At 42.6% G+C, this 288,358-nt stretch overlaps 4 protein-coding genes, 1 long non-coding RNA gene, 1 other non-coding gene and 1 pseudogene across 12 annotated transcripts in view; 4 read left to right on the forward strand and 3 right to left on the reverse strand.

Annotated features, from left to right (window-relative positions):
• Positions 1–7,547, forward strand: part of NANP (N-acetylneuraminic acid phosphatase) — a 20,055-nt gene extending 12,508 nt beyond the window's left edge. The window contains exon 2 of the mRNA XM_078444315.1: positions 1,061–7,547. Coding sequence (XP_078300441.1) covers positions 1,061–1,717 — 657 coding nt within the window. The 3' untranslated portion in view covers positions 1,718–7,547. The remainder of the gene's footprint in view (positions 1–1,060) is intronic.
• Positions 7,548–16,984: 9,437 nt separating this feature from the next.
• Positions 16,985–17,091, forward strand: LOC132672959 (U6 spliceosomal RNA). The gene has a single exon (XR_009607805.1). It is a non-coding gene; the product is annotated as a U6 spliceosomal RNA (small nuclear RNA).
• A 29,352-nt stretch (positions 17,092–46,443) lies between these two features.
• NINL (ninein like) lies at positions 46,444–221,873 on the forward strand. 3 transcript variants are annotated; one of them, XM_060610471.3, is made up of 26 exons: positions 46,444–46,636; positions 95,868–95,996; positions 123,738–123,931; positions 132,252–132,348; positions 136,240–136,418; positions 138,883–138,949; positions 140,899–141,089; positions 141,787–141,939; positions 144,323–144,493; positions 148,749–148,885; positions 150,312–150,452; positions 155,715–155,889; positions 156,960–157,070; positions 157,669–157,749; positions 166,255–166,405; positions 169,158–169,267; positions 170,242–170,570; positions 170,865–170,903; positions 172,396–173,562; positions 181,159–181,263; positions 182,381–182,450; positions 208,720–208,878; positions 210,113–210,226; positions 214,665–214,874; positions 216,975–217,088; positions 220,888–221,873. In XM_060610471.3, exons 1-26 carry the CDS (start codon positions 46,444–46,446, stop codon positions 221,077–221,079), a joined length of 4,779 nt encoding a protein of 1,592 aa, XP_060466454.3. In that variant the 3' UTR covers positions 221,080–221,873. The 3 variants fall into 3 exon arrangements, with proteins under 3 accessions (XP_060466454.3, XP_060466455.3, XP_060466456.3); XM_060610472.3 differs by having other exon boundaries at positions 166,255–166,384; XM_060610473.3 differs by lacking the exon at positions 170,865–170,903 and having other exon boundaries at positions 166,255–166,384.
• Positions 47,040–61,016, reverse strand: LOC132674654 (small ribosomal subunit protein uS7m pseudogene; annotated as a pseudogene).
• Positions 127,118–136,300, reverse strand: LOC132663984 (uncharacterized). Its single transcript, XR_009603363.3, has 4 exons — positions 136,222–136,300; positions 135,568–135,605; positions 134,942–135,089; positions 127,118–127,566 (listed from the first exon to the last, which is right to left on the reverse strand). It is a non-coding gene; the product is annotated as an uncharacterized LOC132663984 (long non-coding RNA).
• An 18,896-nt stretch (positions 221,874–240,769) lies between the features above and the next one.
• On the reverse strand, positions 240,770–269,390 carry GINS1 (GINS complex subunit 1). Of its 4 annotated transcripts, none has more exons than XR_009603428.3 (8): positions 269,067–269,390; positions 259,163–259,227; positions 254,836–254,934; positions 254,216–254,306; positions 250,807–250,923; positions 244,543–244,617; positions 243,056–243,361; positions 240,770–241,339 (listed from the first exon to the last, which is right to left on the reverse strand). XR_009603428.3 is itself a non-coding variant. In XM_060610549.3 (7 exons), the coding sequence occupies exons 1-7, from the start codon at positions 263,573–263,575 to the stop codon at positions 241,271–241,273; spliced, it is 591 nt and encodes a 196-aa protein (XP_060466532.2). In that variant the 5' UTR covers positions 263,576–263,671; the 3' UTR covers positions 240,770–241,270. The 4 variants fall into 4 exon arrangements, 2 of the variants coding, with proteins under 2 accessions (XP_060466532.2, XP_060466536.2); XR_009603413.3 differs by lacking the exon at positions 269,067–269,390 and adding an exon at positions 263,501–263,673; XM_060610549.3 differs by lacking the exons at positions 243,056–243,361; positions 269,067–269,390 and adding an exon at positions 263,501–263,671.
• Positions 269,391–269,517: 127 nt separating this feature from the next.
• Positions 269,518–288,358, forward strand: part of ABHD12 (abhydrolase domain containing 12, lysophospholipase) — an 84,952-nt gene continuing 66,111 nt past the window's right edge. The window contains exon 1 of one of the 2 annotated variants that reach the window (XM_060610529.3): positions 269,518–269,890. In XM_060610529.3, coding sequence (XP_060466512.1) covers positions 269,700–269,890 — 191 coding nt within the window. In that variant the 5' untranslated portion in view covers positions 269,518–269,699. Of the gene's footprint in view, positions 269,891–269,998; positions 270,759–288,358 lie in introns of those variants that run through there. The other variant, XM_060610535.2, reaches the window with a different exon arrangement.

Below are 288,358 nucleotides of genomic sequence, written 5' to 3' on the forward strand. Positions count from 1 at the left end.
CAATAACCCTGTGGAATGACTTGCTTCTTGAATTTTATTTCCATTGTTATTTACAAGACTGTCATGGCACTCAAGCCAGCATTTATGGTGGTTACATACCTGCTTATTTTCCCCACCAGATCATGTCATAAGGACAACAGATCCAGTCTCTACTGCCTAATACAATAGTGTAAAGGCAAGCATGTGTGCTTTGGAAGTAGGCAAGTGTGGATTTAAATCCCAACTTGGGCAAGTTACTTAACAGTTCTGAACTTCCATTTCTTCATTTCAAAAACGCTTGCAGAGTTGTGGAAAAGGTTAGAAATAATGTATGTGAGCATTGGGTCTTAGTAAATGTTAGAAGACAGGCCAAATAGAAAAGAATCTAATGCAATAAAAGCTAAGATAAAAAGATGTGGAACATGAGAGAGAGCATGTAATTCTAATGGGGGATTCAGAACCAGTGTAACAGAGTGTGACTCAGAACTTGTTGAAGATTTTTATCTGGAGAACTAGGTTTGGACAAAGCACTGGGTCATTAAATGGCTGAAATCACAGAACATGCTTGATTACATTAGAATTGAATATATGTTTCTAAAAGAACAGAATTAGGTTCCATTTTATATGGTGGTCACTTTAGGCCTTCACAACATAAAATGGACATAGATAAGAAAAGGTTGGATGAACCAGCATTATTTTTGGAAGAGTCTAAATAATGGTTTTGAGGAATTTAAAATGTTTTTACTGAATATAAATATAAGTTTTCTTTCTATTTCTTCATAACCAGAATAAAAGATGGTGGACTGCCAAATGAAGGGTTGTTATGAGCTATCTATGAAGACACTTAGAATAGAAATTGGTTAAATATATGAATGAGTTCTGTAGAGAGAGGTTGGGAGATCTTCACTCTGGTATTCTCTATATTTTTATATTCCCACTACAAATGGTGTGCTAATAGAGCTGCCTTAAGGCAGACATATGGAGTTAGAATCTCTGCTCTGAGATTATAGGAGTGTGGCTCCTCAGGGCATGCCTATTAAAGACCTGAAGTGTGTTAATAGACTTATTTTCTTTTATTTAGGTGATAAAGCTCTTACAATCAAAATACCATTACAAAGAAGAGGCTAAAACCATCTGTGACAAAGTGCAAGTTAAACTCAGCAAGGAATGTTTTCATCCTTCCAGTACTTGCATTAATGATCTCAGGACTTTACATTGGGAAGAAGCAATCCAGGAAACAAAGGGTGGTGCAGCCAATAGGATATTGGCTGAAGAATGTTATTTCCTGTGGAAATCTACACGTTTACAGCATATGATACTAGCAGAAGATGTCAAAGCCATGCTCACTGAACTTCGAAAGGAGGTCCGCCTACTTTTACTAACAAATGGAGACTGCCAGACCCAAAGGGAGAAGATCGAGGCTTGTGCCTGCCAGTCCTATTTTGATGCTATCGTTGTAGGTGGAGAGCAGAAAGAAGAGAAACCATCACCTTCCATATTTTATTACTGCTGTAGTCTCCTTGGAGTACAGCCTGGGGACTGTGTGATTGTTGGTGACACACTAGAAACTGATATACAAGGAGGTCTTAATGCAGGGCTAAAAGCAACAGTCTGGATAAATAAAAATGGAATAATGCCACTGAAGTCATCCCCCATGCCACATTATATAATTTCTTCCGTGCTAGAGTTACCTGCTGTCTTACAAAGTATAGACTGTACAGTCAATATGTCAGCTTAAAGCACATAAAAGGACATGATTATGTATTTTAGGGTAAAATTACAGGTTTTGAACTAAGAAAAGTTAAGGCATTCCATATATTATGACCCAGTTCTAAGAATAATTTTACTTATGATTCAGTGACCAGCCAACCATTGACTGGTATTTATATCTGGAAATCCAGAGTACATTAATTAATACAAGTTATTTTTAGTAGGATAATCCAGAAAACTTGAGGAAATATATTATTTGTTAAATCTGTAACTTGAGGTTTTTAAAGAATTATTTTATTAATCTTTTAATATCTTGGATCCATGAAGATACCAGGCAAGATAGCTTATACTGGATTCACAAATACAAGTTTTATGTTCTGTCTTAAAAATAGATATATTTTAGGGGCGCCTGGATGGCTCAGTCGGTTAAGTGTCTGATTTCGGCCCAGGTCATGATCTCATGGTTTGTGGGTTCAAGCCCCACGTCAGGTTATTAGCTGACAGCTCAGAGCCTGGAGCCTGCTTCAGATTCTGTCTCCCTCTCTCTCTGCCCCTCCCCGACTTGTGTTCTGTCTCTCTCTCAAAAATAAACATTAATTAAAAATAAAAATTTTTTAAAAAGATATATTTTAAAAATAGATATTCCAGAAAAGATATATTAGAGATTTATTAGAATAATCAGATCTGGTTAATAGTAAATAGTACTAAGTCACATGCCAACTAAGGTATTCCGTAGTGAAATTACTTTGCATATTTTTTTTAAACATATGCCATATTTTTGCCTACTTTGAATTACATACATTCTTTTATGAATCTAATTTTTCTGCATGACCTTTTTCTGGGGGTGGGGGGGGTACAATTTTCCTATGGTGTATACACAATGGATTCCTCCAGTAAAAAAGCTGTTAAAATCAGCATGTGGTGCTCCTTCTCTGACATTTTCACATCTTTGCAGAGTGTACTTATAGGTTCTTATTGTCTTTACCTCTTACAGAAGTATTTTTACAATCTTTTCCCAGGTAAACAGTGGGTTAAGGGGACTAGGCTGTCTTGCTGAGGATAAGTACAAACCACAGGGTACCAAGTCATTTTCCTTCTGTGGATACTTCAGAGGGGGATTGCCTTGGTGCAGCCTAACCACACAGCTCTCCCATGAATTCTTTACTGGCCTGAACAGTTTCACCCATATGATAAAATCTAAGAGAAAATTATGTTTTGCTATAAGATATTTCCAAGGTGTCATTTTAATATAACTTAAGGGGCCTCTGGGTGTTAACCATCTGCCTTAAGTCTCCAGTTTTTCAAATTCTAGGAAATATATCCTTGTTTCACAATTTTTATATCGAATTCATTGTTCACTTTGGGCTTATTAATTAAGGATTAAGGCATCTTGCAACTAGAAAACTTTTTCTAGGCCATTAAGCTAGACTGTCTCATGACTTCAGTCAAACTTGGAGTAAAATGGTTAATTAAGGAAAAAAGAATGACTTAGGTTGGTTTTTCGTAGGTTTTTGTTTTAACCTTTATATAAGAAGCTACTAACGTAAAATATTAGACTTTTAGGATATGTATAACTATACATACAACTATAGTTATACATATAACTATACATACAACTATAGTTATACATATCCTCATTTAAATATCCTGTGATTATGATACTTAGACTCTAGCTTATGCCTATCTGTAACTATTTCTTTAGCCAATCATTTTCTGTCTACTGCCAAGAACAGGATTCTCTGCCATTGTGCAAATGTCCTGTTGTGTTTACTTCTCACTCTTAATTTTTAAAACTGTGATTGTGCCCTTGACTATCCCATGGTGTTGTTGCTATGAAGCTGAACAATAGTGAACAGGGTATGTTTGTGTATAGTTCCATGTGACCTTGATTATATTTTAGTTATTTAAAAAATATTAAATTGGAAGATCTTGACAAAAATAACTATATGCATGATTTCTCTAATAGATTGATGTGTGATGCCGAGGGTTTGTCCTTTTAGCTATCCCACAGGATGGATGTAGGCAGTGTCACATTCATTATGCTAACTGGAGAAGATTCATTGCTTCTAGATTATAGTGACAGAACTCAGCAAGATAGTTTCTAGGATGTCAAGTGAGCAGTTCTTCAGCAAAAGTTATGGAGGAGAGGGGGAATTAAAAGATTATTTCCTTGTCCTCCCTGTGATTTCTGTACAGTGCACTAATGCAGTATTGCATTCCATTTGCACCCTTCCTTAGGGAAAGACCTGGTCGTTTTCTGCCTTCTGAATGGAATATTACAAAAGATATTAAGGAATCTTGGAGTAGACCTGTGATTTTATTAACAATGTTTCTATTTTAGAATAATGTTCCTCTTGATTAAAAAAAATAATGTAACAGGGGCACCTGGGTGGCTTAGTCAGTTAAGTGACTTCGTCTCAGGTCATGATCTTGTGGTCCCTAAGCTTAAGCCCTGCATTGGGCTGTGTGCTGACAGCTAGGAGCCTGGAGCCCACTTCAGGTTGTGTCTCCCTCCCCCTCTGCCCCTTCCCCACTCGCGCTCTCTCTTTCTCTCTCAAAAGTAAATAAAAATTTTTTTAAAAATCCCTTATTTAAAAAAATGGTGTAACAATAATGTCCTGTCATCTTTTTTTTTTTCAGTTTCTTCAAAGTGGTATGTTCTACAAAGCCCTAAATTCTCAATTGTCTAGAGTCTCTCCCAAGCACTAAATTATATAGGAAGGCCAAGAGTAGACACAAATGGACACTGCACCTGGATACTAACAGAAAGATGGATGTTTTCTGATTCCATATACACATCTAACCCACTGGTGCACAAACATTTTAGATCTGGTAGGAGCCAAGACCCAGTGGCTGCTCAGTAAGTATTGTAGGAAAGGATTTTTATAGTTACAGAGACATTTGGTTTAGCACTTTCAAACTTCTTTGTAGCCTACAAAAGAAACGGTTTCCATCACCGTCCATTAAGTACATTTATAGTGAACTTATTAATATATATTAAATAGTTTTATATACTTAAAACTGAGGTAAGTTTTATTAAACTACATGCTACTATACATGGTCAGTTTTTTTCACTCCATCACTCCATCTCTTTAACTTAGGGAATATATTCATATTTGAACAATTACTATTTGGGATACACAAGTCAAAAGAATAAAACAGTGAATGGCAAAGTCTCCTTTCTTTCCCAGAGGCTCACCACTCCTATAGGCCACTGTTGTAAGCGACTTCCTGTGTATCTGCATGAGTGGGGGATGGGCAGAGAGAGGGAGGGAGAATCCCAAGCAGGCTCTGTACTGCCAGTGTGGAGCCTAACATAGGGGCTCCATCCCACAAACCACCATGAGATCATGACCTGAGCTGAAATCAAGAGTCGGATACTTAACCAACTGAGCCACCCAGGAGTCCCTAGAATTCCTTTCAGTTAAGCAAGATTTTTATTTCTGCTTTTCAGTTTTAGAAAAAAATGCTCTTGCTAAGATATTAATTGAAAAAGAGAGTCCTAAAGCTTCTGTTTACATCATTTGTGTTAGGAACATACACTTTTCCTGGTCTCTGGCATCCACTATCATTCTTGTTAAAATCATCAATAAAAGTGATGGTTCCATTGACTTTCACTGTGCCTTCATTCACTTTGAGGGGAAGGTCAGCACAGCTATGGAGCAAGCCCTTGCCCCTGCTCCACTCTGACTAATTTCCCTCCACTGCATATTGCCATCCTTGTGATTCCCTTTGTCTCTTATGTTGGATTTCCTGGTTTTGTCTTGTGTGTTCCCATGTTTAATTTGTGTGACAGGTAAAATGCTTAAGATTGTAAGTATCTGAAAATGCCTTTATTATCTTCTATTATTGATAAGTTTAATAGCATGCAGTTGGATATCATTTTCATCCAGAATTTCAAAGGCATTGCTCTACTATGGCTGCTAGAAGACATATTTATGTGACCAGTTTTCTTTTCTCTTGAAGCTCTTAGAACTGTTGTTTTCCCCCAGTGATCTGTGATGATATATCTTGGTGATGGTCTGTTTTCACCCTATGTGCTCAGCACTCTGAACTCTTCTGATCAAAATCTTAATGTTCTTCAGTCCTGGAGAACTAATGTAATTACTTCATTGAATGTTGCTTCTCCACTGTTTTCTTGCTTTCTTTTTCTGGAACTCTTACTGTTCAGATGATGGATTTCCTCTACTGACCTGCTGTGTTTAATCTTTTCTCCTATTTTTCCATCTGTAATTTTGTTCCACTTTTGGGGAGGTTTCTTCAACTTTATCTTCCAGTCCTATTGATTTTTTTCCCCTGTCACCATATTTTTTAATTTCCAAGAGCTTTGCTTTGTTTTCTAGATGTTTCTTTTTAATAACTGTTTTTGTTTTGAGCGGAGTATTATCTCTCAGAAAATTGTTAAGTCTTTGAAGAATCCATAGAATCCACTGTTTCTTCCAAGTTGCTCTAATCTGTTTCTTTGGATCTATTTGTCACATTAAAGCCTTTCCTTATATTCCTGGAAGTCCTGGGTATTCATGAATAAGAGAGAAGGGATGCTCAGAGCCTGGAGTCTGCTTTGCTTTGCGTCTCCTCCTCCCTCTGCCCCTCCCCTGCTTGTGCTCTGTCTCTCAAAAATAAACATTAAAAGAAATTATCCTACTCCTAGAAATAGGGCTAAAACTTAGCCAGAATAAAACCATACTTTTTATTAAAATTTTTTAACGTTTATTTATTTTGAGAGAGAGAGAGAGAGAGTGTGTGTGTGTGTGTGTGTGTGTGTGTGTGTTTGAGTGAGAGTAGGGGAGGGTCAGAGAGAGAGAGACAGAATCTGAAGCAGGCTCCAGGCTCTTAGCTGTCAGCCCAGAGCCAGATGCAGGGGCTCCAACTCCCAGACCATAAGATCATGACCTGAGCTGAAGTTGGACGCTTAATTGACTGAGCCACCCAGGTGCCCCCAGAATAAAACCATGTTTTTAATTAGTCTTCAAATATATTACATATGTGACAATATAGTTATTCCCACTGGATTTCTTGGAAGATTTTTTTTTTCTGGATTGTCAGTCTGATCTTTTATGGATAAGATGATAAAATGGTTTAAAGAAATTATGTTCATGATTTTACTGAAATGGGAACGAAGAGTGACTGCTTACTAGGTACAGAGTCTCCTTTTGGAATGACAAAAGTAATTCTGGAACTAGATAGTGATGGTTTGATTGTGAATGTACTAAATACCCCCAAATTGTACAATGATAAGTGATCTAAAAGTTACATTTTATTATGGTTTATTGGTGTATATCACCTATATTCCACTTGCTGAGTTCCTAATAATGAGAAACATATGTTTAATCTTTTCACATATCTCCAAAGCTTGAAATCTGTGTTGAAGATTTAATAAGTAACAGTAAGATACACTGAAAACTACACATACAGTCCTTCACTGAGTGTCCGCTGATAAATGGGACTGTTCTCCCCTGAAAACAGCTGTTACATTTAACTCCTTGGAATGAGCAAATTTTGTGGGAATTTGGTGGGTTGAGCCCTCTCTTAAAGAACAGTAAACAACATGGAGGCAATGTAAGCACAATGGGTGCACCCCACACTGAGGCTGGCGAGATGACTTATTCAAGGCCCTGCCACGTGAAAGCCTAGCCACACTCAGTCCCACTCTTTCTAGGGCTGCCAAATCTAATGCTTGCCCCCACATACTAACTAATGGCCCCCAGTAAAGTGCAGGACATTGTGGCAGGTTAAAGACAATGCAAGGATGACATTTGGAATACCAACAGATATAAAAACTAAGAAACTTAATAGGAGACACACGTGTAACCAGTGCCAGCAATGACATTGAGATGTAATAAAAAATTTTTCTGTCACCTATTGTTCCTTTATTTTTTTTTTAATTTTTTTTTAACATTTATTTATTTTTGAGACAGAGAGAGACAGAGCATGAACGGGGGAGGGTCAGAGAGAGGGAGACACAGAATCTGAAACAGGCTCCAGGCTCTGAGCTGTCAGCACAGAGCCCGACGCGGGGCTTGAACTCACGGAGTGCGAGATCATGACCTGAGCCGAAGTCGGCCGCTTAACCGACTGAGCCACCCAGGCGCCCCTATTGTTCCTTTAATATTGACATGTGGGGGAAGCTCTCTCGCTGCCAGTGGATGAAGAGTAGATGAAAACTCCAAGCTTTTTCTGTTTATTCCTTGGAAATTGTCCTATGATCACTTTAAGTCACAAATACAATCTGGATTCAGATGTGCACAGGGTCCAGCCCCATAGGATAGTACACACTTCAACTTTTGTTCAAGTGCAGGACTGCCCAGCCTGCCTCTTCCCCTCCCACGAGGCCTGGGCTTGCTTACTGGAGCCTCCCTATGGTTTTCTTCTCCACTCATCTCCTCATGAGCAGGGGTGAGGTGTGGGAGGGTGGACAGGGAGGTTCTCACTTGGCCAGAGCCTGCTGCTGTCCTCTAATTTGGCTCCACAACCTGCAGGGCCAACAGGCTTTCACACCTGACTACCTTGCAGGAACTATGGGGCTTTTCAGAGCCCCTGCTAGACTTCTGCATCTGCTGCTTCTGGGCCCCTTCTCCAGTAGGCTGCCCCTCTGGCCTTGCTTCTCTGACAGACCTCTCCACCATTGACTGTCACCAGTGACATCCCCTTCCTCTCACAGGCAGTACTCCTGGGAAGGGCTCTAAATGGTTCCAGGTCAGTCTCCCTCCTGTGTCCTTGCCCCACCATCAGTGAGAAGCAGATTACACCCGCAGTCCACTGTCCCTGGCTCCCCTGCCACAGCCCCTTCAACTTGAATGCTTTCTTCAGGAAATGTGTGTCACCCTCTCTGAGTTTTACCACTGCATCTCACTCTCTAGGTTTGAGGTTAAGGGGTAGTTCCTCTAGCTCTCTGCAAGGGGATGAGACTCAAGCTGCAGAATCTCTGTCCACAGAAACTCCATAAATTCCCTTCCACCTCCAGTTCCACTGTCTCTACTCTTATATCTGAGAAATGGGTGGGGAGGCTCAAAAGTCAGGAAACAAGTGCCGGACTAACTGCCTTGAACACTCGACCCTGGTGCCTCTTACTAAGTTTGGTATCTGATGTCTTCTGCTTAGCTCACAGCTTCAGTTTTGACATCCTGGTACATAAGGAGTATGGTACAAAATTGATGAACACTTCCTAGAAGAATGTCAGATAAGAGAGCTACAGTGCAGTGGCCATGAATTTTAAGCTGTGTATTGAAGGAAATAAAATATCTGATCTGGGTAAAGAAGGGAGAGAACATTTGCAGAGAGAGAATTCAGTTTAATAGAAATTTATGGGACCCCTACTTAGTGCCAGGCAGTGAGGTTTCAGCAATCAGGAGGAGTTCACAGTCTGCAAAAAAAGGAAAGTGGTTAGCTTGGCTAGAGAAAGGAATCTGAGTAGGGATGGTGAGAAATGAAATTTGGATGGGTAGGATGGGCAGTCAAAAGCAGGCTGTGAATATGGAGAAAATTGTCAACAAAATGGTAGAAAAGAAGGTGGTGAGGCTTATGCATATGTGTTTGTGGATTTGTGTGCACGTGTGTAATGGAGTGGGTAAGTACGTGTGGATATGGAGGGTGTAGATAATGGAGTGAAAGTATATGTGTATGAGTGCATATAGAGGTGTGTATGTGTGAAGAAGGTTGTGTATGTATAGTGTATGTGTGCATATCTGTAGAAGGTGTGTGTGTGTGTGTGTGTGTGTGTGTGTATAGCATAGTGAGTTTTCTGTGTGGTGGGGAGCAATGTACAGTGTTGTGTGGTGAGTGTACATGGTTTTGTGTTTGGAAGTGTGTGTGCATGTGTGTAGGTTGTGCGCATATGTATATGCAGGTGGTGAGATGTGTGTGTGTGTGTGTGTGTGTAGGGAGTTTGTATGTATGTAGTGGGATTATATGTAAGTAGTGAGAGTTTGTGTAGGGGTGTGTATGTGTGAGTACTATGTGTGCTGGGTACTGTGGTATATATATGTGAAGTTGTATGTAATGAGGTGCTCATTAGTGTGTGTGTGTGTGTGTGAGAGAGAGAGAGAGAGAGAGAGAGAGAGAGAGAGAGATTGATGGGTGTTTGTGAGTAGTGAGGTAAATAGTGGAAGGTATTTCATGTAATTATGTATGAGTTGTTGGGTATGAGTGTAGTGGGGTCATGTGTGTAAGGAGTTGGGATTGCATATATAGGTGTGAGTAGTGAGTATTCATGTGCTTAATAGGGTGTCTGTAGTGGGATTATTGTGGAGTGTGTAGGTGGTATAGCATATGCCTATTGGGGTGTGAATGTGTGCATAGTGTGTGTGTGTGTGTGTGTGTGTGTGTGTGTGTGTGAGTGGTTGGGTGACATTATGTGCAGTGCTATTGCATTAATAGGGTACTTGTGTGTAATAGTGGCCAAATAGAACAATGTGAAAAACAGACCACTTTACTGGGGTTAAAACATGCCTGAGTGAGAGAAAGACAAAGAGAGGGACAAAGGCTGGGAATCTCATTCAAGATATGGACAAATTGTTTCTCTGCCACTCCTTTCCTCCAAACCACTAAAGCTCCTTCTTAGAGGAGCTCCTGTCCTTGACCTCTTCTCTGACTCCTCTGGCTGGTCAGTTGACAGCCACAAGTGAGTCTAGCTGTGCAGGCTGGATTTGTTGCACAATTTGGGACTCAGAGGCTCTAACTTGGGATTTCCATCTGGAATGCCCATGGGGGCCAGACCCACCTGAGGATGAGCCAAGGGGGCCAGTGCCACAGCATGGAAGTGATGTGGATCATAGCAAACTGAGGAGAGGTGACCCATAAGAAAACTCCTGTCATGAAGCCAAGCAAAACAGGTCTGAGTCAAAACCACGGGGCTCCTGTGCTGTGAACTCAGCACATTCCACTCACTTCTGTTGAGTGAACTTCTAAAAGGGTGAATGAGATAAAGCCATAGAGAAACAGAAAGTGAGTCTGTGGAGAGGGAGAAAAAGAGAAGGAAGTGGGTACATAAGGGGAAGGACAGTGAGGGGCCTGCAGGTGAGGAGTGTTGTGGACTAAATTGTATCCCACCCCCCAAATTCATATGTTGATGCCTTAATCCCTAATATAACTGCATTTGAAGATAGTGTCTTTGAGTAACTAAGGTTAAATGAGGTTGAAAGTGTGGGGCCCTAATCCAGTAGGTATGGTGTCCTTACAAGAAGAAGAAGAGACATGAGGGATGCGCACATAGAGGGAAGGCCATGTGAGGACACAGGGAGAAAACTGCAGTCAGCAATCCAAGGAAAAGTTTCCCTCAGGGGAAACCAAACCTGCCAAACCTTGTTTGGACCTCCAGCTCCAGAACTGTGAGACAATAAATTTCTGTTACCGGAGCCACCCAGTCTGTGGTGTTGTGTTATGGCAGCCTGAGAAAACTAATACAAGAGAAAATAGCTGTGATGCCTTTGCAAGACTTGGTTCTATTTTATCATTTAGCCAACAAATATTTGGGCAGTATACATACATACATACACACACACACACACACACACACAAAGACCACATGTTAACTATTGTGTGTGTGTGTGTGGTGGGGTGCCCTTGGCAGGAGTCTACAGCAGGGAAATAAAGGGGCCCAGCCCTGATGTCATGGAGCTCACAGGCTCAAAAGACATGTGATACCTCATGGAACTTCTCACTATATACACTCTGCTATTAAAGCCCCTATAGATGAATAGTATTGCAGGCTCCCAGTGATTCCTGCACCAAACAATAGCCCAAAGGCCCTGGACTGCTTTTGGATCTTCTGTACAGTGGACCCTTGGGCTTGGTTGTTTACATCATTGGGATACAAATAAATCCTCATCAGGAGCCAGAACCAACCCTGGATTCTGGGCCCACCAAGAGCCTTGACTTCAGGCAATCACACGTGTTCTTAAAAGACAATTTTACTCCAAATCAGGAAATTCCAGGATCAAAACAAAAACAAACAAACGGGTGCCTGGGTGGCTCAGTCGGTTAAGCATCCGACTTTGGCTCAGGTCATGATCTCATGGTTTGTGAGCTCCAGCCCCACGTTGGGCTCTGTGCTGACAGCTCAGAGCCTGGAGCTTGCTTTGGATTCTGTGTCTCCCTCTCTTTCTGCCCCTCCACTGCTCATTCTCTCTCTCTCTCTCTCTCTCTCTCTCTCTCTCTAAAACAAATAAATATTTAAAAAATTAAAAAAGCAAACAAACAAAAATCCCATATAAGATTATTTTGTTTTCCTCATTTCTCAGTTACCTCTTCTACTCTTCTTTATAAATTAAAGTCGTTTGTTGAAAGAACAGAATTCAACTGAGTAAATTTTAAAGATCTTACTGCATTTATTGGGTGATTCATGAATTTGGCAGCATCCAACCTAGCAGAGAGAAGGGAGTTTCACAGAGCTGTATAAGGTGAGAGATTTTTACAGATTTTTACAAAGAAGTTATACTAGGCATTTGTTGGTTGGTTAAGGCAGGATTATTTTCCTTATTTGGAGCAAAGGGACATCTTAGAGTCAAGTCAGGTAACTTATGCTGAGCAGACAAGCAGTGACTGGCTGATCTAAGCTTTCCTTTTCTGGGAGAGCCCAGCATAGAAATTTAGTGAAGTTTTGATTTGCTGACATGAGGTTTACCGTGAGTCGCTCCACCTTGAGTCTAATCTGGTTACTTTAACAATAATCCCCTTTTCATCAGACCCGAAGCTTACTGAGAGGTGTGATCAAATGTTAAGGTTAAAAGGGGAGTGTTCAGATGAGCTAGGAGTAAGGCAACCCTAAGTGCCTCCTCTCCCAAACAGCTAAATATCAAATCATTCTGAACACCCAAGAAATCGACTGGAAGTCTTAGAGAACAAAGCTGCCATCTATAAACAGAAAAAATGACCTGTGGAAGCTTCCCTTAACAAGCAGACCAAAACACATCTAGAATCTGCCTTCCTTTATTATTTTTTTTAAGTTAAAAATTTTTAATGTTTATTTTTGAGAAAGAGAGACACAGAGACCGAGCAGAAGGGCAGAGAGAGAGGGAGACAAAATCTGAAGCAGGCTCCAGGCTTTGAGCTGTCTGCACAGAGCCTGACATGGGGCTTGAACTCAGAAACTGTGAGATTATGACCTGAATCAAAGTTGGATGCATAACCGACTGAGCCACCCAGGCGCCCCAATTTTTTTTAATTTTTTAATTTTTTAAATTTTAATTTTTTTTTTATTTTTCCCCCTTCCAAAATGACAAGACAGAGGAATTCACCCCAAAAGAAACAACAGGAAGAAATGACAGCTAGGAATTTAATCAATACAGATAAAAGTAAGATGTCTGAATTAGAATTTAAAATAACAATTATGAAGAGTCTACCAGGGTTTGAAAAAAGCATAGAACACACTAGAGAATCACTTGTTATAGAGATAAAAGAGCTAAAATCTATTCAGGCTGAACTAAAAATGCTGGAACTGAGGTGTAAATCTGAATGGAGTCCACAACAGCAAGGATGGGCCAAGCAGAGGAACAGATCAAAGAAACTAAGAGGTGGTTCTTTGAAAGAATTAATAAAAATGATAACCCCTAGCCAGACTTATCAAAAAGAAAAGAGAAAGAACCCAAATAAATAAAATCACAAATGAAATGGGATCACAACCAACATCTCAGAATCCCAGACCAACATCTCAGAAATACAAACTATTATAAGAGAATATTATGAAAAATTATATGCAAACAAACTGGGCAATATGGAAGAAATGGACAAATTCCTAGAAACATGCAAACTACCAAAACTGAAACAGGAAGAAATAGAAAATTTGAACAGACCCATAACCAGCAAAGATTTTGAAACAGTCATCAAAAATCTCCCAACAAACTACAGTCCTGGGCCAGATGGCTTTCCAGGAGAATTCTATCAGACATTTAAAAAAGAGTTAATATCTATTCTTCTCAAACTGTTTCAAAAAATAGGAATGGAAGGAAAACTTCCAAATTCATTCTGCAAGGCTAGTATTACCTTGATTCCAAAATCAGACAAATAGCCCACTAAAAAGGAGAATTGCAGGTCAATATCCCTGATGAACATGGATACAAAATTCTCAACAAGATACTAGCAAATCAAATTCAACAGTACATTAAAAGAATTACTACGATCAAGTGGGATTTATTCCTGGGCTGTGGGGTTCGTTCAATATTCACAAACCAATCAACATGAAACACCACATTAATAAAAGCAAGGATAAGAACCAGGTGATCCTCTCAACAGACCCGGAAAAAGCATTTGACAAAATACAGCATTCATACTTGATAACAACCCTCAACAAAGTAGGGATTGATGGAACATACCTTAACATCATAAAGGCCATATATAAAAGACCCACAGCTAATATCATCCTCAATAGGGAAAAACTAAGAGCCTTTCCCCCATGGTCAGGAACAAGATAAGAATGTCCACTCTCACCATTTTAATTTGTTTTTGTCATTTTGCTATGATGTATTTTAAAATTTATGCTGCCTAGGATTCACAAATTTCTTTTTATAAAGACTTTTTTTCTTAAGTAATCTCTATACCCAATGTGGGGCTCTAACTCACAACCCAGATGTCAAGAGTTACATGTTCCTCTGACTGAACCACCCAGGATTCACTAATTACTTGAGTCTGTGGGCTAACGTACCATTAGTTCTGGAAATTTCTCAGTCATTATTTCTTCAATTTTGTCTCTGCCCCATTGTCTCCTTCCTGCTCTCAAATTAAATTTGTTAGAACTTCTCACTCTAGTCATAATGTCACTTAATCTGTGACTTTCTAATTTCTACATTCTGCATTCTGTGCAATTTTTACTTACCTATCTTCCTGCTTACTAATCTCTTCTTCAGTTCAGTCTAATCTTCTTTTAAGCATGTCCATTCATATCTTAATTTCAGTCACTATATCTTTAAGCTCTAGGATTTCAAGTGTTCTTTTCTAATTTGCTATGTTAATTTTATCACTTTTTCTGAATCTTACAAACTTAGCTTCTATATTTTTTATTATAATTAGGGTAGTTTTAAAGTCTGTCTAATAATTCTAATATTATGTATTTGGGGTTCTGTTTCTGTTTTCTTTTATTTCTGCAGGTCCTGGCTCATAGTATCTTGTTTCTTTGTGTGTCTGATTATATTTGACTCTGTAGACACTGCACGTGAAAAATTACTCGAGGCATTATTTTTTGATGCATAGAATAACTAAATCTTCCTCTGGAGAAAATTTTCTATTTGCTTCCACCACTGGTTGTCTGTGAGCAATACCAATCTGAGATTATCTTAGCCTACATTCAAGATTTAAAATTCTTTGAGCTACAGGCAGTTGCACTAAAAGCTACTCCGAGAAAATGAAATACTTCCATTCCATTCTTCAGTTCAAAATATTTGGGTTCAAATGACTTAGAAACAAAAGATGTGCCTAGACTTCTTTTCACTGAATAATATATCTTGGATTATTACATATGAGTATGCACAAATATATTAAAATACAAATATAAATATCATTCTACTATAGAAAAGCCTTCTCCATTCTTTGCTAAACCCGAATGTACCACATTTGCTTTACCAATTTCCTATTGATGAACATAGGTTATTTCTTTTTTTTCTTTTTTTATGTTTATTTATGTATTTGTTTGAGAGAGAGACAGAGCACACGTCGGGGAGGGACAGAGAGAGAGGGAGACACAGAATCTGAAGCAGGCTCCAGGCTCTGAGCTGTCAGCACAGAGCCTGACACGAGGCTTGAACTCACAAACTGTAAGATCACTACCTGAGCCGAGGTCAGACAGCTTAACCAACTGAGCCACCCAGGCGCCCCCCTTTTTTTGATTTAATTACAAATTAGTTAACATATGGTGTAATAATGATTTCAGGAATAGAAGTTAGTGATTCATCACTTACATATAACAGCCAGTGCTCATCCCAACAAGTGTCCGTGATGCCCATTGCCCATTTAGCCCATCCCCAACCCAAACCCCACCAACACCCCTCAGTTTGTTCTCTATATTTAAGAATCTCTTCTGGTTTGTCTCCCTCTCTGTCTTTATCTTATTTTTCCTTCCCATCCCCTATGTTCATCTGTTTTGTTTCTTAAATTCCACATATAAGTGAAATCATATGTATGGTATTTGTCTTTCTCTGACTGACATATTTCTCATGGCATAATACACTCTAGTTATGGCAAATGGCGAGATTTCATTCTTTTTGATTGCTGAGTTACATTCCATTGTATATGTAAAACACATCTTCTTTATCCATTCATCAGTTTAGGCTCTTTCCATCCTTTGGCTATTGTTGATAGTGTTGCTATAAACACTGGGGTGCATGTGCCCCTTTGAATCAGCACTCCTATATCCTTTGAATAAGCTCCTAGTAGTTCAATTTCTAGGTCACAGGATAGTTCTACTTTTAATTTTTTGAGGAACCCCCATACTGTTTTCCAGAGTGGCTGTACCAGTTTGCATCCCACCAGCAGTGCAAAAGTGTCCACCTTTCTCCACATCCTTCCCAACATCTGTTGCTTCCTGAGTTGTTCATTTTAGCCATTGTGTCAAGTGTGAGGTGGTATTTCATTGTGGGTTTTATTTGTATTTCCCTGATGATGAGTGATGTTGAGCCTCTTTTCATGTGTCTGCTAACCATCTGGATGTTTTCTTTGGAAAAGTGTCTATTCATGTCTTTTGCCCATTTCTTCACTGGATTATTTGTTCTTGGGTGTTGAGTTTGGTGAATTCTTTATAGATTTTGAATACTAATTCTTTTTTTTAAATGTTTATTTATTTTGGAGAGAGAGACAGAGACAGAGGGTGGGGGGGTGGCAGAGAGAGAGGGAGACACAGAATCCAACGCAGGCCTCAGGCTCTGAGCTGTCAGCACAGAGCCCAATGCAGGGCTCGAACTCATGAACTGTGAGATCTTGATCTGAGCTGAAGTTGGATGCTTAGCCAATTGAGCTACCCAGGCGCCCCTTGAATATTAACTCTTTATCCAAGCTGATTGTTTCCCTCGCTGTGCAGAAGTTTTTATCTTGATGAGATGCCAATAGTTCATTTTTGCTTTTATTTCCCTTGCCTCTGGAGACATGTCTAGTAGAGTAAGAAGCTGCTGCAGCCAAGGTCAAAGAGGTTGTTGCCCGTTTTCTTCTCTAGGATTTTGATGGTTTCCTGTCTTATGTTTAGGTCTTTCATCCATTTTGAGTTTATTTTTGTGCCTGGTGTAAGAAACTAGTCTAAGTCCATTCTTCAACAGGTCAGTAGAAAAACAAATTCTAATTTTGCACAAGTGTACTTTTGATATTAAAACCCATTCTTGTGCTCGCTTCGGCAACACATATACTAAAATTGGAACGATACAGAGAAGATTAGCATGGCCCCTGCGCAAGGATGACACGCAAATTCGTGAAGCGTTCCATATTAAAAAAAAAAAAAACAAAACAAAACAAACAAACAAACAAAAAAAAAACATTCTTTAAGAACTTGAATAAATGTATTCCGATCTTAGCCAGTTTGACCACACATAAAATGCTTTCCCTATGGCTCATTTTCCAGAAACCATCTATAGCTTTTTAAAAATATATATCCAGGGGTGCCTGGGTGGCTCAGTCGGTTAAGCGTCCGACTTCAGCTCGGATCATGATCTCGTGGTCCATGAGTTCGAGCCCCGCGTCGGGCTCTGTGCTGACAGCTCAAATCCTGGAAACTGTTTCAGATTCTGTGTCTCCCTCTCTCTGACCCTCCCCTATTTGTGCTCTGTCTCCCCCTGTCTCAAAAATAAATAAACGTTAAAAAAAATTGTTTTTAATAAATAAATATATATATATATATATATATATATATATATATATATATATATATACATTTAGGCTTTTTCCTATATTTTCCTCTTCCTTATTGTGAAACAACCATTTTACTTGAAGACAAAAAACACATTTTCCATACTTCTTACATTTTATTTTATTTTATTATTTTATTTTTCTCATACTTTTTAAAAAAAGTAATCTGTGCCCAACATGGGGCTCAAAATCACAACCCCAGGATCATAAATCACAAGCTCAGTATCAGTGGACTGAGCCCCACTGGGTCTCTGTGTATTTCTTCTCATCCAAAAATGCATTTTACTCTTCTTAACTACTTTTCATACATCTTTGTTTCTTTTACCACTAATTAATTTTAAGTAGTTTTAATTACATGTATTGGTTAGAATTTGTAATACTTAGAATCGAATCCTCAATTTCTAGTGAAAACTAAGACATAAGCAATTGTGAGCTGTTACACTAGCATTCTGTGGATTGACAAGTATATGAATACATTTTCTGATTTCTAGAAGTACATTCTCTACAGTGCATTTTTCAATGTGGCATATAAAATATTTACTAATATACCCAAATATCTTCAGTTCCTCTATAATGAGAAACCCAAAGTAGATAATGTTCAGTAACTAATGTTGCAATATTTTATCTTATTTGGAAATGATCTGGATATTCAATGAATATCTATCATTTAACTTAGCTTAGTATAACTTTAAGGTTTTAAGTTACCAAAAAGAATTGGAAACAAGTTTTAAGTAGATATAGCATTAAGTATAATTATTATTGAAGAGTTTATAAACTTTTATCTTATTTACATCTGTGTAATTTACTTGTTCTTAATAATTATGTTTACATTAGTCATTAAAATATCATTGAGACTTTAAACTGCCAACCATCACATTAAGCTATCTTACTTGCTGACAAATTCTGTAAGAGATAACATGAGCTTATATGACTTTTAGTAAATTTAGCTAGAATAAAAGTTTATAACTGTAAAGATATGCCTGTTTTAATTAAACTATTGAACTTAAATGAGCTGTTATTTAGCTAAGATTATCATAGATGACATGAATTTGAAAAACATTAGTTTCCACATTTCTGAAAGTACACTTGATTTGTATAAATGCTTATTTTTTTCTTTTTTTAATTGAAGTATAGTTGATGAACAATGTTACTTTAATTTCTGATGTATAACACAACGATCAACAAATCTGTATGTTATGCTGTGCTCACCACAAATGTAGCTACCATCCATCACCATACAATGCTATTACAATACCGTTGACTATATTTTCTTTTTTTTTTTAATTTTTTTAATGTTTATTTATTTTTGAGTGACAAAGACTGCAAGCAGGGAAGGGGCAGAGAGAGAAGGAGACACAGAATCTGAAGCAGGCTCCAGGCTCTGAGCTGTCAGCACAGAGCCCCACATGGGGCTCGAACTCATGAACCGTGAGATCATGATCTGAAACAAAGTCGGACGCTTAACCCACTGAGCCACCCAGGCTTCCCACCATTGACTATATTTTCTATGTTTTATCTTTAATTCCCATACAGATTCTTGATTTTTGTTAGGCCAATTAAATAGAGTTCTTTACAAATTAATTTTGGCAATTCCATCTGGAGGTAAAAAAATATCACACATCTGTAATATACATAGATATACATGAACATATAGCTAGATACAAATAAAGATCTTATAGCTTTTATTTTATTTTTTTTAATGTTTATTTATTTTTTGAGAGAGAGAGAGCACAAGTGGAGGAGGGACACAGAGAGAGGGAGACACAGAATCTGAAGCAAGCTCCAGGCTCTGAGCTGTCAGCACAGAGCCTGATGCAGGACTCCACTCACAGACTGCAAGATCCTGACCTGAACCAAAGTCTGATGCTTAACCAACTGAGACACCCAGGCACCCCAATATAGCTTTTATGTTAAAATTTTAGTCATGAGACAGGTTCTGTTAGAGCAGGCAGTTTGTTGGGTTCTAACGGGATGCCTGGAGGTTAGCAATGAGGAAGTCATAGCCAGCTATGGGGAAGGTAGGAGGCCTTTCCTGGCAGAAACCATGAAGCCATAAAGAAGCCAGGTCAAACCAGACAGGCCCAAGATGGCAGGTGCCATGACAGGAAACCCCTGATCTAATTGGGAGGAAAAAGTGGGAAACCATGTTTCCTGCCCCAAGTAATGAATATTCCACCCCCTAATTAAAGACTGTCAGTAAAAGAATCCCAACCCCCAAAGCGTGTAGGTCTCTGTCTTGAGCTTGCTTGCTCTATCCTGAGAGTGTATCTTTCACTTTAACACAGCTACCCTCTTGTGTGACTCATCCACTGTATTGCACGTAAGTCCTTGAATTCTTTCTCAAGACAAGACCAAGAACCTTTGATGACTCCTCTTTCTCAAGACAAGACCAAGAACCTTTAATGACCCCTCTTGGTTTGGCCACATTGAGGCCCCAGGGCCCAGGATCTCCCTGGTTCACCCAGCAAGGGTTCAATAATGCAAAACTGACTAGTTTATAAAAAACAGTTGAACCCAAATTGTGTTTCTGGCAGATGGAATAAGTTGTTTACTTGCTTAGATGGCTTAAGCCTTTCACTAATATTTGTAGAGAAGACTTTTAAGATTTTTCATAGGCTTAGTTTCCAAATAACTTTGTTTTGTCCTTCTGATTAGAATTACCTCCTTCAAGTTTGCATTTGAAAGATATAGGCCCTGGTTCCTGGGGAAGACCAGGAATATTTATATATCATAGGCACAGAGAAAGAATGTAAATTTCTCTAAGAAGGACCTTTGTTCCCAAAGTCCAGATCTTTTACAGTATCTACGTGCCTTCTGAGATGAATAGGGGAGGTTTTAGCATTGATAAATAGGACAAGTAAGCTTTGAGTTGCTTGTAGAGCTGCATTTTTGTTTTTGTAAAGATTCAATTGTTAAGACAAGGATAGTTGTTTTTAAATTGTTTTCATAAATTAAGTTGTTTTTAAGCCTGAATGATATCAAGAGACTGACACACCCATCCAACCACATTATCTTCAATCTGCTTCTTTATACCAAGGAGAATATTTTCAGCTAAGTTGGAAATCAAAAGATTCCTACATTTTAGACTTATAGTTTTGGTCTTTGGAACATTTTAGCAAATTCTTCCACAATGGCTTCAGAATGCTTTTCTTTCCCTCTGTTTCATAGTTTCATTTTAGTTTAAAGGAGAGGGCTTTAAAAAAAAATGGTCCTTACGGACTCTGAATGTCAGCTCTAATTTGGCCAACTTCTGACTATAGACCTTCTTAAAAAAATTCTTTCAAATGCATTTTCAGGCTGTATTCAGATAGGACAAAGAGTAAATATACCTGGCAGTATTGAACTCTCCCACCACCTGTTGGTTTTTTTGTTTGTTTGTTTGTTTGTTTGTTTTTTACTTCTTTTAAACCAAAGGTATACCTATCAAGTGACTCAACACAAACCAGTAAGTCTTTTATGACTTACCCTTGGATGCAACAAACATCACCAAAGAGGGTGCAAAAGGTGCAAAAGCCTTCCCAAGATCCAGAACCACTCCCAAAGATAACCAAGAGAAAAATTTAGACAATTGCCCTGAGAGCTGGCAAAAGTGCATTGGACCTAGCCAGAGAGTACAACCCACAGTTTTGTCTGGCCATATTCTTGGGGTCCCTAAACTGATGGCTGAATTGCCTACACATGAAAAACTGACAATCTGCCTTCCCCAGGAAGGCAAGAAAGCCAAGCCAAGTTCTCAGAACACAAAATGAGACAAATAAAAAAGCAATAGCTGTATCTGGGAGAGAGAGGATCAATAAACAATATGTACCCCAAAACCAGATTCACAAGTGTCTGAATTTTAAAACGAAGGGGATGTGAAATTTTACCTTCTTCTCTTGACCCTGCACTACAGACAGAAATCTAGGAGAGCTGATTCTGGTAAGAATTCTTTTTTGTTTTTAATGTTTATTTATTTCGAGGGAAGGGGAGGGGCAGAGAAAGAATGCTAAGCAGGCTCTGAGCTATCAGACAGTGGTGAGAAGCCAGTTTTTAGAGCAGAGTGAGAGAGTTTGGAGATATGTGGAATTCTCCCTTTTTTGGTAATCTTAGGAACTATGCCTTGTTATAATTGGTCGGTTTGAGCCTGTGGTTATTTCGAGGTGGGTCACTTAATGAGCCTGTTTACTTCAGCTCAGTGGTCTCTGTGGGCCCTTTTACCTTTCTCAGGTTTCCATTGCTCAAGTCTGTTGCCTAAAAACAGTTTATACTACCTTAGGTGCACACAAACAAAACTAGCAGGTCCCATAGTGGAACTATAAACTGAAGGAACAACACCCAATAAATCAGGACTGTGAACTAATAATGGACTATGGTCTACAGGCTTTAGTGGAACCATCTGCTAGCTCAGGCTGATCTGTTAAACCCTGGACTAGAAAAGTCAATTAGGTCAGAAACTCAAACATAAGAAGAAGTCAGAGCTCAGATATGAGAGGAACTTACCATGTCTTTTGGAAACATTGAGAAAGACAGAGAACTCAAAGGGTTCAATGGCACCAACACCTGTGTTTCTCATTGTTCCCAAAGCCATCAATAGCCTCCTTTGGTTCTCATTCTGATTGCCAAAACTGCTAAAGAAGAAAATTCAATTGAGTAAATTTTAAAGATTGGCTTTGTTCAGTGATACATGAGTCAGGTAGCTTCCAATCTAGCAGATAGAGAAGAGCTTTGAAGAGCTGCACAAAGTGAAAGACTCTTTAATAAATGTTTATTTATTTTGAGAGAGAGAAAACCCACATACTCCTTCAAGTGAGGGAGGGGCAGAGAGAGAGGGAGAGAGAATCCTAGGTAGGCTCTGTGCTGTTAGCACAGAGCCCAACACAGGGCTCAATCCCACAAACCATGAGATCATGACCTGTGCCAAAAATCAAGAGTTGGATACTTAACTGACTGAGCCACCAGGAACCCCAGAAGTGAAAGATTTTTATAGACCAAAGTAAGCAGGAACAAGGAAGTTATAAGGCACTTGTTTGTTGGTTAAAATAGGGTTACTTTCCTCATATGGGGCAAAGGAATTCTTGGAGCTCAGTCAGGTAATTTGTGCTGAACAGGCAAACATCGACTGGTTGACATGGCTGTCCTTTTCTGGGACAGCTGAGCGTAGAAACTCAGTTAAGTTTTGGTTTGCTAATGTGGGAGTTAGCATGGGCAACACCATCTTGGGCCTAGTTTACCTTCAAATTGGAGTAATTTGTAAAACTAATTTCCTTCTGTCAATAGTATTTTGATTCAAGATGATAAGGGTGATCTATACTTTGACTTACTGTTTTTTTTTTTTTTTTCAACTTTTTTTTTTTTTTTAATTTATTTTTGGGACAGAGAGAGACAGAGCATGAACGGGGGAGGGGCAGAGAGAGAGGGAGACACAGAATCGGAAACAGGCTCCAGGCTCCGAGCCATCAGCCCAGAGCCTGACGCGGGGCTCGAACTCACGGACCGCGAGATCGTGACCTGGCTGAAGTCGGACGCTTAACCGACTGCGCCACCCAGGCGTTGACTTACTGTTTTTAAAAGATAAACTGAGGCATATTTAAAAGTTTGAGAGTTCATTTGAGCAAAAATTGGTTCAGATTGGACAGTACCAAACTGAAAGTGTTTAGGAGCTAAGGGAAGGACTTTTATTAAGAATATTTGAGGGGCGCCTGGGTGGCTCAGTCGGTTAAGTGGCCGACTTCAGCTCGGGTCATGATCTCGCACTCTGTGAGTTCGAACCCCGCATCGGGCTCTGTGCTGACAGCTCAGAGCCTGGAGCCTGTTTCAATTCTGTGTCTCCCTCTCTCTGACCCTCCCCCATTCATGCTCTGTCTCTCTCTGTGTCAAAAATAAATAAACGTTAAAAAAAATTAAAAAAAAAAAAAAGAATATTTGAAAGCAAAGCAAAGAAATAATTTGATTGGCTATAGCTTAGGTAGTTGCCTTATCTGGGAAAATCTAGTTGGTTTTTTCGTGATTGGTTGTGTAGCAGAATCCCGCACAGAGTCATGACACTGAGGCTTTTCTTTCCAGGAAGGAACTTTATTCCTGCTGGCACCGCTCAGTTGGGTTTGTACCCAAAGACTGAGCACCAAATGTCACATGGCATAATTTTTTAAAAATACATTTTCTATTTCTTTGTCTCCCATATATGGTAACACACATAAACATGCAGTCTGATTAAGTAGTCTCAGTTTACAAGGTCATGAGGGATGTCATCACATAGGCATATAGCCAGGTTACCTTGAAGTTTTCTCTCCCTTTTTTTCTCTCTCCTTAGGGAGGGGATGATGCCACTCTCCCCACTTTGATGCTCGGACCCCTCTATTTTGGGTCAAAGAACATCATCTTGGTTTAGAGGTTTATATTTTTATGACATCATTACATGAGTGACTGTCTTTCTCTCAACCATACCCTCAATGAGACTGGAGATAGACCTTATAATCAAGGGAGATAAGCAGGGTAAGATCAAGCACCCTCCCAAAATTAGGAGGATAATTCCCATGAGGTATTTGAATCCCTCAAGAGTTGAAAACCAACCTCCAAATAACTGCCCAGGGTTCCAACCTTTCCAGGTCTGGACTGGGACATGAGCAACCTTTCTCATTTGATCTGTGATTTCCTCTATGATTTTTCCCTCATCATCTATCTGTAGGCAGCTGTTGCTCAGGTGTTTTCCATAAACACCTCCCTCAGAAGCAAGCATGTAATCTAAGATCAAGCAATTTTGATAGATGGCATTGTGCATTTTGGTTTGCTGCTTAGCTAGTAAGTTAAGAGCTCTGGCAGTTTCATTGGTTATAATTTCTACAACTGCTTGCAGTCTAATTATGCAATTTAGCATGTAAATGGGAGTGCAGTAGCCCCAGTACCCAACCTCTGCCCAGGTGGCAGGGCCATAATATTGGATTATACACTTGGGAGGCCATTTATTATCTTTTTAATTGCCAATTTCTAAGGCACTTTGCTTCCTTTGAGTCTCCCTGTCCCCATACACTTGGACTCTCAAATATTTCCCTCTGGCAAGTGGGAGCAGGAAGAAAGATGGATGAATAGTTTCCAGCACATATGACCCTGACCAGACTGAAAGGAGTACTATACAGGCTGTCCTTCCACATATCTAGTACAGTCCACCTGGGCCCTGCCATTTGATGGCTGCGTTGACATTGTCTCAGGGCTGGCAGAGATGAGACAAGTTAGACAAGGGGTGGGGCTCTGGCTCAAGGTTGTCTGGGGTCCCCCACCATTGGGTTTTTTGGGCAGATGGGTTATAAAATCTTTGGCTTAGCCATGTTAAGTTTTTAACAGAGATGACAATGAAGTTTTTCCCCACTAGGCAAGACAGTTTTTTCCAATAATTGAGATTTTGAGAAGCCAAACCCTGATAGTAGGACTGGGGTATTTTGTTCTACTATAAGGTTTGTGGGGATCTAATTTTTTTAGTCTCTTGTGGCCATTTTCCCCCCATGTTGGTACCAACGAGGTATCCTATCCACACAAGGAAGGTGAGTGTTAACAGAAACCTCTCACGTTTCCAGCTGGCCAGGGTGGCCTCGGCCAATCCTATGGCAAAGAGTAGAGCAAGAATCATAATAATAGTGAGAAACAAGGTGTGACAGTGCATCACAGTAAGGAAACATATAGAAAATAAGGACAGTCTTTTGTTTCATCAGACTGTTGATACCTCAAGCTTTTGCTGTGTGTAGATTAGTCAACTTCTGGAGTGACTAAAGCAGGGCTGCAGTCTCCTGGAGCCTCTGGAGTTGCAGATTGCTTCTTCCATACAGTCAGCTTGCACAGCATTAGTGGATCAGGAATGCACTCCCAGTTTCAAGATGTAGGCTTCACTCTGATTCCAGGGACCCACTTTAGCTACCTTTACTAAGGTACCTTTACTAAGGGTGGGCAAAATGACAGTGAATGGGCCCCTCCAGAGGGGCTTTAGGGGTTAGACATTTCACTCCTTTATCCATATTTCATCTCCTGGTTTAAAGGGGTGAGTGTCTGTGGTCAGATTCACAGGTAATCATTCCTTGACCCAGTGGTGTAAGGTGGTTAGGGTAAAGCCAAGGGCCCCATCTGTTGTCTTAGGGTTAGACTGATTATCTCATTTAGATCCCCTCCTTATGCCCTTGATAATGGGGGGAGGGTACCCATAAAGGATTTTATAAAGGGAGAACCCCATCTGCTTCTTTTAAACTCCCATTTGCAGCTGCAGTCTGTTTCCCTGAAGGTCCCTTATCTCCCCCTGCCTAATGTTAAACTTTTTCCTATTTATTTCTCTCCTGGAATAGGACCTATAACTGCTGTTAGGAAACAGAGACAATGACAGTTCTGGCTTCTTCAAGCTGATAAGGGATGGTATAGGGGTATAGTGGTTAGAGTCTACCCAAGGGTTGGTAGAGTGGCCTACAGTATGGTTTTACAGGAAGGCTGGCAGGCATGAGGTGGCATAAAATTTAGCAGACACAAAGAGAAAAACACAAAGTAAAGATTATACTAACGAACAAGATGGCATCTTAAGATAATGTCTACAGTTTCCAAACCTGTCAAATAATCTAAGAGAGACCTTGACTTTGTAAACAATATATGTCAGGGAATCTCTCATAACCCAGGTGATATAGAAGCAGGAGCAGTAAGTAATCAATGGTGGCTCTATTTCCAAGAGTTTGGCCCTAACTTAATTAAAAAAAAATTTTTTTAAGCATCTAATGCTTGTGAGGTGTTATTTAGAGTTTTGCTGAGTATAAGCAGACAGTCTGCTTTATTTTGAGGTGTAAAACTTTTTCAAGAGCTAGGAGTTCCATTAGAGAAAGAGGCAAGGCAATCATTTACCATTATTAATTTGTAAATGTTCAGATAAGCCAAACCTGGGTATTATTTTTATGAGCAGAATTTTTATTATTTTTTGTGCCTTTTCTGTCTTGTAGGGGAAGGCCTTTACCCAATTAGTAAAAGTATTAACCCATACCAACAGATGTTGGAATTTTTTTTTGATCTTCGCATGAGTGAAACGTAATTGTTAATCTTTCCTGGATAGTCTCCAGTTCCTTGATTGTCGGAGAGCAAGTTTCTGATTGAAAGGATTGTTTCTAAGACATACTTCACAGGCTGATACTACATGCAGAACTGTCCTTGACAATTTTTTTTTTCCAGTAAACATCCTTTGGGCTATTTGATAAATTTTGTCCCTCCCTAAATGAAAGGCCTGATGTTGTGTTTTAATGATCTTTTAGCTCCGTGGGTTTGGTAATAGTAATTGCCCTGCTCTGTTTGTAACCATTTCAAGGTCTGGAGACCATGTTTAGGAGTCAGACCCCACTTTATTTTGGGGGGGAGGGAGAGTAGGTGGGATTGAGTCTCCTTTAATAATTGATACACTAGCAATCTAGTTTCCTGAACCCTGGTATCTATAGTCTACAATATCCAGTAATTTTCAAAAACTCACATAATTTATCTGTCCTGGAGTTAGTAGCACCGTAGTCTCTAATTTACTTATAATGTCCCTTTCTAGCTAGGGAGTAAGGCTCTCTGGCATTATCCAGAAAGGATGAGAAAAAATTAGGTTTTCCCATATACATCCCAGGGGCTGAGAGAAAAATTTAGTTAGAAGTTTTCTGGAGATCCCTCTAATCGTCATGCTGCATTTGGATAGTTGGCCTGGAGGGGAAAGGAGGACGAAAAGATAGCTCTGGTGTTAAGAAGGATATCAACCAGTTTTCCTTCTATATTTAGAGTTACTTGAGGCTCTGGGTTTCTGACAGACAGTTGGTTTAGGGGAGCTACCATGAAGAGCCCCAGGTGCCGGTTAGTCCCTTCCAGGGACATTGGTTATTTGAGTCCTCACAGATATAGGTCCCCGAAGGCATTCAGATCTCCAGTGATTGTCTCCACACAAGGGGCATGCCTTATGGGGTTTTAATTTTGGATGTCCCCTCTGAGGACATTCTCATTTTCATGCTCTTGAACGGCCATATAAATGGGACTTGGTGCCAGGACCTCGGGAAGTCCGATCTGACATAGTATGTAAGACCACAACTAAGGTATCAGATTTTTTTATTTTAAAGCCTCCTTTTCTGTTTTGTGTGTTTTTTTTCTTTCTTCTCTTGATCTTGTTTGTAATATGCCCAATTGGCAGCTCATAAGAGCTCCTCCAGGGTCCCTTCAAGGTCAACAGCCAATTTTTGCATTTTCTTTGAATATCTAGGGCTGATTGAGTGACAAATTTGTCCTTTGAAATCATCTCAGCCTTAGGAGTTTCAGGGGGGTTAGCCATATATTTAATAAGAGCTTCCCTCAACCTCTCCAGGAAGGCCACTTGGTTCCCATTTTGTGTTTGTAAAATGGTGGCTAATTTAGCATAATTTAAGGGCTAAATCTTAGATTTCCTTAATTTTTTAAAACATCTGTCTCATTAAGAGTCTGATTTAACAAAAGCATTGTGTCTTTCCAGGTCAACTCAAAAACATACGTAATATTCTGAAAAGCCTTTACATACTTATCCGATCAGAAAATTTACCTATATTTTAACCCTTTTATCTGTCTTAATCCTTGTAATGTAAAGGGTTTTTTTCTGGAATTCTAGCTTCTTGTAAGGGAAACATGTCCCTTACATTACAGGGAGGGCCTGGATAAGGTGGGTAGCAGGGAGCAAAATTGTAATTTTTTGTATGTATAGATTGAGGACCCTAGGAGGAGGAGGTTGAAGTGGAAGATTTCCCTTCCTCCTTCTCTAGGTCTGTTTTGGATACAAGGGCCCTTAATTGTTTCCCTTACTGATTGCTGGACTTTAGAAAGGGTTGTCATTAAATTAGGATCTACTTTACATTGCTTACATATATCTTGATTTTTTTTAAGGCCCAAAAACAATGAACATAGGGAAATTCTCCCCATTTCCCTTCACATTTGCAAAACAAGTCCAATTGTAGGATAGTATTGTCATTGATATTTCCCTCTGGAGGCCAGATTCTCTCCTCTAATTTGTATTGGGGCCAAGCCTTTGGGCAAAAGAAAATGAATCATAATGTATTCCAATGGAGTAATGGCCTTGGTTGGGAAATTTCCCATCTATAGGAAAAAGGAAGAAAGTTGTCCCTTATCTCAATTTCCTATAGCTTTCTAGGAGAAACCTCATCTCCTGGCTCTGAGTTTTGGCTGGCTATGCGACTGGCAGCCAAAAGCCCTGAGGCGCTGGGAGTAGTCATTTTTACCCAGGCTTGACCCTACCTGAGAGAGCTGACCAGGTCTTTTGCTGTGTGTATGTGTGTGTGTGTGTGTGTGTGTGTGTGTGTGTGTGTGTGTGTTTTGTTGTTGTTGTTGTTGTTATTGTTGTTGTTGCTGTTGTTTGCCCCTCTATTTCCCACCTGTAGGACCTTGGGGATATGAACTGTGACCAAGCGGGACTTTCCTGGATGTCATAAGATGTAGTAATTTTATTTTGGTCCAACAGTAACTTACATATTGATCATTGGTCATTGAGGGAGGGGGTTAAAGGGCCAAAGTCACGGTCTATTCCTCTGCCTTTTTCAACAATGCCTACATAATTATGTTTTAGCCATGTGGATATCCATTTTTGGCATACAATGGGTTAAATGTGGTAAAATGGCTCCCATGTATCTTAGTAAAAGCTCTTCATATATCATCCATCCCTCATATGGCACAGGCATCCATTCCTCTGCTAAACAAAAACAACACAAATGTGGAGGATTTGGAGGCCAGCACCAAGGGTATTGCCATCATTTCCCCAGCCTTTGGATCAAAGGAGGAATTTTGATCTTAACCCTGTATAGTTTTTTATTTATTTTTTTAAATATTTATTTATTTTTGAGAGACAGAGTGAGATAGAGCACAAGCGGGGGAGGGGAGAGAGAGGAGACACAGAATCTGAAGCAGGCTCCAGGCTCCGAACAAGTGTACAGCACAGAGCCTGACATGGGGCTCAAACCCACGAACCGTGAGATCATGACCTGAGTCAAAGTTGGTCACTTAACCGACTGAGCCACCCAGGTGCCCCTTAACCCTGTGTACTTTTAAAATCCATTTATTCTAACCTTAGTCTGTCCTGACCACACATAAAAATTTTTTAAAGATTTTCCTTCATGAATCTTCTACAGCTTTTCTTTGCATTTAGATTTTGTCCCAAGCCATTTCTCTCCAAATAACCAGTCTCAGGTCATTTAGGACGAAATTACTTTCTTTTACCTTCAACAAAAATATATTTCCATTTCTTATATCTTTCTTTCATATCTCCTACTTCTCTACCTACAGAGTTGCTTTTCTTTTATCAGTTTTAACTATATTTTGCAGAATTTTAACTCTTAGAAACCTTAGTCTCCAGTGAAAACTAAGTAGTAACTTTTAGGGTCAGGCGTAAGGCAGGGTAAAGATAGGAGCCAGAGGCTAAAAAATTTTAGCAGCCAAAGGCTTTACTTGGGAACTAAGGTCTTGGGTGAGGTTCTGTGACTCAGGGAGAGAGAGAGAGGAGTCAGGGAAGTCGCACCAGGTGTGGTGGGGTGGGGTTTTTAAGCTGCAGCAGTTCCGGGTTTAGGTCCAGGTGGGCTTTTTTCGCATCAGGTCGTGATGTCGTTCGGTGATTGGTTGACCTTCAATTCGTTCTGGCACGCTACTAGGGGCTTTTCATTGGGTTGCGCTGGCAAGATGGCCGTCCCCTCTACTGTGGTTCCAAGGACATCCTAACAGTAACCAATTGTGAACTCTATTACATCAGAAAAATTTTTTTTGAGATGGCAAACTTATGAATCCATTAAGCACAAAGCATGTTTTTCAACAGTTCCAAATATCCTTAGTTTTTTGCAACAAGTCAGAAGCACAAATCTGAAAGGGCGGGCCTACGCAGGCCGACTCCATCTTGTTCTGTGTCCTTCACCTTGACCATACCTCCTCCCTTTGAGTAACCCCCCCCCTCACCTGCCTAACAGTACTCGGACCCTTTCCCAGCCAATCGGCTGAGGCCATAGCCATTACCTCACCAACTACCCCTAGGCCCCAATAAAACCTTTGTCCTTTTGAAACTCGCTCTCTCTCCCCAGTATCTTACCACTGTGTTGGTGCAGGTAGGGGATTGAGCTCGAGCTAGCTTGAATAAAGGCTCTTTTGCTTTTGCATTGGACTTGGCTCCCTGGTGGTCTTTGGGGATCACGAATTCTGGGCATAACATTTGGGGGCTTGTCCGGGATCCCCAAGACCCCCGAGGGACCCCCGACCCGGAGAGTCTGACTGGCCATGGTTAGTGTCTGTCTGTTTGGTCTGTCTTTTCTGTGTGAGCTCATTTCTGGAATTCTGGTAGTGCCCGACGCGGTCTAAGTGGATGCACTGGAGGACCACGGGCAGGGAGTTTTGGAAGACGTTCCGATTCTCCCTTCTGGAGGGACGTGGAATCCCCTCAAAGGTCTGAGACGAGGCGGGTCGCTCCTGCTGGTCGGCGTGAGGCCGTCGTCTTTGGAGGGACGTGGAATCCCCTCAAAGGTCTAAGCTAGCTTTCAGTTTTGCTTCCATGGAGTTGGAAGACTTTCTAGGGGCCCTCTGTTTGTCTGTTTTTGTGTTTCTCTGTTTTGTTCTGTGGACTTACTGGACCGACGTTATGGGACAGACTCAGACTACTCCTCTAAGTATTATGATTGATCACTTTAAGGATGTGAGGGGAAGAGCTAACAACCTCAGTGTGGAAGTCCGAAAGGGTCGGTGGCAGTTTTTTTGTTCTAGCGAGTGGCCAACTTTCAATGTCGGATGGCCACCAGAGGGGACCTTCGACCTCCCTACCATCCACTGAGTCAGGAGTATCATCTCTCGGCCTAAGACGGGCCATCTTGATCAGCTCCCTTACATTATCACTTGGCAGAACCTTGTAGAAGACCCACCCTCTTGGCTTAAGCCCTTCCTAGCCCCGCTCTCTCTGGAGCCAAAACCCATTCTTGCTTTGTAGGGGACAAAGAAGAAGAAAAGTCTTACCCAGCCTTCAGCACCCCTCTACCCTGTCCTACAGGGGGGTACTGAAGAATTAATTTTTCCTCCCCCATATAACCCCTCTAGGATGCTGGAAGAACACCATCCTCCCCCTCCGGGGGAGGCAGACGCTGTTCCGAGAGCGGGAGGCGGAAACGCTCCAGTGGGAAGCCCGCCCTTTACCAGACAAAGGGCTCAGAGGAAGCAATCCGCCTCCGCCGCCGACTCCACTATTCTGCCCCTGTGAGCCACCGGACCCCCAGATGCAGAGGGGAATCAGCCCCATCACTATTGGCCTTTCGTCACTAGTGACCTCTACAATTGGAAAGCTCAGAATCCTAAGTTTTCCGAGAAACCGGCAGGGCTTATTGATTTATTAGACTCTGTTTTTTTTACCCATCAGCCCACGTGGGACGATTGCCAGCAGCTTTTGCAGGTCCTGTTCATGACTGAAGAAAGAGAAAGAATCCTCAATGGGGCCCGAAAACTAGTTCCGGGCGCAGACGGGAATCCCACCACCAACCAGGCTCAGATAGATGCCTCCTTCCCCTTAACTCGGCCCCAGTGGGATTTCAACATGGCAGAAGGTAAGGAGAGGCTCCAGGTCTACCGCCAGACTCTAATGGGGGGGGTCTCCAAATGGCTGCTAGAAAGCCAACCAATTTGGCCAAGGTAGGAAATGTACAACAGGGAAAAGATGAATCTCCAGCTGCCTTTTTAGAACAGATCATGGAGGCATTCCGTACCTATACCCCCATGGATCCAGAGGCTCCGGAAAGCAAGGCAGCTGTTATCATGGCCTTTGTAAACCAATCGGCCATAGACATTAGGAGAAAATTACAGAAAATAGATAGACTAGGAGAAAAAAGTCTGAAGGACTTACTGGTGGTAGCTGAAAAGGTATATAATAACTGGGAGCCTCCTGAGGACAAGCAGGCTCGCGCCATGGTGGCTGCCAGCAGTAAGCAGACTCGAGACCTGGCCAGAATACTACTAGCTACCACTGCTGACTTCCCCGAGGAACGAGACCGTCGTCTCCAGCAGCTGGCAGACGACGCAAGAAAAGGTAAAAGAACCACCAAGGGGGGGAAGCAGAGGCTGCAGAAGGATCAGTGCCCATACTCCAAGGAGATAGGGTATTGGGCCCGAGATTGTCCAAAAAGGGCCGGCGGGAAGGGAAGCAAGACTGATCGAGTAAAAGTCCTAGAGCTAGATGAACTAAGTGATTAGGGGAGTCGGGGTTCGGACCCTCTCCCCAAACCCAGGGTAACTCTTAAAGTGGAGGGGACCCCTGTGGACTTCCTTGTCGACACCGGAGCACAACATTCAGTCCTCCACACCCCAGAAGGAAAACTAGCCAGCAAGAAGTCCTGGGTACAAGGGGCAACTGGTATGAACCAGTATTCATGGACTACCCGAAGCACGGTAGATTTGGGAACAGGCCGGGTATCCCACTCCTTTATGGTAATACCAGAATGCCCCTACCCGCTGTTAGGACGGGACTTACTGACAAAGATTGGAGCTCAGATAACTTTCAGACAAGGGGGGCCTCAGGTCACCGATGGCAAGGGCCACCCCATCCAGGTCCTGACCACGAAACTGGAGGATGAATACCTCCTCCACCAGGAGGCGCTCCCAAGAGAGAATAATATAGACAGATGACTACAAGAATTCCCCTCGGTTTGGGCAGAGATGGGGGGGATGGGACTAGCCGCTCACAGGACCCCAGTCCTGGTAGAGCTCAAGCCAGGAGAGAGTCCGGTAAGGATCAAACAATATCCCGTGTCTCAGGAGGCCCGGAAGGGGATCCAGCCACACATCCGGAGACTACGAAGCCTAGGGGTACTAGTTCCTTGCCAGCCTGCCTGGAACACCCCCCTACTGCCGGTCAAAAAACCTCACACAAATGACTACCGACCGGTACAAGACCTCCGGGAAGTAAATAAGAGGGTCGCGGACATACACCCAACTGTTCCCAACCCATATACTCTCTTGAGATCCTTGGCGCCCTCCAGGGTCTGGTATACTGTACTAGATTTAAAGGATGCCTTCTTCAGTCTGCCGCTGGCACCCCAGAGCCAACCCTTGTTCGCCTTCGAGTGGCATGATCCAGAGGAGGGCTACAGTGGGCAACTCACCTGGACACGGCTACCTCAGGGATTCAAAAATTCACCCACCATCTTCGACAAGGCACTACACGAGGACCTGGGTGAGTACAGAAGGGAGCACCCTGGCCTCACCCTTCTACAGTACGTAGATGACATCCTGATTGCTGCCGACATGGCCAAAGACTGTGAGCGAGGGACCCAGGACCTGCTGGCTACCCTGGGGGCCTTAGGGTACCGGGCATCCGCGAAGAAGGCTCAGATATGCAGGGAGAGGGTAAGTTACCTGGGATATATCCTGGAGGGCGGACAGCAGCGGTTATCAGATGCCAGAAAAGAAACTGTCCTAAAGATCCCTACTCCCACCTCCCGAATAGAAGTGAGGGAATTCCTAGGATCAGCCAGCTACTGCTGTCTCTGGGTTCCAGGTTTTGCTGAGATCACCAGGCCCCTATATGAAGCTACCAAAGAGGGGAAAACATTTAAATGGGCTGAAAAAGAAGAAACTGCCTTTAATCAGTTAAAAAAGGCCCTCCTAAGTGCCCCAGCCCTGGGACTACCAGACATTACGAAGCCCTTCCACCTCTTTGTAGACGAACATAAGGGAATAACAAAAGGGGTTCTAACTCAAGCCTTAGGCCCCTGGAACTGCCCAGTGGCTTACCTGTCTAAGAAACTAGACCCAGTGGCTGCTGGCTGGCCACCATGCCTAAGAATTATTGCGGCGACAGCACTCCTAGTTAAGGATGCAGACAAACTGACCCTAGGACAGGAGATCTGGATCACGACCCCACATGCCATTGAAGGGGTCCTGAAACAGCCTCCTGATAGATGGATGAGCAACACGTATGACTCATTACCAGAGCCTCCTACTCAACCCTCCATGAGTGCGGTTCCACCCCAGTGCAGCCCTCAATCCTGCAACCCTGCTGCCCGACCCTGACCTAGGTGCTCCAGTACATGACTGTGCGGGAATCCTGGAACAAGTACATGGATTCCGGACGGACCTGACCGACCGGCCCCTCCCTGATGCCGAGGCTACTTGGTTCACACATGGCAGCAGCTTTGTGTGAGACGGACACAGGTATGCGGGTGCAGCGGTGGTCACCGAAACGGACACCGTATGGGTGGAGGCTCTACCCTCCGGAACGTCAGCCCAGCGAGCAGAGCTCATAGCCCTCACCAAGGCGCTGATGCTGGGAGCTGGAAAACGGCTTAACATCTACACAGATAGCTGTTATGCATTTGCCACAGCTCATATTCATGGGGCAATTTATCAGGAGAAGGGGTTACTGACGGCAGAAGGACGGACTATGAAAAATAAGCCGGAGATACTTAACCTGCTTACGGCCTTATGGCTTCCTGCCAAGCTAGCCATTATCCACTGCCAAGGGCACCAAAAAGCTGATAACCCAGTAGCTAGAGGTAATCGAAAGGCTGACCAGGCAGCCAAGGCAGTAGCCCTTACTCCAGTCTCCACCATGACCATACAACTACCGGACCCGGGAGACCCAGTTTTACCAGACCAGCCCAAATACTCCCAGGAGGAGTTACAGCGGATCAAGAAACTCCCCATGGCCCAGGAGATAAAGGGATGGTGGTATACACCTAAAAAGGAGCTCGTGCTGCCAGACCAGCTCGGAGTCTCAATATTAGAGCACATGCATTGGTCTACTCACATGGGGGCCCGAAAATTAAAAGACTTAATCCGACATGCCGGAATCAAGATTCACCAACAGGACACCAAAATAGAGCAAGTTGTATCTGCCTGCAAGACCTGCCAACTCACCAATGCGAGGGCCACATCAAATAAAAAAGGAACCAGGCTCAGACACCAGACCGGGAGCCCAATGGGAAGTCGACTTCACTGAAGTCAAACCAGGAAAGTATGGTTATAAATATCTTTTAGTATTTACAGACACCTTCTCTGGCTGGGTGGAGGCATACCCAACCAAGCATGAAACAGCTCAGACGGTGGCTAAGAAGCTACTAGAAGACATCTTACCCAGGTATGGTTTTCCTGCCATGGTAGGATCAGACAATGGACCAGCTTTTATCTCGCAGGTAACACAGGCAGTAGCCAAGGCGGTGGGGGCAAACTGGAAATTACATTGTGCTTATAGGCCCCAGAGCTCAGGACAGGTAGAAAGAATGAATAGAACCCTAAAAAAGACCCTTACCAAATTAACCATGGAGACTGGCGGGGACTGGGTGACTCTCCTACCATACGCCCTTTACCGGGTTAGAAACACTCCTTACACTCTGGGTTTTACTCCCTACGAGATCATGTTTGGCAGGCCACCCCCTGTTATTCCCAGCCTTCGAGCTGAACTTATTGCTGAGTTTAAAGATCAAGAACTTTTTCTTTCCTTGACAGGGCTCCAGAGGGTGCACGAGGACATTCGGCCGCACCTCCATGCCATCTACGAGGCTGGCCTGATCCCGACACCTCATCAGTACAGGCCGGGAGACTGGGTCTACGTCAAGAGGCACCACCGAGAGACTCTCGAGCCGCACTGGAAGGGACCCTACATCGTGGTGTTGACAACCCCCACCTCTCTCAAGGTAGACGGCATTGCGACCTGGGTCCCTCACACCCACGTTCGGCCAGCGGACCCCTCCTCGATCTGGAAGGACTTCGTCATGCGATGGGCCATCAGTCGGGACCAACACAACCCGCTCAAGCTCAAGCTACAGTGCATTCGACCCACCTAATATTGGTAACTCTGTTAATTCTGCTTGTCATTGCTCATGCTGCCGGGAGTCCCCACGCCCCCCAAAACATCACCTGGCAGATCATAGACACTAGCTCAGGGACAATACTTAATCAGACCTCCCAGAGCCACCCCAGGGACACTTGCTTCCCAGAACTTTGCGTAAACCTCCAAACTCTGTTCCCCTTGTCACCATAAATGCAGCCGGTCCCATGATTGGGTCCCTAAGCTACATGACAAGGGGGGAATGAAAGGGCGGGCCTACGCAGGCCGACTCCATCTTGTTCTGTGTCCTTCATCTTGACCACACCTCCTCCCTTTGAGTAACCCCCCCCTCACCTGCCTAACAGGACTCGGACCCTTCCCCAGCCAATCGGCTGAGGCCATAGTCATTACCTCACCAACTGCCCCTAGGCCCCAATAAAACCTTTGTCCTTTTGAAACTCGCTCTCCCTCCCCGGTGTCTCACCGCTGCGTCGTCGGTGCAGGTAGGGGATTGAGCTCGAGCTAGCTTGAATAAAGGCTCTTTTGCTTTTGCATCGGACTCGGCTCCCTGGTGGCCTTTGGGGATCATGAATTCTGGGCATAACAAAATCTACATCTAGTAATTAGTGCTTTAGCCTCTTGTTAGATATCCAATGAATTCAATCTCAATTTATCATGCAAGCAAAACTTTAATGTTTTAGGTTACCAAAGACTTTGAAAGCTATCTTAACAATTACCCATGAAAACTTTGAGACAGACAAAATTAACCATCACTTTAATTTCATCCTTTTGTTAACATTAGAACAGAGATAACATGAGCTTATTTGACCTTCAGCAAATCTAGGTAGAATAAAAGTTTGTTTTTGTTTTTGTTTTTTTAATGTTGATAAACGTCTTATCTCAAACCAACAAACTTAAATTAGCTTAAACACTGAATATGTTTTACTTGGGTCCACTAAGACAATTTGTTCCTCATGGTTAATTTTACCTGGAATGTTAGGGGAAAATCTGAAATGGTTTCTTCTTCCTCTAAATCTAGGGTGGGAGGAGGAGCTGATGGTGCCTGATGCATTATGCAGGCTGCACCCCAGGTGGTGCAGAAAAAGAGGGGGAGAGGGAAGGCAGAAAAGGAGAGGTGCCAACAGAAGACAGAGAAAGAGAATTCCAAGTTTGAAATCTTGTCAGCTCAGACAGAGGAGCAGACTCCAGGTTTTTGTTTTGTTTTGTTTTCCACTAGTGGAATTAGGCAGTCCATGTCAGTCTGGAGAAAACAGGGAAATTTCCCTGAAACAAAGGAGTTTCAGCAGCTGCTTGGAAATATTCCTTAAAGTCCCTGTTCTCAGGTAGAATAACCAGAGACAGTTGGCACTAATTATCATAGCCATTGACCCAGGGAATTAAGGAGAGACAACACAGTCACATGGTGACTCCAACCTGCCACCCAGCACCCAGCACCCAATGCCTTAGAGTTGCAGCTTCATTCCTCGTCCCTTGTGGAATTACTAGTGCAGTTCTGGGAGGTGATTAGGCTCCCCTTCTGCCTCTTGGGGGCAGGTCTGCCAAAATGAATCCAGCTTCTTACCAGTCTGACGGGTGCTCCCTGAGCTGGTTCCTGGGCCTCACGGTTCCGTTGGCACCCAGGGGGTCCTTGCCCTGGCAGGCCGGGAGGGCTAGTCTCCTGTGGATTAAGTGGTCTGCTGGAGCCAGGCAAGGCTGCCTCTCCTGGCACCCCAAGGTTTACATCCCTGGTGGCAAAGGAGGTGGAAACGCACCATCTCTGAATCCCAGAGGAAAGCTTTCAAGTAATGTAGCAGGATTCTCACACAGAGAGTTGTGACACCAAGGCTTTTCTTTCAGAAGCAACTTTATTCCTAGTTGCACTGCTCAGCTGGGTTTGTACCCAAAGACTGAGCACCCAAATGTCACATGACATAGTTTTTTAAATATATTTTTCTATTTCTTTGTCTCCCATATATGGTAACACACATAAACATGCAGTCTGATTAAGTAGTCTCAGTTTACAAGGTCATGAGGGATGTTGTCACATAGGCACATAGCCAGGGAGAGAGTTTTCTCTCCCTTTTTTTTTTTTCCTCTCTCCTTAGGGAAGGTACCCTACCATAGTTGTCCTTACATTTTGGTTTCTTAAACTTGAGGCATTTATAGGCTTAGGTTTTGGATTGTTCATGTAGACTGTTAGGGCATGAGAAACACTTCAATCTAATGGCCTCCTGGTTTAATTAATTTAACACTATAAAAACCCTCATTTGACTTCTCTTAGCTAGCTGAATTTAATGACACCTAATATTTTTACCAAAACCAGACTGCCCTCAAAAAGAAAATAGACACTATTATAATGGCTAAAATAAAATTAACAGCACCAACTGTTGACAGGGATGCAGAGGAACAGAAACATATTTATTGCTGGTGGGGAATGAAAAATGGAATAGCCATTTTAGAAAGTAGTTTGGCAACACTGTATACAGTTAAACAGAGACTTATCATACAACCCAGCAACCCCACTCATAGTTATCTATCAAAGTAAATAGAAAACTTATGCTCAAATAACAACAACAAATTTGTATGGAAATGTTTATAGTGGCTCTATCCATAATCACCAAAAACTGGAAGTAACCAAGGTGTCCTTTAACAGGTAAATGGATAAAGAAACTGTGGAAAATTCATTCAATGGAATACTATTTAACAATTAAAAGGAATGAGCTACTGATATCTGCAACAACATGGATGATGAATCTTAGACTCATTTTGCAGAAGCCAACCCCAAAGCTTACATGTTATATGATTTCATTCATATGATATTTTGGTAAAAGAAAAACTGTAGGGATAGAAAACAGATCAATAGTTGCCAAAGATTGGGGAAGAGGGGAGCAGTCAACTGCCAAGAGGCCACATGGAGGAACTTTTAGGGTGATGTAACTGTTATGTATGGTACTGGAGTGGTAGATGTATAAGATACATTTGTTAATTTTGTAAAGCATGAGTTTTACTGTATGCAAATTAAAAAATAATCAACTAGCGGAGTGCCTGAGCAGGTGGCTCAGTTTGTTAAGTGTTCTACTCTTGATTTTGGCTCAGCTCATGATCTCATGATTTGTGAGTTTGAGCCCCACATCAGGCTCCCTGCTGATGATGCAGAGCCTGCTTGGGATTCTCTCCTTCTCCCTCTCTCTCCACCCCTCCTGTGCACTCTCTCTTTCTCTCAAAATTAATAGAATATAAACTTAAAAAAGAGAAATTAACTAGGATGTGGAGGAACCAACATGAAAAGCAGACTGTAACAGATGAATCTAACTGTATTGCAAATGTGTGATATAACCTCACTGAAGGGGATAAGGAAAAAAAAAAGATGGCCCAAGTAACTTTGAAAACTAGTATTTTGACTGGAAACTGTAAGTCCAAAGAACTGTACGTAAACACCATATTCTATCTTGTAAATTGTTTCTCACAAGTGTATGGGTTAATAATTCTGAAAGTAATTTACATCTATAATAGAGGTGACCAAATAAGTAAATAAGTAGTAGATAATAGGAGCCATATTTCTTACCATCAAAGAAAGAAGTTACAAAGAAGCAGGGTAAAATGCTAGTATGAAGCTTGTGGTGTTGGATTTAAGCTGGAGACATCAGTACAGACTCATGATCAATTTAATATGTAGACAGAGATAGATATATAGATGATAGATGATATATATAGAGAGATTTTGTAATTATGTGTTTATACATGGGTCAGTATATTTATATACATTTCCTAAAGCTATGCTATGGGTGCCAAGAAGCAGTGACATCCCCAGTAGCAACAAGCACACTTTCATCCAGATCTTGGTTTCTAAATACCATTCTCTAGTGAAACGACCCAGGGCTCCTTGGAAACATGACTGATACTAGGGCTGAGGCAGAGAAAGTATTAGCTGAGCCTGGAACATCTAAGGCATGTGAAAGAGACACAGAAGCCAATCTGAAAGAGCTCCAATGGCCAAAGCTGGGAAAATTTGAACAACAAAATAAATAAGCACCACTAGATTATAACTGAGAGTATAAAATAAATATACATGAGTCCACACTGATATAAATAAATGAATGAATAAAGAAATAACACATGTAGATCCTCCCCTCTCTAGGAGGTAGAACTTAATCCTCTCCTTCGTAAGTGTAGACCAAATTTAGTAACTTTCTTCCAAAGATCAGAGTATGGAAAGAGAAAATTTTAACTTTGGAGAGATCTGGCAGACACCATCTGAACCAAATAATCAAGATTAACATCACCAATAATGTTCAGGGAATGTCAGGTATCCCTTGATATGATCTAAGAGAAGTGCATTTCACCTCTGTGTATTTTTTTCCAAGACCAATAACACCAGTCAAAATCATTAGAAAACATCAAGCTGAGGGACATTCTATGAAATATCTGATCAGTGCTCCTCACAACTGTCAGGGTCATGAAAAACAGGGAAAGTCTGAGAAACTGTCACAGACTGGAAGAGACTGAGGAGACCTGATGACTAAATGCCATTTGAGATTCTGATTGGGATCTTGGAAGAGAAAAAGGACAACAGTGGAAATACTCCTGAAGTCCAAGTGAAGTGTGGAATTTAGCTAACAGTAGTGTCAGCAGCTAATCACCTGATTCCAATCTTTGAACCATGGTTGTGTGAGATCTTAACATTAAGGGAAATGGGTGAGAGGTATACGGGAAATCTGTATTATCTTTGCAACTATCCTATAAATTTAAAATTATCCTCAAATAATAAATTCTTATTAAAAGAAGAAAAGTAGAATTTACTGAAAGGGTCAGATATATTCAGAATGAGTTAAACTGGGCGTATGTGGATTGTCAACAGTTATCAAAGGGTAATGAAGCAACAACATCCACAAGTGAAAGTATTTTCTAAATGTACTGAGGTCAGCACTTAGCCATGACTCCCAGGGAATGTTCTAAGAACCTGAAAGTGGCAAAATTTTCCATTAAGGATAAAAGTACATTATAAAATAAAGTTCTCTGTTAAATCATGTGATTGCTATTGTTGTCATTGTTAATTGAAATAACCATGTAAAATGAATGTAAACTAACAACACCATAAAACAAATGCAGTATTCTGTGGCCATCTGTCAAAGCCCAGCCATCTGAGGGTGTGCTGACATTTCTCAACTCCCTATACCACACTAGAGTTCACAGATGACAATCTCATGATAGGCTATTTAAGAAAAATTAGGATGTCTATATCACAGACAAAAACTATGCATTTCCACTCCACATTAATTGAAACAATCATCAGAAACATAAAATCGACACTAGAATTCAATAAAATAATGAACCCTTACATTTACCAGGCTTTCTACAACATCCCTTCCCATCCCATCTCTCTGTTATGGGGGATATAAATGCATAAAAATCATGTCTGATTGTGGGAGCTTTCAATCTAGTTAGGACTCAAACAAGAAGGACCTACCAGAGGAACTTCAGATTGTGACACTTCAGACTTAAAGAACAGATCAGGACATGAGAATGAATGGCACAAAACAGAATAGGACTGTTTACTCAATGGGTGGGATAGACAGTGGGCACTGTGGGGGTCTTCTCAGAAGTGGCCAGTTTTGAGCACAACCTTGATGAATAGATAGACTTGAGTAGATAGAAAGGAGGGGAGGTATGTCAAAAACATAAAGGCAAGAGTGCAAAGAGCACTCTTAAGAGGCAGCTCATACATGGCTTTGTTGGAGCCAGGGGTTCATGGGGCAAGTGATAGGAGAAGTTGGAAAGGTGAACTAGGATGTCAGTGAAGGATTTTGGATGTGGGTCAGTGAATCTGGGTTCCACCACCTAGTGAAGATGGAATCATCAAAGGCCTTGAGGAAAGGAATACATGTTAAAGCAGGTTTGGGGAAAGATTAAGGTCATTCTATCATAACATAGAAGAGACATGAAAAGAGAAAAATTTGGAAGGCAGGGGCTGTAGGTTTCACATGATAAGACACATGTTATGAGTAGTCTTCGGAACTCTGGAGCCATGGATTTTCTCTCTCATGTCTCAAGGTGGTCACATTGGTCCCCCTGTGTCTTGAATCAGTAATGTTTCTTCTTTCTCTTGCATCCTTAGTCTCTCAAGATGTCAAGCATGCTCTGGAGACAAAGTGACTAGACATGATGAGAGATTATAGGATAAGACAAACTATGCAATAGGATTTTTCCAGCTTCAGTTACTGACCTATTGCTGTTTGTTTTTCTTTTAAACACAGACTATGGACAAGATGATATGCTTCTAAATGAGAGTACTGGAAGTTACCTCTGAGCCCCATCTCTGGTTAATTTTACACAATACTCAGTTTATAAGACAATTTCAATTGTTTCCTTAGTAAGTCATGGTGAGGAGAAAGCACTTAATGTCTCACTGAGGTATTGGCAACAATGCAATTTCACCTTCCACTTAAGCAAGATACTTTGGAGAGACTTCTGGTTTTCATTTCTCTTTGCCTCTAACTCCAAGTAGTTTGTAACTTCTTCTTATATTCCAGCCATATCTGCTCCTTTAGCCACTTTCCCAGCTAAAATATCAGGTCACTTCCTGCCTGTTTTTTCTAGCTGAGTTTAGAGCCGTCATCGTGAACCCACCATTTTCTGCTCTATCTTTGTTACTTGTCTTATCTGACCCCAGTCACCCAACCCTGGGTTGGGTCCTCCCATTTTTCTCTCACTTAATAGATCTTCTGATGTGTGTAGACTATTTCTTATGCTTAGAAAGTGGGTGGTGACGGTTACCACATTTAGAGAAGAAGACTCAGCACTACAGGTGGTTGGAGCTGTGCAGTTGGTCCAGGACAGTAGACAAAAGAAGGAGAGGGGCATGCTTAACAGCCTTCTTTAAACAATCTAAGGAAAATAATTTTAATGGCTGTGAGGCTTAAAATAGGATACCTGAATATTTTTATACAATTGTGGTGAAGATTGCTAGTTGACCCCAGTTATTCACTTTTTTTCTCCTTAGGGTTAAAGAATATTTACCTGGGCACATGGTCACTCTGATTAAAGATAATTATCTTCCCAGCAGGCTCCCCTGGGAACTTAGTATCATAAACTGGAATCTGTCAGGACCTTGGCTATGTATCCTGTAGCTAGAACACTTCTGCATGGTATGGCCTGCCACTGTGCCCTCTGCTGGCTGAGGAGGGTCCCCAGCACATCAGAAGGCCTCCAGCCTCACTCAGAGCAGGTCTGGAAAACCTCATAATCCAGAGCACGGCATGAGCTCCACTCACCAGTCTCCTCTGGTTGCCTTTCACTCTGTGTGGAGTTTGCCACTTGCAGGCAGTTGTAATTTTCACTCATCCTTGGTGCCCCCCTCCTTTTCCTACCTTGTTCCCCTAGAGCCTCACTTTTATCCTGCCTCTTCCCCATCAGTCATGTTGCCCCAGGTCCTCACATTCTTTAAAGTGAAGTCCCTACAAAACACAGGTGTAGACCTTCCTCATGCTAGATCACAGTGCAGCTCATTTAATCATTTTGATATATTGTTGTGCTGGTAAGACTTCCCCTTCTGCATCAGGGGTGAAGGATGGAGTTGAGGTGTGGAGAAGCATCATTAACAAAGGTCAAAGAGGGAGACAGTCCAGGTCCAGCATAGCCCACTCTATCCTTTAGCCAGCACAAACAACGTTTGCTGGATTCTAGGCATGGGGGTGAGGTAAAGAAAAAAGATAATCCTTGCTCACAGGAGATAAAAAATTAGCAGAAGAGAACATCAGTAGAGATTATCAAAGTAAAGAGTGATACAAGATTGGATAGAAGTGAATATGAGTGTCCTAGGATGACAGAGGAAAGGAAGCAAACACATGGTCGGAGGAGTTTCTGTGTTGAGAGCTGAAGCTGACTGACAGGTAACCAGGGGGTTTGCAAAGCTTTGGAAAAAAGACAGCCTGTGGTCTGTTTCATTTTCAGAGAACTAGGTGGCCCTGCTGACCTGAAGACTAGATGAGAATGGACTAGGGGTGGGGGCAGGGGGCTGGAAAAGTGGCAGGGCTAGGTCTAGAAGGAAGGATCTGTTAAATAATTTCAGCAGAAGACCTGGAAGGGCTTTAGGCAGAAAAGGGACAACACAGGCATACGTTTTGCAAAGCACATCTGGCTGCTGTACAGAGTTGACAAGTACAAAATGCAGACAGTGGTCTTTAGGGCTTTAGCAATCCTCAGGAGGCATCTGGAGGGCCTGACCCAAGGAGAAGGTGTGGCTGGGATTTGACTGTGTGTGTGTGTATATGTGTGTGTGTGTGTGTGTGTGTGAGAGAGAGAGAGAGAGAGAGAGAGAGAGAGAGAGAGAGAGAGGAGATACACAGAAATCTATAGGACTTGCAACTGAGACAATGTGAGGAGATGGAAGGGCTGTGACCTTCACCAACATGGGGAATCCACAAGAAGAAACATATCACAGGAGAAAAATAAATATTTCAGTTTGAGACTTGTTGACTGGTTGGATTTGAACTGCTTGTGGGATATGGAAGTGTAATATCCAGTTGGTAGTTTGATGTTTGGGGTTTTAAGAGAGAAAGAGAGTGAGGACCAGAGTGAGAGCAGGGTAGAAATACTAAGGACTACTATTCAATCATACTTAAGAGAGGACAGGGGGAAGCACCCAGAAACTAGGCAAAGAGAGCAGGGAGCCAAGTCTAGGACCTTACGAATGAAAATATTTAGGGATGAGGAAAGGAAGACCACAAGGGAGCATTGGGAAGGAATAGAGAAGCCAATGGACAAGTAGGATGGCTGTGTCAGGGGCCCAGAAGGCAGCTGGCTCGTGCCCTGAAGCCACAAAGATAAGAAATGAAGACGATCCTGTTGATGTGATGACTGGAAGGATAGTTGGGACATTGAGAGCACTGCAGGGAGGAGGGAGAAGGGGGATGCAGCCCCAGGTCTTAGCTCAGCAGCACCTGCTGGTCAGAGCATGTGCAAGTTCTGGGATCAGATTTTGGGACCTGGAAGCTATATGGATCCCAGCATGCTATTTAACCACTTAAGCTTTATTTCCCCTACTCTGTAAAATGACAATGTTTTAACTGTGTCCTGGGATCATTGTGAGAATTAAAATGAGGTTGTGCATAGAAAGAACCCAGCATAAAATGAGTAACTGTCGTTGCATAGGCCAAAGTCTTGGAGTCACCCTTTCTCTCTCACAACCCACCTCCAATCTGTAGGCACTTTCTGTCTGCTGGACCACCCCAAATACCACGTATTCTGTATCTGACCACTCCTCATCCCCTCCACCCTGGTCCAAGCCACCCTCAACTCTCAGCCTAATTACTGCCATCACTTCTTAACGGTCTCCTTACTTCAACCTTTGCTCTCACCCCTGCCCTTGCTCTAACCCAGTGACCAGAGTGATTTTAAGTCAGACCACAAGTTCCCTCTACTAAACAGTCTCAGAGTAGGAGCAAAGTCCTTACAAGGGGCAGCAAGGCCCTATACCTCTCACCTATCTCTCACTTCTTTCTTGCCTCACACACCACACTCCTCCCATACCACTCTTCCCAGCCACAAAGAAACTCACCCTGTAGACTCATCCTCTAGACTCAAGGCCTGGCCAGCTGTTCCCTGGGACTGCTGCCTGTTTCCCTCACTCCTTTCTGGCCTTCACTTAAAATGTCACTGTCTCTCTGACCTTCCCTGGCCAACTTCCTGCACTCCTTAGATCATCTCTTGTATATTTCAGTTAAGCTTTTAAGTTGTATTCTGGCATGTAAACTCCATGAGGGGCAGGGACTTTTTTTTCCCAATTCTCCCCACATGGTTACTGCTCCATGGGACTACGCCTGGCACTACTAGTACATGCTCAAGAAAGATTTCACTTGATATATGATGGAAAGACAGGAACCATTAGTTTTATGTCTTACAGTTTCCTCAACTACGAATTTGGAGTATTAACTACTACCTGGCCTGCCTCCTCGGGTTGTTCCCAGAAGAGGATGCTGGAGCAAGGACTTCGAACAGCCAAACCCCACAGCAAACACTTCGCTGAAGGTGAGCTGCGCCTGGAGGCGGTGGAGGAACCCCCACTCGCCGCACCCAAACCCGCCCACCCGCTTCGCCCCGCCCCGACGCCCGCACGCCCCGCCCATTCGGCCCCCACCCAGCCCCCGCCCGCTCCGCCTGCTCGGATGGGGCCCGCCGCGCCCGGCGCTAGGAGGCCTAGGGGGCGGTGCCTAGAGGCTGCGGGAACACGGCGTCGGGGCCTCCAGACACAAAGAGCTGCTGGCAGGACGCAGGGTGCATGCAGTGCGCGCGCCAGCGCCCTTGGCCCGCTCCACTGTGTCCCAAGCGCGGGGGAGACCAGAGGCACCCACTGCCCAGGTGAGCTTGGCTGGGGCGGGGCTGTGGGGCCCGCGCCTCCGCCGCTCGTGCGGCCCGCCCGGCTGCGAGCACCCTGGTTGGGGCCGCGGAGAGAAGCCAGCGTCTCGCGGGCTGCGCCCCAGGCAACGGGCTTGTGGGAACTAGCGGGGCCGGGGCCCTGCGACTCTGAGCGGGGCGAGGTCGTAGGGAGAACCCTACGGTACCCCTCCGCCCTCGCCTCAGCGCCCAGAACCGGCTCCTTCGCGGGGTCCGGGTCCTCCCTTCCCCTCTGGGTAAGGGGCCCCAGGTTGGGTAAGTCTGACATGCTAGCCTCCTTTTTCCGTCACTTTGGAGGGCTGGTGCAGGGGTCACTTTAAAAGAACGTATCCGCGGGAATCCCGCTGTTCCGCCAAACCTTTGAAAACTAGGTTCTACAGTCGTTTCCGTTCCTGCAGTTTGCGTGGTCCTCGGAACGAGTTTTGCAGCTATTTGGCCCCTCGGCTGAAGTGGACGCTAACCTTCTGGTGAGCAGCCCGGCATCGGGGAGAGGGCAGTGGCCCTCACTGATGATGCCGAGGTTAAACGGTGTAGCGAAAGCCGCGGCCGCAACTGCGGCGCTGACTTTTCCTTCCCCGACGCGCAGCTGCCGGGTGCCCTGGCCCCTGGAACGCCCACAGCGCCGCCGTGTCCCTCAGCCTCTCCCATCACCTGCAGAGCTCGAGGCCTGGTTCCTCTGAGCAGGCCACGTTCTCCACAGAACGATCTCCTGTAGATAAGATTGCATCCTTCTATATAGGAAGTTTTTAGGGTGTACCTTTCTTTTGTTGTATCGCGAGTTTGCGCTTGGGAAAACGGTTTGAAACACGCCATTGTCAGGGACTATAAAGTCTGTTGGAAATTTTATGTGTCCTACCAATTGTTTGGCAGGATCGTCCTTTTCCTCCCATTGGTGGGCTCAGTCACAAATCTCAGTAGGAGTCTGTCCAATCTCTTCTGGTGTTTCACACTCATAAATCATGCCCTGGAGACTTAGGCCAAGCCGTCCTACAGTGGGGGGTGGGAATGGGGTCCAAAGAAAGAACTGTGGAGCTGGAGGGCTTGGAGAGGGTCAAGTGTTGCTCAAGGTTTCACCGCCAGCACTGTCAATAGGTGGGAGGAATTATGGGTGACCATGAGTTTTTCTTAAAGGCCTTTACCACGTTTTCCACATTGGACTTCGAAATACTTTTCAAAGCAGAAAATTAAAAAAAAAAAGTTAAGTTAAAATTTGTTAAATAAGACGCTAAGCAGCCCCACAGTTTTATGAACTGTGTGCAAGAGTATGTATCCTAAAAGAAAAATGCTAAGGCAAAGAAGCAGTGTATCACTGTGCTTGCTGTGCCTTTTGTTTGGCTTACATACATATCATCTGTTGGTGGTTTAAACTGTTACAGATTGAACTAGCCTGTACTGGCAAATAGAAGTGGGTCTTCTGTGCTTACATATGTGTGTGTGTGTGTGTGTGTGTGTATCTATCTATATATATATAGATATATATATTTGTAATTCAGATTCAATAAAAAATAGAGGATAATCATTTTTGCAGAATGAGAAAATAACAAGCCTTCTCCGAAGAACCTGAACTTCATGTAACATTTAACACCATCATATTAGAAAAAGAACATATCACAAAGGAAAAGTTAGGGTTTCAACATTTTTTAAGTTGTGGACTTCATATAATCTTTGCTGGAAAACCGTTTTTCTTTAAGTCCTATTTATCTCTTTACATTGTGATTTGCAGGGCTGCTCAGAGGTGACTTAACTGACACAGTCATTTGCCAACAGTATGTTGAAATCCCTTAGTGTTAGTGTGTCTTTTGTTCTGCTCCTTAGTCCTTATGAACATTTGGTGGTGAAAAAGAGTAATAGTAGAGTTGCAAAATTCTAACTAAATATTCAAAGTATTCAGAGTATTCACCCTTTTATGGTGAGTGACTTTAAGTGCTGGTTGTGGAGGGTCATTTTGTGTGTGGGGGTGGAAGATGGAACATGTGGCATTTGAGATTTGGGCATGTGAGAGGAGAGATCCCTCTAACCATATTCTTTCTACCTTGGACACTTACCTTTGGATTTTACTATGAACAGGTCGCTGCTAGGTATCTCTCTCCCTCCCTGGCTCAAGAAAGGTCTATAATAAGGAGGCAAAAACAGTTTCCTGGCCTCACATTTTGAACTAGAAGTTTCAGAGGGGTAGTCAGGGGGAATTGTGTGGCTCCTGACTAGAAGGGGAACAGTGCCCTCTGACTTAGAAGGGCAACACTAAGGCCACATCCACTTTGCTCTTGATTCCATGGTCATTCTGTAACAGGTTGAGTGGCAGTGGCTGTGGCTGTAACTGAACTTTAGATTTGGGCTTAGCTCAGTCCTTGGCTTCAAGTACAAATTAAGAATTCAGGCTCAAGGCCAGATATTTGGTTAATCACAAGCAGGAGGCCAAAACTTTGGGTCAGACTCTACCTGGAGCTATTCGGAGGGCAGCAGTAGCAGAAGGCTTTCCATTCCCCATCCTTGGGTTAACCTTGAGCCTCCTGGTGAGACTTCTCCACTGAAGGATTCTAAATGTTGTATTTTGTTTGTTTTTGTGAACCCAGGAGTCTTTTGGGTGGCGTTTTGTGTTTTTAACATCTTGATGAAAGTTAGAGCATGCACCTGCTTCTGCCTAGTTGTACTCATCTGTTTCTCTGAACACTGGGTTCTCTGAACCCTCTTTAACCCTTCCTTAAACTTTAAGAGATAATGGCTTCTTGTTTCTCAAAGACGGGTACATAGTCTCCCTTGAGTTGGAATCTTTGGTTTCTCAAATAAACATCCTCCAGGTAATTCTAATACACTCAAGTTTGAGAGGCACTGGTATATACCAGCTTTTGTGCATTGACTTGCTTTGTATTTCATGAGAGGAAAGTAGCAGAACCTTTTATGATGTGACAGCGGCTCTTATAACCCAGTTATCTTATTTAGGGATCTTCTTTGTTTAATAAGTTAATATTTTGATATTGGAACTTCTCAAAGTGGTTGTTTATTGTTATTGTTAAAGATCTGAAGGAAAATCTCTCTTGATAATGTCTAGTTTTTTCACTGAAGTGAAAACTTTTACATTTGTGGATGCGTATCAATTGAGATGTTTTTAGGTACCAGTGATGGAAAACCCAACTCATGTGGATGGAACTGGAGGGTATTATGCTAAGTGAAATAAGTCAGTCAGAAAAAGATATCATGTTTTCACTCATATGTGGAATTTGAGAAACTTAACAGAAGACCATAGGGGAAGGGAAGGAAAAATAAGTTACAGAGAGGGAGGCAAATCATAAGAGACCCTTAAATACAGAGAACAAACCAAGGGTTGATCGGAGGGTAGGGGAGGATGAGCACTGGGTGTTGTAAGTGATGAATCATGGGAATCTACTCCCAAAGCCAAGATTACACTGTATACCCTGTATGTTAGCTAACTTGACAATAAATTAGTTAAAAAAAAAAAAAAAAAAAAAAAAAAAAGAAAGAAAGAAAAAGAAAAGAAAACCCAACTCAGTCTTGGCTTAAACAAGTAGGGAAGTCCTGGAAGGAAAGTATAGGACTTCAGGATGAGTTGTTCCAGTAGCTGAATCAGCAACTGGGGGCCTAGGTTGCTCCTCTTTCACACATGTTGGTGGTGGCTGTTTTACATCTGAAGGAAGAGGGAGGTTGGTTTCTGTGTCTCTTCAAGAATAAGGAGTAACACATTCAGTAGCCTTCTGGACCATGGAACCAGTCATCAGCTGTAAGGGGGCTCACCTTGGTCTGTGACAGGCCTCATACTTCCCTGTTGCTACTCCAAGGAGGCAGGGTGCATGGGAGCTGTGGGAGGGCATTCTGTGGGTACCTAATCACTGGAGAGCTAGTGTAACTCACTGCACAGGTAGAGTATGTCCTCTGGGCCCTCTGCATGGCTTGTGCATTGGTCATGCTGATGTCAGAAATGGATCGCTGGTCTCTTGGTGATTTGATTTTAAATTGAGCTCTTATTGTGTGCCAGGCTCTGTTGTCTGCTTTTGGTAAATTCTTCCGTGTAGTGCTCACAGCAGTCTGCTGAGCTGGGACATGCTCTTGTCCCCATCTAGAAGACAGAGGCTTGCTACCTGCTATGTTCAGAATCACATGGCATTGAAGGGTGCACAGGGATCTAGACAGGTTCTCTGCAGATTCCATGCCTTCTAGCCTGTGAGATTTCCACCATATGTCACTGCCTAAGCAGCGAGATCATTCTGTACATGAAAAAGAAAGTCAGGAGTTTTCAGTGCTGATAAAAAACTGACTTCCACAGTCTGTCTAGATATGTGAGGTGAGGGGGAGGTAAGGGAATTAGCAAGTCAAATTCCATTTGTAAGCAAGAGTTGTGCTTTGCATTGGTGGGCACCATGTGTGTGCATGCTCATGGAAATAAATTTAAAAAGATGAGTCTGATGTTAGGATTGGGAGTGTAGCCACCGTGTGGTCCTGCCAGGGCAACTTCCTAGGAGTGCCGTTCACACCAGGGGCCTGTGGAGTCTCCTTCAGGGTCACAGATGGCATAAAGCCATAAACACAAGAACCAACATGAAGTAATATAATGAAGCATTCACTGATTTAGAGTTTAATTTAAGGGCACAGGAATTTTGTAAATAGTTATACATTACTTAAAAATCAAAAGGGTAGTCTGCTCTGTTAGACTTTAACAACAGGTTGCCACAGCCCAGGGAGAGCTCAAGGTATCCAGAATGTATTTACCTGCCCTGGCTATACACAGGTGGCCTGAGGAGGGAGGGGTTAGGACTGCCAGTGCATGTGGACTCCAGGCTTCTGGCTGTGTTCATGAACATGGACAAAAGTGGGCAAGAGTAGGCAGCACCACCAGGTCCTCGGCTGGGGAGAAACTACAGAACAGAAGAGCCTCCTCCTGACATAGTCAGGGTATGCATGTCCCCATGTGGATGGGGAATAAAACTGAGAGCTCATTGTCCCCGTGATAACAGGGAGGGTAGTACCTTCTGCCTGAAGGAAGCTGATTCCTAAGGGCCAGCTGCAGCTCAGCCAGTTAGCTCCTTGGGTTCAGGTGACTGCTTTTGTGGTCAGACTTTAGTGCGGTCACCACTCCCCAAGGACCTAAACGAAGGGAAGTAATGGTGAGTTTGCCTCTTGACTTGGCTAGAAACATAGATGCCCAATTTCTAAACTCCACGATCTACATTAGTGGCCTGCTCATAAGAACCGAAGTGCCAGTAGCACTTCTCAGAAAACTGCTTCAAACAGGATGTTTGCAGGGGTCCTTCCTAATTCAAATTTAGCCAGTCCTGCTTTGTAGCAAAAGTGTGGCTTTAAAATTAAGCAGTTCTTGGGGCGCCTGGGTGGCCCAGTTGGTTAAGCGGCCGACTTCGGCTCAGGTCACAATCTCACAGTCCGTGAGTTTGAGACCCGCGTCGGGCTCTGTGCTGACAGCTAGGAGCCTGGAGCCTGTTTCAGATTCTGTGTCTCCCTCTCTCTGACCCTCCCCCGTTCATGCTCTGTCTCTCTCTCTGTCTCAAAAATAAATAAACATTAAAAAAAAAAATTAAAAAAAATAAATAAATTAAGCAGTTCTTGACACATTTTAAATTATTTTTGAATTTTTATTATTTCAACTTGTACACATAAAGACTTTGATGTAGATTTTATTAAAATTCTCATAATTCAAATTCTTTTTTTTTTTAATGTTTATTTATTTATTTTGGGAGAGAGGGAGAGCGAGAGCATGCACATGACCTCAGGAACCCTGAGATCATGACCTGAGCCGAAATCAAGAGTTGGATACTCAACCAACTGAGCCACCCAGGCGCCGCATTATGAATCAACTTCTTATAAAAGGTAGCTGGCCTGCTTTGGATGCTGTCCTAGCTAAGTGATGAAAATTAAAGATAACCTGTAAAGAGACAGTGTGTGCCTCCTGATGAGAGGTACTGAGAAGGATGCTACCTCGCCCACCTCACCCTGGGGGTATTCCCGCCATAACCTGAGTCTCTGTGTGGAGACATCAGACAAACTCCATTTGTGTGATGTTCTACAGAGTAAATAACTGACTTCTATAGTCTTTAGTTATTTTAAGGTAAAAAAAAAACATAAAGACTGAGGAACCATACTAGTTGAAAGAGGACTAAAAGGACCTGACACCTGTGTACACTACTTGATTGGAGTCAGGAAGTGGGCAGGAGAGCTGTAAAGGACATTATTGGGACAATAGACAAAATTTAAATGTTAGTGATGTGATACGTTTCCTGAATTTGATCATTGTACTTATCACTATGTCCTTCAGTTTAGTAAGTGCAGTATGAAATAATCTGAGGAAGGAGAGACAGAGTTGGAGAGAGCAAATGATACAGTGGGTGTGATAAATGGGGCAAAGTGAAAACAGTTTATCGGTGAAGCTCCAGGCATAAAGGGTATTTGGGAATTGTATGTACTGTTCTTGTTATTTTTCTATAAAGTTGATATTATATCAGAATAGAAAGGTACAAAAACAGATGTCTACCCTGTATATACTGCAATCTAAATACCTCACTTTAATTTTTCATGTTACAATGTCTCTGAATTTGGGATGCCTTTTGAAGTCAACACTGTCTTAGCATTGTGTCAGATTGGATAGCAGTTTTTCTTTTTTAGTCATTGGTCTTAGAATCAGTGGCATCTTGGATTTGATGAACTGTGGTATTTTCTCTGGCTTTATTGTCTGAAGAGGTGGGAAAAAGAAGACAGTCCTTCTAGTGGTTTCGTGTGACAGCTTTCCATTCCCTCATGCTTCACACTAGGCCAGACATCCAGGTGCCTTTGCTCATTTCCCCTCCACGCCTCATTGATATTTCAAACTCAACACATTCCAGGCTGAATGTCTGTCTTCACCTCTACCACTTTAAACTGCTCTTCCTTTGTTTCCTGTTTCAGGGAGCAGAAACATAATTTTGAGACAGTGATGGCCCTGGAATGACCCCGTGGGAAGAGCATAGGGAACTGTTCCCTTTGCATGAGTGAGATAGGTTGATGTGAGGCCCTTACCTAGTCTTACCTCAGGATGGATACTAGTTTTAGTGCTGCCCATTTCTTGAAGTGTCTTTGGGCTCCAAATGTCTGTGCCTTATTTTCCCCATTTTTTTTTTTTTTAAGTGAGAATGGCTTTCCCAAGTCTGCTAAGATAATAGACAAGGCAACTTAAAGTACCATAAAACTCCAAAATTCTGTGACTTAAAATGAGAGAGCTTTTTTTTTTTTTTTTTCCACGTTTTTTTATTTATTTTTGGGACAGAGAGAGACAGAGCATGAACGGGGGAGGGGCAGAGAGAGAGGGAGACACAGAATCAGAAACAGGCTCCAGGCTCCGAGCCATCAGCCCAGAGCCTGACGTGGGGCTCGAACTCACAGACCGCGAGATCGTGACCTGGCTGAAGTCGGACGCTTAACCGACTGCGCCACCCAGGCGCCCCAAAATGAGAGAGCTTTTTGATAAGACTTTTATACTAGAATCATTCAAATAGCTGATTCCTGTTAAGCAGATGACCCTGAGCTCATGTGTCAGTGAAGGCCAGGCTTGTGGCTGGGCTCCTGCTTCTTGACTCCTAGCACTTGCTCCCGGATTTCTTTCCTGTTCTGGGTCCAGTTCTGGGGGGAGACAGGGTGGGATTGATTTTTACACTTGGTGCTCACAGAGACCACCAGGCACAGGCACGTTTCATAGAACTTGTAGTGGCCTGGTGCTCCCAAGCTCCTCTCTGCACTGGGGCCACTGGTCCCTGCAGTGTTGGAAACCTCCGTGTCAGTACATCAAGTTTCATTAGCTCTTGAGCCCCATGTGTGTCAGACTTGGAAATGGTTCCATCCCAAGGCTGGCTGGTTGCATCAGCCCAGGATTATAACATTTTATTTTAGTTTATTTTGTTTGGCATGAACTTCAAGCAACTGGAATAGCAAAATAACGGTGATTTCTCCATGACCTGGTTTCTTGGACTGCTGTGTTTCATCTTCATTAAAGATGAGTTTCTTAGCAATTCTGAATCTGCTTTTATGGTCACTGAGTTCTTGATATTGACACTGACCTTCACAGCAGGCTGATTTCTTGGAAGTAGAAACCAAAAATATTCAATCCACTGTCAGATTCTGTGGACTTTTAAATATGTGTAAAGAACAGAGAGGATCAACATGTGCCTTTAGCTCTTAATTGCATGCTGGAATTTCAGATGTGAAAGTTAGGACAATAATGAGTTGGGGGACTGTTATGGTTTTCGAAATAAATGTTATCAGCTGTGTTATTTTATTCTCTTTTTTTTGTTTGTTTATTTTGAGAAAAAGCAAGAGAAATGCACATGCGTATTCATGGGAGGGATGGAGAGAGAAGAATCTTAAGCAGGCTCCACACTCATTGTGGAGCCTGACACTGGGCTCAATCTCACGAACCCTGAGATCATGACCTGAGCTGAAATCAAGAGTTGGATACTTAACCGACTGAGCCATTCAGGCACCCCTCTCTTATTTTCTATTTAGCCAACATGAAACAAAGGTTATACCCTGGTTCTGGTGAAGAGAAGGTGTCTCACTGTTTCATAGCAGATGAATAAAAATGAATTGGGACATGGAATGTTTGGTTGAAGTATTGCTTTGTAATTTGGGGGACTATTCAAGTTAATGTTCTTTCCTTGTAATTAGGTTTAGTAATATAAAATTTTTGTATAACATTAGGACTTTCTGGTTTGGTTTAGAGCTGGAGGAGACATTTCCCCAAATATTCTGGACATGGAAAAACTTTCTTTTAAATATTAAAATTATTTTGTGTGTTTGGATATTATTAATAGGCATGAGGCAAAATGTAAAGGTTGGTAGTTCTAACTGGTGTTAGACCTCAGTGTGTGTTCAGTTACCAGCTCTGTGACTTTGGACAAATTACTTCACCTCTCTGTGCCTAGATATCATCACCTTTAATATGGGGATGACAATGGTGCCTCCCTCCCAAGGCTAAAAATTCCCAGGTGCTTAGGAATGTGCCCATTATGTGGTGAACTCAAGAAATACTAGTTTTCTATTATCAAAAGATTATGTAGCAAAAGTGAGGACCCTACTGAGGGGTCAGAAGTAGAGACCTCTTTCCAATGGCTCTGTGCAAAGAGTAGACACCAGGACTTTCACACCTGGAAGTAGAGTGTTAGGAAAATCTCCTAGTGCCCTTTTTTATTTTTATTTTTTTCCCTCAACCTTTAAGGTCACTTGACCGAAATAAAAATAAATAGCAACAATTGTCTCAAAAAAAGAGACATCATAATGGCAAAATGTGCACACACTTCAAAAAATAATAAATTAGGTACTTAAAGGAAATGCATGCATTAACCAAGACCTTATTACTCTCCAGGTTCTGTATGCAGTGTATGTTTTGCGGAGTTGAAACATGAATGTGTGCTAGACTTCTGCTTTGTTCTGCTAATTTCAGCAATCCTCCCCACCCCACCCCCAACCCCCCATCACTGGTGTCTGCAATCTAACACATGCTTTTTTTTTTTCAATATATGAAATTTATTGTCAAATTGGTTTCCATACAACACCCAGTGCTCATCCCAAAAGGTGCCCTCCTCAATACCCATCACTCACCCTCCCCTCCCTCCCACCCCCCATCAACCCTCAGTTTGTTCTCAGTTTTTAAGAGTCTCTTATGCTTTGGCTCTCTCCCACTCTAACCTCCTTTTTTTTTTTTCCTTCCCCTCCCCCATGGGTTTCTGTTAAGTTTCTCAGGATCCACATAAGAGTAAAACCATATGGTATCTGTCTTTCTCTGTATGGCTTATTTCACTTAGCATCACACTCTCCAGTTCCATCCACGTTGCTACAAAGGGCCATATTTCATTCTTTCTCATTGCCACGTAGTACTCCATTGTGTATATAAACCACAATTTCTTTATCCATTCATCAGTTGATGGACATGTAGGCTCTTTCCATAATTTGGCTATTGTTGAGAGTGCTGCTATAAACATTGGGGTACAAGTGCCCCTATGCATCAGTACTCCTGTATCCCTTGGGTAAATTCCTAGCAGTGCTATTGCTGGGTCATAGGGTAGGTCTATTTTTAATTTTCTGAGGAACCTCCACACTGTTTTCCAGAGTGGCTTCACCAATTTGCATTCCCATCAAGAGTGCAAGAGGGTATCCGTTTCTCCACATCCTCTCCAGCATCTATAGTCTCCTGATTTGTTCATTTTGGCCACTCTGACTGGCGTGAGGTGATATCTGAGTGTGGTTTTGGTTTGTATTTCCCTGATGAGGAGTGACATTGAGCATCTTTTCATGTGCCTGTTGGCCATCCGGATGTCTTCTTTAGAGAAGTAACACATGCTTGATTGGGATGTCATCACTGCAATAATTTCAGGGTGTTTTTTAAATTTTATTTTTTATTGTTTAAAATTTACATCCAAATTAATTAGCATATAGTGCAACAATGATTTCAGGAGTAGATTCCTTAGTGCCCCTTACCCATTTAGCCCATCCCCCCTCCCACAACCCTTCCAGTAACCCTCAGTTTGTTCTCCATATTTATGAGTCTTTTGTTTTGTCCCCCTCCCTGTTTTTATATTGTTTTTGTTTCCTTTCCTTTATGTTCATCTGTTTTGTCTCTTAAAGCCCTCATATGAGTGAAGTCATATGATTTTTGTCTTTCTCTGACTAATTTCACTTAGCATAATACCCTCTAGTTCCATCCACATAGTTGCAAATGGCAAGATTTCATTCTTTTTGATTCCCAAGTAATACTCCATTGTATATATATACCACATCTGCTTTATCCATTCATCCATCGATGGACATTGGGCTCTTTCCATACTTGGGCTATTGTTGGTAGTACTGCTTCAGGATGTTTTTAATGGACAAGTGTTTGTGTGTTGATGGAGTTCCCAAGCTTGTCTGTTGATATATTCCATGGTGTGCTGAGGTGTTTCCCTTTTGTTAGGCTTTTGATTTTGTTCTGAGCATTTAGAGACTTATAAGTAGCATTCTATGAAGAATTTCAGTCTTCCTGTTTTCTTCTCTGTGCATATAAAATGTGTGCACCTCCCTTCATTCTCAAAACCGGCCAATGATTACCACTGTCTAGTCACATTGCTGGTTGGGATGAGTGTGCAATGGGATCTCTGAGCAGAACTTCCTTACTGGCTCCTCAGTGCAGGGAGAGCAGGGGAGAGGTGGTGCCAGAGAGTCAGGCCTTGACAGCAGTGTGCCAGACACATGGAATCCTGTCACGTGCCCCCTGGTGTGAAAAACTCTTAAATTGTTTTAATTTGGGTTTCTGTGCGTATTAAACGTTTGCTTATTTTTTTTAAATGAAAAGCAAGATTCTGCTCTTAGGTCATCAGCTTCCTTCCCTGGGTCTCTTGAGGACATTGTTCTTGCTGGAGTGAGAATGCTGAAGCAAGCAGCAGCATGTGCCTTCTGCTGACCTCCCAGTCTGTCCTTGCTAATAATGCATGAACATGGTGCTTTCACAGTAACATGCAAGTAACATCCGCTATCTCAGGTTCTCAGACATTTTAGAAAAAAAAAAAAGAGTGTTCATGTGAATTCTCTTCTGGAATTTCTAGCATTTGGTGGAGAATCAGATGCTCCACCTGGCTAACTGATAAAGCTCTGAGTGGTTCTGTGGCTAGTGATAACATTTCTCAAATGATAAAGGTGTGAGCTCACATTCCCGGATGTGAGTTGCCCAACAACATTCAGGAAACAGTCTGCTCGGCAAGCCTCCCTGCTTGCTCTAGTGCCAAGCACTCACCTTTTACTTCAAAGAGAAATCTAGGTTACTAGTCCTCGGTGCCTGTTTATCTCTCTTGAGATCTGTCTGCACCCACATCTCCCCTCTTCTTCTGGTGGCCTCCCAGGAGGAGGTGACTCACCTACCTCCATTTGGTGGAGGTGTAAGCTGCTGCTGTGGGATGGGAGGGAGATTCCAGCTTCTCACACCAGCATTCCACACTGTTGCTGCTCAGATGGGAGTGAGGTTGAGACCCTTTGAGAAGTGAATGACCCCAGGCCCTCAAAGGTAACCTGAAATTATTTTGTTCAATAAAACTAGGTATAAATGCCCTAGAATTTATAAGTCTGCAGCAGAATAAGTAACTGAAATTCAATACATGTTTTATTCTGTTTTTTCCATTCTAAGACAGCAGCCCAACCTTGGTGTTCCCTTGCCTTCAGAGAGGTTTCTGTTACAGGGCTAAAGGTGGAAGTTTCTGGAAAATGACCTCCCTCCCTTTTTAAAAAAAAATGCATATGCTAAAATTGACGCGTGTGTTTGTGTGTGTGTGTGTGTGTGTGTGTGTGTGTACAGTTCTGAGACTTTGAACACACATATAGATTTGTAATTGTAACAACAGTAAGAATACAGAATAGTTGCATTATCCAAAAAATACTCTTGCTGCCCAGTTGTAAGTCCTAACTCCTGCCTACCTGTTTGCTGACCTTGTAATTTTACCTTCTCCAGAATGTAATATCAATGGACTCTTCCTTCTCTCAGTATTTATCTGTGTTGTTGTTTGTATTAACAATTTCTTCCTTTTATTGATGAGTAGCATTCCAGGTGAGGATGGATGTCAATCCATTAAACAGTTGGAGGACATTAGGGTAGTTTCCAGTTTTTGACAGTTGTGAATGCAGCTGCTACAGGCATTTGTATACAGAATTGTGTGAATGTGTTTTCACTTTTCCTAGGGTAAATAATAGTGTGCGGGGTTGCTGAGTATTTGTTTAATTTGGAACTGCTTTTTTTCCAGAGTGATTTTGCCATTTTGCATTTCCAGCAGTACTGTATGAGAATTTAATTTGTTTTCCTTGCCAGTTCTTGGTATTGGAATTTCTTAAAAATTTTAATGTCAGCTATCCTAATAGACATGTAGTGGTATCTCATTACAGTTTTAATATTCATTTCCTTATTGGTGAATGATGGTGAACATCTTTTCATAAGCTTATTTCCATTTGTGTATTTTCTTTGGAAGTGTGGTCAGTTCTAGTGTTGTGCAAGGTTTTTTTTTTAAATTGGGTTTTATATTTTATTTTATTTTATTTTATTATTTTATTATTTATTTTTTATATTTCCAGTCAATTTTAGTAAATGGGGGTACTGCATCACATGCTATTATACCAGTCCAGGGTGAGAATTTTCTAATAAGCCTTTTCTAATAATAAAACTGCTTCCTTTGGTATCATCCTAAGTTGTACCCTGAATTGAGGGAAGGGAGGTTGGATGGGCCCTAGAGTTCCTGAGGGAAATCGAAATTGACATGTTCCCTTTTTGTAAGGAGATGGGACAGGAAGAGCAAGTTCTAGCTCCCAAAGAAAGGACTAACAGGCAATATAAATATGTTGTTTCATCCTTATGAGGACTGCCTGCCTTTAAAAAGGAACTACATTCTTAACCCACAACTGTTTTTCACCATGACAGTGGCTCCCATTATTTCTTGCAGCAGAGAGCTCTGGGCTCCTCCTAGAGCCTCCATCTTCCCTCTGTCACCAGTGGTAGTGAGCCAGGGCTCGGCTGGCCTCAGCCATCTTGTGCATGTCATGCTGCTTCTTTTTTTTTTTTTTTTTTTTTTTTTAATTTTTTTTTTTCAACTTTTTATTTATTTTTGGGACAGAGAGAGACATAGCATGAACGGGGGAGGGGCAGAGAGAGAGGGAGACACAGAATCGGAAACAGGCTCCAGGCTCCGAGCCATCAGCCCAGAGCCTGACGCGGGGCTCGAACTCACGGACCGCGAGATCGTGACCTGGCTGAAGTCGGACGCTTAACCGACTGCGCCACCCAGGCGCCCCGTCATGCTTCTTCTTGATCACAGGGTCCTGGTTGTGAAAAGCTTCCAGCAGCTCATGTGACAACTTCTCTGGCATCAGCATCTGCCAGTGCTGCTCCTCCCTGCACTCAGGAATCATCTACTTCGTGGCCAGGAAGCAACGACACCTGTCGGCTACTAGCAAAGGGACCTAGTAGAAATGGCCACCTCTGAGGATGGATACCAGCTCAATCACCAGCCAATCCAGGCTCAGTTTTTTCAGTGCTTGGTGGAAGATGGCATAAGGGTTATGTTTGATGGTTGCCGGTTCCTCTGCAGAAGCAGCATGGTACTTCTCAAACTGCTTCCTTTTCACAGTTTCCAGAGTGTGCATCATGAGGGGTCTGGCCAGTACTTCGTTTCCGCCTTTCATCATCATGTTGGTGAATTTACGGATCATTGGGTCTTCCTACACAGAGCTTGTTTTTGTTGCTGGGTCAGCTTTGATACATGTTGATCTGTGGATCCCTGTATTCAGGACCAGAGTGGCTTCACCTCACTTGGGTTAGCGCTGGAAGCCCCAGGATGCACTCCATATGTGCAACTCCAGGACCACCCTCACACAGACTTCACCTGGGGGGACAACCATCTTGGCTGGCCACAAGGGCCCCAAGAAGGCTGCCCTTGGCATGCGTTGGGAGACGGGGAAAAGGCTCCCCAGGACCCTAAATCTGCATGTCCCCCATTAATCTGGGTATTAAAAGTCTCTCATTCCAGAGTTGAAAGGGAAGAGTCAAAAGGAAACATTCGGTGTCTCATTATCCATTCCAGGGCTCTCAGCCACCATGCAGGCCTTGTCTCTAACTGTTCAGTTTTTAATAGCTCTTTATATATCATCTATGCAGACTTTTTGTGGGATATGTGGTTGGCAACGATTTCCTCACAGTTTGTGGCTTGTCTTTTCATTCTCTGTGCAGTGCCTTTGATACAGCAAAAAGTTTTAATTTTGTTGAAATCCAATTTATCGATGTATCTTGTATAGATTTTACTTTTAGTGTCTTATTTAAAAAGTCACCTCACTCCAGGCATAAAGATATCCTGCTGTGTTTTCTTCCAAAAGTGCTATCCTTTTACATTTTATGTTTAGAGTGGTGATAAATTTTGAGTTAAGTTTGGTACTAGGTATAAGGTTTATGCTGAGGTTTTTTTTTCCTCTTTGCATGTGGATGTTTGAGTGTTCCAGTACCATTTGTTGCAGAGACTATTCTTACTCTATTGAATTCTTTTGCAAGTTTGTCAAAGATCAAATGGCTGTATTTGTGAATCTGATAGTGGATTCTTTGGATTCTCTTCCACTGACGATATGTATTTGTTTATCCATTCACCAAACCACACTGCCTTGATATGAGAGCTTTAAACCAAGTCTTAGAAGTAGGTAATATGAATCCTCCAGCTTCATTCTTTTTTTGTTGAAATACTCTTGGGTATTCTAGTTCCTTTGCCTTTCTGTATGTGTTTTATTAAAAAAAATTTTTTTTAACGTTTATTCATTTTTGAGAGAAGAGAGTGACAGAGCACAAGCAGGGGTGGGGCATAGAGAGAGGGAGACAAGAATCCAAAGCAGGCTTCAGGCTCTGAGCTGTCAGCACAGAGCCCAATGCAGGGCTCGATCTCATGACCTGATTGAGATCATGACCTGAGCCGAAGTCAGATGCTTAACAGACTGAGCCACAAAGGTGCCCCTGCCTTTCTGTATGCATTTTAAAACTCACTTGTCTATATCAATTCTGCTGAGATTTCTGTTGGAATTAGGTTAAATCTGTGGCTCAGTTTGAGGAGAATTGACAATTATATTGAGTTTTCTAATTCATAAAAACAGTATGTGTCTCCATTTATTTAGATTTTCTTTGATTTCTTTCATTTACGTTTTGTAGTTTTCAGCATGCAAATCTGCAGATTTTGTTAGGATTATATTTAAGTAGCCACTTTTTTTGCAGAAAAATAAATAATATTGTTTTATAAATTTCAGTTTTAAGTCCACAGAAATATGATTGATTTTTTTATGTTGACCTTGTATTCTTTGATTTTGCCAAACTCATTTATAAGTTTGAGGAGGTTTTTTTTTTTTTTGTAATGTTTATTTATTTTGAGAGAGAGAGAGAGCAGAGGAGGGGCAGAGAGAGTGAGAGAGAGAAACCCAGGCAGGCTCTGCGCTGTGAAGCACACGGAGCCGAATGTGGGGCTTGAACTCACGAACTGTGAGAGCATGAAGTGAGCTGAAATCAAGAGTTGGACACTTAACTGACTGAGCTACCCAGATGCCCCTAGTTTGAGGAGATTTTTAACGTAGATGTCTTGGGATATTTTTTGCATAGACATGTCATCTGTGAATAGGACGTTTTATTTCTTCCTTTCCAGTCTGTGTGCCATTTGTTGCCTTTTTCTTCATTGCACTGACTAGGACTTCCAGTATGATGCTGAACAGATGGGATGAGACTGGACATCCTTGCTTTGTTCCCAGTCTTTCAGAGAAAACATTCAGTGTTGGCGCTATTAAGTACAATGTTGGCTGTAGGCTTGTAGATGCTCTTTATCAGCTTAAGGAAGTTCCCTTCTATTCAGTTTGCTGGGAGTTTTTATCAAGAATAGATGTTAAATTTTTTTTTTAATTTTTGGCATGAACTTTCTTTATTCAAGTATGATCAGTACACAGTGCTTTATTAATTTTAGGTGTACAATATAATTATTCAATAATTTTATACATTTCTCAGTGCTCATGAAGATAAGTGTACTGTTTTTTTGGTTGGTTTTGGTTTTTGGTTTTGTGGCTATTTATTTACTTATTTATTTATTAAGTTTAGTTATTTTTGAGAGAGAGAATCAGAGAGAAAGGGTGACAGAAGATCCAAAGCAGGCTCTGTGCTGACAGCAGAGAGCCTGATGCAGGGCTCGAACTTATGAACTATGAGATCATGACTTGAACCGAAGTTGGACGCTTAACCAACTGAGCCACCCAAGTGCCCAGTTTATTTTATTTTTTTTTAATTCCAGTGTTATTAACAGCGTTAATATACGGTGTTACATTAATTTCAGGGGTACAATATAGTGATTCGACAATTCTATACATTACTCAGTGCTCATCATCATAGGTGTATTCTTTTTTTTTTTTTTTTGAAGGGGCTTTTAAAGTTGTGAGTTTATTTTTTTTTTTTATTTTTTAATATATGAAATTTACTGTCAAATTGGTTTCCATACAACACCCAGTGCTCATCCCAAAAGGTGCCCTCCTCAATACCCATCACCCACCCTGCCCTCCCTCCCACCCTGCCCTCCCTCCCACCCCCCATCAACCCTCAGTTTGTTCTCAGTTTTTAACAGTCTCTAATGCTTTGGCTCTCTCCCACTCTAACCTCTTTTTTTTTTTTTTTTTTCCTTCCCCTCCCCCATGGGTTTCTGTTATGTTTCTCAGGATCCACATAAGAGTGAAACCATATGGTATCTGTCTTTCTCTGTATGGCTTATTTCACTTAGCATCACACTCTCCAGTTCCATCCGGACCTTATGACGATAAAAAGCTTCTGCACAGCAAAGGAAACAACCAACAAAACTAAAAGGCAACCAACGGAATGGGAAAAGATATTTGCAAATGACACATCGGACAAAGGGCTAGTATCCAAAATCTATAAAGAGCTCATCAAACTCCACACCCGAAAAACAAATAACCCAGTGAAGAAATGGGCAGAAAACATGAATAGACACTTCTCTAAAGAAGACATCCGGATGGCCAACAGGCACATGAAAAGATGTTCAACGTCGCTCCTTATCAGGGAAATACAAATCAAAACCACACTCAGATACCACCTCACGCCAGTCAGAGTGGCCAAAATGAAGAAATCAGGAGACTATAGATGCTGGAGAGGATGTGGAGAAACAGGAACCCTCTTGCACTGTTGGTGGGAATGCAAATTGGTGCAGCCGCTCTGGAAAGCAGTGTGGAGGTTCCTCAGAAAATTAAAAATAGACCTACCCTATGACCCAGCAATAGCACTGCTAGGAATTTATCCAAGGGATACAGGAGTACTGATGCATAGGGGCACCTGTACCCCAATGTTTATAGCGGCACTCTCAACAATAGCCAAATTATGGAAAGAGCCTAAATGTCCATCAACTGATGAATGGATAAAGAAATTGTGGTTTATATACACAATGGAATACTACGTGGCAATGAGAAAAAATGAAATATGGCCTTTTGTAGCAACATAGGTGTATTCTTAACCCCTTTCACCTATTTCACTTATGCCCCCACCTACTTCCCTGGGATGTTGAAGTTTTGACATGCTTTTTCTTCATCCATTGTTGTGATCTTGTAGTCTTTCTTCTCTAGTCTGTTGTTATGATCAATCATTGATTGATTTTTGAATGTTGAATCGGCCTTACATTGAATTGGCCTAAACCTACCTCATAGCGTATTATTCTTATATATTGTTATATTTGATTTGCTAATATTTTGTTGAGGAAGTTTGCATCTATATTCTTGAGGGATATTGATCTTAGTGTTTTTGTCTTATATTGTCACTGGCTGGTTTTGTTATTAGTGTAATGCTGGCCTCATAAATGAGTTGGGAAGGGTTGTCTCCTCTTTTATTTTCTGGATGGTACTGTGTAGAATTGGTGTTATTTCTAATTTAAAAAAAAATTTTAAAGTTTTTTTAACGTTTATTTATTATTGAGAGACAGAGAGAGACAAAGCATGAGTATGGGAGGGGCAGACAGAGGGGAAGGAACAGAATCTGAAGCAGCTGTCTGAGCTGTCAGCACAGAGCCTGACGCGGGGCTGGAACTCAACAAACCGCAATTATCATGACCTGAGCCCAAGTGGGATGCTTAACCAACTGACCCACCCAGGGTCCCCTCTAATTTAAATTTTTGATAGAATATGCTAGTAAAGCCATCTGGGGTGGCTGATTTGGTTTTTGGAAGTATTTATTTATTATTTTTAAGAAAGGCAGCCTGCCACATGCAGCTGAGGTCAGAGAGGTCTTTTCCTGCTTTCTCCTCTAGGGTTTTGATGGTTTCCTGTCTCACATTCAGGTCCTTTGTCCATTTTGAGTTTATTTTTGTGAATGGTGTAATAAAGTGGTCTAGTTTCAATCTTCTGCATGTTGCTGTCCAGTTCTCCCAGCACTATTTGTTAAAAAGACTGTCTTTTTTCCATTGGAAGTTCTTTCCTGCTTTGTCAAAGATTAGTTGGCCATACGTTTGTGGGTCTAGTTCTGGGGTTTCTATTCTATTCCATTGGTCTATATGTCTGTTTTTGTGCCAATACCATGCTGTCTTGATGATTACAGCTTTGTAGTAGAGACTAAAGTCTGGGATTGTGATGCCTCCTGCTTTGGTCTTCTTCTTCAAACTTACTTTGGCTATTCAAGGCCTTTTGTGGTTCCATATGAATTTTAGGATTGCTTGTTCTAGTTTCAAGAAGAATGCTGGTGCAATTTTGATTGGGATTGCATTGAATGTGTAGATAGCTTTGGGTAGTATTGACATTTTGACAATATTTATTCTTCCAATCCATGAGCACGGAATGTTTTTCCATTTCTTTATATCTTCTTCAATTTCCTTCATAAGCTTTCTATAGTTTTCAGCATACAGATCTTTTACATCTTTGGTTAGATTTATTCCTAGGTATTTTATGCTTCTTGGTGCAATTGTGAATGGGATCAGTTTCTTTATTAGTCTTTCTGTTGCTTCATTATTAGTGTATAAGAATGCAACTGATTTCTGTACATTGATTTTGTATCCTGCAACTTTGCTGAATTCATGTATCAGTTCTAGGAGACTTTTGGTGGAGTCTGTCGGATTTTCCACGTATAATATCATGTCATCTGCAAAAAGTGAAAGCTTGACTTCATCTTTGCCAATTTTGATGCCTTTGATTTCCTTTTGTTGTCTGATTGCTGATGCTAGAACTTCCAACACTGTGTTAAACAACAGCGGTGAGAGTGGACATCCCTGTCGTGTTCCTGATCTCAGGGAAAAAGCTCTCAGTTTTTCCCCATTGAGGATGATGTTAGCTGTGGGCTTTTCATAAGTGGCTTTATGATGTTCAAGTATGTTCCTTCTATCCCGACTTTCTCGAGGGTTTTTATTAAGAAAGGTTGCTGAATTTTGTCAAATGCCTTTTCTGCATCGATTGACAGGATCATATGGTTTTTATCTTTTCTTTTATTAATGTGATGTATCACGTTGATTGATTTGTGAATGTTGAACCAGCCCTGCATCCCAGGAATGAATCCCACTTGATCATGGTGAATAATTCTTTTTATATGCTGTTGAATTCGATTTGCTAGTATCTTATTGAGAATTTTTGCATCCATATTCATTAGGGATATTGGCCTGTAGTTCTCTTTTTTTACTGGGTCTCTGTCTAGTGTAGGAATCAAAGTAATACTGGCTTCATAGAATGAGTCTGGAAGTTTTCCTTCCCTTTCTATTTTTTGGAACAGGTTGAGAAGGATAGGTATTATCTCTGCTTTAAACGTCTGGTAGAACTCCCCTGGGAAGCCATCTGGTCCTGGACTCTTATTTTGGGAGATTTTTGATGACCGATTCAATTTCTTCGCTGGTTATGGGTCTGTTCAAGCTTTCTATTTCCTCCTGATTGCGTTTTGGAAGCGTGTGGGTGTTTAGGAATTTGTCCATTTCTTCCAGGTTGTCCAGTTTGTTGGCATATAATTTTTCATGGTATTCCCTGATAATTGCTTGTATCTCTGAGGGATTGGTTGTAATAATTCCATTTTCATTCACGATTTTATCTATTTGGGTCATCTCCCTTTTCTTTTTGAGAAGCCTGGCTAGAGGTTTCTCAATTCTGTTTATTTTTTCAAAAAACCAACTCTTGGGTTCGTTGATCTGCTCTACAGTTTTTTTAGATTCTATATTGTTTATTTCTGCTCTGATCTTTATTATTTCTCTTCTTCTGCTGGATTTAGGCTGTCTTTGCTGTTCTGCTTCTATTTCCTTTAGGTGTGCTGTTAGATTTTGTATTTGGGATTTTTCTTGTTTCTTGAGATAGGCTTGGATTGCAATGTATTTTCCTCTCAGGACTGCCTTCGCTGCGTCCCAAAGCATTTGGATTGTTGTATTTTCATTTTCGTTTGTTTCCATATATTTTAAAATTTCTTCTCTAATTGCCTGGTTGACCCATTCATTCTTTAGTAGGGTGTTCTTTAACCTCCATGCCCTTGGAGGTTTTCCAGACTTTTTCCTGTGGTTGATTTCAAGCTTCATAGCATTGTGGTCTGAAAGTATGCATGGTATGATTTCAATTCTTGTATACTCATGCAGGGCTGTTTTGTGACCCAGTATGTGATCTATCTTGGAGAATTTTCCATGTGCACTCGAGAACAAAGTATATTCTGTTGCTTTGGGATGCAGAGTTCTAAATATATCTGTCAAGTCCATCTGATCCAATGTATCATTCAGGGCCCTTGTTTCTTTATTGACCGTGTGTCTACATGATCTATCCATTTCTGTAAGTGGAGTGTTAAAGTCCCCTGCAGTTACCACATTCTTATCAATAAGGTTTCTTATGTTTGTGAGTAATTGTTTTATATATTTGGGGGCTCCCGTAAATGGCAGATAGACATAATTGTTAGCTCTTCCTGATGGATAGACCCTGTAATGATTATATAATGCCCTTCTTCATCTCTTGTTACAGGCTTTAATTGAAAGTCTAGTTTGTCTGATATAAGTATGGCTACTCCAGCTTTCTTTTGACTTCCAGTGGCATGATAAATAGTTCTCCATCCCCTCACTCTCAATCTGAAGGTGTCCTCTGGTCTAAAATGAGTCTCTTGTAGACAGCAAATATATGGGTCTTATTTTTTTAATCCATTCTGATACCCTATGTCTTTTGGTTGGCGCGTTTAGTCCATTTACATTCGGTGTTATTATAGAAAGGTATGGGTTTAGAGTCGTGATATCTGTAGGTTTCGTGCTTGTAGTGATGTCTCTGGTACTTTGTGATCCAACATCGCAGAGCCCCTCTTAGGATCTCTTGTAGGGCTGGCTTAGTGGTGATGAATTCCTTCAGTGTTTGTTTGGGAAGACCTTTATCTTTCCTTCTATTCTAAATGAGACTTGCTGGATAAAGGATTCTTGGCCGCATATTTTTCCTGTTCATCATATTGAAGATTTCCTGCCATTGCTTTCTGACCTGCCAAGTTTCAGTAGATAGGTCTGCTCCTACCCTTATGTCTACATATCTTGTCTGCTAAGGCCCGTTTATCCCTAGCTGCTTTCAGAATTCTCTGTTTTTCCTTGTATTTTGCCAGTTTCACTGTGATATGTCATGCAGAAGATCTATTCAAGTTACGTCTGAAGGGAGTTCTCTGTGCCTCTTGGATGTCAATGCCTGTTTTCTTCCCCAGATAGGGGAAGTTCTCAGGTATGATTTGTTCAAGTACACTTTCATCCCCTTTCTTTCTCTCTTCTTCTTCTGGAATTCCTATGACACAGATATTGTTCCATTTGATTGCATGACTTAGTTCTCTAATTCTCCCCTCATACTCCTGGATTTTTCTTATCTCTCTTTTTGTCAGCTTCCTTTTTTCCATAATTTTATCTTATAATACCTATTCTCCCCTCTGTCTCTTAAATCTGTGCTGTGGGCACCTCCATTTTATTTTGCACCTCATTTGTACCATTTTTTAATTAATCATAGCTATTTTTTAGTCCCTTGATCTCTGTAGCAATAGATTCTCTGCTGTCCTCTATGCCTTTTTCAAGCCCAGCAATAATTTTATCACTAGTATTCTATATTCTTTTTCAGTTATATTGCTTAAATCGGTTTTGATCAATTCATTAGCTGTCGCTACTTCCTGGAATTTCTTTTGAGGAGAATTCTTCTGTTTCATCATTTGACTAGTTTTCTGTCCCTTATGCATTTTAAAAGTTCGTTGTGTGCTCTGCACCTGCGAGCACTGCTGTATTAAAGGGAGGGGAGTCATACACTCTCCAGGGCCCGGCCCTTCAGGAGGTGTTTTTTTGGAGATTGTTACTTGTTCTCTGTTGTTGTGACTTTGCTTCTTTTATTACTTTACTCATAGTGATATTTTGGACCCTCCACCAGGTGTACTTTGATTTGTTCCTTGGAGTAGCCCTATAAAGGAAAACAAATAGACAACAGAAGACAAAAACATGCAAACACACAAATAACACAAACAAACAGATAAAGAAAAACAAAAAACAACAAAACCAGAAAAACACTGACTACAAGTAAAGAACAGGGTGTAGTTGGTGCTGATGGAAGAGCACATACAAAGAGATAAATGACAGGAGGAGGGGCGGGGGTGGGGAGGGGTGGGAAGAAAAATAACACTGACTAGGCACAGAGACTAAAAGTCTTAATCCAGAGAGAGAGAACAGAAAATAAAGAAGGAGGAGGAGAGAAAGAAACGATGATAACATTACCCAGAGAAACTATATGGCTTGATTACTGCAGAGAGAGAGAAAGGAATGTAAAGGAGGTGTAGACCATGTATCAAGAGAATGGATTAAATATGTCTGTTTAGACAAACCAGAACCAGAGTAATCAGCTTAGAGGAGGGAAGAGATGAGGAGAAACTGGTGGGGCGGTGGAGAATATATCTATATATAGAGAATTGACCTAGAGTTAATCCAGGCAATGCTGCAGCACTGGTCTGGAGCTGTCCTCAGGGTCTGTCCAGCTCCAGTAGATATGCAGTTACCCAGTGTGAAGGGGCATGGCTTGGTGTAGTCTGGACCCACCTCCACTATGGGCCCCGGGACTGATCCCTGAGGCCTGAAAAGGCAGGGATTTTAAAGACAAAAGGGAGTATTTGTGTACATTATTTACAAAGGATTATGACTGATATTCATGGAAAAAGTAATCTTGGTTGAACATGATATGTTGCTAAAGCAAAAGTCTGCTACCATAGCAATTTTCAGGTGTTCCTGGAAAGTCCTTGGAATATTTGCTTTTTGGCCCAGTTCAAAAGTTCATGGTTCCACTCTGAGGACTTGGATTTAAAAACCCTTTGATGTAAGTGACTCATTTTATTTCATCTTTCACAGGTTCAAATCTCATTCTTTTATTCTTGACTGAGCTGCTCAGAGGCTGCTCCACACATATCTGAATATTTGGGTAACACTTATTCAAAGAATTTGAGAGCTTTCATTCTCTGGTACATGCATTTTTAGGATTCCTTGCTCATTTTGCAGTTGCTGTGATTGCCCAAACTGCAGGCTGTCAAAACAGTTTTTTTCTAGGGAAGTTTTAGCTGCCACTCATGGTGAGTGGTGCTTCCCTCTGCCAAGAAGCTGTGCAAAGGGAAATGCACCCTGTGCCCATTGCTCCCTTCCAATTGCCTGCTCTTGGTTGCTCCCAAATGTCTTTCTTCCATAGTTGTTTTTGTACTTGTCCAGAGTTTATAACTGTTAGCTGGAGAAGGGTTGATATGGTAGGACCTTATTGGCCCCTACAGATTTAAATAAAATTGTGTCCTTCTCGGGTGTTGAATTTGGTAAGTTCTCTATAGATTTTGGATACGAACCCTTTATCCAATGTCATTTGCACATATCTTTTCCCATTCCCTTGATTGCCTTTTAGCTTTGTTGATTGTTTCCTTTGCAGTAGTGCAGTAACTTTTTATCTTGATGAGATCTTGAGTAGTTCATTTTTTGCTTTTATCTCCCTTGCCTTTGGAGACGTGTCAAGCAAGAAATTGCTGTGGCTGTGGTCAAAGTGGTTGTTGCCTGTTTTCTCCTGTATGGTTTTGATGGTTTCCTGTCTCACATTTAGGTCTTTCATTTATTTTGAGTTTAGTTTTGTGTATGGTGTAAGAAAGTGGTCCAGATTCATTCTTCTGCATGTTGCTGTCCAGTTCTTCCAGCTGGAGACTGTCTTTCTTCCATTGGATACTCTTTCCTGCTTTGTCAAAGATTAGTGGGCCATACGTTTGTACCAGACCCAGTTTTTATTCACCTCAACCCATGATCTTGACTTAGGATGTTATCAGAGTGTTGATGCCATAGGTATTTGCCAGAAACAAATGTAAATTCTTAGAAGAAAAAAAAAAACCTCTAGGGCTCATGTTTTTCAAATATATTGGCACACAATCAAAGTAGGCCCATAGGAACTATGATAATGTGCATGGAAAACATGGGTGACCAGTAGTGGGGGCAGAGCCTTTGGGACTCCTGATGCTTGAGCTAGTAGACACTGGGCTCAGACTCCTTGAACTTACTGTGCTAAAGGAAATTAAGGGCAAGATTGAGGGTTTCTACAGAAAATGGTAAACTTTCAAAAAGGGCATAGTACTTTGTCTCTCTCTCTCTCTCAAAAATAATGAACATATAAAAATAAAAATTAAAAAGGGGAGAGCTAGGAGAAGATGGCGGCATAGGAGGATGCTGGGTTCACCTCGTCCTGTTGATCACTTACATTCCTCCCACACCTGCCTAAATAACGCAGAAAACCTCCAGAAGACTAGCAGAACGGACTCTCCAGAGCCAAGCATAGACAAGAGGCCCACGGAAAAGGGTAGGAAGGGTGGAGAGGCGGTGCAAGCTACACGGACTGGCAGGAGGGAGGCAGGGCAGTGGAGGGGCAGCCCACCCAGCAAGGTGGAATCCTTGAGTCTGGCTTGCAAAAGCGGAGGAGCCAGACTGCATGAGTTCTGACAGCCAGCGGGACTTAACATCTGGAATGTTATAAGTCAACAGCTCTGCTCGAGAGTGGGAGGGCAAGAGGACACCGGGAGAGAGAGGTGTTGAACCCTGGAAGACAGAGCTCAGCTCGGTGCGGAGCAAAGGCACCGCCAGCGCCATCTCCCTATCCCATCCCCCAGCCGAAACCCCAAAGGGAACCAGTTCACCGAACCTGCTTGCACCGCACAAATACCCAATGCTGTGCTTCTGTGGATCCATCCCTCTACGGGTCAGCTGCCCTGCTGATGCTACAGGGCCCCTCCCACAGAGGACCACTGACTGCAAAGCGAACTGAGCCTGCCCTTCCGGCCCCTGTGCACCTTGCGGATCCACCCCAGCTAATATGCCAGATCCCATAGAGCAGTACCACAAGCATGGCAGTGTGCAAGTGGCCCAGACAGGGGCCACACCATGCCACAGTGAGTCCTGCCCCTGGAAGAGGGGAAGATAAGGTACACACCAGTCTGACTGTGGCCCCAGCAGTGGACTGGGGACGGACATCAGGTCTGACTGTGGCCCTGCCCACCAACACAAGTTACTCCAAACTGCACAGAAGTGCCCTGCAGTTTGGAGCCACTGTAGGGACTACCAAAATGACAAAACGGAAGAATTCTCCTCAAAAGAAACTCCAGGAAGTAGCGACAGCTAACGAATCGATCAAAAACGATTTAAGCAATGTAACGAAACAAAAATTTAGAATAATAGTTATAAAATTAATTGCTGGGCTTGAAAAAAAGTATAGAGGACAACAGGGAATCTATTGCTACAGAGATCAAGAGACTAAGAAATAGTCAGAGGAGCTAGAAAATGCTATAAATGAGGTGCAAAATAAAATGGAGGCAACCACAGCTTGGATTGAAGAGGCAGAGGAGAGAATAGGTGAATTAGAAGACAAAACTATGGAAAAAGAGGAAGCTGAGAAAAAGATGAAAAAATCCAGGACTATGAGGGGAAGATTAGAGAACTAAGTCATGCGATCAAATGCAACAATATCCATATAATGGGAATTCCAGAAGAGGAAGACTGAGAGAGAATGGGCTGAAGGTATAGTTGAACAAATCATAGCTGAGAACTTCCCTGAACTGGGGAGGAAAAAAGGCATTGAAATCCAAGAGGCACAGAGAACTCCCTTCAGACGTAACTTGAATCAATCTTCTGCAAGACATATCATAGTGAAACGGGCAAAATACAAGGATAAAGAGAAAATTCTGAAAGCAGCTAGGCATAAACATGCTCTAACATATAAAGGGAGACCCTTAAGACTAGTGATGGATCTATCTACTGAAACTTGGCAGGTCAGAAAGCAATGGTAGGAAATCTTCAATGTGATGAAGAGAAAAATATGCAGCTGAGAATCCTTTATCCAGCAAGTCTGTCATTCAGAATAGAAGGAGAGATAAAGGTCTTCCCAAACAAACAAACACTGAAGGAATTCATCACCACTAAGCCAGCCCTACAAGAGATCCTAAGGGGGAATCTGTGAGTGAAATGTTGCAAGGACCACAAAGTACCAGAGACATCACTACAAGCATGAAACCTACAGATATCACGACTCTAAACCCATATCTTTCAATAATAACACTGAATGTAAATGGACTAAATGCTCCAACCAAAAGACATAGGGTATCAGAATGGATAAAAAAACAAGACCCATCTATTTGCTGTCTACAAGAGACTCATTTTAGACCAGAGGACACCTTCAGATTGAAAGTGAGGGGAGGGAGAACTATCTATCATGCTACTGGAAGTCAAAAGAAAGCTGGAGTAGCCGTACTTATATCAGACAAACTAGACTTTCAATTAAAGGCTTTAACAAGAGATGAAGAAAGGCATTATATAATAATTTCAGGGTCTATCCATCAGGAAGAGCTAACAATTGTAAATGTCTATGCACCGAATTCAGGAGCACCCAAATATATAAAAATTAATCACAAACACAAGTAGTCTTATTGATTAGAATGTGGTAATTGCAGAGGATGTTAATACATCACTTACAACAATAGAAAGATCCTTTAGACAGAGAATCAGAAAAGAAACAATGGCCCTGAATGATACATTGGGCCACATGGACTTGACAGATATATTTAGAACTCTGCATCCCAAAGCAACAGAATATACTTTGTTCTCGAGTGCACATGGAACATTCTCCAAGATAGATCACTTACTGGGTCACAAAACAGCCCTGCATGAGTATACAAGAATTGAAATCATACCATGCATACTTTCAGACCACAATGCTATGAAGCTTGAAATCAACCACAGGAAAAAGTCTGGAAAACCTCCAAAAGCATGGAGGTTAAAGAACACCCTACTAAAGAATGAATGGGTCAACCAGGCAATTAGAGAAGAAATTTAAAAATATATGGAAACAAACGAAAATGAAAATACAACAATCCAAACGCTTTGGGACGCAGCGAAGGCAGTCCTGAGAGGAAAATACATTGCAATCCAGGCCTATCTCAAGAAACAAGAAAAATCCCAAATACAAAATCTAACAGCACACCTAAAGGAAATAGAAGCAGAACAGCAAAGACAGCCTAAATCCAGCAGAAGAAGAGAAATAATAAAGATCAGAGCAGAAATAAACAATATAGAATCTAAAAAAACTGTAGAGCAGATCAACGAACCCAAGAGTTGGTTTTTTGAAAAAATAAACAGAATTGAGAAACCTCTAGCCAGGCTTCTCAAAAAGAAAAGGGAGATGACCCAAATAGATAAAATCGTGAATGAAAATGGAATTATTACAACCAATCCCTCAGAGATACAAGCAATTATCAGGGAATACCATGAAAAATTATATGCCAACAAACTGGACAACCTGGAAGAAATGGACAAATTCCTAAACACCCACACGCTTCCAAAACGCAATCAGGAGGAAATAGAAAGCTTGAACAGACCCATAACCAGCGAAGAAATTGAATCGGTCATCAAAAATCTCCCAAAATAAGAGTCCCAGGGGACTTCCCAGGGGAGTTCTACCAGATGTTTAAAGCAGAGATAATACCTATCCTTCTCAAGCTGTTCCAAAAAATAGAAAGGGAAGGAAAACTTCCAGACTCATTCTATGAAGCCAGCATTACTTTGATTCCCAACCAGACAAAGGCCCAGCAAAAAAAAAGAGAACTACAGGCCAATGTCCCTGATGAATATGGATGCAAAAATTCTCAATAAGATACTAGCAAATCGAATTCAACAGCATGTAAAAAGAATTATTCACCATGATCAAGTGGGATTCATTCCCGGATGGCAGGGCTGGTTCAATATTCACAAATCAATCAATGTGATACATCACATTAATAAAAGAAAAGATATGATCCTTTCAATAGATGCAGAAAAAGCATTTGACAAAATACAACATCCTTTCTTAATAAAAACACTCAAGAAAGGCAGGATAGAAGGAACATACTTAAACATCATAAACCATTTGTGAAAAGCCCACAGCTAATGTCATCCTTAATGGGGAAAAACTGAGAGCTTTTTCCCCCTGAGATCAGGAATACGACAGGGATGTCCACACCACTGTTGTTTAACATAGTGTTGGAAGGCCTAGCATCAACAATCAGACAACAAAATGAAAGCAAAGCCATCAAAATTGGCAAAGAGGAAGTCAAACCTTCACGTTTTGCAGATGACATGATACTCTACATGGAAAACCCAACAGACTCGGCCAAAAGTCTGCTAGAACTGATACATGAATTCAGCAAAGTCGCAGGATACAAAATCAGTGTACAGAAATCAGTTGCATTTTTAAACACCAATAATGAAGCAACAGAAAGACAAATAAAGGAACTGATCCCATTCACAATTGCACCAATAAGCATAAAGTACCTGGGAATAAACCTAACCAAAGATGTAAAAGATCTGTATGATAGAAACTGTAGAAAGCTTATGAAGGAAATTGAAAAAGATACAAAGAAATGGAAAAACATTCCATGCTCATGGATTGGAAGAACAAATATTGTCAAAATGTCAATACTACCCAAAGCAAGCTCCACATTCAATGCAATCCCAATCAAACTTGCACCAGCATTCTTCTCAAAGCTAGAACAAGCAATCCTAAAATTTATATGGAACCACAAAAGACCCCTAATACCCAAAGTAATTTTGGAGAAGACCAAAGCGGGAGGCATCACAACCCTAGACTTTAGCCTCTACTCCAAAGCTGTAATCATCAAGACAGCATGGTATTGGCACAAAAACAGACACATAGACCAATGGAATAGAATACAGGCCCCAGAATTGGACCCACAGATATATGGCCAACTAATCTTTGACGAAGGAGGAAAGAATATTCAATGGAAAATAGACAGTCTCTTTAATGGTGCTGGTAGAACTGGACAGCGACATGCAGAAGGATGAAACTAAACCACTTTCCTACACCATTCACAAAAATAAACTCAAAACGGATAAAGGACCTGAATGTGAGACAGGAAACCATCAAACCCTAGAGGAGAATGCAGGAAAAAACCCCTCTGACCTCAGCTGCAGCAATTTCTTACTTGACACATCTCCAAAGGCAAGGGAATTAAAAGCAAAAATGAACTATTGGGACATCATGAAGATAAAAAGCTTCTGCACTGCAAAGGAAACAACCAACAAAACTAAAAGGCAACCAACGGAATGGGAAAAGATATTTGTAAATGACATATCGGACAAAGGGCTAGTATCCAAATCTATAAAGAGCTCACCAAACTCCACAATAATCCAGTGAAGAAATGGGCAGAAGACATGAATAGATGCTTCTCTAAAGAAGACATCCAGATGGCCAATAGGCACATAAAAAGATGCTCCACGTCACTCCTCATCAGGGAAATAGAAATCAAAATCATACTCAGATACCACCTCATGCCAGTTAGGGTGGCTAAAGTGAACAAATCAGGAGACTATAGATGCTGGTGAGGATGTACAGAAACGGGAACCCTTTTGCATTATTGGTGGGAATGCAAACTGGTGAAGCCGCTCTGGAAAACAGGGTGGAGGTTCCTCAAAAGATTAAAACTAGATCTACCCTATGACCTAGAAATAGCACTGCTAGGAATTTACCCTAGGGATACAGGAGTACTGATGCATAGGGGCACTTGTACCCCAATGTTTATAGCAGCACTTTCAACAATAGCCAAATTGTGGAAAGATCCTAAATGTCCATCAACTGATGAATGGATAAAGACATTGTGGTTTATATACACAATGGAGTACAACATGGCAATGAGAAAGAATGAAATCTGGCCTTTTGTAGCAACATGGATGGAACTGGAGAGTGTTATGGTAAGTGAAATAAGGCATACAGAGAAAGTCGGATACCATATGTTTTCACTCTTATGTGGATCCTGAGAAACTTAACAGAAGACCATAGGGGAGTGGAAGGGAAAAAAAAAGAAAGGTTAGAGATGGAGGGAGCCAAAACATAAGAGACTCTTGAAAACTGAGAACAAACTGAGGGTTGATGGGGGGTGGGAGGGAGCGGTTGATGTGTATTCAGGAGGTCATCTGTTGGGATAAGCACTGGGTGTTGTATGGAAACCAATTTGACAATAAATTACAGATTAAAAAATAAAAAGGGCCTCCAGGGTAGCTCAGTCAGTTAAGCATCTGACTTTGGCTCAGGTCATGATTTTGCAGTTCATGAGTTCAAGCCCTGAGTCAGGCTCTGTGCTGACAGCTCGGAGGGTGGAGTCTGCTTCAGAAAGCCTGTCTCCTTCTCTCTCTGCCCCTTCCCCAGTCTCTCTCTCTCTGTGTCTCCAAAATAAATGAACTTTAAAAACTTAAAAAACAAAAAAAAATAAAATATAAAAAAGTGCATAGTAACTTACGAACATATAGAAATTTAAAAATATAGTAACAGTAACTCAGTGGAGATAGCTGACAGTAGAATGGTTACAAATGAAGGAAATATTAGGTACTGGCAGAAAACTTCCAGAAAGAAGCATGGAGAGAAAAAATGAGGGAAAATTTGGAAAAGAGTAGAGTCTTAGAGGCATAGAGATGCCATGAGGAGACCTAAGAGTCCTGTAATTGGAGCCTTGGAAGGACATAAGAGACACTCGGGCAGGAGCAATAGTTGGAGTGACCTTGGCTGAGGATTTTCCAAAGTTATCAAAATACCCCAAGTTATGGATTTTTAGTAAGTCTTCTGAGGTTCAAAAAGATAATATACAACTTCATGGGCACCTAGGTGGCTCAGTCGTTTAAGGTTCTGACTCTTGGTTTTGGCTCAAATCATGATCTCACAGTTTGTGAGATTGAGCCTCGAGTGGGGCTCTGTACTGACAGTGCAGAGCCTGCTTGGGATTCTGTCCTTTTATCTCTCTGCCCCTCCCCTGCTCATTCTTGTGCACGTGCATGCATTCTCTCATAAATAAATATTTAAAAAATATACATCTTCAAATTTCATGTGGTTTCTTACCCACAGAGCACAATAGGGTTGCTTGAGTACTTAGCATTTTAAAGTTTAGCACTATTGTGACCTGAAACTTTAATACTGCATGCCATTGAGTCTACTTGTAAATGAGGAAGAACACCTCCTCCCCCCACATGCCACCTAGAGGGTTATGAGTATATCTTCATGCTCTCCCTCATGTGTGCCCCTCCCATGCTGCTGAAGAATTGACCTCATGTTTTGTAACTGCAAACCTTGAATTCAGGTGTACAAAGAATGTTATTTTTGTCTGTGATACACCATGGTATCTTTCATGAGCCCATATTCTGGTAGGTGGCAGAAATTTCATCTTAATCTGTTCAGAGGTCACCCTGTTGGGTCTTAACTTCCCAGAGGATTACATGTTACTGAGGCATGGGTGTATTCTGTCCACCCTGGCAACAGCCAGATGGTCATCTTTTGTTTCTCTTTTGGGGCTTTAATTCATGTGGGGTCCCTGGCACACAGCCCTCCTTCTTGAGCCCAGTACTCTCCTGAGCTCACCTCTCCTGCATGCTACCTGGACACAACTCACTGCTTGGACACACTTCTGATGGCTCCTACCCTTCCCTGAACTCTGTGTCAAAGAGTGAATTCTCACTCAGACCTCCCTGCAGATGGTCTTTCATGTTGCCCCACCCTATACCTGCTTCCAGGCTCCACCTTTACTGCTTAGGTTGGAGGTTTTACTCTTACATTATTTGTAGTTTTGGGTTGCTTTATGGGAGCTAGGTGTGAACTGCAAAACACCAGGGAAAATCTCTCTGTCTTGTTCCACTCTGTCCTTTCTTCCTTGAGGGAGTAAGTATAGAATATCGTCCTGCTCCCTGAGTGGTAGTGACATTGGTCATTCTTTCAGAGTCCCATACCTTTGCCTGTGTGTGATGTCACACTGTGGTCTTCTTTCCTTCTTCATTGTCTTTCCTGTGGGGAAAGACATAGATGAAGGATAATCTCTCCATACAGGCTCACATAACCAGGGGTACAATACTGTGTATTTTTCTTTAAAAGAATGAGATTTTTATCTGGACTTTTGCTTGTGACATAACCTAGCTGTATTTATTTTAGGCCAATTTGTACCTCGGTTGAACATCAGAGAAAAATATTTTTGCTATGGGAATGATGATTCTTTTCCTCAAAATTATCTTTAACAGTAAGGGAGATCAGAAAATGTCTTTCCAGAAACTGCCCACAAGCCATTGGTTAGGGCCACAGATGCTAGGAGAAGTTGGAATATCAACAGCTGTTTCTGTGTGCAGTTCTGTTTAAAATACCATTTCTCCAACCTTTACCTTAGATCACATGCTTCTTTTCCCAGAATGCTTCTGAGGCTGGTTAGGATTCTTGTATAAAACAAGGATGGGAGGTAACTTTTGGGCATAGTGCGGTAGTGGAAAGAGTGCAGGGTCTGGGATGGGAAGGCCCATGAGCAAGATCCCCCAGGCCCTTGTCCTCACCTGCAGACATGAGAGGATGAGTTGGCATGGGACTGCTATGAGGCTATGTAGGGAAAGTGGCTGGTTCAGGGTGGGCTCTCTTTAGAGGTTAAGTCACTCATTACTGTGTTCTTTTGTGTGAATAGTGTACCAGAATGGCATGGTGATAAGATGGGCCCTCCCCAAATCTGTCATCAAAGCTTTGAGAACAGACCTGATAACTCATCTGAACTCCTCTTCTGTGTCTCCTTTCTTTTCTTATAATCAGCTTCTTCCCTCTCTGGCTTCTCTCTCCTGGGCAGAGCCTGGAGTATGGATCTTTCCAGGGAGGCATCTTACCCATAATAAGAGCTGCCCAGCCTCCCTAGGGGTTTTTTCTAGACCTGGCTGAGTTTACTCCAATCTGAAGGCGTCTGCCAAACATAATGTCCTCATAGCTGCTCCATAATTCTCACAGAAGATGGTGGGAACAATATGTCTGTATTGTGCCAGTCTGGCTTGGAACAAAAGCCATGGAATCCACCTCAGTGTTTGATTGATAGGATAAAGGTACAGTTGGCTTGTTAGACCCAGAGGCTTATGTATCATATTTCTTTCAGTAGATTTTAAAAATTTATTTATTTACTTGAAAGAGAGAGAGGGGGCATGAGCAGTGGAGGGGCAGAGAGAGAGGGAGGGAGAGAGAGAATTCCAAGTAGGCTCTGCATTGTCAGTGCAGAGCCCAATGCAGGGGCCGACCCCACAAACCATAAGATCATGACCTGAGCCGAGAGCAAGAGTCAGGTGCTTAACTGACTAAGCCATGTAGGCACCTCTCAGTAGACTTTCTTTTTTAAGTTTATTTGTTTATTTTGAGAAAGAGAGCGTGAACGGGGGTGTGAGCACAGGGACATGAGTGTGGCAGGGCAGAAAGAGAGGAGAAAGAGAGTCCCAAGCAGGCTCTGTGCTGTCAACACAAGCCCAATGTGGGGCTCTGTCTCAAGACCCATGAGATCATAACCTGAGCTGAAATCAAAAATCGGTTGCTTAACCGACTGGGCCACCCAAGCGCCCCTCTTTCAGTAGATTTTTAACATGAGTAGAGGAAAGGAGAAAAGGCTTGAGGGAGATAGCTTCCTACATTTGCTTTTCTATACCTGTTAGGGACAGTTTCCTTTTTTCTTTAAGTAAATGTGATGTGAGCCAAAGGATTTGGAAGAGAGACAAGAATGCAGTTAGGTTTATATTGAATGTTTTTGTTTTGTTTTTTTTTTTTTTTATATTGAATGTTTTATATGTTCTTTTTCACTGTTCTGTAAGCTTCAATTCGTTTGTAACCCACTTTATTGCAATCTTTGGCTCTAAAAATTTTTCCTTTTTCAGAAGTATATTTGCATATGGTGAGTGTATCACAAGCTGAGGTATATAACCTTGTAAATATTATCTTTTGAGTTCTGAATTTGACCTAAATTTTGACTTTTCCTATGTAGATAAATTTAAAAATAGATCAGTGTGTTTGGAAAGAATGACACAAACTGAGTTGAATGGAAATGTCTATTGTGGAGCTCCAAAGAATTAGTGGGTTTTTCCCAATGACATTTAAGATGGGGCCTCTTTAGCCACCACACACTATCCTCCAGTACCTCTGGTTACATGATTAATTTGCTTCTAATGGTGCATGAGTTTCTGCCAATCTTTGTGTGGTTGTAAAAGAAAAATGTTTTCCCAGCAACAAGCAGGAGCGGGAGAGAGAAAGTGTGACTCTGCAGACATTGATTGAGAATCTAGTTAGAGACAGGCACAAGCTGACCAAGGCCAGAGATAGACAGACAGGCAGTGTCTGTGGCAAAGCCTGATTCTGGGTGTGGAAGATGTGTTCCTAGATGTCTGGTATCAACCATGGTCCCACAGACTTGGGGTGATCATCACCTCCAGTGGTGTTGCATCTAGAACCAGACTGCCTGGCATCCCAATGACCTCACTCTCTAGACTCTTCTGAAACTCAATGGTAAGTGGATCCCAGAAGGCATTGTGCTAATAAGCCTAAGAGAACCAGAATTTCAGAGCATGCAGGTGCCTTTGGCCATGAAGTTTGGCCTCCTTGTTTGGGATCTCAGAAAACCCAGGCCCAGAGACCTTAAGTACCTTGACTGAGGCCACACAGCTGCTTCATGACAAGACCTACCAGCCTGGCCATCCCAGAAGTTGTAGCAAAACTCCTGAGTCCAAGTCACTCTGGGCTGGCATGAATCTCAAGGCTGTCCCTGAGCATACCCTGCTTGTGGGGTGCACTATGGCCATGCAAGGTCAGGTGCCCTCTAGCTGGGTGGGATGTGATCCCAAGGGAGGACTGAGATGTTTGTCTGAAGAGAAGGAGGAAAGCTATATGGGCAACCGGCTCCCAGGTTGGGGCAGGCAGAGTCAGCCAGGAGCTAAGAAGAGAGGAAGTAGGAATGCTGTGGGAAAAGAGAAGGGTGTTTCTGCTTCAGGAGTGGATCCAGATGGAAATAGTGCCAGTGTACCCTTGAGAGTTGCTCCTGTCAGAGAGAGGAGCCCAGCAGGGGAGGCCAGGGGCAGGTGTACTTCCACCCTTAGGAGTCTTCTGAAATATAGAGGGACACTTATCAAAGAATCACTCACAGGTTTTTCCCCACCTCCCTCTCTCTATGGAGGTTGGCAGAAAGGAGAAAATTTGAGTCAAGATGGAATCCAAGACTGGTGAAAACGTTAAGTGAAAAGGCGCCTGGGTGGCTCAGTCGGCTAAGTGTCCAACTTTGGCTCAGGTCATGATCTCATGATTCGAGCCCACATCAGGCTTTATGCTGACAGCTTGGAGCCTGCTTTGGATTCTTTGTCTCCCTCTCTCTGCCCCTCACCTGCTTATACTCCATCTCTCTCTCTCTCTCTCTCTCTCTCTCTCTCTCTCTCTCTCTCTCAAATGAATAAACATTAAAAATAATTTTTAAAAAAAGGAGAGGCTGCGATCACATGGAAATATTGATGACTGTTTAAAGCACCCTCTTAAAACCTTACATCACTTTTCAGTTTAAGAATGTAAAAGGAGTTTGCATACATGTGTTCATGGATATTTACAAAACACAGGGTTTGGCAGCTGAACTGAAAGTGTACAAATGAACAAGATATGGTCATTGCTTTCCCTGAGAAGGGTACACAGACCAGGGAGAGAGATGCATAAACATGTAGTTTTCCATCACAGTGGTGTATGCAGTGCTATGGGATCACAGAACAAGGAGCAGATTTTTGCTCCAAGGGGTCAATGAGGACATCATGGGGAAGTAACACTGATTATTAGTGATGAGCATTATTTTCCTGTTTTGGGTACTTGTATCCATTTTATTTTATTTTGTTTTGTTTGTTTTTTCTTTTTGTTCTTCTCAAATTTTTATTCAAATTCTAGTTGTTAACATGCAGTACAATATTGGCTTCAGGAGTAGAATGTAGTGATTCATCACTTACATACAACACCCAAAGCTCATCACACAAGTACCATCCTTAAGTACCCATCACCCACCTAGCCTATCCCCCACCCACCTCCCTCCATCAACATTCAATTTGTTCTCTCTCTTTAAGACTCTTACGGTTTGTTTCCCTCTCTGTCTCTTTTCCCCTCTTCCCATATGTTCATCTGTTTTGTTTCTTAAATTCCATATATGAGTGAAATCATATGGTTTTTGTCTTTCTCTGACTTATTTCGCTTAGCATGATATACTCTAGCTCCATCCACATTGTTGCAAATGGCAAGATTTCATTCTTTAAAAAAAATTTTTTTTTGTAACGTTTATTTTTGAGAGAGAGAGAGAGAGAGCAGGGAAGGGGCAGAGAGAGACGGAGACACAGAATCTGAAGCAGCCTTCAGCCTCTGAGCTGTCAGCACAGAGCCTGATGTGGGGCTCAAACTCATGAGCTGTGAAATCATGACGTGACACTTAACTGACTGAGCCACCCAGGCACCCCAAGATTTCATTCTTTTTTTGATGGCTGAGTAATATTCCATTACACACACACACACACACACACACACACACACACACACACACCGTATCTTCTTTATGCATTCATTAGTCAGTGGACATTTGGTCTGTCTCCATAGTCTGGCTATTGTTGATAATGCTGCTATAAACATTAGGGTGACTATACCCCTTCAAATCTGTATTTTTGTATCCTTTGGGTGCATACCTTATAGTGTTATTGCTGGATCTTAGGGTAGTTCTATTTTTAGTTTCTTGAGGAACCTCCATACTGTTCTCCAGAGTGGCTGTACCAGTTTACATTCTCACCAATAGTGCAAGAGGGTTACCCTTTCTCCACATCTTCGCCAATACCTATTGTTTCTTGTGTTGTTCATTTTAGCCATTCTGACAGATGTGTGTTGCTATCTCCTCATGGTTTTGATATGCATTTCCCTGATGATGAGTGATGTTGAGCATCTTTTCATGTGTCTATTAGCCATCTGGACATCTTCTTTGGAAAAGTGTCTATTCATATCTTCTGCCCATTTCTTTAGGTTATTTGTTTTTTGGGTGTTGAGTTTGATAAGTTCTTTATAGATTTTGGATACCTTTTTCAGGTATGTCATTTGCAAATATCTTCTCCTATTCCCATGCCTTTGAGTTCTGTTGATGGTTTCCTTCACTGTGCAGAAGCTTTTTATCTTGATGAGATCTCAGTAGTTCATTTTTTCTTTTGTTTCCCTTGCCTCTGGCGACATGTCTCATAAGAAGTTGCTCTGTCCGAGGTCAAAGAGGTTGCTGCCTGTGTTCTTCTCTAAGACTTTGCTGGTTTCCTGTCTCACATCTAGGTCTTTCATCCATTTTGAGTTTATTTTTTGTGTCTGGTGTAAGAAAGTGGCCCAGGTTCATTCTTTTGCATGTTGCCATCCAGTTTCCCAACACCATTTGTTAAAGAGACTGTCTTTTTTCCATCAGATATTCTTTCCTGTTTTGCTGAAGATGAGTTGACCATATAGTTGTGGGTTCATTTCTGGCCTTTCTGTTTTGTTCCATTGATGTATGTCTGTTTTTGTGCCAGTACCATACTATCTTGATGACTACAGCTTTGTAATATAGCTTGAAATCTGGAATCTTGATGCTTCCAGTTTGTTTTTATTTTTCAGGATTGCTTTGGATATTCAGAGTCTTTTGTGGTTCCATACAAATTTTATGATTGTTTGTTCTTGCTCTGTGAAAAATGGTCTGTGAAAATTTTTGATAGAAATTGCATTAAATGTGTGGATTGCTTTGGGTAGTATAGACATTTTAAGGATGTTTATTACTTGTATTTAAAAAATTTTTTTAGGGAATTTTGGGAAGATGGCGGCATAGGAGGATGCTGGGCTCACCGCGTGTCCTGCTGATCACTTAGATTCCACCTACACCGGGGCGCCTGGGTGGCGCAGTCGGTTAAGCGTCCGACTTCAGCCAGGTCACGATCTCGCGGTCCGTGAGTTCGAGCCCCGCGTCAGGCTCTGGGCTGATGGCTCGGAGCCTGGAGCCTGTTTCCGATTCTGTGTCTCCCTCTCTCTCTGCCCCTCCCCCGTTCATGCTCTGTCTCTGTCCCATAAATAAATAAATAAATAAATAAATAAATAAATAAGTAAATAAGTAAATAAATAAATAAATAAATAAATAAAAGATTCCACCTACACCTGCCTAAATAACCCAGAAAACCGCCAGAGGATTAGCAGAACGTTGTCTCCGGAGCCAAGCGCAGACAAGAGGCCCACGGAAGAGAGTAGGAAGGGCTGTGAGGTGGTGTGCACTCCACGGACTGGTGGGAGGGACCCGGGGCGCAGGGGCGGCCCACTGGCCAAGCAGAGCCCCGAGTCTGGCTTGCAAAAGCGGAGGGGCCGGTTGGAGTGTGTTCCAACAGCAAGCGGGACTTAGCATCTGGGAGGTCATAAGTTAACAGCTCAGCTCGGAAAGCGGGAAGGCTGGAGGACAAAGGGAGGGAGAGTTGCTGAGCCCCGGGACGACAGAGCTCAGTTTGGCGGGGAACAAAGGCGCTCGCCAGCACCATCTCCCTTGCCCATCCCCCAGCCAAAATCCCAAAGGGAACCAGTTCCTGCCAGGGAACTTGCTTAACACCCAGCGCTGTGCTTCTGCGGAGCCACCCCTCTGGCAGCGGGTCTGACTCCCTCCCGCTGCCACAGGGCCCCTCCTGAAGTGGATCACCTAAGGAGAAGCGAGCTAAGCCTGCCCCTCCTGCCCCCGTGCACCTTGCCTACCCACCCCAGCTAATACGCCAGATCCCCAGCACCACAAGCCTGGCAGTGTGCAAGTAGCCCAGACGGGCCCAGCCACCCCACAGTGAATCCTGCCCCTAGGAGAGGGGAAGAGAAGGCACACACCAGTCTGACTGTGGCCCCAGCGGTGGGCTGGGGGCAGACATCAGGTCTGACTGTGGCCCCACCCACCAACTCCAGTTATACACCACAGCACAGGGGAAGTGCCCTGCAGGTCCACACCACTCCAGGGACTATCCAAAATGACCAAACGGAAGAATTCCCCTCAAAAGAATCTCCAGGAAATAACAACAGTTAATGAACTGATCAAAAAGGATTTAAATAATATAACAGAAAGTGAATTTAGAATAATAGTCATGAAATTAATCACTGGGCTTGAAAACAGTATAGAGGACAGCAGAGAATCTCTTGCTACAGAGATCAAGGGACTAAGGAACAGTCAGGAGGAGCTGAAAAACACTTTAAACGACATGCAAAATAAAATGGAAATGGCCACGGCTTGGATTGAAGAGGCAGAGGAGAGAATAGGTGAACTAGAAGATAAAATTATGGAAAAAGAGGAAGCTGAGAAAAAAAGAGATAAAAAAATCCAGGAGTATGAGGGGAAAATTAGAGAACTAAGTGATACACTAAAAAGAAATAATATATGCATAATTGGTATCCCAGAGGAGGAAGAGAGAGGGAAAGGTGCTGAAGGTGTACTTGAAAAAATAATAGCTGAGAACTTCCCTGAACTGGGGAAGGAAAAAGGCATTGAAATCCAAGAGGCACAGAGAACTCCCTTCAGACGTAACTTGAATCGATCTTCTGCATGACATATCATAGTGAAACTGGCAAAATACAAGGATAAGAGAAAATTCTGAAAGCAGCAAGGGATAAACATGCCCTAACATATAAAGGGAGACCTATAAGACTCGTGACTGATCTCTCTTTTGAAACTTGGCAGGCCAGAAAGGCATGGCAGGAGATCTTCAATGTGATGAACAGTAAAATATGCAGCCGAGAATCCTTTATCCAGCAAGTCTGTCATTTAGAATAGAAAGAGAGATAAAGGTCTTCCCAAATAAACAAAAACTGAAGGAATTTGTCACCACTAAACCAGCCCTACAAGAGATCCTAAGGGGGATCCTGTGAGACAAAGTACCAGAGACATGGTACTTTTATGCTACAAGCATAAAACATACAGACATCACAATGACTCTAAACCCATATCTTTCTATAATAACACTGAATGTAAATGACTAAATGCACCAACCCAAAGACATAGGGTATCAGAATGGATAAAAAAAAAAAGACCCATCTATTTGCTGTCTACAAGAGATTCATTTTAGACCTGAGGACACCTTTAGATTGAGAGTGAGGGGATGGAGAACTATTTATCATGCTACTGGAAGCCAAAAGAAAGCTGGAGTAGCCATACTTATATCAGACAAACTAGACTTTAAATTAAAGGCTGTAACAAGAGATGAAGAAGGGCATTATATAATAATTACAGGGTCTATCCATCAGGAAGAGCTAACAGTTATGTCTATGCGCCGAATACAGGAGCCCCCAAATATATAAAACAATTACTCATAAACATAAACAACCTTATTGATAAGAATGTGGTAATTGCAGGGGACTTTAACACTCCACTTACAGAAATGGATAGATCATCCAGACACACGGTCAATAAAGAAACAAGGGCCCTGAATGATACATTGGATCAGATGGACTTGACAGATATATTTAGAACTCTGCATCGCAAAGCAACAGAATATACTTTGTTCTCGAGTGCACATGGAACATTCTCCAAGATAGATCACATACTGGGTCACAAAACAGCCCTTCATAAGTTTACAAGAATTGAAATTATACCATGCATACTTTCAGACCACAATGCTATGAAGCTTGAAATCAACCACAGGAAAAGTCTGGAAAATCTCCAAAAGCATGGAGGTTAAAGAACACCCTACTAAAGAATGAATGGGTCAACCAGGCAATTAGAGAAGAAATTTAAAAATATATGGAAACAAACGAAAATGAAAATACAACAATCCAAACGCTCTGGGACGCAGCGAAGGCAGTCCTGAGAGGAAAATACATTGCAATCCAGGCCTGTCTCAAGAAACAAGAAAAATCCCAAATACAAAATCTAACAGCACACCTAAAGGAAATAGAAGCAGAACAGCAAAGGCAGTCTAAATCCAGCAGAAGAAGAGAAATAATAAAGATCAGAGCAGAAATAAACAATATAGAATCTAAAAAAACTGTAGAGCAGATCAACGAACCCAAGAGTTGGTTTTTTGAAAAAATAAACAGAATTGATAAACCTCTAGCCAGGCTTCTCAAAAAGAAAAGGGAGATGACCCAAATAGATAAAATCATGAATGAAAATGGAATGATTACAACCAATCCCTCAGAGATACAAACAATGATCAGGGAATACTATGAAAAATTATATGCCAACAAACTGGACAACCTGGAAGAAATGGACAAATTCCTAAACACCCACACTCTTCCAAAACTCAATCAGGAGGAAATAGAAAGCTTGAACAGACCCATAACCAGCGGAGAAATTGAATCGGTTATCAAAAATCTCCCAACAAATAAGAGTCCAGGACCAGATGGCTTCCCAGGGAAGTTCTACCAGACGTTTAAAGCAGAAATAATACCTGTCCTTCTCAAGCTATTCCAAAAAATAGAAAGGAAAGGAAAACTTCCAGACTCCTTCTATGAAGCCAGTATTACTTTGATTCCTAAACCAGACAGAGACCCAGTAAAAAAAGAGAACTACAGGCCAATATCCCTGATGAATATGGTTGCAAAAATTCTCAACAAGATACTAGCAAATCGAATTCAACAGCATATAAAAAGAATTATTCACCATGACCAAGTGGGATTCATTCCTGGGCTGCAGGGCTGGTTCAACATTCGCAAATCAATCAACGTGATACATCACATTAATAAAAGAAAAGATAAGAACCATATGATCCTGTCAATTGATGCAGAAAAGGCCTTTGACAAAATTCAGCACCTTTCTTAATAAAAACCTTGAGAAAGTCGGGATAGAAGGAACATACTTAAAGATCATAAAAGCCATTTATGAAAAGCCCACAGCTAACATCATCCTCAATGGGGAAAAACTGAGAACTTTTTCCCTGAGATCAGGAACACGACAGGGATGCCCACTCTCACCGCTGTTGTTTAACATAGTGTTAGAAGTTCTAGAATCAGCAATCAGACAACAAAAGGAAATCAAAGGCATCAAAATTGGCAAAATGAAGTCAAGCTTTCACTTTTTACAGATGACATGATACTATACATGGAAAATCCGATAGACTCCACCAAAAGTCTACTAGAACTGATACATGAATTCAGCAAAGTTGCAGGATACAAAATCAATGTACAGAAATCAGTTGCATTCTTATACACTAATAATGAAGCAACAGAAAGACAAATAAAGAAACTGATCCCATTCACAATTGCACCATGAAGCATAAAATACCTAGGAATAAATCTAACCAAAGATGTAAAAGATCTGTATGCTGAAAACTATAGAAAGCTTATGAAGGAAATTGAAGAAGATATAAAGAAATGGAAAAACATTCTGTGCTCATGGATTGGAAGAATAAATATTGTCAAAATGTCAATACTACCCAAAGCTATCTACACATTCAATGCAATCCCAATCAAAATTGTACCAGCATTCTTCTCGAAGCTAGAACAAGCAATCCTAAAATTCATATGGAACCACAAAAGTCCCCGAATAGCCAAAGTGATTTTGAAGAAGACCAAAGCAGGAGGCATCACAATCCCAGACTTCAGCCTCTACTCCAAAGCTGTAATCATCAAGACAGCATGGTATTGGCACAAAAACAGACACATAGACCAATGGAATAGAATAGAAACCCCAGAACTAGACCCACAAACGTATGGCCAACTCATCTTTGGCAAAGCAGGAAAGAACATCCAATGGAAAAAAGACAGTCTCTTTAGCAAATGGTGCTGGGAGAATTGGACAGCAACATGCAGAAGGTTGAAATTAGACCACTTTCTCACACCATTCACAAAAATAAACTCAAAATGGATAAAGGACCTGAATGTGAGACAGGAAACCATCAAAACCCTAGAGGAGAAAGCAGGAAAAGACCTCTCTGACCTCAGCCGTAGCAATCTCTTACTCGACACATCTCCAAAGGCAAGGGAATTAAAAGCAAAAATGAACTACTGGGACCTTATGAAGATAAAAAGCTTCTGCACAGCAAAGGAAACAACCAACAAAACTAAAAGGCAACCAACAGAATGGGGAAAGATATTTGCAAATGACATATCGGACAAAGGGCTAGTATCCAAAATCTATAGAGAGCTCACCAAACTCCACACCCGAAAAACAAATAACCCAGTGAAGAAATGGGCAGAAAACATGAGTAGACACTTCTCTAAGGAAGACATCCGGATGGCCAACAGGCACATGAAAAGATGCTCAATGTCGCTCCTTATCAGGGAAATACAAATCAAAACCACACTCAGATATCACCTCACGCCAGTCAGAGTGGCCAAAATGACCAAATCAGGAGACTATAGATGCTGGAGAGGATGTGGAGAAACGGATACCTTCTTGCACTGTTGGTGGGAATGCAAATTGGTGCAGCCACTCTGGAAAACAGTGTGGAGGTTCCTCAGAAAATTAGAAATAGACCTACCCTATGACCCAGCAATAGCACTGCTAGGAATTTACCCAAGGGATACAGGAGTACTGATGCATAGGGGCACTTGTACCCCAATGTTTATAGCAGCACTCTCAACAATAGCCAAATTGTGGAAAGAGCCTAAATGTCCATCAACTGATGAATGGATAAAGAAATTGTGGTTTATATACACAATGGAGTACTACATGGCAATGAGAAAGAACGAAATATGGCCCTTTGTAGCAACGTGGATGGAACTGGAGAGTGTGATGCTAAGTGAAATAAGCCTTAGAGAGAAAGACCGATACCATATGTTTTCACTCTTATGTGGATCCTGAGAAACTTAACAGAAACCCATGGGGGAGGGGAAGGAAAAAAAAAAAAGAGGTTAGAGTGGGAGAGAGCCAAAGCATAAGAAACTTTAAAAACTGAGAACAAACTGAGGGTTGATGGGGGGTGGGAGGGAGGGGAGGGTGGGTGATGGGTATTGAGGAGGGCACCTTTTGGGATGAGCACTGGGTGTTGTATGGAAACCAATTTGACAATAAATTTCATATATTGAAAAAAAATTTGTTTTAATGTTTCTTTATTTTTGAGGCAGAGAGAGAGAGAGAGACAGAGCTCAAGCAGGGAAGGGGCAGAGAGAGAGGGAGACACGGAATCAAAAGCAGGCTCCAGGCTCTGAGCTGTCAGCACAGAGCCCGATGCAGGGCTTGAACTCACAACAGTGAGATCATGACCTGAGCTGGTCAGAGGTTTAACCGACTGAGCCACCCAGGTGCCCCATAACTTGTATTCTTTTTAAAATAAGTTGTCATCCTTTGCCTGTTTTTAAAATGTAGTGGTTTGTAAACACTCTTTATAAAATAAGAATATTAGCATTTCCTTTCTGGTTCTGTATATTTTATGAGATATTTGCCTGTTATTTTAAATTTTCCACAGCTTTATTGTTAGAGAATTCCGTAAGGTTCACTCATTTAAAGTGTATTCTTTATGGGATTGCACAATTATTGTCATAATCAAATTTTAAAACATTTACATCACCCCAAAAATAAACCCTGTGTCTCTAACAGTAATTCCCCATTCTCCTCATACCCACTCCTTACGTCCTATAGGCCTAGACTAGTCTTCTTTCTTTCCCCATAGAATTACTTATTCTGGACATTTTATCTGAATGAATTATATAATCTGTGGTCTTTTGGATCTGGCTTTTTCACTTAGCATAATGATTTTGAGGTTCATTTTGTTGTAGCATGTATCAGGACTTCATTCTTTTTGACTGCTGATGAATTCTGCTGGTGGGTGTACTTTGTTTTGTTTATCATCCATCAGTTGATGATTCAACACTTGGGTTAGTTCCATCAGTTTGCTCTTAGGAATAATGCTGCTGTGAACATTCATGTGCAAGTTTTTGTCTAGATGTATGTTTTCATTTCTCTTGTGTATGTATCTAGGAGTAGAATTGCTGAGTCGTATAGTAACTCTATGTTTAACCTTCTGCAGGATTGCCAAATGATCTTCCAAAGTAGCTGCTCCATTTTAGATACCTCTTAGCAATGTATGAGGGATCCAATTTCTGCACATCCTCTCCAGTGCTTCTTTTCTGTCTTTGTGAGTGTAGGCATTCTGGTGGGTAGAAAGTGGTTATTATATCTCAGTGTCATTTTCATTTTCATTTCCATAATGACTAAAGATCTTGACTTGAGCATCTTTTCATGTGCTTTTTGTCCATTCATGTATCTTCTTTGATGAAATATATGTTAAATTTTATACTGATAAACTTCTGTCTGTAGAGGCTGGCCCAATTTATATTTCCATCAGCAAAGCCTAGAGTTCTATTTTCAACAGTGTGCCAATTCATATGTTGAAGCCCCACTGAACTAATGAAGTTAAAATAAGGTCATGTATTGGCCTCTAAGACAGTATGACTAGTGTCCTTACAAGAAAAGGAGTTAAGGACACAGACACACATAGAGGGAAGACCATATTAGAATACAGGGAGAAGAAGGCTATCTGCAAGTCCCAAAGAGAGAGTCCTTAGAAGGAACCAACCCTGCTGTTATCTTGAGCTTGGATGTGTAGCCTCCAGAACTGTGGGAAAATAAATTTCATTTATTTTTTATTTTTTTAAATGTTTTTTTGTTTTATTTGAGAGAGACAGAGACAGAGTGTGAGCTGGGGAAGGGCAGAGAGAGAGGGAGACACAGAATCCAAAGCAGGCTCCAGGCTCTGAGCTGTCAGCACAAAGCCCGACGCGGGGCTCGAACCCACAAACCATGAGATCATGACCTGAGCTGAAGTCGGCCGCTTAACTGACTGAGCAACCCAGGTGCCCCTAAATTTCATTTGTCTTAAGGCACTTAGTCTGTGGTAATATACAAAGTAATATACAATCTGATAAGTGAAAAGTCATGTCTCCTTGTCTCTTTTGGTAAATACTGTTAAGTATCTCCTAACTGTTTGTTGTATTTGTAAGTAATCTAGATCCTTTGCTAGGTTACTTAGGGTATAAATCTTGTTCATTATTGATTTTAGGAGCTCTTTATTTAGTAAATTAGCCCTTTTTTTTTAAGTTTATTTATTTTGAGAGACAGAGAGCCTGTGCGAGTGAGCAGGGGAAGGGCAGAGAGTGGGAGAGAATCCCAAGTAGGCCCCCAACTGTTAGTGTGGAGCCCAATTAGTGTGGAGCCCAATGCACTGAACCCCACCTAGGCTCCAAGAAAATTAGCCTTTTGTCTGTTATTTGCATTAAAATTGTTTGTTTGCCATTTATCTTCTGACTTTATTCTTTTTTATTTTAAATGTTTATTTATTTTGAGAGAGAGAACATATGCATGTGATCAGGGGGAGGGGTAGAGAGAGAGTGGAGAGAGAATCCCAAGCAGGCTGCACACAGAGCCCAACATGGAGCTGTATCTCATAACCGTGAGTTGTGAAATCAAGAGTTGCATGCTTAACCAACTGAGCTACCCAGGCGCTCCTCTTTTGACTCTTCATTCTTTGCCTCTTAGAAATTTTAACTTTCATGTAGTCAAACTTCCCACTCTTATAAGAATGATGCAGAATTTATATTTTATTCTAGTTCTTTTACAGGTTGAGTTTTTCTTGGTTTAAATTTCTGGTTCTTCTGGAATTTACTTTGCTAAAAAGAATGAGATAAGTATCCAAATTTATTTTCTTATATACAGCTAATCAGTTTTTTTGACAGCACTTTCTTGATAAATTGTTTTGTCCTTTGATATACAATATCACTTTTATCATATGCTAGATATGCTGTATATATTTTGAACTATTTTTTAGGCATTTTCTGTTCTATTTTTGTTCAGTGACTCTTTTTCTCTAGACTTTCACTAGTATTACCTTGTTTAAATTACTACAGCTTTATAACTGTTTTAATATTTCATAAGGCTAGTCCTCTCTTACTCTTCTTCCTTTTCAGAAATATCGTGGCTATTCTCGTATATATGAACCTCAGAATTAACTTGTTTATATCCCCAAAATACCCCCATTGGTATTTTTATTGGGTAAACATTAAATGTGTAGATGAAGGAGACTAGATACTAAATAGTCAGCCTCCTTATGCAATAACATGGTGTGCCTTTCCATTTGTTAACGTCTTTTGTCAGGAATTTACTGATGCAGGTTTTACAGATTTCTTTTTTTTTTTTTTTTTGAGGAAGATTATTATTTTTTTAAATATAATTTGTGTCAAGTTGGCTAAATACAGTGTGCTCTTGGTTTGGGGGATAGATTCCTGTGATTCATCGCTTACATATAACACTCAGTGCTCATCCAAACAAGTGCCCTCCTCAATGCCTACCACCCATTTCCCCACTCTCCACCTCCCTCCCCGCATCAACCCTCAGTTAGTTCTCTGTATTTAAGACTCTCTTATGGTTTGCCTTCCTCCCTCTCTGTTTGTAACTATTGAGGAAAATTATGTTTTAATGTAATAATGAAATAAAAGACAATTTTATTTTATGATAAAGAATATATAATTATACATCAGACAAAATGACATCATTCATAAAGTATCACAAATGTGAAAATTATTATAAAGATGAGGAAAACAGATTTCATCAAATTTCATTTTCTCCAAAGTAACATAGTTATTTGATGCAAAGTAGTACCTGGGTTCCTGTAAATGGCTTTTCTTTTCTTCTACTTATTCTCTTTATTTCATGTGTCTATTCTAAGCCCATAAACTTTAGGATCAGACTTTTGTTTCTTTTAATGTGTTATTTTTCTTGTTTTACCCATGATTATGTATATACTTAGGGGCTTACATTATTGGGAATAGTCTAAGGTAAATGAGTAATGAGGATAAACTTGATCTGCATTATCTGTCTTCTGAGAGCACTCAGGGGTTTCATCCTCAGCCCAGTGATGCCCTGCTTGTCACTCCTTCTAATGAGTGCTGAGGTGGGCATTCAGGTTCGTATATTTTTAATGGATCAGTTGGGACCCAGTTCTCCTTTATACTCTGACTAACGTATATCAACTCTGGATTTTTCTGATAATTGTTTCTCTCCAGGTCCAGATCTAATACATTTCTTTAGATTATTTTTGTGTATTTATTGTAACATAAATAGATTTTTTCTTCATTATATTAACTGATTATTATCTGACTATAGGAATAAAGGCTATTAACTTTTTTGTTATTAGTTTTATACCCAGGCAGATTAGTGAATAGCTTTCATTCTGATTATAAAGCATTTGCTAATAAATTTGAATCTTTAAAAAAAATGCTTGTGACAAATGTAGCAATGAGTGTTGGCCCTTGTCAGATTATGAAGACTACCAGAAATTTAAGAAGAAATCAGTGCTCTGCCAAGGCTGGGGTCACTGGGGAGCCTTTGTCCTCCATGTCATCTGCATTGTCCCTCCAATTCCTGAGGTAGACAATTGACATTTTGGTATGGTGGTATTATATGAAGTTCTTTCTATCACAGATAATGCGAAGGTGTGTGTGGTGCTAACAGATTGCCACCCCAGCCGGCTCCAGTGTAGGCCTCTGCAGAAGACACTGGCCCAGCAGTGTTACACTCACCCATTTCTGGAACTCAGTCCCATCATGGCAGGTATATGTAAAAGGCACACATTTCAAAAACAGGCTCCATGTGAAAGAAAAAGCCCCAAATACTTGTGAATACAATTTTGTCTTATTTTTGCAGATATCCATTACTGTTAGCAGTTTCTGCCTATCTGGTGGTTTTCCTGTGTAGATCTTCTTGGATTTCTTAAAATGATGATTCACCTGGATTAAGTCAAGCATCTTACCAGTTGACAAGTCAGGTTTTCTCTTGATTGGCTATATTTTCATGCCCAACCAGTCTCTCTCACCTGTAGCACAGACTGGATGTCTCTGGATGAGACCACAAGGTCCACATCTGTGTTATCCCAATCAGGTCCCCTGCCCCAACATGGCTAGATGCTCCCTCTGCTGGCAATGCCATCTGTGCCCCAGGCCCTTGTTAAGTCAAATTGCATTTCAGCACTCTCCTCATTTACATTTATTTCTGCCTTGGAATCTTGGCAGCAAAATCTTGCTACTAAAATACTGGTTTCAAGAGAGCAGCATCTAGAACCTGACATATAGAAGGAACTTAGGAAATGTTTGTTGCCTAAATCCTTCTTAATAAAATCTTTGACTTCATTCTCTTCCATACATAAAAGATGAAATTCATTCTTAAAAAACTATTAAATCTGTACAGTTCTGCTTGGGCTGCCATAACAAAGTACTACAGACTACAAACAAACAAGTTTATTTTCTCACTGTTTTGGAGACTGGAAGTCTGAGATCAAGGTGTCAGTAGGATTGGTTTCTAGTGAGACCTCTCCCCTTGGGATGCAGATAGCTTCCTTGTTGCCCTGTGCTCACATGGCTTGTCTTTGCATGCTTGTAGGGAGAGAGCAAGCTCTCTAGTGTCTCTTTTAAGGACATTAATCCTGTCAGATCAGTGCTTCACCCGTATGAGCCCATTTTACCTTAATTACTTTTTTAGAAGCCCCATCTCCAAATACGTCACACTGGTGGTTAAGGCTTTAATATATAAATTTGGGGGGGGGATACAAACATTCAATCCATAGTAATATCTTGGCCACTTTATGTTGTAAGTTTTGTTTTTGTTTTTTTAATAAAAATAGTCAAATTCACATTATGGTGATGGCTTAAGAAATTATCTGGAATCTCTGGGAAGTTCTAAAGTTGAGCTTGGAAGGTACTACTGTGGCCTGAATGTTTGTATCCTCCCCAAATTCATATGTTGAAATCCTAACTCCCACGTTTGATGGTATTAGGAAGTGGGGCCTTTGGGAGGTGCTTAGGTCATGAGGGTGGAGCCCATGAATGGAATTAGTGCCCATGTGAAAGAGGCCCCAGAGAGCTCCCATGTTCCTTCCACCATGTGAGGACACAGCAAGAAGGCGCCAGCCTATGAACAAGCAAGTGGGCCCTCACCAACACCTGACCCTGCTGGTACCTTGGTCTTGGACTTGCCACCCTGCAGGACTGTAAGTCAGAAGTTTTTTGTTGTTTATAAGCTACCTAGTCTGTGGTATTTTGATAGAACAGCCTGACTGGACTGATAGATGCGATCCCCAAATACACTGTTCCTCACGTGCAGGCTTCTTAATATCCCCAACTATTACAGTTTCCTGAAGAGCTTTTTGGAAGCTTAAGGACAAGCCCAGAGCATTCTGTTGAGTTTAGAGTATTTCCAATTCAGTCATTTTTATTCTTTTTATTTCTCCATGAAGATTGCTGCTAAAATATGGTTTGATTTGATTTAAAGTTTGTTCGTTTTTGAGTAATCTCTACACTCAAGGTGGGGACTCAAGGTGGGGCATGAACTCTACAACCCCAAGATCAGGAGTCACATGCTCTTCCAACTGGACCAGCTTCTGATTTGATTTTACATGATTTGTTAAATGTCTTTTATCCCACTTAATTGGATAGTGTCCTACTCTGTAGTGTTTTTAAGAAGCAAATTTAGGCTGAATTAGGTGTGAGTGTGTTTGTCCAGCATGAAGTTATTGGGGCTTACATGTCCTATTCTGAAGGTAAAACACTCTGGGGGATGTAAAGGACCCATAGCTGCTGGATGTATAATTTTAGAGATTGTCTTGGGGAAGGGGAGTAGAAGTGGCTTTGGGGAAAGTTTGTGGGTTTCTTTTGTTTTCCTAAATGCTTTCTGGGGCTTCTCATTTCTTATTTAGGCCATTTATTTTATTTACTCTTTTGGGGAGTGTGTTTCTTCAAGCCCTGTCACACCAAGAGGGAATTCACCACAAAGCAGGTACTTGCCATGCCAGGATTCAGACCAGCATTTAACATTTTCCTCTTAACTGAACTTGAAGTATAACATTACATAACAAAAGTGCACAGATAATAATGAATTGTCACAGAGTTAACATACATGTATAACCGCCATCCCAGTAAAAAGAATAGAATATCACTGACTACCTCCTTATATGTTGTCCTATTTATTTTTTCCTTTCTACTGTCCTCTATCTTAACTTTTAACACCACAGAGTAATTTTTCCTGCTTTTGAATTTAATGTAAATGGAATCATGCAATATGTCTGGCTTCTTTTCATTATGTTTGTGAGATTCACAAACAGGATGTTGTCATTGCCATGCAGTTCATTCTTTACCATTGTTTTATAGTTTTCCAGAATAGATCACAAAGTATTTATTTTTACCTTTGATAGATACTTTATAGTGCTTTTTTTCCTTTTTTTTCTATTTAAATTTTAGTTTACATACAGTGCAGTATTGGTTTCAGGAGTAGAATTCAGTGATCCATCACTTATACACAACACCCAGTGCTCATCATAAGTGTCCTCCTCATACCCATCACCCATCTAACCCATCTCCCACCCACCTCCCTCTGTCAACCCATAGTTTGTGCTCTACCAGTAAGAGTCTCTTGTAGTTTGTTTCCGTCTCTTCTCTTCCCCCCACCTTTCTATATGTTCATCTGTTTGTTTCTTAAATTCTACATATGGGTGGAATCATACGGTATTTGTCTTTCTCTGTTTGAGTTATTTCACTTAGCATAGTACATTCTAGCTCCATCCAAATCATTGCATATGGCAAGATTCCATTCTTTTTGATGGCTGAGTAATATTCCATCACACACACACACACACACACACACACACACACACACACACACACCACCATCATCATCATCATCACCATCACCATCATTATCATCATGTTTATCTATTCATTAGTTGATGGACATTTGGGCTCTCTCCATAGTCTGGCTATTGTTGATAAAGCTGCTATAAACATAGGCTATGTGGAGCCCTTCAAATCTGTATTTTTGTGTTCTTTGGGTAAATACTTAAAAGTGAAATTGCTGGATCATAGGGTAGTTCTATTTTTAGTTTCTTGAGGAACTTCCATACTGCTCTCCCGAGTGGCTGCCCCAGTTTGCATTCCCACCATTAGTGCAAGAAGCTTCCTCATTCTACTCATCCTCACCAACACCTGTTTTTTCTTGTGTTAATTTTAGCCATTTTGACAGGTGTGAGGTGCTATCTCCTGGTGGTTTTGATTTGTATTTTCCTGATAATGAGTGATGTTGAGCATCTTTTCATGTATCTGTTAGCCATCTGGATGTCTCCTTTGGAACGTGTCTATTCATATCTTCTGCCCATTTCTTAACTAGGTTATTTGTTTTTTGGGTGTTGAGTTTGATAAGTTCCTTATAGGTTTTGGATACTAACTCTTTATCCGATATGTCATTTGCAAATATCTTTCCCCATTCTGTCGGTTGCCTTTTAGGTTTGTTGATTGTTTCCTTCACTGTGCAGAAGCTTTTTATCTTGATGAGGTCCTAATAGTTCATGTTTGCCTCTAGAGACATGTCTAGGAAGAAGCTGCTATGGCCTAGGTCAAATAGGTTGTTGCCTGTGTTCTCCTCTAGGATTTTGATGGTTTACTATCTCATATTTAGGTCTTTCATCCATTTTGAATTTATTTTTATGTCCGGTAGAAGAAAATGGTCTAGTTTCATTCTTCTGCATGTTGCTGTCCAGTTTTCCCAACAGCATTCGTTCTGTTGGGAACAGTTTCTGTCCCAAGAGACTGTCTTTTTTCCATTGGATATTACTTCCTGCTTTGTTGAAGATGAGTTGATCATATAGTTGCAGGTTTGTTTCTGGGTTCTGTATCCTTTTCCACTGATCTGCATGTTTGTTTTTATGCCAGTACCATACTGTCTGGATGACTATAGCTTTGTAATATAGCTTGAAATCTGGAATTGTGATGCCTCCAGTTATATTTTTCTTTTTCAGAATTGCTTTGGCTATTCAGGGTCTTTTGTGGTTCCATACAAATTTTAGGATTGTTTTGTTCTAGCTCTGTGAAAAATGGTGGTGGTATTTTGATAGGGATTGCATTAAATGTGTAGATTGCTTTGGGTAGTGTAGACATTTTAACAGTGTTATTCCAATGCACAAGCATGAAATGCTTTTCCATTTCTTTGTATCCTCTTCAGTTTCTTTCATAAGTGTTCTGTAGTTTTCAGAGTATTGATCTTTTACTTCTTTAGTTAGGTTTATTCCTGGTATCTAATTGTTTTTGATGCATTTGCAAATGGGATTGATTCCTTGATTTCTTTTTCTGCTGCTTTGTTATTGGTGTGTAGAAATGCAACCAATTTCTATACATTGATTTTATCTCCTGTAACTTTGCTGAATTCATGTATTAATTCTAGCAATTTTTTGGTGGAGTTTTTCAGGTTTTCTACATGAAGTATCATGTCATCTGCAGATAGTGAAAGTTTGACTTCTTTCTTGCTGATTTGGATGGCTTTTATTTTCTTTCTTTTCTTTTCTTTTCTTTTTTTTTTTTTTTTTTTTTTTTTGTTGTTGTTGTTGTCTTATTGCTGAGACTAAGACTTCCAGTACTATGGTAAATAGTAATGGTGAGAGTGGACATCCTTGTCTTTTTCCTGACTGTAGGGGAAAGGCTCGCAGTTTTCTCCATTGAGGATGATATTAGCTGTGGGTCTTTCATATATGGCCTTTATAATGTTGCGGTATGTTCCATCTATCCCTACTTTGTTGAGGGTTTTTATCAAGAAAGGATGCTGTATTTTGTCAAATGCTTTTTCTGCAGGTATTTACAGGATCATATGATTCTTATCCTTTCCTTTATTAAATGTGGTGTATCACATTGATTGTTTTGCAAATATTGAACCAACCCTGCAGCCCAGGAATAAATCCCACTTGATCATGGGGAATAGGTGAATAATTCTTTTAATATACTTTTGAATTCAATTTGCTAGTATCTTGTTGAGAATTTTTATATCCACGTTCATCAGGGATATTGGCCTGTAATTCTTCTTTTTAGTGGGGTCTTTTTCTGGTTTTGGAATCAAGATAATTATGGTTTCATAGAATGAATTTGGAAAGTTTCCTTGTATTTCTATTTTTTTGAAATAATGTGAGAATAGGTATTAACTCCTTTTTTTTTTTTTTAAGTTTATCTATTTTGAGAGAAGAGAATGAGATAAAGGTGTTTCATGTATGAGCAGGGCAGGGGCAGAGAGAGAGGGAAAGAGAGAATCTCAAGCAGACTTCACTGTCAGTACAGAGCCTGACATGGGGCTCGATACCATGATCCATGAATTCATGACCTGAGCTGAAATCAAGAGTCGGACACTTAACCAATTGAGCCACCCAGGTGCACCTTCTTCTTCTTCTTTTTTTTTTTTTTCTTTGAGTTGATTTTATTTATTTATTTTGGGGGGGGCAGAGATAGAGGTAGAGAGAGAATCTCAAGCAGGCTCTGCTGTCAGTGCAGAGCACTTGGGCTTGAACTCACGAACTCTGAGATCATGGCCTGAGCGGAAATCAAGAGTCAGACACTTAACCAACTGAGCCACCCAGGCACCCCTGTTGGGAGATTTTTGATAACTGATTGAATTTCTTTGCTGGTGATGGGTCTGTTCAAATTTTTCTATTTCTCCCTGTTTCAGTTTTGGTAGTTTGTGAGTTTCTAATAATTTGTCCATTTTTTCCAGATTACTTAGTTTGTCGGCATGTAATTTTTCATAGTATTCTCATAATTGTTGTATTTCTTTAAAAAAATTTTGTTACGGTTTATTTATTTTTGAGACAGAAAGAGACAGAGCTTGAGTGGGGGAGGGGCAGAGAAAGAGAGGGAGACACAGAATCCAAAGCAGGCTCCAGGCTCTGAGCTGTTGGCACAGAGCCGAACGTGGGGCTTGAACCCACAAACCGCGAGATCATAACCTGAGCTGAAGTCGGCTGCTTAACCAATGAGCCACCCAGGCTCCCCTAATTGTTGTATTTCTGTAGTGTTCGTTGTGATCTCTCCTTTTTCATTCTTCATGTTATCTATTTGGGTCCTTTCTCTTTTCTTTTTGATCAGTCTGGCTAGGGGGTTATCAATTTCATTAATTCTTTTGAAGAACTAGCTCTTAGTTTTGTTGATCTATCCTACTGGGATTTTTTGTTTCTGTATCATTTATTTCTGCTCTAGTCTTCATTATTTCCCTTATCTTCTGGCTTTAGGCTTTATTTGTTCCTTTTCTAGCTCCTTTAGGTACAAGATTAGGTTGTTTATTTGAGACCTTTCTTGCCTCTTGAGGTAGGCCTGTATTGCAATATACTTCCATTTTAGGAATGCCTTTGCTGTATCCCAAAGGTTTCATTTGAACTGTCGTGTGTTCATTTTCATTTGCTTCCATGTACTTTTTTAATTTCATCTTTAATTTCCTTTTAGCCCATTCATTCTTTAGTAGGATGTTCTTTAAGGTCAATGTATTTGTGGTCTTTCCAAATTTTTTTTTTTGTGGTTAACTTCAAGTTTCATAGTGTTGTGATCTGAAAATATGCATGGTATGATCTCCACTTTTTTGTACTTGTTGAGGGCTGAAGTGTAACCCAGTTGATGAATATTTGGGTTGCTTCTAGTTTTTGGCTACTATGAATAATGCTGCCTAAGAAAGCATGTCATTTGGTGCATAAATCCATGCATTTCTGTTGAGTATATACCTAGGGAGTTAGATATTCATGTCATAGGATGTATGTATGTTTTTAGGTTTGGTAGGTAACACTGAACAGGTTTTTTAAAAATTTTGTGCCATATATACCCCCATTAACAAGAACGAAGCATTGCAGTTGCTCCATGTCATTACCAGCATGTGATGTGATCAGTCTTTTATATTTTAACCAGTGGTTGGTATGCTGATAAAGTTTTAACAACTGCCCCTCTCCTAGAAGTCCTAGGTGGTAGCACTTGCCAACTATTGTGGTGTAAATACTCCCACCAGAGCCGATTTTAAGCTACCAACATGATATCCTTGAGACAGAATCGGACAGAAGTGTGCATAATGAGCTTTCACCAGTTGGTATGAGCAGCGACAGCCACCTGATTATAGCCATTTGATGCCTTTTGACAGCCATCAAAGTCTAAGACAGGAGAGGATAGTGGGAAATAAAATGTTGGTCATTGAGCATATAGTTCAAAGTATCAGCAAGGATTTACAGTGAATATAGGATCTCAGTTGGAGGCCAAGACAGGGAAACTGCCACACATGCTTTGAATGGCAGGGAAGGTGGTGCCTTAGAAATAGGGCCCTTGTATGCTCCACCCATGCTCTTCAGCCTACTGGGAGGTTCCTCATCTGTAAAATGGGTTGATTGAGTTGTACTCTCTGGGACCTCCTTCTGACTCTGATATCCTGAACATTGTCCTCAGACTGAGGATCACAGGCAAAGTAAGAAAACAATTTTTCCAGGGAAAATTTGGATTGAATAACAAAGTTAGAGAAATCACTTGTGAAACATTCAGTAAGAGTCCATATGCAGGAAAAGATAGAGAATCTTTGTGCCAGACCTGCTCAAGGTTAAAAATTCAAGTTTATACTTACTGAGATAATGAGCTCTGTTACTCATCACCTTGGTTAAATAGCCATCTACAGTTTTAAAAAATGCAGCTTGAAGACAGGTCTGTTTATTTAAAAGTTCATTGTGTCAAGGAAGATTGGGCAAGGATGTTTAGACTGAATATAAATTCTTTTGGGGAGCGCTTGGGAATAAGAAATCTGTTTTAGCAAATGCCCTTCAACTGTGTTCACCTTGGTTCCTTTAGGAAGAAAAACTGTCACTGCTTATTTCATGCAAATGCTGTTTAATATTTGGGTAGAAGTAGAGAACTAAGTTTAGGAATTCTAGTATAAAAAGTAAAAACTCCAGCGTGTGTGATTCAGAACAGGGAAGCTTCTCCTAAGGACCATACACCTCAGCCAAAGACCTTGGCCTTGGTATTGAGGTGGTTCCTGAAGCTTCCAGATAAACCATGTTTCTACTAACTGAAATTGTTTATGCCAGGGCAGCCTTTCAGTAAAGTCAAATCATGCAACTTTTTAATCTCTGTATCTTGTTATTTCATTGGAATTAAATTCCTTGAAGAATAGTAGATACAGAGTGAAACTAATGAAAGATACAATCCTGTGCTTCATGATGTACAGTCTGAAAATAAATAGATTAGACTGTGGACCATTAGCCCTGTGTCCAAACTTCATGGTCTTATGTGGATGCTGGTGAGGCCAGAGTGCTGGTTTGCCAGGGCAACTTATTTATTTTTGAAGGAGAGAGAGACAGAGCATGAGCAGTGGAGGAGCAGAGAGGGAGACATAGAATTTGAAGCAGGCTCCAGGCTCTAAGCTGTCAGCACAGAGCCCGATGCGGGGCTCGAACTCACGAACTGTGAGATCATGACCTGAGCCGAAGTCAGATGCTTAACCGACTGAGCCACCCAGGTGTCTCTGCCAGGACAACTTAGCATCACTGTTTTCCTGTTCAAATTCTGTATGAGAAATCATGCTGGTCAGCAAACAGAGGTGAGAGTGTCTTGTGAGATAGATGAGTGTGGCTTTGTTCCCACTGCCAGACAGGGTTTCCTCTTACATCTTCCATGCCAGCCAGAGGTTGCTGCCTGGGGTACTCTTTTAAGAATCCTAAGGTCTGGTCTCAGCACAGAGCAGAGAGCATGCTTGCAGGTAGAGCAAGGGCACCACCATTCACACCCCTGCTCCAGGTGTCAGGATGGTGAGGGCATACTACCATTATGACACTGTGCTGTACTGATTGACTCTGGTTATATGTAAAGAATACTGCATTCACTTTTAAAGTGAATTTGAGTTAACTGATTTCTCTTCAATATAGAATTTCCAAAGTTGAAGCAGTCTTTGAGATCATCTGATTTTATGTCCTTATTTTACACCAGAGGAACTGAGGCCCAGACAGCTAGTAACAGTCAGGCTGAGGTGCTTGGCCCTTTTGACTAGACTATGCTGCTGCCTCAGACAGGGTGGTTGGTTTGTATTCTTAAATGAGGGCATGTGTATATTCCATCCATCACACCTGATTCCACACTTGAGAGCAGAGAACATTTCTTTTATATCTCTTTGTATTCCACTGGATTGTCTAGGATTTCCATAGAGTGGCTATTGAGTAATTGCTTATTCCTTCAAAAAGCTTTTTATCAACAAAACCTATAATATGATGCCATTCCCACCCCCCATCACATTGGAAAAAAAATTGATAACATGTTGTATTGCCTAGGGATGGAGGAACAGGCACTTTACTCATTACTCATAGGACTCATTACTCATTTACTCATTACTCATAGGACTAAGTTGGTGTCACTTCTGTGTATGTCAGTTTAGCAATCTGTCAGAATTAAACAAAGACATGTTCATGACCCAGAGGTTCCAGTTCTAGGAATTTTTTCTTCAGAGGTGGTTCACCGCAGCATTGTTTATAGTAGCAGAAGATCAGAAACAATGTAAGTGTCCATTGACAGGGGGCTGATCAAATGAATTATCACACAATTGTAAAATGGGGCAATAGGTGCCTCTGAGGAGGGAGTGACGTGGCAGAATTGTGGCTGAGCTAGGCTGAGATCTCACAGATGTGGCAGCAGAAGGGACTGATGTGGCTACAGCCTGAGAGCTGTAATAAAAGTACCACAGATGGGGTGACTTGAACAACAAACACATTTCTCACAGCTCTGGAGGCTGGGAAGTCCCAAGATCAGGGTGCTGGCAGATTCTGTGTCTGGGGATGGCCTGCTTTCTGATTTATAGATGGCTGCCTTGTTGCTGTGTCCTCACATGGTGGAAGGGGTGGGGGAGCTCTCTGGGGTCTCTTATATAAGGGCACTAGTCCCATTGATAAGGGGTCTAGCCTTATGACCTAATCACCTCCTAGAGGCCCCACCTCCTAATACCATTGCATTGGGGTTAGGATTTCAATATGACTTTTAGGAGGCCAAAAACATGCAGTCTGTAACATTTACCCATTCACCACTGAAGGGCATCTTGGTTGCTTCCAGGTACTATCAGTTATGAATAAAGTAGCTATAAACATCCGTATGAAAGTTTTTGTGTAGACATAAGTTTTCACCTCATTTGAGTAAATACTTGCTGGATCATTTTGTAAGAATATGTCAGTCAGTTAGTTTATTATTAAAGTATAGTTGACATACAATGTTAGTTTAGTCTCAGGTGTACAACAGTGATTCAGAAACAATTCAGTAGCAATTCAGTACATTACTCAGTGCTCACCATGATAAGTGTAATCACTGTCTGTCACCATACAATGTTATTACAGTACTAGTCATATTCCCTATGGTGTACTTTTTATCTCTGTGACTTACTTACATTATAACTGGAAGTTTGTATGTCTTAATCCACTTCAGCTATTTTGCTTATTCTTACCACTCCCCACCCCCCACCTTGCAACCATGTTTGTTCTTTGTATTAATGTCTGTTTTGGTTATTTGTTCATTTGTTTTTTAGATTCCATATGTAAATGAAATCATGTGGTATTTCTTTGTCTGACTTATTTTACTTAGCATGATGCCCTCTGGGTCTATCCATATTGTCAAAAGTGGCAAGATCTCATTCTTTTTTTTATGGCTGAGTAATAGTCCATTGTGTATATATACCACCCCTTTTTTATCCATTCATCTGTGGGTAGACACTTACAGAAGTAAGAGTATGTTTAGTTTTATAAGAAGTTACTAGGGGTGCCTGGGTATCTCATTCAATTAAGCATCTGACTCTTAATTTTGGTTCAGACATTGGACTCTGTGTTGACAGCACAGAGCCTGCTTGGGATTGTCTCTCTCTCCCTGCCCCTTACCTGTGCGTGTTCGTTCTCTCTCTCTCTCTCTCTCTCTCTCTCTCTCAAAAATAAATAAACATTAAAAAAATTTTTTTTAAGTTACCAAACTGTTTCCCAAAGTAATTGTACCATTTTTCATTCCCATGAGCAGTGATTGAGAGGTTTTGGGGGTTTTTTTCCTCCATATTTTGGCCAGCATTTGATTTTCTTAGTGTTCTGGGTTTGGACCATTCAAAAAGGTGTGTAATGGTGTGACTTGTTTTATTTGCAACTCCCTAGTTGCATATAATGTTGAGCATCTTTTCATATGCCTGTTTACCTTTTGTATATTCATTTTCTTATTTTTGAGTTTTAAGAGTTCTTTGTATATGTTGGATAACAAGGATATCAGACATGTCTTCAGCAAATGTTTTCTCCCAGTCTGTGGCTTGTTTTTCTTTCCTTTAATGGTGTCCTTCGTGGAGCAGAAGTTTTTTATTTTAGTAAAGTCCAACTGATCAGTTATTTCTTTCATAAATCATGCCTTTGGCATTATATATCCTTCATTTTTAAGGATGAGTTTACTGGATATAGAATTCTTGGGTGACATCCTTTTTGTCTCACTACTTCAAATATGTCACCTTCCTGCCTTTTGGTCCATGGTTCCTGAGGAGGAGTCAGCTTTTAATGTCATTGAGAATCCCTTGCTGCTTTCAGGATTTTTGCTTTCTGATCTCTCCATATCCTTACTAGTACTTATTATTACACATCTTGTTTGTTACAGTCAGCCTAGATACTCTAAGTGCTATTTCATTGTGGTATTGATATGCATTTCTCTGATGGCTAAAGAGGTAGAGCATCTTTGGTCATTTGTGTCTCCTTTGAAGAAATATCTATTCAGATCCTTTCCCCATTTTTTAATTGGGTTATTTGTGCTTTTATTATAGAGCTGCAAGAATTCTTTATATATTCTAAACCCAAGTCCCTTTTCAGATACAGAATCTGCAAATGTTTTCTGTCTCTTCATTTTATGATTATGTCATTTGCAGTACAACAAATTTTAATTTTGATGAAGTCCAGCTTATCTTTTTTATTTTCCTTTGATTACTTGTGCTTTTGGTGTTCTATCTAATCAAAGATACAACGTTGCCTAAATAAAGGTCATTTTACTTCTTTAGAAGATTTACTCCTATGTTTTCTCCTAAGCATTTTATAGTTTTAGCTCTTACATTTGGGTTTTTGATCCATTTAAGGTTAGTTTTTATATATGATGTGAGGTAGAGGTTCCACTTGATTCTTTTGCATGTGGCTATCCAGTTGTCTCAGTACCATATGATGAAAAGACTTGTTTTTCCCCACTGAATTGTTTTGGCTTCTTTGTTGAAATCAATTTACTGTACATGTGAGATTCTATTTCCAGACTCTGAATATTATTCTGTTGGTGTGCTTGTCTGTTTATATGCCAGAACCATACCATCTTGGCTACTGTACCTTTGTGATAAGCTTTCAAATTGGGAAGTGAGAGTCCTCCACGTTTTTCATTCTTTTCTAAGATTGTTTTGGCAATTCTGGGTCCCTTTTATTTCCATATAAATTTTTTAAGATCTGCTGGTCAATTTCTTTAAAGAAGCCAGCTGGAATTTTGGTAGGAGTTGCATTGAGTCTGTAGACCAGTTTAGGGGTATTGCCATATTAACAATATTAAGACATGGGATGTTGTGGGGCACCTGGGTGGCTCAGTCGGTTGAGCTTCCGACTTCAGCTCAGGTCATGATCTCACAATTAGTGATTCGAGCCCATGTCAGGCTCTGTGCTGACAGCTCAGAGCCTGGAGCCTGGTTCAGATTCTGTCTCTGTCTTTCTCTGTCCCTCCCCTGCTTGCGCTCTCTCTTTCTCTCTCTCTCTGTTTCTCTCTCTCTCCCTCCCTCCGTCCCTCTCTCAAAAATAAACATTAAAAAAAAAAAAAGTTAAAAAATGTTGTGTTAGTTTCCTAGGGCTGCTGTAACAAATGACCATGAACTGTACAACAGAAATTTATTCTCTTATACTTATGGAGCCCAGAAGTCCAAAAGGTGTTGACAGGGTCACTCTGCAGATTCCAGGGGAGAATTTGATCCTTCCCTGTTTTAGCTTCTGGTGGCTGTAGGCATTCCATGGCTTAAGACTGCATCACCCCAGTCTCTGCTTCTGTGGTCACATTGCCTCCTCTTCTCTTTCAAAACTCCTCTGCCTGTCTCTGAGGACACATGTGATTGCATTGGATTAACACAGAGTAAGCTCATTTTACGTGCATAGAACAATATGTGGATAACTTCATGTGTGTATATTGTTTAGATAGTTTATAATCACATGGGTAGACATATAAATTTGGGGTCTATAGCTGTAGTCTTGGCACAAATAAAAGTACTCATGGCTATAAAAATCTTTGGAACTGGGAAGATACTGCTCAAAGGGTACAAAGTTGTTATATAAGATGAGTAGGTCTGGAGACCAAATATATACCATGATGATTATAGTTGTAATAATACTGTTTTGAATAGTGGAAATTTGCTAAGAGAGTAGATTTTAGGGACTCACATCACACACACAAAAAATGGTAACTCTGAGGAGAAGGTATCTTAATTAGCTTGACTGTAGTAATTGTTTCACTGTATATGTGTATCAAATTATCATGTTATATTCTTTTATATATATAATTTTATGTATAGTTTTATTAAAAATAAATCTTTATTTACATATATTGGCATGTAATAGGAATTTACAAGATTTTCTATATATAATTTATTTTGAAAGCTGTGGACACCTATCTGGTTTGTAGATATTACAGGTGTGTGTGGTGCCCCAGGCACTTGTGCCTATGTGCCAGAGGAGATGCCAGTGTTTATTCAGTACCAACTGTGTGCAACACTGGTCTCAATATTGACATGTTAACAAGCTTAACAATGACTAATTCTCACAGTCTCTTAATTAGGTACTGAGGCACAGAGAGGTGAAATAACTTGTTCAAGGTCACAGAGGTGGAAAGTGCCCATAGTAAAACTGGACACTGACACTAGGGTCTGCCATCACTGTGTGCCACAATGTCTTCTTTATAAGACCCCAGAAAAATGGTTGTATTAGGACAATTCCAGAATTTGATATCCTTAAAGTTTTTAGTCTGTCTGCTTTGTAGGAAAAGGACATAGTATAGTAATTGCTGATTAAATGAAGTTATCAGCTTATTTTTACATTGTTGGCACTGAAAAATCCCGTTGATAAAAATGATAGCTACTCAAGCCTTATTGCTGAGATATTTAGGACCCATGTAGGCAAAGTAAATACACAGTATAAATTTTGAAAAACAAGAAAAGTTAATGCTGAAATTAATCCTAAAAACTCAGAACTGCCAAAGTATGAAGGTTCATTAAAAACTGCAAGGCTATTTTTAAAGTGGCACTGAGGTCTGCTCCACTGGAACCCAAGGACGGGCTTTAATATTTTATCAGGATTGTAACATCTTTCCAGATAAAGAATGAACCAATCTAGAATGGCTGCCCTTGGTTCCATTCTTTCTAGGTGAGCAGGTTTTTATGGAGGGCCTTGTTTGGAATTATTTCCCCTTTGCAATACAATACTCTAGGCCCCCAAACATCAAACACCATAGCTGCTTCTGAGAGACCACCTTTCTCTTCTCTTTCCTCAATACTGAAGGAGTTTCTCAGGGCACAGATTAAGTTCTCTCATCATTGTGTGTCAATTAAATGCAAACCAACACCTTGCTCTGTTTGCCTCCAGAGGGCTGCATGGTCATGCGGATTGCCCACCTACATCATCTGTCTCAGGCCCAATATCCAGTTTGTTTGGGGGCAGGTTTTTCTCCTTGAGGTGAAAACAGGGTTTTGTTTCACCTGATAGCAAAGTGTATGTGATTTTAAATTAAACTTTATAGCATTAGAATTATTGAGATTCTACTGATTTGGATTTCAGAATTTTATATAAAACCTTAAGAAATCAAGTGTTCTTCTTTATCTGGAATATTGTCCCCAGTTCAGCAGTCAGCTGCTGAATGGGGCCAGGTTTTCAGGTGGCTTGCTGTGCAAACATTTTATGCATATGTGGAATGCAAAGGGAGATTAATTCAGTTTGGATGAAGAGGAAACTGAAGAAGCCATTGAACCCTGGGGAGTGTTTATTATTTATAACAACCACTCTACTGTGAGGCCTGTACTTTACATGTAAGTAGGCCTGGGGGCCACCTGGGAGCAAGGGGGGGGGGCGGGGGGGTGGTTGGCAGTGCTGACAGATGGGTCACTGTGGGACCAGGCCAGGCCCTGCTTGAGGGTGCAGAGAAGGCTCTCCCTGTGTTTCCTTCCTCCTTCCAGTGGGTCTGTGGAAGGATTACAGGGGAAGGGGGTTCTGGCTTCTGCCCTCACACATAGGCTTTGGGGAGTGTAAACAGAAGATTCCCACAGCTAAGGTGCTGTAGGGTCCCTGTTGGGTGGAGGGTGGGGTTAAGGCCACTTCTCAGTGTTTTGTGGCTTTCTGGGGAGGGAGGGAAGGACAGAAGAGGCAGTATGCAGTCAGGCAATTCTACAAATAGGATTTGAGCAGCATGAAAACTCTGAACCTATGTGTGGGAACAGTAATTCCAGTGCTGTTAGTGGTGGTATAATGAACATGAAGGATAAGTCGCCTGGGTATCTAGCACCTGGCATTATCTTTTGTTTTGTTTTTTATTTTAGAGAGAGAGTGCATGAGTAGGGAAGGAGGCGGGCAGGGGGAAGAGAGGGAGAACCTCAAGCAGGCTCCACACTCAGTGTGGAGCCTGGTGTAGGGCTTGATCCCACGACCCTGGGATCATGACCTGAGCTGAAATCAAGAGTCTGATGCTCAACGGACTGAGTCACCCAGGTGCCCCTAGCATCTGGCATTTTCTGTAACTAGCCCCTCAGCAGCCCAGCAAAGGAGGTATTTTAGACCCAGTTTTTGATAGAAGCTGGGACTTGCCCAGAGTTGGGCTGCTTTGGAGGTCCTGCAGCCTTGCAGTGAGTACAAGGAAAGGGCACTGGGTCACCTTAGCTGTGAAGACAGTGTTGGCAATGTCTTGGGTCATTTAGGGTTGTCTACATGGGTCAGAAAGGTTCTGATGCTTCAAAGTTTGCACAGAATCCTTGGCCCTCTCTATTTACCATGGCAGGAGGAAGATGGCCTTTCTCTGAACTCCTTCCTTACCCTATGCTGTTGTAGCTGACCTTGTTAATATGCAGACAGCGGGGTTTCAAGAGAAGTCAGATGCTTGGAGGCTCAGAGGTTCTGATTATGGGGCTTCAGCCTTCTCTTAAGGGAATTGACCCCAATCCAGTCTATTTCAGTGTTCATTTTGATAACTTGTATTAAGTACCTACCAGACACCAAAAGGCAAAGTTCACACTGTATGGTCAAATATTGAAAACCAGTGTGAAGGGATTGTGCAGGAGCAGGCTGATGTGCTCCACCACCCCATCGTGTGTGAGCCTGCAGCACCCTATCTCTGCCCAGCACTGTGGCCATCTACTTGGCCAGCCAGGTAGATGAGCCAAGGAAGATGACCATCTGCTGGGGACACCCTGTGTGTTGTTTACTGTCTACACCAGGTCCACATCCAGAGGAAGCTTGGATGAACTAAGAGAACTCAGAAATCAAATTTTGATGTAAATCATTTTGTGGGGAAAATAAAAATATGCCTTGTAGCATTTTTACAAGACGTAAGTCTCTGTGATCAGGAAATCAGCAGCAGTAGATACTCAAACCGGGCATAGCAGACCTGCTGTTTTTGGGGGGTCATCAGCTCTGCTGGAATGAGATCTTTTCAGGATGTCATAAGGCAAGAGCACACATGGGGTGGAGGTACTCCACAGGGTTTATCTTGTTCTCTTAGAAGATGAAAACCCAAAGTTGCCTTAACTAGCAATCATAGCAGTCACCCCACTTAGAGGACCAGTGACGAGGGAAAGCCACACTGACCTGCCTGCTCTTTACTCCTGTTGTGGATGGTGACACGTTTATCTTTGTTGATACTGTAGCGTTGGGATGAGCCAGAGCTCACTCAAGTGCAGGCCAGTCACCAGTGTCTCGAGTCAGGGTGTCTTTCACTCAGATAACCCCAGCCCCTGATCCCATGGTAGAGCCCCCTCCCTAAGGAATGTGGTAAGAAAAGACCTCAAGATAAGGGAAGGCAACCTGGCTATGTGCAAATGTGACATCCCTCATGACCCTGTAACATGAGACCACACAATCAGACTGTGTGTCTATATGTTACCCATTATGGGAGACAAGTAGAAAATGCATAAAAGCCTACACCATGTGGCGTTTGAGGCTTAGTTTTTTTGGGTACAAACCCTCTGAGCCCATGTTGGCATGAATAAAGTTGCTTCCTGGAAAGAAAAGCCTTGGTGTCAGAACTCTCTGTGTGAGAATCCTGCTTCATCTCTTGGGGGCTCGTCTGGGATTTGGAGACGTTGTGTTTCCACCTCCTTTGCCACCGGGGTATGACCTTGGAGCACCAGGAGAAGCAACCTCACCTGGTTCCAGCAGGCCACTTGATACATAGGAGACCAGCCCCTCTCAGCACACCAGGGTGAGGACCCTGTGTGTGCGCAGTGGAACCCGTGAGGCCCAGGAATCAGCTCAGGGAGTGCCACCCATCAGAACCTTGGTTTGTTTTGGTAGACCTGCCCCAAAGAGGCAGAAAGGGGGCCCGATCACCTCCCAGAGTTGCCCAAATAGTTCCATAATGAATAAGGAACAAAACTGCAACTCTAAGGCACTGGGTGGCAGGTTGGAGTCCCTGTGTGACTGTGTGTGGGGACTTCTCTCTCATTCATTTCCTGGGTCAATGACTATGATAACTAGAGCCAACTGTCTCTGGTTATTCTACCTCAGAATGGGGACTTTAAGGAACATTCCACCTCGAGGCTTCCCTGTCACTCCCACAGAGGGTGGCCCTGCCTGACTGCCACACTGACATGCAGCTGGGGCCTGATTACATTTCCATTCTTGTTCCAAGCATGGCTTTATAGAGAGGTTAATGTTTTTTTGGTTTTTACTTTTTAATGAACCTATCCTTATTTTTTCCCACATACTCTACCCATCCACATTGTTTTCTAGATGGTCACAGGCACACAGAACCTATGGGTTCCTTCTGTTGTTGGTTTGTGTGGGTTGTCCTCTGGCACAGCCCCAGGGCTGCCCTCCCAGAATGGTTTCCACCACTTGCATGGGACCCAGATCCTAGATCCCGCATCTCCCTCTTTCTTGGTTAATCCCTCATTTTGCTGAAGTACATGTTTGGTAGCTTCCAGATGAGGCTGAAAGTGATCTTCACTCGGGATGTCAGGACCTGGTTTCATGAGGGCTCTTAGTCTTGATGCCAACAGCCCACGCTAATTCTACTGCCTGGTTCTGTGAGTACTCTTCCTTCTCTGGATGCTGTGAGGATTTGTTTGTTTGCTTGTTCAGAAGTTTCATAAGGTGGTATGGGTGGTTTTATTTACTAGGTGTGGGCGGTTTTATTATTTTTTTAAGTTTATTAATTTTGAGAGGGAGAGAGAGCAAGTGAAGGAGGAGCAGGAAGAGAGGGAGAGAGAGAGAATTCCAAATAGGCTCCATACTGTCAGTATACAGCCCAATGTGGGGCTTAAACTCACGAACCATGAGATTATGATCTGAGCCAAAACCAAGAGTTGGATACTTAACTGACTGAGCCAGGTGTGGATATTTTTTATTTGTTGTCCCATGTGAGAGACTTTGCCATCTGTCTACTTGGAAAACTCCTATATTAATGTCCACTGACTGATGAATGGATAAAGAATGTGTGTGTGTGTGTGTGTGTGTGTGTGTGCGCGCGCGCGCACGCGTGCACGTGTGCGTGTAATGGAATAGTACTTGGTGATCAAAAAGAATGAAATCTTGCCATTTGCAACAACGTGGATGGAGCTGGAGTATATTATGCTAAGCGAAATAAGTCAGAGAAAGACAAATACCATATGATTTCACTCATGTGGAATTTTTAAAAATAAAGTTTGTTTATTTATTTTGAGAGCAATCAGGGTGGGGCAGAGAGATTGAGAATCCCAAGTAAGCCCCACACTGCCAGAATGGAGCCCAATGAGGGACTCAGACCCACAAACCATGAGACCATGACCTGAGCCGAAACCAAAAGCTGGACACTTAACTGACTGAGCCAGCCAGGCACCCCACTCATATGTGGAATTTAAGAAACAAAACAGATGAACATATGGGAGGTGGGGGGAGGGGAGGAAAAGAGAGAGAGGAAAACAAACCACAAGAGACTCTTGACAATAGAGAACAAACTGAGGGTTGATGGAGGGATATGGATGGGGCAATGGGCTAGATAGATGGTGGATACTAAGGAGGGTGCTTGTTATTATGAGCACTAGGTGTTGTATGTAAGTGATGAATCACTGAATTCTACTCCAGAAACCAATATTGCACTGTATGTTAACTAAGTAGAATTTAAACAGAAATTTGAAAGAAAAAAAAAAAAAGGAAAAGTCTTGTATTATTCCAATAATCCCCCTTCCCTTCAACTGGTTCCCTTTCCTGGACTTTGAGAGGATGCCTGGACCTTTGGGATTGTTATTTTGTTGTTGTTGCTAAGGAAAGAGAAAATCTAGATAACAGTACCATAGAACAATTTCAGAAAGTAAGCCAGACAATTTCAGAAAGTAAGCCATCAAATTATGAATTATTTTTCTTTGTAAAAACTTTTTATTTTTAATGTTAATTATAAAAAATACATAATATAAAAGTTACCCAATTAATCATTTTTAAATGTACAGTTCAGTATTCACATTGTTGTGTAACAGATCTCAATAACTTTTTCATCTTGTGACACTGAAACTCTATACCCACGGAACAGCTCCTTCGTCCCCCCGGCCCCTGGCAACCACCACTGTTTCCATGATTTGACTAAACATCTATGCAAGAGGAATCACACAGTATTTGTTCTTTTGTGACTGGCATAAACTGAACACCTGCAGGATTCAGCTGTGTTGTAGTATGTGACAGGGTTTCTTTCTTTTTAAGGCTGAATAACATTCCACTGTGTGGATATACCACAGTTTCTTTTCTCATTTGTCGATGGACATTTGGGTTGCTTCTACCTCTTGGTGATTGTGAATAATGATGCAGTGAACATGGGTGTGCAAATATCTCTGAGATCTTGCTTTCAATTCCTATGGCTATATACATGGAAGTAGAATTACTGGATCATATAGTTTCTATTTTTAGATTTTTGAGGACCCTTCATACGATTTTCCATAGTGGCTGCATCATTTTTCACCAACAGTGCTGTGTATTGTTCCAGTTTTTCCACGTTTTCACCAACACCTGTTTTCTGTTTTGTTTTTTATAGTGGCCATCCTAATGCGTGTGAGAATGATGAGAGGTGTTGAGCACCTTTGTTATATGTTTGGCCATTTGTCAGCCATTTTATATCTTCTTTGGAGAAATGTCTCTCCAAATCCATTGCCCATTTTTTAAATGGGATCACCTGTCTTTTGTTATTGAGTTGTAAGGGTTCTTGATATGTTCTGGTTATTAACCTTTTATCAGATATGGTTAACAATTATTTTGTCCCAGTCAGTACATAGGTTGCCTTTTCACTCTTTTTTTCTTTGATGTGTAGAAGTTCTTAAATTTGATATAATACCATTTGCCTGTTTTTGCTTTTGTTGCCTGTGCTTTAGTATCATATGTAAGAAACTGTTACCAAATCTAACATCATGAAACTTTTCCTCTGTGTTTTCTTTTAAAAGTTTTATAGGTTTAGATTTTAATTTAGAACTGGAATCCATTGTGAGTTAGTTTTTTGTGTATGGTATGAGGTAAGGTCAAACTTCATTCTTTATTCTTTCTTCAATTTTGCAACACCATTTATTTATATATTTTTTAATGTTTATTTTTGAGGGGGGGGAGGGGCAGAGAGAGAGGGAGACAGAGGATCTGAAATGGACTCTGCTGACAGCAGACAGCCTGATGTGGAACTCAGACTCATGAACCATGAGATCATGACCTGAGCGGAAGTCAGGCGCTTAACCCACCGTGCCACCCAGGCACCCTGCAACAGAATTTATTGAAGGGACTGTCTTTTCCTCATCATGTAATCTTATCTCATTTAGACACACTTTAAATCTACTTTTCTTAAAAAAATTTTTTTAATGTTTATTTGTGAGAGACAGAGAGAGACAGAGCATGAGCATGGGAGGGGCAGATAGAGGAGGAGACACAGAATCAGAAGCAGGCTCCAGGCTCTGAGCTGTCAGCACAGAGCCTGACGCGGGGCTCGAACTCACAAACTGCAAGATCATGACTGGATCATGACCAAAGTCGGATGCTTAACCAACTGAGCCACCCAGGCGCCCCATCATTTAGATGCACTTCATGGAAGATTTCCTTGTTTGTAGTTTCCAGTCTTGCTATTGAATTTTTTTGTTGCAACTGTAATATGTCAATGTCCAAGAAACCTCCCTTGATGTCTTAATCATACCTTTGTTTAATAGTCTATTGTCTGTGATGACTTTAATGATTTTCCTTTTTCTCTCTGTGGATATTAGTTTTTCTTTGTGGGGTGGGGCAGGACAGTGCCTGTGTGTATGTCTTGGGTCTCCCCTTCTGCATGTACCACCTCCCAAATCACTACCTCCACATTCCAGCAAATGGGGTGTGTGTGTGTGAACATCAGAATTTTGAAGCCCCTTTTCATGCTTCCCCGCTATTTCTGAGACTTTCCATAATTCTGTGATGTTTACAGTGTCTAGTTTTGTCACTCAAGCCCTTTTCTGAGACTCCTGAATGCAGAGGAAGCCATGGAGGTCTACATGGCTCCTCTGTACTGGTGGACTAGACCTGTACCCAGACCATGCTTTCCAGGTGAAGGAAGCCTTGGAGTTCTTCCAAGCCTTCTTGGCAGTATAGCGAACTATTTCACCACTGAGGTTTGTTATGTGGCATTCCAGAAGCTACAGAAAGACCCTTCCCACATCCTGGGAAGTGTCCATAGGGCATACATGAGTAGAGGCAGTGCCTCCTTTTTCCCTTTATTTTGAAAACATGGCTGGACATTGCTTTGGGTGGGGGTTAGGAAATGTGTTAGCATATCTTTTTTTGCCTGACTTGTAGTACTGCTGACCTGAATTACCTCTCTTGCCTGTATCTGCATGGCTGGTAGATGAAATATCTGCTCTCTTGGGGGCAATGTCTTAGATTCACATGATGAGGGAAAGGAGAGGAAAGGAGTGTTTCTGAATTGCCAGGAATTCAACTGTGTATTGAGCAAAACTAGGTATAACCTAGGCGATGTGGGGTTGAGTGTTTGGGTCCTTGCCCTGTGTTAACCCTTTCATGGAGGTATGTAGGCAGACAAGTAAGTTCTCTCAAGAAGAGGGCTGGCTTCTCATTGCTCCTGGGAGGGCCCTCCGGAGCCCTTTAACCTCCAGCTCCCACACCTGAGTTCTGCCCAGTTCTGGAATCATGGGGTAGGAGTTCCTGCAGGTATGTTCCACCTCTGGCAGGTCCAGTGTGATGTGGGAACATGTGAGGGTTTGCTGACCTTGATTTTCTTGATATATCCTCTTTGACAGTGCAGGTATCGGGAAGGCTTTTCAGCTTACCTGCCCCACTGGGAATGCCCCCCTCTCCTGGGTGAATGCCCTAGAGTGTGCTCCCCACTCTTCCCCTTCTTGGCCCACCCCAGCCTAGACCTGACCTGTCCTGGGAAGGTCTGGGATGCAGCAACTCTGATATTAAATGGGTCTATAATGCTGGTGACCTTCCCTTTAAAATAGCTAAATTACAGCATCATGTATTGCTCTGGGCTCATTATAGAATGTCCAGCATAAAAATGTAAAACCCAAAACATTTCGGGCATTTGAAGCATTTGACAAAATGCACCACAGACCTGCACTGAGGTCAGCTCTGGGATTGGAGGAAGCCCTTCCTCAGTTCCTGTCTGCCTTGTGGCCCAGAGGGCAGGTGGGGTGTGGAGCTTGGGAGAACTATGCCAGTCACACCCTCCTGGTGTTGGGTCATTGGATGGCAGCCTGGTGGCCTGAGGATTTGGCCTGTTTCCCATTTACATTTTCTTGATTTTCCTCCCACCCCCAACGTTTGCTTTGCACTCACTGATTGTGTACCCTGTTACTGATGGGTGTCCCCTCTCAGGAAAACATGTAGCCTCTCAGAAGAGGTTCTCTAGAGACTTTATCATAACCTGGCGTGTGGGGGAGACCCTAGAAGGAGTTCTGGGTACTCTGGACCTGCCTCCCTGTAGACAGAGTGGCTGTTCTACTTAACTGAAATGTGCTTCTGGCACTCAGCCTCTTATGAAGAGGCTAAATATGTTTTCAGAACCTGAATCTGTTTGCATTTTACTGAGGTCAGGTTTCCTTTGCAGTTTTGCCTCATAGACTCATTTTGTGTATACTGGATGTTCTGCTGTGAGCCAATGAAAACAGGGGCCTGAGGGGGATGCTGTACTAGGTCCTGTGGGAGCAGGGGCTGTTCAAAGAGTTAGTGCTGCTCTCTTCAAAACCGGGCCCTGCTGGCCTGTCCCTTCTGTGGTCTGTTTAGTCAGATGGGAAGTTCCTTCTGTTTTCTAGAAATCCCAGCCAGGCCTCAAAAATGTGATTCTGTGGTCCCAGAGGAAATGAGGTAGGAGCATCCTAGGCCTCCAGAGACAGCCCCAGACTTGGTGGAGCCTGGTGACATTTGAAGATGAACTGTGAACGCAGCTCTTGTGGGTGATGAAGAAGGAGCTGCTACTCTTCTAAGTCTTGTTGCTTCTCTGGTGTCTGTAGTCTCAGTACTTATTTCTTTGCACCTCTCCTTATTTCACCAAGGCTTTGGGTTGTGGCAGGCTGTGGACCCCGCTCTCACCAGGGGAGACTTGCCACCAGTGGGCCCTCTGCATACAGACTGCACCTTCATGGACAGCCAGGGTGCCTCAGGTCCCAGTTTGAAACTGTGTAGAAAGGGAAAGCTACATCTCAACAGGGACCTTAAGTCCCTGTGGCAACAAAAATAACATGTGGTGGAGGGAGTGTGTGGCCCCCCAGGATGGTGTTGATGCAGGACTTGCCTAAGGCTGGGAGAGGAAGATGGTTCTTCTCTTCTTGCTCAGCCAAGCCCGCCTTCTCCAGGGGCACTCCTGCACCAACCAAGGGCACACTCTGCAGGACATGGTTTGGTTTGCCCCTTCAGGACTCATGAAGAGTCCTCCTGGGGTGTTGAGGGCCGGAGGAAGGTTTTGTAAGAAAAAACCCTGGAGATGCCCCTCATCTCTAAGACAATCCTTAGAGGGGCACCTGGGTGGCTCAGTCAGTTAAGCGTCTGACTTTGGCTCAGGTCATGATTTCACCATTCATGGGTTTGAGCCCCACTTCAGGCTCTGTGCTGACAGCTCAGAGCCTGGAGCCTGCTTCAGATTCTGTGTCTCCCTCTCTCTCTCTCTCTGCCCCTCCCCGGCTCATGCTCGCTTTCTCTCTGCCTCTGTCTCTCTGTGTCTCAAAAATAAATAAACATTTAAAAAATTTTTAAATGGAGAAGGCATGGAAAGATCTTTCAGATATCCTATATTTTTTAAAAGTTGAAAAATAGGGGTGCCTGGGTGGCTCAGTTGTTGGTTGAATGTCTGACTCCGCTGAGATCATGATCCCAGGGCCTTGGGACCAAGCCCTGAGTAGGCCTCTGAGCTAAGCCTGGAGCCTGCATGAGATATTCTGTCTCTCTCTCTTTCTCTCCCATTTGTCCCTCTCCTCCACTTATGCACACTTTCTCTTTCTTCAAAATTAAAAAAAAAGTTGCAAAATAACATGTATGGTGTTACACTTATATAAAAACATGCATATCTATGTGTGTTATCTATTTATATAGGTCTGTGTGTTCATCTACCTCGTAGACTTGGGAATAATTTGAAAGCCTACACTCTAAGCAGTGCTTACCTCTGGGAGTGGAGTTGGGCTTTTGTTTTGCTTTGTTTTGTTTTGTTTTTGTTTATATACTTTTAATTGCTTGAATTGGTTACGACTAAAAGTAAAATAGAAAAACTGGAGGATTTTTCACAATAGGTGTGTTCATGATTTGTGGAGGCATGGCCAGGTGGTGGTGGATGGGGGCTGGGAGGATAGTTAGTAGTCAAGGCAACAGGGAGAGCGTCTGGTGGGGGGAACATCTGCCTGGGGAAGTGTGGGTGTGTGGTAGGTTCTGCAGTCAGGGTCTCCTAGTCACTGCTCACCATCCTCACCCTAATTCCTTGACTCTCTTTCACATACTGAATTTTGCCACTTGTCTTTCTTACCATTATGTTCTCCTGTCCATTTACTTCTGGCTTATCAAAAATAAGCATTGGCAAATATCAGTAGTTGTATGCAGCTCACCACAGGTGGCTGTTGTCTACAAAAGGACAGAGCTCCCAGCTTAGGTGGGGGACTGACCTCGGATGAGAAGTGTGACAGATGTTGAGTTAGTAAAGGTATTTAGTTTTCTGATTTATCCTTGATGTTTTTACATGTATATCTATATTACTCCATGTTGTTTCTGCAGTCAAAACTGTCCGGGATGAGGCAGGTGTTCAGAGCTCCACCTATCCATGCCCTTTCATCACTTCCCCAAGCTTCTTTCTAGGAATGCACGCATAATTTGATGAGTGGATAGAACAGGCCTGTCATCCTTTCACTCCTGCATCACACCTGAGGCTGAGATGCTGGCAGTCTTTATACCTGATCAGCAGGTGTTTAATCAGGAGCTCAGGGAAGGCAGTTCACCTTATAAGATCATAATGGAGATTCTATTCAAAGTCAGTTTTTTTACGTCACTGATTTTACTGTTTCCCTGAGTAAGACGATACTCTTGGTGGAGGGAGGAGGGGATTGATATGAACAGATTTCAATCCTTCATACAGGTTTTGTGCTGATGCAGACCTCCCTACCCCTCGTGGATGATGCATGGGCAAATACCATTGACATTAAAAATCATATCTTTATAGAATTGGCATTTATTGTGCTGTTTCTTTTTTTTTTTTAATTTTTTTTAACATTTATTTATTTTTGAGACAGAGAGAGACAGAGCATGAATGGGGGAGGGTCAGAGAGAGAGGAAGACACAATCTGAAACAGGCTCCAGGCTCTGAGCAGTCAGCACAGAGCCTGATGCGGGGCTTGAACTCACGGACCGCGAGATCATGACCTGAGCCGGAGTCGGACGCTTAACCGACTGAGCCACCCAGGCGCCCTGTGTGCTGTTTCTTAATTAGTAAGAGATGTTACTTTGTTGTTTCGTGTTTATGAATTGTTTGATGATTAATGAGCTTGATCAGTTTTCCATGTTTGTTTACTTATCACATCTCTTTTCAGAATTGTCCACAGTCCTGTGTCTGTATAATATGCTGACCAACGTGAAGTCACCATTGTTGTTGGTCAGAAAACTCCAGTATTGGCAATATCATATGGTTCATCCTAGTATCTTTAGGACTTCAGTGTTTTACACGGCTTAGCAACATCTTTCTAGTTATAAAGTGTTTCGCTTTTTATAGAATTTTTTGAGAAACATAAAAATGTTGAGAATAGAAAATGGAAATGTAGAATATCATAAAATCATCTGTTACCATTTTGGTGTATTTTTTTTTACTATATTTCCCCCCAAGAATTGCAGAAGTCTCTTGATAGATTTGTTCCAGACATATGTGAATTCTGTATGTGAACTGACCAGTACGTATGCCAGCTATTATTATTATAAAGTTTTTATCCTGGCTTGGTATTTTATCAACTGCACTTCCTATGCTGTTTAATATTTTTCAGAAATGTGTTTTTTAAGCCTGTTGGCTATTCTGCCATATAATTGTTCTGTAACTTAGCAATCTATTTTCTTTTGTTGGACATTTTATTTTTTCTTTTACGTTTTTGTCTGTCCTGAAGTACAAGGAATTTCTGTAAGATATTGTGTATGTGAAATAACTAGGTCAGATAATACAATTATTTAAAAATTTCTTGGTATACAAAGTATATTTCAGAAGGCATTTAATTGTCACTTTCTCCAGAAATATGTGAGAGGCCCCTTTGATGATAGCCTCAGTTAGCATTGGGGTTTTTATTCTTGATATTTGACAGTGGCAAAGAGTATCTTTGTTTTAATTTGAACATTTTATATGGTTATTATCCATATACTTTTTCTTTTGTGATTAAGTAACATCCTCTATATATTTTATTGGAGTTTCCATTTTTTATTGTAAATAATTTTATTTAGTAAAATTTAGTAATTTGGTATATTAAATACCAGTAAGGAAAAAAATACCATACTTGTATATATAGAGAGAAAAATTAGAATGTATGTTTGTCAAAATATTAGTAATGATATTTTTAGGTGGTGAAATTTTGGATGATTTTAAGTTCTCTATACCTATCTCTTTTTCCTGATTATTCTATAATAGATATTTTCTTACAGAACAAAGAAATTCTGGTTCTTTTGAACAAGGACTGGCTTCCTATTCACATGTTTCTGGTCTTTCCTGTAGAGGTCTCACAGGAGCACCCTGGATGCCACCATACCAGGCTCATTGTAGCAGTGAAAAAAATGTGGCATGTGGCAATAAGAGTGTACTCTTGTTTCTCTTTTCCCCCTGGCATGTCCAGCCTGCTATGGGATGGGTGAAGAAGAAGAGAACCACTATGTTTCACAGCTCAAAGAAGTCTACAGCAGCTGTGACACCACAGGGACAGGCTTTCTGGACCGGGAAGAGCTGACCCAGCTCTGCCTTAAGCTTCATCTGGAAAAGGAGCTGCCCATCCTTCTGCAAACACTTCTTGGAAATGACCACTTTGCCAGGGTGGGTATTTGACTTCATTCTCATGAGGAAAAGCACAGAATACTATAGTTAGCTGTAGGCATTTGAGAAATATCAGTTGACTAAAGAGACAGACCAAAGGAGAGTTACTAGGAACTGGAAAGCTGCTTTTCCTTCTGCTGCACTTCTACATTGTAGCAAGAGTTTCCTTAAGATTACTTTTTTTTAATGTTTATTAATTTTTGAGAGAAAGCATGAGTAGGGGAGGGGCTGAGAGAGAGGGGGACAGGGGATGAGAAGTAGGCTCTGCACTGACAGCTGTGAGCCCCATGCAGGGCTCAGACCCATGAACCATGAGATCATGACCTGAGTCAAAGTTGGACGCTCAACTGACTTAGCCACCCAGGTTCCCCTAAGATTATTTTTTTAAAGCATAGTAACTTCCAGAGGTTTGGTTTGTTTTTCCAGAAAGGTGTTTGAGTGATTTATTGGGGGCGGGGGATGGGATGGAAGGTTGGTATGGGTAAATGGTATGTGGTTCACAAACAAACACAAGGATCTGTGGGCAGCTGACATACTATCATTGAGAGAAAGGTAACTTCAAACTACCTTGAAGGCAGACTGTCTAGTAAAATTACACAGCTTGAAATTCATTATAGCAGATGAACAAAGCAACTGCACACCACTGTTACAAAACAAAACATAGATACGTATGTTGAGAGGTGTCCTGTAATTTCATCTAGGCCAGATCGAAAGTATGAACTCAAGTTGTTTTTGCTAGGAAATTCAAGGTCATCTAGAATGGTGATCTAGAGGGGCGCCTGGGTGGCGCAGTCGGTTAAGCGTCCGACTTCAGCCAGGTCACGATCTCGCGGTCTGTGAGTTCGAGCCCCGCGTCAGGCTCTGGGCTGATGGCTCGGAGCCTGGAGCCTGTTTCCGATTCTGTGTCTCCCTCTCTCTCTGCCCCTCCCCCATTCATGCTCTGTCTCTCTCTGTCCCAAAAATAAATAAAAAAAAACGTTGGAAAAAAAAAAAAAAAAAAAAAAAAAAGAATGGTGATCTAGAATCTAGACTACAATTTGCTTTACTGACAGAAACACTGAAAAGTACCTCCTACTTTGTCCCTACTTCTTAAATGTGTCCAGATGTTAATGTTTTAGTGTTAAAAACAGTGCCTGTTATCTCGTTGGTCATCTTTGAAGGAAGAACATTTTTTCCAGACAAATCAATGAAACCATTTTTATTTTGAATGATAAAAAAAAAAATCCAGCCTGCAGATTTTCCTGAATGGGCTCTTGGACAAAAACAAATGCAGAAAAACAAGAAAAAAATCCCTCACTGCCAGCATAGGGAGAGAGTCCAGATGAAATGTACCTCTTGTTACTTCCCCAAAGCACCCACTGCCCCATATTGCCAATGCCTGCCAGTAGGATACTGTTACTCCCTCTTAGGGAGCTCTGGCTCAATTAATCTGACCACACTCTTTCTCTGTCTCTCTTCATTCTATTCCTGATTTTTTTTATGGACTTAAGAATTAGGTGTAATTGTGATAATGTTCTAGCCCCTCTTGATATCACCTGGAATTGTATTTGGGAGCAAAAGGCACATTTGTGAAAATCACTCTGGTTATTCAAGCAGTATAAACAGATGATCTGAGTTTCTTGATTATTTTTGGCAGTTTGGAAAATTAAAAGCCAAAAGAAGAACTTGACATTCAGATGACAGATTCTGCTGATTGAACAATCACATCATTCCAGAGCTTTCCCCCACTTTATCCTTTGTATGTGCAGAAATGGTACAAGATTTAGAAACATCAAATTATGATAGGGAAAAAAAAAGTATTAGTATTGGAGCATCAGTTAAGAGAAAAATCAGCTTGGGTTGTTTGAGATTTCTGGTTTCTCCCACATCACCTGTATCCTGGAAAAGAGTTCCTATGAGCTATAACTCCTTCCAGGAGGCTGGATGTTTTTCCTCACATTTTTATGGGGAGGTATGTTAGAAGGAGACACAGACACTCACAGGCATTGACAGGAGCCTGACCTTTTCTGATTAACATCGTCTCTTAATAAAGCTCTGTGTGTGTGTTCATCCATCTTTCTGTTTGTCCCAACTCCTCTCTCTTATGGTGAAGATTTCTGCTGCCCTTAGTGCTCTTGAGTCTCATCTGAAGTTGTCCCTCCTTCCCTCTCTAACATTTCAAGAGTAGTGTCCACACCAGCCAATGCCTCTAGGGGCCCTGCATTTGTCTCCCTCCACCCCACCCCACACTGTGTACCACCTCCTCTGTGATTGTATAGTCATGGTGGATTATTTCTGCTTTCAGAGCTTTTACTGCTCCTCTGCTTCATCCCACACATGGGGCATAGCTTACACAGCCAGCATTTAGGTGGATTCTGTAGAGGTTTTAGAGGAAGCTGGTGTCAAGCCAGAAATGTCCAGATAGTTGTCAACCACTTACCATGATAGAAACCAAATGGTGAAGATTTCAGGATATTTCAAAGAAAATCAAGATAAATCCTTTATCCACAAGAATTGATTGTCTTTTTAGTTGAAATATCACATATCCAGTTTCCTTGTAGTAACTAATATATGACATCTTGTAAATGTTAGTCATTGATACAGTTATAAAAATGAATAACAATATTATAAACAACATTAATTTTAATTAACAAGGTAATCTTTTAATGCACTGAGGTTATGCTCATTTTTAATTCCTATTTCCTGTGAAGGAAACATTATCAAGGTCTGGTTTCAAGCCAGAAATTAATCTGATCTGATTCCCTTGGAGTGTGGGGAATTTCCATGTGCATTTTATGTTAGGTTCTCTTTTTTCTTTGTTAGTAGTGAGGACCTTACATTGAATATTTTAAACTTGTGCAGAAAGAGAATTTTACTCACAAAAAAATAATTATTTTTTTAATTGAAATATAGTTGACATACAGTGTTATATTAGTTTTAGTTGTACAACATAGAGATTGGATAAGTCTATATGTTATCTCATGCTCACCACAAGTGTAGCTGCCATCTGCCACCATACAATGCCATTACAGTGTCATTGATTATATTCCCTATGCTGTTCCTTTTATCCTCGTGACTTATTAATTCCTTAACTGGAAGCTTATATCTCCCACTTCCTTGCATTCATTTTGCCAGTACTCCCACTACCCTCCCCTCTGGCAACCATGTTTTCTGTATTTATGGGTCTGTTTTTGCCTTTTTGTTTGTTCATTCATTTGTTTTATTTTTTAGATTCTATTTTTTAGATCCCAAGTGAAATCAGATGGCATTTGCTTTCTGTTGACTTACTTCACTTAACATAATACCCTCTAGGTCCATCCATGTTGTCACAGATGGCAAGATCTCATCCTTTCTTATGACTGAGCAGTATTCCTTTTTTATTATCTATACCACATTTTCCTTATCCATCCATCTATTGATGGACACTTGGGCTGCTTCCATATCTTTGCTATGTTTATTGCAATAAACATAGGGGTGCATATACTTAGAAAAACAATTCTTGACATTGTATTACTGAAAATAATTTTAAAGTTGAAAGTGATTCTTGATCACACTGTCCAGCCTCTTCATTGTGATGAGTGAGTCTGAGATTATACGGAGATGATGGTATGTCCTATTCTGTGAAGCACCTTAGTGCCATGGGGTTGCTCTTCCCACTTTATTGAAGGAAAAAGACACAGAAACACATATAAGCACAGTTAGAATAGTATCAGATAAAATGGCAATACACTTGGCAATCAGATCTCACTACTATTTGATCGTTAGAAGAAAGTCATCTGATGAATGTTATCAAAGACACAATAGAAATCAGAGATTAGATCAAGCAAAATTGTCATTTCGTTCTACTTCCGTGTATTCAACAAGTATTTCTGAGCACTTAATATGTGCTAGGCAACATGCAGAAGCTAGGGATGTGATAATGACAGAAATACAATGTCTATCTTCATATGAAGTGACATATATGCAAGATATTCATTCTAGCAGTAATTCAAATAGCAAAACATTGGAAACAGCCTTTTTAATATGAGATTGATTAAGATAGATCCATATGATGGAATGTATGTAGTCCTAAAAAAAAAAAAGTATGAACAGGCTTCAAACATTCTGGTAGTGGCAGGTTAGCAAACTCAGGCCAGCTTCCTGTATGGGCTACTAAAAACTGCTGAACAAAATCATAAAAACAAATATCTTGAAAATGGTAAAGAGCAAGCAAGTCATGGGCACCTGGGTGGCTCAGTTGGTTAAGTGTCCAATTCTAGATTTTGGCCCAGGTCATGATTTCGCAGTTCATGAGTTTGAGCCCCACAACAGGCTCCACGCTGGCAGTGTGGATCCTGCTTGGGATTCTCTCTCTCTGTCCCTCCCAGATCTCTCTTTCTCTCTCTCTCTCAAAATAAATAAACTATAAAAAAAAAAGAGAGCAAATAAGTCAGTGAGGAATTACCTAAAAATCTCTAATAAGTCATATACTGAAAGATGTTAAGCTCATCACACAAAACCCCATTAGTGTTGAGAAACTGTGAAATTGATGTGGCCTTTGGGACCTCAGAGGACCAGGGAGATATGTCAAAACCCAGGTTCACCCAAGGTAGAGAATCTGATAAACCAGCCCCCAATTTAAGGGAGGATCTGAATCAGCCATTGTGTCTTTTGCTGTCTGGACTTGTAGTCCCCTCAGTGGTCTAGATAACCTCACTTATCTGAAGGTGGTCCTGTCCAGGTGGTGCCCTCAGGCATCTGGCAATAGCAAATAAAAGACCTCTCTTGACAAAGTGCCATCATTCAAGATCTGTAATTATTCCTAAGTAATAGTCAAATACAACCAGCATATAATCAAGGATAGCCAACACACAAATAAGGCAGGATGAGCAAGAACCAAGGGAAATAAAGGCAACAGAAGCAGGTGCACAGCATGTGAGGTACTGGAATTACTGCGAACAAAATATCAAACAACTGTGGTTACTGTGTGAGAAGAGATTTTTTTTTAAAAAGCTTGAAAATACCTATAGGAAAGAGGAAACTCTAAAAAATGATATAACAAATCTGAACACAGAACCAAATACAATTTTTAGAACCGAAAAGTGTGATCACAGGCCAAAATTAAAACCAATGTAGATTAGACACAGCTGAGGAGAGCATTCATTAACTGGAATCAAGAATATAGCATGAAGATAGAAACAGAAGAGAAGGTAAAGGTAGAGTGAGAAGATCCTACCTTCCAACATCCCTTTATTTGGAATCCCAGGAGAGAGGAGTGAATGAGGTGGGGCATAATGTGAACATATAATAGCTAAAAAAACAAATTTCCAGAACAGGTTTGGGATTCCCCAAATCCACTGAATTCCAAGTAGCATAAATGCAAAGAAATCCACACCTAGCCATATTATTGTAAAACTGAAAGTAAACAGAGAAATCATCATAAAAGCAGCCAGAGGTGGGTATACAGGATCTCTGTATTTTTTCCTATAACTGCATGTGAATGTATAATTCTCTCAAAATGAAAAGTTTAATCATTTTTTTTGAAAAGAAGTCTGGGAAAAATAGATGTATCTTGAAAATGAGCCATAGTTAGATTGACAGCTGCCTTCTGAAAGATAACAGCAGAAGCTGGAAACCAGTGGAAAGGTATCTCCAGTGTGCTAGTAGAAATCAGCTGGCAACCTGAGTTCCATACTCAGCAAGGTCCTTTAAGAGTAAAGGTGAAAGAACGCATCAGTGAAAAGACGAATTCTGCTCAGTTAGGGAAAAGATACAGAGGCAAACATATCCCATAAACTATTTGCCAGAAGTGGCATCACATGCTAGAGACAAAAATAAACAAATGCACAAATAATCCAATGTCAGGTCATAATAACACATGTATCCTCAGCAGACAGCTGCATTTAGTGCTCAGCAGCAGCAACAGAGTTTTGCTCATTCAAGTTCTGTGCCAGACTTGGGAAGCATGCTTGCACCTACAGCCCAAACCTACTTTTTCAGCATTTACTGGTGACCTCTTGACCTATCTAATCTCATCTGTTGATTTCTTTCTGTGTGACTTTTATTAAATCATCCATAGAGAAAAGAGCACATATCAGAAGTATATACTCAATGAATATCCCATGCTGAGTGCACCTGGGTAACCAGCATCCTGAATCCCTCCTCATGTCCCTTGCAGTCCCTCTTTCACTAAGGCTACCAGCTGTCCTGATGCTAGCACCATGGATTTGCTTTGTCTGTTTCTAAACTTTATATAATGGAAATACACAGTACATGCTCAGTACATCCTCTCTGGGTTTTTTTTACTCAGTATCATATCTCTGTCAGTGTTTTTTTTTTTTTCCATCATCATATTTCATTGTCTGACTATATCATAATTTATTTACCCATTCTATTTATGGATATCTGGGTCATTTCCACTATTCTTTTAATAAATTTTTTCTACTTAAAAAAAGTTTACTGAAAGTTAAATAAAAACATTGCAGACAATCAAACTAAAAAGAGCTTAGCACCAGCATACTTAAGAAAAATGAAATTCTAAAGGATGTACCTCAAATAGATGGAAAATTATCCTAGACAGAAGGTCAGAAACACAAAAATAAACGAAAAACAAAGCAGTAAATATTTGTATAATTCTTAATGAACATTGATTATATAAAGCAAAAATAATATTTTGTGGGAGGTTAAAATAGAGTGAGTTAAAATGTATAACAATTGATAACAAAGGCATGGAAGTCAGGAGTGTAGTAAATGAAATTAAATTGTTACATAGGTTTTGTATTGCCGTGGAAGAGGGTAAAAGTATTGACTAACAGTAAACTTTGATAAGCTGGGGATGCACATTGTAATTTTTAGAATGAAGGAAAAGAGAATGGAAATAGAGTGCATAACCTATAACTTAGTAAAGGAAAAATGAAGTCCTAAAAAAAAGGTCAGTAAATCCAAAGAGAGGAAACAAGGGAGAAAACACAAGCAGAAGCAGATTGAAAGCACACTGTAGAATAGTAGATTTAAATCCAACTATATCAGTAATTATGTTAAATGTAAATAGACTAAGTAGTTAAAAGATAAAGCTTTCACAAACATCAGAAATATAAGGATATAAAAAACTAACATTATTAAAATTTGATGGAAAGGTATAGCATGTAAATACTAATCAGAAGAAAGCTAGTCTTTATGGTAAATAACATTTCCGAACTAAAGAGGGTTAGCATTTTATAGTGATAAAAGATTCAGTTCACCAAGAAGATTCAAATGCATATTCTATGATCCCACAATCCCATTCTTCTGCATATACACTAGAGAAACTCCTAAGGACAAATGTGCAATAATGTTTAAAGCAGTTTTGGTTTTTTTTGTAAATAATCAGACACTGGAAACAATGGGAATATCCATCAGCAGGAGAATAGTTAGTAAATACACCGTTAAACAATGGAATGCTATATAGCAGCAAAAAAGAATTATGCATGGCAGCTTGAATGAGTATTACAGAAGTAATATTGAGTTTTAAGAAGCAGGGGATAAGAGAATATATGCATATAATTCCATTTAGATCAAATTTGAAAGGAAGCAAAGCTAAGCCATATTGCTCAGGGATGCATACAAATGTATAAAAGCAAAGATGTTATTACTATAAAAGTCAGAGTAGGGGGGCGGGTGATTTAATCAAAAGGAGCCATGGTGGAGGCCCCTCTGGGATGCTGGCAATATTCCATTTCTTGATGGGGTGGTGATAGCCTGAATATTTTCTTTATGTATATTAATGTTTTATGATCATCAGATACCCCTTTTTGGTTCAATTTTCTAATTATGTTGTTTGATGTACTTATTAAAATTTGTAATTGGGTTTTGTTGGTGATCAGTTTTTGGCTTGCTTTCCTTATTCTTCTATTTAAAAAAATTTTTAGGGGTGCCTGAGTGGCTCAGTCAGTTAAGCATCTGACTCTTGATCTTGGCTAGGGTCTTGATCTCAGGATTGTGAATTCAAGCCCCAAATTGGGTTCTGTGCTGGGTGTGGAGTCTACTTAAAAAAAATATTGAGGTGTGTGAATAGCTCAGTTGGTTAAGTGTTCGAGTCTTGACTTGGCCTGAGGTCATGATCTCACAGTTCGTGATTGTTGAAGCCCCACATCAGCACAGAGCCCACTTGGGATTCTTTCTCTCTACCCCTCCTCCATTGGTGTGCACACACGGTCTCAAAATAAAATTTTTAAAAATCTTAAGTGAATATTAGAAAAAATGAAATGAATGCTCTCAGTGCTAAAGGCAGCAATATGTTCCATGTGAGACTATAAACAAAAGGCTAAGGTATTACATATGTGATCTGTTGTAACACTGACCTCTGTTTTCTTACATTTACCAGGTTAACTTTGAGGAATTTAAGGAAGGTTTTGTGGCAGTGTTGTCATCAAATGCTGGTGCTGCCCCCTCGGATGAAGACAGTAGTTCCTTGGAATCTAGTAAGAGGACTTTCTCCACTCACCTTAAGTTTTTGTCATTATTTATCTGTTACCTTCAGGAGTGTGGTATTCAGACTGAAGGATATTGGTAGGTCTGAGAATTAAATCCTAACTCCACTGTCTGACTGCCAAGCTGTGTGGACTGGGATGAGACATTGGATTTTCTTCTTCTGTTTCCTTATTTGTCCATAGTGTTGGAGAGGAAAAGCTCTATTGCTTTCCTTTACACATAGCACTCTGAATACTTCTGGCACTTCTGGTCACCAAATGTGTGGTAGTTTGTCCCACACCAGGCAATTCCCCAGCACCATCTAGGTGTCCTACATTGCAACTCAACCCTGACATTACCTCCCTGGAGATAGCCTTGTAGCCTTAGTCCTACAAGATGGCCCCCACTTCAGATGCCAGTCACAAGTCCAGCTTGTTGCCTCTCTTTCTGATTGGTTGTAAGTCAGAGATTCCCACAGCCCCTTCCTTAGGTTCAATTCATTTGCAAGAGCAGCTCATAGAAATCAGAGCAACAGTTTACTTACTAAATCACCACTTTATTATAAAAGGATAGAACTTGGGAACAGCCAGATGGAAGAGGGAGGGGCACAGGGCAAGGTGTGGGGAAAGGATGGAGAGCTCATGCCCTCTCACCACACACCACTCTACCCCAATCTCTGTGTGTTCACTCCAAAAGCTCTCTGAACCCCATCCTGTTGAGTTTTTATGCAGGCTTCATTACATAGGCATGATTGATCAAACCACTGGCTATTTATGACTGAATGCAACCTCCAGCCCCTCCCACTTCCCTGGGGGTCAGGTGTGGGGCTGAAAGTTCTAACCCTCTAATCACATGGTTGGGTGTCCAGGCAACCAGCCCCCATTCTGAAGGGCATTCTAGGGGTCACCTCATTAACATAAACTCAGGTTTGGTTGCCAGGGATAGGGTGAAGACCAAATATATATTTATTATAAATCACAGTATCACAGGTGTCAAATAATACTGCGTGCTGTCCTTACAGCATGAAGTGTTGACAAGATAAAGTAGAACTTTATATCTTCAACTGTGGAGCAGTTGAAGTTTCAAGATTTGAAAGCTCAGTGCAGACATAAGGTATATCTAGACCACTGAGGTTGGCAGAACAGATAGGATGCCACCAGCCTTGGGAAGATCTGACCAGGGGTGGGAGCCATTACATGACCAGCAGTCATTTGCAGATGTATCTTATGTCAGGCAGTAGTGTTGTGCTGTGCTGACATGCCTGTCATGGGAATGGGGCTGGAGGGACAAAGATAGAATTTCCAAATGGAAGGGACATCCTGAGGAGGAATGCCCCCTGGCTTTGGTAATGGTCAGGAGGTGGAGGGAGGGCTTGGAAAGAGGTCCACTCAGGGGCATGTAGATTGTGGGTTGAGGGTCAGAAGATGGTGATGGACATTCTCGGTGCCTGTTCCATTGGACTTTGGGCTGTGAATGACAGCCACTTGATGTGCTTCAGACCCATCTTGGCTACCTGTGGTGAGTATTGGGCAGTGAGTGAAATAGGGCATGGGGCAATGTGTTTGAGGTTGGAGGTATGGTATTGATGAGATCGAGGAGGGAGCTCTTTTCCTTCTGGTCCGCAGCAGGCTCCTCCCACAGTAGACCCTTGGTCTAGAGCAGGTGCATGACCAGATAACAGGGATAATAGTGCGAGAGCTTGGGGCAGGGGAATGGGGAGTGGAAAGGATGATACCTCACATCAGTTGTCTTCAGTGTGCCAGGCTCACAGAATCCTGTGGCATTATCATACCCATTATTCAGATGAGGAACTGAGGGCTGATGTGTGAAGGGATTTGTCCAAGATCCCACATAGATCTTGGAACTGTGGCCAAGATTTGAGTTCCGGTTTTCCTGTTGTAAGCACTGGGCCCTTGTATACAAGTGTAGCCAGAACCCGCTCCTTCAGCTGGCTGCTAAAGGCTACACGGCACCTGGGTATAGTGTAGAGAACCCTGCATGACCCCTGGGGCATTCGCTGGTCACTTTGTCTGACACTGTTCTTCTGAAAGAGGTGAAGAATGCCACAGGCCTTTACTAACACAAGATTTGGGAATGTGGCATGTGATTGTGGATAGGAATGGAAGGGCGATGCCCAGGGTCCCTGACACTATATATGCTCCTCCCATGCTAGAGAATGTGTGGAGCTTCTAAACTTAAAACTAGATCTCTGGCATGCACTCAGTTTCTCCAAAGAGATAAGAAAGTATTCTAGGACTTGTGGTTTTTCCCCCCTCTTCTTTCAATTCTTTTGTTTTCTTTGCCTTTTTCCTTTCTTTCAGATCTCAAAGCTGTCCTCAATTAAATGGTCATATGTGTGGCCTGAGACTCCTTTCCTTCATGGCAGATCAAGGGGACATCAGAGCCCCTCTGATTTTTCTGCACTTGGTTTCCCAACTGTGCCCCAGCTTCCCATTTCCTACCTGATACGACTTTCCTTCTTCTTATACCCCCTCAAGGTGGAAGGAGGATTCTTCTCCCACCCACATCAGCCAGCCCACAGCCTCTCTGTAACCAGAAACGATGCTCATATGCAAGAGCCCAAATTCACTGACTTTCACTTACCCTTTTGGCAGCTCTCTGTTAGGAGCCTTTCTCCATATTTATAGTTTGCCCCTTCTGAACACTGCTGGGTTGCTCCCTCCTTTTTTCTCTCTGCTGGCTTGGAAACTTTGCCCTCCTCTTCAGTACATCACATGCCTGTTGTCCCAGGCTGATTGGTATAATTTACGATTACCTTCAAGTGTCCCAGTGAGGTGAGACATGCTATAGTCACCCTGCATATTGTCAGCTGTCTTAAATGTCATGCTGTCACTTCATAGTCTGCACATCCCACATGGAACTTGGCATCTTCCTCCCTAAAACTCCTCCCTCATCCCCAGTGTCTGTCTGTCACTGGCATCACTGTACTTTCAGTTGGCCAGGCTGGACCCAGCCCCTTCCTCTGATGTGGTCTCAAGGTCAGGAGTCAGGGGTCAAGGTCAGGGGGAATGGAAGAAAGGAATGATGTGGTACTTGACTTAAAGAAGCATGACACCTTTCAGTGAAATTCTGTTTTCCTGGCCTGGAATTACTTCATTGGATCCTATGCTTTTCTTTCCAACTGGCCCATGCTGGCTGCTTCCCTCTGAACCTATGTCGTGTCCTGGCTGCTGCCCATGATACCCTCTCCAAGTCTGTTTCTTACTCACCCAAATTCCTCACAGAGTCAGTATCATTTCTTCTCTGCCTGAGAGGTCACATTGTGTACAAATGTGAACAGGTAAGGAGGGAAGAAGGAAATGCAAAGGGTTATTAGGGTTTAAGAGATTCTCATGAATCCCAGACTAAAACTCATGCCTGCCTTTGCCCCAGACTTCAGACCTGCAGAGTTTGAGCCTCCCTTGGCTGTGTGTGAGGTCCATGCCCACAGCTCCCTGACAGTCCTGTCCAGATGGGGTCCTGAAGTAAGCAGGGTAGGAAGTGACCTTCTGGTCTCTAGAACAGTATGTTGCTGGAATATTGGAGGGTTTTTTTTCTTTGTATAAAAAGCTATTAGTATTAGTCTCTTATTATGTAAACAAAAAGTCTTTTTGTATTAGTAGTAGTCTTTTACTACATAAAAGCAGTATGCTCAGAAAACTTTAAATAGCACATAGAGTTTAGAGTAGAAAGTCTCCATCTCCCAGCCTGGGTTTCTCAGTTCCCTGCCTGAGGAATAGATTGACCACTGTTAACTGCTGTCTGTGTTCTTCCAGACATTTTCTGTGTGCCTCTGTGAGAGCTACACTCCGTATCTTGAAATGTGTTGCTGCAGTGTGCACAGACCATCCGCTCCCTGTCCCTCCCCACCCCCTCCACCAAACCTCATATTTTCTTTCCAGCTGCCTCGCGTGCTGTCCCGCCAAAGTATGTGAGTGGCTCTAAATGGTATGGTCGCTGGAGCTGCCCTGAGCCTGAGCCATGTGGCTCTGCAACAGGAGCCAAATGTTTACCAGAACAGCAGGCGAGGGCCACTGGGAGAGGCCAGCTCCGCCGCTCTGCATCTCTGGAAAGTGTGGAGGTGGGTCCGAGTTCCTCCTTTCCCCACCCTAGGCCACCATCTCATTTAGTCATTGTGACATGACTATAAGAGGATGTAAGGGGCAGGTGGGCATTTCTGGGCATCTCAAGTTGCCAGAAACAAGGGTGCAGTTTGGGGAATGACATTTCATTCTAAAGTCTGGGGTGCCTGAGTGACCTAATTGGTTAAATGACTGACTCTTGATTTTGGCTCAGGTCATGATCTCATGGTTCATGAGATCTAGCCCCATGTTGGGCTGCATGCTAGGTGTGGAGTCTGCTTGAGGTTCTCTCCTTGTCTCTCTCTCTCTGCCCCTCCCCCCCTCATTCTCTCTGTCTCTCTCTCAAAATAAATAAATAAACTTAAAAAAAAAAAAAAAGAATTGTTAAAGTGTCTCTGGGTCTGTCTGCAGGGAATTCTGGCCAGAGTGTACTTCTTCAGACATTAGGGCAGTGGAGAATTTGTGCTAAAATCACTTGTTTCTTTCCCTCTCCTGCTTATCACCACCAACTTTCCCCCCACCATTGTGAGAAGGCTGTTTTTTATGGTTTCATAAGAGTGAGAAAAGAAAGAAAGATGCCTTTCTGGTGCCCTTGTAAGGTTAGGAACTTGGAAGTACCAATAGGCCCATGGTCCCACCTGCCTTGAACACTTGGAATATGCCAAGAATATACCACTTACAATTTGGCAAACATGTGCTGAGACCTCCCAGGGCTCTGAGGGTTGATTCTATCCTCCCATGTCTCTAAATTGTTCACTGCTGCCGAGATACTGCAGAAGATGGTCTGCTGGAGCCTTACAGCCTTCATGTCAGGAAATACCCATGGGACAGATCCATAACTTTCAAGTTAACTGTGGAGTCCTTAGACTTATTTTCAAGAATTCCAGAAGGTTCCTGGTTCCTACTCTCTGTGATGTCCATTTTGTCAGGTGGGGCTTTATGGGGACTTATCTTCAATAAGACCCTCACATTAATTTGATTATATGTTCAGCATTTGTTGAGGCAAGCATATCTATTTAAATCCTAGAGTTTCTTTGCTCAGGGACATGCTATGCCTGGGCAATACCAACAAATCCCAGGCATTCACTTTTTTATTGTTTTTAACTTTGGTCTGCAGGGATAGAGGTCTAAGGAGTCTGCTCTATCTCCATTATGCTGTTCTGCTTTTTATTTTATTTTTATTTTTATTTTTTTTTAACGTTTATTTATTTTTGAGACAGAGACAGAGCATGAATGGGGGAGGGTCAGAGAGAAAGGGAGACACAGAATCTGAAACAGGCTCCAGGCTCTGAGCGGTCAGCACAGAGCCCGACACGGGGCTCGAACTCACGGACCGTGAGATCATGACCTGAGCCGAAGTCGGCCGCTCAACCGACTGAGCCACCCAGGCGCCCCCTGTTCTGCTTTTTAAAACCATCTTTGATCCCTGGAACTAGAACATGGAGGAATGCTGTTTTTAGGGTTGTCAGTTGGGCTGAATGCATTAGAAAAATGGGACATACCACCTGCTCCCAGATTCCACTCTCACTTCAATGCTGGCTCTGAGGAGTGCTGAGTCTTGGCCAACTTGGCATTCCTTCCAGAATCAGATGTGGGATGCATAGCACCTGTCAGAAGCAGACTTTGACTTTGTAGTCAGCCAACTTGGCCACAAAAACATGAGGTTTTTACCTGAGTCAAGTGTTTCTTTAATTTTTTTTTTTTTTTTTTAAGACAGACAAAGCATGAGCGGGGGTGGGGCAGAGAGAGAGGGAGACAGAATCTGAAGCAGGTTCCAGGCTCTGAGCTGTCAGCACGGAGCCTGACGTGGGGCTCAAACTCACGAACTGTGAGATCATGACCTGAGCCAAAGTTGGACGCTTAACCAACCAGGCGCCCCACAGTCAAGTGTTTCTTGATGGCCTGCCCCCTTCAGGGTACAGCTTGCAAAGGGCACTGAGGAGTCAGTGCTTGCTATGTATCATGCTGTCCCTGGAGCTCCTGGAGGGACAGGGAGAACTACTCTCCCTCCAACTGTTTGCTGAACTGATCTGAATGATAAGGGACAGGGTACAGAGAAGTGAGGACCATCAAGCTTGAGCAAGATAATGTCATGCAGTGGAAGGTTGACCATACTCCCTGGCCATTCCTCTCCAGTGTTGGTGTCCGAAGCCAGCACCACAAGGAGGTGTTGGTTTGGGGAGCATTTTTCATTCCTGTTTGGGTACAAGTGCTTGATTATGTTTTTAGTGTTAAGTACTGATGACTTGGTTTATGTTGAGGAGCCTCATGTGTCTCTGTGTCTACATTGTAGTGCTTGGTCTGTGAGAAGGAGCTGTTCTGTGCCTGTGCCTCATGGCTTGGTGCAAAGGCCATCTGTAGGTGGGGGGTTTTGCCCGAGGAGCTGCATCTCACCAGCTGTTTGTCCTCTTCCTCAGTCCCTACCTAGCTCCAAAATATATCCTTCTTTTCGTTTTTCTACAGAGTCTCAAGTCAGATGAAGAAGCTGAAAGTGCTAAAGAACCTCAGAATGAGTTGTTTGAAGCACAAGGTAAAGCCACAGACTCATGGTTGGTGCTCCCTATCTTTGATCAGTGCTTTGAAGTTCAAGGAGCTGGCTTGTTGGTTGGTGAGCCAGCCATGTGTAATTTCCTGGGAAGCATGCAGAGTGGGTGCTGTATCTGGTGGGCCCCTTCTCCAGAAGTGGTCCCAGCTGGGAGGTAGTCACTTGGTGCTCAGCATCCCCTGAGGTCAGATCCTTGGACAGAGGCCCCTGGCCAAGGGGGCAGTATGGTTGGGCCACATCTCGCAATCTGTGAGGACCAGCATGACTCCAGGTGGCAGGCATGGCCTGAGGTCCCAGGCCTCTTGCACTCCCTTCTTAATGTGCCAGGCCTGGGCACATCGTCTTCCTGGCTGTGTGCAAGCAGTCTTGGCAACCTCCAGTGGCTCTGTGTCTGTGCTCCAGATAAAATAGCAGATGTGGTCCTGGCCCTCAGGAGCCTTGCAGGGGCAACTGGAAGGCAAAAGCAGGGGTACATAAGATAGCAGTGTGCCCACATGTGTGTCTGGGGATGCTTTAAACATACCTCCCACACAGAGGAGAAAGTGCAGAAACTTTACTTGGAGAGGGAGACCACAGTTGACCTTTTGAATTTCTGCTGCAGTAAAAAATCAGCAGTTGGAACTGAGCATGATCTAGATTGTGATCCTCAAGGATGAGAGCCATTGTTCAGTGTTTAACTTAGTGGATGTCAGGGGAACTGACCTGAGCACCCACCTCAGCTGCTGGACAAAGCACATAGATAAGGAAGAGCAGCCAAGTGATCACATCTTAACCGTCTTGGTTTCAAATTCTAAATCTAGGGCAGGAAAGGAAGGTTGTGCACAGTGCAATTTTGGGTCTCTCTGCCTGCAGAGCAGGTTGGGTTCTTCCTAGCCTCGAACAGAAACCTTTTCACTGGGTTAGAACTGACAGTGTGCATGAAACTCACATCAGACCTCAGAGGATTTATTTATCTCCTTTGCCATTCCTGAGAAATAGACCCTAGTATCAGAGGTGCTTTTATGCTTTTACTTAGAAATTTCAGACACTTTATGCTGGAAGAGATCTCAAAAAAGGCATTTTCCAGGGTGCGTGAGTGGCTTAGTCGGTTAAACATCTGACTTCAGCTCAGGTCATGATCTCTCAGTTTGTGAGTTCAAGCCCTGCTTGACAGCTCAGATCCTGGAGCCTGCTTCAAGATTCTATGTCTCCCTGTCTCTTTTCCCTTCCCCTCCCTCAAAAATAAACATTAAAAAAATTTTTTTAAGGCATTTTCCTCAACCCAACACAGTGTTGTTCATGAGCACACAGGCCTGGCTTTCCTCAGGAAAAGTGACTTTCTTGTTCTTAGTTGGGCTATCAAAGTAATTAATGTCAAAGTAGCCCATTACCCAAGCTGCTGATGGGGAACTTCAGTCATGTGGAGTCTGAGCTGCCTCTCTGTGTCAGGCTGGGTGGCGTGGACCGACTGTAGAGGGAATGTCTGGCTTGAAGCATGGCTCATCCATGATGGCTTCTCACGGGCACCCCCAATGTCTGTCCATTCCACAAGTTGTTTCTCTGGCAAAGCTCAGAAACACTAGTTTCTGAAATTTATTTTTTTAAAAACTAGGGTTTTTTTTTGTTTTGTTTTTTGTAAATACAAATAATGCAGCCCTCTTTTATATGCTTCCAGTGGTCTGACTTTATGAGAAAAAGCTTTCCCCACATGGACCAGAGGTTCCTCCCACCCTCACCTACATTTTATTATGAAAATTTGGAAACACAGAATGAAGATGAAAGAATCGTATTGTGAACAGCCATGTACTCATCACCTAGATTCCACCTTTGATGCTTCACTACTCAAGTGTGTCCACCTGCCCATCCGATTTCAGAGTCAGTTGCCAGCATTGGTATATTTCCCCTAAGTGCTTCTACCTGGACATCAGGTTTACCTGTCACTCTTCCTGCTTCAGGCCAGCTGCCAGCTTGGGGTTCTGAGGTCTTCAGATGCCTCCAGAAGCCCTGCAGCCTCCCCCTGGACACCCCTGAGAGCCGGGTTCGTGGCATCTGGGAAAAGCTAGGTGTTGGCAGTAGCGGCCACCTCAGCGAGCAGGAGCTGGCTGTGGTCTGCCAAAGCATCGGGCTCCAGGCACTGGAGAAGGAGGTGAGAGGGTCTGAGGCAGACCACACTCAAGGACAGGTTCTTTGTGGTGGTCAGGTTGCTGTTGCATCTGGAGAGTCCCTTCACCCTCCAGACACTGATGTGGTTGTACTACTTTATGGTCTAAAGTCCTCTGGTAACTCCCAGTGCTTCTGCTGAGGTCTGCGCCCACACAGGTCATGTATGGCCTGCCTCACCAGCTTCTGAGCACCTGCACTTATGACCCTTTCTCTGCCTGGAGTGCCCTTTCCCCTTCCTGCATTGCCTAGTTCTACCGCCCAACCCAGATGTTATGCCCTCTGAGGCAGGCTGCACTCCCTTGCAGGGGCCAAGGGGAGGGGGGTGGGCAGTGGTGATGTGATGGGGAAGTGCCTCCTTACTAAAGTTCCCCTTAGTCCTGCTGTCCTTGCTGTTCTCTGAATTGCTGGGGCCCAGGACCCTCTCCATATGTATGTCTTCTTCCTGCCATCCAGCAAGTTACTCTGAATGGGTATTTATGGAATTAGGAAGTGCACGTGGCACCCCTTCACAGCAGGGTGGAAACTGACCAGGTATGTAGATGTCACAAGACAGAGTCAGGGGACATTAGGTGAGTTTGGTAAGGACAAGCAGACTGCCCAGGGAAGGCCTGGGTGGTGGTGACTGGCATGCAGCTGCTTGTGCGTGGGGCCTCAGCACAGGTGTGGCGGCTTTTGTCTAGGAACTGGAGGACCTGTTTAACAAACTGGATCAAGATGGAGACGGCAGAGTGAGTCTTGAGGAATTCCAGCTTGGCCTATTCAATCACGGGCCCACTTCACTTCCAGAGTCTTCCACTCCCATCAAACCGAGCATGTCCTGGTCTCATCACCAGGTAAAATGGGATGATTAAGCTTTGAACCACAGCAGCAACTGCTGTCACTCTGGCCTTCATCATCTTCACAGACCTGGGAGTTGGTGGGGGTATGTACACATACGTATGTGAGTGGGAGGCCATGTGATTTAGATTCTAGAATCACACAGGTCTTCTGCTGATCTGGCATTGCCCCTCCCTAAGTGTGTATCCCTGAATGAGTTATTTGCCTTCTCTGAGCTTCAGGCTCTTCATCTGTAAAATGGTGTCTACCTCATAGGGGTTTTATGAGGATTACATGGCAGTTCCTCGATTTTCTCCTCAAGAAGCCTATCCCAGTGTACCTTCTATTAGAAGAGCTTCTTCTCTCCTCCCCATTGTGGTGCAGTGAGAGCACTCTGTACCTTCCCTAGGAGTAGCTCTCCAGGTACTCCTTTCCTTGTACTCTCCCTGTGTTGTGTTCCTGAATTTTATCTCTCATTCAAATACCAGGTCTCTGCAGATGGAGAAGAGCAGATTTTAGGCGGTTATTTAAATTGTGATCTCATTTGCTGACCATTGGCTTAGCATTTGGTTTTTCTCCATCCCAGGAGAGGAGAGCCTCCCTCTTCCACCAAAGGGCAAGGTTCTCTGGGGGAGTCTTGCCAATGCTTCTCTGCTGATGTGGCTGATCCTGTAGTTTGTAGGTGGCGGTACAAGATGAGTAATGTTGTTTTCTGCTGCACTAGGTGTAATCTGAGAGTCCCATTTCTGAATCTGAACCTGATGAGAATGGAGAGAGAAGAAACTAGGAGTGTTAAAGGAAAGTGTCAGGCCATGTAAGGTCAGAGGCCATGAAGTCCCACCAAGTCATGCTTGGAGCCAGTGGAGGGAGGGTGCCTCCTCTGTGGTGGAGCTGCCCTTGTTCCTGTGTCCCAATGAGGAAGCACAGCTGGACAGGACTCTGAGCCATGGGGCGCAGGAATGAGACCAGGCAGGACCCACCTCTAGTCAGATACAGGTGCCCAAGGAACACCTGACTACCCAGGAAGTGCCCTGAGCTAACACAGCTGTAGGTGGAGGGTGTTGTATCCTGTGTGTGTGGACTCTTGCGTGGCATGGTGGTGCTGGGCCCCCAAGTATGTGGCCCAGCACCCCCCCCCACCGCTACACCATGACATGCCTGTCCCCAAGTTCACGGTCCTCACAAAGGAAGCAGGTGGGAGGGAGACAAGGGTGGTCCAGGTGCATTTGGCTATCTGAGCTTCTCCACTGTGGCCATGGCATGTTTCTGACCATTCTTGAGCTGTCTGTCCTCTCCCCTTTTGTAAATGGAGTCACATGCCTACTTTGTAGGGCTATACCTAGCACAGCTTTAGTAAGCACCCAATTCCTAAGTGTTTATGAAGAGATAGGGATATGGCTGAGAACAGATGAGAGCATATGGGCCTGTGAGTACCTGCTGAGGTGGTGAGTGCCAGGAGAGAGGTGCTGGGATGGGAGGGGGTGTCAGAGTGGAGCCCTGGAAAGTGCCCAGCCATGGAAGCATTGGGGGGAAGTGTTTCAGGCAATGAGAAAAGCCTGGAATGTTTAGGAATAGCAGAGACTCCTTTGAGGGGAGTTGAGAGGAGGCCAACAAGGAAAGGGTTCCCTAGGGGCGGTGGGGGGGCCGGAAACCCCAGTGGCCAGAAGGAAGGGACTGTTTTTCCTCATTCTTATAGCCCCAGATAGCAAATGCTGGTTCTGAAGAGAATGCCAGCCTGGGGCAGAAAGCAGTCTTGCTTGATGGATTCTCATAGCCCTTAAGCCTAACAGGTCAGCTTTCTGGCCAAGAGATTTTTTTTCCCCTTCCTCTTAAAACTCTCCAATTCTGTCAGCTATGAGATGTGTTTCTGAGGCCTGAGCAGATGGGTGACTTTGTTTGGGCCTCTTCTTTTAAGCCTGTCCTGGGTTTCTTTCCACAGGCTGGATTTCTGAGCATTGGCATGTGCCTTCTCTAGCTTTTTGAGGCCGGGTGCACACCAGTACTGATTTGGGAGAGAGAGGTTAAAACCCCTTCATGCCTCCCACTAAGAAGCTCTTGCTGACATGTGAGGCCACACGGGTGTTGGAATGTGTTCCTTGGGCCAAGCCTCGGGTAGACAGTAGGAAAGCAGGCACCAGTGTCTTAGAGAAGGCAATAGGCTGGGTGCCCAGATCTCTGGGTTCAAATCCCCACTTTGCTACCTGCAGAGCCGTGCAGTCTTGGGCACACTGTGAGATGGTGTCATGCCTTTGTTTACTAGTCTGGGAGACAGAGCTAATGGTCACTGTGTGAGCTGTTCTTGACAGACCTCAATGAGACAGTGAAAGGTTGAGCACAGGCTACTGAAGTTGGAAAATACTAAAAATAAACAAGAGGCACTTCCACTTTCTCTACACACAGGTCCCGGAGGAGGGCAGCTGCCAGACTGCCACAACATCATCCCTGGTGTCCGTGTGCTCAGGCCTGCGCCTCTTGTGCAGTATTGATGATGGCACCGGCTTTGCCTTTCCTGAGCAGCTCATCACCCTGTGGGCCCAGGAGGGGATTCGGAACAGCAGAGAAATCTTGCAGGTCTGGAACTGGTCACTCACAGCTGCCCTGGAGGGAGCATGCAGGCAGCATGGGGCCAGCGGGGGACCTCAGGGCCCTTTGCTCTCAGAGGAGGCTGGACAGAGAATCCCACAGACACACAGGGCCTGCACTCTCTGGGGGAACCCCATGTAGGGAAGGCCTGTTAGAATCATTTTCCTCTTTATTTTTTTTGCCATTAAAATATAAGAAATTTTAACTTTAAGAGATAATAAATAAGCAGAGAAAACAAATCTGAAACAAATCCACTTGAAGGTAGGTTTTGGTATCTTAGACATTTCCCTCAGTACATTGTTAGCCTTGGAGATGTTTTGCTTACCTGGACAATGGAGTTCCATCCCAGACGAGGGGAGAAAATTTCCTACCTTGTGGTAGAGACATCTTACTGGATGTCACTGTCCCAGTAGTCTGAGTGTTTCCATTTTGTGGAAGATGAGCTCCATAGTGAACCCGAATTCTGCCCAGAGCTGCTGCCTGGCTGGCCAAGCTCTTCTCCCCTCATTTGCTTGCCCGGACCCCCTCCTCCACCGTGTTGGGTGTGGAGGTACACTGCCCTGCTGCCTCCTCCCGAGTTCCTGCATGCTCTTCGGGGGGTTGGCCCATAAGACTGTCTTCAGATGGGGTCAGGCCTCTTCTGGGGGCCAGTCCAACCTCCCCTAGGGACACAGGGCCAGACCCCTGGGGTTTGAAGGGAGCTTGCTCTGGGGCAGTCAAGTCAGTTGTGCACAGGGGCTGAACAAGGGTAAGAAAAGAATACTGGGGAAAAGTGTGTGTGTAAGCTGGACTGCTGATCTTCATTTCCAAATTTCACTTTGTGCTGTAAAAAAAAAAAAAAAAATGTCAACTGGGGGAGCCTGGGTGGCTCAGTTGGTTAAGCGTCTGACTTTGGCTCAGGTCATGATCTCATAGTTCGTGAGTTTGAGCCCCACATCGGGCTCTGTGCTGACAGCTCAGAGCCTGGAGCCTGCTTCAGATTCTGTGTCTCCCTCTCTCTCTGACCCCCGCCTGCTCGCACTCTGTCTCTCTCAAAAATAAACATTAAAAAAAATTTTTTTTAAGTGTCAACTGTACACAAAATCATAAAGTAATAAAGCCTGCCCCCTTTTGCTCCCATTCTGTAGGAGTAGCAACACCTCACGGCTCAGTGGGAGTTTTTGCAGAGCTTTTCCCCAGCACAGAAAAGAAATATATATTTGGATATTCCAGCTTTAAAAATTTTTTTTGCAAAATTGGTATACTGTATATCTTGTTAATTTGTTACCTTTTTCTTATCATTGGACATGTAGATTTTTTTTCTGTTCTAAATTTTGTTTAGATTATATATCCTCCTGTTCCTATGCTGGTGTTTCTTGGTAGGCTAGATTTCTGAAGTTACACATTTTAACTCTTGGTAGGCTTTTTTATATTGCCTCTGAAAATGTCCTTATTAGCCAAACTAACAGTTCACAGAGGAGCTCAATGACAACCTTTAAGATAGTCCTCCTGACACCTTGGGCGAGGCCCTTTTGGGCCTAGCCATTGCTGAGTGTGGCCACCCAGCAGCCTGGGCAGAGACTGGACAGTAAGGCCAGAACTGGGAACCTGGCCCTTGGGAGAGCTGGAGGCTGAGCCCTAGTCACTAGATTGGCCCCCTGGGAGGGCAAAGAGCAAAGGGATTCACAGTTTTGAGATTCTCCCTGAAACTGTATTCCTGATTCCCTGTCATTTGGAGGTGGGCTGGCTGCCTTTAGAGCGTGGTGAGTCTCAAATTTGCCTCTGACACTTCATAACTTACCCTTTTTATTGCTTTCCTCCTGTCAGAGAATATTTCCATTTCCTTAGCAATTTGTAATTTACTAGTTGCATTGAGGATTTGCTTCCATTTTGTTGAAGGGCAGAGGTGTTTACTGAACTCTCAGCACTTGGCACCAAGCAAGGACCTGTGAAGTTTGTGACATTGTTTACTCTTCACTCAGTGTAGTTGTTTCTGTCTCACATGACAGATGAGGTCGCTGCCTGAGCCCACATAGCCAGGGCAGGAGCAGCAGTGAGTGGGGCAGGCCTTCTGGGTATCCTGGTATGTCAGGTCGGGCCCTTCCTGCCTTCGACGCTCTCAGAAACTGCTTACCTGTGATGCTGGTGGTGAAGACCACAGGCTGCTGGTCCTACCAAGACAACCAAGCACACCATGTCTGAAAAAGAAAGGCCTTTCTCTTGAGAAGGAAGCATCAGCTGGGTGAGCCCTTAGTGTGGATGTGCTGACATCACATACCCAGCTTCTCAAAACCCCTGGCCATTTCAGGGAGCTTCTTATCCAGGCCCTTGAGAGTGCTCTAGGAGGAGGCCTGGGAATGGTTATTTGTCCTTCCTCGACAAATTACCACTAAATTACACCTTGAAACACAATAACTCTTCTTGTCTTGAGCAGTTTTTGTGGGTCCGGAATTTGGGAGCTATGTAGTGGGTGGCTCTAGCTCAGGGTCTCCCCTGAGGTTGATCAGATGTCAGCCAGTACTCAGTCTTGTGAATGACTGACTGGGGCTGGACCGCTGCTCCCAAGTTGGCAGATTGATACTTGGTGTAGCACGAGGCCTTCATTCCTTGCACATGGCCCCTTCCTAGGGCTGCTTGAGCTTCCTCACAACTAGGCAGTGACTTCCTGGGAATGCCATCTAAGAGAGAGTGAGGAGGAGGCTATGTGTCTTCCAAGCCCCAACCTTGGAAGTCATACACTGTCACTTCCTCAGTGTCCTGTGTGTGACACAGGTTGGCCCTGTTGTGTGTGAGAGGGGAATACCTGGGTATGGGTGCCAGGAGGTGAGAGACACGGGGCTGTCTTGGAGGCTGGCTTACACCCTTGCCATGTGGTTTTTGATGACTCCTTTCTTCTTGGTCAGGAAGTTGCTGCTGTGACCAATCATGTCTGTGCCCTCTGTCTGGTGACATGATGGCTGGGACGTCTTTACTTGTGGAATAACAGCTTGAGCTTCCCAGTTATTCCATATGCTTTACCCTGATGTCACTTCTCTTCAGAAGCGCTCTGGGAAGTGGGGGAGCAGTGGAAAGCCTGGTCTCCATTTTATAAGTTAAAAAAGGGGGGCGCCTGGGTGGCTCAGTCGGTTAAGCGTCTGACTTCAGCTCAGGTCATGATCTCACGGTCTGTGAGTTCGAGCCCCGCGTCAGGCTCTGTGCTGACAGCTCGGAGCCTGGAGCCTGTTTCAGATTCTGTGTCTCCCTCTCTCTCTGCCCCTCCCCTGTTCACGCTCTGTCTCTCTCTGTCTCAAAAATAAACAAACATTAAAAAAAATTTTTTTAAAAAAAGAGAGCATGCCTCATTTCCTTGTGTGACTGAGAATGCTGTGGCCCCTTCTCTCCAGTCCCTGACATGGTGCCTGCCTCTAGATGTGGGTGTAACTGTAATTTTTTGACATCATAGAAGGAGCAGAGGTCAAGAATACTCAACACTAAAAAAGCAAATGTAGCAAGTGTTAGTTATTGTCAGTTGAGCAGAGGGGTATATGGGTATGGTTTATTATTATTATTATTATTGTGGTACAATACATTTAATGTAAACGGTTTTATTCTCTTATTTTCAAAATCTTGAGGGAAAGAATGCTCCACTCCACTAGGCCATGGCTCATCTCTCTGTTAGATCGTTTTCCTACCAACAAAACTACCCACCCATACATAATACTTCATGGAGATTCTATTAGTTTGAAATGATAAAAACTCAATTCAAAATGTCTTAAGGAGAGAGGATATTACGGGCTCACGTGAGCAGGCACTTGGGAGAAGGTGCCCAGAGGTGTCGTCAGGGCTCTTTTACATCTATCCTCTGCTTGCTTCTTGGTGGTGTTGGGCTCAGGTCAGTTCTCTTCACACAGCTCCCAAGGCTAGCAGGGTTCATACAGCAACTTATTTCACAGAAAATGGCCTCTCCGCCGGCCTCTTATCAGTCCCCATGACGTCCTCTGCTTCTGTGTCAGTTACCTTTTCAGGAAGAAGGTCTTTGTCCAGCCTGGGTCGTATACTCCCTGATGAGGGGTGAGGGGAGAACTTGGCTTTGACAGGGACTATGGGGGAGGGGAGACCAGAGTAACATGGGTGGGGGAAGGGCAGAGACTTTACAGACAGAAGAGTTGGCAGGTGCTGCCACCAGGACAGTGTGGATCTGGGCCTGGCCTATTCTTAGGAAAGCCAGGAAGTATTTGGAGAAGTCACACATCCTTTCCCGCCCAATGGGCTTTGCTATTTCCAGAGTCTTGGCTTCAGTGTGGATGAGAAGGTGAATCTTTTGGAGCTGACCTGGGCCCTTGAGAATGAGCTCATGATGGTCGGTGGTGCCACTCAACAGGCAGCCTTGGCCTGCTACCGCCAGGAGCTGAGCTTCCGCCAGTAAGAGCCCAGTGTGGTTGGGGAGGTTGGGGAGGTTGTGGAGGTATAGCTGGCTGCGTTGCCTGGAGGGAAATGGGCAGTCTGCCCTTGTCTACCCCAAGCCAGTCCCAGGGGACAAGGGACTTGACACCACCTTTCCCACTGGCTGTCCTTTAGTGGGCACTCTTGGTGGGACAGGGAAAGAGCTGAGTTGTGAGTGCAGAAGAGGGCTACCTGTGCCTCGAGTGGCATCCTCCTGTGTGGTCTCAGAGGGGCCTCAGGACCCAGTGGCCTGTGTGGTAGCTGCTGCTAGGGCTTTAACGGCCACAGAATTTCTGAGTCACCAGTCTGCTTTCACACTTGGTAAGAAGCCTAGAAACTGATGTTGAGGTCCTCCCTTAGTTCCTTTTAGCAACATTCCAAAGGGGGAATTTGAACCTGACACTCATCCTGCTGACACTGGAGCTCTCGGGTGCAGAGACAGAAATCTTACAGTTGGCAGGGATGTGTTCCAAGAACAGGCAGAGGGTCCTGGGCTGGGGCAGCTGGCAGGACAGTAGAACGAAGTGTTCCTCAACATGGTCACCCAGTGCACAATGACAGGGGGCCTGAGAATGCATTCCATTTTAGTTGGGTTCAGGTTTCAATTAGCTGAGTATTCAGGCCATCCATATGCTCAGCAAATTGGCATAAAGATTGTTTTTGTGTTTATTGATGTTTCAAAGCTGCAGGGAAGAAATCATGATTTCCATCCTCAGGATTTTGCATTCAATTAGATGCTGACAGATGAGCTTTCTGACCTCAGGCACTCTCAGAATAGGACCAGAGACTATGCCTTGGGAGGGTGGAGGGAGAAAAGCTCTGTGTTCCTTCAGGGGGATAAACAGTCACCAGAATAGCAAGTGCCAAGGGTTAGTGCATAACCTCATGTGGGGACTGGGGTAAATGGAAAGAGTGAGAGCTACACACACAAATCACATTCTGCTCTAAGTGACTCATCCAGATACCTGGCTGCAGGTGACAGGGTGTGACCAGGCAGGGTGATGGGTGCCAGCCTTCTCTTCATCATGTGTCCAGTCCTGGATTAGGTGCTGGGGATCCCTGGGAGAGGGGACAAGAGGGAGACATGGATAAATTATTACCTGTTCTGGGCCATCTGGAGGTGTCACACAACATAAGGCTCTACGTTCAGACTTCCTTGATTCAGAAACCTTCCAGAAACCTTCCTTGACAAGTCATTTAGCCTCTCTCTCATCTGCAAAACAGGCATAGTAATTCTGGAAACCACTTTTAGGAAATGGTTAGTAGTAGCAGTGAGGTCAGAGCACAGCACTGCCCATGCTCAGCACCCAGTTAAGGCAGCCCTTTCTATCATTCATGGAGACACAGGGGTTGTTGGGCCCAGAGCAGGTATCCCCCCTCTGACACTGTCTCCTTCCTGTGGCAGGGGACAAGTGGAGCAGATGGCAAGGGAGCGAGACAAGGCGAGGCAGGACCTGGAGAAAGCTGAGAAGAGGAACCTGGAGTTTGTTCAAGAGATGGATGACTGTCACTCTGCCCTAGAGCATCTCACGGAGAAGAAGATCCAGTAGGTCTCGCAGTCATACCCAAGTGCAGAGCCATGGCTTCTCAGCAGCTGGGCCATGATTCCCCGGCTCTGGCCAAGGGTGGGTGGTGGATGTGGGTCTGCCACTAGCTGAGGCCATGGTCATGAACATGGTGGAGCTGAGGCCCTCCTCACCTGAGCCAGGAGAAATCTAGAAGGTGCACCTCTGGGGATATCCTTCCTTGAAATAAGAGGTGTGCATTTAAAATAGTAGCCTTGCTCTTTATGATGTGAGCTCATGGTGCAGGGGCATCCAGCTATGTGTGCCTGTGGGCTGCAGGGAAAATTCCTATCCTCCGCTTTACTTATGGGGTCTGTCCCACCCAAACTGTGTCTTCTGTGTGTACCTGTGGCTAGTGACATGGATGAATGTTTTGAGAGAGGGCTGGTGAATGGTTTTAGAACCTGTTGAAAGGAGGTTAATATGGTAGAAGCCCAGAGCCCAAAACATGACTTCAGGTATTGTAAGTTATGATGAGTTAAACAGATCCCTGGTGAGCGGTTTGCTCCATCAGTCACGCTGGTGGCTGGGCAGATCAGAGGAAAGGATTTCTGATCTTTTTTTTATGGACACAAAACCCATTCTCTGGTTTATTAGCCAAAATGTGAAGAAATCCAGCCCCTGAGGATCTCCCAGGCTGGAGCAGGCAAAGAGGAGATTTTCACCCCACTCTGGTGTACAGTCTATGCTAGGCATCCCTGGCAGAGCTTACCTGGTTATTTACTTTCTCAAAGCTTTTGTCACTTGAAGGTGTCTCCTCAAGTATAGCAAAGGGTGTGTGCTGTGGAAAAACCAGTGTGGTACACTCAGCTTTTGGCAGTGCTAGTGGTGGGGGCACAGGAGGGCTGCCAGCCTCCCCTCCTCATTCTCCCTCAACAGCCCTTGCTGTGATCCTGGGTGGACAGAGTCCTTGAGGTTCCTCATCTGTGAAATGGGAATGGTGAAAGACCATCCTCTGCACAGGAGGGCACAGGTCAGTGTTTTCGAGCTCTTAACAGGTCCTGGTGCATGCAGCCACCGGGCGCATCTCATGCCTATGGGTTAGTGGAGAGTGGGCCTCTGCGAAATGTATGAGAAAGAGAAGTAATAACTCACGTGGCATGTATGGTTTCAGCAAGCAGATGTCTGAGAGCTTGTGACAAGCCATCTCATTCCTGTGCCTCTGGGATGTTGCCTCTCCCTGTCTTGTGTGGTTGTAGCATTTGAAGGTAACACTTTTCTTACACCAGCCCTATTGGCAGTGTGTGTGGGTCTTGTAGCGTGATGTACATGAAGCCCCTTTTACATGGCCCTGGCTGGGCAGCATAATAGCCTTCACAGGGACATTTACCTGCTCCCACCTGCCTTACTGCAGGCTTCTGAGCACCATCCCTAGGAAGGCTTGCTCCTGTCATGCCTGGGGACTATCACAGTCAGTTACAAAGTCCTTACCCCAGGGCCTCATGGCTCACACTGGGAGGGATTGGAGGTATCCTGGGGTGCAGCCAGCTTTCCTGGGGCTCTGCAGGTCTGCTAGGTGGCCACAGCAGATGGGGGCTTTCATGACCACATGGGGCCAGTCCAACTAAACAGTGGGGTTGAAGCCCAAGAGCCCATTCCAGTTCATCTTCACCAGAGACACAGTGTGCCTCCACTGTGCAGCCAGAGATCTCGGGGTTGAGGAGCCGATCGGCCCTCCAGGAAGGAGCTTCTGGCCTGTGAAACTACTGTTACTGTTGTGGTGCTCCTGTTGTATGCCAAGTGTCACCTGAGTTACCAGCCATAGTTACCCCAAACAGGCCATTTTAGCCCCATTTTTCAGCTAAAGAAACTGAGGCTTGCAGCAGTGCAGTAGCTTGCCTGTAATCATGCAACAAGTGTGGCCCAAAATTTGAAGCCAGGTCTCCTCTCTCTTTGTCCTGTACTGTCCCCAAGATAAGAGAGTGTGAGGCCCTGGCTTGCCATGTATTAGAAGTGTGAGAACAGACCATTATGCAGGAGGAGCACTGCAGGGTAGAGAGCTCATCACCTTCCCAGGCTGGGGTCACCTGGAGTCACGTATTGCCAACCTAAGTTAGCACATGAACCCCATCAGCTCACCTTCCCACAGGATCCTTGTACTCAGGGATCCAAGGGAGAGTTGTGGCTGTTACTCCTAGTCTGTGGGGGAGCAGGCTCTGCATGGAGCAGAGCCACACATCTGAGTCTGTGGGACTCTAGAATCGGCCTTTCCTTCCTGGGGGTGGCTGGGGAAGGCTGAATGCAACAGGCTGAGATCCTCGTCTGCTCACCATCGGATGTCCACACCTACTTCTGCCTGGTGTGGAGAAGGAGTATGCAAGAGATGGTGTCAAGGGGCATGAGTGTGAGAGAGTACACGTGTGTGTGTACAAGTGTGCACACATGCATACTCACTTCCAACACTCCTGCACAAAAGACTCTCCCAAGATAATGGGAATGTTCAGGAAACCCAAACATTAAGGATCCTTTCACCAAATTTTCAAAAATACTTCCAATCAAACCTGAGAAAAATAAATAAACATGGTTTTATAAGGAGGTGTCAGTAAGGCCGAGGAGCCCAGGGTGGGGAGACCGGCAATGGACACCTTGACTTCTGTGTGGATGTGCTGACTGTGGCCTTGCTGAGCCTCCCTTATCTCAGTGTGGAGCATGGGTGGTGTTTATCACAAAGGAGCGTTTAGTTAGGAAATAACTGCAGTTTGTCTCTTGTCAGCAATTGACTGTCTCTGTTTAGCTGATTCCCTTGTGGCATCCAGCCGTAAGCCGCCCTGCTCACCCCTTCTTGCTGAGCGCGTTCCCGCAGGTGAAATTAGAATGTTCAGAGTGTGGGTGCCTGGGTGGCTCAGTTGGTTGGGTGACCGACTTTGGCTCAGGTCATGATCACACAGTTTGTGAGTTCAAGCCCCGCATCGGGCTCTGTGTTGACAGCTCAGAGCCTGGAACTTGCTTTGTATTCTGTGTCTGCCCCCTCCCCTGCTCACACTCTGTGTCTCTCTGTCTCTCAATAATAAATAAACGTTAAAAAAAAAAAAAAAAAAAAAAAGAACGTTCAGAGTGTTGGTTCTTGTAGCTACAGATGTATGATTTTGCTCACCTGTCATAGCCTCCTTAGTTCCCTGACTTCACAAAATAGGAGATGAGGTCAGCATGGGTTTCCACAGAGTGAGACTATTACTGCAAATTAGGAGCTGAAGGAACCTTGGAAGAAGCCAACAGAGCTTTTTTCCTTTCTCAGTACCTCCCCTTTCCTCCTCATGGCTCTTCTAACAGTGTGTTGTTAGACTCACTACTGACTTGGAGACTTGGGATCCCACCTGAGCAGGAGTGGGACTGATCTGGCACCACTGAGACCTTGAGTTGAAGCCTCACTGGGACCCTGGGTGAGAGGGGCCCACAGGGACCTCTCTAGACTCTGGAGCAGTCTGACTCCCACACAACCTTCCTCTGCTGACAGCCTGTACTGCAACCTCCCAGCCCTTGGTTAATATTATTCACGGGAGAAAACTCCTTTTTCAAGAATTGTGTCCAAGAGCTAAATGTAAATTGATTTGAGATGATCAGTTTGAGTAACGGAAAACTGATTTGCTTCAGTCACAGTGTGCTAGGCTTGATTCTCTCCCAACCATATGGGAATAATTTTATGATGTCCTTCCTGGGGTCAAAGAATCACAAACTCAAAAACTTTATCTCGGTCTGAGAATCTGGTGAAGGGACACGTGAAGGCCCCATGAGTTTGCATTTTGCCCCATGAGTACTGGAGCATTATCAGGAATTTCTAGAAGAGGCTTTTATGGCTGTATTTGGTTTTTCTTAACTGCAAAAGTAATAAATGATACACATTCACTATAGAAAATGCAGGTAAAAGTAAAAATAAAAGCAGAAGTTTCACCCAGAAATTATCACTCCTGGCATTTTTTATGTCATTCACTTTTTTTTCCCATGTACCTAATTATTTACAAAATGGTATTATATCACATATGCTTTTGTGATGGCCACAGAGCATCCTGTTATGTGGGTCTACCATATCTTATTTATCCATTTTCCTTTTGCTGGATATTTCACAAGTTTTTAAAGAGTGGAGTGGTATGGTCAAATAAGTATTTTTAAAAAATTACCCCAAAAGTTTGTGGAGTGTTACATTAGCTAGATTCATCTTACTATTTTCCCCTAAGTAACAGCTGCCCTTTCTCCATTTCCTTTCCCTCCATTTCTTTCCTTAAAGTTTCGGGATGAGAATGAAAGTCCAGACTGTCTGGAGGGGCTGGAGGACAAGCCCCCAGTGTTCTCTTCTTCTTATTTTTTTTTAATTTTTTTTAACATTTATTCATTTTTGAGGGACATAGAGAGAGACAGAGCATGAGTGGGAAAGGGCAGAGAGAGGGAGACACAGAACCTGAAACAGGCTCCAGGCTCTGAGCTGTCAGCACAGAGCCCGACACGGGGCTCGAACCCACAAACTGCGAGATCCTGACCTGAGCCGAAGTTGGACGCTCAACCGACTGAGCCACCCAGGTGTCCCTCAGTGTTCTCTTCTTAATTATTAATGTTGCCAAGCTCTCTGCTGAAGTACGAGTTTTGCTCATCTTCAGTCTAGAGAGACTTGGTTTGAGAGATCCTGCTAAGTGGTTGTTTCAGTGATAAAACTAAGATTTGGCACTTTTTTCTGCTGATAGAACTGGTTCTTTAAAAAGAGTAAGGCAGAAACTGAGGTGAAAAAAAATGCCTCCTACCTTGTCCTCTGATTGCTTTGGGATTCACTGTCCCCAGGTTTTATGTTGCCTGAGTCCTGCACTAGAGGCTTACGTTTGTGCGCATTTGGTTATCCAAGGCATTTGATGGCTGCTGTGGTGTGGAAGGCGGCTGAAAGGCAGAGGGCATTAGAGAGGTGTACTCCCAGAAAGCATTCGCTAGCTCACTCCAGAGGGTCCAGGGACCTGCTTGCATCCCTTGTCACCTTCCCCAGCCCTGAGTGGGGCATCCACCACCAGACCCAGGGTAGGGCGGGATTTAAAGCAGGGCCCCTGCCCTTACAACATCTGCAGCTTAGCTGAGGTTCAGTGACCCCTTCTGTCAAGCAGGAACAATGGAGTACCAGACAGTGTGGCCAAGTGCTGTGGGCTGGAAGGTTCCAAGGAAGAAAGGCCATGTTGCTTGGGAGATGTCCCTGGAGAGACGGGGGTCAGTATGGGCCTAGGCGGTGCCCCTTGGGACCCAACATGACATATTCCTTGTGTACCATGCAGACACCTGGAGCAGGGGTACCAGGAAAGGCTGAGCCTCCTGCGGTCTGAGGTGGAGAGGGAACGTGAGCTGCTCTGGGAGCAGACCTGCAGACAGACAGCTGTGCTGGAGAAGGACCTGGAGCGTCTGCGGGGCGAGGAGGCCAACCTACGTGGGAAGCTGACTCTGGCCCTGAAGGTAGGTGGGGAGCTGTGTCTCCCTAGGACATCCTGCATGGAAAGACATGAGGTTGCCTGAGGGTCCATCCTCCCACATCCCACATTTTCCTGGTCAGGGACTGAATACCTCCTAGTGACCTTATTACATTTCTGTGGGAGGGAAATGCCTGCGATTTCCAACTAAGGAACATTTGCTGCAGCCACAAAGATAGGACATTTCTCAGCCAAAGCAAGAAGGGTCCTGGCTTTTCCACAAGACGCATTACCCCTTCCTTCTCTCTGGTTGTGGGGGCACCAGGACAGGTTGAGACCTGTGGGGCTCTTACTCTCTGCTCTGGGTCAGGGGGATGATGGTCATGGAGGGTCAGTGGCGGCGGCCAACTTTGCTGCACCCCCTGGAAACCAGAGCATCTGTGGGGTCAGCCAAAGACCAAAACCTAAAGCCCACTCTTTGGGAGTCCTGGGTGTGTGGTCTGAAGCAGAGGGAGTTTTCTGGGCTTTGGTGAGTGTCCTGTGATCCACAGCCACCCAGCATTTAATTCCATCCAGTGAGGTGTTCCCTGGTCCATCCTCTGCTCCTGCCTTCCTCTTCTTTTCCTAACTCAGAGCCTGCAGATTCTTTCCACATCTGCCTGGTCTCTGTCTGCCTGGGGGAGAAGCTGGGCCCTTGCCCACACCGTGTCCTTACTGCTCTTCTCCATGATTTTCCATGTCTGTGGGCACTGCCTTCCTCCCCTGCTGGACATCTGAACTATAAGTGTGTAGTTTCAAATCCCTCATTCAGAAAACAGCTCAGAAAGGATTGCCCCCAGCCTCTTGTGTTACTCATAGCCTTCTTGAGCACTGGGGGTGGGAGAAGTAAGAGCAGTGAGGAAAGCGACGAGCACTGGTGAGGGGTTCTGTGGGGTTGGTTCCCCAGCACAGCCTCCTCTCCTGCAATCAGTGAGCAGCAGACACCTGCATTTGCAGGTTTCTTCCCTGATTGGGAGTACTGCTAGAAATAAGTTTTTGATGCAGAGGGGAGATAAGCTGCTGACAGCTCTGTCCTCCACTCCCAAAGCCCGGTAAACTGCTGGTTTTGTCTTGTAGGAAAACAGTCGATTACAGAAGGAGATTATTGAAGTTGTGGAAAAGCTTTCGGAATCAGAGAAGCTGGTCTTGAAATTGCAGAATGACCTGGAATTTGTGTTGAAGGACAAGGCAAGTCCTTTTGCTGATTCTGAGTCTCTGGTTACTGGGTAAAAAGTGTCAGGGACTTGAATCCATAGGTGACTGAATTGTTTTTTCTTACTTAAATTCCAGAATGGAGAGAAAAATCAGCAGATTGACCTTCCTTCTGTTTTCTTCCTCTTCGTTGCAGTGCAGGGGTGCTGATCTTTTAGTGACAGAGCCAGGGCTCGCCAGCACCATGTGTACAGACCCCAGTGATAGGTTCTCAGTGGTGGGGGGCACAGAAGAGAGCTCCATGCCTACCATGAGGCCCTCCATCTGGCCCTGCCCATCACTTTGGGAGAAGGAGGGGAGTGGAGGTGCTGCATGGAGAGGTCCAGGCAGGGGGCATCCCAGGCAGCTGAGGTAGGAATGCACCCCAGACTCCAGTTGAGAGTATGACCACCTTCCATAAATTCAGAGCATCCTTCTGCCTTGAGATATTTTAAATGAAGGGAGGGAGGAGGAGGAGGGATGGAAGGCTGTACCTGGAGATGCTGAGCCTAGTGGGAGGAGCATGATGGGGTGACAGCACACATTCTACCTGGTCTGAGGTCCTATCATTTTTCTGTGTGGGTCTGACTTTCAGCTGGAGCCACAGAGTACAGAGCTCCTGGCCCAGGAGGAGCGGTTTGTAGAGGTCCTAAAGGAATACGAGCTCAAGTGCCGGGTATGTGCCCCACCTGGCCCCCTTTGCCATCCCAAGCCATCACATTTACTTTGTCTTTCACTGGGACATTGCTTTTGTCTTTGGTGCATGGGGTCTTCATGCACCCCTGCCCTGAACCATCCAGCCCACTTTACAGCAAGGGCAGTGGTGCTGGGGAAGGTTCTGAGAGCTTGGCCCTCCAGAGATCTGGTGCCAGAAGGCTGCGCAGCCTTCACCTGGCCGTGCTTGCTAAGAGTGGGGTGTTAGAGCCCATGAGATGGGTGGATGGTGCAAGTTATCAGGGTCTGACTGGTTCACACCTGGGTGGTGGTGTGTAGGCCTCATACTTCACCCTCCTGCCTGGGAGTGGCCTGTCATTCATAGTGGCCCACATTCCTGACCTCCACATGAAGGATAGTCCAGTATGGGTCAGCAGGAGCATCCGTGTATGAGCAGAGCAAGTGGAGCCTGTGATCTCAGCCTGTGTTCTACTAATGGATCCTCCCAAGTTTCATGTTCTTCAAGGAGAGGTGACCCAACTTGCCTGTGTGGTGCCCATGCTGAGCCCCCCACAGGCTGGCCAAGGCTGATAGACTGGCACCAGTTCTGAAGCCCCCCTCAGTGTTTCCAGGCACCATGCAGGTAGCCAAACCTACCAAGGACCATCCATTAGTTAGAGACACCGCAGAGCAAGGCATAGGTGGTGAACAATAGGTCAGTGGTGCTGAAACGTATCACACCCCTGTCACACTCTTAAAATGATCCAGGACCCCAACAGATAAAACATTATTGTTTGTTATTAAGGGTCTATGATCAATTCACTTCTTAATGATCTCCCTCCAAATTAAAGTCAGAATTGACTTTGTTCCTGCTGTACATTGCTTTGGCAACACCAGAGGATAAAGGTGAGCCCATGCTGTTCTGGAGTGTGACATGACCCACTGTTTCCTGCCCTGTGCTCTTTTCCTCTGCTCCAAACCGGATGCCAGGGTACCCTACTGAAATCCTGTGTTTGTCAGCTGTGTCACCCTCCTCCTGAACCTCCTGCTGGCATGTGTTAGGGTCTGTTGTGCAGGTGGGATTGCAGTCACATGTTGTGTTTCCTCCCTCCCTTTAAGCTTGTTGCCTGGACTTAGAGCCTGTAACTAACCATCAGTTAATACGTTACTTTAGTCCACTGAATCTTTCAAACACCCATAAATCCATCTTTCTTTCATGGGACTCTGTTACTAATTTCACTTTTGGTTCTTAAAATTTGACTTCTTGAAACATCAGAAATATTGAACATATTAGTGTTTATTTATTCAGATATTTGCTTTTTCCATTTTTAAAAATATTTTTGATTGTTTCACAGTAACATTTAGAGCATTAAGAAAACTTTTCATTGGAAAATAATTTCTAATACATGAAGTTACAAAAGTGAAAACAGTGGCAGGGACATCTGGATACCTTTTGCCCATATTCACCTGTTGTTTACATTTTACTCCATGTGCTCGTTGCATGTTTGCTCACTTGTGTGCTGTGTATGGATATGAATATGTATACACAGTTATTTTCTGAACATCTCAGGGTGAGTGACATGCATCACGGGGCCACTCCACCCCTCTACACTCAGTACACATTTCCGAAGAACAGGCTTAGTCCTGCTTCCTTGCAGTGGTGTGCATGTGCACAGAGTTGATTGTTCAGTGTTCAGGAGTTTTGCCAGCTTCTTGATAAACCTTTGATAGCTTGAAATCAGCTCTTGTGAGAGTTATTTACACCACAGAAATGTGCAAAAGCCAGAAATCTGGGCTTTTCTTCCAGAAGACCCAGCTTCCCATTCCACCTAACTGTGACACACTTACTAACTTCATGATTCCCACAGATACAACACCTTAACCTACTGGTTGTATTTCAGTTTTGTTAGTTAACCTACAGGATCCATTGTAGGGTCAGATGTTGCCTTTAGTTGTCTGTGTAAGGTCCTTCAGTCTGAAACATTATGTCTTAGGCTGTTTGGGCTGCTACAACAAAAACGTCATAGATGGGGAAATTATAAACCAGATTTAGTTCCCACAGTTCTGGAGGTGGTGTACTGAACTCAAGTGGGCCTGCTCCTTTGGTGAGATGCAGACAGAGACTACGCCAGTGGAGCTGCCTCACAAGCTTGCTTTATTTGTAGGAATAGGGAGATAATGGGGAGCAATTAAAACAGCCAAACAAGGGAAAGCAGCAGGCTCCTTTTACTGGGGCTCGGGATCAATATTCAGAGAGGGATTTTCACATTATAATGAGGCTGAGGTAACTGTCCACTTTTTTTTAAAATATAATTTATTGACAAACTGGTTGCCATACAACACCCAGTGCTCATCCCAACAAGTGCCCTCCTCCATGCCCATCACACACTTTCCCCTCTCTCCCACCCCCCATCAACCCTCAGTTTGTTCTCAGTATACAAGAGTCTCTTATGGTTTGCCTCCCACCCTCTCTGTAACTTTTATTTTCCCTTTCCCCTCCCCCATGGTCTTCTGTTAAGTTTCTCAAGATGCACTTATGAGTGAAAACATGGTATCTATCTTTCTCTGACTGACTTATTTCAGTTTGCATGATATCTTCTAGTTCCATCCATGTTGCTGCAAATGGCCAGATTTCATTCTTTCTCATTGCCAAGTAGTATTCCATTGTATATATAAACCACATCTTCTTTATCCATTCGTCAGTTGATGGACATTTAGGCTCTTTCCATAATTTGGCTATTGTTGAAAGTGCTGCTGTCTGCACTCTGGCCTCCTCAAGTTTTGTTTTTTGTTTTTGTTTTTTTCTGATTGATTGATTGACTGATTGTGAGGATGAGCCCGGGAAGGGCAGAGAGGGAGAGACAGAATCTCAACCAGGCTCTACACTGTTAGTGCAGAGCCCAACATGGGGCTTGATCTCATAAACGGTGAGTTCATGACCTGAGCTGAAATCAAGTGGGATACATAACTGACTGGGCCACCCAGGCATCCCAGTGTTTCTTTTTCTAGCAGTTTGTTAGTTTGTTTTTAAAAATTTTTTAAAGTTTATTTTGAGAGAGATGGAGACCTCAGGCGCCAATGGGAGGGAGAGGGGCAGAGAGAGAAGGAGGCAGAGAATTCTAAGCAGGTTCTGTGCTGTCAGCACAGAGCCCGATGCGGGCTTGAACCCACAAAACTGTGAGATCATGACCTGAGCCGAAAACAAGAGTCAGACACTCAGTCAGTTAAGCATCTGACTTCGGCTCAGGTCATGATTGCACAGTTTGTGAGTTTGAGCCCCGCATGTGGGGCTCTGTGCTGACAGCTTGGAGCCTGGAGCCTGCTTCAGATTCTGTGTCTCCCTCTCTCTCTCTCTGTCTCTGTCTCTCAAAAATAAGCATTAAAAAAATAAAAAATAAAGTAAAATAAAATAAAATAAAAGGTGAGATTGACAGCTAGGCAGAAGCCTCTAGGAATTTAGTTCCTAAAAGGTAAGACAGGCAGAAGCTTCTACTAGAAATTCCCTTAGCTCGGAGTCAGGCTTGTGGTTTGGTATTGGGTGAGAGCTCTCTTCCTGGTACAGATGGAAAGGCTGCCTCCAAGGGATTTCTCTGGGATCTCGAACAACAGGGCACTAATCCCTCATGACCCAAGGGTTCTAGTAGACCTCATGATCCTATCACCTCCCAAAGTCCCGGCCTCCAAAACCATCACCTTGGGTGTTAAATCCTAACAGTTTCCAGCACATTCCCACAGCCTTTTCTTTGTCTCTGACATGGATATTTTTAAAGAGAGATTTTTAAACATTCTTATTTCGTGTTGTTCTGATATTTCTTTTGTATTAAATTAAGATTATGTGTTCTCAGCCAGACAGCATAGGTGATGTTAAGGTGTTGCCTAATTTCCCCATTGTATAGTTACTGTTTTTTTTCTCCCATGCAACTAATAAGCAATCAGTAGGGAGACACTTAAAAATGACATAAACATCCTGTTCTTCATCAAAATTTTCCCTGGATTTAATATCCAATTGGATAGTATCCAGTCTTTACCATGATGGCTGCAAAATAATGATTTCCCAAGCCCAGTACCCATTCTGCATCTATCAGTTGGCCCTTGGTGTTCTCCTATAAGCCATAGGCGTCCTGTTCCTCTGCTCTTTGCTACTGGAGGGTCACTGCCTCTGGCTAATGGTGTTTTATTTTTATTTATTTTTAATTTTTTATGTTTTATTTTATATTAGAGAGACAGAGAGCATGAGCAGGAGAGGGGCAGGGAGATGGAGACAGAATTCAAAGCAGGCTCCAAGCTGTCAGCACAGAGCCTGATGCGGGGCTTGAACTCGTGAGCAGTGAGATCATAACCTGAGCCGAAGTTGGGACACTTAACCAACTGAGCCACCCAGGAGCCCCCCTGGCTAATGGTGTTTTTAGAGTCAGTCTCCAGAGGTAGAGGCAACTTTCAACCTTCCCCGCGGTGTGTCACCCAACCTTTCCAAAGTCACTGCTTTGTGTTTCCCTGTACTTTGTAACCAGGATATTTGTTAGCAGTGAGACTGTGCTTTCCCTTGTTGCCAAATCCTCTCCCTATTTAACTGTCATTTTAGCTTTTTGTTATGTCTTTCTCAATCTTAATTTTGTTGGCGAGGCTGCCTTTGATTAAAGGGGAGTGTGAATGTTAATCAGTGTTCTCTGTGATTTCATGTTTCTGCTGTTGCTTTGGGTGGACACTATAATGGAGGAGTGTGTCCTTGGTCAGACACCCCAAAGGCAGATTTTCCCTTCCCTCATTTCCACACTGTTACAGATGGAATGCTTGTGTTTCCTCAAGTTCTTATGTTGTAGCTTGTGCTCCCAGTGTGACAATGTTAGGAGGTAGGGCCTTTGGGGACGATTAGGTCATGAGGGTGGAGCCCAGTGAAAGGTATTAGTGATTTGTATAAGGGACCCCAGAGAACTCCCCCATCTGTTCCACCATGGGACAGGAAAAGACCACCAACTACCAACAAGGAAGCCCTCACCAGACACTATATCTGTCAGCACCTTGATCATGGACTTCTAGTTTCAGAACTATGAGAACTAAATTTCTGTTACTTATGAACCCTGTCTGTGGAAATTTGTTATAGAAGCCCGAATGGATTGAGACACACAACAACCCCTAACAGATGTCCCCACTATTGCCCATCTTAGGTGGTTTTTTATCTGCCCCCCCTCCTTCCCCCACTTATATATATGCATACTCAGGCCCAGCTTGTAGTCCCAGCCAACCTGCTGGCACCATCTTCCTCTCTGGCACTTTCCAGTGCTGCTGTTGAAATCCCACCCTCCCCTTGCACCCTTCATGCTGTCATATCAGGGCAATGGCCTTGTTGCCTTTCCTGGCTGGTGCAATAACGCCCTATAACTGTCTTTGGCACCCATAGGCACACCCAGTAAATGTGATTCTATGTGAAAATAAACAGGCACCTGGTTCCCCAGCCCCACCAGACACCCACTGTATAGAGCTGAAGCCCATGGCTGGTGCCTAGGATGGCACATGTCACCCTCATCAGTTAGAACTGAGCACATCCCTGCTCTGTCTTGAGAGCAAAGAAGTCTATGGCTAGCATAGCACCTAAGAGAACCTGTTTTCTGGTACTGCTGAATTTATGGGATGTGTGTATATTCTCAGAATACTCAATACAAGGTACACATGTAATTTTAAGTTTTTCTGTAGGCATACTGAAAAATATAAAAAGAAATAATTTTAGTAACATTTAATCCATTATATCCACACAATTATCATTTCAACATATAATCAATATAAGCAATTTTTTAAGTTTATTTATTTATTTTGACAGAGACAGAGCATGAGTGGAGGGAGGGGCAGAGAGAGGGGGAGAGGAGAGAATCCCAAGCAGGCTCCACAGTCAGTGCAGAGCAAGATGTGGAGCTTGAACTCATGAAACTGTGATATCATGACCTGAGCCAAAATCAAGAGTTGGACACTTAACCGACAGAGCCACCCAGGTGCCCCAATATAAGCAAATTTTTAATGAGATATTTTACATCCTGTTTTTGGAATCCAGTCTTTGAAATTCAGTGTAGATTTTAGGCTACAGCCATGTTGGTTCAGACTGACCATACCTGAGCTGCTTGGTGGCCTGTGTGGTGAGCACTGCCATCTTAGATATGCCAAAGCTAGAGCAGCAGTGATCACAGGCTGTGTCAGCAACCAGGCTGTGTACATGCTCTGCTCTGCAGACTTGCCCCAAAGCTCTAACTTGCTAGCCCCACCCTTTTCCCCCCAGAGTTGCTCTTTCCGTCGGGAAACTCTTATATTTGCCCAGGAGCTTCTGCATGAGGTACAGTGACCCTTTGTGAAGGGTCTTACAGCATCTATGCAGAGCCTGTCCCTTCTCCTGCTGCCTAGAATTGCCAATAAGAGGATTCTTCTCCAGGGGAGATGCAGTTACAAACCAGGCGATGGCTGATAGGACCAGTTTTATGAAGATTAGGTTTATTCAGTGAGAGCTGCTTGGAGAGGAAACTCAAATAGCGTTCAGAAAACAGAGAGGAACAAAACTAAAAGGCAACCAACAGAATGGGAAAAGATATTTGCAAATGACATATCGGACAAAGGGCTAGTATCCAAAATCTATAAAGAACACACCAAACTCCATACCCAAAAAACAAATAATCCAGTGAAGAAATGGGCAGAAAACATGAATAGACACTTCTCTAAAGAAGACATCCAGATGGCCAACAGGCACATGAAAAGATGCTCAATGTCGCTCCTCCTCAGGGAAATACAAATCAAAACCACACTCAGATACCACCTCACACCAGTCAGAGTGGCTAAAATGAACAAATCAGGAGACTACAGATGCTCGTGAGGATGTGGAGAAGCAGGAACCCTCTTGCACTGTTGGTGGGAATGCAAACTGGTGCAGCCACTATGGAAAACAGTGTGGAGGTTCCTCAAAAAATTAAAACTAGATCTACCCTATGACCCAGCAATAGCACTGCTAGGAATTACCCAAGAGATACAGGAGTGCTGATGCATAGGGGCACTTGTACCCTAGTGTTTATAGCAGCACTCTTAACAATAGCCAAATTATGGAAAGATCCTAAATGTCCATCAACTGATGAATGGATAAAGAAGTTGTGGTTTATATACACAATGGAATACTACACGGCAATGAGAAAGAATGAAATATGGCCTTTTGTAGCAACATGGATGGAACTGGAGAGTGTTATGCTAAGTGAAATAAGTCATACAAGGAAAGACAGATACCATGTTTTCACTCCTATGTGGATTCTGAGAAACTTAACAGAAAACCATGGGGGAGGGGAAGGAAAAAAAAAAGAGAGGTTAGAGAGGGAGGGAGCCAAAACATAAGAGACTCTTAAAAACTGAGAACAAACTGAGGGTTGATGGGGGTGGGAGGGAGGGGAGGGTGGGTGATGGGTATTGAGGAGGGCACCTGTTGGGATGAACACTGGGCGTTGTATGGAAACCAATCTGACAATAAATTTCATATTTAAAAAATAAAATAAAAATAAAATAAAACAAGATTAAATTAAAATTAAAAAAAAAAAAAAAAGACAAGACAGAGGAGGGATGTGTGGAGCCTTGTGAGAGGTATGCCATGGGCTGGGCCCTGAATCCTCTCCATGTGGCCTTGGATGCACTTTTGGGAGTGTCCCAAAAGAAGAAGATGGCTGAAAGCTGCATCCTTGGAAGACACAGCATCACTTGTGCTATCCTCCAGGTTAGTCAGTCACAGGCCCACCGGGGTTCCAGGGAAGGAGGACTTAGATCCAGAGTCATGAGTGGATGTGGTAACACATGCAGCTGTGGGACCATCTAGGAAGGCAGCTATAAACTCTACCCTTTCTAGCCCTTTAAAAGTCAGATGACAGGGTGTGCTTGTTGAGATGTGTTTCATTCAAGTGTGGACAAAATTATGCTGGTTATAAATGAGACCCTTGCTCTGAAGCTTTCATGACCCTTCCTCCTCAAATCCCCTCACATCCACCTATGTGCATGCTCACCCACCATCCTTTCTGTTTGACACAGTCATTTTTCTTTGTGGCCCTTGGTCTGAAACACCTGGTATCCTCTTTTCTCAGTAGCTGTAGAAAGAACCCTTGGAAATTCAACAACAGGAAAGGAAAGAATCCCAGGACACATCCCAGACAGTGCTGTCTCACACCCATGTCACAACATCATTATGGTCTTAAACCACTAGAGTTTCAAATATTAATGGTTCTCTGTATTTTCTACATTACTCCTCAATTTCCACTCCAGTCTTTTTTTTTTCTTAGCCCCTCCCATGTATCCAGTGGTTGAAAGTGGTGCAGAGCATAAGAAAGTCAGGAAGTGGCCCCTGCCTTCGTTAGGCTCACCTGTCATTAGGAAGCTAGAATACAGTTTAAGTGTTGTGTGCTGGAAGTCAGGGCCTGACACCTGGCTGCTCCCTGGGGGGGCCAGCTCCATACTGCTGTGCTCCTCACCACTCCTCAGGTGGCCATATTGGCTGCAGGGGGTGTCTGGCTCTGCTCTGTAGGACCTGCAGGACCACAACGACGAGCTGCAAACTGCACTGGAAGGCCTGCGGGCACAGCTGCCTCCGAGTTGGCGTGGCCGTCCCCATGCACAGCCAGAGGAACGGCTGCTCTCTGGACATGGCCCAACAGGTAGGAGCCCAGTCCTGGGAGGTAAGGGATTGTGTACTCCTGCTGTGGGAGAGCAGGGGCTGGTGGCAATGGATATCTGTCTGCCCCCACTGCATGAGCTGCCCCCTGATCCAGGGGCACTCTATAGGTGGGGCCAGCTCCACAGCATGTCAGGCTTCCAGAGGGTCATGAGCCCCTTTGGACCAGCACATTTGGGAGAATGGCCTATAACCCAAGGCCAGGGACAATATCCAGAGCCTCAAGGGAAGAAGAGGGTGAAGGTTTTACCATTTAGGTAGAGATGGTGAAGTTATGATGACCTTGTAGTGACCTCAGGACAGGCATGACCTAGTAAGCCTCTTGGGTAGTGGGGAGGATCCATAGAGATGTCCCAGGGTGATCATTCAGCATGGTTGGACACAGTCATTTAGGGAAGGGAGGGGAGGAGAGGAGAGGCTGGGGGTCATACAGAGCATGAGGTCTGGTCTTAGGTCTGTAACAGCTCTCAGGGAAAGTGCTAGATTGTGTGAAATGCATCAGGGACTTCCAATATTCACAGAGGCCTCACATGGACCATGGCAGAAGAGGGCTGATGTTTACTGCCTGGAATGTGTGGAAAGGGTCAAGGTGGGGTGGGGCCTTGGTACCTTGGTACCCATGCACAGAGCTGATGCTGAAGGTGTCACTTGAAAAAGATCAAGTCTTCCTGCTCCCCAACTCTTCAGCCTGTGAGGTTTGGGACAAGCTCCAAACACCAAGAGACCTCAGTGCCCTGTGTTTAACTTGTTGCCTCCTACTAGAGACCAGAATGGGTGGGGTGGGGGTTCAGATGCCCCAGCTGTCCCTGAGGTTTCCGTGGTTCATCTGGAGGACAGGGTGGGTTTGGCTGGTTGCCGCCTTTCCTTACAGTTGTGTGCAGTAGGCAGCATGCAAGTTCACATGGTGCCCATGGCTCCATGCATGCTGCTGCTGGTGGGAGTACACAAGGGGACCGCCAGGACTTCCCTACCTCTGGCCACTTGGCTGCCTCCACTGACCGCGTATCAAGGCAGAGTCAGCCCCTCAGAGAGCGTCTTGTTCTCATCTGCAATCCTGAGAGCACTCAGAGCTACCATATTGTCCTAAAGCTGTTTACTTCATAAAACAGAAAAAAAGTTTGTACCTAAGAGAGCCAACATGGGACCCTCCAAGGGGAGCTGAGTGGGGCTTTCTGTGCATGTGGGTCCAGCTTCCTCGGCCCCTTTAGGCCTTCTTTAGTGGAGTCTAATGGCTCCAAGTCCATGACTTGTAGTCTACAGCCCTCAGCTGGGAGGTGTTGGGGTATGGCCAGCACACTGGACATTATCACATCCTCAGGTAAGTGTTACACGTGGCTAGGTGGGCAGCCTGACCACAGGGAGGAACTTGTCCCTGGAAAGGAGCCCGGGATACACAGAGCATGGAACCTTTGTCAAGAGCCACCAACTTGTAACCCAGGTTGCAGCAGAGCTAGTGTCCTGTACCTTGGGTGGCCCTTGTCCAGAAGACCTTGGGTTGTGGCACTGAAAGGCAGCCTCTGGCTTTATGTCATCACTGATCTGCCCACCAAAGCCCTTTCTCTTTCCCTTTGCCCCCCCCCACCCCCCGCATCTGATCACAGTTTCCATCAGTCCCTTCAAAGGAGGGGGGGTCTGTCTGCTGCCACAGGGGAGTCTTGGGGGAAGGGCTGTGTGGATCACGGTGGCTGTGCCGTTAGTGCTTCCAGCTGGAGCCACTCCAGCCTGGTGTTCCTTCACCCAGGCCTGCTCAGCCAAAACCATGTGGCAGCTCTGGCTGTCAAGGGAGAGGCTGCTTTCTTTCCTAAGGTGCTTGTCCTGACTTCTCTCAACCACATGGTTCTCAGTCTGTCACTTGTTTTCATGGAAAATAGTTAAGGGGTGTGTCGTTTCCCTTCACTTTCCCAGCCCCAGACCAACACAGATGAAACCTGAGCAGTAGCCAAAACCCACATTCTGAGTCAACTCTTTGGTGTGCCTCTCAACACACACAGCATTGGGAATGCCTGGTGCCCCAGGGGGTGCTGGTGGTGCTTGTGGTTCTATGGGTGCCTCACAAAATGAGCTGCAAGGACATCTGACATTGTTGGTCTGTGAGAAAAGTCATCTGGAACAAGCAGTCGCTTATGTCCTCTTTCCTGTGATCTGTCAGAAGCTTTGCTCCATGAGTATTTACCATGCCTAATGTATTTGTTGAAACTCCATATTATTATCATATAAAAGTAAGTAACATAGAGTCTCCAAGAAAACGGAGGAGCTAAGATAAAAAGATTGAAGAAATAGGCTCATACTGCCTCATCATAAAGCATTGACTGCTCCAGAAGTTAGTCTGTGCCTTGTCTGTCTTCCCAGTTCCTCAGGGTACCTGGCATCATCCGGGAACAGAATTCAGGGGGTAGTAAAAGTACCATGTATGCCATCTTTTAGGGAATCCAAGGGCCTGATGGTTCGTGCAGGGAGCCTCCTGGTTATATCTTTGAGGAACGAGTGTTAGGTCAAAGAGACCTGATTTCTGAAGAGCTCCTACTTTGAGAGCTCAAGATAACATTGCTTGTGGAAACCTTCAAGGGTCAGCTGTCTCCACCAGCACTGCATTCCTTTTGCAGAAGGTGCCCATGGAAGGTTGTGCTTGGTGGGGGTCATGGTGGAGGAAGGCTGGGCTGAATACTCAGTGCTGTCCAGATGTCAGATTGGAAGGCTAGGAATAGACCCATGGCATCCTTGGCAGGTCATAAATGGAAATGTCTTCTTGTTTGCAGGCATCACTTCATTTGTGGGTGATTGCATTCCAGTGAGTTTAGAAACCGAGATAATGATGGAGCAGGTGAAGGAACACTACCAAGACCTCAAGATCCAGCTGGAGACCAAGGTCAGGGGGAGTGAGGGTGGCCACAGGGACACAGAGAGGCTTCCTGCTGCATGCTAGAAAGCTTCGCTTGGCAGTGCACGTTTCCACATGCACACGTGTGCCCTAGACTCTGGGCCCCATAGTAAGCCTGCTACGGGGGACAAAAGATTATGGGGAAACATTTTAAAATAAAATGAACATTCTGCCTCACACCCTCTTTGGAAGTAGGCAGGAGATAAGGAAAGACCAATTAAGGGAGGGAATGAGGTTATGTGTACCCGAATTCACAAGGGTTGCACAAGGCCAGACCACCCTGCTCACTCTGCTGAAGGGGAAGAACACCTCCTGGCTGTATTCTAAGCAGAAACAACCCTGGGATTGCCCCTTGTGGGGTACTCTGTGACCTTGTGGCCAGGACCCTGGCTGAGTCTGTCTTCTTAGATAAACTTCTCTCCTGCTCCGTTAACAGATTGTAGTGGGTTTTGTTAAGGGACAGGATCCATGACTTGTTTTCATGATTTGTTGTCAGAGTTCAGAGTAGCAGCAAGGTGGGATTACATGTCTTGCACTTGTGCCCTGGGCTCCCGGGATGCATTTGCTGGAACCTCCTGCCTCAAGGATGTTCAGAGTCACCTGCTGGTCTCATGAAGGTTCCCCAGTTCTCTCAGTTGTTTCACCCTCTGCCCTCCTTGGAGGCCTGACCAAGCACCTGGTCTGGTATGGTCCCAGCCTCTGTTCCCCACCTGCTGGACCTGCCCCCTGGGGCCCTTGTGAAGGTTATGCAAGACAACAGAAGCCCACAGCCACACTGCACCCTGGGGGAGGCTTGACTGTCTTTAGCATAGCTTTACCCTCACAAGCCTGTGCACTTTGTCGGGTCTCGGCTACCAGTTCTTTGGATGTTGTGCCTGGAAGTCCGTTATTTCTGTTTCACATTGTAAGGTAAGTCATTCTCAGGACCTCTTTATCTTTGCTGCTCACGTTTCTCTTCTCAGGTAAATTCCTATGAAAGGGAAATGGAGGTGATGAGAAGGGACTTTGCAAAGGAGAGGGAGGAAATGCAGCAGGCCTTCAGGCTTGAGGTCCGTGTGTTGGAGTGCAGGAGGGCCGACCTGGAGGTGCTGCTCATGAAGTCTCAGGAGCTCATCCGAGGCCTGCAGGACCAGCTCCAGCAGGCTTCCCACAGCCCCTTGACAGAGAGGGCAGTGTTGGGACAGTGCTGTGCACAGGCGCTATCTGGCCCAGCCCAGCGGCTGGCCCAGGAACAGGACCCACTGGAGCAGGAGCAGCGCCAGAGGCATCGGAAGGAGCTTCAGCGAGTCAGGTTGGGTGCCGTGTCCTTTCAGGATCTCACATCTAGGGTTTCTTGCCAAGAACCCAAATTTGAAATTGCATTAGGCAAACTGCTCAAAATCACAGTGCCTGCTAACGGGGTGCTTTTTCTCAGGGCAGGTGGGTGAGCATTGAAAGAATAGGATCATAAGGATTGTTCCTTTGCATTAAAAATGTGTTAACTAGAGTAGAGGAGTTAAAATTCCTTGTAGAATTCTGCCTTAGACTCGCTGATAGCAAAGGTTCTTAAATGTTCTTCATTTAATATCTCATTCTAATTTTCCAGGATGTTGTATTATATAACACATGAGGAGATGGATAAAAGGTATAAAAGCACTAAAACCATGGGAAAGACGAGTAATTTGGGTTAGTGAGGTTCTTGAAAAGGTCAAAATATATGAGCAAAGAGGAGGAAAGTTTTATTTGGAAAACGAATATGGCATTTTGTATCCAACGGTATCATAGTTATGTGAAAAATACCCATATGTCCATATGGGTCTGACTTAATAGAGTGAATGACTAGTTATTTCAGCCATGGTGCTGGTTAGTCAGCCCCTCTGTGACTTGTGGGGAGTCTTGGACCCGCCCAGCTCAGGAGGGGATGACCATGCCCATACGTTGACCCAGGGCTGATCTGACTACTCACAGTGGAGGGGCCCACCGTACTTCCACTCCTCATGGAGGGGCTGTGTAGGGCTCAGTGGAGTTCCAGTGGTGGAGCTGAGTACACATGGCATCAGTCACCCCCTGATTGCAGGATGTTTGCCACCTGTATATGGAAATGCACCCTCCAATCTGGGTGGGGTACACTTTCCCTTTCTTTGGCTTGATGATTGGGGGTAGCTCAAATACATGAGATGTGCTGTGAAAGACCAGACTGCCCTCTGAGTCTGTGGGTCTTCCCTCCTCCTTGCACTCCAGATGACACCGTGGAGGGGCCCCAGGCCCTTAAGGCCTGACAGGAACTGTCCCTCTCCTAGAGGACCATAAAGGTCATTTTTAAGTCATGTACTTCTTCTGAGCTTTAAGTTATTTTCTTTTAAACCCCAGAGCTGTGTGATAAGGGTCTTGACCCAAGTCCTTCTAGACCCCACCAGCAACAGGGGGGGGTCGGTGCAGGGTAGCCCCTCCCACCATCTTGCACTGTCCATCTGGAGGACCTTCTTGCTCATGGCCCCTCCTCAGGCTGGAGCTGGAGCCACATACAACCATATGTCCTGTCCTCAGGCCAGCACCGGCCAGGAGCAGAGAACACGCCCTTAGTGCCCCCACCTCAGCTGGGACTCCATTCTCCAAGGAGAATTGGAGCTGGGACTCCAAATCTTCAAGGGTAGTTTTGACTGTGGGCAAGATTCGCACGGCTCACTAAAGCTTTAGACCACCAAAGTTCTATCCTTAGAACTTCCTGTGATAGGGGACACGTCCTGTGTCTGCTCTGTCCATGATGGCAGCTATGAGCCACATGTGGTTACTGAGTCCTGGACATGTGGCCTGCATGACTCAGGTACTGAATTTTATCCTATTTAATTATAATCAACTTACACTAAAAGTCATCTGTGTGAGTGGCTTCATGTCAGCTTCTATATGTAGAACCCAACCCCACTGAAGAGATCCTCCAATAGACCCTCTAAGGAGGGTCCCAGGGCATGCATGGAGCCCTGGGGTGCATGGGAGATGAAGGGACAGAACAGGTCAGGCAAAGAGGAGGTTTGCAGTCAGGACAAGAAGAGACTTTGAGGAGGCCTTTCCAACCCTGGGGGGAAGGGCTGGGCCTGGAGCTACACCCACAGTGCCTGTGACATGCTCTGTTTCTGTAGGAAAGAGGCAGAAGTTGAGTTGAACCACAAGCTCTCAAGGACGGAAGCCCAGCAGACTGCCCACTGTAAGGACTTAGCGCTGCAGCCTCAGCAGGAGAAGGAAGAGCAGAAACACCTGCTGCAAGTCCGTGAGGTGATAGAGCAGCATGATCTGGAGAAGGAGCAGAGGGAGGGCAAAGGGAAGGAGATCCTCCCACTCTGTGGAAGGCAGCAGCTAAAGCTGCAGGAGCTGACAGGTGAGGAGCAGATGCAACCGTGCAGGTCCTCTGCCCTGGAGAAGGAAAGACTGGAGCTTGCCTGTAGGAAGCAAATGGGAAGGCTTATGCAGGAAGAAGACATGCTGCAGGCCTGCTTGAAGGATGGGCCAGCAGTGGCAGGTGGTGACCAAGAAGGTATGGGTGGCCCCATGCCCCTCTGTGCAGGCAGGAGGGAGCAGTCACTGGTGCGGCAGGAACCTGGTGCTGGGCATGGCCATGGGCAAGCCAGGCACAGGGATGTGCCAGGCCGGTACTTGTGCCATATGGACCCCAGGCAGAGCCCAGCCCTAGACCCTGCCTTGGCCTGCAGAGGGTCCTTGGAGAACCTTGGCCTCAGAGAGGATGGTCAGGGTGTACTTGACCCTGAGGAGGTAGCTTCTGCCCCCCCAGGGAGGTGGTTACAGGTGCATCAACGTGGGGTGGACAAGAGAGCAGTCCTAGAGGAGCTGGTACCTCCTGCCATTGGCCCATCTGGTCTGAATCAGCCTGAAGCCCAGAAGCTGCTCTGGAAGACAGAGGGAGATGCCTCACCAGCTCAGCCCCCAACATCAGGCAGAGGAGAGACCGAGAGGCAGCCAGCCATTCTTGAGCGAGCTGGGAACCTAAGTGGGGGGCTGGCCCCCATGGGGAGCCAAGGGCAGGCCTTGGAGGAACAGGCCTGGTGTGGGAACAGCACCCTGGAGCAAGGGCTGCAACACAGCAGTGACAAGGCCAAGGAGGGCACCTTGTTCTCCCACCTGCACCTTGCTGACCCCCAGGGAGCCAGGCAGGAACAGCTTGAGGTCCTGCGGGAGGAAGAGGCCAACATGGCTCTGGAGCAAGAGAAGGATGGCATGAAAACCAAACTGCTACAGCTGGAGTATGTCGTTTGGGCTCTTGAGAAAGAAGCAGATGCAAGAGAGAACAACAGGTTTGGTTTCTAAACATTCTTAGAATGCCTAGCTACACCTTCTAACCTCTACCACTGCCCCCCCACCCCCAACATGGGTTTCATGACAGCTGCTGATGCGGGTTATGTAACTCTTGTACCTGTGCAGCGGTCATAAGCCCATCCCTGACCCTGGGCATCCCACAGGTCACCAGATAACCAACGAGTGGGCGGGGGCAGAGCTGGGTCATTCTGGGCAACTAAGCTGACTGGTGTCCCCTGCTCTTCCTTAGGAAGTTCTTGCTGATCTCGCAAAGACAAAGACAGACTGTGTTTAGAGCCCCACTTCAATTCTGGGTCACCTGAGCCCTCTTCCTGCTGACTTTGAGCAGGACCTACTACTTTGCCCCACCAGCACATGTGCCAGGCACTGTCCTTGAACTGCAAGTTCCTGTGCTTTCTAAGTAGAGCAACAGAGGAGGCCAGCAACCATCCAGGCAGCCCTGGCACCTTCTGGGAGGCTGGGGTGGGGTGTGAGTGCCCAGGGGGTTTCAAGATGCTGCTGCAGTTGATTCCTCTCCAGGGGAAGCCTCAAGGTGGGATGGTGTCCTGGAGATGTTGGTCTGTGGGCAAAGTGCAGAGAGCACCCAGGTGTGCATCCAGGCCCTCCTCCTTCCCAGGATCCCCTGGGGGACTCAGGCTGACACATGTTCTTTCTCAGAAGCCTAGAATTCTAGAAACTAAGCTTTTCTAGATGCGGCAGCACATGGTCTTAGATGCTTTTCTGGCTCCTTAGGAGACTGATGGCTGCCCTGGGAGAGGTTATAGGTACTTGCAGGTCAGGCACAGCCACGTGATATGGTCAGTGCTCTGTGTGAAGTGCCATTTAGTCCCATTAACCCCTACACAGCACACCTGTGAGGGGTCCACTTCCTGTGGAAATGGAGGCTCTGTTAAGTATTGTGTCACTTGTCCAAGTAGGTGACTTGGGTCTGTCTTGGAATGTGGTCACAGGTGTGTGGTGAGACCTGCATTCCAGCTCAGGCACCAGCTTCTGGGTCTGGGTGACTATGGTGGGGTAGCTTCCTTGGAAAAAAAAAAAAAGGAGAGTTGGGATTTATGTTAAACCAAACAGAATAAATGTCAGTGCACCACCCAGCTGACAAAAAATTATGAGCATAGCTATAAGTCCCTAGGCACCATTGCTAAGCCTCCTCTCTCCTCCCAGAGATAGCTGTCCTGAAGGGGCTGTTTATCAGTTTATAGACATTGCTTGATGTGCAGCCTCTTAGGTGGGTGTCTCTGAGCCATGTAGCACCTTGTTTGTGGTGGCCTGACTTCTAAATTTCCTTATCCATCAAGTTGCCATGGTGCCATGTCTCCAGTGGGCCACAGAGCACAAAATGAGTGTAGAACATGCACTTACTATCCCAACTTCTCCATAGCAAGCTCCCCACAGGGGCTGGTCTCCGGCCCTATGGACACACTGTGGGGACCTGTTCTGTGCATGAGTCCATGGTAGGCTCCAGTCACACCCAGGGCCTTGGGCACAGAAGCAGCCAAGAGCCTTGAATCTCACTGTGCCGTTCCTCTCGGACACCTCCCCATGGACAGATGCGTGTGCCCACACCTGTGCTGTCCAGATTCCCCAGCCCAGTGCCAAGTGGTCTGCTGCTCACTGGCCTGAGTCAGAAGGCTGCCCTTGTCCTCTCTCTGCTCCTCCTGGTCTGCACTCCCCACCTGTTGACCCTATAACTATAGTCACAGCTGTAGTCTCAGCAGGGTCTTTTGACAGTGTTTATGGGGCATCTTCTGTGTGGCAGTGCAGCTAGGGATTGCAGCAAAGAGCAGAACAGATGTTTACAGCTTTCAGCCCATGAGGGAGGCACCATGCTTCCTGCATGTCCAAGTGTCAGGAAGAAATGTGTTACCATGTTTCAAGGATGAGGAAACTTAGAGGCCATGCTGCTGAAACCATGTACATTTTCCAGGAACATGTGCACACATGCTGAAAGCCTAGGTGAATGTATAGAAATGACCAACCAAAATTCAAGCTGGTAGTTTTCTGGGAGGTGGGGGGTCAGGTCTGGGAAGGCAGGGGAGGCACTGGGGCAGAAGCAGGCTTACTATGATATCAAAGCCAGATAAAGACAGTACAGGAAAACTAGAGACCAATATCCTTTACCTGCTAAAATCCTCATAAAATACTAGCAATAATTATTGTTTAATAGGTACAGAGTTTCTGTTTGGAATGATGAAAAAGTTTTGGAAGTAGTCAGTGGTGATGACTGCACATTGTGTTACATGATGCCACCAAATTATATACTTAAAAGCAATTAAAATGGTTGATTTTACATTAGGTATATTTTACCATGATAAAAAAAAAGTCAACATCCACCGACAAAAAAATTAATAAAAAAAGATGGATACACTCTTAGATTAAAGGATATGGGGCACCTGGGTGGCTCAGTCAGTTGAGCAACCAATTCTTGATTTCGGCTCAGGTCATGATCTCACAGTTCATGGGATCAAGCCCCATGCTCGAGCATGCATGCTCTCTCTCTCTCTCTCAATAAGTAAACTTTTTAAAAAAGGGTATTAAAGAGATATGATTAACTAAATGCATGACCTGATCCTTGATTAGATACAGGGTGAGTGAACAATCTAGAAAGAACATACCAAAACAACTGGTGAAATCTGGATGTAGAGTGCAAATTAAAAATAGCAGTATATACATGCTAAATTTCCCATATGTGATAATGATTCTGTGGATATGCAGGAGAATGTCCTTGTTCTTACAGAACAACATGTTGAAACATTTAGCAGTAAAGAGTCATAATGTCTGCAATTATCTCCAATGATTCAGAAAATATTTTAAAAGGGTATGTGTAGATTTGTGTGTGTGTAGAGCAAAATAGCAATAGGAGAGGTGACTGTGGATAAATTTAACCCTGTGGATATTCAGGTTACTCCTGCTATTCTCTAAAATACTGGCAAAAATTCTTTCACAATCCAAATCTGGTCATGTAGCTCTCTGCACTTTGCTTTCTTTTATGATAAAGGCCCAAATCTTCACCATGGCCTTCAAGATCCTGTAAGTCTGAGTTCTGCCCAACCTGTGAGCCTACAACTGCTGTGGGTTTGGAAGGTGGTCGCACATGTTTACTTACAAGTGGCCACAAGGCCAATACACTGGGAGTTGTGGCCAAGGGTCTCCTGGCTGGTGTTGGGGCCAGACCTCCCCTCACAGAGCAGGAGCTGGGACTGGGGACCCAGCATTGGGGTTGGAGGGATGCCAATGAGCTCAGCAAGCACCTGCATGTTGCTGAGCCTGGTAGATTCCTTCAGGCTGGTTTTGTGTGAACCGGCCTCTCAAGGGCTTCAGAGACAGGTGTTCCTCTCTCCTTCCAGGATTCTTCCCCTAAAAATGCAGCCCCTTGGTTTCCCCTTCCTCTGTGGGATCCTTCCTCAATTCTCCACCCACCACACTCTGCGAAAGACACCACAGGCTCCTCATGTGTAACTGAATCCTGCCCTCCCCACTTCTTGGTCAGTGGCATTTCTGGGGAGTCTTCTGATTGCTCTGTGACCCATTTCCAACACCTTGTGTATATCCCATCCTCCTATAACTGATCAACTTGGCCTCCACACCCCTGCCAGTCAACTTCCTACACCTCTCATGCCATCACTCTGGTCCCCAGCCACTGTCACCTCTTGCCTGGACAGCTGTAATATCCACCTCCCCCTGCCCTCTGCCGGCCTCCGCATTGCCTTTATACCCACCCCACAGTCCCTGCAATATGCTCTTCTCAGTCTTCCTGGCTACCTGCTTCATAGTAATGCTGGCCCTGTGTAATGAATTAGGAAGTGTCCCCTCCTCCTCAAATTTTGGAAGAGTTTGAGAAGTATTAGCATTTTCTTCTTTAAATGTGTAGTAGAACTCACCAGGGAATCCTGGTAGCTCCTGGGCATTTCTTTGTTACAAGTCGTTTGATTAACTAACTCAATTTCCTTACTAGTCATAGGTCCAATTAGATTTTTTATTTCTTCATGAGTCAGTTTTGGCATATTGTGTGTTTCTAGGAATTTGGACATTGATGTTTTTGAAAAATCAAGACCAGGTGTTTTGCAGAATTCCTCCATTTGGATGCCTGGTTTTCCCCTTGGTTAGATTCCTTCTTATATCTCATGCCTTCTTTATAGGATCTTTTTCTTTCTAATGTGTAGTCTTTAGAAGTTCCCTTAGTGAAACTCTGTTGGAGTAAATTCCCTTAGTTTCTGTTTATCTGAAAATGTCTCAAAGTTTCCCTCTTTTTTGAAAGATAGTGTTCCTAGGAACACAAATCTAGATTTAACGGCTGTTCTCTGCCCTTTGAACATATTCAGTATCTTCAAGATTCCACTGTTGACATTAAGTAGTCTACTCTGTTTAGTTATTGCTGTATATGTGTATTAATTTTCTATGGCTGCTGTAACAAATTACCACAAAGTTAGTGGCTTAAAACAACACAATTTATTATTTTATAGTTTTGGAGTTTAGAAGGAAATGGGTATGACTGGACCAAAATTAAGATGTTGGCAGGGTTGCCTTCCTGTAGTTATAGAAGATAATTGCTCTTCTTGCCTTTTCTAGCTTCTGTGGGCTGTTTGCATTCCTTGTTTTTGGCCCCCTTCCATCTCTAAAGACAGTGATGACTGGTCAGGTCTGCCTTACATCACATCATTCTGATACCCACTATCCTGCCCCTTCCCTCCACGTTTAAGGACCCTGTGATTACATTGGGCCCATCTGGAGGATTCAAGATTTATAGCTGTAGCTCATTCATATGGTTCATTGCTGTGGAGTGTTATGTGAATATACTACAATTTACTCATTCACTTGTTGATGGGCAATTTGAGTAGTCTTTAGTTTAGGTTTTGGTCATCACAAATAGTACTGCTAAGAAAGTTCTTGTCCATGTCTTTTGGAACATTTATGTTGGAGTGTACCTAAGAATGGAATTGTCAGGTGATAGGGCATAGGTGTGGTTTTCTTTCTACCTACTGTATTTAGAAAAGCATTGTGCCCATTGAATTTGTGTCTTATGAAAAACTTCCAGCCATTATTTATTTATTCTTTTTTTTAATATGAAATGTATTGTCAAATTGGTTTCCATACAACACCAAGTGCTCATCCCAACAGGTGCCCTCCTCAATACTCCTCACCCACCCCCACCCACCCCCCATCAACCCTCAGTTTATTATTCTTTAAGTAGACTTCACATCCAGCATGGAGCTCATTGTGGGGTTTGAACTTATCCTGAGATCAAGACCTGAGCTGAGATCGAGTCAGACACAACCAACTGAGGCATCTAGGCGCCCCTTCCAGCCATTATTTTTAAAACATGGATTTTCCTCTTGCTCTACAATTAGATGTATGATGTTAGAGCTTTTCACTTTCCCTCCTTTTCTTCCCTTCCATATCTTCTTTTCTCACTTGTCTCATTCTGGGTGCTTTTTTTCCCCATTTCTGTGTTCCAGATCAGTAATTCTTCGTTCAGCTCTATCTAAATCTGCCATTTAACCCATTCAATGAGATTTTAGTTTGACATTGCCTTTTCTTTTTTTTTTTTTTTTTTCATTTCCAAAAATCCTATTTTGTCCTGTTTGGTCTGATCATTTTTGATAGTTTTTTGTTGCTTATTTATTTTTTTATTTCCATCTTTTATTTACATAAACATTTTATAATATTTATCTCTAATTTGTGTCTGGTAATTCCAATATCTGAGGTTCCTATGGGATCTAATTCTGTTGTTTTGCTTCTGCTGCCTCTCAGAGGCAGCTTTTTTCCATGTATGTTGTGGTGATCTTTGTAAGCTAATGTTTACATGATGTTAATCACTGGGAATCTCAGGAGCCACAGTAGAGGGTGCTTTCTGCAGAAAGGGTAGGTATTGCATTTGCTGAGAATTGAGAGCCTCCCAATCCAGGGCCACTTTAACCTCCTTTTAGGGCACTGGCTTAATGCAGGAGTCCATGCTGCTGATGGCAGTGCTGACATAGGCATTGGCCTCAGGGTAACTCTATCTTTGTTTTGCTTAATACTCAAAGCTGGGGTTTCAGCTTCCAGGTTTTTGTTTTGTTAGAGGGCCCTTGGAGGTTTCCATTACCATCTGTGAGGACAATCACCCATTATATGATCAGCCTCACACTTCTCTAATTGCTTGGTGTGGTGAGGTGGATAGGATAGGACGCCATCAGCTTATCTGAGGTCCAGGAAGCTTTAAGTGGGAACTGCCCCGCTTCCGCCCCCCCCCCCCCCCCCCCCGCCATCTGCACTGAATCAATTTTTTTCCCATTCTGGAGTCAGAATGGTACTTTCCAAACACAGACCTCATTTGTTTCACTCCCCTGCTTAAAACCTTTTACTGCTTTAAAAATTCCAATGATTAACCTTTCCTTATTTTTCCCTTTAGTTTCTCATGAGATAAAATGAAGTCACATTTATGCTTATTAAGAAGACATTTATGCTTGGTATTATAAGCATATTACATAAAATGAACATGACAAGATCACGTGGCTTTGAGTATTTTTCGCTTAAAACAATTAGAAGCTAATGCCAAATAAGGACCAATGGGGGAAATAAATGTCAACCAGACCAGTATCTACTAAGAATAAATCTCTTTCTTTTTTTTTTAAATGTTTACTTATGTTTTGAGAGAGAGAGAGAGAACAAGTGGGGTAGGAAGAGAGAGAGAGGGAGACGCACAATCCGAAGCAGACTCCAGGCTCCGAGCTGTCAGCACAGAGCCCAGTTTGGGGTTAGGACCCACAAACTGCGAGATCATGACCTGAGTTAAAACCAGACGCTCAACTGACTGAGCCACCCAGGCGCCCCTGAAGAAGAAATTTCTTGTGCAGCAAATAGGGTTTTAAGCTGTCTCTTTCATGATCTTTACTGGTAAATTGCTCATCTATCATACGTCACTAGTGTTACATTAGTGGAGACCTCTAAGTTATAAGAGAGCAAAAGTGGCTCCAGGAAGACATGGTTCATGTAGTAACTGTTCATGCTTGCTTCTTTCCATTGAGGCCTCTACCTTGTGTCAGGTATGATGCCCACTAATGACATCTTCCCAGTTTCTCCTCCCTAGTGTTGACCTCAGAGTGTACAATGAGGGGAGCTCTCACTAAAAAGGAAAATGTGTTTTGGTCTTCTGATTCCTTATGTTCCTGAGCTCTATGTCAGAGTTCCTTGGTGGGAGATGAATATCCTTTGCCGTAACCTGAGGACACACAGCCAGCGTTGTGCATTCATACCAACTGTGAGCATACTCCTATTGCAGTTAGTGGTTGTAAGATGCAGTAACAGATTACCTATAAATATAAACAGAACCAAGGTGCTGAATACATTAGTGAGTTGTTGATTGTGTGACTGTTTTAGAAGGTAAGAAAGCTTTATTTTCTGTAGCTTATTGCTTAGGAGATGCAAACCATAGCATGTTAGCCGTGCATAGAAAAAATAATAGTGTGCCCTGTGCCATCATCCAGGGATGATGCAAGATCACCATGACTTCCAGCTGCAAGACCAGACTCAGGTGGACTGCATGTGGCCAGCTCCTGGAGTCCCCAGCTTCTTTTTTTCAATTTTTCATGCAGAATCGAGTTGGATAGGCTTTCTGAAGAAAATACATTGTTGAAAAATGAGCTGGGAAGGATTCAGCGAGAGCTTGAAGCTGCAGAAAAGACAAATGATGCACAGAGGTAAGGGCCCTGGCTCAGTCGTTATAACTGGACTCCAGTCTGCAACATGCTTTGCTTTTTGTGTAGTGGGCTTAGAAGGTACTGCTGTGGAAAGTGGGAAGTGTTAACACACCAACGCTGAGTTCCAGAAAACCACAAAGGCGAGCCATGCTGACCTCTGACCAGCCCTGATAAGCGTGGGAGGGCTCAGATCCCTTTCCAGATGTTGGCAGCCACGTTCATTCCTGGGCTCCTAAGTATGAGGTAGAACGTGTGCACACTGCGGCACAGTCAGCACCGCGGTGGACAGCTCCAGCTTGGGCCACTTCTCTCTGAAGTCTGTATAAGCACTTTCCATCCCATGGAGCTGCTCCGTATCACACCTCAGGGTGGGGGTGGGGGGCAGTGAGTATTTCTTTAGCAATAAGAGATGCTTCTGGGGCCATTTTGGAATCTGTTTTTTCATGTTTTGATAATGATTTTAGTTGGGCTTCTCCATGGTTTGTGGATTTCAGTGGGTTAGAATAAGGGGTAGAGGTGGGGAAGGGGAGCAGGAACTGAGGCAGGAGAGACTGTGTTTGTGGAGGGGAGAAAGCACAGAGTACCCATCTGTGGCTTTCTGCTTTCACTACTGTAGTCTTATCCAAGGACAGTTTGTTTGACTTTTTTTTTTTTTCATCTCTGAAGTTCAACATGATTAAAATATGGCATCCCCAGAGCAGATGGTCAACAACTGGTTGGTAGTATGTTACAGCATTTCAGAAATCTAAAAGTTTTTTTCCCCTCTAGAAACTGTTGTTTCTCTAATCTGCTGCCAGGGCCCATTTCCCAACAGACCCCAGCAGATATAAGGCTGTTTTGTTTTGGTCCTATTTATGCTGCTTAGTGTGAATCGTCACATGTTTTCTAAAGAGATATTACTATGTGTGGCTGAAGAATGTCATGGAGGGTGTTTGTTCTTACGGTATTGGCAGTGTTCCTCTGGTTCCGAGGGTTGGGGTCCCGACTGGATGGGCAGCAGCAGTAGTGTAGAACAGTGACAGAGCAGGTGTGAATGTCCGTTTTGTGGCTGCGAACCCAATGACAGGAAAAAGAAACTGGCTGGTCAGTGACATTGTTAATTTTGCTTCTCCAATAGGAAGGAAATCGAGATTTTAAAGAGAGACAAGGAAAAGGCCTGCTCTGAAATGGAGGAACTCAACAAACAGGTCAGGTATTGACTCCTGCATGACGCTTAACACCACTCTCCTTTTTTCATTATTTTGAGATCATTTCAAACTTACAGAAAGGAAGGACAGAACTTTTTTCTGAAAGATCTGAGAGTGATTTGCCAAGCCATCCATCCCTTCCCTGACTCAAAGGATATGAATGTGGATGCAAAAGTGCTGTCTGAGCCTCCACCCCATTGAGCTTTGCCAGCTGTCTTCTCACCTTCAGAATCACGTGGCTCCTTCAGTTGGTCCTTGGTTTTTAGGACCAGGGTGCTTTTGAAGGTTATAAACAGTTATTTTGTAGGAAATAACTCTGTTTGGTTTGTCTGATGTTTTCTTGTGATTAGATTTAGATTAGGTCTCTTTGTCCCATAATTTGTCCCATTACTAGTGATGTTGGCTTTGATTCCTGGTTAGGTGGTGTTGGCCAGGCTTCTCCACAGTAAGGTTACTTTTCCCTTTGTAATGGTGAGTATTGTATGGTAGATACTTTAATATTATGTAAATACCCCATTCCCCATCGAATTCTTACCCTTTATTTTAGCATCCTTTATTTCTTGCTACGATGGTGGCCAGTTGGTAACTAATTCCACCATTCCTTTTATGTTTATTGGTATTTCAAATGTGTAAGGAAGAGCTTTCTTTTCACTTATTTATTCATTACATTATCCTATTACTATCCTAGGTTCCTACTTTTTCTCAATGGGTTATAATACATTACTATCAGTATTTATTTTCGTGCTCAAATTGTCTCAGATTTGGCCAATGAGAGCCCCTTCTCAGTGGTTTCTGGTCCTCAAGATGAACGCTGATCATTTTTTGAGCACTTCTTTACTTTCTGGTACCCCCAGATATTCCAAGTTCATCTAATACTTCCCCTGCCTGAGCCCTATAATCAGCTACTCCCCCAAGTAGCTTCTGGTGACTGTTAGTGTAGAATAGTGTTTGGAGACCAAGACCTGGGCACTAGGAGTGCCCACTGCTCCTGGGGTGTCACTACTTCCAGGCATAGTTAGTGGATAGTTATGGAGTGTGTATGTACTTAGAGTTTCATCAGTGAATGTGCATGTAGTTTCATGAATATTTATTTATATCTGTCTCTCTATTGAAAATCATGAATTCAAACCCATATATGCAGTTCCCACCTAATATCTTAGGGATGATCCTAGTTTCTCCCTTTCTATATTTGTAACTCATATCTCCAACAGTGAGAATCCTGGTTTCTATCCTCAGAAGATCTACTTACTTTTGATTAGCCTCCTTTATCCCATGCATAAATGCCCTTCCCATTTTGTTTCAGCACTGACCCCACACTAGTCCTCTCTCTGCCCCCTTACACGGATGCTTTCATATTTGGTCTCCTTTAGTGGTTTTTGGGTGGATTATTAAGGAGGAAGCACACAAGCTGGGATGTGTCATTCTTGTTTTTCTTTATTCTTTTTTAAATTGGTATTGTTATTAAAGATTATAGACTCATGTAGTTATAAGAAATATAGAGAAATCCTTTAAACACTTTGACCAGTTTCCCCCAACGATAACATTTATTTAAATTTCACTTAGTTAACATACAGTGTAATATTAGTTTCAGGTGTACAATATAGTGATTCATCACTTACATACAACACTTAGTGCTCATCATGATAAGGGCACTCATTAGTCCCCATCACTTATTTCACCCATCCCCCCACCCACCTCCATTCTGGTAGCCATCAGTTCTCTATAGTTAAGAGTCTGTTTCTTAGTTTGCTTCTCTCTTTTTTTCTCTATGCTCCTTTGTTTTGTTACTTAAATTTTTTTTTAACATTTTACTTATTTTTGAGAGAGACAGAGTGCGAGCAGGGAAGGGTCAGAGAGAGAGGGAGATACAGAATCCAAAGCAGGCTCCAGGCTATGGGCTGGAGCCCAACACGGGGCTTGAACCCACAAACTGTGAGATCATGACCTGAGCCAAAGTCGGACGATTAACCAACTGAGCCACCCAGGTGCCCCTCCTTTGGTTTGTTTCTTAAATTCCACATATGAGTGAAACCATATGGTATTTGTCTTTCTGTGATTTATTTCACTTAGCATTATACTCTCTAGTTCCGTTGTGTCATTGCAAATGGAAAGATTTTATTCTTTTTTTATGGCTGAATAATATTCCAGTGTGTGTGTGTGTGTGTGTGTGTGTGTGTGTGTGCGTGTGCGTGTGTGTGTGTGTGTGTATACTTACAAACATACACTCCACATCTTTTTTATCCACTCATCAGTCAGTGGACACTTGAGCTATTTCCATAATGTGGCTATTGTAGATAATGCTCCCATAAACATTGGAGTGTATATATGTCATTGAAATAGTATTTTTAGTATATATACTGTTGAATTAGTATTCTGTGGATAAATACCTAGTAGCGTGGCTGCTGGATTATAGGGGAGTTCTATTTCTAACTTTTTGAGGAACCTCCATGCTGTTTTCCAGAGTGGCTGCACCAGTTTGCATTCCCACCAACAGTACAAGAGTGTTCCCCTTTCTCCACATCCTCGCCAGTGCCTGTTGTTTCTTGCATTGTTGATTTTAGGCATTCTGACAGGTGTGAGGTGATATATCATTGTAGCTTTGATTTGTATTTCTCTGGTAATGAGTGATGTTAATCATCTTTTCCTGTGTCTGTTGACCATCTGAATGTCTTCTTTGGAAAAATGTCTATTCGTGTGTTCTTCCCATTTTTAAATTGGATTGTTTTTTGGGTGTTGAGTTTGATAAGTTCTTTATATATTTTGGATATTAACCTTTTATCAGATATGTCATTTGCAAATATCTTCTCCCATTCCATAGGCTGCCTTTTAGTTTTGTTGATTGTTTCCTTCATTCTATAGAAGCTTTTTATTTTGATGAAGTCCTGATAGTTTATTTTTGCTTTTGTGTCCCTTGCCTCAGGAGGCATATGTAGAAAGAAGTTGCTATGGCTGATCTCAGAGACATTACTGCCTATGCTCTCTTCTAGGATCTTTCTGGTTTCAGGTCTCACATTTAGGTCTTTAATCCATTTTAAGTATAATTTGGTGCATGGTGAAAGAAAGTAGTCCAGTTTCATTCTTCTGCATGTCTCTGTCCAGTTTTCCTAGCACCATTTGTTGAAGAGACTGTCTCTTTCCCAATGGATATTCTTCCCTGCTTTGTCAAAGATTAAATGACCATACAGTTGTGGGTTCATTTCTGGGTTTTCTATTCTATTCTTTTTTTTTTTTTTTTTTTTTTTTTTTTTTTTTTTCAACGTTTATTTATTTTTGGGACAGAGAGAGACAGAGCATGAACGGGGGAGGGGCAGAGAGAGAGGGAGACACAGAATCGGAAACAGGCTCCAGGCTCTGAGCCATCAGCCCAGAGCCTGATGCGGGGCTTGAACTCACGGACCGCGAGATCGTGACCTGGCTGAAGTCGGTCGCTTAACCAACTGCGCCACCCAGGCGCCCCTCTATTCTATTCTATTGATGATTGTGTCTATTTTTGTGACAGTTCCATACTGTTTTGATTACTACAGCTTTGTAATATAGCTTGAAGTCCAGAATTGTGATGTCTCCAGCTTTGCTTTTCTTTTTCAGGATTGCTTTGGCTATCTGGTGCCTTTTGTGGTTCCATACAAATTGTAGGGTTTCTTGTTCTAGTTCTGTGAAAAATGCTGTTGGTATTTGGAAAGGGATTCTATTAAATGTGTAGATTGCTTTTGGTAGTATAGATATATACTATATATACTATAAATATATATAGATATATCTGGTAGCATAGATATAATGTATAGATACATATTTTAGCAATATTTGTCCTTCTTACCCATGCACATGGAAGTCTTTCCACGTTTTTGTGTCATTTTCAGTTTCTTTCATCAGTGTTTTATAGTCTTTCAGCTCTTTGGTTAGGTTTATTCCTAGGTATCTTATTGTCTTTGTGTAATAATAAATGGGACTGATTCCTTAATTTCTCTTTCTGCTCCTTCATTATGTCTAAAATGCAGCAGATTTCTGTGCATTGATTTTGCATCCTGCAACTTTACTGAATTCTTTTATCAGTTCTAGCAGTTTTTTTTGTGGAGTCTTTTGGGTTTTCTCTATATAGTATCATATCATCTGCAGATGATGAAAGTTTCACCTCTTCCTTGCCAATTTTGACGCTTTTTATTTCTTTTTGTTGTCTGATTTCTATGGCTAGGACTTCTAGTACCATGTTGATTAAAGTGGTGAGAGTGGACATTCCTGTCTTGCTCCTGATCAGAGAGGAAAAGTTCTCAGTTTTCAAATGCCATTGAGGATGATTCTAGCTCTGGATTTTGCATATATGACCTTTATCATGTTGAGGTATGTTTCCTCTAAACCTACTGTGTTGAGAGTTTTTATCATGAATGGGTGTTGTACTTTATCAAATGCTTTTTCCTCATCTATTGAAATGATCATATGGTTCTTACCTTTTCTTTTATTAATGCAATGTGCCACATTGATTGATTTGCAAATATTGAACCAGGCCTGCAACCCAGGAATAAATCCCACTTGATCATGGTGAATTATTCTTTTAATGTATTGTTGGATTTGTTTTGCTAGTATTTTATTGAGAATTTTTACAGTCATGTTCATCAGAGAAACAGGCCTGTAGTTCTCTTTTTTAGTGGAGTCTTTGGTTTTGGTATCAGGGTAATGATAGAATGAATTTGGCAGTTTTCCTCCCTTTTCTAATTTTTTGAATAGTTTGAGAAGAATAGGTATTAACTGTTGTTTAAATGTTTGTTAGAATTGGGGCACCTGGGTGGCCAGTGGGTTAAGTGTCTGACTCTTGGTTTTGGCTCAGGTCATGACGTTGCAGTTCCTGAGTTCAAGCTCCGTATCAGGCTCTGCACTGACAGCAGAACCTGTTTGGGATTCTCTCTGTCTCCCTCTCTCTCTGCCTCTCCCCTGCTCGTGTGCTCACTTTCTCTCTCTCCCTCTCTCTCTCCCTCTCTCTCTCCCTCTCCCTCTTCCTTTCCCTCTCCCTCTCTCTCAAAATAAAGAAATAAATTTTAAAAAAATATTTGGTAGAATTTGCCTGTGAAGCCATCTGATCCTAGAGTTTTGTTGGGAGATTTTTGATTACTGATTCAATTTCTTTGCTGGTTATTGGTCTGTTTAAATTTTTTCTTTTTTCAGTTTTAGTAGGCTATATGTTTCTAGGAATTTATCCATTTCTTCCAGGTTGTCTAGTTTGTTGGCATATAATTTTTCATAGTTTGTATTTCTGTGGTGTTGGTTATTTCTTCTCTCCCATTTGTGATTTTATATATTTGGGTCCTTTCTCTTTTATTTTTGATTGGTCTAGCTGGAGGATTATTAATTTTATTAACTTTTCAAAGAACTACCTCCTGGTTTCATTGATCAGTTCTGCTTTTTGTTTTGTTTTGGTTTTTAGTTTCTATATAATTTGTATCTGTTCTAATCTTTATTATTTCCTTCCTTCTACTGGTTTTGGGTTTTTTTTGTTTTTCTTTTTCTCGCTCCTTTAGGTATAAGGGTAGGTTGTTTATTTGAGATTTTTCTTGCTTCTTGAGGTAGACCTGTATTCCTATAAACTTCCCTTTTATGACTGCTTTTGCTGCATCCCAAAGGTTTTGAATCTTCCACTGGTAACATTTTACAAAACTATAGTATAATATATATATTAGTCTGCTAAGGCTGCCATAACAAAATACCGCAGACTGAGTGGCTTACACAACAGAAATATATTTCCTTACAATTCTCAAGGTTAGAGGTCCAAGATCAAGGGGTTGGTGGGTTAATTTCATGAAGCCTCTCTTGTAAAATTTTTTTTAACGTTTATTTATTTTTGAGACAGAGAGAGACAGAGCATGAACAGGGGAGGGTCAGAGAGAGAGGGAGACAAGAATCTGAAACAGGCTCCAGGCTCTGAGCTGTCAGCACAGAGCCCAACACAGGGCTTGAACTCACGAACTGCGAGATCATGACCTGAGCTGAAGTCGGACGCTTAACCGACTGAGCCACCCAGGCGCCCCTGAAGCCTCTCTTGTAGATGGCTGTCTTCTTCCTGTGTCCTCATGTGGTCTTCCCTCTTACATGTTGGTATCCTAATCTCTTCTTAATAGGACACTATCAGATTAGAGCACGCTCATAACACCTCTTTTTCCCTTAATCACCTCTTTAAAGACCCTGTCTCTAAATAAAGTCACATTCTGAGGTATTGAGAGTATGAACTTCAACATATAATTTTGGGTGGACAGGAATTAGCCTATAACAAATATTTTAAACAATCTATTGATGTTGATGCAATACATGGGTGTTATTCACATTTCCCCAGTTTTACTTGTGTACTCATGTGAGTGTGTGTGTGTGTGTGTGTGTGTGTGTGTGTGTGTCACTGTGTACATATGTGTGTATTGGTGTATGTATGTGTATATGTGTGGTGTATGTGTGTATGTGTATGCATGCATGTGTGTATGTGTATGTCTGTGGGGGGGGCGTATGTCTGTGTGGGGGGGAGGTGTGTGTATTGAGTTCCATTTGATTTTATTGCCTCTGTGCATTCATGTATCCACCACCACAGTCAAGATACTAAACAGTTTCAACTCCTCAAGGATCCTTCATGTTGCTCTTTTATACCCATACCTACTTCCTTCCTTCCTCCAGCCTCTAACCCCTACAATCACTCATCAGTCCTTGATTTCTAAAACTATCATTTCAAAATGTTGTTTAAAAAGAATCACACAGAATGTAACCTTTGGGAATGACTTTTCTTGCACATCATACTTCCCTGGAGATTCAGGGAAGTGTTGCCTGTACAGTAGTTCGCTTCTTTTTATTGCTGAATATTAGTCCATTGGGTTGATATACCACAATTTAACACTCACGTTTTCTTTTTTTAATTTTTTTAATGTTTATTCACTTTTTTTTCTATTATGAAATTTATTATCAAATTGGTTTCCATACAACACCCAGTGCTCATTTAACAGGTGCCCTCCTCAAGCCCATCACCCACCCCCCCATAAACCCTCAGTTTGTTCTGTTTTTAGGAGTCTCTTATGTTTTGGCTCCCTCCCTCTCTAACCATTTTTTTTTCTTCCCATCCCCCATGGTCTTCTGTTAAGTTTCTCAGGATCCACATAGGAGTAAAAACATATGGAATATGTCCTTCTCTGTATGACTTATTTCACTTAGCATAACACTCTCCAGTTCCATCCATGTTGCTACAAAAGGCCAGATTTCATTCTTTCTCATTGCCACGTAGTATTCCATTGTGTATATAAACCACAATTTCTTTATCTATTCATCAGTTGATGGACATTTAGGCTCTTTCCATAATTTGGCTATTGTTGAGAGTGCTGCTATAAACATTGGGGTACAAGTGCCCCTATGCATCAGTACTCCTGTATCCCTTGGGTAAATTCCTAGCAGTACTACTGCTGGGTCATAGGGTAAGTCTATTTTTAATTTTCTGAGGAACCTCCACACTGTTTTCCAGAGCGGCTGCACCTGTTTGCATTCCCACCAACAGTGCAAGAGGGTTCCCGTTTCTCTACATCCTCTCCAGCATTTATAGTCTCCTCTTTTGTTTATTTTAGCCTCTCTTCACTGGCATGAGGTGATATCTGTGTGTGGTTTTGATTTGTATTTCCCTGATGAGGAGCGACGTTGAACATCTTTTCCTGTGCCTGTTGGCCATCTGGATGTCTTCTTTAGAGAAGTGTCTATTCATGTTTTCTGCCCATTTTTTCATTGGATTATTTGTTTTTCGGGTGTGGAGTTTGGTGAGCTCTTTATAGATTTTGGATACTAGCCCTTTGTCCTATATGTCATTTGCAAATATCTTTTCCCATTCTGTTGCTTGCCTTTTAGTTTTGTTGATTGTTTCCTTTGCAGTGCAGAATTTTTTTATCTTCATGAGGTCCCAATAGTTCATTTTTGCTTTTAATTCCCTTGCCTTTGGGAATGTGTCAAGTAAGAAATTGCTGCGGCTGAGGTCAGAGAGGTCTTTTCCTGCTTTCTCCTCTAGAGTTTTGATGGTTTCCTGTCTCACATTCAAGTCCTTTATTCATTTTGAGTTTGTCTTTGTGAATGGTGTAAGAAAGTGGTCTAGTTTCATCCTTCTGCATGTTGCTGTCCAGTTCTCCCAGCACCATTTGTTAAAGAGACTATTTTCCATTTGATATTCTTTCCTGCTTTGTCAAAGATTATTTGGCCATGCTTTTGTGGGTCTAGTTCTGGGGTTTCTATTCTATTCCTTTGGTCTATGTGTCTTTTTTGTGCCAATACCATGCTGTCTTGATGATTACAGCTTTGTAGTAGAGGCTAAAGTCTGGGATTGTGATGCCTCCTGCTTTGGTCTTCTTCTTCAAAATTACTTTGGCTATTTGGGGCCTTTTGTGGTTCCATGCAAATTTTAGGATTGCTTGTTCTAGTTTCAAGAAGAATGCTGGTGCAATTTTGATTGGGATTGCATTGAATGTGTAGATAGCTTTGGGTAGTATTGACATTTTAACAATATTTATTCTTCCAATCCATGAGCACAGAATGTTTTTCCATTTCTTTATATCTTCTTGAATTTCCTTCATAAGCTTTCTGTAGTTTTCAGCATACAGATCTTTTACATCTTTCGTTAGGTTTATTCCTAAGTATGTTATGATACTTGGTGCAGTTGTGAATGGGATTAGTTTCTTTATTTGTCTTTCTGTTGCTTCATTATTAGTGTATAAGAATGCAACTGATTTCTGTACATTGATTTTGTATCCTGCAACTTTGCTAAATTCATGTATCAGTTCTAGGAGACTTTTGGTGGAGTCTGTCGGATTTTCCACGTATAATATCATGTCATCTGCAAAAAGTGAAAGCTTGACTTCATCTTTGCCAATTTTGATGCCTTTGATTTCCTTTTGTTGTCTGATTGCTGATGCTAGAACTTCCAACACTGTGTTAAACAACAGCGGTGAGAGTGGACATCCCTGTCGTGTTCCTGATCTCAGGGAAAAAGCTCTCAGTTTTTCCCCATTGAGGATGATGTTAGCTGTGGGCTTTTCATAAATGGCTTTTATGATGTTTAAGTATGTTCCTTCTATCCCGACTTTCTCGAGGGTTTTTATTAAGAAAGAATGCTGAATTTTGTCAAATGCTTTTTCTGCATCGATTGACAGGATCATATGGTTCTTTTCTTTTATTAATGTGATGTATCACATTGATTGATTTGCAAATGTTGAACCAGTCCTGCAGCCCAGGAATGAATCCCACTTGATCATGGTGAATAATTCTTTTTATATGCTGTTGAATTCAATTTGCTAGTATCTTATTGAGAATTTTTGCATCCATATTCAGCAGGGATATTGGCCTGTAGTTCTCTTTTTTTACTGGGTCTCTGTCTGGTGTAGGAATCAAAGTAATGCTGGCTTCATAGAACGAGTCTGGAAGTTTTTCTTCCCTTTCTATTTTTTGGAATAGCTTGAGAAGGATAGGTATTATCTCTGCTTTAAATGTCTGGTAGAATTCCCCTGGGAAGCCATCTGGTCCTGGACTCTTATTTGTTGGGAGATTTTTGATGACTGATTCAATTTCTTCGCTGGTTATGGGTCTGTTCAAGCTTTCTATCTCCTCCTGATTGAGTTTTGGAAGCGTGTGGGTGTTTAGGAATTTGTCCATTTCTTCCAGGTTGTCCAGTTTGTTGGCATATAATTTTTCATAGTATTCCCTGATAATTGCTTATATCTCTGAGGGATTGGTTGTAATAATTCCATTTTCATTCATGATTTTATCTATTTGGGTCATCTCCCTTTTCTTTTTGAGAAGCCTGGCTAGAGGTTTATCAATTCTGTTTATTTTTTCAAAAAACCAACTCTTGGTTTCATTGATCTGCTCTACAGTTTTTTAGATATATATTGTTTATTTCTGCTCTGATCTTTATTATTTCTCTTCTTCTGTTGGATTTGGGGTGTCTTTGCTGTTCTGCTTCTATTTCCTTTAGGTGTGCTGTTAGATTTTGTATTTGGGACTTTTCTTGTTTCTTGAGATAGGCCTGGATTGCAATGTATTTTCCTCTCAGGACTGCCTTTGCTGCATCCCAAAGCGTTTGGATTGTTGTATTTTCCTTTTCATTTGTTTCCATATATTTTTTAATTTCTTCTCTAATTGCCTGGTTGACCCATTCATTCTTTAGTAGGGTGTTCTTTAAGCTCCATGCTTTTGGAGGTTTTCTAGACTTTTTCTTGTGGTTGATTTCAAGCTTTATTGCATTGTGGTCTGAAAGTATGCATGGTATGATCTCAATTCTTGTATACTTATGAAGGGCTGTTTTGTGACCCAGTATGTGATCTATCTTGGAGAAGGTTCCATGTGAACTTGAGAAGAAAGTATATTCTGTTGCTTTGGGATGCAGAGTTCTAAATATGTCTATCAAGTCCATCTGATCCAGTGTATCATTCAGGGTCTTTGTTTCTTTATTGATCCTGTGTCTAGATGATCTATCCAATGTTGTAAGTGGAGTATTAAAGTCCCCTGCAATTACCACATTCTTATCTATAAGGTTGTTTATGTTTGTAAGTAATTGTTTTATATATTTGGGGGCTCCCATATTTGGTGCATAGACATTTATAATTGTTAGCTCTTCCTGATGGATAGACCCTGTAATTATTATATAATGCCCTTCTTCATCTCTTGTTACAGCCTTTAATTTGAAATCTAGTGTGTCTGATATAAGTATGGCTACTCCAGCTGTTTTTTGACTTCCAGTAGCATGATAGATAGTTCTCCATCCCCTCACTTTCAATCTGAAGGTGTCCTCAGGTCTAAAATGAGTCTCTTGTAGACAGCAAATAGATGGATCTTGTTTTTTTTATCCATTCTGATACCCTATGTCTTTTGGTTAGTGCATTTAGTCCACTTACATTTGGTGTTATTATAGAAAGATATGGGTTTAGAGTCATTGTGATGTCTGTAAGTTTCATGCTTGTAGTGATGTCTCTGGTACTTTGTGGTCCTTGCAACATTTCACTCACACAATCCCCCTTAGGATCTCCTGTAGGGCTGGTTTAGGGGTTATGAGTTACTTCAGTTTTTGTTTGTTTGGGAAGACCTTTATCTCTCCTTCTATTCTAAATGACAGACTTGCTGGATAAAGGATTCTCAGCTGCATATTTTTTCTGTTCATCACATTGAAGACTTCCTGCCATTCCTTTCTGGCCTGCCAAGTTTCGGTAGACAGATCCGTCACGAGTCTTATTGGTCTCCTTTTATATGTTAGGGCATGTTTATTCCTAGGTGCTTTCAGAATTCTCTCTTTATCCTTGTATTTTGCCAGTTTCACTATGATATATCATGCAGAAGATCGATTCAAGTTACGTCTAAAAGGAGTTCTCTGTGCCTCTTGGATTTCAATGCCTTTTTCCTTCCCCAGTCAGGGAAGTTCTCAGCTATGATTTCTTCAAGTACACCTTCAGCACCTTTCCCTCTCTCTTCCTCCTCTGGAATCCCAACTATGCGTACATTATTTCGTTTAATTATGTCACTTAGTTCTCTAATTTTCCCCTCATACTCCTGGATTTTTTTATCTCTCTTTTTCTCAGCTTCTTCTTTTTCCATAATTTTATCTTCTAATTCACCTATTCTCTCCTCTGCCACTTCAATCCAAGCTGTGGTCACCTCCATTTTATTTTGCAGCTCATTTATAGCATTTTTTAGCTCCTGCTGACTGTGTCCTAGTCCCTTGATCTCTGTAGTAATAGATTCTCTGCTGTCCTCTACACTTTTTTCAAGCCCAGCAATTAATTTTATGACTCTTATTTTAAATTCATTTTCTGCTATATTGCTTAAATCGTTTTTGATCAGTTCGTTAGCTGTTGCTACTTCCTGGAGTTTCCTTTGAGGAGAATTCCTCCGTTTCGTCATTTTGGATAGTCCCCGGAGTGGCGGGGAACTGCAGGGCTCCTCCTCTGTGCTCTCTGGAGTAACTTGTGTTGGTGGACGGGCGCAGTCAGACCTGATGTCTGCCCCCAGCCCAACTCTGGGGCCACAGTCAGACTGGTGTGTACCTTATCTTCCCCTCTCCCAGGGGCAGGACTCACTGTGGAGTGGTGTGGTCTCTGTCTGGGCTACTTGCACACTGCCAGTCTTGTGGTACTGCTTCTATGGGATCTGGCATATTAGCCAGGTTGGATCCGCAAGGTGCACAGGGGTGGGAGGGGCAGACTCTGCTCACTTTGCCTTCAGTGGTCCGCTTCAGGAGGGGCCCTGCGGCACCAGGAGGGAGGCAGACCCATTGGAGGGATGGATCCACAGAAGCACAGTGTTGGGTGTTTGTGCAGTGCAGGCAAGTTCCATGACGGAAAATGGTACCCTTTGGGATTTTGGCTGGGGGATGGGCAGGGAGACGGCGCTTCCCAGCACCTTTGTTTCCTGCCAAGCTGAGCTCTGTCCTCCGGGGCTCAACAACTCTCCCTCCCACTCTCTGAGCAGAGCTTTTGACTTATAACATTCCAGATGTTAAGTCCCATTGGCTGTCAGAACACACTCCATCCGGCCCCTCCGCTTTTGCAAGCCAGTTGGGGGCTCTGCCTTGCTGGGTGGGCTGGCTGCCTCTCCACCGCCCTGGCTCCCTCCTGCCAGTCCATGTAGTGCGCACTGCCTCTCCGCCCTTCCTATCCTCTTCCGTGAGTTTCTCGTCTATGCTTGGCCCTGGAGAGTCTGTTCTGCTAGTCTTCTGGTGGTTATCAGGGTAAATTAGGCAGATGTGGGTGGAATCTAGGTGATCAGCAGGACACGGTGAGCCCAGCACCCTCCTACGCTACCCTCTTCTCCCCAGTGTTTGTTCATTTTTGAGAGAGAGAGACAGAGTGCAAGTTGGGGAGGGGCAGAGAGAGAAGGAGACACAGAATCTAAATCAGGCTCCAGGCTCTGAGCTGTCAGCACAGAGCCTGACACAGGGCTTGAACTCATTAACCATGAGATCGTGACCTGAGCCAAAGTCTGATGCTTAACTGACTAAGCCACCCAGGCACCCCAACACTCACCTTTGATTCTTTTTTTTTTTTTAATGTTTATTTATTTTTGAGAGAGAGGGAGACATAGCGGAAGCAGGGGAGGGGCAGAGAGAGACGGACACACAGAATCTGAAGCAGGCTCCAGGCTCCGAGCTGTCAGCACAGAACCTGATGTGGGGCTCGAACTCAGAAACTGTGAGATCATGACCTGAGCCAGAGTCAGATGTTCAACTGACTGAGCCACCCAGCCGCCTTTTATCACTCCCCTTTTATATTTTTTATTTTTTTAAATTTTTTTCAATATATGAAGTTTTTTGTCAAATTGGTTTCCATACAACACCCAGTGCTCATCCCAAAAGGTGCCCTCCTCAATACCCATCACCCACCCTCCCCTCCCTCCCACCCCCCATCAACCCTCAGTTTGTTCTCAGTTTTTAAGAGTCTCTTATGCTTTGGCTCTCTCCCACTCTAACCTCCTTTTTTGTTTTTTTCCCCTTCCCCTCCCCCATGGGTTTCTGTTAAGTTTCTCAGGATCCACATAAGAGTGAAAACATATGGTATCTGTCTTTCTCTGTATGGCTTATTTCACTTAGCATAACACTCTCCGGTTCCATCCATGTTGCTACAAAAGGCCATATTTCATTCTTTCTCATTGCCACGTAGTACTCCATTGTATCACTCCCCTTTTAAAGGATAGCTGGGATGATTCCAGTTTTGGCCTATCACAAATAAAGCTGCTCTGAACATTCCTATGTAGGTTTTTTTTATGAACATAAGTTTTCATTTCACCAAAAGTGCAAATGGTAGTTACATGTTTAGTTCTGTATGAAAAGGCCCAACTGTTATCCAGAGTGGCTTTAACAGTTTACATTCTCACCCAGCGATCTATTTTCTTCACATCCTTGCCAGCATTAGGTGTTGGCACTATTACTTTAGCCACTCTGAGAGGTGGTGTGTGCTGAGACAGAAAGGCTGGATGGGCTGGGGTTGGTTAAGCTCTGATAAAGTAGTTTCTCTTGGGCAGGAGGGGAACAGAACGCTCCAAGTATCCCTCAGAATGGCCATTGTGTTAGTGTCTTCAGCTGCTGTAACAAAATGCCATAGGCTGGAGCACTTAAACGACAATAATTTATTGTCTCATAGTTCTGGAGGCCAGAAGTCCAGGACAAGTCCCGACTGATTTGGTTGCTGGTGAGAGCCCTAATTCCTGGCTTACAGACAGCTGCCTTCTCACTGTGTCCTCACATGGCCTTTCTTCCGCATGGGCACTAAGAGGGAGAGACACAGGGCTCTACTTCTTCTTAAAAGGTCACAGTCTTGTCAGATTAGGACCCCACCCATATGAGTTTATTTAACCTTAATTACCTCCTGAAAGTCTTAACTCCAAATATAGTCACATTGGGGGCTTAGGAGCCTTGACACACGAATTTGGAGGGAACACACAGTTCAGTCCATCGCCATTACTCTGTTCCCACTTGCTAGAAGCCTGAGGGGATTTTCTCTGTTGTTGAGGGCAAGACCCTGGTATGTCTCAGGAAAGTTTAGGGCTCCCCTGAGACCATGACTTTTTAACTCTCACGCCAGCTAGGCGTGGCCTCCAGTGTTCATCCTTATGGGTCCCCTTTCCCTTCCTGTTTCAGGCTCCAGCCTCTGTTCCTGGTAAGCTGTGAGCACTTAGCCTGTCTCTCCAGTTATTAGGGCATTGGTTTGCCCTATGACTGCAATTCTCTGATGGATTCTAAGAGGAGTTATTGATTTCAATTTGCTCAGCCATTTTCTTATTGGGGAGATAGAGCTCTTTACCTGTCAGGCCAGAGACTGGAGCTAGTATTATGTTTCTGTTTTTTTTATTGTTATTGATTGAGTGGTTGACTGATTTTATTTATTTATTTATTTATTTATTTATTTATTTATTTATTTATTTTCAACATAATTTATTCTCAAGTTAGCTAACATACAGTGTATACAGTGTGCTCTTGGTTTTGGGGGTAGATTCCGATGATTCATCACTTACATACAACACCCAGTGCTCATGCCAGCAAGTGCCCTCCTCAATGCCCTTCACCCATTCCCCCTCCCCCCGTCAACCCTCAGTTTGTTCTCTGTATTTAGGAGTCTCTTATGGCTTGCCTCCCTCTCTGTTTGAAACTATTTTTCCCCTTCCCTTCCCCCATGGTCTTCTGGTAAGTTTGTCAAGTTCCACATATGAGTGAAACATGATATCTGTCTTTCTCTGACTTATTTTACTTAGCATAATACCCTCCAGTTCCATCCATGTTGTTACAAATGGCAGGATTTCATTCTTTCTCATTGCCAAGTAGTGTTCCATTGTGTATATATAAACCACATCTTCTTTATCCATCCATCAGTTGATGGCATTTGGGCTGTTTCCATAATTTGGCTATTGTTGACAGCGCTGCTGTAAATATTGGAGTACATGTGTTCCTATGAATCAGCACTCCTGTATCATTTGGATAAATTCCTAGTAGTGCTATTACTGGGTCCTAGGGTAATACTATTTTTAAATTAAAAAAAAACCATTTTTTGACGTTTATTTACTTTTGGGGTGGGGGAGAGAGAGAGAGAGAAAGAGAATGAAAACAAGTGGGGAAGGGGCAGAGAGAGATGGAGACACAGAAACCGAAGCAGGCTGCAGGCTCTGAGCTGTCATCACAGAGCCTGACGCAGTACTCGAACTCACAGGGCATGAGATCATGACCTCAACTGAAATCAGATGCTCAACTGACTGAACCACCCAGGTGCCCCTCTATTTTTAATTTTTTGAGGAACCTCCACACTGTTTTCCAGAGCGTCTGCACCAGTTTGCATTCCTAACAACAGTGCAAGAGGGTTCCTGTTTCTCCACATCCTCACCAACCTCTCTTGTTTCCTGAGTTAATTTTAGCCACTCTGACCAGTGTGAGGTGGTATCTCAATGTGGTTTTGATTTTATTTCCCTGATGATGAGTCATGTTGAACATCTTTTCATGTGTCTGTTGGCCATCTGGATGACTTCTTTGGAAGAGTGTCTATTCATGTCTTCTGCCCATTTCTTCACTGGATTATTTGTTTTTTGGGTATTCAGTTTGGTAAGTTCTTTATAGATTTTGGATACTAACCCTTTATCTGATATGTCATTTGCAAATATCTTCTCCCAATCCATCAGTTGTCTTTTAGTTTTGTTGGTTGTTTCCTTTGCAGTGCAGAAGCTTTTTATCTTCATGAGGTCCCAATAGTTCATTGTTGCTTTTATTTCCCTTGCCTTTGGAGATGTGTTGAGCAAGAAACTGCTGCGGCTAAGGTCGAGAAGTTGTTGCCTCTTTCCTCCTCTGGAGTTTTGATGGTTAAATGTTTCACATTTAGGTCTTTCATCCATTTTGAGTTTATTTTTGTGTATGGTGTAAGAAAATGGTCCAGTTTCATTCTTCTGCATGAGTCTGTCCAGTTTTCCCAGCACCATTTGGTAAAGAGACTGTCTTTTTTCCATTGGATACTCTTTCCTGCTTTGTCAAAGATTAGTTGACCATATGTTTGTGGGTCCAGTTCTGGGTTCTCTATTCTATTCCATTGGCCTGTGTGTCTGTTTTTGTGCCAATACCATACTGTCTTGATGATTACAGCTTTGTAATACAGCTTGATATCCAGGATTGTGATGCCTCCTGCTTTGGTTTTCTTTTTCAACATTACTTTGGCTATTTGGGGTCTTTTGTGGTTCCATACAAATTTTAGGATTGTTTGTTCTAGCTTTAAGAAGAATGCTGGTGCAATTTTGATTGGTTTTGCTTTGAATGTGTAGATTGCTTTGGGTAGTATTGACATTTTAACAATATTTATTCTTCCAATGTTTTTCCATGTTTTTGTGTATTCTTCAGTTTACTTCATAAGTTTTCTATAGTTTTCAGCATATAGATCTTTTACATCTTTCGTTAGGTTTATTCGTAGATATTTTTATGGTTCTTAGTGCAATTGTAAAAGGGATCGATTTCTTAATTTCTCTTTCTGCTGTTTTATTATTGGTGTATAGAAATGCAACCGATTTCTGTACATTGATTTTGTACCCTGCAACTTTGCTGAATTCATGTATCAGTGCTAGCAGCTTTTTGGTGGAGTTTGTTGGGTTTTCCATGTAGAGTATCGTGTCATCTGCGAAAAGTGAAAGTTTGACTCCTTCTTTGCCAATTTTTGATGCCTTAGATTTCATTTTGTTGTCCGATTGCTGAGGCTAGGACTTCCAACACTATGTTAAACAACAGCGGTGAGAGTGGGCATCCCTGTCGTGTTCCTGATCTCAGGGGGAAAGCTCTCCAGTTTTTCCCCATTGAGGATGATATTAGCTGTGGGCTTTTCATATACGGCTCTTATGATTTTAAGGTATGTTCCTTCTATCCCAACTTTCTTGAGGGTTTTTATTAGGAAAGGATGCTGTATTTTGTCAAATACTTTTTCTGCATCTATTGAAAGGATCATATAGTTCTTATACTTTCTTCTATTAATATGATGTATCACACTGATTGATTTGCAAATATTGAACCAGCCCTGCAGCCCAGGAATAAATCCCACTTGATCATGGTGAATAATTCTTTTAATATACTGTTGGATTCGATTTGCTATTATCTTGTTGAGAATTTTTGCATCCATGTTCATCAGGGATATTGGCTTAAAATTCTCCTTTCTTATGGGGTCTCTGGTTTGGGACTCAAAGTAATGCTGGATTCATATAATGAGTCTGGAAGCTTTCTTTCCATTTCTATTTTTTGGAATAGCTTGAGAAGAATAGGTATTAACTCTGCTTTAAATGTCTGGTAGAATTGCCCTGGGAAGCCATCTGGCCCAGGACTCTAATTTGTTGGGAGATTTTTGATAACTGATTCAATTTCTTTGCTGGTTATGGGTATGTTCAAATCTTCTATATCTTCCTGTTTGGTAGTGTGTGGGTGTCTAGGAATTTGTCCATTTCTCCCAGGTTGTCCAGTTTGTTGGCATATACTTTTTCATAGTATTCTCTAATAATTGTTTATATTTCTGTGGTATTGGTTGTGATCTGTCTTTTTCCATTTGTGATTTTATCTGTTTGCATCCTTTTCTTTTTGAGAAGTCTGGCTAGGGGTTTATCAATTCTGTTTATTTTTTCAAAAAACCAACTCTTAGATTAATTGATCTGTTCTACTGGGTTGTTGTTTTTTTTATTTTGTATTATATATTGTTTATTTCATATTCTCTAATCTGTCTTATTTCTCTTCTTCTGCTAGCTTTGGGGTTTCTTTGCTGTTCTGCCTCTAGTTCCTTTAAGTGTGCTTTTAGATTTTGTATTTGGGATTTTTCTTGTTTCTTGAGGTAGGCCTGGATTGCAATGTATTTTCCTCTTAGAACTGCCTTTGCTGTATCCCAAAGAGTTTGGACTGTCATGTTTTCATTTTCATTTGCTTCGTTCTTTTTTTTTAAATTTCTTCTCTAATTGCCTGGTTGACCCATTCATTTTTTAGTAGGATGTTCTTTAACCTGCATGCATTTGGAAAACTTCCAAATTTTTTCTTGTGGCTGATTCCAAGTTTCATAGCATTGTGATCTGAAAATATGCATGGTATGATCTCAATTCTTTTATATTTATTGAGGGCTATTTTGTGACCCAGTATGTGATCTATCTTGGGGAATGTTCCATGTGCACTCGAGAAGAATGTGTATTCTGTTGCTTTTGGATGAAAAGTTCTGAATATATATGTCAAGTTCATCTGGTCCAGGGTATCATTCACAGTCATTGTTTCTTTATTGATTTTCTGCCTAGATGATCTGTCCATTGTTGTAAGTGGCATATCAAAGTCACCTGCAATTACCGTATTCTTATCAATAAGATTGCTTATGTTTGTGGTTAATTGATTTATATATTTGGGCACTTCAAATTGGGGGCATAGACATTTATAGTTGTTAGCTCTTCTTGATGGGTAGACCATGTAATTATGATATAATGCCCTTCTTCATCTCTTGTTACAGCCTTTAGTTTAAAATCTAGTTTGTCTGATATAAGTATGGCTACTCTAGCTGTCTTTTGACTTCCAGTAGCATGATAGATGGTTGTCCATCCCCTCACTTTCAATTTGAAGGTGTCCACAGGTCTAAAATGGGTCTCTTGTAGACAGCATGTAGATAGATCTCGTTTTTTTATCCATTCTGATACCCTATGTCTTTCGATTGGAGCATTTAGTCTGTTTACATTCAGCATTATTATTGAAAGATGGATTTAGTGTCATTGTATTATCTGTAGGTCTTATGCTTGTGGTGATATCTCTGGTCCTCTGTAGTCTTTGCGGCATTCCACTCACAGAGTCCCCCTTAGGATCTCTTGCAGGGCTGGGTTAGTGGTCATGAACTCCTTCAGTTTTTGTTTGTCTGGGAAGGCCTTTATCTGTCCTATTCTGAATGACAGCCTTGCTGTATAAAGGATTCTTGGCTGCATATTTTTCCTATTCAGCACATTGAATATTTCCTGCCACTCCCTTCTGACCTGACAGGTTTCAGTGGACATGTCTGCTACTGCCCTTATGTGTCTTCCCTTGTAGTTTAAGGACCATTTGTCCCTAGCTGCTTTCAGAATTCTCTCTTTATCTTTGTTTTTTTTTTTTCCAGTTTCACTATGATATGTCATGGAGAAGACCTATTCCTGTTATGTCTGAAGGGAGTTCTCTGAGCCTCCTGGATTTGGATGTCTGCTTCCTTCCCCAGATTAGGGAAGTTCTCAGCTATAATTTGTTTAAGTAAACCTTCATTCCCTTTCTCTCTTCCTTCTTCTTCTGGAACGCCTATGATACAGATATATTATGTTTCATTGAATCACTTAGTTCTCTAATTCTCTCCTCATGGTTTAGTATTTTTTTATCTCTCGTTTTCTTGGCTTTATTATTTTCCATAATTTTTTCTTCTATTTTACTTATTCTCCCCTCTGCTTCTTCCATACTTGGTGTCTCTGCATCTAGTTTACTTTTCACCTCATTTACAGTATTTCTTATCTTAATTCGTTGTGACTATTTTTTGGTTCCTTGATCTCTGCAGTAATAGAGTCTCTGCTGTCTTCTATGTTTTTTTCAAGCCCAGAGATTAATCTTATGACTATTATTCTAAATTCTTGATTAGATATATTGTTTATATCTGTTTTGAGCAATTCTCTAGCTGTCATTTCTCCTGGAATTTCTTTTGAGGAGAATTCTTCCATTTTGCCATTTTGGCTAGTTTTCTGTCTCTTATGTATTTTAATAGCTTGTTATGTGTCCTGCACCTGTAAGCACTACTATGTTAAAATGGGGTCATATGCTGTCCAGGGCCTGACCCTTCAGGAGGTGTTTTTGGAGTATGTTATATTCTCTCTGTTGTGACTCTGGTTGCTTTATCTCCCTACTCATAATGGTGGTTTGGACCTTCTACCAGGTGTGCTTTGAGTTGTTTGTTGAAGCAACCCTGGAAAAAAATATTAAAAAGGTGGCGGGTTGTGGTGGAAGAAACCTTATCCCATACAAAGAGAGAAATGATAGGGGCAGGGAAAAAGAAAAGAAAAGAAAATTGACCAAGCAGAGAAACTATATGGCTTAATCCAGAGAGAGAGAGGAAAATAATAAAGGAGATACAGAAGAGGTGTAAAAAGAATAGATTAAATATGTCTGCTTAAATAATACAACAACCAGAATAGCCAGACTAGAGAAAGGAAGAAATAAGAGGAAGAAAGGGATATAAAATAAGAATTGACCGAGAATTAAATCAGAAAATGCAAAACTGCTAGGTGCCTTGGAACTGGTGGCTGCACTGATCAGGAGGAGGGCCTGTGTGGTTGGTCAGTGTCAATCTTGCCCCTGTAGATACACAGGTACCAGGCACAGAAGGGCGTGGTTTGGTGTAGGCGGCTTCCCTGAAGCCCCACCTTTTTGGTGATTGGGAGAAAAATGGCGACACCCCAGTCTCTCCTCTCTGGACCAGGTGTCCCAAACCACTATTCAGGCCATCCTCACTGTGCTGAGTGGGTGCGAGTGGGTGGGTTTTGTCCGCTCCAGAGTCTCCCATGCCTCCCAGGTGCTTGGCTGGGATTCAAACCCTAATGTCTTAAATGATCCCACTCTGCCCACACGCCCTGGTTCCAGGGAAGTGCCACTCTGCTCAGCCAGCCAACAAAAGGTCTCTGGCTGGCAGGTACAAGTAAGGTCTTCTGTCCTTGGAATGACTCTTTGCCTTTTTCCCCCAGCACTCAAGGTAGCAGATTGGTTTCTCTGACTGCAGACTGTGCCTCTGAGCTAGTTACCAAGCCCAAGGCTGGTTCTCCTTCTCCCCAGGCACACGAACAGGGAAGCTGGCTCCAATCTAGCTGCTGTTAGAAATTAGATACTACCACCCTCCCAAAGTTGGGAGGTACCTAATGGAAAACTGGGCAAATACTACCTGTTTGTCAGGAATAACCCATGGACCACTGCATTCTGGAATAATAGTCAACAGTTTTGAGATTGGAAAAGCTCTTAAGATCAGAGGAAAAATTTTCTGTGGAGAGCTACATTAAAGATCTGGGTTTTCGGTTTTGTGCACATTATCTACTACTAAAACAAATATTTATTCACTTAAGTATGGGCAAATGGAGATTGTGGGGCACCATAAGAAGAAAATAAAATCTATGGGAATTTAAGGAAAAAATAAAATTGCTTATATAAAAATTAGAACTAGCAAAAGATAGATTTGCAATGTATTTAAAAGGTTGGCTAATGATTATTACATAGAGATTATATGAGAGAAATAAAGTTTTCACAAAGACAAAAAAAAAAGAAAGAAAGAAATTGGATCTTTCTCTGTTTTTTTCCAGTCCCCAGCCCATGGTTTTTCTCTTGTCAAAATACAATCCCACATTTCCACAGCCTCTCTTTCTCTTCCTTTTATTTCTCCACAGGAGGGGATTCCTCCCCTCTGTTCTTATGCCGCCCGTTTTATCTCTCCTGGTTCATAATCATGCACCTGTGGCCCACCAAGTTGTCCCTGTGGGCCCCTGGAGATGTATCTGTTACTCTGCAGCCTGGACTCTTAGAATTCCAAGTCCTCTGGCCTCAACACTGCTGTGTTTGAGGGAAGAGGGAACTTCGGGTCCCCCTACTTCGCCGTATTGACTGGCAGCTCTGATTGATTTGTATTTAAATTCTAATAAGTTTACATACAGTACAATATTGGTTTCAGGATTTTATTGTGTTTTTAATTTGGGTTTGTGTATGTTCACTGTATGTTCACAGAAATTCAATGGGTTTTCATCTGTCGGTCTTGCCTCCTGCCACCTTGCTGAACTCACTCATTAGTTCTGGAGGGTGGGTTGCCATGTTTGGCTTCTCAAGCCTGTGCCATCCTTGAGTTAAGTGCCACACCTCCTCTCTCTTGGTGCCACCTCTACCCATGTGTGGTCACCGAATGTTCTGCTATGGGGACTGCCTGAGACTACTGGTGGGTTGTCTGGGCTCCCAGCTTTGGGTGTTTGTTTCCGTGATGAGTGTGTGGTGACCTTGCTTTGGGTCTTCTCCATTAGGTGGCCAATTCCTGGAGTTGTGTAAGATGAAAACTTCTGACTGTACTTGCTTGCAGACCAGCTTCTTGTGAAATGACCCACCTGGGACTTTCCTGGGGCCCCCTTCCTCTTTTGGGCTTATTCCTAGGACACACTTATAAATGGATTATAGGTATCCATTTGTTTTCTTTCCCTCAACTTTTTAGTATGAAAAACTATAACGGCACAGAAAATTTGGCATAATATATACTGATCACCCACATACCACAACCTTAATTTGACAAGGTTTTTTTTTTTTTAAATGCTTATTTATTATTTTGAGAGAGAGAGAGAGAGAATGAGAACAAGGGAGGGGCAGAGAGAGAGGGAGACACAGAATCCAAAGCAGGCTCCAGGCTCTGAGTTGTTAACACGGAGCCTGATGTAGGGCTGGAACTCAGGAACCGAGAGATCATGACCCGAGCCGAAGTCGGATGCTTAACCGACTAAGCCATACAGGTGCCCCCTTAATTTGGCAGTTTTTAACTTTGCGCTTTATTATTTGTTTATACCTTTCTTTGTATCTCTCCATACTATGTGTATGCGTGTGTGTTTTCAAACATTTTGAAAGTAAGTGACAGATACAGTGATACTCTGCTCCTAAATATTTCACAGGCATCTTGTAAAAATGAATGCATCTTCTGCCTAACCACAGTACTGCTGTAACACCTGAGACACTTAATTATAATTACTTAATGCTGTCCAATATTCAGACCATATTTACATCTTTCTATAATTATTCCAAAATGTCTTAGATGGTAAATTTTTTGGAACTAGGATCCAGCTGAGGATGATGCATTGAACTGTCAATGCTGTTCTGGTGGCAGAAAACAGCCACTTTATTGTGCTCACAGAACCTGTAGGTCAGGGGTTCCAGACAGGGTACAGGGCAGATGGCCTGCCTCTTCTCCATGTCACTGGTATGGGAAGATTGGACAGCTGGGGTGACCCAAAGGCCAGGTCTGGAACCATCTGGGGGCTCCTCTCCATGGGCCTGGGAGGGAGTGTCACAAAGAGTCATTCAGGTAGCAAGTGGTCCAGCAGGACCACAAGGCAGGCATAAGGCTTCTGATCTCAGAAATCTCTCCATATCACCTCCACCCAGACCCCCGCAAGGCACAGGGAGGGACATAGGCTCATCTGGGAGGGTGAGTGCCCAGGTCACACTACAGAAGGGGATGTGGGATGAGAGATGCCCTTGAGGCTGTCTTTGGAAAATATGGTCTGCTTGCTGCAATGTGTCTTTAGTCTTTTTAACCTGGAATAGCTGATTCACCCCCAAGGCTGTCTGTTTGAAGAGATCTGGTAGTTGTCTTGTAGGCCATCCCCCATTCTGGATCTGCCCAGCTGTTTCCTGATAGTGTCATTCAGTCTGCTTCTCTGTCCCTTGTACACAAGGGACTGTATAAACTGGAAACTAGGCCTAAAGGCATAATCACATCCAGAGTAAGCATATTTAGCACAAACATCCACTTATTTTAAAATTTGATCAGGATATGACTGCTTTTGTCTTCTGCAATAAAACTAAGGTGAGTACAAGTTGGAATTAAGGTGATGGCTCAGTCAGTTAAGCATCCAACTCTTGATTTTGGCTCAGGTCATGATCTCATGGTTCATGAATTTGAGCCCCATGTCAGGCTCCATGCTGACAGCACATAGCCTGCCTGGAATTCTCTCTCCCTCTTTCTCCGCCCCTCCCCTGCTCATGCTCTGTTCCCCCGCCCCCCAGAATAAATAAACTAACTTTGGGGAAAAGAAAGAATTAAGGAGGTGATGGACACAGACACCAAGAGACAGTGGGCACCCCACTGTCTCAGTGGGATGCCCTGAGGGGGACATAGTGGCACCTGAGTGGAGTTCTGGTCACAGGCATCTCCTGAGCTTAGTCACAGAGAGCATCAGGCAGTCCCCAAATGAGGAACTGTTGAAGGCGAAAGGCGGGGAGGTACTGTATCTGTCAGAATTTTCAGTGTTAATACATGACAGAGGCTATGGAAACATCTCACATTCAGGGAGGCTAAAACAGCCTGACAGATAAAGGCATTGCCTGAGCTGGACCAGAAGGGGTGCTCCAAGGGTCATAACTGGGCCAGTTGACAAGACTAGGATGCAGGTGGTGTGATTCTTGTCCTGAAGCCAGAGCTGCATGGCAGCCATGTGAGAACACGCTTACCTCCTTAGGAAACATGTAACACAGGGTCATGGCTCAGAAAACCGTCTCGTGTGTGTGTGTGTGTGTGTGTGTGTGTGTGTACACATGTGTGCATATACGTGCAGAGAGTACCAGCCAGCCACAAAGCACACGGGGAAATGTTGCCAGATGGTAAGTCTGGGTGAAGGACATGTGGATGTTCTCTGTAATAGCTTTGCACCTGTTGTATGAGTTTGAAATTGTTTCCAAAGACTAAATATTAAAAGTAACCAAAAAAATTAGCTGAAGGAAGATTCCATTTCTGGCTGCTAAAAAAATCAAGGCTGAAGTAATGTAACAGTGCATGTTAACTCTACTGGAATTAGAGTTTAAAAAATCATAAAAACAAACCATTATGAAAAAAAATCAACGCTATCCTCAGAGAATAAGATGAATGCCAATATTGAAAAATAACTTTAATTTTTACAATAAAATGTAATAAACACAAGAGATTTCCATACCAGACACAACAACCATGAACTTACGATGTGTTGAAAATACCTCTTTACCCTCAGTTTTGAGGTTTCAAGCACAGGATGAGGTAATAGTCTGTTTACAGAGAACAGAAGGAGCAATCCTCACGAGAAAAATGTGTAAACTTACTAAGCTTAAATAATCCAAATCAGAACAACTTCAAGCAAGGTTCCATCATCTGCTTCTCAAATCTTCAAAAACATAGAAATGAAATGGTTGTTAGCACAGCCCTGGGGAGAGTGGTGTGTGTGTGTTGCCAGTAGTGCTGAAAACAGGTTCAGAGAACCCCACTCTGCCAACACTTGGAGCCACTGACAGTCAGCCTCAAGAATGGACTGCTGTGGAAAAAAAGCAAATAAGCAGAAATGTGATTTATATGAAGATATTCACAACAAATAGTTTAAAGTAACTGGCATTTCCATGGGGAGAGACTGTAGGGGCAGTGTTCTAGTTGCCGTTCCAGCTCATGGGGCATTCACTTAGCCACCCAGTGGGCATCTGTTGTGCATCCACCATCTGTTGGGCAGTAGATACTGGATAAAAGCAGAATATACAATTTAATCACCACCTGCACCCTGCTGAAAGATATGTTTAGGTGTTTAATGACAAAAGATCAGATCATGACCTGAGCCTACTTTGAGGAGATTCATATACTTCAAGTTTAACAAGGTATTTTCCTTCAGACTACTTAAAATAATAATTGGACATAACCATGAAAGAAATAAGAAAAATATGGAAGATCTTCAGAGCAGTGGTTTGGATGTTCATGATGTAGCCACTTCTGGCAGTTGAGATATGTCTCATTTCCTCAAGGGAGTAGAGCACGTTTTTGCATCCTTAGTACTGTGGCCATTTGGGGTGGGATCAGTCCTGAGCTGGAGGATGCTGAGTGCCTCCACCATGAGATGCCTTAGCCTTCCCCTTCCCAGTTCTGATAACCAGCAGTATCTCCAGACATTGCCAGATGTTCCTTGGGGAACAAAATGGGTCCTGATTGGGAACCACTGGAATGATATGAATTAAGCTGCTGGTTTAAAAAAAGTAACTTTGGCATCTGTATTTTAACCTGTTATGCTCCAGAGTCAGAAATGCAAGGATGAAGTGTCCCAGCTCAATCACAAGATCCTTCAGCTAGGAGAGGAGGCCTCTGTCCACCAGGCCCAAGACGAGAAGAACCTCATCAACATTCAGCTGTTAACACAGAGACTGGAGGAGGCCGGGCACCAGGAGGAGCTGCAGGTGAGTGGTCTAAAAACATCAGCAACATGGGGCGCCTGGGTGGCTCAGTCGGTTAAGCGTCCGACTTCAGCTCAGGTCACGATCTCGCGGTCCGTGAATTTGAGCCCCGCGTCGGGCTCTGGGCTGATGGCTCAGAGCCTGGAGCCTGTTTCCGATTCTGTGTCTCCCTCTCTCTCTGCCCCTCCCCCGTTCATGCTCTGTCTCTCTCTGTCCCAAAAATAAATGTTAAAAAAAAAAAAATTAAAAAATAAATAAATAAAAACATCAGCAACAGCCTTAAAATGCCTAGAGGTAGGCTCACCCCTCAGGTAAAGAGGGGAACTTAACAAGTACGTGCTCTGGAAAATTTGTAGGCTTCAGCAGCTTTGCAAATTCTCAATATCTAAAAAAAAGTAGCAGAAAGGGATTAAATCCTGATGCTAAGAGAATAAATTGGTAGACCTCTTTGGAGGACATTTGGGTAAAATATGCATCAAGTGCCTCAAGAATGTCAGTATGCTCTGACTTTATAATTCTACTTATGGGAATTTTATCTGAGCATCGTGGGCAGACTTAGCTGGAAGTGTTTTCATTGCTGTGGTATTTATAATATTAAAACAGAATTGGAATCAGCTTGAATCATCAATAATACTGAATGAGTCAGTAAATTATGGTACAGTCATTAAAAATCATGTTTTCCAATAATATTTAATGTTTTGGGGAAATTCTCAAGATGTAATGAGGAAAGCACAGCATATAATGCTGTACCAGTGTTATTGATAGAAACACATGTGTGGAAGAAGGGCTGAGATCACAGCACAATGTTGGGATCATGGTGGTTTAAATTTTGTCATTTTTGCTTTTCTATAAATTTCTGAAGTTTCTGCATTAAACATGTATCAGACTGATGGGGTGCCTGGGTGGCTCAGTTAGTTAAGTGTCTGACTCTGGATTTTGGCTCAGGTCGTGATCTCATAGTTCATGAGATGGAGCCCCCGTTGGGTTCCCATGCTGATAGCATGGGACCTGCTTGGGATATTCTCTCTCTCAATCTCTCCCTCTCTCTCTCTCTCTCTCTCTCTCTCTCTCTCTCTCTCGTCACCTCCCTCCTCACCTCCCTCCCTCCCCCTTCTCCCTCCCCCACTTCCTGCTTGCTCACACTCTCTCTCAAAATAAATAAACTTAAAATAAATAAATAAATATGCATCAGACTGCTGAGATATTCTTGTACTTGTGAAATTATTTTTTTAAACAGAGTGAGCTAATCCAAAAACTTGAACTTGAACTTGAACACATGAATCAGGAATGTCAGAGCCTGAGACTGTCACAGTCACAGCTGAGAGAGACCCTTGAAGAAAGTCAAAATCAGGTGGGTGTGCATGATGGCCAATGGCTGTGTCTCAGCTGGGAGGAAAGTCAACACAGTTTAGCACTGACAGAGCCTTGCCAGGACTGGTCTGGCCAGAGAGGTTATTGGGCTGCCCTGAGGTTACACAGCTGGTCGGGCACTTACCAGGCCTGAGACTGAAGTTGAGCCTAGTCCAGGGTTGGTTGACCCTGAGCAGTCCATGGGCAGAGCTTCTATTTATGCACAAGGGAAGGAGGCTGACAAGCAGTGCTTTTGGCTGCACCACCTGCAGAACAGAAGAGCAAAGGAGAGCTGTGGGTAGCCTCTGAGGAGGGGGGAGTGTTGTCAGATCCAAGGACATGAGGTGGAGTAGTCCCTTGGGTTAGCAAGCTCAATGTGCCCGTCTTGCCCTCACACAGGCTTATGTGTGCACAGAAGCCCTGAAATTGCATACACATGTGGGTGTCGAGCTCCTGCCTCCCACTTTCTCTCCTGCTCCAGCATTTATCTAGTGCACCAGGCTCTAAAGGTACAGAGGTAGGGAAGTGGAGAGCTTGCAGTCTGGGACAAGCAGATGTGAGCAGGACGGACCAAGCAGGGATGTCAGGATGCCCTGACAGCATGGTGTACAGAGACATGAGAGAGGGGGAGCTTGTTCTTCCTGGGGGAGCAGGATGAGAGAATGGCAGGTGTGTAATGGCCCAATGTGGACTCAGATGTGTGTTGCGCTTAGAGGGCTGGGGGCTGTAGATAGAAAAGAGGGGTCATGGGAGAAGCCTCCCAGGCAGTGTGGAAGAGGTTTCTAACTCACTGGCCTGTGGCCCAGGGCCCTCACTTGAGTGTGGCACTGGCATGCCTCCCTCCTCTGAGCAACTTCACAGACTCCCTGACTGGCCCCAGATGCCACAGCTGGACTTGACTGTGGGGTCCCCCTACATACCCAGGGCTTTATGACGTGCAATTGGGGGCTCATGTGGGCTTTCAGCCATCCCGCTGCAAACAAGCGCTCTCCCAGAGGTGCCTCTGAGTATTTGGGGGTTCCCTTCTCTGTTTTTAAGTCTGAAAGGAACCTTGAGAAATTGCCTTGACCAGCTTGAGCCCTTTGAGTCCAGGAGTCAGCATTCAGCCATTGTCATGGGCAGAAGGGACCTTACTTAAGCAGTTCTCCTGTGATGTGAGATGGTTCCCCCTTGTTATTTAGAAGAGGAACCCCCAAAACCACATTGATGGGAGTTCACATGAGGGAAATAAGAGGAGCCTGTGGGTACTTAAGGATCTTCTGGAGGAGCCATGGTAGAGTGGCCGCGGGACCACTCGGGAGGAGCCAGTGTTGTCACTGGCACAGTTGTGGGTGATTTTAAGGAGGAGCGCCCTGGAGGTCAAAGAGAGCAGGCTGGACAGGTATGAGCAGGGGAGCAGCTTGGGTGGGGCCATGAGAGGTCCTGGCAGAGGGACTTTGCACAGCTCAGAAGGTGTGGTGCACGGGAGCACAATGCTGTAAGCATCACATGCCCTTGGGAATGACCATCTTGGTTCTGTGTTGCAGTACGTCAAACCACCCTCAAACTTGGTAGCTTCTAGCACTGTTCATCATTATCCTTCATGGTCTGTGGGCTCGCCAGCACAGCTGGGCTGTTTTCACTTGAGATCTCAGGGGGGCCATTGCAATCAAATGAGGTTAGGGCTAGCATCATCTGAAGGCACAGCTGGATCAGATGTTTGAGAGGCCTCAGGTCACAGGGCTGGCATGTGGTGTTGGCTGGTGGCTGGGGGCCCCTGGTGCTCTCAGCTGGAGCACCCACACCTGGCCTCTTGGTGGCATGAGGCTGTCTGAGCATAGCAGTGAAGTTCTGAGAGGATAGGTGACCAAGCACCCTTAGAGGAGCAGACAGAAGCTGCCAGGCTTCTTAAGACTGTGTCAGGGCATTCCAGAACATCACTCCCCTGACATTTTGTTGGTCCAGCTTGGATTCAAGGGGAGGGCACAGAACCCACCTGTCCATTGGGGGAGGACACAGTCGTCACCTCTCAATGCAGGGAGAGCACAGCTCCCATCCCTCAGGGGGCAGGAATAGCAGCCTGTGAGCTCAGGTGGGAGCAGCCGATGGCTGAGGTGGCTTACTGCCATGCCCCTGATCCCAGAACACAATGGCCCTCTTTTCCTGGCATGGGCTGCCCCAGTGGTCTCTGGGGACATCTTTCCCTTGTCAAGTGATAGTTGGGCAGGGGTCTCCAGAGTTGGCCCAGGCTCTAGCCAGTGTCAGTTCTACAGGGAGGGAGATGAGGAGGGCTTGGGAGGAATTTAGCTGAGACGGTGTTATGGGCTGTTTGCCTTGCTCAGAGAGCCACAGGGTAGGGCCACAGACACAGACCTCACACTGGGCCACACAGTGGCCTCCTCGCAGGAGCTTGTACCAGGCATCTGTGTTCAGAGCAGAGAGATAGCTGTAGCAGTTAGCAGCAAGGGGCATGGGAACAGTGTGTTCTAAGGAAGAGGGCATCAGGGTGTTGGGGAGTGCTGTCAGAGAGCAGGAACAGCTTTGGAGTGGGTGGGCATTCTGACATAGAGTCACAAGGGCCTGGGCTGGGACTCAACTTCCGTCTGCAGGATGACTGAAGCATGAAAGTCGGGAGGGGGCTACATTTGTGGGGGGTGTGTTTTAGAACTGGTTCTCCTCTCTCCCTTCTCTGTCCCTCTTTCTCAAGGTTCCCAGACCCAGTTCCAGCATGCAATTATCAGACACCAACAGGGTGTCTGAGAATTCAACTCCATTCTTATACTATCTGCCTGGAGACAGCATCAGACCCCACAGGTTAAGGGTTAAGGGTGTAGTCCTACAACACTACTCCCTACCCCCATCTCAGAAGCCAGTCATACCCCCCAGGCTGTTAGCTGTATTTCTGACCAGCCAGCTACAGATTGGATGTTTCAGCCTCCTCCTCCTGAGGTTTGACTAATTTGCTAGAGTGGCTCACAGAACTCAGGGAAACACTTAACATTTAGCAGTTCATTAAAGGATATGTTAAAGGAAACAAATCAATAGCCAGAGGAAGAGATACATAGGGTGAGGTCCCAAATATCTGTCCTCAGGGAGCTTGAGCCCCAGCCTGGGGGCGCATGGAAGTGTTCCTCCTCAAGCATAGAAGCTCTCCAAAACAGGGACCAAACAGCTGGCTCTTGGGTTTTTATGGAGGTTTCATTATATAGTCATGACTAAGTCATTGGCCACTGGCTGACTCAACCTTCAGCCCCTCTCCCCTCCTGGGAGGTTGGGGGATAGGACTGAAAATTCCAATCCTTGATCACGTGGTTGACCCTCCTGGCAGCCAGCCCCTCCCCTTGGGTGCACTTCAAAAATCACCTTCATTAATAATGAGACATCTATTTCACGTCTGTGGCTCTGAAGCATTTTTAGAATCTGTGGATGAAGACCAGATATCTCTGAAAAATATATTTTGGTCATCTGATTTTAGAAGTCATTATATTACACTCCTCCAAAAGAGCATAGTAGCTATCCTGGAAACTGTGTGCAGGTGTGTTTCTCTGGGATGACTCCTGTCCTAAGAACAGCCACACGTGATGGTGATGACATGGCCCCCTAAGACAGCCCCTCAGAGATGCATGGGGATACAACGACCTGAGGCCTAAAGCCTCATTGTTGCCCTTGAGTAGCCATAGCTGGCATCCTCCCTGTCTCTAATCACATGGTCACCTCAGACCTATCATAAGTGTAACTCTTGATGGAGGTACCTCCCTCTCCCATCTATGGGGCCTCAGAGGTGTGTGAGGGCTAAGATAGCAAGTTCTTGTAGGGTGCCAAGGAAATTCTGTATATTCTTGGTGAAGCCTCTAGAATCAAAGTGATTTAAATGGTGTTTAATAAAAGGATTGGCCAAGTTACCCACAACTCCAGTGAAATCTTGCCATCCACTGTGGTTGGGGAGCCAGGGGCTGGGGTAGTTCTGCACCTGCTGCCAGGGTCCCTATGGCCTTCATCATATGCTCCATTGCTCTCTGTGGCCCTGGTCGCAGCTGCCTAAGGAGTATGAGCTCTCTGCCTAAAGGAAAATCACCATGCATGGCCTGCATGGATTATAATTGTTAAACAGACTCCATGAAGTTTGCTGAAATGTAAACTGGACAGGGTATGGCATGATTCTCCCATGGGTGCAGCAGGAAACCTCAGTGTCATCACTTTGAGGCTACAGACCTGAGTCTTCTTGACTCTCTCTGTGTAGAAACTCTGGCTAAACCAGAGTTTGGCTGTCAGAATACAAATGAATAGGTTCTTTATGAACCTTACATGTAGCTGCAGATGCATGGACCAAGGAATAAGGATGCCTTGTGTGCCCTTCCATTTGTAGGGTATCTGTAAGCATGGAGTTTTGCAGGTCTAGTAATGACCCCATAGCTTTCAGCAATCACACCAGCACTATCATGGCCTTCTCCCTGGTGCAGCTGCATGGAGCCAACCTGAGGCTAAGGCTGGCACAGTCCCAGCACTCAGAGGAGGTCCACCAGCTGCAGGAGCAGATGCAGTGGCTGGTGCCTCAGGACCACATGGCCGAGCTGCAGCAGCTACTGGAAGAGGAGCGGCAGGCCACTCAGCAGCTCCGTGACGAGTGCATTCTCCAGAAGGAGAAGGGGAGGCGGCTGGAAACACAGTGGGTGAGTGGAGACAAGGGCTGTGAGGCCCAGGTGATGGTGCCAGGGGTGGCGAGACTGGATCACTGATCACTCAGCCAAAAACTGCCATCCCAACTCGTAGAAGTCTGGTTATACCACAGCTGCAGGCCCCTGATTTTCACTGTGAACAACGTGGGATTCTAACAGGGGTCAAAGATGGATCAGGGAGGAGTGGCAAACCTCTTGGAGAAGGCATCTCCCACCCCCTCAGAGTGATAAGCCAGCTGACCCAAAAGGTCTCTCCAACATGGGGGCAACAGGTCCACCCAGACAGGTTGTCTTTGGGGGCTGCACATGTCTGTGGTAGGCCACATGGCTAAATGTTAGGGACCACACACTCAAAACTGCTTACAGGGCCAGAAATGTGGTGATACAGAGGCCATGAGGGAAGCTGTGGGTGGCAGTCCCACCCATGTAGTCCTGTGGAATCACAGGCCCTGTGTGCCAATTCTCCTAATTTCAAAGGAAAGCCAGAAACTAGATTTTTACAGAAACATTCCCAGTTTCCAAATGATGCATCTAATTTAAAAAGAATCTGAAACCATTTTGCAGACTGAAAAAAATCTACCCACAGGCACACAAAGACTGCAGAAGTTATTTATTTGGGTGCACACTGATCTAGGTAGGGGAGATACAGAAACAGACACACATGGCAAAAGCCTGTGCCCTCCTGGAGCCTATATTCTGGTGTGGTGGGGAGACAAATGAAAACATGAGTCATGAGGATAGCATGTCAGATGGTGATGAGTTGATAAGTGCTCTGGAGCGGGATGGTGGCCAGAGAAGGCCTCACCAACGTGTTACTTGAGCCAAGACGTGCTGGAGTTGAGAGAACAAGCCATTCACTTATCTGGAGAGAGTGCTACAAGTAGCAGGAGCAGTATGTGCAAAGGCCCTGAGGTGGTAATGGCCTTATTTAAGGATAGCAAGGATGAGAGGGAAGCAAGAGGAAGATGGTGGGACAAAAGGCCAGTGAGGTGGTGGCACACCCTTGGGGACCCTGGCTGTATATCAGGCACTGCATTAGGCATCTAGAGACATAGAAACAGAGTTGTTGCCTTAAAGAGCAGGATACTGTGGCTCAGGGCACGGACTGCAGAGATTGGGATCCAGGCTTCACCATCTCCTAGCTGAGTGACTTTGGCCAGTTACTTAACTTCTCTGCTTCAGCTTCCTCACCTGTAAAAGTTGGGTGCCAGTGGTTCCCACTAAAAGCATCAGTGTGAGGCATCAGAATTGGCACTTTTAAAATGCTTGAATAGTTTGGCATGTGTGTACCCTACTTAAGTGTTTAATTTAAAAGGCTGGGGGGGGGGGGGGCACCTGGGTGGCTCCGTCAGTTAAGCGTCTGACTTCAGCTCAGGTCATGATCTCATGGTTCATGAGTTTGAGCCCTGAATCAGGCTCTGTGCTGACAGCTCAGCCTGGAGCCTGCTTCAGATCCTGTTTCTCCCTCACCCTCTGTCCTTCACCCATTCACATTCTGTCTCTCTCTCTGAAAAATAAACATTAAAAAATAATAATAATAAAAATAAAAGGCTGAGAAAACACCTACATCCTGAAATGCCACAGTGCAGTTCATTGGGAAATGTCGGGGTGGGAGGGTGTGGAGATAGGAGCCTGAGGACAAGAGGGTGCTTCCATGAGGAAGAAATTGGAGCAAGACTCAAAAGGTCGGTAAGATTTGATGTTTGTGAAGCATAAATCCCAATGAAGAATAACCTATCCGCATTGTGCAAAAATGTTAAGCAGGAAATAAGTTCAACCGTGATAGAATATTGACAAAACAAAGAAATTTAATCAGAAATCCTTTAAAAATACTCAGTAACACATTTGGGGAAACTCACTTTGGAATAATTTATGATTAAATGCCCAGGAAAGCAGTCTGCTAATTCTTGAACTACAAAGAGCAGTGTAAGCTTTGTGACCTGTGGCAGAACATTGTGTGTCTGTTACTCTGTGCAGATGAAAGGCTCTCCCTTTGCTCTCAGATATGTACATTTTAGCTAATTTCCACTCTGAATAAGCCTGAGATGATTCTTTTAGAAATGTAAATTATTGGTCTGTAACCTTTTGTGACAGGAAGAACATGAAAAGGAGCTGAAAGACACTGAAGAGCGGGTGGAAGAGGTGGGAAGAGCTCTGAAGAACGTGGACATGCTCCTCCAAGAGAAAGTAGCTGAGCTGAAAGAGCAGGTCAGTGATGGATGTCTGTCATTGCCACATGCACTTTCTGAACTTTCTCCTTCCATGGGTGTTCAAGTAGCTAATCCAGGGAGAGACTGTCCTCATAGAACACAGAGAGCCCCCATGTTCATTTGGAACCACTGAACCTAGGGCTCCATCTAAACTTTGAGAAACTGAATGTACAAATTTTTTTCAGAAGATTAACAGCTAAAAGCAATCAATAGAAAAATTGATTTTTTAACCTATATTCCCTACACTGTATTTGTATATTGTGTTTGTTTTGGGAATTGTTTTAAGGTACATTTGAGAGGTGTTCACATAATCTCAGAAAGGACGTTCATTTATTCATTTATTTATTCAGTCACTGGGCAGATACTTACTGAGCACCCGTCATGTATCATGGCATTCATTGTTCTAGGAAGACTCTAAGATGGGCCCCTGGGCCTTACGTTCTGGCAGTGGAGACAATGACAAGATATATGACCTCAGGTGATGAGAAATGCTCACTCTCAAGAAGAGATGGATGGCACGTGGTGGGGATGGTTGGGGACCACTCTGAAGAGATGGCACAGGAGCAGACACCAATGACAGCCATGGAAGTCTGGCTCTGACCCCCCACCCCCACCCCCCAGTGGAGGCCAGGTTGGCTTTTTGGAAGAGAGGTACTCATGTGGTGGGACTGTCCTATGCAGTGTTGGGCTGAATGCCTGTAGCACCTCCAGTCAATGGAGTGTCATAAAAGGGCACCCATGTGTTTCCCTGTGTGCTAGGGGACATGCCAGACCCCGAGTAGGAGGGGCATCCAAGCAGAGGAGCAGTTCAGGTTCATGTCCTTAGATGGGACCAAGTGGAGTACATCAGCAGACTGCCAGGGAGGTGGCTGTAGCTGCTATGAGCAGATGGGTGGGTGCGGGTGGGCAGGACCCCCTCAATGTTAGGAGTTTGGATTTTATTTTACTTTTTTTTTAATGTTTATTCTTAGAGAGAGAGAGAGATACATAGAATGAGTGGGGAGGGGCAGAGAGAGGGAGACACAGAATCCTTAGTAGGCTCCAGGCTTTGAGCTATCAGCACAGAGCCTGACACAGGGCTGAAACACACGAACCATGAGATCATGACCTGAGCTGAAGTTGGATGCTTAACCGACTAAGCCACCCAGGTGCCCTGGGATTTTATTTTATTTCTGATGGCAGTTAGAAGCTATCTGAAGATTTTAATCAAGAGCATGATATGATCTATATTTTTAAATAAATCACTCTGGGGGAAAAGAAAATATTTGGGCTTCAATAGGCTGCAAAGACCAAAAAAAAGAAGGCCATAGCTGTTCTGCTTGATGAAAGCCCACAGTTGAATTCAGCCAGCAAGGTCAATCAGTAAGAACTGGTGGCTGGGCAGCCAGCATGGAGGGTGATGGGATGGGGAGGCAAGGCTAGAACGAAGCAGGAGACAGAGAAAAGGCTCAGCCAAACACCAGCTACTCCAGAATAGTTCTGTTCAGAGCTAGAAGAAATTAAGTATGAGAATCTGCAGAAATATTTTCATTATAGTAGTCAAGTCTGTTTAGAGGGCTCCTGAACTGAGCCCAAACAGGATGAAATGTCCAGGCCACCTCTTGTTCCCTGGGAGGTGGGAGGTCCCAGTGGGAGTCACACCTCCCTCCCTGACCATGCTCCTGGCTTTGCAGCTCCCTCCCTGCCATCCACTGACTCCCAAGTGTCACGACCCCCCTTGCCCTACGGTCATTCTCCTACACAAAGCCTCAGTTTGCTTCCTCTTGCCTGACAGATCCTCAGTCTTGGTTAAATCCTGTGGCTCCTGCACACCTGCCCCTGTGCGGTGAGGTCCTGTCCACAGCCCTACACCCACCCCACCCCACCCCACCCCACCCCACCCCACCCCACCTCAGAACTAGCTTATGCTCTAGCCAAGTGAACCAGCCACCTGTGACCGTGCATGTGCCACAACGCCCAGACCCTCCCTTCTCCCAGGCCCTCACTGCCGCCTGAATCCAAAGGTAAAGGAGCCCTGGCCCTGCCTCTGCCCCTTTTTACCAAAGTACCTGCAGAGGGTTATCTGGACACCCTCACCTGCCTTCTCTTGTGTTCACTCATGTCACTGGCTGAAGTCCAAAATGTTGGTGTTGTGGTGGATGCCCCCACAGTGTCTGCAAGTGAACCCGCCAGCTCAGCCTCAGAAGGGATGCAGAATCCAGCCTCTTCTCACTCCCACTCTCATCCTCTGTGCCCTACAGTGTCCTTGTTTCCTCCTGGGCTATGTTCTCAGTGCAGTAGTGGCAGCAGTGCTTTCCCAACATGGTTGAGGTGCTGGCCCTTCTACTCGGAGCCCTCCAGGCCTCTCACACCCTAAGAGTACCAGGCAGAGTTCCTACAGAGGCCTCCAAGGCTCTGCAGGATCTAGTTGCCCCCAGCCCTCGGTGGCACCCAGCCAGCGTGTCAGCTGTAACTTTCTTTCAGTGGGCTTCTCACTGCCATGCCCCCCCAGCCCCAGGTCTCTGGCCATTCCAGCCATCCCCAGCCTGGCCAGGCTCTGGACCTTTGCACCTGCTCCTCCCTTTGCCTGGAATGTTCACATCCAGACAGGCTCAGTGCTCCTTGCCCTGCTTTGTTCAGATCTCTGTTCAAATGTCAATGGACAGAGAAGCTTTCCCTATTCACCCCAACCGAAATAGGAACTCCCTCAGCTATCTGTCGCCTCCTGGTGAAACCAGTAGTAACCTGAGTGTTAATAGGACTAGTAAGTGCAGCTGTAACTTTTCACCAAGATCTTTTTTGTTTGCCTGTAAACATCCCTGACTCTTCTCCTTGGGGGGAGGGAGGTTAGAGTCCTGCCCTCCCATCTCCATCTCCTCCTTTGGCTATCTCTCCTTGACACATAACTCCATGCTGAGTGATTGTGTTTGCTGTACATCAGGCAGGCAGACTTGAGTTCAGTTATGTGGGGTTTTCTCTTAGCACTTGTCATGCCTCCACACCATGTATTTGTTTCTGGCATGTCCACTTCCATCAGAATATGTGCTCCTGAGAGCAAGATCATTGCGCAGTATGTCTGGCAGTACTTGTTGAATGAATGAATGTAGTATTGACTTTTGAAGCCCAAGGCTAGGACCCCGGTTGGCATTGTATCTTGAACAAGGACTCATAACTAGAGTGGCCTTGTGTCCCCATCGCCATGGCTATCGTGTGTGGTGACCAGCCCATGCACCTGGGGTTCCCAGGGTGGATGTAGTGTCAGAGTGTGTCCTGTGAGACATGGTGGCCCTGCAGAGCACACTGATAAGAACCAGAATGACATGTTTTATGTTATGTTGAGTAGTCCTTTTTAAAGACTGGTGATTTTAGGGCAGCTGGATGGCTCAGTCGGTTAAGCATCAGCTCAGGTCATGATCTTGCAGTTCACGAGTTCAAGCCCTGCATCAGGCTCTGTGCTGATAGTTCAGAGCCTAGAGCCTGCTTCGGATCCTGTGTCTCCCTTTCCCTCTTCCCCTCCCCTGCTTGCACTCTGTCTCTCTCAAAAATGAATAAATGGTTAAAAAAAATTTAAGGCTGGTGATTTTGATCTTTTATATCTTCATTTCATGGTAAAATCAACTCTCATAAAGTTGACTTAAATTTCATCTTTCATGCCAGGTTTAATAAAAATTGTCATTATACCCAATGTTTGTGTATGAGATATGTAAAAACCCTGGAACTGTGTTCCAAACACACTTGAAAGAGTGGGAGGGGCAAGCTGTCATGCAACATTTCTGCACTAGAATAATAGTAAAGTATGGTTTTTCTCTCCTCCCTAGTTTGAAAAGAACACAAAATCTCATTTGCTGCTCAAGGATCTCTATGTGGAAAATGCTCACCTGACAAAGGCACTTCAGGTCACCGAAGAGAAACTACGAGATGCTGAGAAGAAAAACTGCATCCTGGAAGAAAAAGTTAGAGCTCTCAACAGACTCATCAGTAAGATCGCTTCAGCTTCCCTCTCTGTGTGAAGGTTGCTTGTTTTCCTGGAATTCATTTTGAAAGAATATCTTTTAAAATTAAGCCACCATGATGTCATAATATCCTAACGTTCATTGGTTGTGCACCCTTGGACATAGATTTCTGATTTCTTGTTCACCTTACACACGTTTAAAAATGTCTACTGTGCCAGCTGCTCAGGAAATAGACATGCTGGAAAAGACTACATTTTTATTAGTAGTCCTGGGTAATTTCTCCAGTAAAATTCTCAGTTTTGCTACTCATTGGTGAAACAATTATGGGTAGCTTTCAGTGAAGTAAGACTAAAAGAAAAATGGTAAAATCAATCAATTTCAATGTTGTACCTTTGACCTTGGCTACAGAGAGTAAAATGAAAAATAAGGGCTCTGGACAGTTTCATCTTTTCACTGTTACTGCTTTGGGTTTAGATCATTAGCATTCTCAAGCTGTGTCTGTACAAACATTCTAGAAAGACTCCTTGCTGAGACTGTCAACCCTGCAATCAAAGACAATGGAGGGGAAGCCCCCTCTTCAGGGACTGCTCTACCACAGGAAGATGTTTGGAGAGTGCTTATTTTAGGTCTGTGGTCTCAGGGATGATGGTATTGCGAATGCAATCTTTCCCTCATTGAAATGTCATCACACTGGAAATTGTATTATATGTAAAGAAAAAAGAAAAGTCTAGTTTTATATCCAAAATATACATAAGTTATGGTTATTTGGTTTATGAGAATAAACTACTGTACAATGAAGAGTCACTGTATTTACAAAAACTCTTTTCTATTAAAATTGTTTTAACTTCTAAGTTTAAGTTTTTATTAAATATTTTAAATAGAAAAATAGTTTTATAAGAAACACTCCTGTGCCCATCAGCTAGATGTATTAAAATCCTTCTGCTACATGTAGAAAGAGGTGCAGCCCCTGTTCTGTTGCTGTCAACCTCTTTCTCCTTCCTGGAGTCAGCCACTACCCTCAAGCTGCTGTGCCCCGTCCCCTTCTGTCTGACTTAAAGCACTATGGAAATACACAAAAGACTGGAATAGGGGTGCCTGCCTGGCTGGCTCAGTTGGCAGAGCATACGACTCTTGATCTGGGGATTGTGAGTTCAAGCTCCACATTGTGCATGGAGCCCACTTAAAAAGACCAGAACAGATGGAAACATCAGTTCTTGGATAGGGAGACTCAACAACATAAAGTTGGTTCTTCTAAATTAACTGATTAATGTAATATAGCTCCAATAAAAACACAAGTGGGTGTTCCTTTCTCCAATTCCCTTGTCCAGAGTTGGACAGTTCTAAAGTTTACATGTACAGCTAGATAAGCAAATAAAATAATATGGAAAATTTAAAAAAGAAGAGCAATGAATGGGAACTAGTTCTACTAGTTGTTAAAATAGTTTCAATATAGTTTGAGTTACATGGTTGTATACATTTGTCAAAACTCATCAAAGGGCACAGTTCTTCATTCACAGACTTCTGGCTGGGACTGGAGTAACAAGGAGATTGGATCCAGTAGACATGAACAACACTATCAAACAATTGACATTTATAGTCTCCAACAACAGCAGAAGTGCACCTAGAATATTTACAAAGACAGACCATGTTGTGGACCTTGAAACAAGTCACAAAAAAAATTAAAACAATTTAAGTCATACAAAGTACTTTCTCTGACCACAATGGAATTAAATTAGGAATGAAGACCGGAATGATATCTAGGAAATGCTCGAATATTTAGAAACAATAATACACTGTTAAATAATTCATGAACTATTCAGTTCATGGAAATCAGGAGAAATTAGAAAATATTTTGAACTGAAAGGAAATGAAAACACAACTTATCAAATTTGAGGTGTGGAGCTAAAGCATTACTTAGTGGAAAATTCATAGTCTTAAATCCCTGTATTAAAAAGGTCTCAAATCAATGACCTCCACTTCCACCTTAAATAACTAGAAAAAGAACAAAGAAGCCCAAAGTGAGCAGAAGAAAGGAAATAATGAAGATCACAGAAGTCAGGAATAGAAGAACAATGGTGGCAAACTACACACTATAGGTTAAGCCTAGCTTCATGACCTGTTTTTGTAAATAGTTTGAATGGCATAGTCACACCTATTCACTTATATACTGTCTATGCCTACTTTTGTGCTCAGTATCAGACACTATGTGGCTGACCTGAGTGGAAATCAAGAGTTGAATGCTTAACTGACTGAGCCACCCAGGTGCCCCTATACACATATGTTTTGTACCATGTGAATATATTGTGTTTCTTGTAAAATCACAAAATAGAATAATAAATTCAACCCATCCTAAATAATATAAATTGTTTAAAGCAATACATCATCTGAAATCTGCATCTCCCTCTACATCCGGAAAAATTAATACATATCATTATAGATACCATTTTTAAAAAACTTGTATGACTAAGACAAAAAAGGGAAAGCAGATATATAATATTAGGAATAACCATATGTACAGAAAAGTAAAACATTTCAATATACTTCAAAATACAGATTAAAATTGATTTGGAAAAATACAATTAACTAAAATTTACTCAAGAAAAAGTCAACACTTTGACCAAAAATTAAAGAAAATTTAAAAATTTATCAAAGGTCAACATTTCTCCCCCAAAGATTCATACCCAAATTGTTCTGTAAGTATTAAAGCTATTTTTAAGGTTACAGTTCTGTTTTTAAAAGACAAAGGAATGAGCATCAACTCATTTGAGACACCAGAACACTAACACCAAATCTGGCTGTGGTGGCCACCCTGTACTCCTGTCTTTGTGGGGTTCACAGGGCCTTCACTCATCTGGGCTGACTGGTGGGCTGTGATGGAAGTGGGACTCATTCAGTACCAAGCCTAGCCTCTCAGAAAAATAGCAGCACCCGCTTCCAATGTCTTAACTATGGGAGTCCTGAGATGCCAGGTAAGAAGCCCAGCCAGCTCACTGGAGACCATACAGAGATGGGGAGGTAGCATTTGAGTGCAGCTGCGTGCAGAACCCAAGTAAGATCTGTAGAATGACCCAGCTGAGCCCCATCAACCCACAGAATCATGAGAGCTAATAAAATGTTGTGGCATAAAGACACCATGTGTTGAGTGGCTTGTTTCATAGGGACAGATAATTAACACCACTGACAAAGCACATATAGACACATGCACATGTACACATTCCCCTCGTCCAAAGCACTGTAAACCAACATTACAGTTGGGAAATTCCCCAACAAATGAAGAGCAAATCAAATCTCTCAGTTACCTGATAACCTGAGTAGTGAACACACCATGGCCAAGAAGAATGTAGCCCAGGGAATGCAAAGCAGTTCAACAAAAAAAAATTCTACACTTCATTTTTTTAAGTAATCTATGTGCCCAATGTGGGGCTTGAACTCATGCCTCCAAGATCAAGAATCACATACTCTACCAACTGAGCCACCTAGTGCCACAACAAAATTCTATTTATGTAATTCATAACACAAGGAAGTAAGAAACCATATGATCATTACTCAAGTTCCAAAACCATACTTAGAAAAATCATATATTAATTACCATTGTTTTATTTTTTAAATTTATTTTTACTTTTTAATTTACATACAAGTTAGCATATAGTGCAATAATTTCAGGAGAAGAATCCAGTGATTCATCCCCTAAGTATAACATCCAGTGCTCATCCCACAAGTGTCTTCCTCAATGCCCATTGTGCATTTAGCCATCCCCCCACCCACAACCCCTCCAGCAATCCTCTGTTCTCTGTATTTAAGAATCTCTTATGTTTTGTCCCCCTCCCTGTTTTTATATTATTTTTGCTTCCCTTCCCTTATGTTCATCTGTTTTGTATCTTAAATTCCACATATGAGTAAGGTCATTTGATATTTGTCGTTCTCTAATTTCACTTAGCATAATACCCTCTAGTTCCATCCACGTTGTTGCAAAGGGCAAGATTTCATTCTTTTTCATTGCCGAGTAATACTCCATTGTGTATATATATATATATATATATATATATATATACTCCATACACACACACACCACATCTTTATCCATTTATCCATTGATGGGCATTTGGGTTCTTTCTATACTTTGACTATTGTCAATAGCACTGCAATAAACATTGGGGTGCATGTGTTCCTTAAACAGCACACCTGTATCATTTGGATATTTACCTAGTAGTGCAATTATGGGTTGTAGGCTGGTTCTGTTTTTAATTTTTTGAGGAACCTCCATGCTGTTTTCCAGAGTAGCTGCACCAGTTTGCATTCCCAACAGGAGTTTAAAGAGATCTTCTCTCTCCACATCCCCGCCAACATCTGTTGTTGCCTGAGTTGTTAATTTTAACCATTCTGACTGGTTTGAGGTGGTATCTCATTGTGGTTTTGATTTGTATTTCCCTGATGATGATGTTGAGCATTTTTTCATGTGTCTGTTGACCATCTGGATGTCTTCTTTGGAGAAACATCTATTCATGTCTTCTGCCCATTTCTTCACAGGATTATTTGTTTTTGGGGTGTTGAGTTTGGTAAGTCTTTATAGATTCTGGATACTAACCCTTTATCTGATATGTTGCAAATATCTTCTCCCATTCCATCGGTTGTCTTTTAGTTTCGCTGATTGTTTCCTTTGCTGTGCAGAAGCTTTTATTTTGATGAAGTCCGAAAAATTCATTTTTGCTTTTGTTCCCTTGCCTCTGGAGACTTGTTGAGTAAGAAGTTGCTGCGGCCAAGGTCAAAGAGGTTTTTTGTCTGCTTTCTCCTCGAGGATTTTGATGGCTTCCTGTTTACATTTAGGTCTTTCATCCATTTTGAGGTTATTTTTGTGTATGATGTAAGAAAGTGGTCCAGGTTCATTCTTCTACATTTCGCTGTCCAGTTTTCGCAAGACCATTTTCTGTCTGAAGAGACTGTCTTTATTCCATTGGATATTCTTTCCTCCTTTGTCAAAAATTAGTTTACCATATGTTTGTGGGTCAATTTCTGGGTTCTCTATTCTGTTCCATTGATCTGAGTGTCTGTTTTTGTGCCAATACCATACCATCTTAATGATTACAGCTTTGTAATACATCTTGAAGTCTGGGATAGTGATGCCTCCAGCTTTGGTTTTCTTTTTCAGGATTGCTTTGGCTATTTGGGGTCTTTTCTAATTCCATACAAAGTTTAGGATTGTTTGTTCTAGTTCTATGAGAAATGCTGGTGTTATTTTGATAGGGGTTGAATTAAATAGGTAGATTGCTTTGGGTAGTATCAACATTTTAACAATATTTGTTCTTCCAATCCAGGAGCATGGAATATTTTCCCCTTTTTTGGTGTGTGTCTTCTTCAATTCCATAAGCTTTCTATAGTTTTCAGTGTATAGTTTTTCACCTCTTTGGTTAGATTTATTCCTAGGTATTTTATGGTTTTTGGTGCAGTTGTAAATGGGATCAATTCCTTGAATTCTCTTTCTGTTGCTTCAATATTGTTGTATAGAAATGCAACCGGTTTCTGTGCATTGATTTTATATCCTGCGACTTTGCTGAATTCATGGATCAGTTCTAGCAGTTTTTTGGTAGAATCTTTTGGGTTTTTCATATAGAGTATCATGTCGTCTGCAAAGAGTGAAAGTTTGACTTCTCCTTTCCAATTTGGATGCCTCTTATTCCTTTGTGTTCTCTGATTGCTGAAGCTAAGACTTCCAATTCTATGTTGAAAAACAGTGGTGAGAGTGGACATTTCTGTCATCTTCCTGACCTTAGGGGGAAAGCTCTCAGTTTTTCCCTGTTGAAGATGATATAAGCAGTATATGGCTTTTATGAATTTGAGGTATTATCCTTCTATCCCTACTTTCTTGAGGGTTTTTATCTAGAAAGGATGCTGTATTTTGTCTAATGCTTTCTCTGCATCTATTAAGAGGATCACGTGGTTTTTGTCCTTTTATTGTGATGTATCACATTGATTGATTTGCAGGTATTGAACCAGCCTTGCATCCCAGGTATAAATCCCACTTGATTGTGATGAATATTTCTTTTAATCTATTGTTGGATCTAGTTGGCTAGTATCTTATTGAGAATATTTTGCATCCATGTTCATCAGGGAAATTGTCCTGTAGAACTCCTTTTTAGTGGGGTCTTTGTCTGGTTTTAGAATCAAGGTAATGCTGACCTCGTAGAATGAGTTTGGAAGTTTTCCTTCCATTTCTATTTTTATGAACAGCTTAAAAAAAAATAGGTGTTAACTCTTCTTTAAATGTTTGGTAGAATTCCCCTAGAAAGCCATCTGGCCCTGGACTCTTTTTTATTGGGAAATTTTTGATTACTAATTCCATTTTTTTACTGGTTATGGGTCTGTTCAAATTTTCTATTTCTTCCTGTTTCATTTTTGGTAGTTTATATATTTCTAGGAATTTGTCCATTTCTTCCAGATTGCCCAATTTGTTGGCATATAGTTGCTCATAATATTCTCTTATTATTGTTTTTATTTCTGCTGTGTTGGTTGTGATCTCTTTCATTCTTGATTTTATTTATTTGGGTTTTTTTCTTTTTCTTTTTGATCAACCTGGCTAGTGGTTTATCAGTTTTGTTAATTCTTTCAAAGCACCAGCTCCTGGCTTCATTGATCTGTTCTACTGTTTTTTGGGTTGTTTTTATTTTTGTTTTTGATAGCATTGATTTCTGCTCTAATCTTTATTATTTCCCGTCTTCTGCTCACTTTAGGTTTTATTTGCTGTTCTGTCAATGTCTGTAAGGTGTAAGGTTAGATTGTGTATATGAGACCTTTCTTCCTTATTTAGGAAGGCCTAGATTGCTATATACTTCCCTCCTTTATGACCACCTTTGCTGAATTCCGGAGGTTTTGGGCTGTGGTGTTATTTTCATTGGCTTCCATATACTTTTTAACCTCCTCTTTAACTTCTTGGTTAACCATTCATTCTTGAGTAGGATGTTCATTAGTCTCCAAGTATTTGTTGTCTTTCCACATTTTTTCTTGTGGTTGATTTCGAGTTTCATAGCGTTGTGGTCTGAAAATATGCACTGTATGATATCGATCTTTTTATACTTAGGGCTGATTTGTGTCCCAGGATATGGTCTATTCTGGAGAACGTTCCATGTGCACTGGAGAAAAATGTATATTCTGCTGCTTTAGGATGAAATGTTCTGAATATATCTGTTAAGTCCATCTGATCCAGTGTGTCATTCAAAGCCATCGTTTCCTTGTGGATTTTTTGCTTAGGTGATCTGTCCAGTGCTGTAGGTGGGGTGTTGAAGTTCCCTACCATTATGGTATTATTATCAATGAGTTTCTTTGTGATTAATTGATTTATATATTTGGGTGCTTCCACATTGAAGGCATAAATGTTTACAATTGTTAGATCTTCTTGGTGGATAGACTGCTTAATTATGACATAGTGCCCTTCTTCATCTTTTGTTAGAGTCTTTTAAAATCTAGATTGATATAAGTATGGCTACTCTGGCTTTCTTTTGGAAAGAAAGCATGATAGATGGTTCTCCATCCCCTTTCTTTACAATCTGAAAGTTGTCTTTAGGTCTAAAATGGGTCTCTTGTAAACAGCATATAGATGGATCTTGTTTTCTATCCATTCTGTTACCCTATATCTTTTGATTGGAGTGTTTAGTCCATTGACAGAATGAGTACTGGAAGATATGAACCTATTGCCATTCTGTTGCCTATAGAGCTAGAGTTTCTGATGGTGTTCTCTGGTCCTTTCTAGTCTTTGTTGCTTTTGATCTTTTTGTTTTGTTTTATCTTTTCTCCCCAAATTTCTTGCAGGGCTGGTTTAGTGGTTATGAACTCCTTTAGTTTTTATTTATCTGGGAAACTCCTTATCACTCCTTTTGTCTTGCTGAATAAAGAATTCTTGACTGCGTATTTTTCTGATTCAGCACATTGAATATATCCTGCCACTTTCTAGCAAGTTTCTGTGAATAGGTCTGCTGTGAACCTGTCTTCCCTTATAGGTTAAGGACTTTTTTTCCCTTGCTCCTTTCATGATTCTTTCCTTGTCTGTGTGTTTTGTGAATTTGACTATGATATGCCTTGGTGATGGTCAGTTTTTGCTGAATCTACTGGGTCTTCTCTGTGTTTCCTGGATTTTTATTTCTGCGTCTTTCCCCAGGTTAGGAAATTTTTCTGCTATGATTTGCTCACACAAACCTTCTACCCCTTTTCCTCTCTCTTCATCTTCTGGGACTCCTATGATTTGGATGTTATTCCTTTTTAATGAGTCACTGAGTTCTCTAATTCCTTTTTAATGAGTCCTGAGTTCTCTAACCCCTTACTTCTGAGCACCCTGCAGCTTGAACCCACTCTGGCCCCCTGGGGGAGGGCCTCGAGCAATAGCCAGATGCTGGCCTGTTCTCTGAGCGTGCTCATGCAACTGTGCCTCTGCAGAGGCCCTGAGACTGCGGCCAGGTGCTAGCCAGCCCCAGAGAATTTTTGTGTAATTGTGTAGCAGCAGTTTAGGGACTATGGTAAATCACAACACACATCTGGCACCAGACTTCATGGCACCCTAGCGTTGTGGTAGGGTCCCCTCCCTAAGAAGAGGGGAAAAAAAGGAGAGAAAACTTCAAGGTAACCGGGCTATGTGCCTCCGTGACATCCCTCATGACTTTGTAAACGGAGACTAATCAGACTGCATGTTTATCTGTGTTACCATATATGGGAGACAAATGAATAGAAAATGTATTAAAAAACTATGCCATGTGAGGTTCAGTGCTCAGTTCTTTGGGTACAAAACCAACTGAGTGGTGCTGGCACGAATAAAGTTGCTTCCTGGATATCAAAAAGCCTCAGTGTCACGACTCTGTGGGAGAATCCTGCTACGGCATCTTAGTTTCAACACCAGCAAACATGGCTGTAATCTGGGGTCCGCTGGGCCCTTTGCTTGTGGGGAGGCCACACAGCCTCTACCAAATGTCCTCCCTGCAGGGGAACTACTTCCCCTCCGTGTGGCCCTAGGACCCTTCGGACCTCACTGCTCCTGGGGATTTGCCCTTCCCATCAGAGCACCACCAGGTATCCAGGTATCGAGCTGCAGAGCTCTGTATAAACCCTCTCCTTTCTCCTTTTCCCTTTCTTCAGTTCTTTGCAGGTGTTCCCACTCTTTCTCCTAGTCACCAGCTGCTTTCGCGGGGAGTGCTTTTCCTGTACTCTTCCCTGTCTCTGCCCTCAGCAAAAAGAGCTCCCCACCCTCCGTGGCTTCTCTCTCCCCCAGTTCATCTCTCTGTGCCGTGTACTTGCCGAGTTCTGTGGCTCAAGTTATGCAGATTGTTGCATTAGTCCTCAGGTCAATTTCTCTAGGTGTGCAAAATGGTTTGGTGCTGATCTAGCTGCATTTCAGGGACGAAAGAAGCAGAGAATTTCCATGCTGCTTTGCCATCTTCCCCACTGTTTTTTTATTTAAAACAATTTTTTTAATGTTTTTTTTATTTTTAAGAGAGAGAGCATGAGCGGGGGAGGAGCAGAGAAAGAGAGAGACACACACAGGATCCGAAGCAGGCTCCAGGCTCCAAGCTGTCAGCACAGAGCCCAATGCGGGGCTCGAACTCACAAACCATGACATCATGACCTGAGCTGAAATCGGCACTCAACCGACTGAGCCACCCAGGCGCCCCAACCATTGTTTTATTTTTAATTACAACATTGAATTTATTTTGAGGCTTCAAGTTGCACTGAGAGAGGCCACAGATTTTGGTATTTTTCCTGAAGTATGGAATAGAAAAGTTGAGAAAGAAGACTGGCATCCAACCAATTCAGGAAAAAGATAAGTTGCCACTTGTTACTAGCAGTGGTCAATATTTTTCTGGAAGTTCTGGACAATATCAATATGAAAAAAAATGAGTTTATATAAATACTAGGATGTGGCCAAGTCATCATAATTTGCAGCTTTTTACATGTTTCAGCTGCAGCCAGTTAGGAAATATAATAGAAAAAAGACTCCACTCACATTAGGACTAAATTGACAATAACTAGGAAACCATTTAGAAAGAAATGGGATTGGACTTTGTGTGAGATGAGTTAGCAGTGAGCACATTGGTGGCAGTGTCTGCTAGGAAAGGGGGAACAGACTTTCATTTCCTACATTGTTTAACTTATTTTCCCTAGCTGCATGTATATTACCTGCATAAGAAAATACATGTTTATGGGAATGCAAGCTGGTGCAGCCACTCTGGAAAACAGTACAGAGGTTCCTCAAAAAACTAAAAATAGAACTACCCTATGACCCAGCAATTGCACTACTAGGTATTTATCCAAGGGATATAGGTGTGCTGTTTCCAAGCGACACATGCATCCCCATGTTTATAGCAGCACTATGAACAATAGCCAAAGTATGGAAAAATCCCAAATGTCCATAGATGGATGAATGGATAAAGAAGATGTGGTATATATATATATATATATACACACACAATGGAGTATTACTCGGCAATCAAAAAGAACGAAATCTTACCATTTGCAACTATGTGGATGGAACTGGAGGGTATTATGCTAAGTGAAATTAGTCAGAGAAAGACAAATATCATATGACTTCACTCATATGAGGACTTTAAGAGAAAACAGATGAACATAAGGGAAGGGAAACAAAACTAATATAAAAACAGGGAGGGGGACAAAACAGAAGAGTCTCATGAATATGGAGAACAGAGGGTTACTGGAGGGGGTGTGGGAGGGGGAAATGGGCTAAATGGGTAAGATGTACTAAGGAATCTACTGAAATCATTGGTGCACTATATGCTAATTTGGATGTAAATTAAAAAAAAAGATTTAATTATTTTTTAAAAAATGTTTAAAAATCTAACCACAATTCTAAATAGAAAGGTAGTCAATATAAACCAATAAAGCCCCCAAATTCCAAATTTCCAAATAGTATACATTCATTTCAAGTAAATAATATACTTATTATTTTATTTGGGAAATTAAATACAAAAATACATCATACAGTTTAAGTTCGGGAATGCTGCTGGGCTGGCAACACAGCAATGTGCTCCACAGCCATGCATCCTCACAGCAGACCCGTGTGGACTGTAGGGCTCACCTGGCTGCGTGCTTCCATGTGCTCTGGGAGTAGAATACAAGGGAGTGGCTACAGACCCACAGTTAAAATGGCAACATCATCCATCCCATTCACTAGGGAATTTTTCCTTATTGTTTATCCATAGAGATTTAGGTGAAAATCTGATCCGGCTACAAAAATTATGGGTTGAAATTCTTTTGATAATGAAAATAATCTGCAAAGGACAGCATATGGACCTAAGTAGGTCTACTATGAAAATATACAAATTCACATCCCAAGTAAAGTCTTTCTATAACTTGATTTCTTGAATATAATTTTGGACAGAAACATTTCCCATGTAAAAATGAAACTGCACATACACCATATGCCAGGTGCTGGAGTTATCTGGACTTTCTAATTTGAATGCCTCTTTCAGATTACTGGGCTGCTCGTGCAGGGGCCAGGTGGAGAAAGGCCACAGACTACCAGATAGGAGCACTCTGTGCCTCTCCAACCACTACTCTTCACATTTCATCAAAAAACAGAAGGTGCCCTCTGCTTCATGTGACTTTTTAGTCAGTGTGAATCGGGGTATGGGGGAACTTTCACAAAGTTCCTCTTCTAGCCCCAGTTTCTATTTCCCTCTTCCAAGTGGTGATACTGGTAGCCACCTCACAAATTCACAAGCAGACAAGAGCCAGACCAGGCATTGCTATTGGAAATGGGCAAAATCCACTGTGTCCTTCCTTTCTGCCTTCCCAAATAGCCAGATGATACATATTATTGTCATTAAACATTATATATACTGAGAATTTTGATAGACCATCAGCTCCACCTGCCCAGGTTGGTTTGGAAACACATATCCCAGAAATCCAGCTTGGGGCCTACACAATGCACATCACCAGAAACAACATAAGATGCAGAGACCTACCTTCTCCCTATACAGCAAGAGATTGTGTAAAAGAAATTCAGGAGCACCAGGGTGGCTCGGTTAAGTGTCTGACTGCAGCTCAGGTCATGATCTCGCGGTCCATGAGTTTGAGCCCCACATCAAGCTCTGTTGTCAGCTCAGAGCCTAGAGCCTGTTTCAGATTCTGTGTCTCCCTCTCTCTGCCCCTCCCCCGTCACACCCTCTCTCTCTCTCTCTCAAAAATAAACATTAAAAAAAAATAGAAAGAAATTAAAATGGCGGTGGGGTGGCTGGGGGCAGGGCAGGGGCAAGTGTGACTTTTCGGCCTCCTTGTCCTCCAGGGGCCCCCTGGACATCATGCAGGTACGAGCACCATAAAGATGTAGAATTCAGAGCAGGTCTTTACCCATGGGAAACTGTTAAAACAGCTGCAGTGCGGAAATAACCCAAACCCTATGAACCCAAGCATGGTTGCAACCGATGTACTGGACAGACAGATCCCCCTGGAAAGCTGCACAGCCGTAGACTTCTCAGTACAGAGGGGACTGCCTTCCATTGTTAAATCTCTTATTGGTGCAGCAAGAACTAAAACATGTGCAGAGGAGATCCTGGGAAGATGGCGGTGTAGGAGGACGCTGGGCTCACCGCACGTCCTGCTGATCACTTAGATTCCACCTACACCTGCCTAAATAACCCAGAAAACTGCCAGAAGACTAGCAGAACGGAGTCTCCGGAGCCAAGTGCAGACAAGAGGCCCACGAAAGAGGGTAGGAGGGGCGGCGAGGCGGTGCGTGCTCCATGGACTGGCAGGAGGGAGCGGGGGGGGGGGCGGGGGGGGTTGGCCTGCCTGCCAAGCAGAGCCCCCGAGTCTGGCTTGCAAAAGTGGAGGGGCCGGAGTGTGTTCCGACAGCAAGCGGGACTTGACATCTGGAAGGTTATAAGCTAACAGCTCTGCTTGGAGGACGGGAGGGCTGGAGGACAATGGGAGGGAGAGTTGAGTCCCGGATGACAGAGCTCAGCTTGGCGGGGAACAAAGGCGCTCGCCAGCTCCAGCTCCCTCGCCCATCCCCCAGCCAAAATCCCAAAGGGAACCAGTTCCTGCCAGGGAACTTGCTTGCACCGCGCAAACACGAAACGCTGTGCTTCTGCAGATCCATCCCTCCAGCAGGTCTGACTCCCTCCCGGTACTGCAGGGCCCCTCCCGAAGCTGAAACTGCCCCTCCCGCCCCTGTGCACCTTGCCGATCCACCCCAGCTAATACGCCAGATCCCCAGCACCACAAGCCTGGCAGTGTGCAAGCAGCCCAGATGGGCCACGCCACCCCACAGTGAATCCCGCCCCTAGGAGAGGGGAAGAGAAGGCACACACCAGTCTGAGTGTGGCCCCAGCGGTGGGCTGGGGGCAGACATCAGGTCTGACTGTGGTCCCGCCCACCAACGCACGTTATTCAAGACAGCACAGGGGAAGTGCCCCGCAGTCCCGCACCACTCCAGGGACTATCCAAAATGACAAAATGGAAGAATTCCCCTCAGAAAAACGTCCAGGAAATAACAACAGCTAACGAACTGATCAAAAATGATTTAAACAATATAACAGAAAGTGAATTTAGAATAATAGTCATAAAATTAATCGCTGGGCTTGAAAACAGTATAAAGGACAGCAGAGAATCTCTTGCTACAGAGATCAAGGGACTAAGGAACAGCCAGGAGGAGCTAAAAAGTGCTATCAATGAGCTGCAAAATAAAATGGAGACAACTACGGCTCGGATTGAAGAGGCAGGGGAGAGAATAGGTGAACTAGAAGATACAATTATGGAAAAAGAAGAAGCTGAGAAAAAGAGAGATAAAAAAAATCCAGGGGTATGAGGGGAAAATTAGAGAACTAAGTGATGCACTAAAGAGATATAATATATGCATAATTGGTATTCCAGAGGAGGAAGAGAGAGGGAAAGGTGCTGAAGGTGTACTTGAAGAAATCATAGCTGAGAACTTCCCTGAACGGGGGAAGGAAAAAGGCACTAAAATCCAAGAGGCACAGAGAACTCCCTTCAGACGTAACTTGAATCGATCTTCTGCATGACATATCATAGTGGAACTGGCAAAACACAAGGATAAAGAGAAAATTCTGAAAGCAGCTAGAGATAAACGTGCTCTAACATATAAAGGGAGACCTATAAGACTCGTGACTGATCTCTCTTCTGAAACTTGGCAGGCCAGAAAGGAATGGCAGGAGATCTTCAATATGATGAACAGAAAAAAAAATATGCAGCCGAGAATCCTTTATCCAGCAAGTCTGTCATTTAGAATAGAAGGAGAGATAAAGGTCTTCCCAAACAAACAAAAACTGAAGGAATTCATCACCACTAAACCAGCCCTACAAGAGATCCTAAGAGGGATCCTGTGAGACAAAGTACCAGAGACATCGCTACAAGCATGAAACCTATGGACATCACAATGACTCTAAACCCATATCTTTCTATAATAATACTGAATGTAAATGGACTAAATGTGCCAACCAAAAGACATAGGGTATCAGAATGGATAAAAAGAGACCCATCTATTTGCTGTCTACAAGAGACTCATTTTAGACCTGAGGACACCTTCAGATTGAGAGTGAGGGGATGGAGAACTATTTATCATGCCACTGGAAATCAAAAGAAAGCTGGAGTCGCCATACTTATATCAGACAAACTAGACTTTAAATTAAAGGCTGTAACAAGAGATGAAGAAGGGCATTATATAATAATCACAGGGTCTATCCATCAGGAAGAGCTAACAATTATAAATGTCTATGCGCTGAATACAGGAGCCCCCAAATATATAAAACAATTACTCACAAACATAAGCAACCTTATTGATAAGAATGTGGTAATTGCAGGGGACTTTAACACTCCACTTACAGAAATGGATAGATCATCTAGACACACGGTCAATAACGAAACAAGGGCCCTGAATGATACATTGGATCAGATGGACTTGACAGATATATTTAGAACTCTGCATCCCAAAGCAACAAAATATACTTTCTTCTCAAGTTCACATGGAACCTTCTCCAAGATAGATCACATACTGGGTCACAAAACAGCCCTTCATAAGTATACAAGAATTGAGATCATACCATGCATACTTTCAGACCACATGCTATGAAGCTTGAGATCAACCACAGGAAAAAGTCTGGAAAACCTCCAAAAGCATGGAGGTTAAAGAACACCCTACTAAAGAATGAGTGGGTCAACCAGGCAATTAGAGAAGGAATTAAAAAATATATGGAAACAAAGAAAAGGAAAATACAACAATCCAAACGCTTTGGGATGCAGCAAAGGCAGTCCTGAGAGGAAAATACATTGCAATCCAGGCCTATCTCAAGAAACAAGAAAAATCCCAAATACAAAATCTAATAGCACACCTAAAGGAAATAGAAGCAGAACAGCAAAGGCAGCCTAAATCCAGCAGAAGAAGAGAAATAATAAAGATCAGAGCAGAAATAAACAATATATATCTAAAAAACTGTAGAGCAGATCAATGAAACCAAGAGTTGGTTTTTTAAAAAAAATAAACAAAATTGATAAACCTCTAGCCAGGCTTCTCAAAAAGAAAAGGGAGATGACCCAAATAGATAAAATCATGATTGAAAATGGAATTATTACAACCAATCCCTCAGAGATACAAGCAATTATCAGGGAATACTATGAAAAATTATATGCCAACAAACTGGACAACCTGGAAGAAATGGACAAATTCCTAAATACCCACACGCTTCCAAAACTCAATCAGGAGGAGATAGAAAGCTTGAACAGACCCATAACCAGTGAAGAAATTGAATCAGTCATCAAAAATCTCCCAACAAATAAGAGTCCAGGACCAGATGGCTTCCCAGGGGAATTCTACCAGACATTTAAAGCAGAGATAATACCTATCCTTCTCAAGCTATTCCAAAAAATAGAAAGGGAAGAAAAACTTCCAGACTCGTTCTATGAAGCCAGCATTACTTTGATTCCTACACCAGACAGAGACCCAGTAAAAAAAGAGAACTACAGGCCAATATCCCTGCTGAATATGGATGCAAAAATTCTCAATAAGATACTAGCAAATTGAATTCAACAGCATATAAAAAGAATTATTCACCATGATCAAGTGGGATTCATTCCTGGGCTGCAGGACTGGTTCAACATTTGCAAATCAATCAATGTGATACATCACATTAATAAAAGAAAAGAACCATATGATCCTGTCAATCGATGCAGAAAAGGCTTTTGACAAATTTCAGCATCCTTTCTTAATAAAAACCCTCGAGAAAGTCGGGATAGAAGGAACATACTTAAACATCATAAAAGCCATTTATGAAAAGCCCAAAGCTAACATCATCCTCAATGGGGAAAAACTGAGAGCTTTTTCCCTGAGATCAGGAACACGACAGGGATGTCCACTCTCACCGCTGTTGTTTAACACAGTGTTGGAAGTTCTAGCATCAGCAATCAGACAACAAAAGGAAATCAAAGGCATCAAAATTGGCAAAGATGAAGTCAAGCTTTCACTTTTTGCAGATGACATGATATTATACATGGAAAACCCAATAGATTCCACCAAGTCTGCTAGAACTAATACATGAATTTAGCAAAGTTGCAGGATACAAAATCAATGTACAGAAATCAGTTGCATTCTTATACACTAATAATGAAGCAACAGAAAGACAGATAAAGAAACTGATCCCATTCACAATTGCACCAAGAAGCATAAAATACCTAGGAATAAATCTAACCAAAGATGTAAAAGATCTGTATGCTGAAAACTGTAGAAAGCTTATGAAGGAAATTCAAGAAGATACAAAGAAATGGAAAAACATTCCGTGCTCATGGACTGGAAGAATACTGTCAAAATGTCAATACTACCCAAAGCTATCTACACATTCAATGCAGTCCCAATCAAAATTGCACCACCATTCTTCTCGAAACTATAACAAGCAATCCTAAATTCATATGGAACCACAAAAGGCCCCAAATAGCCAAAGTAATTTTGAAGAAGAAGACCAAAGCAGGAGGCATCACAATCCCAGACTTTAGCCTCTACTACAAAGCTGATATCATCAAGACAGCATGGTATTGGCACAAAAACAGACACATAGACCAATGGAATAGAATACAAACCCCAGAACTAGACCCACAAAAGCATGGCCAAATAATCTTTGACAAAGCAGGAAAGAACATCCAATGGAAAAAAGACAGTCTCTTTAACAAATGGTGCTGGGAGAACTGGACAGCAACATGCAGAGGATTGAAACTAGACCACTTTCTCACACCATTCACAAAAATAAACTCAAAATGGACAAAGGACCTGAATGTGAGACAGTAAACTATCAAAACCCTAGAGGAGAAAGCAGGAAAAGACCTCTCTGACCTCAGCCATAGCAATTTCTTACTTGACACATCCCCAAAGGCAAGGGAATTAAAAGCAAAGATGAACTACTGGGACCTTATGAGATAAAAGGCTTCTGCACAGCAAAGGAAACAATCAACAAAACTAAAAGGCAACCAACAGAATGGGAAAAGATATTTGCAAATGATATATTGGACAAAGGGCTAGTATCTAAAATCTATAAAGAGCTCACCAAACTCCACACCCGAAAAACAAATAACCCAGTGAAGAAATGGGCAGAAAACATGAATAGACACTTCTCTAAGGAAGACATCCGGATGGCCAACAGGCACATGAAAAGATGCTCAACGTCGCTCCTCATCAGGGAAATACAAATCAAAACCACACTCAGATTATCACCTCACGCCAGTCAGAGTGGCCAAAATGAACAAATCAGGAGACTATAGATGCTGGAGAGGAGGTGGAGAAACGGGAACCCTCTTGCACTGTTGGTGGGAATGCAAATTGGTGCAGCCACACTGGAAAACAGTGTGGAGGTTCCTCAGAAAATTAAAAATAGACCTACCCTATGACCCAGCAATAGCACTGCTAGGAATTTACCCAAGGGATACAGGAGTACTGATGCATAGGGGCTCTTGTACCCCAATGTTTATAGCAGCACTCTCAACAATAGCCAAATTATGGAAAGAGCCTAAATGTCCATCAACTGATGAATGGATAAAGAAGTTGTGGTTTATATACACAATGGAGTACTACGTGGCAATGAGAAAGAATGAAATACGGCCTTTGTAGCAACATGGATGGAACTGGAGAGTGTTATGCTAAGTGAAATAAGCCATACAGAGAAAGACAGATACCATATGGTTTCACTCTTATGTGGATCCTGAGAAACTTAACAGAAACCCATGGGGGAGGGGAAGGGGAAAAAAAAGAGGTTAGAGTGGGAGAGAGCCAAAGCAGAAGAGACTCTTAAAAACTGAGAAGAAACTGAGGGTTGATGGGGGGTGGGAGGGAGGGGAGGGTGGGTGATGGGTACTGAGGAGGGCACCTGTTGGGATGAGCACTGGGTGTTGTATGGAAACCAATTTGACAATAAACTTCATATATTGAAACAAAAATAAAACATGTGCAAGAACATTCTGTAGTGGATCCTACAGAGAAAACAAAGGGATTTTAATCTATTAATGTTTTATTTACAAATATGGCTTCAGTAGGTGACTTATATACAAACCACATCCTCAGGACCCAGAAAAAACTGTTTTGACTGAAGAAGCCAGTCACCATGAAAGGAATCAGTCTCAGCAGTTACCTTGAAGGACTGATGGCAAGTGTGGGATCTTCAAATGCTAATAAGGTCCAAGAAGCAATGGAATGGGCATACATAAATTTAATGCTGAGATTGAAGAATTGGCAGGTTTGGCGAGAGGGAGAATAGGGACACCAATGGTGGCAGCATTTGTAGGGAAATGACAAGGAAAGTTGGTATGTGACACCTGCTCCCCCAGGTCTCTGCAAGCTGGAATATATTCGTTATTTAAAAAATAAAACTATATTTTAGGCAGAGTTTTTTTAAATAAGTTGAAGAAAAGCTGTATGAATTTTGATCAAAACAAAGAGGTGCAGGGTTTCTAAACCAAAGGGATCATCTGAAAGTAGTATTGTTTGAAATGACCATCTAATTTTGAGGATTCCAGTATTCATGTAAAAATTTAACACATTTTGAAAAGGACTTAAAAATCATATTGGTATTATTAAATCTCCTTTGGAATTTGGAAGCTTTTCATGCACTGGAACTCTGGCTTTAGACCAACCCCAGAACAAAGCAGAGCCACCTAAATACATATAAATACCCAACTGTGATAAATACACTTCATGTGCTTGCATGAGGAAATGCTCTTGATTATTTGCATTTCATTCATTCACTCATCCATTCATTCATTCATAATGTTCATTTGTTTATTTTTGAGAGAGAGAGAGAGAGAGAGAGAGAGAGAGAGAGAGAGAGAGAACGTGAGCAGAGAATGGGGAAAGAGATTGGCAGACAGTATCCAAAGCAGGCTCTACACTGACAGCAGAGAGCTCAATGTGGGGCTCAAATTCACGAACATGAGACCATGAGGTCATGAGATCATGACGTGAGCTGAAGTCAGACACTTATTTTTTTAAAGTTTTATTTTTATTTAAGTAATCTCTTCACCCAACATGGGGCTCAAACTCACGACACCTGAAATCAAGAGTTGCATACTCTTCCAACTGAGCTAGTCAGGTGCTCCTGAAGGAATGCTCTTTAAAAGGAGAAGTTGCATAGTTTTAAAAGACATATTAATTTGTATAAAATAACTTGCTCTGCTATAGACAACGATTAAAAACCACAGTGTTTTCTTTTGGTACTTAAATGACATTTTTGGAGTAAAAATTATCACTAGAGTAATACATGACTCCAACAACAACAAAAAAGGATTTTATTGTATTAAAGAATACTGTATTAATTTGCCAAAGTTTTGTAACTTAGGAAAGGTATTACTACCTTCCTTGGATTTGTACTTTATGTTTTATGACTTAGTATACTATACTGTGGGCAACATCAGAGATGTTCATTAATGAAAATAATCATCACTATTGGGGGAAAAACTAAGAAATTCAAATACTTTCATTACTTTTGCATTACATTTCATTTTCATTACTTTCATTAAAAAATTGTTAAAAAACACACTTTAATAACTACAGGAATGTTAGGATTATAGATAGAGCTTATTACAAAGAGGAAGAAGAATCCTGTACAAAAGGATACTCCTCAGCCAGATATTCCTGTTTATCTTCATGAATGTCTGTAACTTTTAAAACCAAACAGGGGAAGGTGGAGAAGGACATGTAGAACTTTCCGTGTCTTGGCTCTGCCTCACACCATGGGGAAAAGCCTGGCAGCACCTCAGCCCAACGTCAGGACAGCACATGCTCCAGAATGCCCTGTCTGACCAGCTGCTCACACTTCCACCTAGGTAAGAAGTGCTGAGAGGAATCGGGGTGTGGGGGCGTGGGGGGGGGGGAAGAGGAGAGAAAAGAAACGATTGGAAAAGAATTTAAAATTACATTTTGCATCATTAAAAAGCAGCAATTTGATTACATATTTTTCAAACAGCTAAGCAGTTAAAAGCTAAACAAGTATATTTGCTACTTTAATCAACTGAAAATTGATGCCACTTAGAACCACACTGAATTCTGATTTTTATAAACAAATTCATAGTTTGCTTAAGTTCAATTTAAACTGAAGAATTCTGCATTCCAGTATGAATTTTGCTTAGTGTCTACATTTTGGGATTTATGCACAGAAAATCCAGGGGTGAGATTCTGTGGCAGTGGATTACAAATGTGACAGCAGTTCGTTAGTAAGACCAGGGAAAGGAGCATCTTCCCCATTAAGCTTTCTCTAGTATTGAGTCGGAACATTTATTCTTCTAGTAACAACAGTGGCAACTTTCCTCCTATATTGTACAAGGATTAAAAGTATCTGCAACCTACAACATGGGTGCTGTTCACACACTGCTTGTGACACTGGTATCCAGCTAATGCTTGCCCTCTGTGTCCTCCTAAGAAACCACTCTCCTTCTGAGACAGAAAGGAGCCTTCCTGTCTGACTCCCTCAAAGCACAGAGACTTAAAACGAAATGTTTACTGAAGTCTGGGCTGAGGAGGTGCAAGAAGCAGGGCAGGAAAACTTTCCAAGCTCACAGGTGACCAAAGAAACCTCAAAGAAAAGACAGACATACTTGGGTAAAAACTACAAATGCTACGTCAGAAAAGTATGAGCAAATACTCTTAGAAAGTAACTGCAAGGGCACCTGGGTGTCTGACTCTGGATTTCAGCTCAGGTCATGATCTCACAGTTTACGGGATCAAGCCCCACTCTGAACTGACAGCATGAGCCTGCTTGGGATCCTCTCTCTCTGCCCCTCCACTGCTCACAAGCACGTTATGTGTGCCCTCTCTCTCAAAATAAAGAAATAAAAAAGTAACTGCAGCAGGAGAAACTGTCAAAATTATTCCAGGATGCGCAATGTAGCTCAGTGGCCCTGTGCACCTCACCAGTTCACAGGCCCATTCATTATGAGGCCTGTGACTAAACAAATCCCTCCTGACCAGCCAGGAAGACTCATGGGCTGAAGACACACTGCTGTCTAAACTGTTAAGTGAGGTTTTAAAATGCCTTGAGAACATAAAATGTAAAAAAAAAAGGGGGGGAAATTGAGTTGTTCAAGTTATTCTAATACCTACTTTAAAGGGGGAGGAGGTTCTGATTTCTGAACAAACAGAAAATGCTTGCCATATGCACAAGTATAAAGAAATGTATGCTGGGGCGCCTGAGTGGCTCAGTCAGTTGAGTGTCTGACTTGATTCCGACTCAGGTCATGATCCCAGGGTGGTGAGACCTAGCCCAGAGTTGGGCTCTGTGCTGAGTGTGGAGCCTGTTTAATATTCTCTCTCATTCTCCCTCTCCCCCTTTCCCGAGTACACTCTCTCTCCAAAAAAAAAAAAAAAAAAAAAAAAAGGTATGGCAAAAAAATGTTTCCCCTATTAATAAATGATCTACACCAGGTTCTACAGAAAACTGTAGAAAACTGGTTTTAGATGTGGTCAGACATTTTAAAAATCCCTTTAATATCAATTATACTAGATAAATACATAGTAGGTAAAAAAAACATATAAAACTGTTTTCCATTTTTATACCTGAGGGTAGGGCAATACTGAGAGACAAGTCAAAAGCATCTCAAGGGAAAGGCTTCTGCATGGTCCACACAGAGAGTGACAATTGTTTAGTGGGGAGCAGGAAGAGGGACTCAGCTGGTTTCCAACTGCCCCAGGCCCACCTGGGCACTCCAGTGAAAAATCACCGTCTCAGCACACTAGGTGGGGAGATCAGCCACAGAGCTTGAGAAAGAAATTCAAACAGGACGGTGCTGGAGATGCAGTTTTCTCCTGTCTTGCTTTATGAGGATAGCTTTGCTCTTGTGAATCAGAGCTTCCTGCTGGGTCCTACAGAAGGACAGATTTTTATGAGAGCATTTCTTTAGCATCTGCTTTCTATTCATTATTATCCTACTTCGAAGAGGATACTTGGGAAGGAAATTTTTGCCTTACCAACCAAAGATTTTAGGGTCCCCTGAAAATGTGTCTTTAAAATGTTAAAACTTTGGGGCGCCTGGGTGGCTCAGTCGGTTGAACGTCCAACTTCGGCTCAGGTCATGATCTCACAAATCATGAGTTCGAGCCACGCATCGGGCTCTGTGCTGACAACTCAGAGCCTGGAGCCTGCTTCAAATTCTGTGTCTCCCTCTCTCTGCCCCTCCCCTGCTCATGCTCTGTCTCTCTCTCTCTCCCTCTCAAAAATAATTAAACATTAAAAAATTTTTTTTATTTTTTAGGAAATAAAAGATCCAAGAGTACTAGTAAAATAATTCACCCTAAGGGAACCACATAACCTCAGCATTACTTTGCTCCAGGGCATAAACAAGACATCAATGACTTAAGGGCTTTAGATACTAATTGGCTGAAAACAAAATGGGAAGGAAAGAAAGAGTGGTTTTTATTAGGTCATTTTTTGTCCTACACTAATGTGACTACAAACAATTAAGACAGGATAAAAATAAATCTAGCTAATGTGAATGCATATGAAGTGAAAACTCATCTAATGTGAACTTGATGATTTCTAAGAAAATAATATATTGAGATTCACAATTTCAGTCTTTCTCTATTAAACTATTAGGTTTATATGTTAAATACTTAGAAATTTTTGATCCGTATACTCTTTGCTTGTTAAAGAACTAGGATTTAAAGGGTGATGTACAAGATGAAAGTGAGTGCTTACCACCTTTTTAATAAATTCAAAGAAAGTAGCTAAATCCAACAATTTAACAGGCCCTTAACTAGAACAAACCCGCTTACCCAGAATAAGGCCCATTGTGATAATTTCCCAGGAACATGCTTAGTGTTAAATACATGCGATAATCTAATAAATTAACTTTTTCTTAGTAATATGCAACATTTGCTTCAAGTCTTTATATTCAGAAAATGGCCAAAACAGGGTATCTTATACTAAGCATAATGCTTATGATACAAATGATCATCACAAGGTAACATTTATTTTGCTACTGATTCTAACATTTCCATCATTGAACACTCTTATAAGATTTAAAGTATCTCAAGATGAGAAGTACCTGGCTATTTTTTTTTAATAGGACTGAAGTACCATCATCAACTTCAAATTCTCCATAGTCTTTTAGACACCGCACCTGAAAAGAAAAACTGATGTTTTATCGAAATTATTTTTAATATGTAGTAACCATAAAGTCACTTTCTGTTTGTTTCTTCTCTGTGTACATGGGCCTAGCATTCCTTACTGTGGTCCTCTAGAGATGCCAAATGTCCTGTTTGGATGGGGAGGAAGAAGAATGGCAGATATCCAAATGTATGTGTATGTCTGTGCTGCAACCAAGAAAACCCAGGGAGCTGCAGAGGGAATACAACATCATGTATTGTGTTGCCTCTGCAAATCCTGAAAAATCAAAGTACGTATCTACAAAGAAAAGAAAATGTTTTAGATTGACTCCAACTTGCCTCTTATAGGTTCTTCCAAAAATATAACAATATCTGAGAATAGGACATAGGTAAGTCTCCAAAATGTTTTAAAGAGATTCTTCCAATCTCCTTCAATATGAAGATTCTTTCCCAGGAATAGGTAGAAGTACACCATGAAAGAACAGATGCAGAATCACATCCTAAGTATCAGGAGAGACTCTTGGTCAGAAGGTGGGAGAGTAAAGCAGCCTTTTGAAAACCATGTGTGCAACTGCCAAGATCACCAACTGACTCCAATTCTCAGTGTTGCAACAGGACACCAGGACCACAGTTTTCCTCTCCCATGAGCACTCAGGACTGGAGTTTGTGCTACTGAGTTCTCACATTGCTATGAATGAAGCCAACCCCAACAGCAAGTTCCAGTCTTCTACTTTTCCAGGATAATTTCATGCCCTGATTCCTCTGGAATCTTACTTACCATGACTCCCAAAGGTATTTTACTTAGTTCAAGAAATACTATTTAAGAAAAATCCCTACCACCACTACCACCTTTTTGCTTCTTTAGACTTTTATTATGGAAAATCTCGAACATATTCAAAAGTAAAAATACTAATACAATGAAACTCCATCAACTGGCATCAACAATTATCAAGATGTGGCCAAACTTATTCCCTCACCTACTTCTGGATTATTTTGAAGCAAATCCTGGATACCATTTCATCTATAAATATTTTAGTATCTATTTCTACAAAATAAGATTCTTTTTGTGTATTTATAATTTGTTAGAGGTTTATTAATTTTATCTTGTTCACAAAGAATTAGCTTTTGGTTTCACTGAAAAATTTTTCACTTTTTATTTTAATTCCAGTTAGTTAATATACAATGTTGTATTAGTTTCAGGTATAAGATTCTTTTTAAAAAGCATAATCTCGATACTGTTATCACATCTTATTAATAATTTTAAAAAAAATGTTTATTTATTTTGAGAGAATGAAAAGCTCAGACACACATGTGCATGCATGCAAGTGGGGGAGGGGCAGAGAGAGAGAGGGAGAGAGAATTCTAAGCAGGATCCACCCCACAAAGAGTGAGATCATGACCTCAGCCGAGATCAAAGAGTCAGATGGTTAACCAACTGATCCACCTAGGTGCCCATTAATAATTTTCATATCATGAACTATCCAGTTAGTACCCAAATTTCCCCATTTGTCTCATGAACTTTTTTAAAGCTGCCATGTTCAAATCAGAATCCAACAAAAGCTACACATTACATGTTTCTAACAAGTCTCCACATCTTTTAATCTATACAGTTATTCCCCTTTTCCTTCCTCCCCTTGGCAATTTATTTGTTAAAGTAACTGGGTAGTTTGTTTAGTAGTTTCCCAAAAGCTAGATTTTGTTGTGGATCTTTGTGGGGTCACTTAACATGTTCCTCTATCCCTGAATTTCCTCTAAACTGGAAGTTAGGTCTAGAGGCTGGATCAGATCAGGTTTGATTTTCTGGCAAATGATGTTATTAAGCTCTTCTTCTAAGACCTCATGAAGCACAAAACATCTGGTTGTTCCTTTCTGGATGTTAAGATTGATCAAGCAGGTGTAGGTATTACCTGTACTCATCCATATTCATCATTATCATCTCTACTAACTTTCACCTACCAGTTTTAGAAGCTATTTGCCTCCACATGTTAAGGCTACAAAATGGCATCAATGTAGTTCTTTTATTTCTGCTGTATTAGCCAGAATTCTTCCATGAAGAAGAAATTCCCCAGGGCACCTGGCTGACTCAGTCAGTAGAGCATGCAACTCTTGATCTTGGGGTTGTAAGTTTGAGCTCCATGTTAGGTGCAGAGATTATTTTTTTTTTAATTTTTTCAATTTATAAATGTTTATTTTTGAGAGAGACACAGCATGAGCAGGGGAGGGGCAGAGAAAGAGGGAAACACAGAATCCGAAGCAGGCTCCAGGCTCTGAGCTGTAAGCACAGAGACCAACGCGGGGCTTGAACTCACAAACCATGAGATCATGATCTGAGCTGAAGTTGGACACTTAACCAACTGAGCCACCCAGGCACTCCGGGTGTAGAGATTACTTAAAAAATAAACAGAAAGAGGGGCGCCTGGGTGGCTCAGTCGGTTAAGCCTCCGACTTCAGCTCAGGTCACGATCTCGTGGTCCGTGAGTTCGAGCCCCGCGTCGGGCTCTGGGCTGATGGCTCAGAGCCTGGAGCCTGCTTCCGATTCTGTGTCTCCCTCTCTCTCTGCCCCTCCCCCGTTCATGCTCTGTCTCTCTCTGTCTCAAAAATAAATAAAACGTTAAAAAAAATTAAAAAAAAATAAACAGAAAGAAAGGAAAGAAATGAAGGAAAGGAAGGAAAGGAAGGAAAGGAAAGGAAAGGAAAGAAAGAAAAAGGAAGGAAGGAAGGAAGGAAGGAAGGAAGAAAGAAAAAGAAAAGAAAAAGAAAGAAAAAAAAAGAAAGAAAAGGAAGAAAAGAATTTCCCTTGTAAACAATTTGGCTATTTGGCTACCTTGAGACAGAACTCAGGGTACAGTAAAGGCTGATAGAGATGGTTGATCCCATTCTTTTATTTAGCACTTTTCTTTTTTTCTTTTTTAATATTTACTTATTTTTGAAAGAAAGAAACACAGAACAAGGGGCAGAGAGAGAGGGAGACATAGAATCTGAAGCAGGCTCCAGACTCTGAGTTGTCACCATAGAGCCCGATGTGGGGCTCAAACCCATAAACAGAGAGATCATGACTTTAGCCAAAGTCAGATGATTAACCAACTGAGCCACCCAGATGCCCCTATTTACCACTTTTCAAAATGACTTGCATCCCTCATATTCTCTAACGGGAACCAAAAAGATTTTATTTTTTTTAACTGTTGTTATTTGATACCATTATGCATTCATGCTTCTCACATAACTGATGTGATGCAATTCACTGAAGTTAATCATTTTGAGGCTCAGATTATTCCTTCTTTGTCCAATGAGAGATCCTTCAAATCAGCTCCCATGGTTTTAGCACTCCGCTTGCAGTCCTTGATACACTCTGCTTTCTACAAAGACAAGGAATTCCATATGCAGCTTGTGCTTTTACTTAAGACCCTGGAATCAGCCTTTCCCACCTTCCTCCCCCTTGGCCCCACCACCATTAAATCTGGTTTCCTTTAGTGGAAAATGGCATTTGGACTCCAGAACTTGGATGTTCTTGGCACTGGGTTGGTTGTTGTCCGTAGATCTTTCCGGTGGACTAAGAAACATTTTTTTAAAAAGAGAGATAATTCCCTATGAGTCCATGCTGATATTTTGAACTGCAGTTTGGGAATACAAAATTTTCACTTAATTTTTTCATTTTAATATTTGAATCTATTTTTTCTTATTTTGAAAATCTTCTCTTTGACCTCAGCTGCAGCAATTTCTTGCTTGACACGTCACTGAAGTCAAGGGTAATAAAGCAAAAACGAACTACTGGGATCACATCAAGATAAAAAGCTTCTGAACTGCAAAGGAAACAATCAACAAAACTAAAAGACAATCAACAGAATGGGAGAAGGTATTTGCAAATGACATATTGGATAAAGGGTTATTATCCAAAATCTATAAACAACTTAACCAAACTCAACACGTGAAAAACAAATGATCCAGTGAAGAAATGGGCAGAAGACATGAATAGACACTTTTCCAAAGAAGATATCCAGATGGCTAACAGATACATGAAAAGATGCTCAACATCACCTATTATCAGGGAAATACAAATCAAAACCACAGAGATACCACCTCACACCGGTCAGAGTGGCTAAAATTAACAACTCAGGAAACAACAGATGCTGGTGAGGATGTGGAGAAACGGGAACCCTCTTGCACTGTTGGTGGGAATGCAAACTGGTGCAGCCACTCTGGAAAACAGTCTGGAGGTTCCTCAAAAAATTTAAAATAGAACTACACTATGACCCAGCAATAGCACTACTAGGAATTTATCCAAAGGATACAGCAGTGCTGATCCATAGGGGCACATGTACCCCAATGTTTACAGCAGTGCTTTCAACAATAGTCAAATTATGGAAAGAGCCCAAATATTCATCAATTGATGAATGGATAAAGAAGATGTGAATAAAGAAGATAAAGAATGGATAAAGAAGATTTATATATATAATGGACTACTACTTGACAATGAGAAAGAATGAAATCCTGCCATCTGCAACAATGTGAATGGAACTAGAGGGTACTATGCTAAGTGAAATAAGTCAGTCAGAGAAAGACGGATATCATATGTTTTCACTCATATGTGGAACTTGAGAAACTTACCAGAAGACTATGGGAGTAAGGAAGGGGGAAAAATAGTTTCAGAGAGGGAGGCAAACCATAAGAGATTCTTAAATACAGAGAACAAACTGAGAGTTGAGGGAGAGGGTGGGGGAGAGGGGAAAATGGGTGATGGGCATTGAGGAGGCCATGAGTTGGGATGAGCACTGGGTGTTGTATGTAAGTGATGAATAATGGGAATCTACCCCCAAAACCAAGAGCATACTATGTACACTGTATGTTAGTTAACTTGACAAAAAATTACATTAAACATAAAATAAAATAAAATAAAATAAAATAAAATAAAATAAAATAAAATAAAATAAAATAAAACAAAATAAAATAACAAAATAACATAAAATAAGAAAAGAAAAGAAAAAAGGAAAAAGAAAATCTTGGCTACTGGTGACATTACTTTTTTGCTTGATTTGTCAATATATAAAATGTTTCAAAAGAACAGTAATGACATTACTAATAATATGATTACTATACTAAAAACAGTTTAAAATTTCTTTGCAATTCTTTTCATCTTTTAAAAAAATTTTTTTAATTTTTATTTTTGAGAGAGAGAGAGAGAGAGAACGAGCAGGGGAGGGGCAGAGAGAGAAGGAGACACAGGATTCAAAGCAGATTCCAGGCTCCGAGCTGTCAGCACAGAGCCTGATGTGGGGCTCGAACCCACGAACCACGAGATCATGACCTGAGCTGAAGTTGGACACTTAACCAACTGAGCCACCCAGGCACCCCCATTTTTTAAATAATGTTAAAAAAATTTTTTTTAAATGTTCTTTTCATCTTTTTTTAAGTTTATTTATTTTTGAGAGAGAAAATGCACATGCACTCACATGTGCCATGCAGCAAAGGGGCAGAGAGAGAGGGAGACAGAGAATCAGAAGCAGGCTCTGTGCTATCAGTACAGAACCCAATGCAGAGCTCAAACTTGTGTACTGTGAGATCATGACCTGAGCCAAAGTCCAAAGCTTAACTGACTGAGCCACCCAGGCACCCCTGTAATTCTTTTCATCCTCAGAACACATCCATTGGGGGTGTGGGTGCCTGGGTGACTGAGTCAATTGGTTAAGCGTTCAACTCTTGATTCTGGCTCAGGTCATGATCTCACGGTTCATGAGATAGAGCCCTGCATCAGGTTCTGTGCTGGCAACATGGAGCCTGCTTAAGACTCTCTCTCAAAATAAATAAATAAGCTTAAGAAAAAAAAAAAAAAAAAAACACTAAAATAATTCCTGTTTGACTAATCTACCAACTTGAAACACAGGTTCATTTTTGTTCTGCTTTCAAAATCTGTAGGTTGGTTTTCTACTTTAATTTTTTAATATGTAAAATATATACATGTTTCCAAAGTTAACACTGTGTAAATAGGTATGTTCAGAAAATTTTCAAAAAAAGAAAAGAAAAGAAAACAATTTTCACTATTCTATCCTATTCCCGCCATCCCCCTACAGGTAACATTTTTGGTTTGGATGTATGTTTCTTTCTGTTTCAAGTTAAGTTAATAAATATTCATACATACCCCTCATTTTAGATAAAAGTCAGCACAATTTATTCATTAAAGAAAAACCCACTTTAAAAGGTATTCTTACTTCTATATATAGGCTTTTCGGAGGTTTCATATCTTGTGTGATGTCCAAACCTCCATCTCCTCCCAGTGACCTCATATAAGTAGCAAGGGACTTTTTATAATGATTGAACCACTCCATCTGCAAACACAGAGATGATCATTTGACAAAATTAGAAGAAAGAAACTTGCAAAAACTGTATACTCATCCTTTTATAAATAGCACCTTTCCCCACATGGATCATTACTGACCATTCATTCATTTAAACTACAAGTATTGCTTGCTGTGAACCAGGCCCTGTTCTGGGTATTTAGGATGGATCATTTACCAAGTGAACAAAAATCTCCATTCTCACAGAATTTATATGCCAGCATACTTAAACACAGACCAGAAGCAGAACCATGAAAAATATACCATTTCAGAATTATGATCTCTCCAAATTGTATTGATGGTTTTTCTGAAAACCATAAAACCCTGCTGAGAAAAACACCCAAGTATTTATCACTGATGAGTGGATAAGGTATGTATATCTGTACAATGGAATATTATTTAGCCACACATCAGAATAGAGTTCTGATAATGTCAGTAACATAGATAATCTTAAAAACATGCTAACTGAAAGGCACAAAAGGCCACGTATTACATAATTCCACCTATATGAAAAACCCATAGTAGTCAAATCTATAAAGAGAGAAAGTAGATTAGTAATCTCCAGGGGCTGGGAAGAGAGGAGAAAACATGAAATAACTGATAATGGATACACAGTTTCTTTTGGGGGTGATGAAAATGTCTTGGAATAAGATGTTGTTAGTAGATGCACAACTCTGAATATACTAAAAAACACTGAATTGGATACTTTAAAAGAGTACATTTTATGCATGTAAATTTTGCCTCAGTAAATCTGTTAATTTTTTTCATTGTTGAAACATATTACAGACCTAAATATATGGAGGGATTACCACATTCACAATTCAGTATTATAATATCAACTCATCTATGTATTCAATTCAATCTCAATCAAAATCTCATTTAACAAAAAATAGAACCTGACAAATTGAGTCTAAAATTTACATGGAAATTCAAAGGGCCCAAAACAGTTGAGACAATTGAAAAAGAAGAACAAGATGGGTATGCTTGCTCAACTTATAAAGGTACAATACAGAACTGGCATAAGGACAAATAAATTAAAAGAACACAAGGGAAAGTCTCCTATCCTAAATCCCCAGATATACTGATACTCAATTTATGAAAAAAAGTGGTACCATGCACAGAGCAATGGGGAAAGGAGGTCCTCCTTTCCAATTAAATGGTGCTGGATCATCTCAATATCCATATCCAAAATGCAAGCTGACTTTTAACATTATATACAAAAACCAATGCCACTACTGTAGATGTCCTTGTGAAAGGTAAAACAACATAGCTCTTAAGAAACTACACAGAAAAACACCTTCATAACCCTCATTAGAAAGTGTGTGTGTATGTATGTGGGTACACATGCATGCAACCTCAGGTTCAATAATGCACCTGAATGACTCACAAAGCTCTAGAAAGCACTACACTTACAATCACAATTTTACCACAGCGAGAGGGATAATAATCAGAACCAGCCAAAGGAAGACACACAGAGTGAGGTCTGGGAGGGTACTAGAGGGGCCAAGGGCAGGTCACCCCAAAATGGGCCACTTTGGCATGAAGACTATTTTGAGTTAAAAAGTAGATTCAGGGGTGCCTGGATGGCTCAGTAGATTAAGCGTCCAGACTTCAGCTCAGGTCATGATCTCACAGTTCGTGAGTTCAAGCCCGGTGTCGAGCTCTGTACTGACAGCTCAGAGCCTGGAGCCTGTTTCAGATTTGGTTTCCCTTTCTCTTTGTCCCTCCCCTATTCATGCTACGTCTCTCTCTCAAAAATAAACATTAAAATTTTTTTTCAAAAAAATAAATAAATAAACCAGCATATTCAGGAAAAGCTCTTTACCTCCCCTACAACTGCCTTAAAAAAATTTAGATAGAGGACCTGCTCTAGGAAGAGAGCTACCACCATAGACAACTATATTATGCTATGGACAAGGTATGGTAGACAAGGAAGAACCTAGCAAGGACAGTTTGATGCAAGTCCTCTCTTTGTTTCATTGTTTCTGTGGGCCCAACAAAGATCTGTTTACCAAATATCTGCTCTTTTTCATTCTTCCTAAGGATTACTTACATTCTTTCCCTTTGAAGTCCTAAACCCCTAACTCTTAGGGTGCCTGGTTGGCTCAGCCAGTAGAGCATGTGTCTGTTGATCTGAGTCTTGAGTTCAAGACCCATGCTGAGTATACACCTTACTTTAAGAAAAAACAAAAACAAAACATGTATACCTCATTTTGCCTCACTATCTTTGGAATTTCCATGTCTGTGTGGATTCCCAGTATGTATGAAGTTAAATTTGATTTTTCTCCTGTGTTAAATTCGACTCTTAGTCTGGCTAGGACCTTGAAGAGAACAGGACATTCTTATTCCCTGACAGTAAGCAAACATGAAGCTCTAGGGTCCTCTCCCTATAGAATCATGACACATCATACTCTTGGCACAATGATGTGTAACAGTACACACAAAGCACTATCGACCAGGGAGGCTCACACAAGCTTTGGTGTCCAGAATTTTTACTGGGGTTTCATCACACACGCACCATTGCTTGAATCACTATCCATGTGACTGAGCGCCATCTCTAACTCCCCTCTCCTCTCTGGAAGTTGGACTGACATTAAGAGATTCAAAGTCTCAAACCAAAGAAGATAGCAGGAACCCCTGAATTTATAGCCATTTAGTCACAAGGGAGAGTGGCCCTGGGAACACCCAAAACCTGTGGCAGGTGTCTGCAGAGGGCAGTCTTAGCCCATCAAGTTCAGTCTAACTCTACATAGTGTCAGAAGCTACTGCAAACCTGCTACAGGTAAGTACTACCATCCTCATTTTGTAAATGAGGGAATTCAGGCATAGAGAGAACTCAAGTAACTTGCCCAAGATTAGATAGTGACAAGGACAATGTCTGAACCTAGGTTTACTTGACTCTAGTCCTGTGTCCTTAAATACTGGGCTAGCTCTGTGCCTTAGTGACTGGACAAATGAAGAGTATTCATGTTGACTAGGAAAGGGCATGCGCACATGCACACATACACACTCATCTAAATAATAATGCCAGTTTTTAATCCTACTGATGCATCACTAATAAGTAACATAATGGGACCCTTTACTTTGTCAATAACAGAAGTTTCCACATAGCACTTAGAATTACTCCTAAATTCTTATCACAGTATATACCAAATAAATACAAGCCAAAAATTGCTGAAAAACAGATGTTAAACACAAAGAGAAATACTGTAAATACTTTCACAGGACAATGCCAGAACCAGCATTTTCCAGATCAGAAACGAGAACAACAGTGCTAACTTACTTCTTCAGCAGACATGTGAAACCGTAAAGCATTTGGCAAGACGCTGCCATACTCCCACCTGAGTGCTCTGATCCGAAGCAGTCGATCATACCTAGGACAAGAAGGTATGAGACCACATAACTATAAGAAGACACCTTTGGGACAACAGGGATACACAAATATGGACAGGACAGGTGTGGTGAAGGCTTCTTCATTTCTCAATGTTTGCGAACGGTACAGTGGTCATGTGAAAAAAGATCCAAAAAGGACCTTATTTCTTAGAGATGCATACTAAAATATTCAGTGGTAAAAGGCCATGATGTTCTACATTAATTTAGCACAGAAAAATAAAACAAGATGAAGCAAATATGGCAAAATGTTAAAAATTGTTAAACTTAGATGATGGCTCCCTGGAGGGGGGGGGAGGTTTATAATATTCTTCATAATATTCTAGTTTTATGAAAACTGCATTTTTCATGATTAAAAAAATCATAATGGAAAAAAGATAAGTATTTAGAATGCTTGCCCAGGAAAAACAAATGTAAGAATTTCTGTTATCCTTTCAAAATGGTTAATTAGGAAACCACATGCAAAATCCTCCATTGTTTCCTGCCACTCCAAGCAAAAACTGAGAAGCTTACAGGTATGCTACAGCACAGCGTCGATTTCTTAACAAGGAACAGTGTCGAAATTTGATGGTTGGTATCAAATCACTTTGTCCACCTGATTTCACTTCATTCCTGGGAAGAACATTTAAAGAAAAGAACATTAAAAAAGAAAAAGAAGAAGAAAAGAATGAATATGTATTTTTAGCTAAGTAAAATTTTCAAAGCCAACTGACAAAGGACTTCCATGTTTGTTTTTGCCCATTTATATAATCAACAGTTAATGTAACCAAATAGTACCTGCCTCCACATCAGAGCTTTTATTATGTTAAAAGATAAAAAAGCCAAAAGCTAACTAATTTACTTAAGATCACGCTATTAGCATTTCATTTAACCATTTGGTATTTTGCATTTTTGCATACTGATTAATCTCAATTGTTTTCAAAAGACATAGTGTTAACTCACCTTTTGGAATTCCTTTATCATGCTAGTATAAGAGACAAGCCTAACATCATGGTTTAAGATTATGGTCTTTTATCATGTTTTTATTTTAAAAGGAACTACTCTTCCAAATCCTTGGAATAAAGTGAGCTAAAACGGAGTCAAAATGGTCCTTCACTCATCCCACAAATATTTATTGATCTTCAACTACATGCATGTCCTATACTTCAGTGTTCTTCACAGAGAGGGAAAAATTTTGGTTTTACCCTATAAAATGTACATCTCCTTAGATATTAACTAAGTATCACATTTAAAAACCAGATTAATTAATGGGCACAGAGTTTCAGTATTACAGGATGAAGGGTTATGAGGATGAATGGTGCAGATAGCTGTGTAACATTATGCACGTATTTAATACTATTGAATATGCACTAAAATGATTAAGATGACAAATTTGTTATTTGTATTTTACCGTAAAAAAATAGGAAAAAAAACAAAAATAAAAACAAAACAAGAGGGAAGTATATAATAAATTAAGAGGGAAGTATGTAGCAATTCAGACCTTCCTAAAGAAGGAAAAAAATGTCTCATACACAACCTAACCTCACACCTAAAGGAGATGGAAAAAGAACAACAAATAAAACCCAAAACTAGCAGAAGAGAAATAATAAAGATTAGAGCAGAAATCAACGATATCAAAATAAAAAAGCCAGTAGAACAGATCAATGAAACCAGCAGCTGGTTCTTTGAAAGAATTAACAAAATTGATAAACCCATAGCTAGATTTATTAAAAAGAAAAAGGATTCAAGTAAATCATGAATGAAAAGAGGAGAGATGACAACCAACACTGCAGAAATACAATCATTAATAAGAGAATATTATGAACAATTATATGCCAACGAATTGGGCAATCTGGAAAAAACGGGTAAATTCCTAGAAACATATAAACTACCAAAACTGAAAACAGGAAGAAATAGAAAATTTGAACAGACCCATACCCAGTAAAGAAATTGAATCCAACAAACAAGAGTCCAGGGCCGGATGGCTTTCCAGGGGAACTCTACCAAACATTTAATGAAGAGTTAACACCTATTCTCTTGAAACTGTTCCAAAAAATAGAAATGGAAGGAAAACTTCCAAATTCATTCTATGAAGCCAGCATTACACTGATTCCAAAACCAAAGACTCCATTAAAAAGGAGAACTACTGACCAATTTCCCTGATGAACATGGATGCAAAAATTCTCAACAAGATACTAGCAAACTGAATCCAACAATACATTAAAATAATTATTCACCACCATCAAGTGGGGTTTATTCCTGGGCTGCAGGACTGGTTAAAGATCCCCAAAATAATCAACGTGGTACAGTACATTAATAAAAGAAAGGATAAGAACCACATGATTCTCTCAATAGGTACAGAAAAAGCATTTCACAAAATACAGCATCGTTCCTTGATAAAAACGCTCACAAAACCCTCTTTAGGGACAAAGGGATCATGCCTCAAGTTCATAATGGCCATATACAAAAGACCCACAGCTAACATCATCCTCAACGGGGAAAAACAGAGCTTTCCTCCTAAGGTCAGGAATATGACAGGGATGTACACTCTCACCACTGTTGTTCAACAAAGTGTTGGAAGGCCTAGCCTCAGCAATCAGACAGCACAAAGAAGTCAAACTTTCAGTCTTCACAGATGACATGATACTGTACGTGGAAAACCTCCACCAAAAAACTGCTAGAACTGATACATGAATTCAGCAAAGTCTTAGGATATAAAATTAACGTACGAAAATCAGTTGCATTTCTATACACCAATAATGAAGCAGCAGAAAGAGGAATCGAGGAATCAATCTCATTTTAAATTGCCCCCAAAACCTTAAAATACCTAGGAATAAACCTAACCAAAGAGGTAAAAGATCTGTACACTGAAAATTATAGACAGATTATGAAAGAAACTGAAGAAGACATAAAGAAATGGAAAAACATTCCATGCTTATGGTTTGGAAGAACAAATATTGTTAAAATGTCAATACTACCCAAAGCAATTTGCATATTCAATGCAATCCCTATCAAAACAACACCAGCATTCTTCACAGAGCTAGAACAAACAATCCTAAAATTTGTATGGAACCAGAAAAGACCTCAAATAGCCAAAGTAATGTTGAAAAAGAAAACCAAAGCTGGATGTTTCACAATTCCGGACTTCAAGCTGTATTACAAAGCTATAATCATCAATACAGCATGGCACTGGCACAAAAACAGACACTCGGATCAAGGGAATAGAATAGAGAACCCAGAGATGGACCCACAAATGTATGGCTAACTAATCTTCAACAAAGCAGGAAAGACTATCCAGTGGAAAAAAGACAGTCTCTTCAGCAAATGGTGTTGGGAAAACTGGACAGTGACATGCACACAAATGAACTGGACCACTTTCTTACATCATACACAAAAATAAACTCAAAATGATGAAAGATCTAAACGTAAGATAGGAAACCATCAAAATCCTAGAGGAAAAAACAGGCAACAATCTCTTTGACCTTGGGAGCAGGAACTTCTTACTAGACATGTCTCTGGAGACAAGGGAAACAAAAGCAAAAATGACCTATCGGGACCTCATCAAGATGAAAATCTTCTGCACAGCAAAGTAAATAATTAACAAAACTAAAAGGTAACTGACAGAATGGGAGAAGATATTTGCAAATGACATATCAGATAAACGGTTAGTACCCAAAATGTATAAAGAACATATCAAACTAGGGGCGCCTGGGTGGCTCAGTCAGTGAAGCATCTGATTCTCAGTTTCAGCTCCGGTCATGATCTTATGTTTTGTGAGTCGAGCCCTGCATCGGGCTCCAAGCTGACAGTGAGGGGCCTGCTTGGGATTCTCTCTCTCCCTCTCTCTCTGCCCCTCCCTTGCTCACTCTGTCTCTCTCAAAATGAATAAACGTAAAAAAATTTTTTTTTAATTAAAGAAAAAAATAAAGAACATATCAAATTCAACACCCAAAAAACAAATAACCCAGTGAAGAAATGGGCAGAAGACACAAATAGACACTTTTCCAAAGAAGACATCCAGATGGCAAACAGACACCTGAAAAGATGCTCAACATCATTCATCATCAGGGAAATGAAAATCAAAACCACAATGAGGTGCCACCTCACACCTGTCAGAATGGCTAAAATGAACAATCAGGAAACAACAGATGTTGGTGAGGATGCAGAGAAATAGGAACACTTTTGCACTGCTGGTGGGAATGCAAACAGGTACAGCCATTCTGGACAACAGCAGGGAGGTTCCTTAAAAAAATTAAAAACAGAACTACCCTACAACCCCACAATTGCACCCTTGTATTTAAAAGGGAACATCAACAAGGTTTATAGCAGCACTATCTACAATAGCCAAATTATGGAAAGAACCCAAATGTCTACTGACTGATGAATGTATAAAGAAGACATGGTGTATATATACACAATGGAATATTTCTCAGCAATCAAAAGGAATGAAGTCTTGCCACTTGCAACATTGTGGATGGAACTGGAGTGTATTATGCTAAGTGAAAAAAGTCAGTCAGAGAAAGATAAAAATCGTATGATTTCACTCAAATGTGGAATTTAAGAAACAAAACAGATGAAAATACAGGAAGGGAAGGAAAACTAAGATAAAAAGAGAGAGGGAGGCAAACCATAAGAGACTCTTAAATACAGAGAACAAACTGAGGGTTGCTGAAGGGGTGCTGGGTGGGGGGATGGGCTAAATGGGTGAAGGGCATTAAGGAGGGCACTTGTTGGGATGACCACTGGGTTTTACATGTAAGTGATGAACCACTAAATTCTACTCCTGAAACCATTAAAAAATAATAAAAAACAAAAACCTAATTAAAAAATAAAATAAAATATCAATCTCATCAAAACTTACACATCAGACTGGTTTTGTTCATACAAAGCTTTCATCTCTTCCAGAACTTGCCTGAGTCCATCCTCCTAGAACATATAAAATGGCATTAATACACATCCATTAATTCCTCTACTAAGTCTATAGCAATATTTCATCTACCCTATATTTATCTTTGATTTATACTAAATCTTATCAAAAAGCAGTAATCCTTCATACCTCTAGGATTGGCTCTAACAAGTGTCAGTGACGATGAGGAGAAATTGGAACCCTCAAGCACTGCAGATAGGAATGTAAAGTGGTAGAGCCCTATGGAAAACAATCTGATTGTTCCTCAAAAAGTTATTTACTTATTTTTTTGTGAGAGACAGGGTGCAAGAGCAAGGGACAGAAAGAGGGAGAGAGACAGAGAATCCTCCAAGGGTCAAAGACAGAGAGAGACGTGGGGCTCACCCAGTGAGGGGCTCATGTTCACCCAAAGCAGGGCTTGAGCTCACCTGATGCTGGGCTTGAACTCATGAACTGTGAGATCATGACCTGAGCAGAAGTCAGATGCTTAACTGAGTCACCCAGGCACCGTCCTCAAAACATTTAACATATAATTACCATATTATCCAACAAGTATTCAAGAGAACTGAAAACATATGTTCATTCAAAACCTTGTACATAAATGTTCAGAACAGCACTTTTTTTTTTTTTTTTTTTGGAGAGAGCATGCACATGCACAAGCAGGGAAGGGGCAGAGGGAGAGGGAGAGAGAGAATCTTAAGCAGTCTCCACGCTCAGCACGGAGCCTGACACAGAGCTTGATCTCTCGACTGTGAGATCATGACCTGAGTCAAAATTAAGAGTCAGATGCTTAACTGACTGAGCCACCCAGGTGCCCCCAGAGCAGCATTATTTATGGCAGCTACAAAATGGAAACACCCGAATATCCATTAACTGATGATATGCCAAATATGGTATATTCACTCAATGGAATGTTATTTGGCCATCAAAAGGAATGACAGTGAATCCACACCAAAAAAACCAGTGGTTGACTAAAGCTGCTACAAAAGCTATAGGTAGTAGGTGGTAGGTAGCTACAAAAGGGAAAAGGGAACCCTGAGGATGACAGAAATTTTGACTGTAGCACTGGTTACATGGATATATATACTAGTAAAACTAAAAAATGTGCTAAATTTGTACTTTGTTGTATACAAATTACACTTTGATGAAACTAATGACAAAAAAACAACAGTCCTACAAAGCAATAAGGTATGATAAAAGTATGTAAATAACTTTTTTAAAAAATGTTTTATTTGATGTTTATTTTTGAAGGAGAGAGGCAGAGCATGAGTGGGGGAAGTGCAGAGAGAGAGGGAAACAATCTGAAGCAGGCTGCAGGCTCTGAGCTGTCAGCACAGAGCCCGACGTGGGGCTCGAACCCACAAACTGTGAGATCGTGACCTGAGCTGAAGTTGGATGCTTAACCGACTGAGCCACTCAGGCGCCCCTAAATAACTTTTTATTTATAAAAATATTTAACATAAATAATATAGAAATATTTACAGAATATTCCTTTTATCAGCAAATAGTATTTTCAGGAATACCTGAAAACTCCTGTATAATCAATAGATCTGCAGGTATACAAAAGACAAGTGTGAAATAATTTTGTGAAAATACACACACGCTTTCAAATTTAGATTTTTTAATCTATAGTGAAAACTGCACTATTTTGTGTTCCCACCTCAGGCTGGAAGTCCAAGATAATTTCCCTAAAAACTCACTTAAATTATTACCCGTTCTGCATATAGAAAGTGGACAATCATTTCAATTTGCTGAACACAGTACCTAACACTGAGAGAGAATGAACAAGGAAGAGTCCTTGCTCTAAACTGAGTGACTATCATCTTCCTGGAAGGAATGATTCTTGAAGGGTCGAGTGGGGTCATGGGTCTATGGCCTGCAAATCACTCAGGTGGATTGGACTGTCCCTGCTTGGCTGTATCAAAGAGTGACCAGCTTCCAGGCTGCTGAGTCACCTGGCTAGCAGGTGAGTTTGTCAGTGGAAGGTGCACATGGAACAAAAACTGCAAAAGGTGCTCTGCCAAACTAAGACCTAGAAAAAGGAGGGATCTGGGATGCCTGGGTGGCTCAGTCGGTTAAGCATCCAACTTCAGCTCAGGTCATGATCTCACAGTTCGTGAGTTTGAGCCCCACATCAGGTTCTCTGCTGTCAGCACAGAGCCTGCTTTGGAGCCTCTGTCTCCCTCTCTCACTGCCCCTCCCCTGCTCATATTATCTATCTATCTTTCTTTCTTTCTTTCTTTCTTTCTCTCTCTCTCTCTCAAAAATAAATTAAAAAAATAAGAAAAAGGAAGGATCTTACAACTTCTAAGTCCCACCCCTGGGCCCTCCAAAAGTGGTCAAGCAACACTTAACTTAAAATTTGAGTGAAACAGAGAGCTGGACTAAGGGTTTGGTTGGCTAGCTCCTGTTGGACAAGTCTCTGCCTCTTTGGGTTTGTTTCCTCTTACGGTAGATGACCTTCAACATGCCTGGTTGTCCAACTGCAGTCATATTTAAGAGTCTGAACCCCTCGGCATTCCAGCATCTCTGCTGAACTTCCCACCATTGTCTCCTAACTTTTTAAATGAGTTTAAACAGTCCTGAAAGAACAACAGACTGAAATCTAGGAAATCTGTGTTCAAGGTGAGGCTCTGCATTCAATATGCTCCAAGTTCAGACAAATCCCTTAACTTGATCTATAATTTCTCTTGGCTCAGTCTCATCTGCAAAATGACCCAACTGTCCAACCACGTTCTCTTTAATGTTCAAAACAAAACTCGCCTTTCCCCAAACACTCTTTTCCTGAAATCTGATACAGTCCCTGAGAGAGAATTTCCCTGAGACTCCCTCTCATTCATTACCCACCCCCATCCTAACAGTTACAAGTCCTGTTTGCCTTGTCTCTGAAACTCAGACACTGATTTCCAGGCCCAGCAACCAAACACAGTCTGGATCATACACAGCTCTCACCTGGTCTATTATAACCACCCATAACCATCTCATTGACTCTGTTCTTTCTTGTCTCCAACTCATTCCCCCATAGTGCTGCCATCATTATCCTCAAAACATAAAAAACTGCCCTATCACTCTCCTGTGTAAAATCCTTTACCAATTTCCAAATGCCTTGTGCATGACCACTGAACTCTCTTAGGCCTAGAACCCACCTTCCTAGCCTCTGCACACACCCTGTCAGTCACCCCTACCTATGTGACCATGTGTCTCTGCACTGCTGTATCCTTTGGCTGCCATGCCTATCTTCCTTCTCAGAGTGGTCCCCTCATCCTTCCATGTGTGGCTCAAATGCCTGCTCCTCTACCCCAGACCACACCAACATTGATTGCTCCTTATGCTCCTCTCTGGTGTCATCACACTGCATTCTGTTACTCCTTTTTGTGCCCCTCTCCCAGCAGAACATGCCCTGGCTCCAAATAGTGGCTGCTCTATGAGAAGGGAAGCAGTCAAGTATAAAATTTAGAGTGCAGGTCTTGAGCCAGACTGTCAGGGTTTAAATCCTAGCTTTACTTCTTATTAGCTATGGGCAAAAAAATGCCCCTAAGCGTCTGTGTATATGGCTGGAAAAAATGGTTTAAATCTCAGAGTTCTTATGAGAACAAGATTAACGTAGGCCACGTGCTTATCACCCTGCTGTCGGTAGTAACAAAAATAAGAATGATTGTTATAGTAGCAGCAGCAGCGGTAGAAAGAAAATAAATAGCAAACACTGACTTCACTGCTGTGTGTCAGGCATTGTTCAGAGAACTTGACATATACCAACTTGCAGAGCCCTCACTACAGGAAGAGTTGACTACTATTATTACCAACTTTCCCGTTTTTGTAGATGAAACTGACAGCACAGACAGCATGAGTAACAGCCCCACGGTCACATGATGGAGTCAGAATCCCAGTCTGGCTCTACAGGACTAGCTTCTGCCAGAGTGCTCAACAAATGCTCGATTGTTATCAGGAAACCAAGAAATGCTTGATCAAACACAGGAACAAGAAATAAAGCCATACATGAAAAAACACTGAAGGACATACACTCATGAGGAAATTCACCAAATCGCTGGGGGACATAAACATGAATGCACTCTTTTTCCTGCTATATTTTGTCTTTCCGTGTTCCAAAATTTTTGTTCCCGACTCGAGCTGAGAAAGCACACCCTCAGGGGATATGCAGGTTAGAATCTCTGGGAGCCAGATCCTCTTGCAGTCCTCCCACGAGCCCCAGGCCCGCCCCAAGGCCTCCCCCAGCGCTTCCGAGACCCCGCCCCTTCAGCACGACCCGCCCGGTGAAACTCCGTCCTCCCTTACATTGAAGACTGGCAGCTGCCCTTCTGGCGCGCGGTGCAGCTCGCGGACCAGCTCCATGGCCTTTTCGCAGAACATGTCGGACGCGCCCCGGCCCTGCAGCTTCCTAAACCGACCGCTCTCACGCCAAACGGTCGCTGGGTTCACGGACCCCTCTCTAAGGTACTATGGTTCCCAGTCCCACAGCCGCAGATAATCGCCTCCGCCTCCGCTTTGGCGCCAAACACACCCAGCCAATAGTAACACGCTCCTGAGCCTCGCGGCTTACGGCGGCTGTGAAGGGACATTTGCCTCTACTGCGCAGCCGCACAACAGATGGGGACGCGGTGCCCTCTTCTCTAGGGAAACCCCCGCAGCTGGGGGAGTTTAGTGGACCTGGGTTCCAGCCTGTAGGCTGAGAAGAGACTTTCGAGTTCCCTAGCGCCACTCGCGAGATGTGCACATCTTTGTTCTTCCTTTTTACATTTGATTCATTTTTGTTTAGGTTCAGAAGGGGTTGCACTTTGAGGTTGAGAAAAAACTCAAACTTGTGCATTCATGTTCTGACGCAGCATTTTAGTTTTGCAGTGTGCTTTTTTTTGTTCGATAGAAGAGGAAAAGCAAGTTTTTTTGGGTATCTCCTGTGTGGTATGGGCTGTGACATATTTCATTTAATTCTCACGATTAACCTGAGGTGGCTTTTAAGACTCTTGGTACTGATTAGAAAACAAGTTAGATAACCTTTTTTTTTTTTTTTTTTTTTTAAAGTAAGCGCCACACCCAAGGTGGGGCTTGAGTTTATGACCCCGAGATCAAGAGTCACATGCTCTACCCACTGAGCCCTCCAGGAGACCCAAGATAGATAACTTGCCCAAGGTCACACAACGTCTAATGTGACAGAGTTTGTATTTAAGCTTTTGACTCTACAGTACCACTTTTGATTTTAAAGCAGTCCTTTAAAAACATTTGTAAAATAGCTGTATTCATGAAATCTACAAAAAGGGAAAATACTAGATTAACATGAATTCAGACAGCCATAATCTTACCTACATGATTATGGACATTTTCATAACTATAGAATAAAAAATGGAAATTACTGCTATAGAAACAATTTGTTTTGTTTGGCTACTTTTTAAAAAGGCAATATTGCTTGGATTCATGCTAGTTAACCCTAGAAACTTTGTTCCTCTTTTGCAAATATAGATACAGTAGATATGTGATCTGAACAATGAGCATGGGAATGGCCTACAAAGTCTTTGAATCTTTGAGTGACATTTCCTTTTCAGCTCTACTGTAAGGAATAATTTAGCTAATTTTTTTTTAAATTAAATACACAGAACTATAGTGGATTGTGCTACAGGATTCTATTCCAAAAGTCGCCAGCATCCACAACCTTCCTTTGTCACAAACCTTTTTTTTAAATATGTTTTATTTTTATTTATTTTTATTTTTGAAACAGAGAGAGAGCATGAGCAGGGGAGGGGCAGAGAGAGAGGGGGACACAGAATCTGAAGCAGCACAGAGCCCAATGTGGGGCTCGAACCCACAGACTGTGAGATCATGACCTGAACTGAAGTCGCTCGCTCAACTGACTGAGCCACCCAGGCACCCCTAAACCTTTTTTTTTTTTTTTTAAACAAATGGTGTTTATTAAATAGCATTTTTTTTTTCAGTTGATTTATTTTGGGAGAGAGAGAGAGCGAGCATGAGCAGGGGAGGGGCAGAGAGAGAGGAAAAGAGAGAGAATCCTAAACAGGTGCCACACATTGGTGTGGAACCTGATGTGAGCAAACTCACGAACTCTGAGATCATGACCTGAGCTGAAACCAAGAGTAGGATGCCCAACCAACTGAGCCACCACCCAGGTGCCCCTGACATAAACCTTTTTATTTCAGACCCTTACTTCCTTACCTGTACAGTAGGGACAATAGTACACACTTCTGAGGGGTTGCAGTAATTCATTACTCCTTCAGCAAATGTTTATGAAGTACCTACTACATACTGGGCATTGTTCTAGACATTGGACATAAAACAGTGAATACAGTCCTTGCGCTCACAGTCTATGTTCCAGTATGGGAAAAGAGCAATTCACAGATACAGATATACGGATAATAAAGATATTTGTGAGAAGTGCAAAGAAGAATAAGCCAGGGAAGGTAAACAGAGTGATGACGAGGGCCTGAAGGTTCTGAGACAGTGTTCAAAGGCGGCACAGACCTGCAGCAGAGAGGGAATAAGCTGTGTGGAGATGGGGCCATAGGATGGGCAGAGAATTATGGGCAGCAGAAATGCAAGTGCAAAGGCCACAACGAGGAGGATGGGTGGCTCACACACATGCCACCCACACCCCTTCTTGGGGCCTGTGCATCAGCAAGGAGTCAGTGACACTGGAGTAAAGTAAGGGAGGGAGACACTGGTGATTGAGATCAGAGTGAGGGCTGGAGGCCATGTCAGGTAGGACCCCAAAGGCCCTTTCATAAGCTTTCTGTTTTATTTTCAGTGCGATGGGGAACCATATAGGTATTTTGAGCAAACAAGTGACCTAAGTCTTTAAAAAGACCTTTCTGACAGCTGACTTAAGTAGACAAGTGGGTAAAGGTGGAGGCAGAGGACCACTTATGGTGAGAAGTGGTTGGATCCTGGATAGACTTTACTTTTTTAAGTTTATTTATTTATTTAGAGAGAGAGAGAAAGAAAGAATGAGTAGGGGAGGGGCAGAGATAGAGGGAGAGAGAGAATCCCAAGCAGGCTCCACACGCTGTCAGCGCAGAGCCTGACTTGGGGCTTGATCTCACAAACTGTGCTATCATGACCTGAGCTGACATCAAAAGTGGCTGACTGACCACTTGGGGTGCCTGGGTGGCTCAGTCTGACTCTTGGTTTCAGCTCAGGTCATGATCTCACCGTTTCATGAGTTCAAGCCCCACATCGGGCTCCAGACTGACAACGCAGAGCCTGCTTGGGATTCTCTATCTCCCTCTCTCTCTCTGCTCCTCCTCCACTTGTGCTGTCTCTGTCTCTCTCAAAATAAACAAATAAACTTAAAAAAAAAAAAAAAAAAAGTAGCTAACTGAGCTGCCCAGGTGGCCTGGATCCTGGATGGATTTTGAAAGGAGAGCTGATAAGGCTTTGTGATAGACACCATGGCATAAGAAGGGAGGATTCTAGGGTGATCTCAGAGTTTTGGCCTAAGGAAATGCAAGTATAAGGTTGCCATTCCTGAGGTAAGGAAGGTTACACAAGGAGTTGGGGGCTGGAAGAGTTGGGAGCTCAGCTTTGAACATAATAACTTTAGATGCTAATAGTATATCAGAGTGAACAAGAGACCATTAGAGGGGCCTGGGTTTAAGGAAGAGGTGTGGACTAGAGATACAAATGTGGGTGTCACCAGTGTAGTCTTTAAAGACTTTAAAGACTTTTAGATACTACTCAGAAAGCCAATGTGGTATATTGGGGAGCAAGAATTTCCTGTCCCCTTCTAGGTCCTTCTAGCTCTACTAAGAATCACATTGATATGAGACAGATTAACAGGAGAATATTTAGTTTCCTATATACAGGAAATCCACATTGACACAGAAACTTGAAAGACACACAAAATAAGGTATATTTATTATCCTGAACTAAAGAGAAGCAGCCAGGGGTCTGGGAGTTAGAACGGAACGAATACAAGTCACAGGGCAATAAGAAGAGCAGATGTTTGGTAATTTAGATGTCTGCTTTGTCATATAGATGGGTCATTCAGATAAAGTTTATCTCTGGTAATAACCATTATTCTGGGAAAGACTCCCAATTTAGATTCTTCTATTTAGTTAAGGGAGGGCCAAAACATTTAAGTCCATAGGTCTTGATTGCCTTTAGTTCAAAATAATCTTCAAACCAAAGTGGCCCATTTGGGGGAAGCCTGCCTTTGGCCCCTAGAGGACCAAGAGTTGAGGACTATATGAGCAAGTCCTAAATGCCAGCAAGACTCAATACCCCTCACATTTCTCTCTTCTCAACAGCCCTACCTTCCTTGCTTTTTTGTTTTTCTATTAAAAAGGATTTTGTGAGTGATGGGGTCAACTTTTTTTTTTTTTTAACTTCAGTTTCTAGATTCCCAGTCTCCGGTATGTGCTAGTTTAACACTTCAAAGAATTCATCATTTCAGTTCTAGGAGAGTATTTGGAGATATCCACACAAATATGAATGCTGGTTGTGATATATTTTGCAATACAGTCAATGAAATTCTATTGTAATTTAGAAGTACCATTACAAAGCTAATATAAGAAGCTACTCAATTCCTTTTTTTAAATGTCTTATTTTTTATTTCTAAGCAAGAGAGCACATGTGGGGGAGGGGCAGGAAGAGAGAGAATGACAGAGGATCGAAAGCACGCTCTGTGCTGATACTAGTGGGCCTGAAGTGGGGTTCAAACTCAGGAACTGTGAGCTCATGGGATCATGGCCTGAGCTGAAGTCAGATGCTCAATCAGCTGAGCCACCCAGGCACCCCAAGAGCTATTGAATTTCTAAAGGCATTTCTAATTGATCTTAAATGATCAGTTGCCAATAGTTTTCTACTGACACAAATGTTGAAATTACACAAGTTCACTTTGTAATAAATAAGCAAATCTCAGGGCGCCTGGGTGGTTCAGTTGGTTAGCCAACCAACTTGGGCTCAGTTCATGATCTCACGGTTCATGGGTTGGAGCCCCGCATTGGGCTCTGTGCTGACAGCTCAGAGCCTGGACCCTGCTTCAGATTCTGTGTCTCCCTCTCTCTTTCTGCCCCTCTCTGCTCATGCTCTGTCTTTCTCTGTCTCAAAAATAAACATTAAAAAAAAAAAAAGAAAAAGAAAGTAAGCAAATCTCTAGGTGGTAGATCGTTTGTAAGAAATAATGCCGTATTAAAGAATGCCAAAACTGTAAAACCAAATTTGTGAAATTACTCTTTTCTTTGTAAGATGAGTTGAATTAGTTCTTAACTTGGGTTCCAGAAGTGTAAATTTATCTTTGAAACTTATTTTTTCCATCAGCTACTTTTTTTGTTTTAAAGTTTTTATTTTTAAGTAATCTCTACACCCAATTTGGGGCTTGAACCAACAACCCCAAGATGGAGAGTCTCATGCTCCACCGACTGAGCAACCCAGGTGCCTCTCCATCCACTATTTCTAACTGCTTTACGAAAATCTAAAATCAAATACAGGTTTGTTTTTTTTTTTAATTTTTTTTTTAACGTTTATTTATTTTTGAGACAGAGCATGAACGGGGGAGGGTCAGAGAGAGGGAGACACAGAATCTGAAACAGGCTCCAGGCTCTGAGCTGTCAGCACAGAGCCCGACGCGGGGCTCGAACTCACGGACCGCGAGATCATGACCTGAGCCAAAGTCGGCCACTTAACCGACTGAGCCACCCAGGAGCCCCTCAAATACAGGTTTTTAAGAAGTAAGTTGTTTAAGTAGCTCAGTTTTCCTATGTTCAGCCCAAAACTTAACAGTTAAATTATCTATACACTTGTGTTAAAAAAAAAAAAAAAAAAAAGTACCTGAAAGTGTATTTTTAAAAGTCTTGTGGGAAAACAGTTATAAATCATGAGAATGGTGATTGGTTACCTTTTGCTTTTGGTTCTTATAAACCGTTATAAGAACATTTCTGATGGGTTCATTCAGATTGGGTTTCCAGCATTAGAGGAAAATCACAAAGCCTGGGGCCGGAGGGGAAGGAGCCAGCTTTCCGCTGCGGCTCTGGATCACTGGGTGCTCCGTTTCAGTCCCGAGTTGTCTCACGTTCGGGTCATCGATCTGGGGCAGGACCCGGTGCGTTTGCACACGGCGCTGAGCACGAGGCAAAACCGGCCCTCCCACTCTCCGGGACCGAGCCCAGACCCCACCACAGCAAAATCGACCGCTTGGCCCTGCCGGGACCGTGACGCCCGGCACGGCTTCGCCTGCCCTTCTCCAAGATGGCTACGGGTCCGCGCCGGGAACACTGGGCCCACTACCCGAGGAACTAGGGACGGGGCGGAGTGGGGGGGCGGGGTCGGCAGGAGCCCGGCGTTGATTGGCTGGCGCCGCCGACCTGGTCCCAGGCGCCGGGCCGTACAGACGGGCGCAGCGGCCTGGGGCTGGGATGCTAGGGGCTGTGGGCTCCCTCCTGCAGCGGCTCCTGTGAGCGGCGGCGACTGAGGCGCAAGCGGGCAGTGAGGCCAGTGGACGCCGTCGGCGGCCGGCCGTGTCGGCCGCGGGATGAGGAAGCGGACCGAGCCCGTCGCCTTGGAGCATGAGCGCTGCGCCGCCTCGGGCTCGTCCTCCTCTGGCTCGGCCGCCGCGGCGCTGGACGCCGACTGCCGCCTGAAGCAGAACCTGCGCCTGGCGGGCAAGGCGCCGGCGGAGCCGCGCTGCGCCGCAGACGCGGGCATGAAGCGGGCCCTGGGCAGGTGAGGCGCAGCACAGGGGCGGAGTCCCGGTACCTGGCCGGCACGTAGCCCCTAATGCCCCCGCCCCTCCATAAGTTTCTTGTCTGCGGGAGCGCTCCACACCTACCCCCCACCCTCCGGTGTCCTCTTCCGATCCTCCTCTATCCCTTTCCCTCGCCTAGCCGCCCGCAAGTGCAGCCCTCGGGCATCCTTTCCCCAGGTACCTGCCTGCGGGAGCGCCCCCGACTACCCTCTTTACCTCCCTGGTGTCCTCTTCTCGCCCTCCGCGGAGCTCAGTCCCGCGTCCGTACCCTTCCCAGGTGAGCTAGTGGGACACCGTCAGCAACGGGCTGGAGCAGCGTCTCTCCCAGGGACTGGGGGCTGCGGGCAGCCACGACCCCTTGTGGGAGAGTAGCGGAGGGGTCGGAAGCGTCCCTGGTGAGGCCCGTGGACGCTCGGCACGTACGAGGTGGGACGCTGAAGGGAAGGCTCCAGACCCAGAGAGCGTTGGGATCCTTCCCCACGGATTTCCTGCAGTGAACTCAAAACCGAGCGCCCCTCTTGCTGGACTGGTGTATGTAGAAGCTACCGTTCCCCGGTTTCTCACTTTGGTAATTTTTCTCGGGTAACTAGTTGTCAAAAGTGGCATTCTCTGCTCAGAGCTGCTGGACGACCTTTGGGGGAAGGTTAAATGGTCTGCTGTGTCTGAGGGCCGGGAAGGATACACCGCATCCTCAGCTGTTGGAAGGAAACCTGTCTTGGGTTGTGCAGATGGCTTGTGGTGCTTGAAATTTGTCTACGCGAGTTGTCTCCTTGGGAATCTCCGTAGAGTCCGGAAGTCTTTTGGTTATTTGCATTCTCCCTCTGAGTAGGAGATGAATGCATCCAGGTAAAGCTGATTTCAAAATTAAGATCGTGTATTTCACAGGGACAAATCTCTCCCCATATGCTGGCTTCTTAAGTATCTGGCTGTTCATAGAACGTATCATTGATGGCAGTTTTGACAGCTGGATGTTTCATGGTTTCGAACAAGTTAGTATGTAATGTTTAAGGTGTTGTAGAGTAATTTCTTTTGGGGTCAGCTGGAATGCCCTTAAATGGCATTGGCCACTTCAGTGTCAAATATTTATCCAAATAGTCCCTAAAAATAATCAATTTTGTTGCTTAAAAATCCTGGAATTGAAATATGAATATTTGGATGAATAGAAATATTTAATCTAAAAGGAGACCTCGGCATTTCAACTTTATTGCTTAAAAGGTCATGAAATTAAAATATAGTCTCCTCCAAGTTAGTAGTACAAATTTTTGCCAGAAGGGCAGGGACTGGCAGTATTTTTGTTTTTGTGTAAAATTATCTAGTAACTGGTCAATATCTTTTGTGAAACTAATTTATTTTTTGTGGAAAGGTTTATCTGCATTAAAAACTCCTGAATAGTTTTAATGTACTTTTGTTAGCAGGTTTAGCATAATGCCTAGATAAGTAGGGGAATTCTTCCTTTGAAAAAATCAAATTGTTATGCCCAATAATGTTTGGGGAAATAATGCTGGCCTGGCACCTTCCTTAAAAGATGTACTGTATTCAAAGGATATGATTATTTTTATTTTTGTATTTGCTTGGAATGCTCTGCTGGACATTCTGCTTTGTTTTCTCTTTCACCAAAGTCTCTACTCAACTGCCATGTCCTCAGAGAGGCCCTCCCAGACCAGCCCATCCAAAACAGACTTCATGCCACTCCAACACCCTTATTTTGTTTACTTTTTTCATCACACTTATCCCTGTCTTGACCTTGTAATTGCCTGTGTACTTGAGTTGCTTTATTGATTGTCTCCTCCCATATAAGAATAGAAGCCTTATGAGAGCGGGGGCATTGGGCATTGTTTCCTCCACCTTTCTGTCTCCAGTGCCTGGTCATAGTAGGTGGCTGAAAATACTTGTTGAATTAGAATCTGTAAATTCCTAAGAAGTGGAATTGCTGGGCCAAGGAGTGTGTGTCTATAACTTTGAAAGGTGAGGCCAAAGTGCCCTCCAGTGTATTGATGAGTACTTCCTCCAGCAGTGTCAGTTGTCTGCCCTTCCCCTTAATAATGAATGTTACCAGATATTTTGATCTTTTTCTATTTGGCTGATGAAAATGACATCTGATTTGTAGCTTTAATTAGCATTTCTTAATTGTTAGGTAGCAATTTTTGTGTGTTTTCATAAGCCTATTGTATACTTTTGTGTATACAATATCTGCATATTTTGCCACACTAGTTATTTTCGTTATCTGCATTTTGTTGGGGTTTTTTGTGCATATTTTCAAATATACAGAAGTAGGGAAGACAATACAAAGAACCTCCATGTATCCATGACTTCTTTAACAGTTTGCCATGTTTTGCCAATCTTGAATTGTCTCTTTTCCCACCATTTTTTGGGGGGGTGGGGTGGGGAACTAGAATATTTTTAAAAATGATTTCATCCATAAATACTTCACAGTATAGCTTGAACAAATAAGGACTTTTTGAAATATGCATAGCCAAAATGCTATATTTATCAAAATCAACAATTTATTGCGTGTTACTAATTTAATATGATACCCAGTCTACATATGCATATCCCTAGTTACTTCAAAAACAGCTTTTTAAATTTGGTTTGTTTCAAAATCCTGTACATTTTGGGGCACCTGGGTGGCTCAGTCAGTTAAGCATCCAACTTCAGCTCAGGTCATGATCTCATGGTTTGTGAGTTCTAGCCCTGTGTCAGGCTCTGTCCTGACAGCTCAGAGCCTAGAGCCTGCTTCAAATTCTGTGTCTCCCTCTCTTTCTGCCCCTCCCCTACTTGCACTCTGTCTCTCTCTCTCTCTCTCTCTCAAAAATAAACATTAAAAAATTAAAATCCTGTACATTTATTATGTTTATTCCTAGTTACTTTATCTTTTTTGTTATTGAGAATATTGAAATTTTTGTTATTGATCCTTTCTTACATATTACGGGCCTCTTAATGTTTTACTTAGTAATTTTAAATCATCATTCATCATTTGAGAGACTAGTCTGTAATATTTTATTTTATTTTATTTTATTTTATTTTATTTTATTTTATTTTATTTTATTTTATAGAGGGAGAGAGAGAGCATATGAGCCAGGGAGAGGCACAGAGGGAGAGAGAGAGAGAGAGAGAGAGTATCTTAAGCAGCCTCAATGTTCAGCTCAGAGCCCCACATGGGGCTTGATCTCATGACCTTGGGATCATGACCTGAGCCAAAATCAAGAGTCGGAAACCCAACCAACTGAACCACCCAGGTGTCCCTGTAATTTATTTTTTAATGCAATCTTTATCAAGTTGTTTTAGTGCTTTATATAGCTTTATTAAAACCTTTCTCTTTCTTAGGGCACCTGGGTGGCTCAGTCAGTTAAGCGTCCGACTTAGGCTCAGGTCTTGATTTTGTGATCTGTGAGTTCAAACCCTGTGTTGGGCTCTGTGCTGACAGCTCAGAGCCTGGAGCCTGCTTTGAATTCTGTGTCTCCCTTTCTCTGTCTCTGTCTCTGTCTCTGTCTCTGTCTCTCTCTCTCTGCCCCTCCCCCGTTCTCACTCTCTCATAAATAAGCATTAAAAAAAAAAAAATCTTTCTCTGCTTCAGCCAGTTTAAATACTTTTGAAATGATTTGTTTCTTTAAATTTTGGTGGAATTCCCCTGTAAAACTAAACCTGGTGCTTTTTTAGATTTGCTATTTCTTTCTGGGTTTAGTTTTGGTGATTATACATTGATAGAAAATCATCTGTTTTATCCAGTTTTTTCCTCTGTATCTGGGGCTGTTACCCCTGTCTTGTTCCCTAATTTGTGTGCTTTTTTCCTTTTTTCCCCCTTGATTAAAAGTAGGTAATAGTATATCTAATATATCTAATAGTATATCTAATACTAATTAGTATATCTAATTAATCTAATATTAATATCTAATAATAACAGTAATATATCTAATATCTAATATTAGATATATATATCTAATATATATATCTAATATAGATATATCTAATAATATCTAAGACATGCATCGAAGTAGAAAATTTTTTTTCCTAAAGAAAATATATATTTTTTTAGTTAGTTCTGGGAGAATAGGATGCTGCTGAGGGTTCTGGAGAAGTAGAGAGAACATCTTCTGTCTGAAAGTGGTTACTGCACCCTCTCCTGTTGCCACTGCCCCTGGCAGGAATGTGGCCCTAGGTTGGCCAGATCATCCAGTCTCTCCAGAAGAGTAGCTGGGTGTGTGTGTGTATACACCCATGTGTGTGTATGTGTGTGTACACTCAGACGTTGTAAACATTGGCAACTAATTCAGGTAAAAACAACTTTGGACTAAAATAATTTTGAGAGAGAGCATGCAGGTGAACAAGGGAGGGGCAGAGAGAGAGGAAGAGAGAGAATCCCAAGCAGGCTCCACACACTGTCAGCACAGAGCCTGATGTGGGGCTTGATCTCACAAATGGTGAGATCATGACCTGAGCCAAAATCAAGAGTCAGACACTTAACTGACTGAGCCACCTAGGTGCCCTGGACGGGTTGTATTTAAAGGTAAATGTTTATCTAACATATACATTGACATGCACTCCCTGGAAGGAGGGACTAGATATTAGTTTTATACAATATCTGGTAATTTTTGGAAAATGAGGAATTTTTAGGTCTTCCCCGTTCTTTTCAGTAACCTAGGTCTTCTTGGGACTATGCCTTGAAGGCGTAAGTACTCTAATTTGTACCCTGGGAAGGTGGTAATGAGATGTATGGGTCTGTGTGTTTTAGTGAACTTGTCTTTATTCTTCTACTCCCAGCTCATAGGTGGATCTGCCAGTGACTGAGTCAGTGGGCTGCACAGGAGGTTTCATAGCCTGTGATCCTTGCATGTAAATACAGGGGAACTGAGGCATCACCCATGGTTCCTCCTTGACCCAAAGGAAGGAACTTCATCTAGCTGCTAATGGCTTCACTATAATCCAGGAAGGCCATGGCTGAGGTTAAGGCTGGTCTCCTTTAACATCAGTCTTCCTGAACTCACCCTAGAAGCTTCACTTTGTCCTTTCTTTATATACCAAGAAGGTGAGAATGTATTCTGGGGTAGTTTTTGTAGTTAAAGTCTGCTTTTTTCCATCCTCCTTCTCCTTCCACTCCCCCAGAATACAGTCTATGCCTGGACAATGATAAGCAAGGAGGCAGGCTTTGTTTATGGCACCTCACCTGGAGCCCCCAGCTGGGTCCATCTCTTCCCAGTTGTGGTTTATCTTATCATAAAGTATCTTACCACACTCCAGTCCTGGACCCAGGACCCTGGGACCTGGTGCTTCTCTCATGTCTCCTTTGGTGAGACTTCATGCCCTGTATCTCTCCTTGCTTTCCAGTTTCTTTTCAGCCAATGTTTACTCTCCCTTCTCAAGGGAGAGTGTCTTGTATAGTAACTACGCAGACGCTGTTCATATATGGAAGATAGTTTTGAGTAGATTAAAAGGTCTTAAAGACATTATCATGGAGGTGGCCTTGGAAAGAGGCATAAAAGATGGGTCATCTTGTCAGGGTTATGCTGACAGCAGTGGAGACAGGCTGCCTTTCCAGGCTTGTGATCCTCCTCCTCCTCCCACATGGGCACTTTTCTTTCCAAAATGAAGTCTACAGGAAAAATTTTTACTGTAATATGATCTTGAAAACTGACAGATTAAGTCAGCGCTCTTCTCCCAGAGATGATGCCACAGAACTTGGATGTTGGTGGGTTTGTGCTTTGCCAGAGGGCTCTTTCAGCACTGGTAGTGGGTAAATCATTTGTTTTGTCCTAAACTGAAGGCTAGGATGGGGAGGATCAATTAGGGCAGTGGATGCCAACACAGGTAAAAATGGTAGCAGGAAGCTTTGACTGAGATGTCCATTTAGCCGAAAGACCCATTATTTGGGCTTGGTCCTCATTATAGTATCATTTGATGTTTTAGAGGAAAGCTTGCATGGATAACAGACCCGAGTGAGTGTCTTCAGGTTCTGTGACTTGGGGAGAGTTGCTCAACTTTCTGAGTTTGTTTCTTCCTCTGTGATGTGGGGATAGAAATTTCTTCCCTATAGGATTGGGGTGAAGTTTGGGTGTATGAAAGAGCTGGGTGCGAGATGAGTGCTCAATCAGTGGCACCTTCTACTTTGGTTGTCCAATGATTATTACTAATACTAGTAGTTGGGGGTACTGAGAAAGCTCTGTTAACTTAGATGAAAGGAATTGATCCTCTCTCTTCTCTGCCCGCAAATGATTACAATATGTCTTCTCAACCAGTCATCATGCCTATACTTTAAAAAAAAATTTTTTTTTTAATGTTTATTCATTTTTGAGAGAGACAGAGACAGAATGCGAGTGGGTTAGGGGCAGAGAGAGACACACACACACAGAATCCAAAGCAGGCTCCAGGCTCTGAGCTGTCAGCACAGAGCCTGATGCGGGGCTTGAACCCACGAACCGAGATCATGACCTGAGCCGAAGTCAGACACTCAACCAACTGAGCCACCCAGGCACCCCCATCGTGCCTATACTTATCATCGTGATCAGTAAACATATCTGTGGGTATTAGAACATTTATAACAGTACTCTTTGGCTATTAAACACTTTTTTCACCAGTTCACTTAGCAGAGTTTGAGTACCGTTTAGGTACAATAACTCTTCTAAGTCCTGAGGCTGCAGCAGCGGATATGGGTCACATCTTGTGGACTTTATATTCCCATGGGGGAGGTAGATAACAAACGAGTGAGGGCATGCTGCATCAGGTGCTTGGGGCGCTGAGGAGAAAAGTAGGCTGGTAAGGAGCGCCTGTGGTGCGTGCATGGTTTAGGTGGCAGGAGGCCTTTCCAATAGGGGACGATTGAATGGAAGCCACTGGTTTCTTTAGAGTGGAGAAATGCCTTGATGTGATGTATGTCATTACCATGTCATACTGACTGCTGTGACAAGGACAGACTGGAGGGCCAGAGGGAGCAGGACGACCAGTTAGGAGTCATCCAGGCAACAGATGACGGGGACTTGAGCTGGCAGTAGCTGTGGAGGGGAGTAGTGCTGCATTCTGGGTCTGTTTCGAAGGAGATGTCAAAAGATTTGTGGGTGGATTACCATGAGAGAGTGAGGATGGTCAGAAGTGCTTCACCAGTTTTTTCTTGAGCAGCCAGAGGCAAGGAGCTGCCATGTGCTGAGATGGGGCAGCTACGGGAAGAGCAAATGCTTTGGGGGGTGATGAGTTTGGTTTGGGGCATATTGCGGTGCCTCTTCTTGCAGATGCAGTAGGTTGGAGGAGCTGGAGTTTGGGGCAGTTAGGCTGACTTCTGACCATTAGCCTGCAGAAGGTATTTAAAGTCATGACAGAGGTCTGAGGGTTGGGTTCCAGGTCCTGGGTGATTAGGGGTTGGGGAGGAGAGGAGACCTGGAAGGAGCAAGGGAATGGATTGGGAGGAGGGCTAGGAGGAAGGGGTCAAGGGAGCTGTGTGAGGAAGCCTATTGCAGAGAAAGCGTGATCTGCTGTTGTATTTGGTGATGTGGAGATGAGTGGTTGACAAGGATGCGTAATTGGAATGGTGGGGTAAGAGTCTGACAGTGGCTCAAGGGAGAGGTGGAGGGAAGAAATGCAGAAAGCTTTTTAAAGGAGTTGTACAAAGATGAGGGGGATAGCTGGGGTGGGAGGAGACTCCTCACCAGTGCTGTTAGAGCTCGTTGCTGTGCTTAGTGGGATGGTCCAGTAGGTATAGACTGGCCATGTGGATGCTGGGGGCATGGTGTCTCTGGGATCCAGCACCCCAAGGCTAAGTGGAGGGTCCCCAGACAGGAAGGCAGGTCAAGGGTGCTGCAAAGGTGCAGGGAGGTGGTTAGATTTGCAGGGGTAGTGTTGGAAGTTGTCTTCTGCATGCTTCTGCTTTCTCTGTGAAATAAGAGCAAGGTTGTCCATTGAGGGGAGATGGGGTAGAAGCACTGAAGGTCTTTCTTTTCACTTCTCCACCAGGACAGTCCTATTCTTTATTCTCGACCTAATCAGACTGTTCTGGCATATTTGCTAAACATTAATGTGAACAATCATGCTACCTAGCAGGGACTCTTCTTTCTGATATGCAGTGTTTCAAAAATGGCTCCCATGAGAAGTCATTTTAGCTGTGAGCTGCATGTCAGAAAAGCCACACATGTTTCTGTACAGTCGAGTGCTACCTGGCTCCAGGGGGCATGAGTGGGAGGGCACTGCCTCCACAAAGGTCCTGCACACATCCTGGTTACAGCTGGATTTGAGGTGGAGATGGGAAAAGGAGCAACATGAAGTGAGGGCAAGATAGAGTAATTATGTGGGACTCAGGCAGAATCCTTACCTCTCAGGTTTTGCCAGTACACAAATAACTGTTTCTAAATAGAATTTATCTTGAGATGGTATTTGTGGACTTGAGTAGTATTAATATCTATATTCTATCACCAGGTATGGAAGTGTCCTAAAAAGTAAAAACAGGAGGGTAGATGGGTGTCAACGTGAGAAGTTTCAGAAGAGTAAGACTTTTCATTTTGCAAAGATGAAGGCAGAGGAGTGTCACTGAAGGAATATAAGCAGATCTCAGGAATGCTAGACTTTGGGGTCTGTTCTTGAATCTTGAAAGAAGTTGCCCTGAGCTTTAGGATGAGAAAAGAAAGTTCAAATTGTTTTCAGTTCTTATGAAACTTGTGGAATCTCCTTGCGAGGTTTAGATATATTGACTAAACTATTCACAATGGGAGGAGAAGAATGTTCAGGGTTGAAGCAGGTCATTTTGATGCAGTAGTAGTTGCAGTGGTTTAGGTCCCTGAGAGGCATATGGATTTTAACTGTTATCTTCTTCTAGCATATGTACAACAGAGACTTCCCACCCTTTCTTTCATCTTTCATCCTTGACTTGTGCCATTCCTGTTCCTGTTGCTTCTACCTGAAAATGGCCATGTCACTGGTGGGTGCCCGTAGGTTATTTTATTCACACAGTTACACAGTTATCATGTTTCAAGTATTGGTCAGATGCATGCTAGGCACTGAGAACATAAAGATGGAAAGAAACAGTACCTTTTCTCAGGGAGTTCATTGTCAGTTTTTACTTGTGACAGCCATCAGCTCTTACACTCAAATATTTTAATGATGTCTGCGGTAAAGACAAAATGCAGGCATGGCTGGAGATGGTTAGTCTGATCTCACTTTTTTCCTTTGTTGTTCTGACATTTTTTTGTGCCAGTTTATCTTCAGAGAATCTCATGTTTTAGGCTCTCGTTTCATTGACAGGATGTAATGCATCTTGTCAATGCATTCCTGGCTTACCAAGGTTTCTGTAGATATAAGAAAAGAAATTCTCACAGTTTGGGGACACACCACACTTCGACAAGGCACATCATGGCAGAAACTGTGGGATGGAAAATAAAAAGACTGGACATTTGATATTTGGCTTAGGGTTCCAGCAGGAAGGGACTGTTAGACAGGTGTCGGCCAGCTAGGAGCCTGCCAGTACTTCCCCAGGGCCTCAAGAGAGAGCACAAGGGAGATTGTGCAGGGACCAAGGCAGGGATCTCCAGGTGTGAGGCTACCACAGGGGATAGTGATCACCATGGTGAAAGGCAGCCCCCAAGGAACCCACTCTCTCTCCCCCTTTTTTCCTCTCATTTAAACTTTTATCTCATTACAAAAGTAATAAATATTTCTTTTCTTTTTTAAAGATTTTATTTATTTTGTGAGAGAGAGAGAGAGAGCACATGTAAGCAGGGGGATGGGCAGAGAGAGGGAGAGAGAGAATCCCAAGCAGGTTCCATGCTGTCAGCACTGAGCCCAATGATCCCACCAACCATAAGATGATGACCTGAACCAAAATAAAGAGTTGGACGCTTAACCAGCTGAGCCACCCAGGCGTCCCCAAAATAGTAAAGCTTTCTTAATAAAAATTTAAAACAGAGAAAATGAGAAAATAGAATTTCCTTGGATAATTACTGTTAACAATGTGGCATATATTGAGACTATTACTTGAATGTTTGTTCTTTTGTTCATCTCACAAATACTTGTTGAGACCTACTGTGTGCTAGAGGATGTGGTTAAAATGTTCCACAAGAACCAGGCAGGTCCCAGCCTTTATGGAGCTTACATTCTTGTGAAGGAGAAAGATAACCAAAAAAGGTAGTGCTTAACTGTACAGTAAAATTTCAAGGGGTGCAAAGTAGTATAAAGAAAAAAAAAATAAGGCAGTGTTAAACACAAGACAAGTTGCCCAAAATGGAGTCACATATGCTAAGCCCTCCATCACCAAACCAAGACCAAACTTGATTACAGCTTCAGCTCCCCCAGAAACGGAATCTTAAGCCACTCTATCAGGAATCACCTGATCAGCACTAGCAAGGTAATCTGCCTGACAGATCCCTGCTATCCCCTAAAGGAAAGTGACCAGGCAGTAACCAACCTGCTTTTTTGCCCAGTGTAACCTTCTTCTTGGTCACTTCTGCCTGTAAAAGCCTTTCATTGTGCACGGCTCCTCTACACTTCTTTCCATCTGCTGGATTAAATGCTGCCTGACTCATGAATCATTGTATAAAGCCAATAAGATCTTTAAAATTCACTCAGTTGATTTTTTTTTTTTTTTTTTAACAGTAGGTAATGCAGTTGTGTGTAAAGCACTTGAAAACAAGCTGTACTATAGTGTAAAACATTTTTGTCTCTGGCAGGAGAATAAGGCCTTTTCACAGCAGGACAACTCTGCCAACATCCTCATGATTTTTTGTTTTCTTCTCTGGGAACAAAGAGACATTTATGGATTGCACTTGTGTATTTTATTAAGGCCTTAAAGTTTTCAAACCTGTTGAGTGAAATTACCCCCAATACTGACTGCGTTCAAATAAGATTTTGAAGATTATTCTTCAGGTTTCCACTTGTGAACTGAGGAGAATTTAATCCAACTGTTAGTCTTGGGGAATGAATTTTGGCTTTACTTTTTTGTTCATTCTGAGAGATATAAAGAGATAATACATATGTTATATATGTTCTATATTACACGTATATTTTATATACAGTTGACCCTTTAACAATGTGGGAGTTAGGGGTATGCACCCCCATGCAGTTAAAAATCTGTGTATAACTTTTGACTTCCCCCAAACTTAACTACTAATAGACTACTGTTTACCAGAAGCCTGACCTATAGACAATTAACACATATTATGTATATTATATACTCTTTGTATGTTGTATACTCTATTCTTATATATAAGTAAGCTAGAGAAAAAATGTTATTGAGAAAAACATAAGAGAAAAGGTAGCTGGGGTGGCTATATTAATATCAGTATATTTCAGAGCAAAGAATATTTTCAGAGATAAAGCAGATCATTTCTTAATGACAAAAGGATCAATTAATCAAGAAGGCAACTTTAGGGGTGCCTGGATGCTTAGTCGGTTAAATGTCTAACTTGATTTCAGCTCAGGTCAGGATCTCATGGTTCGTGAGTTTGAGCCCTGCATGGGGCTCTGTGTTGATGGCGTGGAGCCTGCTTGGGATTCTCTCTTTCTGCCCCTTCCTCCCCACCCCAAAATAAATAAACTTTTTTTAAAAAAAGGGCATGACAACTTTGAATGTTTGTATATGTAATTGACAGAGCTTCAAAATGTGTAAAGCAGAAAGAGAACTCAGGAAAATAGGCACATTCATTATTATTGTCAGAGACAGAATTAGGAGGCAGAAAGTCAGCAAGAGTGAAGTAAATTTGAACAACACTATCAACTTAACCTGATTGTCTTAACAATGGCAGATGTGTGTTCTCCTTAAGAGAAGATCCATAGATCATATTCTAGGCTATAAAACAAGTCCCAATAGCTTTAAAATAATTTAAATCATGCAAAGTCTGTTTTTTTACCATAAGAAATTAACATTAGAAATCAGTTAAAAAAAAAAAAAAAAAGATGTCTGGAAACATTTGAGAACTGAAGAACACACTTTTTTTTTTAATGTTTATTTTTGAGAGAGAGACAGAGTATGAACAGGGGAGGGGCAGAGAGAGGGAGACACAGAATCCAAAGCAGGTTCAAGGCTCCAAGCTGTCAGCAGAGCCCAATGTGGGGCTGGAGCTCACAGACCACGAGATCATGATCTGAGCCGAAGTCAGATGCTTAACCAACTGAGCCACCCAGGTGTCCCTGAATAACACACTTTTGAATAAACCAGAAGTCAAAGACGAAATTAAAAAGTGGTCCAAACTGAATGAAAATAAAGACATGTGTATGCTCCTAAAGCATCTTGGGAGAATTTATGACACTGAAGGCCTATAGGAAGGAAGAAATGTCTTCAATGACTTCAGTTTCCATATTCAGAAACTGAAAAACAAAATGTACAAATTAAACCCAAAGTAAAAAAGAAAAAAATGCATATAATAAAGATCAAAGCAGAAAGCAAGGAAATAGAAAACAAAAATATTAATCTTAATAGTAGGTTTAATCTGTAATAGGCAAAAACTGGAAACAATCCAAATGTCTATCAGCAGGTATGTGTGAAAATGAGTTGTGTAGTCCTACAGTGGAATATTAGGAATTAAAAGAAATGGGGTGCTTGGGTGGCTTAATTGGCTGAGTGTCTGACTCTTAATTTTTTGGCTTAGGTCATGATGATCCCAGAGTCATGGGATCAAGCCCCACATCGGGCTCTGTGCTGAGCCTGGAGCCTGCTTAAGATTTTCTGTCTCTCTGTCTCTCTCTGCCCCTCTCCCCTGCTTGCACTCTCTCTCTCTCTCTAAAAAAAATTTTTTTTAACTAAAAAAAAAAAAGAATCAACTTGGAGCACACAGGGTATTTAGGGCTGTGAAATGACTGCATTACACTACAATGGTAGATACACATCATTATACATTTGTCCAGATTCTTAGAATGTACAACACCAAGATGAACCCTAGAGTGAATGGATTCTGGATGATGTGTTAATATTGCTTCATCAGTTGTAACAAATGTACCACTCTCTGTGCTGGGTGTGGATGTAGGGTAAGCTGTGTATGTGTGGCAGGCAGAGGTATATGGTAAGTCTCTGTACCTTCTTCTCAGTTTTGCTGTCAACCTAAAACTGCTCTAAAAAATAAGTTTTTTTTAAAGGGAGATACAGGCAACAGTGAATGAACAAATTAATCTCAAAATAATTATGCCAAGTGAAAGAAGCCAGACAATAGAAATTCTATATATATGAAACTATTCTGTAGTTGCAGACAGCAGATCTGTGATTGGGGTGTGAAGTGGGGACCAGAGACGAGCAGGAGGGAAAAATTAAAAGGGGCAAGATGAACTTGAGGTGACGGGTATGTTCACTATCTTGATTGTGGTGGTGGTTTCAAAAGTGTTTACATGTGTTAAAACTGATATAATTATATCCTTTAAATATGTGCAGTTCATGGCAATTGTATCTCAGAGCTGTTCCAAAAACAAAACAGATGTTATAGAGCTTTTACATGAGCATTTTGAAAAAAAAAAATTTTTCCCTCAGCTTTCATTCTCACCTGTGTTCTTGCCACCACCCAGAACTTCTGTGGGTTTTGCTGCCACCATGGTGTCTTTGGGATTCAGAGCATAGTCAGGTGATCTGAAACCCCAAGGAGAAAACCCAGGGAAGCTGAGAGTCAAATTTTCATTCTAAAATTTTTCTGGGTATCTTCTCAGTGAGGATTTGGTTGAATAGGAAGACTGGGTCACACTTAGAGGCCAAGGACCTGAGCTCCATCCCCAGCTGAGGCCTTACTTTGAGCAAGCTATTTACTAGCTATTAGCTTAGTTTCCAGATCTCTATACTGGGAATATTATCTGTCCTGCCTACTTCACTAAGCTGTACTTACATTGCAACAAGATCCTATCAGTGTTATACAAGAATAAAGTGGCATAATGCTTTTCTTTCTCTGTCTACTCACCCTGTCTACTTTTTCTGTTAATTTAAAAGAAGTTCACAGGAGACACCTACTTTACACTTTAATTTGTTTTCCCAGTGTTCATGCTTTGTTTGAGATGTTAAACTACCTATATTGCTAATACATGTTCAGTCCTTGTATTTTTGCTTTGCAATGCCACAGGTTTCAGAACTTTCTTGGATAACTTTTTTACTATGAAAATATGTTTGGAAAGCAGGTAGTTTCTTGTTCTAGTTAGTAAAGAGTGCTTAGTTCTTATAAACAGTTCTAGAGCTAGAAAACAATGCTTCCTGAGTGAACAGCTAAATGAAAAGGGAGCTATGCTGGGGCGCCTGGGTGGCTCAGTCGGTTAAGCGGCTGACTTCAGCTCAGGTCACGATCTCATGGTCCGTGAGTTCGAGCCCCGCGTCGGGCTCTGGGCTGATGGCCCAGAGCCTGGAGCCTGCTTCTGATTCTGTGTCTCCCTCTCTCTCTGCCCCTCCCCCGTTCATGCTCTGTCTCTCTCTGTCTCAAAAATAAATAAACGTTAAAAAAAAAAAAAAAAAAGGGAGGGGCGCCTGGGTGGCGCAGTCGGTTAAGCGTCCGACTTCAGCCAGGTCACGATCTCGCGGTCCGTGAGTTCGAGCCCCGCGTCAGGCTCTGGGCTGATGGCTCGGAGCCTGGAGCCTGTTTCCGATTCTGTGTCTCCCTCTCTCTCTGCCCCTCCCCCGTTCATGCTCTGTCTCTCTCTGTCCCAAAAATAAATAAAAAACGTTGAAAAAAAAAAAAAGGGAGCTATGCTAATTTCCCAAATGAGACAGGCTTTTGGAAATATTTTTTATTGTGGAAAATATATGTAACACAATTCACCATTTTAACCTTTTGTGAGCGTGCAATTCTGTGGCATTAAATACATTCACAAGTTGTGTAGTCATCACTAGAACCTTTACATCTTCACGAACCTAAACTCTGTACCCATTATTAAACACTAACTCCCCAGTCCCTGATGACAGCTGTCAAACTTTCTGTCTCTGAATTTGACTACTCTACGTTCCTCATAGAAATGAAATCCTAGAATATTTGTCCTTTTGTGTCTGGCTTATTTCACTTAGCATAATGTCTTCAAGTTTCATCCATGCTGTGACATATGTCACGATTTCCTTTTTAAGGCTCAGTAATACTCCATTGTATGTACGTACCCATTTTCTTTCTCCATTCATTGAGATGGCTTTATTTTTATTAGAGATGAGGGAAAATATATATATATATATATAACTTTCTATGCTTTTACTGTTGATAAGGTAGAAAAGCAGTGTATTAAAATATCAAAAAAGAAAGAAAAGCAGTGTACTGATTTTTGTCAATATATACTTTCATACCATTTGTGCATTAGCTCTTATGCCATCAAAAATCCAGGACCTGGGGCACCTGACTGGCTCAGTTGGTGGAGGTATGACTCCTTTTTTTTTTTTTTTTTTTTTTTATTAATGTTTATTTATTTTTGAGAGAGAGAGCGGGAGGGGCAGAGAGAGAGGCAGACACAGAATTCAAAGCAGGCTCCAGCCTCTGAGCTGTCAGGACACAGCCCGATGCAGGGCTTGAACCCACCAACTGAGAGACCATGACATGAGCCGAGGTCTGACGCTTAACCGACAGAGCTACCCAGGCACCCCTGGGGCATGTGACTCTTGATCTCAGGCTCAGGAGTTCGAGTTTCATGTTGGGCATAGAGATTACTTAAAAACAAAATCTTAAAAAAAGAAAGAAGGAAAGAAAGAAAGAAAGAGAGAGAGAGAAAGAAAGAAAGAAAGGAAGGAAGGAAGGAAGAAAGAAAGAAAGAAAGAAAATAAATAAATCAATCCAGGACATATGCTGTCCTGACCTGGGCCAGGAAGAGCAAAATCCCACATAAGATGCTAAGAAGATGTCATTATACTGGCCTCATTTGGGAGATGAGGCCAGAAGGTTTTATAACTGCTACTACTTCCATAAATGAAAAAGAGGATACAGCAATAAGGGCCCTGAAATGGGATCCAGGGATTTCTGGGACCAGTTTTGTCCTGAAGCCAGGTCCTTCTTAGGTACGAAAATAGACAAGAAACAGGACCATAGCTGCTAAGAGGAAGGCAGGGAAGATGGAAGAAGCCAGGCCATGGTGCCATCTGAGGAGCAGGAGTCCCAAATACTGACTTGGGGTCCAAGGCATTTTTGGACTAAATTTTTGCTATGTATAAGGGAAATGAAACAATAAGTACAGTGTAGAGAATATCTCATAAAGGTAAATTTATATAGTGTTTGAATTCTGAGATAGTGTCCTTTCTATCTTTTTTGGTGTTAAAATGTTCTCATCAGATTAGCTAGTTTTTGAAATCCTTACTTGGTAAAGTTAAGAACTTGACAACACTATGTCAAGTCTTCATTTTGCAGAAAATTTCACTAGCTCATGACCTACAAAAATCTAGGAACCAGTATTTTTTGGTGGGGGGGGCATGTGGGAAATGGGGAGAGAGAAGGGTTGGCTGGGAGGAACCATTTCTGGAGATGAATTGAGTCTGCTGTTGACTCCAGGTCGTAACTGTACTTATGAAGGCTGGTCATAGTGAGATCTGATGCGTGGCTGCCATTTAGGTGCAGTGGGCAAGTACCAGTCTACCTGCTTAAATGCCAGTGTTGACCCAGGGAGCCTTTGTGTAGGAGCCGAGGCTACCGCCTGGTCTTGGTCCCCAGCCCCTCAACAGTTGGAAGGCTGTGTTTGTGGAACTTTTAAAGCAGCAGTCTTCCTAATTGAGCCCACATCTCTTGTGTCCCAGACTCCCCTGTCTTTCAAAAACAGTGTCTGGTGAGTTGGTGTTTACTGGTGATGGGTGGAAGGAAGGTGAAGGAGAGTGTAGAGGCAGAACAATCACAAAGAAGTGAAGACAAGGAAAGGGGAAGAGTCAATAAAAGTAGGCACAGGAAGAATTAGTAAAAATAACATTCAGTACTTTGTACCATATACCATTCTCTTGAGTACTTTACAAGTATTAACTTAGGAAATGTTCACAACTACTTTATGAGGTGGGCGCTGTTAACCCAGCTGAGGAAACTGAAGCACACATAGTCTGTAGCTTGCCCATGGTCACACAGCCATGGCAGGTGGAGCTGGGCCCAAGGCCTGTGCTCTAACCACTGTGCCTCCTGACTGTGTTGGGGCCGTCTTTCATACACATACTGAATATTAGAGAAGGGAACTATCATGGGTTGAAAATACTGGGCAGGTGTCATGGAAGGGAAATGGTGCTTTAACCAGGATGTTGCTTTCCTTCTCTGACCACTTTAGTGACCAAGGTGCAGTGCTAAGGGGTGAGCTTCACTTGTGTTGATGGCCTCCTTTGGGACCTTCTCGGTAGCTTAGCACCTCCCACCTAGTCAGTTTTGGTGTGGCTGGTAGCATCTGGGTACCTGCTGCAGATGCTGTGGGGAAACCAAAGCTCCAAGGAAAGCATTGCATGAAGCTAACTGTGTCAGCCCCTTCTGGCTCTCTGAGGAATGATTTTGAATCATGGGGATCTTTAAGTCATCAACATGAGGGACCACGAACATTGAAGGGTGAATCTGTCCAGGGCACCTGTAGCCAATTTAAGTAGCAATTTCTGTGTTATCAATGTATACTGTTTTAATAAAATAAAGAATCTGGAAGCTCAGGCTTTTTGGATAGGAAAATTAAAAGTGTCAGGGGAGGGCAGGTTCACTTAAATTTAAAAATAGTCCTGTGTTAAAAAGTTTACTTTTTAAAAGGCAAATTAATAAGCAAATTTTAAAGACAAAATTTTCCTTTGTGAAGTTGTAAAGTGGTTTACTGTATTTTGTAAGTGCTGTGCATGCACATGTAGCTGTTTCACCCTGTGGGCACATATCCACTGCTCACTGAGTTTCCAGTTTGGGACCTTGCCCATTTGAAGTGACCTATGGTCTGAAGGGAGTGATGTGTGACTCTTCAAGGTAGAACCATTTTACAGCAGGTTTGGGGTTCTCCATGCCCTCTTTCCTAAAGCCATTTGTGGAGATGGTGACATTACAGAGTGATGGAGCCTCCTGAAAATTCCTGAGTGACAAGGATCGGTGGAAGCCCCTGCTAACCTGTGCTGGACACATAGCCAAAGCAAGAAATAAACTGTATCTGTGTGCTGCTGGGTTTGGTGGTGGTTTGTTATTGCAACACAGCATAGTCTACTCTTGCTAATATAATTGTTATTATATAAAAGAAATATATGTACAATTTTTTAAAATACCAAATATCTGCAGTAAGTTCTCTGTGCCCTACCTCTTCTTCCCTGACATGAATAGTTCCTCATAAGATGATAAGCCCTCCCACCCCTACCATGTCACTGTCTAGATACCCATTCTTTGTTCTTAACTGCATGTCGTCCAAGTGTACAGGTGCCCCGTCCACTATTATGGAGATAGAAAAGCAGTATACTGTGAACCGTAGCTTTCATACATACAAAACAGCAATTGGTTATGAAATACAATGGAAGAGAAGACAAAAAAAAATCATCAACCAAAAAATAATCCTGTAAGGATGCTTAGAAAAAAATATGCAAAATCTGTAAGAGGAAGACTTTTAAAACATTCCCAAAGCTCACAAAA

The sequence above is a fragment of the Panthera onca genome, chromosome A3 (assembly GCF_046562875.1).
Source record: "Panthera onca isolate mPanOnc1 chromosome A3, mPanOnc1 haplotype 2, whole genome shotgun sequence".
Classification (NCBI taxonomy): Eukaryota; Metazoa; Chordata; class Mammalia; order Carnivora; family Felidae; genus Panthera; species Panthera onca.

Excerpts from the sequence above, each read along its gene's own strand:
- GINS1 (XM_060610549.3), bottom strand. The coding sequence starts at position 263,575 with ATGTTCTGCGAAAAGGCCATGGAGCTGGTCCGCGAGCTGCACCGCGCG. Across the intron at positions 254,935-259,162 it reads GAACAAAACCAGTCTGATGT|GAATGAAGTGAAATCAGGTG; the intron begins GTAAGTTTTGAT and ends TGTTCTTCCCAG. Across the intron at positions 250,924-254,215 it reads TTCACATGTCTGCTGAAGAA|ATGGAGTGGTTCAATCATTA; the intron begins GTAAGTTAGCAC and ends CTGTGTTTGCAG.
- NINL (XM_060610471.3), top strand. The coding sequence starts at position 46,444 with ATGGGGCCCGCCGCGCCCGGCGCTAGGAGGCCTAGGGGGCGGTGCCTA. Across the intron at positions 123,932-132,251 it reads GAAATGACCACTTTGCCAGG|GTTAACTTTGAGGAATTTAA; the intron begins GTGGGTATTTGA and ends TACATTTACCAG. Across the intron at positions 217,089-220,887 it reads TAGCTGAGCTGAAAGAGCAG|TTTGAAAAGAACACAAAATC; the intron begins GTCAGTGATGGA and ends TCTCCTCCCTAG.